The sequence below is a fragment of the Cavia porcellus genome, unplaced genomic scaffold (assembly GCF_034190915.1).
Source record: "Cavia porcellus strain 051 isolate PalLab524CR breed Dunkin Hartley unplaced genomic scaffold, mCavPor4.1 scaffold_18, whole genome shotgun sequence".
NCBI classification, from domain to species: Eukaryota; Metazoa; Chordata; class Mammalia; order Rodentia; family Caviidae; genus Cavia; species Cavia porcellus.
The window spans coordinates 58,949,786-59,238,143 of NW_026947501.1; positions in this window are offsets into that span (position 1 = coordinate 58,949,786).

Consider the following 288,358-nt stretch of genomic DNA (forward strand, 5'->3'; position numbering starts at 1 on the left):
CTGTAATGGACAGCTTTAAGAAATTACAAATTGATAATGTTTGTAATTACCAATTGTTACAATTATCAATTGTTGAAATTACAAATTGATAATGATGTTTATGAATATACACTACAAGTAAAATTACAGATGAAAATTTTATTTTTATAAAATATATATTCAGTTTCCAGTCTCTTTCTCTCTCTCTCTCTCTCTCTCTCTCTCTCTCTCTCCCTCTCTCTTTTGAGACAGTCTCACTATGCAGTTCAGGCTCACTTTGTGGCCCGGGTTGGCCTCGAACTCACAATAATCCTCCTGCATCAGCCTCTAGAGTATTGGGATTACAGGCATGCACTACCATGCTTGGCCACATTCAGTCTCTTCAGCTATCTGTTAAGGCCTTCCTTGTTTACTGCAAATTCTCAAAAATATTAAAAGAAAAATAAAATTAAAAATCTATGCCAACTCTTGATTCTGTAGCTTTCTGTCCCCTTCATGTCATTGCTATGGCAACTAAGAAAATATCTCCAGAAACTTTTATTTTGACTATTCTACTTTGCGTCTACTCTGCAAAATTCTCATAGTTCTCACCAAAAGAACATTAAGCTATCCTGATAGAAATCTAAAAGGGACCTAGCTGTACAAACATATTCTACTGTTTTATTTTCTCCTACTCTACAGAAACTTAACCCCTCCTGGCTCATCTCTGGGTTTTCCCAGCAAGGTCTGAGAAAGCCCAAGGCTGGTCTCCTGCTTTCAAATCCACAGTAATATTTATGGGCATCTTGAAGTTTGGATTTCTAGGATTTCCATACAGATCTCCCAATCTCTGAGAATAGGACTAGCAATTTTAATGTCACAAATTCATGGAAATTTTCAGGTAATTCACCCTCTGGGTGACAATCCTCACCACTCATGTTTACCATTTTCCATGAGACTAAATCAGTCACAGCAGGACATTTGCCATTCATTCTTTCCCTAATCTTCCAGTGGTGACTTAGTGACTTCTCATTGTTCAGTCTCCCATGTATTCTTTTTCCTCCACCACTAGGCTGATGATGTCCACTGAGGCCAGCATATTGTTCCATGTCCCAAAGGACTGCAGTAGTTCCTTCAAGGACAGCTCCTTCCCCATTCTCTACACGATTATTGTGGGTATATGACAACTGGTTAAAGTTTTGGTCAAACCCTTCAGAGTCTACTTTCACATCCTTTACTTTTCCCCTGCCTACTTATAATCCCATTAGAAAAGTAAGTAAAAGATTTGCATAGAACATACCTGAGTTTGTCTCTATAATTGTCGAACGTTCTTCTCCTCCCCCAGAGTCAAAGTACTTACTGTAGAGACGTTGGGCATCTTTATAATCTGTTACATATTATCAAGAGAAACTCTATCTCCTCAAAACATTGTAAGATTAAGGCATTCTCTCTTGAGGCCTGGTGGAAACTGGGTCTTTCTAAAATAAAACAGTTATGGCTGAGCCAGACTCAAGACTCACTTCTGTCTGCATCGCAGTTTGTGACTGTTGGCAGGAATATTAGGTGGAATAGTGTGACAAGGGACTGCTGTGTAAGTCGTTCCAGAAACCTGTTCAGAGTACTTGGGAGTGTGAGAGGTCTGGGAGAGTTATCTTAGTTTCCTATATTTGAAAAAAATAAGGGAAAGGAAAACATGCCTTCAGGCAAGCCACTCAATAATTAATGCCTGATGAGAATTTCATTCATGCATTAAAAAAATATTTACTAAATGTCTGCTATGTGCCAGGCTCCCTGGTCCACATAGAGACAAGGACATGCAGGTGCAGGTCTTTGTTCTCACATGGTTTGGATCTAGAGGGAGAAATACAGGAAGCTAGGGAGCTCTTGGGTGTGAGAGAGAGTGGGGAGGAGGTAGGGAAAGGAGAGCCTGTGAACAGCAGAATGCTGCAGGCCAGGAAAGCACTACAGACAAAAGAGGAAAGGTTTGGAGAAGGAAAGGGGCTCACGGTTTAAGGGGGTGAAGATTGTTGGGATGGCTGAAGCTGCTAGCTGGCGGGGTAGCAGGCCTGAAGCTGGGCCCTTTCTGATGTGGCCCAGAGGAGAGGGAGAACTTTCTCATTTGTAAATGGAAGCCATTCTGCCCCTAATTCCTGTAATTATCCATCAGGCCTAGTACCTGCTGTTGAGCATGATTGAAACAAGCTGCTTCTGTGTCTTTGCTTTCCCCACGCTTAGGCTCCCTCACAGCTGACTCTGTGCTAAGCAAAAGGCCATCCTGTGAGTGCCTTGTAATATAGGTTACTTCTGAGCATCGTTCTGTGCTCATCTCGTGCCAAATAGTTTACACAGGAAAACTGAAGAAATCACTCTTTCTGTTTGAGGTATCTGGACCAGGTTATAACTGCACCAATGACTCTGTTAATGTTCTTTTCAATGAAAACTCACAGAGTCCTAGGCTCTTTCCTGGCAATAGAGCTGCTCTTGGCTATCCAAGAAAGTGTCCCACCGCTGTTAGGACAGAATTCCATCCCAGCTATCAGTGACATTGAGCACAAAGGAAGTAGAGTATTTGTTAGACTTCATTTTATTGTTTGTCAGTCAATAAAAGTGTGAAAAACATCCATTTATTTGGCTAGAGGCACTTTTAACTAACCCCATTAATATCTAGGGTAGGCAGATGCCGTTGGATTCTCTTAGAATTTGTCTCCTCTTAGTATGGTCATCCTTCATATAACAACATATACTGAACAGAAATGTTTATGTTCCGCTTTTACAAAAAGAGCCCAGCGTGATCACTCAAATCCATTTTTATTGGTAAAATGATCATTTTGGAATTCCCAGTCTCATAGACTTCATTTCTAAGCCTGAATTGAAAGTGTAGCAGGATGCCTTTTAAAATCCCAAAGTAAAACAGAATAAGAAAGATCTGATTACAATCTCTTTTTTCTCAGCATATAAAGCAATTTATTTTGAAAGAAAATAATACTTTGTTTAATAAATATTTTTATTCATAGAAGTGTTGCCTATATTGTTTCAACTTAGTTTTTACTTGAGTTTTTGTGGGGGAATTTTTCAAGTTCCAGCTACAGAGGACCAGACGCAAAGAATGTCTAACATTTTCATATATTTGAATCCAGTAGTGTCCAGTGGCTATCAGGCCACCAGTCAGCTCAGGTGTCTTCTTTTCTGCATAGTCTGAAGCATGTTTGTGGTGGGTGTGCTCTGTTTACCCACCCAGGTCCACCTCTGGGTGTGCTTGGCACTGTGTTATGGGAGGCTTATCAGTTTAGACTGCAGGACAGGATATACTTGTCCCCTGGCTTTCAGGTGACCCTGGCAATGGAAGGGATTGGTGCAGACGACAGGCAGAGAGTGATGACCATGATTCCTTTCCTCCTGGGACCTCAGCGCTCTCCACAAGGCTACAGCTGCTGTCTGATTCCACATAAGCTCAATCTTTCTCCTCTTGATCTTTAAATTTAGGGCAAGCAGTGATCTATGTTTTACTGTTTATTTTTGCTTTTCCTTCACCTTGCCCCTCTCTTAAACTTTTCTCAAACCCTGTTCCCATATGATACATAATAGTTTCTTTGGGATTTGCAGTTTGAAATTATACATAGATGTAAATTATACTTTCTTACTATATCTTTTGAGCATTTTACTTCCAATTGTCTGTGATAAAGGAGAAAAAGACTGACTTGCAATTTAAATTTTAAAAATATTGAAAATTTTAGATTGATACTCCTTCTAAGTCTTGTATATGCCACCTGGTAATTAAATCTATAATCAGACTTTCTTTTGTCACCTGCATAAGATTCTAGTTTAGAGCATGTTGGAAGCTTTATAATGCTCTTGAGATTGACAGAGAGACAAAGCACCTGCTAAAGCATGTGTGTGAGAGGGGGGAGTAGTGGGATGGGAGGAAATGTGGAGATGGAGGCAGAGGCTTCAGGGCATTATTTTACCAGAAGCTAAATTTCTAATTCAGGCATTCATTGAATCAGTATTTGATGGCTTTTAATCTGAGGCCTCAAGATGCAAGAATGGAGATGGATGAAAGAGGTGAAATGATATGCAGTTTGCTTAGGAAACCCTTGTAGTTTGCTGTCATTTAGAATTAGTCTCCCTATGGTTTAAATCTTTCTGAACTTGAGCAATTTTTATGCAGGAGGTCTTGGATTTTGGGAAAATTAATGCAACTGAAAGGTGATATATATATATATATATATATATATATATATATATATATGCATGATATATGTACTTGATATATACATGATATATAAAGACTAAATACATGATATTTGCCTCCACTAGCCCAAAGCAAACAAAAATCAGCTGAATATTAACATTAAAAAAAGAAAAAAATCTCAAACAACATAACTTCCTTACTGGCCAAGTTAAATTCATTCTTAGCAAATGTTTCTACAGAATAAACATAACATTTTCTTAAGCCCTGACCAGTTAAACAAATCTAACTTTAAAGAAAGGGGGTGTTGAATGTTTCTTCTCTGACAGCACTGTCCAAAACTGTGGGTGGAATATTTTTGAAAGGCTTTTATGTTGTTTCTTTTTTCTCTTTCCATCCCATTTCCCCCCAATTTTGTTTCCTTGGATACTTTAAAATCAAATCCAAATTGTTTTTTATATCATGAAGCATAACAAATAGATAATTCTGTGGTCATACGTTTGAGGTTTAGTGCTTTAGTTAAAAATGAATTTGAAACAAAACTTTTTATTCTTTACACTTTTATTGGCATGGGAATGTAGTTATCATGAAAATAGACACAACTTCTGCTCATATAATAAAGTGTTTGGTTTATTCTCAGAGAAGAAAACAAGGCAGAGTTAGCAAATCCATACTCTACTTGTTTAAGTTTGGTTATAAGGAGAAAAATAGCCCTTTTGATTTTTTGGTCTCATAATTGTTAAATTAGTACAAGAATGTTATTTTGAAAATTTCTTGCATTTATGAGCAACTACTTAGATGGCAGTAGTCTCATTGGTAATAGTCATAATGCAAATGCAACTATGTAGTAGTCTACTGTCTAAGAGATACGCTGTGATAGAAATTCACTCATTAAATTAAAAGTGCAGCTCTACCACCTGCCAGCTCTGTGACTCTGGGTGAGCTACATTACCTTTCTGTGTTTAAGTTCTTTGCATTCATAAAATGGAAATAAATAGTGTCTGTCTCATAAAGGTGTGGTACATACTTTGTGTGATAATATTTCAAAAGTATTTGATGCATGCATGTAATAGCTTTCATATGATATTGGTTCTTATTTTTAACAGATCAAAAAGATTTGGGCTTTTTTTTTGGCCTTTCTAGTCTTACTCATTTTCCATATTCATACTTTTAAATATTGGTTTTGGAAAGATTGTTATTGTTTAAGGTTGTGACTTATTGGAAGTCAAATACTTTGTTAACCATTATACTTTTATATACCTGTTCAATCCTTATGTAGGTTTAAAACACAGATATGGAATGAAAAAAAAGGTTTTAGCCATTGCAGTATGGTTTCTACATTGTATCTTCACTGAGTGGATTTTCATAAATAGAAATCAAATAAACGCATGAGACCATCTGATTTGTTGTATCTAATTATAACAGAGGCATTTGCTACTGTTTATAAATATTCTCCTCACTTTCACCTTACAAAGAACTGGTAAGCTTTGAGTTTTGGAAAGGAACTTGAAACTGTCATAAAGAACTAATATTTTCTACTCACCACTACAATGTTGTAAACTTTTACTCTGCAACTTGGTAACTGGAATCTTTCCTTCAATTAAAAAATGAACTCACTCCAACTATTCCCATCACCTCATTGTGGGAGCTGTTATTACTCCCATCCCTTGTCTGCTGGGTACAAATAGGCTCCTAATAACCAGAAGTGGTATAGTGCTACACTCTGGGAATTAAAAAATATACTAAGGATTCTGAGTTTTTAGAAAGTAAATTCATTCTCAGTTCATATTCACCAATCTTCCATAGATAGTAAGCACCAAACCAGGCTCTCAAGGTCAATGGATGTTGTAATCTAAAGTAGGTTTCATTTCCTCTGCCTTCCCATCACATGAATTATATTTGGTAATCATGTGTTTTAGTGGTGATTCCTAATGCACTTAAGATATATTGAAGAATATGTAGCTTTTTACAAATAATTAAACATGTATCTTTATATCGACTAGTGACCCAAAATGCTTTAATATGCACTAGTCATGTCTTCAAATTGCCAATGCCATTTCTCAATACTTGTTTTTTTTTAAAGCTTATGCATTGATTTATTAGAAATAAAAACATTCATGTTGCTATGATTGAACATTTGCACATCTGGCATATTACAATCTGGTGGAATCAAATATATAAATATATCATGCCTAACTGTAACTTGTAAGTATTATTTCATATCAAAATGTGATTCAAATATACTGGAAAAAATCCTCATTTTGATTAATTTGTGGTAATATCAACCTCCAAATAAATACTGACTGCTCTCTTCCAGTTTTTTTTTAAGCATTCAGAATTTGCTTTTATGGTACCTATTATTTCCAGATGACAGGACACAGTGCTAAGAAGTATGGGAAAGTATGGTTAGGCTAATGGGTTTCCTGCTGACGAAATCATTCTGAATCATTTAGTGCTGCTTCCATATTATCTCACTGTTGATTAAAGCAGAAGCAAATTACAGTGCTGGAATCTCCTTAGGAGAAATTATCTGATGAACTGATTCCTGAAGAGGTGAGGAAATTTGATACAGCTATGTACTAGGGTACATCATTTCCAAGCAATGCCTTTTTGAGATACAGTCTTGAGCAATGAATTTGTATTCCCGATGGAAGTGTCACTGTAATCACAGCACACATATGACAAGATGCTATCTGAGCTGAAAATTATTTTTCACTTTCTTAATTTATAAATCCCCCCAGCCTTTTCTTAGATGAAACTTTGAATATAGAATATGTGGTTTGGTGTTCTGCATGCAGGAAATTAAAAATGGCTTCTTATAGAAGAAGGATGTCAAAAGAGAACAGGAAAAAAAGAAGGAAATGTGTCAGAGTTGATTAATTATTGGAGTTAAAAATATAGCCATTATAAATGGTAGTGGAGCAGTGATTTAAAAATGCATTTTAAATGATGACGGCTTTATGATTTGGATGTCACTTGCTCAACACAGAGATCCTAATGTTGATTGATGGGCTTATAGATGTCTTCCTTGGGATTTGGCAAACAAAACTGATGTCTATGCATTAAATCAAATGCTTCCACATCTTAGAACATTCAAAGTATCATTCACAATGATCTCAAAGACACATATCCTGGGGTTGTGACAAATGAAATCCACTTATCTCAACCAGATTATATGACTATTTTCTAATCCAATTCTTAATATATGCCTTCTGAATCTATGCTGTGATAATTTCAGACTTTTTCTGATTTTATACATTGGTATGCCCCCTTACATATTGAGGGGGAATTTGATTCATTATTTCTTGAATTGTTATCACTTTGGTATCACCAAATTTTGTGGTGCTTCATGCATTTGACAGAATAAAGACAAAATCTACTTAAACATCCCTCTCTTTTGTTTGCACAGTTGTATTAAGGGAAAAATGCAGAAAAGACATTTTGCAGGAAACCTGTGATGCACAAGGGTGAGGAATAAATAAAAGAAGGCATACAGGGTAGAATTTATACAACTATCTTCCAAAATAATTCCTGGACAAAAGAATCAATACTGTGCTAGCAAACATTATTGCTGATTTTTTTAAAAAAATGTATAATATGGATAGACAGCAAGAAAATAATATTGTATATAGAATATTATTTCATTTTCCTAAAGTTAATTCAATCCAGTCTAAATTCATATCTAGTTTGATTTTGTTGTCTGCATGGTAAAGTCCTGCAGTTTTTGAATAAGAGCCCCAAAAGGATTGACATTGTAGAATGCTGATTTTAGAATGTTTCTTGACTAATCCATTTAGCATATCTGAGTTACCTGAAAAGTTTGAAAAAGTCCACCTAAGCTTCATAAATGCAATACTTATCGTGATTGTGTGTTTATTTGCCTCCTGAAGTTGATATTCTCTGGAAGGATCTCTTATTCTTTTGTACTGCTCTACTTCTTAGGAGAACACCTGGCATGCTGGAGACATTTCATAAATGAAACTGGTTTTTTTGTGAGTAGGAGGCAGAATACAGGACAGATGTTCCACTTCAAAAGAAGCAATGATTTCTTTATTTTATTATTTACTTGTTTATCTAGTGTATAGCAAGTGTCAGGTAACAATCTGAAATGTATTTGAATAAATAAACATATATCTTAGGTTAACTTGTGGAAGGGTAAATGATGGCAGGAATATAAAGGAAAGAGAAATAAAAATGACAAAGATGCTCTATGCCTTTGAGCCAGTTCCCCAAAATGAACATAATTACAATAATTGTAAACATACAAAAAAAGGAACTAAATGTATATTTTAATGGCATACAAGAACTTTTTATTTTTATTTTTTAAAGTTGGAATTCAAGACAGTCTGCTGGAAAGACAGTCAGTGAACACTGTTTTCTTTCTTTTCTAAGGGTCTTTCTTAAATTTGAACTTTAATATAACTACTCCCTAGTATGGGACTCAGAAACCTCAGTTGGTGAGTCAAAACTTTCCTAATTGCCAGGGTTTATAAAGTTTTATTGGAGCACACCCATGTTCATTTATTTACATATTTTAAATAACTCTTCCATGAGGAAGTGTCGAATGCTCCAGACAAATATTAGGTAGCTTACAAAGCCTGAGTTGTGTAGCCTTTACACAAACAAAAAAATACTGTTAATCCTGAGATTGAATGTATTCAGTAGTAATGTTTATAAAAGGCTCAGCTATATTTCAGCATTGCTACTTGAACAATAATTTAAGCAAGTTACTCAATTTCTCTAAACATTGGCACTTTCCACCAGAAAACAAAAATCATTGGGAGGATGCCACTGTTTATTCTAAGTAAAGCGCTAAGGAAATCATATTCCTCCGATATCTTTCTCAGTCAGATGCCTGTGTGGAGTTAATGCTTTCATGAATATCTTTGAATGATAGAACCTAATAATGTGGGTAAGTCTATCCAAATGGCAAATGGCAAATGGCATTCGCACTGACTCTCCTTAAAAAGATTATCTACAGATCTTTATAATCCTCACAATTGTTGATTTAGAGTTCTTTATGGATCCTAACTTTAAACATTATTTTACAAAATCTCCATACACAAGAATGATTTCAAACAGAGGAAATTTTCTCTTACACTGTCATCATCAAGAGTGGTATGAATAATGTCCTCTATTATTTGGACCTCAAACTATACTAAAGCATGGTGCTAAGTGCTTCACCAACTGTATGACATTTACTCCTCAGAACGATTCCATGAGTTAAGAATTTTTATTTGATTTCAGATAAGGCCCCTAAAAGATTGGAGAAAAGTAAATTAGTTGTTTAAATGACTCACCAGGAAGTGGCTGGGTTAGAATTTAAAACCAGATTCAGTCTTCAAGGTAACTTGTAAGCCCATAGTCTATTGTGCGTCCGATGCAGTGTCTGGATCCTGGGCTCCCTGGGCTCACTGTGGTAGCTAGCATCCCTTTCTTGTTACTGTATTTTATCCCATGTGCCTGGCACCAAACAAAATGTGGACATGACATCAGTAGTGATTGTCCCTTAAAATGTAAAACACCACCTAGATAGCTGTGAAGACTCCATCGGTCATGTCATTAATGCGTTGGCATGATCTTGCAATTTGCATGCCTGAATTTTATGTTCCTCTTTGTGCAGTTCAGTAGAGTTTTTCACTGAGCTATAACGCAGCATTTCTTCCATTTGACTAGCACGCGGTCCATCAGTCAAGTTGCTCAGATGTGTATGTTAGATTCATCAATAATTATCGCACAATTTGACAAGTTGTGTGAGAGAGACACGGGGATCGTAGTGACAGGTATAGATTATTAGGCTGAATGTATACAAGGACGTAGTAGGTTTAACTACTGGGTTCTCTTCAGGCTGCTTCCCTGTGAAAAAGTAGAGAGGCAATATTTTTCACTTGTCTTAAATTTTTCTTTTTCTACAACTGCTATTAATGTCTCTAAGTTTTAATAGCTCTTCTTAGAGAATAAACATACAGTAGGATAATGTAAATATTCCTAGTTAAACACCTAGTATTGTCTGAATTTTTGTCACTCAAAATTCATATGTTGAAGTGCTGATTACCAAAGCCAAGATCATTGGAGATGAGCCTTTAATAATGCAAGTTAGATATTATAAAAATGGGTTCTTAATCTGATAAAGCTGGTTCATAGCTAGAAAAGACCTCATAGATTGCTCTCCAATCATGACAAAGGAAAACCCACATGAGAGCTCAGCAAGAGTATGGCTATGTCCAAGCCTGGAAGAGGGTCTTATTAAGGAATAGTACAACAGAGACTTTGATGGGGGACTTCCAGTCTCCAGAACTGGAGGAACATAGATTTCTGTTGTTTAAGCTTCTCAATCTATATTATTTTATTTCAGAAGCCAGAAAGTGGCTAATAATTAAATCTCATTCCAGATGTCATTTAAATCAGTATTAAGAAATTTTCATTGTTATATATGATATCACCATTGAAGAATTCTCTTATAATGTATGACAACTCCTTGAAAAGATAGTCTAAATTTTTATAGAAGATACATATAAATGAGATTTTCTCTGCACTGCCCTTGTAATTGGTGATAAATTTCTTCCTTTGAAATGTGTTTGATGTTTGATTTTTCAATACAAGTATTTTTGTTTACTAAAGACCTAATGCTTCAGGGAGCCTAAATGCACAGATATACTGCTTAGATAACATCCCATAATTTTTTTGGAGGGTGAGTGTTTTTTGAGTCTCTATCTCACTCTATAGCCCAGTATGGCCATTAACATAAGATTTTCCTGCTCAGCCTTGTGAGTGCTGGTATTAAAGGCAGACACTAGTATGCTCACCTTATAATCCCATTTTTTAATGAAAGAGCATTTCAATATGTAGGGAGAGACATATCTCACTGCTGCTACCTTATCTCACCCTGCTGAGGGCCTCTGACGCCTCCGCCTACATTTACCATGATCTTCACATCTGCCTACATTACCCATAATTCTCTCCTGCTCACATACTTTCGTTTCCACTTAACCTAGTTGCCTACGCATGGTTTCCTGCTAATCTGATAAGTACACGTCATATGAGGAGATCTAAACTGACCTATCCTATAAAGCCACATTCCCTTGGACTTTGTATAAGCCATGTGCACTTCCTGAATAAATGAGACTTGATTGGAATCTCATCTTGTCTCCATCTCTCTTTCCTCTTGCCCTGCCCCCCATCCCCATTCTCTCTCCAGGCAAGACCCACGAACTGATCCGCGGGCCAGATCAGCAATACACATATGTAAAGTTTTCCTTTTCCTATTTTTGGTTTCTAATTTTATTTTTGCCTTTTAGTATTTAATTAGAAAGGAAAAAGTTCTGCTGTGGGGAAAAGTCCCTGGAAAATATTTGAAAATTACTATTACAAAACCATTATATACTACCCCATTGCTTACCAATATCACCTAGATTTTCACTTGCATTTTCAACTATTTTAATAGATTTATCATATCTGTTTTGGATTTTCTTAGGTAAATGGATGGTCCATTTGTACCAGTTAGACCATTCAGTTACTTTGATCCTTACTATTTCTTTACAAAAAGTTTAGTTAATATTTTAGGAGCTGGACCGAGTGGCTTTAGCAGCCAAAACAGTATTGGACTCTCCATAAGTCAGCAGGAAATGTGGTCAGGGAGCATGGAAGTTGGTAACTTCAGAAGAAGAGAATTTGTACTGGGAGTTCAATCTGAGCTTCAGTTTCCACTTTGTTAAACTCCTGATGGAGTTTCAGGTTCATAAAATGTAAAGCTTATTTGCGTAACTTGGTCCTTCCAGGCTGCTTCCTTTGGACTTTAACAGAATGAAATTTAAGGGTTAAATTCATTGTTTATATATCTATTTTTCCTTCAAACTGTGTTGTCTCTATGTTCAGGGAAAGCAAAGATCTCTTTGTTTAAGGAAAAAGGTATATATTTTAAATATTTTGTGTGGTGTATAAATATAGTCTACTTTTATTTTTCACATATTTTGGCAATATCATAAAGTATTGTATGTCAGCCATCGCAAGGACATGGGATTATTTAAAGATATTTTCATAGATCTGCAATACATTTACAGATCAAAGATCATGATTTTTATAAGGAATAACTGTGAGATACTTTGAAAACTCGATTATCAGGAGAGATTATGTATTGTTGAAGGAGCTTTGTGCTCTGGACTGGGTTTGCCTCTGGCTCCATATCAGGCCACTTCTCCACGTGCTCTATTCGTAATCACAGCTGTGGGTTTCCTGTCTCAGGAGGACCTCATGCTTTGAATGCATTCATGCCTTTTCCAGTACCATTTCCTCTACTACGAATGCCAACCCAGTTTGTTTCATCTCATTTGCCATTTTGCACTTGACCAATTCCCATTTGCCCTTTTAAACATTCCTCAAGTATCAGTCTTGCCTTCTGTGACCCTCCCATGCAGAATTAATTGGCCTGCCACAACACCAAGTACAGCTTTCATTATGAATTATTTACGCCCCTGTCTCATCCATTTGTGTGAACATTGTTCAAAGGCAAGGACTGTGCTTTATTCCTTTTGTGTTTTATGCTGTGTGCTTTGTACTGAGTCTGTTATACAGCAAGAATTTTGTCATTAGGTCGTGGTCTCAGATTTGTTAATTCTTTAGCTTAACAAAGTTAGGAAAAGACACGAAGAGATCATGTGTTTCACAGTGTTTTCTTAAAGAGAATAGTTGAATAAAAAATGAAGGTAGTCTCTATGTTGATTTAAATGGTGTGATCCATGTATCACCTTGGAAATAAAGTCTTATCTTTTTGATATTGAAATCCTTTTTCTACCAAGTAACAGGAACCAATTTCTATCTTTTGCCTCTTCCCTGCCTCTGAATTATTAGGAGCAAATTCTTTATAAGTCTATCTTGTCTACTAGAAACCAGAACTTAGAGTAATGCAGAATTAAAATTTTGCACTTGAACTTAGACAAATTAGGTGGTCTTTTTTCTTATTATGATAATAAAATATATATGCTATAAAGTTTATTATTTTGTAAAATACAACATTCAGTGATATTAAGTAGATCTGTATTTAAAAGCATCACAGCTATCCATTTCCGGAACTTTTGCATGGTCCCAAGCACCAGTTAAACATGAGCTCCCCACTTTCTCCTTTCTCCCATCCTACTGAACAACTTTTCTACTTTCCATGAATTTGAATAGTTTAGGTATGTCATGTAAGTAGAATCATATGTTTATTCCTTTATGTCAGACTTATTTCACTTCATATAATTTTTTCAAAGTTTATTCATGTTTTTAAGTGTGTCAAAATTTTTTCCTTTCAAGGCTAAATATTTGCTTGTCTATATATACAAGCTTTTGTTCATCCATTTATTTACTGACATATTCTTGGATTGTTTCTGTCTTTTTGGATATTATGAATGTTGCTGCTATATACATGTCGATACTGTTGCGTGATATCTGTTCAGTTTCCTGCTTTCAACTCTTTCGAGTGTATGTTTTAAAGTAGAATTGTTGGATCATACAATTCAGTATTGAAGATTTTGAGGAACCATCATATTTTTATTTTCCAGATGACTGTACCACTGTATATTCTTACCATCAAGATACAAGCAGTTTTTCTACATTTTCACAGCTGCTTATTTTCTGCTTCCCATTATTTACATTTTACACACACTATCCTATTAGGTACAGGGATGCCTCACTTTTTGTGGCTACTGTCACTTGTGAAATTCAGTTCCTGCTAAAAGCATCCTGTATATTGAGAAAGCAAATGCACCAATGGTGTGACTGTTAATGTTTAGGTTTTCAAAATAATGTGAGAATATAATAAAATAAAGTGTATTACCTTCAGCTTAATCAGGTGACACTTGCTTTGATGAAAAATCATTGCATGGAAGGCACCACATAGCCCCTCTTAGGTGAAAACATGAGAGGGCTGCTGGATGATTTGCAATGTGTTTTTCCCCTGTCATGGACAATGTACCAGATGACTGAGAATCCATTAGCCTGAAGCTGTTTATTAAAGACTGCTAGAACAGAGTGCTAAATGGACAGAAGCTGGTGAGTGAAAAATAAACCTTTTTGTTTTAGGCTATTGAGATTTAGAGTTTGTTACTGTTGCCCTTTGGGTTTGGTTAGTGTCTACGTTTCAGATTTTCATGTATTGGAAATGTGCATCACGAGAAGTGAGGAGAGAGAGGTGAAGAGGTGAGAGGTGAGGAGAGCTGAAGAGGAGGAGCCTAGTGGGAGATTGCAGAGGATACTGTCCATAAAGGGGTAACACTATTCTCAAATTCTCCTGAGGCCCCCAGGCCTTGTTATAAAAGAGCAAGAGTGGCTCTTATTCTCTGGCTGTCTCACCATGTGATTCTTCCCTCAAGCTCTCCCATGCTAATGCAATGTAATGAAGAAAGTCTTCATCAGTAGGCAGAGACACAGTCTCCTGATCTCAGACTTTCAGATTTCAGATCTGTGAGCTAAATAAATCTCTTTTGTCTCATTTGTAAAATAGATGTTGTCATAAATGAGAAGTTTAAAAACTATTACCCAAAGACAAACATTTAATGATCCAGATAGTTTCCGTTTTAATTTAGTGAAAGATTATTTTTAAGTGTTAATGTTAAATTTTATAGCTAGGCTATTGTTTAGATCAATATTGTACCAAGAGAGAACTACAGTATAGTATATACCATGCCAGTCACTGAAACTTTACCAAAATATTTAAACTTTATGAAGTAACATGTTTCACTACATATGTTTCAATTTTAGAAAAATCTTATTTTGTATATCCTTTTGGTCCTATGTACTAATTATATAATAATATAACATCTAATATAATTTGTATTTATATTTTGTCTCCACAATTTTTTTTTACTAAGTTGATCATTCGTTTATTTTCTCATTCATTCATAAATGTATTCAATAACCTCTTTTGAGTGCCTAGTTTATATGTTATGTGTGGTGATGGAGATGAATGGGTGGTACATGTGTCCATCTGTTGTTTTGTGAGGGGTGTACTAGTTGATAGGTCTTTATTACATTGTCACTATGCTGAAAAGCTTTTCAGTCTACTGTGATACACAGTCATAGTAGTCACACAGCCCTCAAAAACTGGAAGCCTTAAATTATAGCTGTAGGTCAATATTTTCAGAATAATAGTCATTTGGACGCTAAGTGGTGACATCTTCAAGCCTGTGAAATTCAACAGGAAAAAAATCTTCATGTCTGAAATGCTTGTGCTATTTTACTCAGTGAGCATCAAGGGTAGTTGTGAGGATATGAATGGATTTGAATGCCTGAAATGGAATCTGAGGATGGGAAACACAATTGTTAAAGGACAGCATAGTACTGATATAATATAATACAATTTTTCAATCAACATTGTAATATATAATACAATTGTAATATATAATACAATTTTTCAATCAACATTTCAGATATATTCCAACACCTTTTTCTTTGTTTCAACTCATGGAAATTTTTTTCTAGAATATTAGTTCTTCATTATTTTCTCCTCTCTTTTGTATCTCATTTGATATTGTATGTAGTCATAGAATTTTACCTCTCCCCTTCATGTAAGTAATACCTAAGTCAACACATAAATTATTTATGTCCTAAATTGCACTCCCATGTTCACAATTAACTGATGAATAGTTTTCCTAGACATCATTTAAATGTTTCAAAATTACGCATCTCAAAAGTGAAATTCTTCTTGTACATTTCCCTCACAAATTTAGCTAAGACCGTGATGTAGTTTCAATAAATCTTCATTCAAGTATCAATTTTACTCAAAAAGTTATGATACTGGGAATAGTTAACTAACATCTCTGGCATACATTTTTTCATTCATAAACTAGGAAAATATTAACAACTATCTTATCAGGATATTTATTTAAAATTATTAACACATATAGAACATTCTCTGTGGAATTGGGTACAGTTTAATTGCTCAACAATGGTAATCTTTATTAATATTTAATATTATCTTTGGGTTTAAAATGAGAAAATGAATACTGTTTCTTCTACCCTTAAAATACTCTTATATTAATAATTAACTTTCCATTTCAACTTTACATTTTTCATTGGAAATGTTCTACCTTTTTTGCTTGTATCATGGAGACATGGGCATTTGATTTAGGTCTTAGCTGTTGGACAAAGATCAACAGAAGAGGAAATGGCTGAGTGTTTTAGATGAGAAAATGCATTCAACAAAAAATAAGCATTGTTTTCAGTGAGAAGCAAATGCTGCAGTGCCTCTGAGGCATGGAGTTCATGCAGGGGAGTACGTGGCAGTGGAATTCCAGTCGTTTAGCTGTGTAGACATCATGTACCTTGCCTCATGGACATGAGGGACAAGGAAAAGTGATTGGAGAAGTGCCATTCTCAAATCTGTGCTTCAGGCACCAGTAGTAGGCATAAGAATCCAGCACAGTGAAACAGACAGACATGAGAGGCACAGGTTGGATGCTGCAGAACTTTGCTTTGGAGAAATGATATTTTATTAGACATGAAATCACAAAGAGAAAATTATGATTCAAGAGAAGCCAGATTGTATTTCAGAGACTAAACTCTGTAGGAAGAAAACAGAAGAGTTGGGTTGAGAAAATCTGGTTCACAGAAGTTAGCAAAAGCAGCAATTTGAGTGTGGAAGACGACTGAAGTCTACATGACTCAAGTTAGTGAATTCAGAAAAAAGGTAAGAATTCAAGTTAGAAAGATTATGTCCATGAAGCCTCCAGTATTTAAACAGAATTCTCCTATACCCATTTGACATTTTTCTAGGGTTAGAATATACTGCATTTGTCACATCACAAGGAGGCTATGAACAAAATAGTATTTAAGGCTTTCTACATTAGCCTATTAGCTCTACAGTGACTGGGAACATTTGATTCTGGCCTAGCATTTTATCTCTGATGTTTGACTTACATAAAGTAACTGTTCATTGACTGAATGAGTGAATGAATGGATGAATTACTTGAAGATCTCAATTTATGATGCTCTTCAGAGTGAAACCAAATTTTGTTTTGGTATGTATTTTAATTTTTACAGATAGTCATATTTGAAAATTTCTCTTCAATAGAATAAATTCTGACATTGTTCTCTTCAGTGTTGATTGTGTCCTTTAAATTGTAGACTAGACGTCAAAATGCAATTAGATATGCAAGAGATTTATTAGCATACTGATCACTGAGTAGTGGTAGAATATTTAAGGAACCTGTGAATATAAGAGGGACTGAAGCAAGCACAACAAAGGTGAACTTTCTGTCTATGGTGCTGTTCTTATGTCTCAGAAAGCAGAGGTATGTCTCAGAAAGTAGGCATAATTCTATGAATGTGAAAGAAGCTGCTGAGACAATATTAGGAATGATGGTGTGTTCCGGCCTGTGGGTAAGTCCACTGAGATAGATCCTAGAGGGGAAATGGGGGTGAGAAGAGACAAGAGACGCGAAGAATGGAGACAAGACAGAAGTCTGATCAAGTCTCATTTATTCAAGGAAAAAGTAACAAATATATAGGGTATTGGGGGAGGAGGGAGTTGGGTTCTGAGATGTCAGCAGGTAACTTAGCAACAGTGGCAAGACCCAGGATTATAGGTTAATTCAAATTTTCAAATTTCCTGCACTCACTCATAAGGTGGGCTGATTAGCATAATCCCTTAATGAGCCAAACAGGCAAGGCAAAGAGCTGCTTAACTACCAAACTTAACTCCTAGAGGGGGTAAAGGTGGTGCCACTACAGATATAAGGTGGCAGCCCATTACAGGGATTCCCACAATGGTGTGTTAATGAGCTATGATTGTAGATCATTATGGTCAATCACTGGTTAGGAACAGCCCAGAGGAGTGATTTCTAACCCCAAGAGATACTGTGAATACAAAGCTGTCACCCCTGGAATTTGCAGGTTTTCTCAAGAGAGTTTGAAGAGCATATCCCCATAGCTGATACTCATTTATGTGCTGGAAATATACAGATTCATTTTGAAATTTGGGTTTTCCACCATGTTTCTTTTGGATATTTCTATTGGATGAAAATCAGAAGTTCAAGGCTATCTGTGAAAATAACAGATGCATTATTGATTATACAGACAAGGTTGCTTGTAGATATTTAACACTTTTGCAAGCTGTGCTGGGGGAAATAAACCTCCAATATTGCCTATTTGCTATAGTTTATGCAATAGTTCTTTTGAGAGGAAAAGAAATAAGAGCAAGCATCTCTTAAATGTCGGCGTATAATATAGTCATTTGCTTACTGGTGGAATTTAAAAATTTGAAATTATGTAGAAAATAATACTCCAATTTAATCAGGGGCTTAATTGTGAACACATAACAGCAGTGTAAGTTCCAGTGCATATTTGGGGGCCACTAATATGATAGTCATCTTGATAATGTTCTTTTTTTCACATTTAAAATATGGCATTTAAGAGAGGCTTAACTCACAACTGTCTACTTACTGACTTCTTTTTTGATTTATGTAGGTCTACATTTCAAAGAACTTTGAAATGGGAAACAAGTTAAGAAGTTTTCCATTGTCAATTCCTGGGGACAACGAAGAGCCATTTTGTCATTAGGAAGACCATGTTTCTCCTCCTCTGCACGTTTCACCTGAAAACCCAGGCTGCCGGTCCTTCTCTCTGAGCTCTTTATGCCTTAGCATAAAGCTTTTGGACCTTAGCTAATCAAAGCTGAAGTTCATTTGGGATGACTGAAGATACGGATAAAGCAAACGAGAGGCAGACAGCTGGAGCAGATGAACTGGTTCCTAAACTTCCAGATTGAAGCGTTTCCCCTCATGCACTCTCAGACAAAGATCAAAACTACTGGAACAAGAAATACCAAGTGTAAGAGAAGAAATGCATGCTTTAAAGGTAAACTTGTGAGTCTGTTTTTAACCTAGACTAAGGGGTCATGAGGCAAAGAACACAAACATCTTCAAAATCATATTTTAATTAGAATATCCTTAAAAATGAAAAAAAAATTGTTATTATTACAGGGAACTTTTGAAACAGGGCTTACAATTAATTCTGCTTCCATAACTCTATGGAAGTGTGTGTTTTTCACAAATTGTAAATACATCAACTATCATAAGTTATATACTCAGGAAATCTCTGTGATGCTTTTGTAGCCTCAGAGATAGTTTTCTTCTTTTGCCTTCTCTATAGGATACGTGCACCAGTTCACCTAGAACTGAATTAATCATTTAAAATAATTGAAATAAGTACAGAAGCACATAGAATTAGTTAAGAAGGCTCAGAGCAAGAGATTATGTACAAGTCTCATCTTCATAGAGGGTTGTTTCCATTGTCACAATTGCATTATGAAAGGTTTCTCCTTAATCAAATACAGCAGTCCTACTTAATTTGAATCTTGTCACATAAAATATCATAATGAAATGTCAGTTTATTATGATGCTGCAGCCTTTTGTTTGACCCGTGTTTAATAAATGAAGTGATCATTCAAGACATATTCCAAAGTGAGTATACTAATTATTGCACCTATTCCCTCCGATGAGATGATGGACACTTTAATTTGTGCCACCATAACAAACACCAGACATTGGGTAATTAGTAAATAAAACAAAACTGAACTTATTTTTCACAGCTCTAAGTTCTGTAAGTATAAGACTGAAGCTAAGCATCGGGTAATGGCTTCTGTCTATTTCCAAGATCGTACTTGGATGCTGCATCTTCAGGGGTTGGGGGTCAAACGTGGTGTTTCCCATACAGGAAGTTGTAGGGCATAAAAAGGGTGTGAAAATCCCTTTCAGTGGGATTCAATTCTGCCTTCATAAAGGCAGAATTCCCATGGCTCAATCACCTCCTAAAAACTACACCTCATAATACTATCAGATTACAAAGTCTGAATTTTGAAGGTAACATTGAAGCTACAATGAATAAACTATCTTTCTCACTAGAGCATGGAACTACCACTCCTTTTTAATTGGTATATGTTTATATTCATTGTGGAGAGTTGGTACATGTACATGACATTTATTAATTCATTTAAAATTTTTAATTCCCTCCTTCCCCTTTCTTCACTCACCTTCCCTTCATCTCTTAGACCCCTTTTATATTATTTACAATGTATATATTTAAATCATATATATATAATATATAAAAATCATAATTTTATACACATTTGTGGTACATGATGACTATGTTCCTCATAGAGACTAACACTTTTTAAAGAAAATTCTTAGGACCCAGTTATTGTGTAGAGAATGATGTGCAGGATTAGTTAATCTGTTAAAGTCTTAAATTGTACACTTTCATCTTTTTTTCTCATGCTACTTTATGAACCATGGAAATCTCCAAACTGTGTTTAGTTGATTAGGTAACCTTATATATTTGTGTCAGTATAAAATAGTGACTTATGTGTACCTTATCTCTACTACTTCCTTTGGTCAGCTATACTCTCACTCAGATTTTAATTTGTTAAAAATATTTTATTGGTACAGTTTGATACACACAATGATCACATTCATCATAGGAAATTTGTACCTGTACCTAACTTGATTGTTTTATTTTTTCCTCATACCTCTTTCCTCCCTTCAACTTTTTTTCTCCTCTGCATTTAGAAAATCTGTTTTTGTTTGATCCTTTATTTCTTTTCCTTCTCCTTCCACTACCCCCTCCACATTTGAATATTTTCTTTCAATTTCCTTATCATCTATTTTGGTCCTTGTTTATCCTTTTGGTTTCTCACATGGAAAAATTGCGATATTTAAACATGTTTGTCCAGTTTATTTCAATTAAAATTACATTACGATGTGGAAATTAATGATTCTGTTTTTAATACCTGGTTTGTATTAAAGACAAATAATATTATTAAATTTATTTTTCATTTTTATTATATTAAGCTTTTTTATGAAAATGTGAGAAGTGACATATTTTCCTTCTCTCATGAGTAGCTTAGCAAACTCTTTGTATTATCACAGTCAGATTTCCTATGAATATCTGATAAGTAGTCACTTTTTGTAGAGATTAAAAAACAATATCCACTATGTAATTTTAAACATATAGATAATCGCTTCATGAAAGGGATTAAGTACCCTGTAATAGGGCTTAATAGAGGAAGTTCATGTGTACACTGATTGCAAAAATCATATACAAGAAATAACACAGAAATGTTATAAGATATATTATTTAATTTTTAATTTAGAAGAGAATGAAATCAAACAAAGTAAAACTGAGTAGAATCAATTTAAAACAGTGAATTGCTACAGGACTTCAAAACAAGTTAATAGGAAATCAGCATTAGCTACCTAATGCCTCTTGTTTTCTTCAAAGTAGTTGCCTATGTCTTCAGAAATAACAAAATCAAACAAAACAAAACAGAATAAAATCAATCAAAATAAAACCATGAAAGTGATACTGGGCTTCAAAACAAGATAATAGGAAATCAACAATGGTGACCACAATACATTTTGTTATCTTTGAAATAGCTGCCCATGCCACCAGCTATAATAAAATAAAACAAAACAGAATAAAACCAAACGAAAAGGAACAATGAAAATGATACAAGGCTTCAAAAAAAGATAATAGGAAATTAACAATGATTACTGCCTTCCCTTTTTAGATGTTTCATCATCCCCTTTCACTTTCACAGTATCTATTGTGTATTTTGTGTCTCACTAACCCGTTCAGTTTTTATGCTAGGGAGACAACACAGTGTTCACCCATGTGACTCTGAACCATTTCACCCGTGATCATGAACTCAAGTAGCATCCACTTACCTACAGGAGCCTTGAGGTTACCTTTCTTTATAGCTGAGCAGCTTTCCATTGTTTAAAAGGACCATATCTTATCCATTCTACAGTTGGTGTGCAAGCTATCCCTGCTTTTTTTCTGATTCCCTGTCACACGGAGAATAGTTTTCTCTCTTTTGGCTTTCAGTCTACGAATTTCCTTTTGAATTAAATGTATTTCTTGTATAAAACATATTGATGGATCCCATCTTCAGCTCCCCTTGCTCCACTTATCGGTGAATTGAAGCCATCTAGTTAATGGTTATGGCCAACATGCACCGGCTCATCTCTGCCTTGCTATTTCCTGCCATTGGCTGCCCACTCCTCTTCTACATTCAACTGCTTGGCCCACTTGATGATTACCCTCTGCCACCGTTCCTACAACTACTGTCATTTTGTCTCTCTCTAGAATTCCTTCAGCTTTCTTTGTAGGTTGGTTTCATGCTTATGAATTCAGCTGTCCTTTGTCATGGAAGCATCTTGTTTCTCCATTAATTTTGAAAGATAGTTTTGCAGGGTACATCAATCTGAGTTGGAAGTTGTGTTCTTTCAGGACTTGAAATACTTCACTCTAAAATCCTCTTGACTTGATGGTTTCTGTTGAGAAGTCTGTTGTGATTCTGATGGGTTTTCTTTTATAGGTGATCTGTTTCTTTTCTCTAACAATGTTTAGCATTCTGTTCTTGTGCTGAATTTATGGGATCTCTGTTATATATGTGGGTGTAGATTTATTTTGGTTATGACTAGTTAGTTCTATATGACTCACTTATCTGAATGTCACATCCTTTCTCCATGCTTTGGAAGTTTTCTGTTATTATTTCTGTAAATAATCTTTTTATGTCATTTGTGTTTACTTTTTTGCTGACACTTGCTACTATTCAATTGTTTTTCTTTGTTTGGTCTTGCCAGTCCTTGAATTGTTATTTCCTGGTTTCATACTATTTTTAACAAACTTTTCCCTTTTCAATTGCTATCTGCAAACTTGTCTTCAAGGTCTGAAAGTCTATTTTTAGTTTCTTTCAAGAGGTTTTGACAGCTTTTAATAGTTTTTAATTCCTGGAAATCTCTTTGAATCTGTTTCATATATTCTAATCTTTTTTATATTTTTTTCTTCAAGATTTCTCTCATTTTTCTTTGCTCCTCTATGCTTTTATCTATTCTTCTTTAGATATGCGCAGCAATTATTTTATTATGCTTTACATTTCTTCTTTTATCTGAGATAATACTTGTAATCTGATTTCTTTTATAGCCTCATGAAGTTGTTTCTTTTCTTCAATTGATATCACTTCAGAAACTTCAGGTAATGTGTTGTGACTCTCAATCTCTTCCATATTTACATCTCGTAGACCAGCTTTGCTTGGGTTGGAGGCCAGAGACTGTCTTTTGCTTCTTCATCTTGACATTTTCATGGGTTCTTCCAGAAAGCAGGTTGTGGGTTCCTAGCACTGCCTGAGTTGGCTATGATTTCTCCAAGGCATGGCTGACTGGTTCTCCTTGTCAGTGCTGGGTACAGGTACTTGAGGGTGGTTAGTGGAGCTGACTCCTGATTCTGCCAACGTACACTGTTTACCAGTGGAAAGCATCCCTGATGGTGGCTGGTGTATGCACAGGAATAGGGCTGGTTGCTGCTTCTCCTGGGGCTGGCTGCTGCTTTTCCAAGCCTGCACTGGTTACCAGTAGGAAGCATCCTCATGGCAGCTGGTGTGCACATGGGAATGGGAAATAATATATCATTTATATGTGAATCTATTAACTTCAACACAATACATTATTTGGGAATGGATATTAATGATGGAAATATTTTTCATAATGAGCGAAATTATGCATAGAATTTGTTAGATACTGTTCAAAGGTTTCATTGTTTGATATAGTATTTCATTTGATCTTTATTACTACATTATAAGGTAAGCATTATTACAACTTTTTTATATACAAGATAATTGAAGTGTGGTTACATATGTTGTCATCAGTCACAAAATTACCCAATGATTAAAATTCCCCTAAATGCTAACATAAGCCATTTTGAAGCAGGTCATGTATCAGAATGAATTTTGAAATGAAGAGCTAAAAAGACATGTCCTCTCTTGTCTCAAGCCTCAGGGGTACGTTGTTGACTGTGGGTTGAGAACTTCATTTCTGCCTCTGTTTTTTTCCCTAGGCACTTAGATTTGTGCTTGCGATTCCTGTTTGCATTTCCAGGGCTGAATGGTAATTAGATGGGAAAGCGATTCTTAAAAAAAATAATAGGATACATAACAAATAATTACTTTAAATAAACAATTAAATGCTTGTTGCATGATTTTTATAGGTATCTTTACATTAACCAGGAGAATAGAGGGAGAAGTCAAAAGCATTTGTTTCTGACTACACTTTTGTTATAGAAATACATGTTCCTTTTTTTTTTTTTTTTGTCTTTTTCCTTTTTATTGGTACCGGGAATCGAACTCATGACTGCCTGCTTGCAAGGCAAGCGCTTATGCTGCTGAGCTAAATCCCCAGCCCCTACATATATATTTCATGTCAATTGTGGTGACTATTCAAATTGTCCATGGAAATTCAGTTGACATTCTGTGGAGACTACTTATTGCTTCTTTGTTGTCTTATACAGATAAAAATTCTTATTAGGAAAGAGATCAATTCTGAGTCAGACTGTGTTTGAGTTTAGGCTCTGATGTTACTGGCTGTATAACACTGGTCACCCTGTCAAACGTCCTATGTATTAATATTTCCAGAGTGAATAAAAAATGAGTCTCTCTTAAAATTTATTGCTGTTGATCTTTATTTTGTAAATATGTAAATAAGAAAGTTCAATTTTAGATGGTGTGGAGAGAGAAAAGAAGATGGATTCTACCAGTCTTAGTGTAAATACAGCCAAAAATAATTCACAAGAATCTATAGAGAAACTGTCAGTTCTTTTATTCAGCTGAGGCATAGTTCTTTGAGAAGCAAAGAAAGGTGAGACTTGTGTGTACATTGCTGTAATTTGCTATTCTCTGATTTGAAACCTTGGCAGCATCTGAGAATTTTTTCCACTGCTAATGGTCAGTTTGACCAACTATTTTCCTCTAGTTAGCAGACTCACTTTCCTATAGGAAATATTTTAATTTCCATGATATTGGAAAAATGAAATACAATGGCAATTATTGTAGTTTGGATCTCAAATGTACCCAAATATTTTCAATTGGGTCCTGGGGGCACATTTTAGGGTGGTGGAAATACTTAAACTAGAGCATTATAAGAGGTCTAGAGGGCACTGGGTCATTTTCTGAAGATTGTGGGGTTCCAGCTTCTACCACTTCCTGGACATTAGCTTAGCCATGTACTTCCCTTATGATGTGTTGCTTTGCTGGAGGCTCAGATCATAAACAAGAGCCTAAAAAATTATGAATCCAAATAAAAAATTTTTTTCTAAGTTGATTATCTCAGGTATTCTGTTATAACGATAGGAATCAGACTAACATGGAAATATTCTCAGGTAGATATTTGTCATCCAAGAATATCAGATTTTTGAATTTATAACCATGGGATAGAAGGGCATGGATTCAGTTATAATTTCTGCTGATATTAAACCTAGTGAGAAAATAACTGGAAATATAGGGAGAGAAATTTCTTCGTACTGTAAGCCCATCTTTCACATGGCAGGTGCCAGTAGATTTTCAGCAGGGATCTGCATGATTGAAGACCTGTGTTCTGCATGGATACACTCTCCTATGGCTGACACGGAATTCCCAGACAGTGACATAGTAATTGCATCACCCTGTGTCACTAATCAAAGCCTATGCGGATAAATGTGAATGAGTATTTTTACTATATGAGGTTGAGCAGCTCATCATTTAAAATATTTGCAATTCAGATTCAGCTTTGTGCTTTAATATTAAATACTTATTTATTCCTTGCACGATGCTAATAGAGCCTCCTGTAAAGATCTAAATTATCTCTAATGATGCCAGAGAGATAATAAACTGCTTAGGTAAAGGGACATAAATTGATAAATGTGGAAAAGCTATCTTATAATCAATGGAAACATTTTCTTACTTTTATAGATAACTAACAGGTAAACGTAGAACTACCCAAGATAACAGAGGACAGACACTCTGAAGCTGTGTGCACTAAAAATTCACCTTGAGTCACCACCTCCCTGATGAACCTCAGGAGCCAGTAGATGCTACTGAACACGATTCGAAAACAGTAATCCTAGTGGGAAAAGAAGCAAAATTTCTAAATATAGAGATGTCTAGGTTGTCATTTATTCTCTACTACTTTCCTATTCAAATTTATGAGCATTGACTTTGTTCATCTGCATTGTAGGAAAAATTGTCCCATCTTTAGGTTTAATGGGCAAATCCAAAGTGATGTTTCTGTGGTGCAATATTGAACATTTATTTTTTTTATTCTTTGCATTTGCCCATGTCTGCTTTCAGGCAGATACTTTTTTAAAAAAATTTACTCCTGTAATATTTACAGGGCAGTTTTATGAAGTAGTTTGAAATTTTTTTTTTTTTACAAAATTCCAAAGTCTATCAAAAGTGAAGTCTACAAATATGGAGGGGGCAGAAAGATTTGTGGACCCCCAGGAATATGAAAGTAGCCCTCAGTAACTGATAGAGGTAAAGAACTAATAGAATGTCTCATTTTTATTTTTCTTCTTAGATGATATTTAAAATTTCAGTTCTCCTTTGCATTTTTTTATTAGATGAGAGTTAAAATTCCTTCGCTTTGGAAGGTCTTATGATATTACTCAGAGACAGTAACTTTGAAAGATAGAATTTTATGTCTGCTTTTAGGTTGTAGAACATGAGAAATACGAGAAGAAATTAAGGCTAAAGATTGCCAGGAAGAGTGAAATGTGTTGATCAATCAATTTTTTCATGCTCCCTTCTAGATTTCTCCAATAGCTTAATGAAAGTAATGATGAATATTTGAAATGTTGCAGTTTTCAAAACATGTTTCCAAGTGAGATGGATTGGATTAGAGTTCTGGTCTTACACCTGATAGCTTTATATCCTTGGGCTTGGGTTACAGATTGTACTGTGTTTCATAAATATAGTTATCAGAGTGTGATTGTATTTGGAAATAGTGCTTTTTAACAGCGCTTATTAAGTTAATACAAGATAATAAGAGTGAACTCCAATCCAAAAAGGCAGGTGTTTTTTATAAACATGCACAGAAATAAAAAAAAAAAGTGGACACAAACTCGATGGCACAAGCACCTGCCTAGCAAGTGCAAGGTCATGAGTTTGTATTCTAGTAATAAATAAATAAATATAAATAAAGCATGCACAGAGGGAAATAATACATGAAAACACACACAGATAAAATAGTCGTATGAGTGGAAATGACCATCTACAAGTCAAAGACCCAAGAATTGAGGGAGAATACCAGCAACTAGAAGAGGTAAAGGACTTTTTTCCTATAGTTATCAGAGCACGTGCCTGGTCCAATGTTCCTAACATAAAAACTTGTGATACAAAGGGTAAGTGGTTACAGTATCAAACTTAATGTAAGATGGAGCTTGCAAATTGTAGGAAAAGAGTAGGATATTTTGTATTTTGTGTTCACACTTTAACATGACTCCTTTAAATGTGCAGTCACTACTTTGGTGCTTGTACTTGGCCGTCTAGAGACAATCTTTTGTCCATTTGTTTATCCACTCTCATCTAAAGGTCTAAAGAGATGCTTAAAAGCAGGGCAGAAGTGGGGATCTATGTGATGGGCTTTGAAAGACAGCAAAGACTTAATGCAGGAATCATAGTTAAAGGTAGAAGAAAAAGTGCTCATAAAAATGCCAAGCTGGAACACTGTATATATCCCAATACCTTTTGAGAACTACTGCCGTTGATATTCTTGGTGCTTTTGATTGAGTTCATCCACTTAAAACTGGTTTAAGATCTTCTACTTTTCACCGTGGCATGCAGAACATTGACCTACAAAGACAGAACATCTGCCATGGTAAAGAATTTTGAGTCTTAAATGCAGAAAACATAGACACTCAGCATTCAGCCTGTGTTTGCAGCCTAAGTCTGTCATTCTTGGCATAAACTGAGAAAATAGCAACAGAAACAACAAAAATCCTATCAGTAATAAATGTAGCGATCATGCAGTCATCTACAAACCAGGGTAAAAAGTGATTGCCACTAATAATTTACTAGGCAAGACAATAGGCAGAGAGCAAATTATATGTTAGAAAACAGATGTAAGAAAAACAAGTAATTCTGGGTCAAAGTAACTGAAACAGTAAAAACAGTATCAAAAAGCTGGGGATGTAGGTTAGAAGAGTGTACACTCAGCATAAGTCAGGCCCTGGGTTTCATCTGTAAAACACAAAAAGAAAAAGAAAGGAAAGGAAAGGAAAGGAAAGGAAAGGAAAGGAAAGGAAAATTTAAAAAAAGAGAAGGATAGTCAAGGCGGTCTACATTAGAATAGTGCAACCATATTAACTAAGATTAACTATCATTTTCTTAGTTTTTTGGAAATATGTGCTGAAATCAGAATTACAATATTTTTGGAGTCTTTTGCAAGTACACACAGAAAAAATGCCATTGCAACTCACTTAATAAGCACAATATTAATTATTTTTGATAGAGAATTATATCACCTTCATATAATGATGAGATCAACGACTCAACTTGTAAAGAGTTCAACACAGCACTACAGAATGCTGTCTCAGTGATGTCATGAGATACGATTACATTTATTGTTTTCTCCATCGACCTCTTATGGGTGTGGAAAATTGTAAGATGCATCATACATGATGTATTAAACATTAAATGTTGCAACTTGTGAAAGTCTGTAACAAGTCCTTTATGATTAAAGGTTACTATCAAAAATGTATTAGTGGGGACAACAACCTGAAGCTTTTCTACACTTTCCTATTACCTGGGAACTACACTCATTCGTGTTTGGTAATAAAACTATACTACGCAGTCAAAATGTCATTATTAAGGAACATTAAACTTCTATCGTTTTTCCTTTTCCTATCCTCAAAACATGAGGGATAGGCTGAAGAAATATTGAAGGCATTTCCAGAAATATTATCAAAACCTAAAATCAATCAAATTGAAGCAAGCAAAGAAAATCTTAAAATCACCTTTAGCCTTCATAGCTGTGTATGCTAAATCAATGTGTTCTTCTAAGTGAAAGATCTACTGATTTATATAGAATGATTCTTCAATTTCCTTTCTTCTCAGTATTTGTGTACTGCCTAAAACTCTATTTATAGTTACACCCTGCTATTGTCAATACCGTTTATTGGAATATAATCATTTCTCCACAGCCATCCCCACTGTCCAGCTGGATGAGCTGGGTTTACCTGAGATGCAGAGAAGAAGCTCAATCCCTTTTTCTAATACTTGGGAACTGTAATGTAGAAGTAACTTTTTAGCTATCTACCTATTGGGGTAAGATACTTTGAAAAGGATGAACTTTAAGGCAATGACAAACAGCCATTTTCGAAAAGCCAGTAACATTTTGCCTTCTATTGGCAGTGCCTGAACCTTTCAGGAATCTTAATCAGGATTTTTTCTCAGAAGACTTTGAGATCTTCCATTAGAGAACCTTAAAGACATGAAACAAATTTTTAATATGATCGTGTGGTTAGACCTTCAAAAGCCCTGGAGGAGTGGATACTTATGGAGTAAAAGCAAAAAGTCAATAGCTTAGAGATTTTTCATCTCTGTCAAGGAACCAAAAATGATATCATAGTGTCCAATACTGAAAGGTCCAATACTGGTGGACAAAGTGTGTAGGACAGAGTGGAGGGTCACTTTTCCAAAAGAGAGCTGGAGAAGTCAAGAGGCAATTCTAAGAGTAAAAGAAGAGACAGAGCACAGAATATGGCAGATAGCACAGTCGAGAAAGAGAAGGAATGTGGAACAAGGAACCTCATGACAGAGGTGAGTCAAAAACAGGAATTAGGACAGAGTGTGATGAGACAGAATAGAGCAGACATCGATCTCAAACCAAGACCAGGAAGATAAAGACAAAGCAAAAGACTGAAGTTTGCATGTCTGTCTTTTATTAACGCACACAAAAAATCAATAGAACACAGTTTGAAAAAAATCTAGAATTTTATCACTCAAGCAAAATTGGAGAATTTAAAAATAAAGTCATGGAGAATATATAAAACACAATTTAGAAGGGACTCAATGCTGAAACCTTCTTCATGAGATTGGGAATAAGATAAAGGTAATAATATTTTGACTTATATTTAAAGTTTTACTGATATTCTTAGTACAGAAAAGCAATAATATCTTACAAAGGCAAAACATCAAAATGGAGAAAAATATTTTTACAATATGACTTTGTACAAGGAAAAACTCAAATAATCTCTTGCTATACTATTAGAAATACAAGTACATATAGTAAAATTTATGGAAACAAAGTCATTATATAAATTAGCTGCTCTTTAAATGTACTGACAATACTACTTTGGAGGCTGAGGCTGAAGAATATCAAGTTCAAGACCATCCTGAGAAATTTAGTTAGGCCATGTCTTAAAATAAAATTTAAAAGTGCAGAGTATGGGTCAGCTTTAGAGCACTTGTTCAGTATGGTTAAGGAGGTGAGTTTAACACTCAAGTCCTTGACATATAAAATTACACAATTTATACTAGTACCAAGGGGAAAATGTAGGAGAAAAATTTCTAAAATGTTTACACATTCACTCTGAAAAAGTCACTAAGGAAAATTAAAAAAAAACAGATAATAACTGGTTTTCAGCATGAATGATATGCTTATAGATTCAAAGGCTTATTAGTAAACACGACCTGGTCATCTCCCTGCAAAATCCAAAATATTAATAAATTCAAACCAAAATCTTAGGATCCCTCAGTAGAAACTGGTAAGAAAATCTTATATGGAAACTTGAAAAGCCAAATATAAGCAAAAATATTAAAGAAGAAAAAGAATAAATGATGTAGACAATGTGTATGAACATATATGAAGATTTGTTATAACATCAGACAAGATGTCTGCACAAGTAGAAAAACAATCAGTGAAACAGTGTAAGAGGTTGCTTGTGACCACAATGACATACTGTCAATGAAGAAATAATGATCTTTTTAATAGGTACTTTTGGCTCAATCAAATAATAGAAACTGTGTTAGTTAATGTACCAGTTGTTGGCATGAAGTGCCTGAAATATACCTCATAAAGGAGGAAAAGTTTATTTTGCCTCATAGTTTCAGTGGGTTCAGTCCATGGTTAGCAGGATACAAAGGAGAAAGATCATGGCAGAGCAGCATAAAGGAGAAAATCTCTTCACTTCATGGCTGCATGATGACTATGAATCAGAGAGAACTGGATAGGTGGTTGATAATATATCTTCCCAAGGGTTTGTGTGTGTGTATGTCTGTGTGTGTGTGTGTGTGTGTGTGTGTGTGTGTATCTCCACTAAAAACTTTTATAAATATTTTAATACTAAATTATTTCTGGAAATATCATGAAGACACTAACTATCATTTTACTGGAGGTCAATATGTGGTGTATGTTAAAATATTTGCACAAGTTATTCTTTTTCTGAATTGTGTGTGTGTGTGTGTGTGTGTGTGTGTGTATATATATATATATATGCAAATGAATACCAGTTCTCTCTTGGTTTTCTCTCTCTTGATCTCATGGTCACTTATCAGGTCCAACATTTCTTACCTGGGATGAAATATTCAGATCCTACACATCACAAAAATTAATAGGATGTGTTCTGAACTGATCATATCAATACAGGTCTTATTTCAGAGTTAGAAACTTACTATTTCAAAACCCTATGTGCATTCAATGCCTAACAAAATATATGAAAACATAAGAGTAGACATAATATGTAGAGACAAAATTTGTCCGAAACTCAATACAGAACTCGAGAATCAGGGGAAGTGGTCTGTTGTCATGGACTGGTTTACCTAATTTAGTCCCAAGGTTTCTCTGAAGCTGGAAACCCAGGAAAGCTAGTAACATAATTCTGTTCCTAATCCAAAGGCTAGAAAAACAGGGCAATTAACAGTACAGATTCTAGTCCAAGGGCACAATGGAAGCTCAGTCCAAGCAGGCAGACAACAGCAAAAGAAATGAATTTCCCTTGTTTTGCTTTTATGTTTCATGTATATATCCACACCAGATCTATAGCAGCCTTCATTGAGGGAGACCATCAGCTTTATGGAATACATGGATTCAAATACTAACGACATCTAGTAGCAGCCTCACAGACAACTCCAGGAGCAATGTTTCACCTGTGTGGTTATTTGTCGGTATTTCCACAGAGGGACTGGATCATGACAGCTCTGACTTCATCAGTGTGCTAATACACTACTGAAATCTTAATTTGACAGCATCATTAGGAGGTGCTGGAGACAGGAGGTGGGGGTTTGCTGAAGAAAAAGCATTGTCTTGAGTTCTGTCTTATTCCTGGTCTCTCCTATCTGGGTCTTTTTCTCTTACTGTGTTTCGAGGCCTCTATAATTTAAACATCATTCTATCATGATATTCCTGCTTTGGAGTCAGCCAACCATGGACTAAAACCTCTGAAGCAGTGACATAAAATAATTCTTTCCTCACAGAAATTGTTCTCAGAGGTTTGGCAACAGTGACAAAAGTTTGACTGGTACACTTTGATATTAAATCACATGACAGAGGACAATTTGTTTGCCTAAGGAAAGCTGTATGAGAAATAAATCTTTATAAATTAACTTAAAAGATTCAAATTTCAAGATTTTTCAGCTTTTCTTGGCAAAACAAAGACAAAAACAAAAACAAAAAAAACACAGAAGACCTAGCAGCAAAGGCATAAAACAATGCCATGAAAAATTTATAGGACCTGACAGTGTATGCTTTCTCTACATGGACCCTACACTGTCTTCAACATCAGATTTCCATTTGTTCTGTCTTTAAATGTGTTTCTTGCTTCTGCTTTGAATGTACTGTAATTGTGCAGTCTTCCCTTTTTCTGAAGCCTAGCTTGGTGAAAGGTACGTGATAGGCTTTCAGTAAGTGAATCCTGAGTTGTTTAGACTTGAGTTGTGTTTGCTGAGGAAAGTTTTCCTGGAAATAGATCCTCAGACAGAATGCAAACTGAAATCATTTGAGATGTGGAGGAAATAATTCAATGAAAAAGTGATTCAAAGATACTGTGGTTTTGGCCATCCACTAATGTAGGTAATAGAGATGGTCTTTTAGAGAAATTTTAAAAAGTAAAACATACATATCACAGTTCAAATTACATGAACTGAGGAATGGTACAGCTAGGACATTTGTGTACTAACTCTCAATAGCCAGGACTGGGGACAAGGACGTTAATTCCTCTACCTTTGCATTCTGCAGCTCACAGGGCAAAGAAGCTTTTTGAAATTTTGACAAAAATCTGACAGTATATGGATCCTGATGTAGATTTTAGAAACCAGGCAGAAGAAATGGTAGGTACAAGGCTCCAGGAATATTGACAAGGTACTGACAGAATCCACCACTAAGTGGATCACATTGGTGAAAAGGATAAAAACTCACAGCGTGGGCAGCTGCAGATACAACTGAATGGGAAATCACAAGCATCTTTCATACTGGACCTTGTTTCTCTGGCTTCCTATCTGCCTACAATGCCAAACACACAGTGGCAGGAAAAATCTTTTCTTTGGTTGCTAAAAGTGTTGTGAGTTTGGAAATTGACTGGTTTGTGTGTTCTTCTAGGTTTTGCATGAATGTCCTTTAACTTGATTCACCATGGATGACCATGGTCCTAGTAGCCAGCCTATAGGAAGACAGTGATGATAAATACTACTATGTATGGTTTTGCCTAGAGTGAAAATGTAAATAAATATTTGTCATTATTGATATAAATAAATGCCTTTGTAATTTCATTTGCTATTTGCAAATAAAAGTAATTTACTCTTGAGATGCTCTGAACTTGAAAACCATTTTGAGAATATCAAAAAACGTTTCTCAGGAAAGTTATGTTTGTGTCTCATTCTGTTAGCAGAAATGTGTTTCTTTCATAGATAATAATAAAAACTTCAAAATAGATATGCCAGCTTTCAGAGAAGGAAAATAATCACAGTGAACTCCTCCAGAATCCAGGCAAAATGGAAATGCGCAGTTTCCACTCCTTTCAGGCTGAGCGTAGTTAACTTCAGCCAGCCTTCCTGCCGCCTTGACTGGCTTTTGCCTGTTTCTTGCGCGGCTTTCTAAAGTCATTCTGGGATTGTGAGACTTCGAAGCTTCTTCAAGGAAGATTTGAATTCAGTTTTTTATTTAAAGAAAATCAAAGCCACTTTTAATTTTCCTAAGTGCATTGATTTTCCTCAGGAACTAACAGAAGATCGGTAGCCAAGCCTGTTTTGTAATTTGTGTAGTATTCAAACTGAAACAAATTCCATCTTTTGTTTTCCTGCCTCCTTTTCTGTCCCTCCTTCCTTCTTTCTTTCCTTTCTTCCTCAGTTTACTTGTGTTCAGTACTTTATTGAGATTTTTAAAAAATTATACTTCTTATCAGAAGGAAAGATTTAATGCTCAAGATCTTTTCTTTCTTTTTTTTTTTTTTCTTTGCTAGTTTTTTTCCTAGTCAAGTGAAATGAGGCTAATTTAATGATAAGCTTAGCTTTATGGGGAAAAAAAACTATCATTTCATCATCCTAAATATGTTTTTCCTTATTTTAGTGGGTTTCCCTTTTCTGTTTTAGTTTTATTCAGAGATTACAGAATTACATACAGAGGAAAAGAATGCTTTGATACAGGGAAAAACATTGCTGAAACTATGTGATATAAAGTTCAATTATTTTAAAATTTTATCACCAGATAAATAAAATATCATAACTTAGTGTGCAATATTTTAAAATCAGCATAATGCCTCCAGCTTTTTCTCCCATGATTGCTTCTTTCTCTCTGGGCCTGTGTAGTTCTATATAAATATCAGTTGGTCTATTTGTTTTCCTCTTTCTATAATGATGTCATTGCAATTTTGCTGGGGCATACACTGTGGATAGCTTTGATTGGCATGGACCTTGTTTCAGCCAGTGCTCACTAGAAAAACAGATTTAATGCAAGGAGTAAAATATAAGGATTTATAAGGTGAGCTTACACCACCGCCTGCACAGTCAGGTGTGGAAGAGGTCAAAGGGTCTGTCTATGCCTGAGATGAATAGGATCAGCTGCAGGTCAAAGGCCTGAGGCTCAGGGTAGAGATCCCTGCAAGTTCACGTCAGTTAGTCAGAAGGTTTGCACTGGAAGAGGAGATGAAGTCTAAGGTGCAGGTGAAGACTGGAGCTCCTCCAAAGAAACAGGAGCAAGCCTTCCTTCTGTGCTCCCTTTTATCCCATTCAGGCAACATGTCTACCAAAGGTGAATCATCTGTCTTCACTAAATCCCTTCAGCGATGCCCACAACTATGCTGACCCAAGTTAGTTGGGCATTTCTTATTCAAATTGATACAGTTAAGCACCATAAACATTTTGTCATGAACACAGGATATTTTATTCTTCATTTGTATCTTCTTTAATTTCTTTCCTCAGGGGTTTGTAGTATTTGGTGTTAGATATTTTACCTCCTAGCTTAAATTTATTTCTAAATACTGTATTTTAAACTCCCACAAATGGAAATTTTAAATTTATTTTTCAGACGTTTCTTCTTAATGAATCAATATGTTGCTGATTAAAAAAAAAAAAAACTTTTGTCTTTTCTTTTGTCTTTTGAGACAGGGTTTCTGTTTGTAGTTCAGACCGGCCTTGAACTCATTAGGTATCTTAGGCTGGTAGGAAACTTGTAGCAGTCCTCCTGTCTCAGTCTCCCAGTGCTGGGATTACAAGAATGTTTTCACCACTCCCTACCTTAAATCGCTTTTGTATCCTGAAACTTTACTAAATTTGCTTATTGGCTGCAATAGAATCTTTGGGTTTTGTTGAATTTTAAAGTTTTCCATATGTAAGGTTATATAGACAGAAAATAGGGAAAGTTTATCTTCTTCCTTTCTGTTTTGAATGCATTTTAATTACTTTATCTTGAATATCTAAGTAAATATTGATTTTGACATCCAGTTCCTTGGAAACAAAACATTATCCAAGGTGTGCTTTCTTTGAGATGCCTAGTGGCAAATGCATTCCTACCTGACAGGCACCAAGAATTATTGAAGCCAGGAGCAGCTTGTGAATACTTACAACAAAAGCACTTAAAGTTGACTTGAAAGTGAGAAGGGAAACAGGTGTTTAGCCTGAAGTTTACATTTTCATATATACTTATAAATTTGTTTCCATTCACAATTGAGAAACAGAAAAAAAATCCTTCCACCCACATCCACTTCAAAAACAAAGATAGTACATCAATAAAAAATATCTACTCAATTCGATTTGAGTAGTTTAGCAAAGATATTCCTAGGCTAGAGTGCATTGCCATGTTTTTTCTTTTCTTTTTTTTTTTTTTTTGTCTTTTTCGTTTTTTATTGGTACTAGGAATCGAACTCATGACCACCTGCTTGCAAGGCAGGCGCTTATGCCGCTGAACTAAATCCCCAGCCCCAGCATTGCCATGGTTTTAAAACCAAGTGTATCATGGTTTTTCTAGTATGCTCAATCTCTAGTTCCATTTCCAGTACTGTTTCATAAAATTATGGCACAAATATAAAGCCATGTATGTAAATACTTTGTTTATTCAGGATATTAGAGTAAAAACAAATATAACATATATGTTGTGGTTCTAATCACTTGAATATTAGAAAACTTGAATTTTTTTTCTATGTATGAAGAGTCCTAGGAAAAATGCACAAAATCCATGAAAAATTGAGGGTGCTCTTCTACTTCAATAATGTTGTCTCTGGACTCTGTCATGATCTAAAAGTTTCATTTCAATAACTATTTAAAAAGTTTACATGAATAATATCTTATTGTCTATTTTTAGAAGATGACTCTAACTTTCTTATCATCAGGATAGACATCATTAATTACATGAGCATCATTTTCTTTATTCACATTTAATGGGACGTACAATGAGAAGATTATTATACAAGTTTTTGCTAAATTTGCAGTACAATTAATTCCTTCATCTGCCATATATTTATTGAACATTGCTACATGACAAGTATTGTTCAGTGAACTAGAGATGCCAAGAAGAAATTAAGATGCATATATCCTATAGCCAGACATGGTACAAGATTTTGGATTTCTCTTAGTAAATAAGTCCTTTGGTTACTTGAAATATATATTTCAAGGCTTATAAAGGTTAGGCACAGGTGAAAACCTGACATGAAAGAATGTATTAACAGTATAGAGAGATAATAAAGTATCTACCAGTATACCTGGCATACATCTGATATTTGATTCATATTTATTTTCACCCATCTTCCCACACGTTCTTCCCTAAAGTAACTCATTTAGTAACAAGATGGATTCATTGGTAGATTAATCTGGACAGTCTTGATGGTTCTGGAAAATATGAACAGCTACAATGAACACAGAGAAGGTGACACTTAGCTCAGTCACGTGAAACTGATGAAGCTTTCCTCAAGGACAAATTTTTGGAGATAGATACTACTCCAGGAAGTAAGTTAGGTTGAAGGAAAAACTTAGAGAGACATTTTGCAGCATAAGAAATGTTACAGTTTTTCAAAACCAGGAGTTAAGGGAAAGTCAAAATACCTTTGCATCCCGATGAGATGCAGAAGGCACAAGGAAGGATGAGAAAGCTGATCCAGACATAAAGAGTCATGTATTTCTCATTAAGGGGATTTCTTTTTGTCCTTTAGGTGTATGAGGATTGTTAAATGACGTTACACAGTAGTCAGATATACTCTTGAGCTGCACAGAGTTGAGAATATAACCTTAGCTTCAGTTTGCTAATTTGAAAAATGGGGATGATCATAGTATGCACCATACAGAGTGGAGGGTATTTGTGATAAAGTAAGTGAAATTCTTTTGTGAAATTCTTTTGTGTAATGTCTAGCAAGTGGTCAATATTTTAGGTATATCAAGAGTTCCAGTGAAATTTAAATACTTAAAATTAAGCATTATCCCTCTTATTAGGAATTATTTTACTATTAAACCATAACTTTAGTCATTTGGAACCATAAAATTGCTTCAGGAAAAATTAGAATTAGTATAATACAGATAGGCAATTAAGTTCTGAAAGTCCATGATCAGTAACTTAGAAAATATAACAGTTTATTCATAAGAGATACATTTTGTTAGGAAAAGTCAGATTTTTGAGAATCAATAAACGATAACTCTGAAAGAAACAGAATATAAAAACTAGCAAAAAACAGGAATGCTGATGGACTATTCTTTTGCACCCTGCAGGGCAGAAAAACTTTGTTGGCAGTAGGGAAAGGTAGAGAAAAATTGCATGAGGTGTGCGCTGGAGAAGTCCTGTTGGGTAAGGGATGGAGAATTTTACCTGGATGTCTGCTGAGAGTGAATTCAGTAGCAGCAGGGCTGCCTATTATCTTTGTTTGCCGGTGCCAGATAACCTCATGAAAGATAAGCAGATGTCTCCCAACTTCTTTGCTCATGGAGGGGAGCCCTGAATGTCTCTTGTGCCGTAGAGTCATTTTCATCTAGCTTCTCGCCACTCTCAGTGGAAAGTCTTCCAGCTGTAGATAAGTGTCATCTTTGGATTTACTGTCATAATTTTTTCTCTCCCTCTGTACTTTCTGAACAACTGTGTTCTTAATGGCCCAAAATCAATGTAGGATTAATGACATGAGAGTAATTTTGGTTTTATAGAAAGTTCTTAACATTTATAGTTGACTGAAACCCACTTATTTTTCCTTAATATAATTTTAAAAAATCACTTTAAAATTAGTATATTTGGAGGTTAAAAAGAAGCTGAATTTCAGGTGAGAGACAAGATTAAGGCAGATCTTTTGGTGACAGAAAGCTTATGGGGGGGGGACGTCGACTTTGCATGCTCAGTGCCAAGCGTATTGAATAAATACTGATATTTATTTTAGGTTGAGGGTATGTTTCCTCACCAGATTTGGAAATAGACAGGACTTAGGCAGATAGAAATCAAAATATCATCTTTATTCTAGATATCATATATCAAAAAATAACATAGGTTTTAGTCAAATTCACTTATTAATACTCCTTTTTCTCATATAAAATTTTTCAAATATTCCATATAAAAAAAACTTTGTATTTTCCCTGGATTTGAGACATCTTCTGAAAATTTCATGTATTCAGAAGAGGAGATTTTGATCAGTGACAGGATTATGAGTGCACCATAGTAGCCAGGAGATCAACCAATGAGTTCATGGCTCAGTGTGGTATTAGAAGGTGGGGCTTAGTAGGAAGTGAGTTTTTGGGGTGTAACCTGGAGGAGCATACTGTTGTCCTTAGCTCTCCCATTTCCTGCTTTCTCAACTGCCTGACTGTAGCAAATTCAGCATCTTTTCTCCACCATGTCAATCTGCCATGCTGTATCTGCTTTAGAGCCAATAATACAGGAAGCAAAGAAGAGATAAAACAAATCCTATCTCTGGTGCTTGAAGATATTTGACTGATGAATTATAGCAATCAAGAGACTGGATGCAAGCACTCTAAATGACCCATGCCTTACTGGAAGTACAAGGTGAAAAGACCAAGAGTGTTTCTCCAGTGTATTTCACTCCATGTGGAAATCGAAGGAGCAGGATGTCTCAAGGAAGCATAAAAGTCTTGAATACATGAATTATTTCATGGATCTGATTTTGGGGAATGAGATAAGGAACATGTAAAGGGAGAATGAGCATTTTTAAATTTTATTTACCAAGATTTAGAGAAGTGTTAAATATTTGAAAATGCACATCAAAAGTCATATAAAGTGACATTTTATGTGTCCATAATTGACATTTCTGTCAGTCAAACAAAAGTATACTCCATTCATAAAAGGAGTAAGCACAGAATACAGAAGAAACCAATGCTAGCTTCCTCAGATTTTCCAGAACAGTATTTTCCTCACTTTTTCTGATTCCAATTATTTTGGCAAACCTTGAGGAATTGTGGTCTATATTACAGGCCTAGAGGATGAGTCGTTAAAGTGAAGTTTTACGATGAGGGCATCGGCTTCCAGTGAAGTCAGTGAGGCAGGGATGGCCGAGGCTGCTGCAGTGGGGAGGCTTCAGTTCAAACCTCCAGAACATAGAATGGTCTCACTTCAGTGATGAATGAATGGGATCATTGCTCTGGCAGATGGAATGAATGTGTTTTAGGAGGCTGATCTGGTTGAAGGAAGCAAGCAGGTAAAATAGTCACCATCTGTCCAAGGGTTTCTCCATCTCCTTTATCTTCTCAGCTTCAAACCAAATCAGGTCAAAAAGGAAAGGGAGATCCAACGAGAAAAATGCCACTTCAAGAACAGCAAGAGACCTCAGACCTCTTTCTGCAAAGAACATGTGTCCGCAGACTGTGTTAAACATGGGCTTCTTATCTGTGAGGAGAATTAACAAGATCTAATCTTCTTGCGAAGTTCAGTAGGATAATGCATTCAGAAAGCTTTGGTATTATCAATATTTGCTATTGTTAATTATTTTTAATTGTCTTCCATAAAGAGCCATTTTTATACTCTGTTTTTTTAACTTTTACCCAACTGACTGGTGAAAATCTCAATGGTGGAACAGCTGTCTCAAAAATAAAAACAAAAACAAAACAAAACACCCAACCACACACAGGATGTTTTCAAAAGATGAGGTTAGTTGTCTAATCATAATATTCTCTCACAACTGGATTCAGCGTGTTGAAAGAAAATGGAAACCAAATAATTTTTCTATGACATAGGGGCTTTTGAGTTTATAGCTGTGGCTGAAAAAGCAAATAATTTGGAATCCTCTTCTTCAGCCATCAATGGTATCTTCAAAGTCTAGTCATTTTTTGGGGGGAGCTGCTTTTATGGGAGATTTCTTTTTAAATTCACAGATGAAAAAGTAAGTATTGTTTATTATTTAATCCTAATGATAGAGCATATGTATTGATTTTGTGGCTAAATCAAAGTCTTCCTTGCTTTGATGTTTTTCTAGCAATGTGACAAAATTAATTTATAAAGTAGCTTCAAGTGATAAATCCTAAATTAAAAAATTTGACTAAAATCTTGCCGTCCTTTTTATAATTCTTGTGTGATATTGCATGGTTAGTAGAGACACATTTTATGCAGTCTTGTGTTGTGGGATCTATCTCACAAGCACATATTTTATTATGACTTTTGAAGCCAGCAAAATTTTAAAAATTAGGTCATTAGCATTTGGTAATGTGATATGGGAAATAATGTTATTATAAACTACAGAATATATTTTGAAAGTGTTAACATCAAGCATTTATATTAGAGAAGTTGCTGTTAATCTTTTGACATGTTTAATAATATACACTAGAAGAATAACGTTAGTGTATTTTAGTGGTTATAGAATAACAGCAGATACTGTGTAGCTTTCATTTATTTTTATGCAGATGTTCACTTAGTGAATTATTCACCTAATTATACTCTCTAAGGATATATCAAAATCGCAAACTATTTATTTTTCAGAAATCATTTTCATGAATTTTATTTTCAGTTATTTTCATGATTATTAGATTGAATGTCATCAGTCTTCCTCCTATGGATGTAATGACTCTGACAAAAACCATTTTTATATATTACAGGCAGAAGGAATGTGTCCTATTATCGCATTCTTCTCTGAACCTTCGGTTCCTTGCTTCTGACCTAATTCAGTTTAACTCCTTGCAAATGTTGCTAATAGCATCTGAAAAACAGGAGACTTGGAATTTCTACTTGCTTTAGTCTCTTTCATAATGGTAGCTTATCTAGACAGAATGTTTATTTTACATTATTATCAGTAATTCTCAATGAGACCTTAATTGCTTTAATTTCTATTCTGACTGTGGAGGCTGGGACTGGTGCCAAAAGTTATTTCTTTGGAAATAGTAATAAAAATGCATCCAGGTTTTGGTTTTCCAATCATATTCCTTGCTTACTGGTTCACTGCATGAAATGTGAATGAATTATATGTCTAATCTTCTTACATTTTATGATAAACTCTAATTGCAGAGGCCCTGTTGAAAAAAAATTAGAGGTGATACATGAAATTCTAATAGAAGTTCAATGAAATATTTCTAAATATTCCCAGATTTATAACTGTGGATATCATTTTTTAATTCATCACATATTTGTAAGCCTTGTTGTCCTTGCTGCTTAATTAAAGACCTCATTGTGAATGCCAAGTCAGGCTTGGGCATAAAGCTATTAGCCTGTTTGTCACTTTATTTTCCCCTTATCAGATGATAAATCCTCAGGTCACTTAATATTTAGTTCTTTTTATTTTGAAATAGAAGCTTCATTAAAGCAATTTATTCCAAAAACAGTGGAAGTTGTTGTTGTCAGCATCAGTGAATTGATAAACTGTGTAAGATCATTTGAAAGGAACTTCCTAGTTGTATCTCACTTTCTGGAGCAAAAGTGTTTCTGCAAATTTGACTCAATTGGATTTTACAGTATCAAATACTAGGTTTCATTGCCTTTTGGGCTTTTGTTTTGAAAACATAGTCAACAGTGGACAAATATGACAGATCAGAGTTAAAAATGGCCAGATTCGATAGTGTGTGCCTGTAACCTCAGCTTCTGGAGGGTTGAGAGAGGTGGATGGCACCTGTGAGTCCAGGCTGGGCAGGATGGTAATACACTAAAACCAAACTAAAAAGCACTTCTGGTAGCTTGGTAGTAGAGTGCTTGCCTTGCACACACAAGACCCTGGGTCCAATCATCAGCACCAGAAAAGAAAATAATCAGAAATGGTTTAGTACCCTGTTTACAATGCAAAATAATAAATTCATTTTTATAAATGACCTTATTGTGACATTTTTTTGCATGTTTAACCCATTTGAAGTGTAAAGGTCAATAATTTAGGGTAAATCTATCTGTCTTGCAGACATCATACTTAATCAGTTTTGTAACAGTTTCATCACTGTAGTAAGATTACTCTTTTCCACTCCCTGTTAAACTCTGTCCCCTAAATCATAAACTCATCCCTCATTGCACAAATACCATTGTTTTTTAAATGTATTTTATAAATTTGTTTTTTCTAGAAAAGTCATATAAGGAGACTAGTAGAGTATATGTTTTGTATACTTAGCTTCCCTCATTTAGCGTAATTTGCAAATTTTGTCCAGGTGTGCTAAGTACCAGCAATTTCCTTCTTTTTATGTCTGAACAGTTTTTCATTGCATGGCATTGAGTTTTGTTTATATATGCATTATCTTTGAATTTAATTTTTCATTTTTTTGACATTTATGAATAAAGTCAGCATGTTTATATTAAGGTCACGGTATAGATAGCATTTCAACTTTTTTGGACACCCCTAGAGTGATATGTCTGGGTCATACAGCAATATATCTTCAACTTTTACAACCCTTTTCCCCAGATAGAGACACAAGCATTCATTATCATGAGCAATATAGTTTCTCAAATTCATTTGTTACTTTCTGTCTTTTATAGCCCTTCTAATTGGTGTGAAATGATTCCACATTTTAGAATTAATTTGTTTTCCTAATGATTAATGTTGTTAAGCTTTTTTGCTGGACTTGTTAATGATTTATATATTTGTTATTGAAGCTTTTATTTCACATCTTTTGTCCATTTTATTAATTTACTTGTTTTCATACTAATGAACCATAAACATTCTCTTTCCATTCAAGATATAAATTTTAAAAGATATATATCTTACCAAATCTTTGTTTTATTCTTGTCTGTTGCTTATTTTTCCATTTTCTCAATGACATTCTGGGAAACATAAATGAATGAATTTTGTTTCAATGTGGAAGATTTAACCCAGGATCTTCACAGTGAGCTACATCCTCAGACCTTTTTTTAATATTTAATTTTGAGACAAGTTGCTAAGTTATCCGTTGGTCTCAAAATTGTCCATATATACACTGGACCCTTGAGTCACAAACTCAATTCATCCCCAAGACGTGGATGAAACCGAAATTGTCAAAGTCTCTCTAAGGGAGAGACTCTGCATCCTTGGAGAGACATTGTTTTGAGAATTCTTTATTAACCCTGTACAGAGAAGGATACTGTAATGCTCTTTCCAGAACTCATTAGGGTTAAATATGTATCTGAGGCCATTTGGAATCACAATCAGACAGCACTGAGGGCCTAACTCAAGAGTTTTGTCACAAGTTAGAACTAAATTTCCAGTCATAACCCAAATTGTTCTAAGTCAGGCTGATTATAACTGGAGGGTCCACCCTGAGCATAAGTGGTTGAGTTTTGAATATTCATGAAATTTAAATATGATTCTTTTTTATTATCAACTTTGCTTTTTTCAGTCACATTTAGAGTAGTGGGTAATCCAAGATCCAGAATATTTTATCCTGTTCCATTTTCCAAATTTTTTATTCCTTTGTATCTTAAACTTAAGTCTATAAAAATATTGTTTAATTTTATGGGGAATGTAAGGGAAGAAACTAAGTGCATATTTTTGAGGTGAATATTTGGCAACAGTCATATTCATATTCTTATCAAAGCACACTATCTTTACAAAGCTATATTTTTCTTTAATTTACTGCCTTGATGCCTGTGTTCTTTAAATAATATTTTGTCATTTAGACTGTAACATTAATTTCTTTTGTTATGCTGTCCAAATACTTTTTTCTCATTGCTACTGTGAAAAGAATTAAAGAATAAACATATATTTGATAAAAATGCTTGAAGGTGTTAAAATTCCAAGTTATTTAAGTAAATAAACATTATTACTCATATCATATAACCTATATTTTTCTCTAAAATGTCTTAAAATATTTAATGATATAGTTACTTATCAATTTTATAAGAATAATTGATACTTTTAAAGTCTAATATTTACCATTTTCTTCTGCAGGACCTTAGAATTGATGGAACTCAAGAAAAGTACCACCTATTAAAATATATTATATAAATAAAGCATACTACTTTTTTGAAGATTCATTATATAATTTGCATGTTAGAATTATTCATATTAGCATATTCTTTGTATACATTGCCATATTCATTATGTATATTATGTGAGGATTTATTGTGCACTTTTACTATTTAGCCATCCCTTAATAGAAAATTTATTAACAGATTAAGAAACCCTTGATGAACTCTAGATCAGAATGTGCAGCATTCTGGGATGGTATCAGTGTCTATAGCGCCCTCTTAGACATATCACAATTTATGAGAGTACACATGGCTGTTGTCATTCATGGAGAGCAACAGGCCGAGGCCAGTGGTCTGCTGATTGTTAGAGAAAGGCTCACGGCCACATCTTCTGCCCAATTTTGACTTGCATTTCATCCAGGGGAGCCTGTTTCTGTAAGTGAACTATCAATTTTGTCACCGGCCATGTCATCTTAGACACGTGTCTGAGAAGATCCCCCTATTAGTCTCACAACACGAGACTTTACCATGTAACAACCTGACTTGTCTAAAAAGAGTGCCAAAAATTGGGAAGACAAATATACTCAAACATTCTGAGAAAGATACAGTAAGAGGGGGTCAGGCAGGGTGGAGTTGGCACTGCAGTTTCTGAAAGGCAACAGAGCAAATGAATAATGGGGATAATCTGCCCAGGCTTTTCCAATCTATTTTTGCTGAGCTCTGATTCGACCTGATCAAATGATGTTTTGTCTGGTATTGAGCAAAAATTAAGAAACACACAGGTTGATGTGAGCTACTTAAATGCAGGCAATAGAGTATTTAATTGACTATATAGAAGTAAATGAACAAATAGGAAACTGGAACAGTCAAGAAACAGTAAAGTAATAGAGGCAAATCATTATTATATATGATAGGGATCATCAATAAATAAGATCTGTTATAAAGATTTGATACCTGATAAAATTTTAAAAAGTTGTTGCAGAAATAACATCTTTCCATTAATAGCCCCTAAAACATTCCCTCTTGCTTTGAAGACACTTACCCCATTTTGCTTGCTACTATCTGGAAGCAGTTCTGGAGGTCCTCTTTCATGAGTGTCTTTCCAAGAATATGATCAAAGCTATGGGTAATACTGCTACTGAGGGCCATGCAAAAGAAAGGTAGGCTCCTAAACACGTTATTGTTTGTCCTCATCCACTGTAGTCATCAGTCTGGCATCTTATAACTTCTGGTTCTTCTCCAATTTCAAAATGGCCAGGGAAGGTAAATTTTTTTTACACTTTTTTTTTTCTTTTTTGTTTGTACCGGGGATCAAACTCATGACTGCCTGCTTGCAAGGCAGGTGCTTATGCCACTGAGCTAAATCCCCAGCCCCGGGAAGGTAAAATTTTTGACTCATTTAAGGACATGGGGGCAGCCACTCAGGGCAGAGGGCTTCCAGAACTCTTTAAAATGAGGGCAATATTGATAAGTTAATATGTTCAAATTGAGGGGAAATATATCTGAGAGATCAGCGACCATATGCCTTTTAGCATCTTCCTTTAAAATATTGAAACATTCATCATATATCCAATAATATATTGTTGTTTTGAAGGTAACTTGAGCAGATATATTTAATCTGTTTATTTTCCTTGAGTTGATTCTCAGGTCACATTTAAAGAGAAAATGCTAATATTTGAAACTAGCAAAACTCTCAATATTTAAATAGGCATTTATTCTCACATATTGACAAAATGTCAATTTAGTTAGTGAATGGTGAATCTGGAATAATCAAGGGAACATTCATTTTAAAAAATAACCATGATAATTACTCCTCTAACTCGGTGAATATTTGTTTATTGCCTGCTGTATGGCAGGTACATCTCTGGGAACTTGGATATAACAGAGTACAAATGAAAATGATTTCTCGTGTGCAGCATACATTTTACAATTACCAGATTATAAAATAATGAATAAATATCATACTCATGGTATAGAGTATACCTTGTTCATATGTTCAAAGTTAAAAGTGAAAATGACTGGGGGAGAGAAGAAAGGCAGAGTAGGATTTAGTGGAAGAATGGTGCTCCGGAGTGGGAGGTGCATAGGAAGCACGGGTAAGAAATTGGGAATTGTCAGAATGACAGAGAGTAGACCGAGGTATTCATGTATATAGCTTCATTCTTACATAGTTCTTTGTAAATATTTTTTCCTAGAACAATTTTTAAGTTATTAATCATTTTAATTTGAAAAATATGTTAACGTGATTATGCTCAGGAGCATTTGAAATAAAAGTTATTTTCCTTTTTTAAAAACATAGGTGACTCTTTTTCATTTCTCTTTTACAGTCCTCATGTTGAGAATAATTAGTGCATATAGTTTTCATGCTTTCTTCTTTGATTTAATCAATAGAATATGAGATAGTACTTGTATTTAGAATATAGTGCACTAATTCATGAAATTGTGTATTACTTGACATTTACTTTAAATATAAGAATGTCATTTAAAAAGGAAACCTAAACTAATAAGTTAATAATTATTATGAATTTCAAATTAAGTAAATAGATCTCATGAGCCTCAGTTCCTACTTTACGGGCTTTGAATTGAATGTCATGGTCAGGGCAAATAAAATATACAGTGAGAAGAGAAGTAATAGCTTGTTTAATTCAAACTGTTCTTAATTTTTTTGTACTAGAAAATGAATTTACTTCTACAACATGCTACTCAAATTCAAATTCCTAAAGTATTGAAGTAATATACCATCTATTTAAGAAATAAAATGATGAAATAGGTGAAATGATAACCAGTCTCATTACACTTGGTCTTAAGACCTAACATGCCAGGATTCTCCCTTTAAAGCTACTGCTTCACACTGGGTGATATAATCATGATGAAGAACTAAATAGAACAATAAAATATACTTGCATCCAAAATTACCATCTTTTTCATTTAGAATTTCTTCATTTACACTAGACTTATTTTTCTTTCAATGAAAATTTATTGAGAACTTAATGTGTTCCAGATACAACAATGTGTTCTACTTCTGGAAATGAACAAGAAATAGTTTTAAGGAGATAGAGTAGATGTCTTTTTCAGACTGAATGTTTGTGCCCTGTCTCCAAAATTCATATGTAAAACCTCTAACCCTCAGTGTAATTGACTAATGTGGAGACAGACCTATGAGACAAAGGTTATATAAAATCATAAAGGCAGAGATTTCACTCCAGTTGGACTCGTGTTCATACAAGAAGAGACAGAGACACCCAGATTCCTGTCTCCCTCTGCCATGTCAGGACATGATAGTGGCCATTGGTAAGATAGGAAGAATCTTCACTAGAAACAAGATCTTGGACTACCCTTCCTCTAAATTGCCAAATAAGTTCCTGTTGTTTAAATCTCTTGTTCTAAAATCCTAATGCAATACATCAAATAGATATCTTTACCCAATGCAGTGATAAATGATTGATCAAATGTGGGCCTTCAAAGAAGAGAGAACATTTGAACACCTCTTCAAAAGTGTATTAGTTAGTTTTTTGTCACTATAAATGTATAGATGTAGAGGCAACTAACTTTAAAAAGAGAAAAGCTTTATCTGGGGCTCAGTTTTGTAGGTTTGAAGTTCAGATAATACACTGCAGGCTCTGCTGGGGCCAGTCCTGTCTACATCACCTCATGAGCAAATAGCAACAGTGAAAATGCATATGGAAAGATGAAAGTGATTATTTCTCAAACCAGGTACAGATAGAAATATGACAAATAGAATCAGTATTTTAAAAAACCTGTATTTTAATAGCTACTGAAAAAATATAAAAGAGTTACAAGAAAAATATTTTATAGGACAAATGTCCTAAGGATCTCCCACCAAGTCTCACCTCCCAAAGAGTCCACCACACCCAAGAGGGCACCCCAAGATTTAATTACAATAGACTTTGGGGAATCAACAATCATACCCAAAGCACTAAGGCTGGGTAGGAATTTGCTAGGCAGCAATGCCAGCACTGAAATTGGGAAAGTCCCTGGCATTTGCTGAATGCTTGCATCTCACCACAAAGTCTATTCTAAGCATTTCAGCCAGTAAATCCTCCTACTCAAGGAGCAGTCCTGATTTCAACAGTTTTTAATGCTCCTTACTTGCACCCTAGAGCTTGTTGAGATTATTCGTTTCTCTATCCTCATTGCATGGTGCCTGTGTTGTTTCCATGAACCTTCTGGTTTTCTGTGGATGTGTATCTTAGGAATAGAGACCAGTTTGAATAAAACAGTGTGAGCAGTAAACACAGCGTCAATACAAATCCTGATGCCAGAAACATCCTTGGAAAAAGTAACTCAGAAACATCACTTCTTGTCATTTTCGGCCAAATGATAAGTTACAAACTGTTTCTCATGTCAGATTTAGAATGCCCTCTCAAATTCTCATAAATTCTGAGGTAGGAATCTTTTAAGAAGATTGGATTGTGAGGATACTAGACTCATTATTGGACTGATCCCTTGATGAGTTTATAGCTGAATATGCTGGGAAGGCAGGGCTGGTTGGAAAGGATGAGTCATGGCTGGAGTGCACACCTTTGCATAATAAATACCCCTTTTGCCTCCCCACTTGTCTCTTTGCTTCCCAGCTGCAATGAACTAATTAGCTTTGCTCTTCTATGCCTTTTTACCATAATATTTCTGCCTTGCAGCTGCCTTACCATGAACTGTACTCCCTTAACTGTAAGCCAGTTTAAATCCATGCTCTTTTAAATTGTGAGTGTTTAGTATTTTATATTAACAACTGGAAAGTTGACTAGCATGCAGTCTCTATTTTCTTCTCATCTTGTAATTATTTCTTATCCTTAATGTCTACCTTACCCACTGGAATGTGAGGTTCACTGTGAGGATATTTCACTGTTATTTCCGCTCCTGGTACTTACACACACATTTGTACACTCAACCACTATTCATTCACCTAATATAATGTACTTAATCCTTATATATACCAGTCTCACAGCCAGGCACTGGCAGTTTAGCAGTAACTAGACAAAGGTGATTGTGCAACAGAAGTCAGAAAGACAGAAAAACAGAAAATGGATGAGATGATTTCATTGACAAGTAATCTGAGGGAAATAAACTCTATGACATAAGGGAAGGAAATTGGATAGTGAAGAGTGACAGCCTAAGGACGAGGAGAAGCTTCTATTGTAGAGATGACCAAAGAGAAGGAGCACAGGGGAGGCTAAGTTAACAGGGGTAGAAACTGCAAAGCGTGGAGCAGGAAGAGCCTTTGCTCAAGTCATTTACAGGAAAATAAGCGAAATAGATGATCATCATGTTAAGCAAAATAAACATGACTCAGAAGCAAAATCTCATATAATTTCTTTCTTATGTGAAATGTAAGAAGAAAGAAATGTCATGAAATTAGATGAAAGACTATTAAAGAAGAGGGAGAAAATAATGGGAGGGTAAGTAAAGAGTGAAAGGATCATGGAACATGAAATTATCGGGGTATGTTGTATGCATGTACAAATTATACAACATCAAAGCTAGGGCTCTGTGCAATTCATGTGTACCGATTAACAAAAAATAAAGATAAAGTGACATGTATGCAGACCGCTTTCGACATGAAGGAAGGAATAAGTGGAAATGGGAGTGTATTAGAGAGGGTGAACATGATCACAGTATAGTGTATTCATTGAAGCCTGATAATTTTAAATTGTCAAGTAATATTAATACAAAGAATAAAGATGCATGCTTAATAACTAATTGAAACATTTACAAACTAGTTTTAATGTGTTAAGGAACAAAAGCTAAACCAGTATGATTAGCATATAGTACATGATTTTAAAGAAGGAAAATATGGTTGAAACTTATTGATCCTGTTGAGATCACTAGATTTGCTAGAGTATAAAGCCATTGAGTTGAATCAAATAGAAAATTTATGTACATGATCAATTGCTATATATATCTTATAATGTTAAAATAATACTTTATGATCTATGTGAAAGCCAGATTGCACAGGGGCACAATCAGAGGCAAGGAGGCAGGTTAGGTGACAATTTCTGTCATCTACATGAAGGCGAATATGCCCTCAGACAAAGCAATGCAGATAGAAGAGGAAAAATCACTTGAGATATGGCTTGTTAACAGAAATACAGGGCTTTATTATGAATTGGATATGAGAGATGAGAAAAAGTGAGACTCTAAGGGTGGCACTTAAGTTTACTTTGAATAAATAGATAAATATAAATGCCAATTCACAGGTTAAGAAACACAAGCAAAGGAACAGGTTTGTAGAGCAAAAGGAAATCAAAAGTTGGTTTTGTATGCAATGAAGATTTCAGTGGTTCCTACAGATTTTAGTAGAGAAGTCAAGGAACTGGTCATGGGAGATTTCTGAATTAACGTGGGTTTGAGGTGATATTGAAAGGCATGGCACCGATGGGATTCAATGGAAGACTGAAGACCAGGGAGGAAAGAGGCTGAAGCTGCTGCACACTTTGATTCCTAAGGCCAGAGAAAGTGGCAGATGAGAGCCCAGAGATGGAGACAGCACAGTGAAGGTGGCAGGAGACAAAGCAGCAGAGGGGGCCCGCGTCCAGCAGGCAGTGGATCACTGGAAAGAATACTGTTGAGAGGCTGAGATGAGCTGACTGAGGCCAAAATACTTGCAAGGGATGTTGGTGACCTTCCAAGAAAGGTCCCCTGGGTGCAGTGGTGACAGAAGACAGCCAACAGAAGACTGGAGGGAAAACCCAGCCAAGAACCTGGAACTTCTACATTGCACATCTCGAAACCTGCCTGTGCTTTCAAGCTCTGTTAACTAAAAAGCATTTACCCTTTTTAAAAAAAATTTTTTTTTGTCTTTTTTGAGATGGGGTCTCGCTCACTTTGTAGCCCAGGCTGGTCTTGAACTCGCAATGATCCTCCCACTCAGCCTCCCAAGTGCTGGGATTACAGGCATGAGCCACCACACCCAGCAAAGCATTTACTCTTTAAGGGGATGTTACACTCAGTTCCGAGCCCCTGGGCTGCTTCAGTGGAATTTTTAGATTTTTCTGGAAAAAAAAAAAATCAGGCCTTGTGATACTTGTCCTCAGGTTATATTTTGCTGTTGGGTAATTTTGTGATGCGTCATCCTCCAAGAGAAGAATGATTATAAATTGGCTTTGGCTCTGTGATCTCACTGCTACTTCATTAATAACAGATTTTGGGGCTTTTACAAAACACACTTGAAAAGACAGGGAATTTTTCACCACCATTTTGTTCCTTGTGTTTTTTCCACTCAATGGGAAAAGTACATTTCTGTTGCCCAGTCTTGGTAATATTTGGTGGGGGATGTGTGTGATACTAGGAAGAGAAGGAGTATTTTAAAACTTTCCCTCAGGTCACCTGTCTCATGGGCTGCTTGTGTCATGAGCATAATTTTCTTCCAGCATGAAAAAAGAGGAAAGAAACCGCAACAACTTAAAAATAACTAGCTGAAATAGTTTGATTTCAACTTTTATTTTATCTTCTTTTGTTTATTTTCTTCTATACTTAGTTTACTTGAAGTCTGCACATAGTTGCAAAGAGGCTTGGTTTGGAATCAGAGTGAAGATTCAACCACAGAGCACTTTTTATGAGGACTTGTGGAAACTTTGTAAATGTTTTCTTTCCATCGTGGGGATGCCTAAAAATAGCTTGCAGGTGGGCAACACAGTTCAGAGCCAAATTCTACCTCTGTTTTTTATTACATTATTTGTTGCATTTCTTGAAAGTTTTGCAGCTGATATTGAAGTTTTTGATTATTTTTTTCTGGACCTGTAGTTATCCCGAGTTATTTTATAGGTCTATATAAAGTCCATAATCTTGCTTTTATTATAATTTTAGTTTTGGTAAATGAACAGTGAAGTGGAATTTGGACATAGAGCCAAATGCTATTTTTCCCCTGTGCTGCAGTGGTCCCTGGTTGTTACTTGATCCTGGTGTTGAACATCAAAAGTTCAGGTCTTTCTTAGTGAATGTAGAAAACAGAGTGTTTCTCTGATGTAAGGATGTAGGGGTAACCAGGTATTGCAATGTTCCTTTATGTGTAGACAATTTTTGTTGTTGTTGCTTTAATTGGATCATTCAGAAGCTCTGTTCACGAATTCACAGTGCCTTGTGCTATCTGTTTGGCAAGTTTCTTATCATTGAATTCCAGTTCTTGAGTTGATCTTTAGCATGTTTGCCTACCACAACCATTCCATATAAATTCTTGTTTAAACAAAGGCATTCATTCCGTATTTTTCTAACTGTATGGTGCTGTGTACCTCAGAATAAGCCTTTTAATACTAAATAATTAGGATCATAACTTTTCAATCGACTATTACCATGTACTACATTTAGAAGCACTACTACTAGCTGATTATGATTAATCTGGGGGAAGCATTGTGGTTATAATTAATTTTTGCTCAATCCTGTTTCCTATAATGGTGTATATACTCCTGTGCTTACACTTAGAGAAGACTTAGTATCCCCATGATTGTCGCTGTCCAGATCATGAAGATTACTGATTCTATGCAGAGTAACAGGATAATTATATTCACGACACCTGAAAAGTATGATATGCACCCTAAAAAGGGGAAGGAAGAAACCTAGATTTAAAGCTGAAGTTGTAAATTTTTTGTTGGTAACAAAAATTTCCTTTTTTGAGACATTTCATAAGTTTGATCCTCATCTTTAAGTTGAGGGTAAGCACTGTGTGACGTTTTTATTCCTCCTTTAATCCAAAATTTTGTAAGTCAATTTAAAATGTATTTCGTTTTCTTCATTTACTTTAAAATATTGATTAGTTTTATGCTTCACTTAATTTCTCTGTGTAAGACACGTTACAAAAGAAAAATAAATGTTTCTTCTGGCTTTCCTTTTTTGTTCATTCTTTTCCTAGCCCCTAAGTAAATAATATCATGTTTGTGTATCATCATTATGTATATTCTCCCAGATCTTTTCTATGAGTCATAAGTGAATATATATACTTTTAATAATAAAGTTGTATTTTATTCCTTCTGCTTTAGGAATGTACCATAAATGTAGCCATTATACCTATGAAGAATATTTATATTATATTAATTACTATTTTTTAAAAAGTATTATAACAAATTATCTCTTTGTAGGCATATGTAATTAATTCTAGAAGGAAAATTCTAAGAAATGAAGCAACTTTTGTCATCACATATTTTAAAATTGGTTCAGTACAATCACATTTTTTGCTGGCTGACTGATAACACACTGGTTTTCTAATTTCCGCACCTTCCTCCCTGTCTACCTGCCTCCTTTCTTCCTGTCTCTTTGTTTTCTCCTATGCATTTTGCTTTCTTCACAAAATTCCATAGAACAGTTCTTTTTTTTCTGCCTTCTGAAACGTATCACATTCTAGCTTTAGTATTTGCTTTTTTTAAACTATACTTAGACTTGAATATTACACATACATGTTTTATCATAAATATGTATGATATTTAGATATTGTATAAACACACATATGTATGTGTTTATGCATATGTATGCATTTTTCATCATATGTATGATGCATTGCATATCCAATGCATGCCATGTATGATGAAGCAAAGGTATGCTATTGAGAATAAGTACTTGGGCACATTCATATGCTGTTACAGGTGTATCTGAGTAGGTGGTGTGTGAGGGAGGCACAGAGAAGCCCCCTGTCTGCCTTTCTTTGTAGTGCCATGTTGTCATCATTAGGGAGAAATTCCTCATGCAGTTCCATATATGAATAACTTCTACCTCTCAGGCAGTGTCTGGCTACCTGTGGACACTTCTAGCTTTCTTCTGCATGGAGCTTCTCCATGACACAGACTGAGTTTGATGTTTCTTCTCTCCTGTATCTCATGCTTACCCTTTTTAGGGTGCATATCATAATAATTTGTAATTACTTTTCGATTTCTACTTACACTTCTCACTAGGCTTTAAACATCCTGAATGCATGATTTTCCTATCCTTCTTTCCATAGGATATGGCGCTGTACAAAATGGTGTCATCTTTGCTGGAAGGACAAGAGACAAGAGCCCCCTTTCCTTACCCTGAGGAGACATATTCCAGACTTCAGTGGATTCCCAAAGTGTCAGGACTGCAAATAATATCAATTCCAAATCCAATAAACACAGTGATAAAGTCCGATTTATAAACGAGACACAGTAAGAGACTAATCATGCAATATCACTGTAGATTTCAGGAACCTTAGTATGTAAATTTTTTTTCCTTTATTAAGTCAGGAAATTTTAGCTTCTCAGTTAAGGGGAAATACTTTCCAACTTTGGAATTTTCAAAATGTTAGTATTTATGCTTTGGGGCTATTATTTGGCCTATTATAAGAGAAGAGTACTTTGAACACAAATGCTGATACTATGACAAGTTAATCTCAAAATCCAGAAAGCCACAAAATAACTAAAGGACAGGTAGCTTACATAGTGTGTGTATATGTCGGACAAATGGAGGATTCAAGTCCAGAGCAGGAAAGCCTAGGGCAATGCGAGGTTGTGTCAGCTACTCAGAATGATACATAACTGAAAACTTAAGAATTGCTTATGGTTGGAATTTTTCATGAAATATTTATACTAGCATTAAAGCCAGGTAACTGAAACTACAGTTTGAGAAACAGAGGATAAAGAGAGACTGCTGCATGGTGAATGAAAGACAGCACAAGGAAGCTGTCGTCAATATTTTCTGCCCTTTCGAGGAGCCTCCATCCCAATTCCCTTCTTGCCTTGCAATATTCAGTCTATTCTTCTACCACTTCACTGCCCTTTCTAATAAAAACTAGCGTCACTTCTGGCTACTCCCTTTCACCTCTTCTCATTTTTTTAGTAGGAACACACTGAATAATTCTGCCACCTTCTTAGTGGAGGAAAACACCAAGAATCCCCTGTATATGAATATTTTGTTCTCTGTTTTATTTGTTAAAAATCCATCTGAATATCTGTCATCTCACTATGAGAAATATTAGGTACCACAATGTTCACAGTTAATATTTTATGAACTGGGATTTTGTGTTATTTGTGTGATTTTCATTTTGTTTGTCCGTGTTTTGTAAATTGTTCACAATGAAAATGTAATCTTTTTCATATATGAAAAATAGTTAAATTATTTAGAACATGAGTTATTAGATTTGGCAATGAAAAGGTCTCTTGTGAACCTCCAGGAAAATTTTAGGAGAATAGTGAAAGAAGAAATATAATTGGAAGGAGGTAACATTTCTAAGCTTACCATTTAAAAAGTTGCAACTTTTAAGATGTCTTACTTTACTGAGATGAACTTCACTTTCAATTCAAAAATTGCAGTGTGTTGATAATTTTAGGGTAATTCCAATGAATAATTTGCTATCAGATGGGTTTCACTTAATTTCCCAGGGAATGGCTGTAACTATTATTTCTTTCTCCATGGTGATGAGGAGACATAATGTCTGCAGCACTGCATGCATGGATGGAGGCTCAGAAGTCATAATAGCTAGGAGACTGAGCTAGGAGACTGATGCTTGTGGACCCTGGAAGGGATGGTCATATTAAAATACTTTGCACTTGAAACAAAGCAACCTGCTTTGCCTCCCTGGTAAGCAGTGTGGCTTGAGCAAGTGGCAGCTGCCCTAGGGAGAGAACCAGCCAGCATCTCCCGAGATCCACGGCATGTTGGAACTTATGGTGCTAGGAAACCAAGCAACCTGCTCACCTGCCTGGTAAGCAGCCCTAAGCCTACAGGCACGCAGGCTGAGAATCAAACACCCCTGTTAGCAAATGGGAGCCAGAGGTCTGAGCATCTCTTGGGAAGTTGACCGTATGCAATATAGCAAATGGGGGGTGGGGGGGGGAGAATTTCCTTCTACCATCTTGTTGAAAGCAAATATTGTTATCACTGTTTTGCTTTGTTCTGATTAATGGTATTGCTCAATCAATATTCTATTTTGATAAGTTTTATAATGTTATGTATTTGGTTTGATTTTGCTATACCTGATTGAAGGAATATCTATTGTGAAGATAATGAGATACACTATGGTACTTATTACTGTTAACCTGGTAACCTATTGTGATGTTCTATACTAATTTCAGTGCACTGTCTCAGTTGGCTTTGCTCTGTCTTGTTCTGTTGTGTTTAACTATCTTCAAAATAATAAAATTAAAAAATATAAAATACTCTGCACTTGATCAGTTTTCATTTCAATTATTTCAGTTTCTCTGAAATTAGGACACCTATCTTTCCTGACTGTAGAGTATTTTCGTGTTCAAAGGTCTTAATCTGGATGCCACAGGCTGGCCTGGGAAACGTGGTACCTCCCTTGGGGTTGGACTATCAGAAGCACCATTTGCCTGCTGGGCCTTTGGTGATGTAAATCTTGTTTCTCAAACTGATCATTCTTCATCACAGCAGGCTTTTTATGAGGGTAGATGACTTGATGAATAAGTGATACTTCTGTGGTTTTATTTTTTTTTTTCACCTTCCTGCCATTTTTTCCTGTGCTTTTGGTTTTCTTCTCTGTTAGATAAAAACTTCTTACCTGTGAATGTCAATGGCTTGTTAGACACACTAACAGGAGCTATGAACCACTCCCAACCCTGGGCGCAAATATATACATGTACAAAACTTAACACTTGATTCCAGACTATTTGTAGATATCCATGAAGCACTGCAATGGGCCTAATCTTTAAGACATGTTGCTTTACATTGTTAATTTCAGATCAGTTTTTACATACTTGTCTCTTAGAGACTTTCCCATGGGTTTCAACACTTTGAGTCTTTTTCAAGGAATGCTGGAAACCGGGAGTGTGAACTCTACCTCTATCCACCAACACACACAATGCAGGTGCCCTGACTTGATGTGACTACTAACAGCCTGAAGCCGGCATGGCCTTTCTTCTCTTTCTGTTAATCTTTCCCAGCCCCACTTGTTTAAAAGCAGATTGTTTATTGTCAGGAACCAAATGAGCATCAACTCTTGATGGTAAGAATCTGTGAAGCCTCAAAGCCTGAATTAACAGGCTTCCTCAGATTTTTATACCCCTAATTAACTTTAAGGAACTAAAGGGGTCAATTAATCAAATCTTCAAATTTAAAGTCGTTTTTAACTAGCATGCCACGACCTGAAGAGTTAAATAAACAGAAGCAAAAGGAAAGCCATTGCTTTTCCTTGTCTTAAGTCCTCCAATTCTTAGAATCTTTGCTTTGCCTGCCCTGCAGGGATCTCAACCCCTGGACCTGCCTTCCATCAAGGAGTTAGGAAGTGGTGTTTCACTGTTACTCAGCCACCTCATCCCACTGCCGCCCCTAAAGTAAGAGGTGTTTACTGCAGACTGTCTCCCAGTTTCCTCAGCTGAACAAAGTTCCAGTTCCTCTCAACTATAATTGGCTTCATAAAGCATGCTTTATTGATCTTTCAGCACATCTGCCTTGCACTTTTTCTTCATTTCCAAATACATCACTTACATGTGGATGCTCTGGCAGAGTCAGCTTCTGGAACAATCAAAGTACATTTCCCCACCATGTTCTGGGGCACACTTTGAGTTCTTCCACATTATAAGAGGTGTAACTTGCCTGGTTATATTACTACCAAGTTATTTCCAGGCATCGTGACAAGGAAAGCACCTTCTCACACTTCTGCATGCCTGCGTCCCATGGGGACTGTGATGTCACGTGCACTTGATAATCACTGGTCTACCGGATAAAAATTGTGATTCTACCTCAAAAAGTATACTTCGATAATTCTATTACACTTACAATTTTATATGGCTTTGCAAATAATTTTATATGCCTTTGCAAATAATACTAGAAGGTTAAAGTTTATTGTATTTATTTATCTATTTTGTTAGATTTATTAAGAACTGGGGTCTTGAGGAGCTTGTGCTAATGATTCAGAGTGGAATTCAATATAAAAATCAAATATATTAACTATATAAATGTTTAAAATATCCAAGGAGATTTGATTGCCCAAGCTGTAAAATCCCCTTTAAAAGTCATATTTAAAATTTACTGGATTTATAAATAGAATCACTAGTTGATAGACTAGTGATCTAGATAGATAGATAGGGACTAGAATCACTAGTTGGAACTAAGTGATTTATTAAAAAAACTCAAAAAACCAAGCCTCTAAATCTGTGACATTAATAAATTGGAGATAGATGTTAAATGTATGATATGCCTAAATAACCTTTCAGTATCCAACAAATTCAAATCAAGAAATAATCCTAAATTATCAGCATTCAATTAATATAATTTTTATTCTAAAACACTCATTAAGTATGTTTCTCCGTCTTCATCAGTTCCAGGCCATCCCAGGATTACCTTCTCAACAAATCTTCTGGAACAGTTTCATCTTGTGTGTATTCTTGTTAGTTTTGATTTCTCCTATATTCATAGACGGTCTTGTACAATTCTATTGTAATCTCAAACCGTTGCCCTGTGATTCCTTCCCACGTGTGTTAGTCCAGTCGTACAACTGGATTGATAATATTTTGGCAGTTTAATGCTTTTTCTTATGATTTATCCAGTGAGTCTTAGGGTCTTAACCTCATTGTGTGCTTTTGGGTCCTGCAGTACCCTTGCTATAGAGAAAGTCCCTAAAAGGTTGCATCCTTCCTCTTCTTAGGAACCAAGCATTTACTTGAAGTAAGTGGTCTTATGCTAAGTGCTGCCCCATGATATTACCCACCACAGATTTGGGGCCCTACTTAGGATCACACAGCACCCAGCTTTGAGCAGCTCTGCTGACTATAGTTAGGTCCACTGTCTTTTGCCACAGTGCTGTGTATGGTCCACCTGAAAACTCAGGCTGGCTTAAAAAATAACCATGCATTATAGTTCATGAATTTAAGGGTCAACATTAAAATAGTTTCTGACCTTTGCTGGGCTCATTCATGCATCTTTCATATACTATGAATCCGGTGGGTTTGTTTTGGCTTGGCTCTTCTGCATTGTTTGAGAAACAAGTCGTCATTTGCTAGGGTAGTACAGCTTTTGTGGAAATGATGACTTCTAAGATCAGCAGGGACATGTTCTTTTAAAATCTCAGGAAAGAAGGGAAGGAAGTAACAGACACAGTGCTCGTCAAGCCCCTGTAGATGCCAGGTCTACTGTGAGCCATTAGGTGCAGACAAGTTCACATTCAAGGGATATGTACATGATGTTGATTGATGGGAACTGAAAGCCACAGGGCATAGAAGGACTGTGGGGAGAGGGCAGAAATGGATCATCAGTGCACTTAGTCAAAATCAGCAGGAAGGGCAGGAGACCTGCTAGGAATTACGGAACGGAGACAATCCCATGCTTCTGGATGATGTGTAACACAGATGTTCAGCACTGCATTCCTGTAGCCCATGTCTTTTCCATAAACAGGGAAAAAGAGTTCATGTGGAAAACCAGAGTGAACAGAACTGTGGGGGAATAATGGTGAATGTTAGCTCTACATGACTGGATTCCTTTCCCTATCTGAATATTTTTGTTTATTATAAATCACTGCATAATTTACTTTGAATTCAGTTTGGATTAGGTTTTCTGTTAATTTGGAGAATTTTAACGAATAGAACCTTATAGCCTCTCCGTGCTCTGAAAGGAAGTTTGATGCAGTGGTTCTCATACCTGGAGGGCTTCGAGGATACACCCAGCCTTCATCCAACTTGAGATTTTGATTCATAGTTCTGAAGTTGGAGCACTTTTAGGAAGTGCCACAGAGGGTACCAACCTGGGCACTACTGCTCTAGGGAAGGTTGAGATATATACTCATTCAAAAGGTTTTGGTTGACCCTTATGAAAATACTTGGACTCAGCATTCATATCTGAAAGCTTGAATTTTTATAGAAAAATACTAATATAGTATCATTCAAAAACCTATCTCCTGGCCACTCCAGTGAATGAGCTTGTAATACATAAACACATGCACAGTTGTATTGCCATTCTATGTAATTAATACTCCAGATGTCCTAAAATGTTGCTATAAAGAGATAGATTTCATGATGATTATTCAAATATTTATTAACATCATAGATTTTCAAGATGATTGTGTGTATATATTTGTGGGGTATGGATGTGGTACGTGTGTGTGTGTGTGTGTGTGTGTGTGTGTGTGTGTGTTTAAGAAGAAAGACTTTTACAATTTTTCAAGGTGCTTCTAAATACACTATGGCATTTTGAACAAACAGCATGGGCCTGTGGTGACCTCAGAAAATCTTGCAGACTTCTGAATTGATACAGAAATTTGCTAACATCCACTTCACTTGCTGAACCCTCTATTAAGAATTTCCTCTGGCTAAGGGGTCATTTCTTTATTTCCAAGTTCTCTCTAACTAATCTTATGGCTCCCTAGAGAATTTATTGTATGCCTATGTGCCTATAATTCTTGTAGCAGATGATAAATACTTATGATTTCCCTTTGCTTATGTGGGTGAAGGAACAAATTAAATAGACAGCAGTTCTATCAACAAGGATTTAGATTAGCTTTACTGATAATAATTTTTGACTATGAAAAAACACTTCTAATATGCTAAGTTCTCATAGTCCTAGTCTTTTCATAACTTACAGTCATATATTTGATTATAGCATAGTAGAATATGGAGCCATATTATCCTGGAGAAAACACTAACATTTTAAAAAATTGAAACATTCATAATTTTCTGTATATCAACTTCACTTTATGATTCTACTAATTTACAAAGTGACATCTTTTATTTTACATCAAATAATTACGTATGTGCTATTTACTCCATGATTCTCAAACTGTGTGACCACAGAATACTTGTGTTTCAAAAGATAGCTTGCATTTATTTGTAATGAAATTTCACAAATGTGTTTCCGTGAGCAAATGTTGACCCCTTGAATGAAATCAAGCCCATTAAAAACACTTATATTAATGTTCTACTCTGAAAGAGTCACTGCAGGATAATTTCATTTAATTTGGTGAAATAGCCAATATCTACTACTTATAATACAGTGTCATAGATGTTGAAGTATGAAATTGGATGAGATAGAGTTCATGCCCTCATGCAACTCATACACTAGCAGGGACAGGCAAAATACTGGATATAAAACAGTTTTCATTTGGAACTAAATATAAGGCCATTAAAGCGTGTTTAAAAGAATTATAAGGAAATGCAATGGACTTGTTTTTGAATGGTTGGTGGGAATTAGTGCAGTATCTGTTTTCCTGGTTTTTTATGTATGTGTTTACTTATATATACATAAATGTATATATACATATATATGCATGTATGATTTTTTAATCTTGCTGAAGGTAAGGCAAGAGGTAATAAAATTCCTCCAACTCTTATAAAATTGTTATTAGTACATATTTGTATACATAATTATTACATTTACTCTGGGAAAATAGTGCATGTATATAACATATCTTTTAATTCTATTTTTCTTCCACTTTCCCTTCCTTTCCTCACTATTCCTCCCATTTCTTGGTCCCTTTTCCTTTGCTAAAGACCTATGTCCCTCTTTCTAATTATCTGTCTCTTATTTTGTTCTTTATTTATATTTTGGGTTTCTCATTTAGGAGACACTATGCAATATTTAAGAGTGTAGTCTGATTTATTTCACTTAATTTTGTCATCTTAAGTTGCATTCACTTTCTTACAAATGACTCAGATTTATCCTTCTTTATGGTAGAGCCACACTCCATTCTGCCTAAGTAGAAAGTTTCCCTTCTCTATTCATCTTTTGGTGATCATGTATGCTGTTTCCAAGGCTTAACTATTAGGAACAGTGCTGCTATGAGCAAGAGTGTGCATAAAGTAGCATAGCCACCAAGTATGAAAGTCTGATCAAGTCCTCATCAAGAGAAAAGCATTGCCTTTCTACAAATGCTGATTCAGGGCAGTTATGAATTAAAAACTGATAGTCAATTTAACACCAGCTGAATGTAGTGGGCCCACCTGAGGAAAGTTGCCAGCATGAAAGGAGACATGGAGAGGAACAGCAAGGCATTGTGGTTCCCCTAAGTGTTGCTATTTGGAGCCACTGGTTCTCCTGGAGGAGCTTGTGTTTAGCTTCCACAATATAAACTCAGTCAGTATCATCAGAGGAACGCAGACTTTGTTGCTGAGAGTGGCCATGGTTCACTTTGGGGAGCTAGGCTCCTTACGTTGAGCATTGCTTCCTGGCTCTGGAGGGCAGGGTGTGTGCTGTCGATCTCTGGGAGAAATTAATCACGCTGGCTTTCTAACATGTTCTTGACTCTTCTTATTGTCAGAGGAGCTCAAGATCTCATTGTCGCTGAGGATGGCTGTGATACTTTTAGGGGGAGCCATGGTCCTTATTCTGAGAGTGCTTTCTTGGCACCACTGTAGAACCCTCAACCTACTGGCACAGATTCTTTACCCCACTGGTATAGACTTTCTAGCTTCCATCACTGATCTTTGAGCCTTCTCAGCACAGATCCGTGAAACAGACTTGCATGAAGCATTGTTATAGGCTCTAGGTCACCAGTGGGACTTGTGGGAGGCATTGTCATGGTCTCTAGGTCTTCAGTTGAACTCATGAAGGATATTTCCATGGGATAGATTCTCAAGGCCTTTAGTGTTGTGGGAAGATTACCTGCACTTTCTTGTATTTATCTTTGGATGACCATCATAAAATAATATCATAAATTCTGTATTGTATATAGTTGTTCTCCCTAAAAACTCTGACTACAACAAGGGCCATGAAAATATGTATTGTATTGTTGTCAGTTTGGGGTGTTATTAAAAATATCATAAACTAATATCTTAACTAATATCTTAAAAATATCATAAACATATCTTAACAACAAAATTTGATTTGGAGCCTGAGAAGTCTACTATCAAGGGCTAGTAGTTTCAGATATAGGGAGCTCTCACATCCAGGTTCATAAAAGATATCTTTTCATGGTTCCTAATATAACAGATAACAACAGAGAAGTTTTCTGTGCCTTCCCATTGATGTAATGTCTCCTTTTATAGGGCATTAATTTGTTTCAAGATTTCATAATCTAATCATCTCCTATGGAGACATCTCTTTGCATCACCTCATTAGTGATTAGGTTTCAAGTTGCAAATCATGAAGGGGATAAAAACATGTAGACCATTGACAACAGTGCATCAGATTTATTTAGATATAAAAGCCAAAGTTGCAGCTGGAAGACTGAAGGCATAGTATATATGAACAAATTGAGAATTCACACAGTGACCAAAGGAAGAATTTCATCCAACATTGTGATACATTGCAACTTTGGATAATATTTAAAATATAATTATAAAAAATTTTAAAATCATGTAAATGTTTTGGAAATGAATATTAAAATTGAGAATTTCAGTAGTTAAATAAAGTTATTGGAGAAAAAATAATTGTGTCATTGACAATTCCACAAGTAAAATGAACTCAAGGGAGCAGAGATGACAGACAATGATTCAATGTACTTGAACATAGATCCACAGGATTTATTTAACCTACACAAAAGAAAGATAAAAGACAAAAAAATGGAGATCTGTATGACAATGACGAAGGATTAAAATATGTATCATCAAAGTCCTGGATGTAGAGAAACATGATATTTCTTTTAGTCAGCGATTTGCAAGAAAAACTTACATATGGACACAAAATTTATAGTATTATTTTATGATAATCACCCAAGAGTCAAGTACCAGAAATGCAAGAGATCTGTCTAAACACAGAAAACCTAGAGAATTTAGTTGAGGGCCTGGATCCCATGGCAATAACATGACTTCATGCATGACTTCAGCTGAAGACCTAGAGCCCATAGCAATACTCTCATAAGTCCAACTAGAGACCTGGAGCCCAGCACAATGACAAGTCTGTTTCATGAATTCTGTGCTGGGAAGACCCAAAGATAAGCAGTAGAAAGTCTGTGCCCATGGTAGGAAGGGTCTGTGCCAGTAGGTTGAGGGTTCTGCACTGGAGCCAAGAAGAGAAACTAAAGTAAGAACCGGGGCTCCCTTTAAAAGTACCACAATCATCCTCAGCAACAAGGTCCTGAGCTCTTCCAGTAAGGAGAACAGCTGAGTTCACATCAGGAAGCCAGTGTGACAAGCTTCTGGGGAGAGCTAACAGCTCCAAAAGAGCTTCAGCTCCAAACAACAACAACCCTTAGGAGAATCCACGATGCTACTTTCTTCCTCTCCACTTCACTTTGTGCTGGCAACAGCCTCTACACTCAGCATCACACTTTATTCAGTTCAGCTGGAGTTTAAATTGACCACCAGTTTTTAATTCAACACTTAAAAAGCATTGGATACATAAACTTAAATGAGTAAAGTAGTATAAAACTTAAATCTGATAACTATAAAACAGTGCTCAAAGAAATAAAGGGATCAAACTGTTTGAAACAAATGTCTCATGTTCATAAAATGTAAAATTAAAAAAATCAGATGATAATACTCAAATTTACCCACACATTCCATTAAATTCCTATTAGAATCCTAGATCATTTCTTAGTGGATTTCTATGAGTTTATTGTAAAATTTGCATGGCATTGCACAAGACCGAGAATCATCAAAATAAACTTGAAAAGAATGAAAAAAGTAATTTTGGCTCTGCATGACTTTAGAAATTATTACACAAAAACACCAGTCAGACAGTGAGCAGGGCATGAGGATGGACATTCAGGTCAGTGAATGAACTGAAAGCACAGAATTAAAAGCATATGTCTACAGTCAAAGGGTCTTTGAAGATTGTTGAGACCATTTAGTGGGAAGAAGAATCCTTTAAATGATGGTTTTGGGACAGTTAGATGGCAGAATGTAAAAGAGTGCCATACCACAGTCTAAAATTAACTTCATATAGATTACATATATATCAATTCAAAAAGAAAAATAATAAAACCTTTAGAAGAAAGCATTGAGGTATGTTTCATTACCTTGGCTTTGCGAAAAGACTTGGATATGACACTGGGACATGAACAAGAAAGGACAAAATAAATTAGACTTTATCTAAGTTAAATACTTTCTTGCTTCACTGGACACAATCACAAAAGTAAAAAGAAAATCCACAGTACAGGAAAATTTGTTAAATCCTCTCAGAAACTTGTTTCGGGAATATATGAAGTCTTCTTGCAATTCAGTAATAAAATATTTCTTATTTCAAAAATGGGTAAAAGCAGGCAAATGGATATTTCTTGAAGAGGTACAAAATTAGCAAATAATTAAATATATGTTTAATGTCATTGGTCATCATAGAAATGCAAATCAAAACCACAGTTAAAAACTCTTCATATTCACTATAATGGTTAGAATTTCAAAAATTGGATAATCATTCCTGGTAAGGAAGTGGTGAAATTGGAATCCATGTATACTCACAGTGGGAATAAAAATCGAGGCACTTTGGAAGGCAGTATGGCAATTTCTCAAAAACAAAGTTACTAGATGACCACACCATCCTCTCTCATCTGAGTGCAGCATAGTGCAAACAAAAGAATAATAAAGGATGGACAGAAGGAAAGAGAGGGATAGAACTTTTGCAAATGAGGAGTCCAGGGGAGAATGGGAGGGACAGGATATTAAGTAGAATTAATACAAATCTTACAGTGAAACCTAATAACCTCAGTGAATGTGAACCTTATATGCCATAAACATGACCTAAGAATAATAATACTAATAAGAATGAAAATGGGGAAATGGGATTTAGAGGTCGAGGAAGGAAGGTGGGTTGGAAGGAAACAAAAGACAGAAAAAAAAAAAGAAGCTATATTAGTACACATACTCACTTCCCAAGATAGACGTAAACATTATGTACTGTAAACATGTACTGATAAAAAAGAAAAAATAAAAATTTCACTCCTAAGTATACACCAAGAGAAATAAAAACATATTCCCATGCAAAGGCTTGAGCAGCCAAGGTTGTTCCAGCATTATTAACAATAGGCAAAAGGCAGAAAAACCCAAATATCTATAACCACTAAATAGGTAAATAAAACTGTTATATTCATACGATAGAATATTAATCAGTTATCACATTAAAAGAAGTATTGGTTCATCCTACAATATCAGTTAACTTGAAAACATAATAGTAAATGACACAATTCATTCATGAAAGACTACATGATATGATTCCATGTACAAGAAATGTACATAAAAGGCAAATATACTGAAACAGAAAAGAGATAGTGATTAGTTAGGTTTAATGGAGGAGGGTGCACTGTGATAGCTCAAGACTTTTTTGGAGTGATGAAAATGTTTTCAGTTGGCTGTGGTGATTGTTTTACATATCTATAGATACAGTAAAATCACTGAGTTATATACTTCAAATGGCTGAATAATATGGCATGAGAATTATACCTAAATAAAATTGTTTTTTAAAAGGTACTATAGCCAGAAAAAAGGGGTATTGAGAGAATACTATGAAAAACTATACAGCTATAAATTCGACAATTTGGAATACATGGTGCAATTACTTGAAATCAAACTACCAACAAAGACAAGATAAAATAGTCTAAATTGCTTATTATTACAGAACTGGAAATTGTAATTAAGAATCTTCCTAAAAAAATCTCTAGGCACAGATGGCTTATTGGAGACTAACCATCCAAAGATTTTTCACTGCTAGAAAATAGAAGCAAAGGAAATTCTTCCTAATTTTGTGTGGTTAGTACTAAATTGTAATGACACCAAATCTGGATAAAAACAACACACACACACACACACACACACACACACACAGAGCACGTGTGAAAACTGCAGATTGATGTCTTTCACAAATAACAAAAAATTCTCAGCACTTTTGAACATATCAAATCCAACAATGTAGAAAAACAAAAGGCACTCTTAATAAATGGACAAAGGTATGCAAGGCTAATTCAATATGCAAATATAAATCACCATAATCCACTATGTCTCTAGACAAAGGAATATAACTATGATCACATTAATTGAATATTGTATAATAAAATTTAACAATTATTTATGTCTAAATCTGTCAATAAAACTAGGAATGCGCAGGGAACTTCTTCCTTCTCATGAAGAGAATCTATGCAGAATTGCTTGCTTTGACATATTTGATAAAATGTACATCAGTATCCTTTGTGGTCAGTACTATATTGGTTTCCTAATTTTGTGTGGTTAGTACTATCTTGCAATGACACTAAATCTAGATAAAAACAACATATACACCACACACACACACACACACACACACACACACACACACACACAGACACTCCACAGTGATTAGTACTAATATATTAAATACCTTGTATAAGTGTCATTTACAACAGTATTTTTCAGTCATAAATATTTCGAAGTATAAATATGCATTAACTAATACTCTGATCATATTATATCTCTTCATTACCTAGTGGACATTTCATTTTTTGCTAGGTTTCCACATTCTGAAGATACTAATCTATACATAACCATGGCAGGTGGGATCTTATAGTCCCTGAGAGATCACAGTTCACAGTGTCTCTGGCATCCTGTAAAAATTTTACGAGCATTATACCATTTTAAATCTACTGTATATGTTATTATTCCTGCTGTAAAATAATCCAAATTTATTCTCTTTCATTGAGGAATCCAAAATCAGTCCTACAGAACCAAAGGCAAGAGGTCAGCAGGGGCATTTTCTTCTGCAAGCTGTGGTGAGAGAGTTTGTCTCCTTGCCTTTTCCAGTTTCTGAGGCCACCTGTATTCTTTGGCACATGACCCTTCTTTGCCTTCCTTTAACCTCTTTCTTCTGTCACCACATTTCCTTCCTCTGATTTTGGCCTTGACTTTCTCTTATTATAAAGAACTTTGCAATTACATGAAGGCCACCTGCCTAATTTAGGATAATCATCCATCTCATGATTTTTGGCATAATTGCACCTGAAAAATTCCTTATGCCATATGAAGTAACATATTTACAAGCATCTGCATTGAGGATGTGGAAATGTTCGAGGAACTATTATTACAACCACCACCCTGCCAGCAAAAAACTTGTGACAGATATTTATTCCCTCCAAATCCATTCTCCTTTTTTCATAGTAATAAGAAATTTAGATGGATACAGACCTCTGGGTAAACATGATGTATCCCAACTTCCCTAGCAAGTCGGTGTGGTCAGGTGACCTGGGCTCAGTGACTCAGTGTGGGCAAAAGAGAGGACACCATGTGCAGCTGAAAATCCCTATGAATCAGTGTGCTGTTTCCTTCTCTTTCTATGGTTGCCGCAGGAGCTTCCTCCTGCAGCCTGTGTGAGGCTTCCATTCACCATGTTCCCCAGCACCAGCCCAGAAGGCAACAAACTGAAAGCATGAGACACTAGGGCTGTTAGTTAGTACAGGGTACTTGGGTCTACCTTGCCTAACAAGCTCATTTACCTAGACGTTCAGAGATGTGCACTGATGGCTGTCTCGCAGCCATCTGCAATCTCTTTGTCGTTGTCATCCAGTTTGTTATTGATGACACAGGTTGCCAATGACAGAGTCCTGCCCGTTATATTAAATTTCATCAGTGAAAAATCTAATGAAGCCTGGGAAGAAAGCTGGGAGAAGTTTCTTAGAAGACCCTTCCTTTGTGATGAAGTAGGAACACTTACTGATTTCCATTTGCATTTGAGCCATTTCAGAAGCACATGGTGTATGGAATAAGCCACGTGGCAACCAAAAAAGAGCCAAAAATGTGACTGATAGTCTCTGCAAGATCTCTGACATAAATGAGCTGCTGAAACAGTCTTGTGAAGCATGTAAGTCTGATTTGTGTGGCATATGCTGTTATAGTGTTTTGACCACTAGCATTAAGTAGTCTGTTATTTAAGACTGAAAGTATATAGTTTTTTAGATACGTGTTCTAAATTCTGTCTTCAGGAAACACACTTATTCAGTTGAGATACAATCCTGATAATTCCCTTGCTGAAAACCTCTTGGTCTCTCTTCTTTCTCCAAAACTCAGGGGACAAATTACTTCTGATACTGCCCATTTTCTTGACAGCAATAAAATAAAATAAAATAAAATAAAATAAAATAAAATAAAATAAAATAAAATAACATAAAATAAAATGTCACTATCAAAACCCCGAGAATGGTGATATTTAAAGGATTTATGTACATGTGGTAACACATGTCCAATATATATACTCATACTTAAGCCATTAGATTATGAACAAAATTTTATTTTTAAATTAGAACAAAATTTTGTTTTTAAATTAGTTTTCACCAAAGGGTAATATTGACTTTAAAACAATTGGCTTGCATATCAATAGATTTTTTATTTTAGATACATCTGCGTGTGCTATGTGACACATTTTATACTGGAAAATTTATTATGAAAATTTTTGAGGGAACTAGAAAATATTTGTGTTCCCCTTAGGGCCACAGAATTCTGCTAAGACTTGTCAGTGCGGTAAATGCAACCAGAGGGAAAGGCAGTAAGTTTTTATATCTTACTGTAGATTTGATGTTTTTAATTCAGCTGATTTGCAGTCTTTTTGCGCATCTAATCCTGTATGATTACATTTTTTACTTAGTTTAGTATTAAAATTTGTTTTAGGAAGCATCAAATGATTTCAGAGGTATATAAACACTTTATTAAAAAATGAATACATTCACCAGCTAGAAGCGTCTGCATTAGATAATAATAAGCATTCACAACCTTCAGGTTCTGTATGTGTTAACGAAACAATGAAAATCACAATTATTCCCCAAACACCTCTTTTTAACAATAGCTTCTTGAGAGGACAATGCCAATTACATGCTGAGGGTTGTTTGGGTCACTCAGAGCTGCAGGCCCAGCATGACCCTCTTCCCACGAAATGGGAAGATTCTAGAGAAAAGGACAGAATGCTGCAGATCAAAGTTGCTTTCTGATACCCATAGCTTGTCAAGCTCATAACCAAATGGTCACTCAGTTTAGGCTGCAACACAACAATGCATACTTACTAGGGTAGTAACAGGCTCCTGGCTTCAGAGCCCTGTCCACGGAGCCCATGGGAGCAGCCACGAAGCACTACCTGTGCAGCCACTAGCAATCTTATGTTTCTTTTACCTCATTTGGTTCCATATTCTGGTCACTTACTTCAGTCCTGGTAGCTTTTGATCTCGGAGGTATCACTTCGCTGCTCTGTTTCCCAAGAAATAGACTTCTATTTCTAAAGTGGTTCAGTAATGCAGGAATTATTTGGTTCGAATAAAAATCCTTTGAAATCATTCCAAACTTAGGGAATGAATCCAAGCAGACCTTTGAATCATCTCATTTAATATAATAAAACATAATAGCCTCTCTTTATATTATAGGAAGACAGAAAAAGTTATCAAGAAGAAAGGAGCATAAAGTGAAAAAAAAAGAAAATGGCTTTACAGATATAATTACAAAATAAGCCTAATATCTGTTACCAGAAGATGTAACTAGAGATAAAGTTATGTCTGAAGTTTATATTTATGTCACACTATTGCATTATTTTTATTATTCATATGATATGAAATTATCAAAATTGAATTCCTTCTCATTATAAAATACTGTTCAAAACTTAGAATTACGTTCAAAAACCTCTCTATTTCTACAACATTGGACCTATTTATACTGACAGCATATAAACCTTATTTATTCCTGTGGTCCAGATGGTATTTACCAGCTTTTTTTTTTTCTTCCTGGGGACAATTACAGAGTACATTTCTGGCTCTTTTGCAGTTGGGTGTGGTTCACGGGCTGGCTTTTAACCAGTGGATTACATAACCCATCTCCAAAGCAGGCCCTTGAAAACCTTTCTCATGTAATTTCCTTGCATTTGTCCTTACTAGCAGCTGAAAGCAAAGACTCTTGTAATGACCCTAGAGAGCAACAGAGTCAGGAGAAGTGTAGAATTTAAATGTCTGAAAACCACAGGAAGCCCTCCCACCAGCTAGGAACATCTGCATTAGGTAGTAACAAACAGTACCAAGAAACCAATGTTTGTTATAGTAAGAAAATAATCCTTTGGTATCTGTTTTATTTAGCAGCTATTATTTTGTCTATAATAAAATACCATAGAGGAAGTTTTCTAATCTTATGTGCAAGTTTTCCTAGTATTTTTCAGTATTAAATTAAATTATATATAATCTCTAAATTCAGCAGATATGGGAAATCATTGAATTTGAATAAAATATCTGTCAGTGAAGCACAGGATCACTGGGGAAAGATTAATTTAACGTGTGTTAATTTCATCTCATTATAGGAAAAATTCACACTGATCAATAAGACCATGCAGGGGCTGACTTTATGTTTCTGTATTAAATACAGGAGGACTTTTAGAATCGATATCTTTGGGGAAAGAAGAGGAGGGGTGGGGGAAAAAGTAAAGAATCGAGCTGTGTTATGTACATTTCCAACTCCACACAAGGAATGCAATCACTATTAATGCAATCACATCCTGACCAAAATAACAACTGGAAAGCTAAAAAGAACTGACAACTATTTATATTGTTTCCTTTTAAGTGCTGTTCGGCACTGCACAGAAATACCTGCTAGAAAAGTTGAGGCAAGCACTTCTCAAACACTTGTGGTATTAATCAATACTACAAATGACCTCTGATGGAAACATAAACTCCACAGCCTTTATGTTTTAGCCGTGGAAACCATGAAATTGATTATAAAAAGAAGTAAACAGCCTACATAAAGAAAAGGAGTGATGTTTCTACTATGGAAAATATTGTTGTGGCTTCTTTTAGTCAATCTCCTGTGGGTGAGAGAAACTATACAAAAATAAATCAACTTCTTGAGGATGGTCTACGTATAAATAATGAGATATTGCATTTCAATGATAATGATAATCTATGAAAAAAGGGGTGACTGAAAGATGCACTGAATGCCTAAATTAGAAAAAATCTTATTACAGTATGAAACACAAGGTGGAGAAAGATGGCGCCTATTTGCGTTCAAAGTGAGGGGAAGCACTTTGAGTATTTTGTGGGGAATTAGTGCCAATGCAACTTGGTGCAATTATTTTTAAAATTTAACCATTCATCATAGCTTTTTTTAATTTAACATGAATAAAAGGGTTTTACTTGGAAAAATTAGAGGAATGATAGGAAAGGTCCCCGTTTCAGGTAGCAAGGAAAACATACTCTTGATACAGGGTTCAGATTGGCCCACCTCTGAGCAAGAGGCCAGCTTTCAAGGCTTAGCTGGTGGCTAGATCTGCTTGATCATTATTCCAGTCCTGCTGTCACAGCTTTGGAATCTCTTGGCTGAAAAATGGTCTCATTTCCAAGAAAGAAATATTTCTGACCATAGTAGGCTTAGTTGGCTGAAGCTCTGCCTTTCCTGAAATTCAGATGATCACAGGTTGAGGACAGTGACCAATGACTACATGACAAAAATGAATGCCCTGACATTCTGGGGTCCTGGATCTGAAGGGGGCTAAGCTAATGTAAATTCAAGGCTAATTGGCATCATTTTGCCAACTTTTACACAGATAGTCCCTCACTATGTTCAAAGCTGAGAAAGGATTTGACCGCGTTTCAAATTAACAAGGGATACAAAACAGTCAGGCTTTGGTCCGCTTATAGTCATCGCACCATCGTTTTTTTATCCCTCGCTCACTGGTGGAAATTTCTGTCAAATGGAAACATCCGTGTTTGTCTATCTATCTTATTTACCAGGCCTGGCACCATGCAACTTCGAATTCTTCCCTAAAGTTACAATAACCATGAAAGTAAATATTTTGAATAGATTGTACAATTAAAAAAAAAGGCAGGGAGCTGGGGATGTAGTTTAGCGGTATAAGCACCTGCCTTGCAAGTAGGCGGTCATGAGTTTGATCCCTGGTATGTATAAAAAAAAAAAAAAAAAAAAAAGAATAGATTGCGGACACTGAGACAACCACACACAGCATCTGATGACCTTTAAGAGAGAGATTCCAGGGGTGGCTCAGAAAGTGGCCAGAGGGATGGGAGAAACATGTTAGAAGGGTGAGAGAGTATTCTGAGTGGGATTAACTTCAAAGTGTCTTTTATCTTTTATCGTAACAAAATTTTTAAAATATAGCCCTCCACTATGTATTTTGATCATAACTCACACAAAGTTGTGTCTGTTATGTAACAAATCCCTCTAGATCTCAAAGCTTAAATAACACACATTTACTGTGTTAAGCTATTACTATGCTACAGCTTTAGCCAGAAGCCCAGTAATAGATTAATTGGGCTCTCAGCTTCATGTTATCTCACAAGGTGCGGGCATGCGTGTGTGTGTGTGTGTGTGTGTGTGTGTGTGTGTGTGTGTGCAATTCATTGCCTTGTTTGGAGACCAGAGCTGCAGGTCTCTGTCGTCCATCCTAGTATCATATCTCAGTCTCTTTCTTGTCACTGAGACACAATACCTGACAACTACCACAGCTTAAAAAAAACAAAACAAAACAAAACAAAACATATAATTTGGTTCACAGTTTGTGGAGGTTTCATTCCATCATCACCAGTTCCCAGGCATGGACATATGGCACAGACAGGAAAAAGAAAGAGTAAAAGGAGGAGAGACACACTGTTCCAGGCCCTGCCCAGTTAACCTACCTCCTCCTACCAGGCTCTATCTCCCAATATCTCATTTAGCTGTAAACTCATCAGTGGACTAACCCACTTCTGAGCATCATGCCCTCATGATCCAATTACCTCTTTACCTATGATTGCATGAAGTGTGGGGTGGGGGATGTAGATATAAATCGGAACATTCTATCGCTCGTCCCAAAAGACCCATACACATCTCTTTATTCAAAATACATTTCATCTCATCTCTAAGAATTGCCAGACCAACAGTTTTAGTTTTACTGAAAAGTCTAAGCCCAAGGTATCCTCTAGGACTTAAGGTAAATCTTAGCAGTGAGTTCTTGTAAATATCAAGAAGTCAAATGCTTACTTACAGATGGGATTTTGGGCAAAGAATGGCATGTGCACTATACTCATCTGAGTAGCCCACCCAGGAGTGTATTGCTATATATGCTGTTATGAGTGGGATCTGGTCAGAAGAGGCAGGTCAAGGGGCCGTGGTCTGGAGGGGTGTATTTCTTTCTTTGTCACCTTCTTTGGTTTTCTGCTTTTCATCCACCAAATGTGCAGCTCTCACCCTGGCTCTCAGCTGGCTCACCATGGACTAAAACATGAGCCATAATAAACCTCTCCTCCTGTAAGCTGTGGATGTGCTAAACACAGGGTAATCAGTAATATGCAGAAAATGGACAATAAAATGAAAATCTAAAGTATTGCCTTGTTGTCTCTCAAATGTGAAGGTAGATAATCAGTTTGATTTTTTTCATCAAGCTTTCGGAGTCCCTTCACATTCTCTGTAAATTTTTTTAATTATTATTATTTTCAGTTACATTGGAGGAGGGATGCAGGAAAAATTAAATCTATGCAGTCTTCATGAATCTAGCACTACTTCCATAAAATTCAGGGTAGTATTAAAGAAAACCATGGTTTCCATAAATGCTACCCAACTTAACATAATCACTGACAGAAATGCTGACTTGTATTCATGTGATGAAGTGATCTTCACAAAAATTACACAAAAACATTGTTGTTGTTATCCCAATTTTAGATCTGAATGAAGTACAGAAGTATCCTGTAATTGCATGACATCTACACTTGAAAAGTTGAAAGTGGAGCCTGGATTTTGTGATTCTGCAATTGGAATCTCCATTGGAATCTCAATCCAGACAAAGGACAAAGATTTTTAAAAGTTTCAGTGTTTCCGCACTGAATAAATCAATAAATATTATCGGAGCTAATAGCATGTGAAGTTGGTTTTTAATGATGGATTGAATGTACAAGGGATAAATTGCAGAAGCATTCAAGAAAGAAATACGGACATTAGTAAACGCCAAGAGTTGGCAAGGTGTGAATGTTTTTTAAAGAACAAAAAGGAATGCATTTGTTTGGGACACAGTGTGGGGAGGAGTGCTGTGAGTAATGACATGCTTGGAGACTTGCTGTAGAAGACCTTGAATGCTACTTTAGAAAATGAGTTCTTAATTTGTGAGGCAATGGAGCATCGTGGATAAATTTAATAGGGGACATTTGTCATTAAAACCATGCCTTCCAGTAAAGAATCTACATGTAGAGAATACAAATCATAACAGTTATGACAAGAGTGAATTTCATAGTAGCAAAAGAAGTCAAATAAAATCTCAAAAGGATGGTGTTGTGCTCTAAGTATTTGTGTGGCTCCTCCATTCATATTTTGAAATCTTAACCCCCAATGTGATTATAATAATATCTGAGGTCTCTGAAGAGTGATTACATATGGACAGTAGAAGACTCATATATAGGATTAGTGCCTTTTTAAAATAAAAAATTTTGGGGTTTTAAACAATGCCCTACTGTATGTGAGGTTAGAACAAAAGTCATTGTTTATGAAATAACATTAGGCCATTAGCAGATATCAAATATGATGATACCTTTCTTTTGGACTTCTCAGCCTCTAGAAGTCTGAGAAATAAATTTCTGTTGTTGATAAGCTGGTCAGTTGACAGTGTTTTTTTTTTTAAAATCAGCCCAAACATTCTAGGATAGTTAGTAGGAACTCTATTGAGTGTGCAATGATAAGGTATTCAATGGGATTGAATTTGTCCTAGGCACTAGGGTGTATGGGTGGCTAAGGCAGGCATAGCCTCTGTCCTTGATAAATTTAATAGTCTGAAGGAGATGAGATAACTAAACAAAAAATAAAAAAGAGAATAACAAAGGATATTACAGGAGAAACAATGTCATACAAATATGATGAAAAGTTACAAGTAATCCTTTATCAAAATATTTTTCTAGAAGTTATCACCTGATTTGTGTGGCTGAATATTCTGATTTTCTTAAAGAAGTTCCTGTCCATGCCTATTGTTATAGTGTAATTATTATATAATACCTCCTGCTATTCTCAGAATAATCCCAGCTTGAACAACAATTTAGTGGTCACCCTTCATCTAAGTGAAAATAGGAGTGAATTGTAGTTTCCAGAGAAACTGTTAGAGGTATAGTACATTTTAATTATATTTAAATGGCATGTACATAGGCCTGAGGCAGAAAAGAATGGAGCATATTCAAAGAATACTGCTAATAAATAATTACTTTTGCTTCAAAGTAAAGTGTGACTGAAAACAAGAGATAAAATCGTATTTAATTGGGCTCCAGACAGAATAACTGGGGGTCTTTCAAAGACAGTAAGAAATTATTATATTTGACTTCACAAGTATCACTCTAGTTGCTCTGTGTATAATAGATTTCAGAGGGATTTGAATGGGATGGTAAAATGTGTACCAAAAAAGAAAAAAATACCTTTCAGAATGATGTAGGTGACAATACTGGCAGTACTGACAAGTGGTGAAGAATTTGAATGATATTTTCCAATCAGAGTTTGTAGAATTTGTTGGGATAAGGTGGATAAAGGAGTGAGAATAAAAATGGGGACCTTTTCTGACTTGAGCAGTGAAGTAGCTGGTGATGTGATTCATGAGCCAAAAAGGAAGTATTTTGAAGAAGAAATGATGCAGCTAGTTGAAAAGGTAAATAAGCAGGAATGATAAATATTTTATGGTTTATATGTTCAAATGAGTGGTTTGAAGACAAAAATCATGACGTTTATAACATTTGAATGAGGGACATGGTTCTCACGTTAATAACAAGTCGGGCTGTAGGCGTCCAGAATAATTTAAAAGGAGAAAAAAAATTTAATATTAAAGTTTTGCACAGATACTTAATTTTCTCAAATGATTAGAAAGATCCAGGTGTATCTCAAAAGCCAGGTTAGCAGTAAATATGTAAATTTAGTAGGCTTCTGTTGGAAGAAGTAAAAGGCTTTCAAATGGCTTTTTTTTTGTACTGGGGATGGAACTCATGACCTTGAATACTTGACCTTGTGCTCTTAGCTTGTGTCTCTGAGCTAATCCCTGGACCTAAATGGCCAGTTTTAAAACAGATTCGGTGGTGTCCGTCATGACCTTATGGAGTGGAAACACACTCATGAGCAGAGAAATAAACCACTGGAATAGAAATGATATACAAGAAATTGGGAAAATTAATTGGTGGAGCAAATTCCAAAGATTGGGATACGAAACACAGTGTTTATAGTCCAATAAAGAAAAAGGGAAAGTTGTATCAGCAAAGGAAAGGAATAAAGCTGGTAAAAAATATATATTCTGTGGCGAGAAAAATGACTGAAGGAAAATATGTAATTAGCATTTGTTAAACTTCACTAATGAGTCAGACTATACTGGATTCTGTCCTAAGCAAAGTTCATGAGAATCTTTGTTGGCAAAGATCGAGTTAGTCAGACAGGGGTACCTTCTCTAATCACTTGTTCTTTCATTCAAGAAAGCTCAACTGTTAGTGGCTTAAGTAATAAAGGTTTACTTCTTACTTATATGGAGATAAAGCACAAGCATTGGGAGCCACGCAGCCTCATTTACTTCCATCACTCATTGGGTTCAAAGCCTTCTCCAGTGCAGGGCACATGGCCAGGGGACCAGGAGAAAGAGACAGTGAAGGACTCAACCTAATGCTGTAGAATTAGCCCGTGCAATCTCCGTCTTATAGGAAATGGGTGAGCAAGCCAAGTGCTTGGAAAGCAAATGACATAAACTGGTGACCTCACAGACAGTTAATATCCACAAACTACTGACCATGACACGGAAGATATCAACAGTTCTACTTTGCACAGAAAGAAGCTGGAATTTAGGGAGTGTGTAAGCAGCTTGCAAAGGTCACAGGGCTTAGAAGGTTGGATGGTTGCATGAACTCGTTAGAGCACTCCTGCATGGAGTGACAACGAGGGACATGGAGTAGAGGGAAGCTTTCGCCATCAATTAGGAAGAAAACTGTAAAGTGTAATGTGGAACCAGGCTCATGGCAGAGTGGTTAAGTTAGAAACACAGGTCTCCCTTGGATCTAATTATCCCAGCTTTATGGGTCCTATTCAGGGCACTAAGGAGCTTCATCCATTTATTTATTCATTCTCTCCTTCAAAAATGATTATTAGATGCACACTGACTATGAGCTTGAACCTTTCCAGATGTTTAGTGAACAAGGCAGTCTTTGCACAAAGTATATATTTTGCTTTGCAAAAAAAAAAAAAAAAAAAAAAAAAAGCTATATTACTACAGATACTGATTCTGTTTAACATGCCAAAAAAGTAAAATAATATTTTGAAAGGATATGGGTTGATCTAGAGTAAAACAAGCAAAATAACTAAGGAATTAAATAGGTGAGCTGGTGATGAAGCTCAGTGGTAGTGTGCTTGCCTGACATGGGTGAGGCCGTGGGTTGCTTCCTCAGCACTGGAGGGAAAAAAATGAATCAGGACAGAAACTATGGCCATTCATTATGTAACTAGCGAAATGACAATTGCTTAAACATGGAACTGGGGGAATACATGGAACCCAAATATTTTCAGTCTTTAAAAAGATTCCAGGAAAAGGTATTCTAGTTCATTTGTGTTATATCCTAACCTTTAAGTTAAGGCATTTAAAAGAAAGAAGCACTTAGAAAAAAAATGTAAAGGATAAGTACCCAAACTCTTAATGCAGTTACTAGACAAATAGAAAATAGATACAAAAAAAGTAAAGAAATTAAAATCTTCCAAATCAGACACACAAGCTTAGAGCATGCTTTCTCTTAAATGAGAAAGTCAAAATGTAAAGAGCAAAATAAAAGATAGACGATATGAAATAGGAAGAGAGGTGCTTTGCAAAAAGGAAAGAGGATCAAGAGAGAAGAGGGGAAGAGGAGTAGGGAATAAAAAATAATTAAGAAATAAAAGTTAATTTAGATGAAAAAATCCAACACTACAAAAATAAGTTAATTGAAAACAACTATGTGAAAATGTGATGCATACAATACATGAAATAAACACTGATAGGATATGAATTGTGAGGGAAGGAAGTTGCTCCAAATAAACTGCTAATGAAAGCTTCTGTGATGGACCTGTTTACACTCAAGTTCGGTACTGAAAAAGAGGAGCCCTGCAAGAAGCCAGCAGCAAGCCTAATAGGTGCACAGAAAACAGAGTAATAATGCAGGGTGTCTTGTAAGGAGCAGAAGAGAGCAAAGATGGCTAAAGGTTAGTGAAGAAGAAAAGAATTCTAGGAAATGTGCAGGATTCACACAACTCTTGATAAATTAGTAAATTCAGGTTTGATTCCAGCAGTTGTTGCTAATTTCCAAAGAACACCATGTTTCTGCAGAAGTGTCAAATGAGTAAATTGTTTGTTTTATTGCTGGAAAGAAAAGAAAATTCTTTTTCACCTTTGCTTACTGTAGGCACAACTGTAACAATTATTCCTTAGCCAGGTTCCTCAGAAAGCAGCCATTGTGGCAGTTTCCAATTCTTGGTGAGCTTCGGATGTGTCACATTCCTGCCATTCATCCTCAATGAATATCTTTTTGTTTATTTTAAAGAGATTAAGATAGAAGAGGACATAACAAAGCAGATCAGAGCAGAACAAAATTAAACAACACAGTATTTCACCACAAGACAACCTGATACAACAGTAGCTACCATAATGTCTCTTTCCTTGAAATAGTTGAGCATACCTTCATAAACAATAGTATCAAACAAAACAACATAATATAAAACCATTCAAGAGAAAGAAAGTATTACAGGGCATTTAGAACCAAATAACAGAAAACAACGATTACTGTATTATCTCATTCATAAAAAATTGTTTATACTACCACACATAATAAAATCCAGTAAGATACTACATGATAGAACCAATGGAAATAGAGTGCAAAAGTATGGTAGGACTTCAAAACAAGATGAAATGGAATCTTCACTGGCTATTATAATGTCTTGCTTTCTTCAAAATAACTGTTCATACCATCACAGATAATAAAATCAAATAACCCAAGCTAAAACCATTCCAACTAATGAATACAAACATTATAAAGCTTCAAAGCAATGTAATGGGGGAATCATGATTATCATAAACTCTTATGTACTCTTACCATTTCTTATACTAGGGAGACTATACAGTATTTATACATGTGTTTGATTTATTTCGCTTATGAGTATGGATGGTCTCAAGCTGCATCCATTTATTTATAAATATCTTAATGTGATCTTTTTTACAGCTGAATAGTACTCCATTGTATAAAACTGCTACAACTTTTTTATCCATTCTTCAGTTGATGGAAACTTAGGTTGTTTCCAAGATCTTGCTATTACAAATTGTGCTGCTAAAAACATGGGTTCACATATATCACTGTGGTATGATATTTCAGTTCTTCTGAGAATATGCCTAGAAGTTGAAAAGTTGGAACAAATGGGACTTTCAATCCCAGCTTTCTGAGAAATCTCCAGACTGACCTCCACAATGGTTGCACAAGTCTACACTCCCACCAACAGTGCACACAGCCTTTGTCCCCACAGCCTCTCCAGCATTTGTTGTTGGTAGTTTTCTTGATCCTGGCCATTCTTTCTGGAGTGAAATGGAATCTCAGTGTGAATTTAATTTGCATTTCTCTAATGAGTAATGATGATGAACATTTTTTCACGTACTTATTTGCCATTTGTATCTTCCTGTCTTAGAGACCACTAGTAACTTGAAATGATAGGAAAAAGCATGTAACTTGAAACAGCCCAAAGTGGGATCAGTCTTAACTGAATGTTTTTCTAGCCACTGAGCAGGTCACTCAGCTTCTTTGATCTCAGAGGACGTATCTTTAAAGGGAGACAATAATACCTGTCAGGGATGTAGAATGGACTAAATGAAATAACCTCTTTTAAGCACCTACTACGGTTTCCTAATACAGAAGGGCTCACTAAACAACAGCTGTGAGAAAAGAATAGGCAACAGGGCAAGAATCAGGTATTTAAGAAGAGCTCCAGGAAGCCTCTGAGGACCCCAAAGCCGATGCAAAAAACCAAGTGAAAATTCTGAATTCTTATCACAGCTAGGTGGCATTTCACCATATCTAGAAATTCAGTTAAGAAAATCTACCCTCATGAATTTGTCTATTTTTCTCTAAGTTTCTGCCAAGTAAGCTCATGTGGCAAATCTTGTGGGAAATGTATCAAGATAACAGTAGTAGAAAATGTGACAAAAAAAAAAACATTGGCTTTCTAATGGTCACTAACTTTATCACTTTATAAAGGCGTTAAATTAGCTAAAAATTAAACAAATGGAGAACACAACATCCAGAGGTGTAAATAGATAATTAGCTAATATAATAATGAAAGCTAATAAATTCTTGCTTTGTTGTTTATGTCAGCTTGTACTAAGGTTAAAAACTGCTAAAATGTAGAAAAGCAGTATAAATTAGAGGAAGATAAGAAGGAAAAAGAAAACAACATGAAACAAAATAAAAATGAATATATATACATATATATTTCAAATAATAAGCAAGAAAATCATATACATTAGTAAAGTGAAATAGTATGAGGGTATGCAAGTAGTGGAGGTTTTAATCAGTTACTTCTTTTAAAATTTCTTCTATTGAGCAGGAGATTTAGCTCAGTGGCATAAGTGCCTGCCAGGCAAGCACAAGGTCCTGAGTTTGATCTGCAGTACCAAAAAATAACTAACTAAATAAATAACAAATAAAATTTCTATTGTTGATAACATTGTGTGTGTGTGTGTGTGTGTGTGTGTGATTTTTGATTGGCCAAACTTAGTTAAATGAAACAAAATCTTTTTATAGGACAATTCATACAAAGGATTCTCAGTGCACTTCCTTGTAGCTGAACTTAAAGTTATTTGGAGTTTGCATAGTTATTATGTATTAGGAAACCTAATCACACATAACTGTCAACACATGGGTCAAGTAAAATCAAACCAATTGTTATAGTGAAGAGCAATTAATATCAGAGGAAAACTTCCCTGAAGAAATGGAGAGCAAAAAGCTAATACTACTCCGGCTTCCTCCGTGAACACAGCAATTTATGTCTTGGTTCAGCTTCACCAGTTTCGCTGAGGTGACCGTCACTGCTTATGTTGGACAGGAAGACTCTTTATTCAATTCCTAACACAAAAGGAAGTTTCTCAGGTTTCAAACATTTGAAGAGACAGCCAGAATCAGTTCCTTACTTAATCAACATGCATTTTAAGCACCCACAAAATAGCTGAAATATTTTTAGAATGGATGTTACTGAATTTTTAAAAAAATCACCATTGAAAGTGCTTACTACACTTTGAAATATTATAAAATATCACTCGATTACTTCAATGTGCAAAATGTCTGCTTGAAATGCACAAAAATATATAGTGATGTGTGTCACAAAATATTGTAAATTTAATGAGTGTGGCTAAAACTGCTAGCTCTTATAATATTTTGCATCATTCAGTTTCACAGGCAGCAGAACTGCAAGACTTTTGTTCATAATTTCAAATTAATAACTTAAATTTTCTAGGCATATAGTGAATATACATTGCTTGGTTGTGGCATAGATATTTAGTTTAGATGAACTCCTTAGTATTTTAATATTTCTGGCTCATTTAATGCTAAATGTTTTCTAACATCTTTTAGGACCTAGTACAGGTTTTCAGGAGGTAGTATACAAGCAAATAGCAGGTACAACATATCTTAAAGTATTGGAGAATGCATTTTGAAAATGATTTTGTACTCACTAAAATTAATAATTTTCATAAAAAATAACTTAAGGGAGACAGTTAAAATTTTCCTCATGACGAATCCTTTGGTAAACAACTAAATAATTAGAAGTAGGCTGAAATCAACTGTGAGGTATCTGTTAATTTCCATGAATTTAAATTCTTAGGAGATGAGGTAAGATTCTAATATAATTCAATACTTGAATCGCTCAAGTAGGCAGTTGATAAACTTATATGAAAGAGCTGATTGGTACACATACATGGTTATGGAAACAATGGCAATAATATCATCTCTCTTCATGCTAAAAATTCCCTTGCCTTGTGTTGATAACTATGTGAGGATGTTGTGTGTATGTATATAAGTTGTGTTTTTCTGGTATTCTTCCTACCAGAAATTTTTTTCTGCCTTTGGACAAGATTATGCTCCACTACATTTTGCAACTTTAATCTTTGTTTTTCTTTCCTTTCTCCAGATAATTTCACTGAAATCAAATGGCCTTACCAATGTTTTCTTATTTTTTAGAGGGAAAATTAATTGAAATATAGAGTGGAAAAGCTAAAGAAAGCTAATGAAGCATGTGGAGCCCCTCAGGCCCTTTCGCTTGGACCAAAGTCCTTTCCATGGATGCAAGAGAGCCACTTGGTGCTGCTGCACAGCTGAGCAGGGAGGCCAGTATGAACAGGAGTTTTCCAAAGCAACAGTCTCCTGCTGTATGTTGTAAATTCCAGAAAGGCATGAAGCAAATTCTCTTTGTTTGTACCTCCTTTACAGGGCACCTTGTGCAAAGAACAAAGAATTGCTGTATAGACAGTAAGAATAGAATCTGTATGTGTCATTGGCATTTGAGTAACTCAAGTATTGAATATGAAATAAGAGAATGCAGCTGAAACCTACATTGAATATGAATTTGCATAGAAGGCTTTCAAAAAACGAAAACAGGTATCACTAAGAACTAGAAAGAGGCAGGCATTTGACTGCAGTGAGTAAATTGGATTAAGTGACAGTCATCATGTTTTTCATGCAGACGGGCCTGACTTGCTTTGGACAGTTGATGGCTGACTTTAGGATGTGAGGGGACAGTTAATGACATACCTTTCTGTCAGACATAGGGTAGGCCAAGAGTTCATGAACAAAAACCAAACTGCACGGAAATACTTCAGAGAATCAGCAACTGGGATCCCATCTTCTTTAAAAGTTTTTGTACATTGAAAGAAATCACCAAGAGAGTGAAAAGAAAACTCACAGATTGGCAAAAGATTTTTGCCAACTGTCCCTCAGACAAAGGACTTTTATCTAGAACATAAAAAGAACTGAAAGACATCAAGACCCTAAATTTAAAGACCCAATCCAAAAATGGGAATCTAAGGTTAATATACAATTCTCAAATGAAGAAATACAAATGGCAAATAAACATATGAAAAAATATTCAACATCATTGGTGATTTGAGACATGCAAATTAAAACTGCAGTGAGATATAAAAAATGGCTTCATCAAGAAATTAACTAATAACAAATGCTTGCAGAGCTGTATGGAAAAGGAACCCTTTTCCATTGTTGGTGGGAGTGTAGACTGTTACAGCCATTGTGTAAATCAGTTTAGAGATTCCTCAAAAACTGGGATTAGAGTTTTCATTAGACCCAGTTATTCCTTTTCCAGGAATTTTTCCAGAAGAATTGAAGACATCATATCACAGCCATAAATGTGCATCCATTTTTATTTCAGCTCAATTTGTAATAGCTAAATCTTGGAAACAATTCAAATGCCCATCAGCTGAGGAGTGGATAAGAACGATGTAGTATTTTTATATAATGGAGTATTACTCAGACATAAAGAATGATAAACTCAAGGCTTTTATAGATAAATGAATGCAAGTAGAAATCATACTCATAACTGAAATAATAAATCAGACTTGTATGTGTAAATGTCATATTGTCTCACTAGTGTAATAAACTCAAAGAGTAAATAAGATCCAAAGTTACAATAGATATAGTAAAAGGGAAAGAAACTGCTCAAAGGTAAATTTTATTGTTTGATCAATCTTACATGCCTGCATCTAGTAGCCTGAGCAATTACTTTGATGTTAACAATATGCAATACAAACCGCTGTTAAATTCCTATCATCTTGTTTCAAAATCCTACATTACCATTGTTTTGTTGTTGTTACCATTTTGCTTTTGTTTTTGCTGATTTTTTGCTTGCTTATTGATTTTTTCTGTTTTTTTTTTCTCCTCCTTAAAAAAAAAAAAAAAAAAAAAAAAAAAAAAAAAAAAAAAAAAAAGAAATACCCGTATGTCCCTCTAGCTCCCTTTGGTGAACCGAGCAACTGTGCGATGGTGGGAAGCCTACCTTGGAATCTTCTGTATGCTGTGGTTGCACATAGCAGCAGCTCAGTTAATATTCTTACCCTGTCCTTTGTGAACTGTGGAGGGCCCTGTGTATAATTTAAACCTGGGTTTTAAGTCTAACATTTAAAATTCTATTCTGATAAGTCCCTTAAATTGAGAAGTCCTGATCATGAAATTCCCCCAGGAAAAGTTGACCTTAGGTGTTTGGTTGGAGGAGGGGATGTGATTATTAAAAGCATTGTCTTACAGTCTCAAAATTCTCATTTGGGTGATAGCTTACAACATATTCTGACTGATAAGACACTTTTCAATGGAAACTTGATGAAGAAGAGGATAAGATCCAGCTCAAGAAGTCCTGGGTTATAATAGGCTTCATTATACGCTTTCCTGGGCAGCAGCAGAAGGCAGATTGCTCAATAACCAAGGAGAGAAGACTTGGAAAAGGGAGCGAATCCCCTCCTTGTATAGCAGGAGGCCAAGTGCAAGAGAGGAAAACAAATTCGCATAAATTATGCAACTGGTGTGTGCAGATGTAGGACAAAAATTCAACTTTCCACTGTAAACTTATTATTAAAAGAAAAGTATTCTATAATGAAATAGATGGGTTATAATTATCAAACAGCCTTATTATTCAGTTCAAAAATAGCCTTAATTTTGAAAATCTAGAAAGTGAGCACACATCACAAAAACCATTCTAAGCCTCTGAGAGTCCTGGTTTCTACTATTTGTACTAGAAGATGCTGTTCTCTACCTTTTAAAAGATGAGCTAGTGTTTTAAGCAGGTTGAGATGTACAGAAGCACACCAAGGCCGAGATGCTGTGCCGAGAAAGTGAAAGTGAACTTCAGTGCTGTTGGAAGCTGGATACTGGGGAGACAGGGCTGGTGACAGAGGTCCCAGCCACCAGGCAGGGTGCACTGCTGGAGGGAAGAGGGAGCAGGTGGGAACCCACAGCAGGAACAACAAAGGGCTCTGAAGAGTGGCCACAACTAGCTGTCCATGGTAAACTTCTGTCCTGGTGAAGTATGTTTTCAGTTTTCTCAACATTTATTTGAGTGTTGTTTATTCACAACAGTGAATATGTCAGTGTGAGCATCAGAAATAAAGTGATTTGAAAGAGGTGAGAAGTGGGGCCTTGATATCCTCATAGGTGACAATACACAATCAAGAGAAGCACAGGAGATTTTACAGACATCTGAGATAGAAAGGACACGGAAACGTTGGTCAGAGTGCAGGATAATTTAGAGAAGGATGACAGCCAGAATTTATTTTCCTAACTATATTGAAAGAAGGCAACTCTTAGGATTCAAATTGAAGCTCATGACTGAGCAGCTACGCTATCTTGGACAAGTTATTTCGTCTGAAAAACTTGTTCCCTCATCAACAGTGGGATACTACCAGCAACTACTGCATTGCATTGTAAGGGAAATGACCAAAGATGATCCCCTACAGTGCTTTCCTGGAAAATGCCCAAAATGCTACAGCCTGGAACTAAAAAACCTAGTATGAGGCTGACATTTTGTGTTCAGCTTCTGGTGTTTACTTGCCTATTAACATATTTGTTCTCTTATATCACTAAATATTTGACGACATAATTTTTGGTGAGTATCTAGTAGCCTGCTGTTACATCCACATGCTTAATTTAAACATTTCTCCATTTTTTTTGACCATTTATGTTGTTTCAAATTTTTATTACCATTAAAGTCGCTGATAATCTCCATACTTAAAATGTGGTGTGTTTTTTTGACTAATGAATCAGAAAAATGTATTTAAAATATCAACATATACAAAACTACTTTAAGATTCTTCATACCTGGGCAACTTGTTCTGCAAGAAAAGAGGATCGAGTTTTATCACTCTGAGTATAGTATTTCAATGTGGATCAAAAGTGCTGTCAGACTGGCTTAAATGACAAAAGAAAAACATTCAGCATTTCAAATGGACGTTGATTGATAAGGCATAATATCACTTAGGACTCATCTTCTGCCTTTTATCTTTCTTGGGGTTGACCTCAGACTCAGGCAGATAGTGAAGTAGGTGTGATACTTTCCAATATTTCATCTAGACAGAGCAAGGTCTGGTACTTTTTTTGTTCATGTGAACAAGCAAGTCCTTCACAGAAGACTCTAGGAACTTCCTTGGTTATTGGTCAAAATTGAGCACATATCCATTCCCAACTAATCCCAGTAAAAGGACTTGGATTTGCATAATGGAGCTGGCCAGGGGCCTAGGATGGCCACATTGAGGAATCAATAGTAGTAACAATCATGATTTCCACTGTCAGTGTTTGGGCTTGTGTCTTCAACTTTGTCCTATTACTACTACATATTTTTAGAAACTTCCTTTTCTATTTGTATCCCACCTATATTTGCATACAGTACACCCTGTATTTCTGTCAAAATACCATTGATTGATTTTTGGGCTAATTGATTAGAAGGACTGGGATGTAACAGATCTTTATTCAATTGTTCTGCGTTCTGCAGGGTTGAGCCTTGGCAGCTGCCGCGGAGTGGGATCTTCTCAAGTGCAAAAGCGGTTTTATCTGCATGCAATGAAAGAATCTTGAGCAACAACATTACCCGACAGCTAAATCATTATTTGGGAGAATCTATAAATGGACTGTAAATTAAAACGTGAAAATGAGTGTAAAGAGAAGTGAAATTTAAGCTCTCAATGGGATAATCCTTCAGCTGAAATGGCCTCACACTGTTTTTCTTGGATGATGTGGAGGCCTATTGTGTTATCTGAAGGAAGCCTATTGAACAGTGATTGAGCGGTGCTGACCTGGCGCTCAGCTCACTCTGCACGGAAGCGTCTCTGCTGTAATGCTCTGTGAGGGTAACCCGCTGAAGCCAACTGTGACCCAGGGACCAAATGAAACCATTCACCCACTTCTTAAAGGGTTTAATGTGACACATTTTATTATATTGTAATTTTGAAAAGTGTCATTTCTCCTGATGGCTAATTATTAACTTTCAAATGGATGCTGTGCAAATTGCAATCAAATATCTTTCCTTTATTGAACGCATATGCTGTTAGGAAATACAATTCCACATTAAAGGGTTTTACAGTCTTACTGACACCCAGTTCTCTTTGTTCTAGTTTTGGACTCCCCTCCTGCTGCTCCTGCCAAATTGAAAAACCACTCTATTGAACTCCATCCTTTCCAAATTCCTTGATGTGCACCACTGCACAGAATAAACACTCAGGTGATTACCAAGCTTCTTTCCCTGTTGTTGTCATTCTTTGCCTTCTTACTTTTTCATGAATGCCATCCAGGTGTTATGGGCCAGTGAGAATGCTTACACAAGTACGCCCGAACATTGTGTGTCAGGGGATTAATACATATTCACGTTTTTATACTCTATTTTACCTTGACTGTCATTCACAAAGGGACCTAAACTTTATTTGCAGAATGTTTGGAATCTGTGTCTGAATAAATATATAGAGTGTAGAGTGTATTTGCACATTTATATATACACATATACATACAACATTAGTAAACATAAAGTGCAAAGTTGTACATAAAGTATATATTGTACATAGATATGTACATATATACTAGACATATGTTATATATATATATATATATATATATATATAACAGAAGTTTTTGACAATTTTTGACAGAAATAGTTATATCCAGAGATAATAACTGTTCAATTTAGGATACTGCAATTAAGTGATGAGACAGTATAAATTTAAAATCACACTTAAGCCAAATATTTCTCTGGAAGTGCGATCTGATTATCTATATAGTCTTGTGTATCCAAATAAATAAACAGCATAATCAAATTACATACATGAGAAAGCTAAGGCTAACAGGCTTGTCCATGTCTCACAGTTACCAAAATGTAAACCGTGGCCTGTATTTACTGTGTTTTTCCTTTTTGTGATGTACTGTATTGTAATCCTTTCTTAGTGAAGATCTTGGGAGAAAATGGGGGCTTGATAAAAGGAAAAGGAGAAGATGTAGGTTTTAAACACTGTGGGTTTAAATCTGAGATAGTAGTGTAAATGTTAAGTCTACTCAGGAACACATAGACTGTGAATATGTTTTTTAAATAATATATATGCCTATGAGAACTTATAAAGAAAAGATCCCATTTGTACTTCAGAAAATCAATCACCATTATACATTTTTGAAAAGACAATTCCTATATTTTTAAAGAATAAAATAAAAGGAAGTTATTCATTAAAAAACGTGTGAACATCTACAGGCCTCCTGGCACTGCACTAGATGTTACTATAAATAGCTGTGTAAAGTAGAAGAGACATCCCTACTCATGAACCTCCAGAGGAGAGGGGTTGTCTAAATAGCCTCAAAGGTGCTATGTGCTGTGAGGGGGAAAATGGAAGATTCTCCAGAAGTGTAAATTGAAGATGTCAGACTTTGACTAGATAATCTGACCTTGACACGTAAGCCTCCTGGAAAAAGGGCTATTTAAGTGAACATGTTGATGAGATTTAACTAAAGAGAGGGTTGACAAGAGAAAGGAGGCAGAGGACCTGGCTTTCGCAAGAAGAGTGAGGAGGGAGAGGAAGAGGGAAAAGTGACTGAAGGTGAGAGTGGAGTCTCAGGACAGACCAAGAGTCAGGATCTCACTCAGATCTTCCCCTCCAATTATGAGGCAACAGTGTGCAACAGCAGGGTTTTTGCACAGGGTTTCAACATTAGAATATGTTTTAAAGAATAATCTCCTTGTAAAAGATATTCCCTGGCTGAAATTCCAGGGGTTATTTAAAGGTAGGAAAAATAAAGAATATGGGTGATCAATTAGTAAGCTTTTGTAGTAAGTCAGGAGAGAGATGAAAATAACCTCAAGAAAATGCAAAGAAGCTTCGAGAGGTGTTTTAGGAAGTAGTTAGCAAAACTTGGTAGTCACTGGAAATAGTGCATGAAGGTGAGCAGTGGATCAGGGGTGTCTGCTAGTTTTCCATCTTGAGCTCTAGTAAGAGTAAGAGAACATCCAGAGACAGAAGCAACCGTATCATGCAGGAGGTACCTGAAATGAAGCAAGGAAGATAGGCAGTCATGGAAACACTAAAAACATTAACACACCTTCCAGCACTGCCACCCTAGAGACCAAGATTTTAACATAGAGTCCTTTGGGGTAAACGAAAGCAAATCATATCCAAACCTGTACCTAAGCCACATGTGAGAATCATGGGAAACAGATTTTGCAGAAGAAATACCAGTGTGATATTTAGCTAGGCACTCATATTTTGGATACGTGGTTTGAAGATAAAGCCATGATGACTGGGTAGGAGATAGCAGTGGAGTGCACCAGATGAAAAAGAGACTCCAATTGTTTATATGGAGTACCCTAACTTGGATTTGAAAGCTATTCAAAGGAGGAATTTCACGTGAGGAGGGGAGACAGTTTGGGAAAGACTAGCATAAAGCTGAGTTATCACACTCAAGTGTGCATGGTGTCAGCTGACCCTCACATTCTTCCTTGTCCTTGGTTGTCACCTATCTCTACAAGTGCATCCTCATTTCTCAGCTGAGATGAAGCACTAACTCACACGTAAGTATGTGGATGAGGTTCTGTGAGAGACAGTCAAGGGGCTAGAAGATGCAGGATGCTGTCCCTCCACGAGAAGAAGCCGGCAGATATTCTCCTTTGCTTGCATTACTCTGCAGTGTGACTCTGCCTTGTAACTCCCCATGTATGCAAAGTAAGAAGCTTTTTGCTGCATTTCTGGTATTTGTTATCATACAAAAACAACAATGAGACTGGAGTAGAAAAGTCAAAAGACTGGAAGAAATACATTTGGGGACCACCAATGCAGAGAGGATATATGGGGCCTTGGGATGAGATCTGCACAAAGAAATGATGGCAGAGAGAGACACAAAAAGAGATCGAAAGACAAAACCTTGGGCTCTCCTCCCATATTAGGTGTCAAGGATGACGATTAGAAGAACCTAAGAAACAGCTGCCAATAAACAATAAATTTAAGAAGCCATAGTTTTGTGGTAGTGAAAGAATCAAAGTGTAAAGTGATCTAAATGTTAATATGGTGTCTCTAACTTGGTAATAGTATTGAGAACTTCAAACTCTTTAAGAACATGGTATAGGCACACTGAGCATGGGACCCACTCCTATAAACCAAACACTTGGTAAGGCTGAGGCAGGATGATTGAAAGCTCAAGGCCAGCCTGGAAAAATAAGCAACTTAACCATATTTTCTCAATAAATAAAATTTAAAAGGTCTGGGAATGTAGCTCAATGCAAAAGTCCTAGATTGAAATCTGTAGTGCCTCAAAGAAATGAAACAAGACCCACAGATATTATGTCCAGTAGAAAATATCTAAGTACCATATGGTCTTAATATTTGCAAAATGCTGTCACAATAGCAAAGAAAGTGAATATCTGTAGCTTAGTTTAATTTTTTTTTAAAAAAAAGTGGTAAAGATTAAATCAGACACAAATAAGTGACCATGGACTGTAAGAATTAGGACTATTAAAATGTTCAAACTACCCAAAATGAGATTCAATTGCACTGTTGTCAAATACCAATGGCATTTTTTATTCAGAAATTACAAAATTCACCTTAAAATTTGTGGGAAGCACAAAAAATCTTTTTTTTTTTTGTCTTTCTCATTTTTATCGGTACCAGGGATCAAACTCACGACTGCCTGCTTGCAAGGCAGGCACTTATGCCGCTGAGCTAAATCCCCAGCCCCAGCACAAAAAATCTTAAACAGTCAATTCAATTTTGAGCCAGAACGAACCTGGAAGAATCAATCACATGCCCTGACCTCCAAATATACTACAGAGCTATAATAATGACAATGGTAGAAAACTGGCCTACAAATAGAATTATAAACTAATGGAAGAGTATTGGAAGTCCAGAAATAACTCAGTCATATACAATAAACTGATATTTTTTGAGTACTAAGAATAAACAATTAGGGAAACGGTAATTGTTTCAATATGTGGTACTTGGAAAACTGGATATCTCTATAGGTTAAAAGAATGAAATTAGACCCTTATATTGTGAATTAAAATCAACTCAAAAGGATCAACAGATTAATACTTACGTACTAATCCTAAAAGTATAAGACTCCTACGAGACAATATGGGGGAAAATATTGTGACATAACTTGTATACGACAGAAATGTACAGGTACCAAAAAGCAAAAAATAGACATTTAATAGACTGCAATAATATTTAAAGTTTTGCCCATAAATGTTAACAATCAATAAGAAAAGGCAATCTCTATAATGAGATAAAATACTTGTAAGCTGTACATTTCATAAGAATTGATATTAAAAATACATAAAGAACTCCAATTCAATGGAAAACAAGAGAGATCAAATTATCTGGTTAAAAATGGGTAAAAAACAGTAAACACTTTTCCAAAGAAGGTAGAAAAATGATTAATGTATTTATTAAAATGTAACTGACACTACAAATCATCAAGGAAATAAAAGCCAAAACAATGAAGTGATATTACCTTGAATCTGTTAAAGTTGCTGCTATAAATATATTTATAATAATATTGGCATGTATACGGAGAAAGGGATTCTCACTCCCTTGTAAGGAGTGAGAATATTTGTTAGTTGGACCAGCATGGAAAATATTTGAAATTTAATACATGGAACCTAAAACTGTGATGCAATACAGAATCCCTTTGCTGCATGTTTACTCAAAGCAATTGAAATCAGGACCTTATAGGTATCTGCACTCCTACATTCATAGTAGATCATTCTGTCCAAAACATGGGAGCAGCATAAATGTCTAGCAGTGAATGAATGGATGAATAAAATGTGAAATACTCATATCATGGGATATTATTGAGGTATAAAAAGAAAAAGAATGTGTCATTTTCATCAACCTAAATAAATACAAAAGATATGATAAGTGAAATATACCCAGCACAGAAGGATAAATGATGCATTATATCACTTAAATGAGGAATCTAAGCCATTTAACTTTGTGGAGGCAGAATGCAGAATGGTGCTAGGGAGGAGGGAAACCAGGAGGCCAGAGGGACGAGAGTTTCAGCTGTGCACAATGAATAATTCCTAGAGGTCTCCTGTGTGGAATGGTATCTGTAGTTAATGGTACTGCATAACACACAAAACATTTTATCAGAGGATAGATCTTACTATGTGTTATTATTACACAATTAGAAAATAAATATGTAAGAGGATAAGAGGCAATGGATATGTTTATGGTGTAATTGTAAGGATGCTTGATATATATGATATATCCAATTGCAATTATGTCTCAGTAAGTATTTTAAAAATTAAAGATAAGTTAAACAAGTAAATGGTCTCAGTAACATGGGATGACTCTGTCTCACACAAGACTTAGCCCTATGAATACAATCTCCTAAGAAATGCAATACATACTTTGTTCTTTATTCTCAGAAGAAATTCTAATGCTGTGTGACCTGAGAAGCCTAAGGTTTGCAAAACACAATGCTCTTTGGATAATTATTTTGCCAAACCTTCCACTGAAACAATCCAGATGGTATATTTTGTGTGAAGTGAAAACCATTTTCCTCCCTGAAACTGTTAGTCTACCTATCATTTATTTAAAGCTTCAAGTAAAACACATATCTTGTGGGTGAGATGCAAAATAACTCATCTGACTTTGCCCCTCACATGTTCAATGACAGAAAATTCCAAGGAAAAGCAACACAATACATTGTTTTATGAATAAAGAAAACAAACACAACAGAATTGGAAATAGGGCTGGGTTTACAAATTGGCTGAATGATACGAATTTTAGATGCTGAAGCCCCATTTTTTGCTTGCTTTGTGTCCCCCTCAACTAAGAGAAGGAGGCTGGGATTGCTCTTGAAACACATACCAATAATCCACTCTCTGGGAGATACTAGTAATGACTGAAGCACCAGGGTCTCAAAAGGCAAGGTGACAACACTGCTCAAATGGACACAACTTAACTGATCATATGCTCTGCCAGTAACAGCCCTGGGAGAGAAAGCAAAATCTGTTACTGTGGACTGAATATGGAGTCTTTTCCCTTTGTGGTATAACACGGGTCAGCAGAATAAATACTAATGTTTTCCTGCATACCACATTATGCTCTGAAATTTGTCTCATTAAATTTATATCAAAGAACGAATGAGAATGCAGTTAGGAAACCAGTTTTATGACCAGGAAATGATAATATTTTATTTTTATATCGTTGGCCTTAAAATAATTGGAAATATTTTTCACCAGAGATGTGATTTTTTCATCAGTCATATCCTAGAGAGAAGAACAAACTAGAAACCTAAGAATCAGGACTTAGAACACCTTGCAGGTTTCTTCCCCAGAGAGAAGAATCATTCCTTTCCTGTTTTGCTACTAAGGCAGTCTTTGGACTCTGTCTTTTAAGTTGTCTTCTTGAATCCTGTCTGCTTTCACCCACCATTCAGAATAATCTTCTTTACATGTAAATATTCTGTTGTAATTTGCCAGATTTCACTCAAGTTTCTGTGTCTATGAAATTTGGGATGATATTTGTACTAATCTCACAGGGTTGTCAGTAGCACAGTTAGCATATCTGGCACCCAGGGTGAATCATTTTGTAGAAATTTTATTACAAATGAATTTTCCTTATTTACTGTAAGATAAAATGAATAGCAATAAACAGAAAAAGAAGTGATATTTTTGTTGTTTTATGTGAATAATTATACCAGTAAATTAAAAGTAAAAATAAATAAATATAATATGATAAAGTAATAGATTCATAATTTAATGACACTAATTTGACAATGAGGAAACTGCATGTATGTATTAATCTGCAATAATTAAAAATTAACTAACAATTAAATGGAATAAGTAATTTTGGTTCCAAAGATGACATTCTAATTCAGGAAGCTATTTCATGTGGGAACTAAAATTTGCACTTGCCAGGTACAGTGATATGTTTTGCATTCCTTTGTTTCACTTCTTTGCATTTTAAACAAGTAAAAGTTCAAAGTGTCTACATAAAGTGATGAAACTGAAGTCACCAACACTCAAAGTAACTAGTAGTTGTTGATTTAAACCAACAACCATTTCTTCAGGATATCATAATTTATCACTGACATTTTTTGGCATCACCAACACATAGGGATAGCCATACTACATTTTGAAATTGCTTTTAAATTATCTACAAATAATGCATTCTTTTATTGCCTATATGTGTGGCAGGCTGAACACATCATTTTGCCCTGGTATGGTATCACTGGAGGAGTAAAGTAGGTTAACATCTAAAGCACCTAAGGAGAGAACTTACTAGAAACATTTATTATCATTCCATTATTATTACTATTGTTAAGTAACAGTCATTCCTCTATACATCATATACTAAATATAATAGGAAGAGTCTTGTCTTAATGGTATGAGTAGTATGGTATGGTCATTCACACTGTGTGTGCACTCTAAATTCTAGTTTTTACTTTCACTTAATAGATCGAAAATCTACTTCCACAGCACTGAAAATTTCACGCTTAATCAAATGTATCATTTGTTCCCTGCTGTCTCCTTCTCTATTCTTGCTATCAGGCTCTTTTCTCTTTTGCTTTCCATGATCTCCTCACTTTTCAAGGACTGGCTTAATTATTAATTCGTCTGGTAACACCTCCCTGTGGCAACTCTTCAGCTCCGTAAGAAGATACATCATCTATCTGTACACTAGTTTCATGCACATCTATCATCAGAATGCTTACCATGTTTATACAATCTTCAGGCAATAGTAAACAATAAAGATAGCTGCCTTTTATTAGCTGAAAGCTTTTGGGGAAAGAGAAAAGTAGCAATTATAATTTACTGCCTGTAGTGCTGTCCTGGAATTGAAGACTTGAGTGACACAGGAGGCTTGGGAGGGTAATTTAAACGGTGGCAGGAGGTCAGAAAAGGCTTCCTAGAGGACACCAGAGGCTGAGACCTGAAGAAGGACATTTATCTATCAGAACAGGGTAGTAAAATGGGAGGACAGCGAGTATCACAGTATAATGGATAGCATAAATGACAGCTGAGGAAAACTATACAGAGGGAGCTAGAAGAGATTCATGCTTTTGGAGGGTAGAGAAAAAGAATTGTGAATGGTGAAGATACTGCAGGGATAGCTGAGGCCATATTATACAAAGCTATGAATTCTCTCCCTGGGAGTTGGACACAGATCCAGGGCTATGAGAAGCTATAGAAAGCCTTCAAGTGGAAGAAATATTTGATTTATAGATTTAAATATTGTTCTGTTATTAGGACAGATTATTGGTCGGGGTAAATACTCAGGAAAGGAAGAATGTTCTGGCTGCTGTAGAGATTTGGTCACTTGCTAATACCAACTCCTATAAAATGGGGCAATGCAGATGGATTTTAAGGATTTTGGAAGTGTAATTGACAGTGTCTAGTGAGTACTGGTAGCTTAGGGACAGGAAAGGATCAAGAACAACTTCTTGGTTGTACTACACATTGAGTGGTAACACGTTTTCTTCTTCTTCTTCTTCTTCTTCTTCTTCTTCTTCTTCTTCTTCTTCTTCTTCTTCTTCTTCTTCCTCCTCCTCCTCCTCCTCCTCCTCCTCCTCCTTCTTTCTTCTTCTTCTTCTTCTTCTTCTTCTTCTTCTTCTTCTTCTTCTTCTTCTTCTTCTTCTTCTTCCTTCTTCTTCTTCTTGTTCTTCTTGTTCTTGTGTTCTTCTTCTTCTTCTTCTTCTTCTTCTTCTTCTTCTTCTTCTTCTTCTTCTTCTTCTTCTTCTTTCTCCTTCTCCTTCTCCTTCTCCTTCTCCTTCTCCTTCTCCTTCTCCTTCTCCTTCTTCTTCTTGGAAAAGAGTGAGTTCATGACCTCGTGTTTGCCAGGCAAGAACTAAGTTCTAAGTCCTTGTAACACCAGTCTGTAAGAATAACCAGCCTTGAAGATGGGCAATTTTCTGGGGGGGGGGGGAGGTTGTATTTTTGGAAGGATGTTAAGTTCCACTCAGTTTAGTGCAAAGGGTCTAGGAGCACAAAAATGGAAGTCCCAAGAAAACATTATCTCTTTACAGAAGCCCAAAAAGAGATAAGGATGAGAATGAAGTTTCCAGGAGACTAAGAAAGGCAAGAAGAGAATATGCATTTTATGGAGCTCTGAGACATGTCCGAAGTGACAGGAATGACCAAAAGAAAGAGAAGCAAGCAAAAAAGCCTGAGTGGACAGCATGGGCAAAGAGACACAGAGATACCTGGAGGAAGATGATATTGGGAAACTATTGTTACCCTGAATATTCCCACAGCTCTGTAGGAATGTGCTCATTTCCTTGACTAGAATTCAGTTTCTTGAGGATGGGCATCATGCTTTTGGATGCATACAGCAGTTACTCAGTACAGGTACAGTAAGTTGAAAACATATGTTCGGTTCCAATACAGTGCTATTTTCTGGAATAGCAAAACATATAAATAGTTGAGTGAAAAATGAGATTCAGTCAGTAGTGCCTGGTGGAGGGAGTATGTGAGGATAATTTTTTATTGTGATAATTGACCATCTATCAAGTGATGTAAACTTGAGTTCACCCTGGGCTTTTGTTAAAGCCATTGAATTCATAGCAAGTCACAGCTCTGCGGGAAAAAAAAAAAAAAAAAAAAGCAGTCCCTGAAGTACTGTCATTCACAATAAGCTAACACAGATCATAAGAAGTTCTGATCACAGTGAAAAAAGGATGTCAACTATGTTTGAAATCATGGACCTTGGGGGAAAATGCTATAATAGGAATCTTTTCCAAACGAGCTGTATAGTCAGTGTAGGCAGGTGCGATGTGCCAGGAGAGAATGATATACATGGAAATTTAAAAAACCTGACCCACACCCTGTTGAAATTTGTGGGTCACAGGAATAATTTGTGGTTGTTATATCCAAAGTCACATGACTTGATTTACTTTTATTCTCTATGGACATCAAGCAAATAGTGAAGAGGGAAGAATATTCTCCCAGAGACAGAAAAAACAATGTCAAAATTTCTCATAAAATGGAATGAGAAACAACAAGGTTTAACAATTAATAAATAGGCATTTGTACGTAATGGAAGGATGACACACTTTGTTTATGTTTTAGTGAAACAACTATTAAACTAAAACATGCATACCTCAAGCTCCACAAATTTGCAAGATTCAACAGATCACATTCACAGAGTTGTATAACTATCAACATAATCAAATTTAGACCATGTTTCCCCCAAATCAAAATACTACCCAATAGTCAGCATATCCCAATCCCTCTCCACCAAATCTAGGCAACCACTAAACCACTATCCATCTCTCTAGACTTTTTCAGTCTGGGAATTTATTTCTTTTTCTTTTCTCCAAATTAGACCACTCTCATAACACAGACCTCAGTATATCCAAAGAAATGGAAATCCTTCAAAGTGAACTCTCAAATCCCATTAGTGAGAAAGTAGAAACAAGTACTTAGAGAAGATAATTACTTTTATTCTCTTTTGCTTTTCTCTCTCACATATTAGAGTTCTAATAACCTGCATTCAAATTCCAGTACACATATTTACAACTTATCTGACCTAGAGAAGTTACTTAGCTCAATCTCAATTTTCTTATTTGTAAAACTGGTGTAATACTTTGTAAACTGTCACACTGGTCTGAGGATTAAGTCATAGAATTTGTATAAAAGGCCACCATCAGCTCCAGGTACTAGATGACCAATAAAACCCGATTTTTCCCATTTTCAGTGTAAATTTTCAAGAGACAGCCAGAAATGTCAGAGGCATGTGGGGACAGAAACATGGGTTTGAAATGCTTCTAGCTATTACGCAATATGAAATTTATATGTATTTCCAAATTATGATTTTAAAACTTTCATTGGATTCTGTGTTTTGATTTTAGTACACAGGTAACAGTTAAAGTAATTATGGTTATGTATATGACATCCTGATTTTATACTGCTGTTTTAAAACACAAGCACACACGAAGATGAAAAAGAGAAACTATAAAACAATAAAACTTTCATTTGTGACTAAAATATAATTAACCTGTGCCATATGCTATAAAAGCAAGACTTTCCTTGGAAATGTGGGTAAAGTGAAACATAAGGCTTACTATTCTAACAACTTAGCAGAAACTCAATGATTATAGGGAAAGTAAGAGGATTTGAAAAATTTGCCAATAGCTCTTTTCAATTTTCCTCTAAGAAGTGACAGAACTTGGAAGTCTCTATGTGAGCAAAGAGAACTTAAGTACGGCCTCTGTAATGGCATGATGCATGTTCCTAATTAATTATTTAAAAATTATAAGAAAATATATGTGGAGGAGAAATATACTGATAAATAAATAATTGATTTAATTCTCCTAATGATTATTAAATTAGAATGAGAAAATAGCAAAGAAGTAATATATTTTACTAGGAATAATAAAAAGAGCTAAGTAGATTTTTCATAGAAATAATGAATTTGGTTTTGATTAAATTTTAGAATCTATTAGCCCTTTAAGCTGTAATGTTTGCTATAAATTTCTAAACTTAAGAAACCATCCTGTTTTTTGAAAAGGAGATTTAAAATGTCCAAATTGCTTCCTCCAATAGTGATGCTATTTTTGGCAGCCAAGTACAATAACAAAAAACATTTATATTTTGACTAGGAATGTTAAACTGTATTTGCAAAGCTTAATACCATGCCAAATCTCAAATAATTACTCCATATAATACTACTTCTATTTGAAAGGATCTAAGGATAATCATTAACTTTTGAAGACAGAAATAAGATTAGAGGCTAGAATCATAAAAGTCAGTGATAACCAATGTGGGGGTGAAATAGAAATTATAATATTTATGGAGATTTCCAGTTGGTTATAATTAGAAAAGTGTCACAAATACTTAAGCGCTGGATTTCATAATCTAGGTGTAAAGTCTGAAGAGAGCTAATGTAATTGCTAGAACGCAGGTGGGGAACCTTAAAGAACTGACAAATTAAAGTACTGGAATGATGGAGGTAGTCAAAGGGATAGATATGTTTTATTATTTCAATAATACCATGAATTAGTTAATTGTCAGTCTTGGTGTAATCTACTTGGTTTTCATAATAAATCATAATAAATCAAACTGTGGAAGGCTTAGTCTCATGTATATAAGGATTTTGACATGGAAAGTTGCATGTACATAAAATTTATAAAGATGCATTTTTCCCCTTTTGAAATCTGAAAATCTCCACTTAACAGCCTTGGAATTGGGTCTGGTGGTAAGTTGTACCCTTAAGCCACTAATGGAAACCATCCTCAGAAGAAATCAGAACAGCCAGCAAAACCACACATGTATGTGTGGAACCTTGAATCATTCGAGCTGTGTGTAAACCTCAGGCTTAGAAAGTAATCTAAAATTGGCCTGAAAATAGAAATCCCTGCAGGGATTTTTCACAGACAAATGTAAAAGCATTTCTTAAAAATGTCTGCAGAAACTGAGCAAAAGCAAGATTTCTGTGACAAAACATCAACTGAACTAGATAAAATAGACAAAATATCTACACACCCAAGAAAAACCACAACTTAAAAATATCATCTGATTCCAAATGGAAGAATTTATGCTTGCAGAACTAAAGATAAATGAGAAATATGAAATGGACTTTAAAATAAGTATGTTGTTATTACAAAAGAAGATAAAGAGACACATTACATGCCTAAAGGAATTTGATATTTTGATATTTTTTTAAATTAACATTTTACCTTTTAATTTGCCCAGTAGTTTATTATTTCTTATGTTATTACTCATACATTATGATTTTATTTATCATTGATGGAATATTAGATATTGCTTTAATTCCTCGTGCATCTACTTATATGATAAAGCAATCCACCCTTTAAACATAACCTTAAATTCTAAAGGAGAAGTATAGTTAATTGAGAAATGAATGGAGAAAATCATCCTAAGGTTTAGGCCTTGATTATCTTAGGCCCTAGAATCAGTCTTTCATGAGCTGTAAGTTGACGTACTATGCTGTATTAAGGTATCAGTTAAACCTTTAGAAAAGTTCACTGCTAAGTTTAATAAAATTAAATCATTGAGTCTCCCAATTGTAGCAGTAGCAGAAAACGGTATTTTCTCTTGGTCAGGTGAATTTTTTTTTTCAGAAACTCATTTAACCACTTGGAGAGATAATTAAAATCTACGTTGGATTTTAGCAGGGTCCTCAGAGAGGTAACTAAGTGGTCTGTGCTGTTTGGGCTCTGGAAGGACTGTGGGTGGAACTGTACTTTGACATTTCTGTTGTGGCTTACATGGGAGGACCATTGTAGTAGGAAATGCATCGCCATACTTGTAAAAGTACTAGTGAGTACCTTGTTCAAAATTTCCTCTTTGACTTCAATACCAGCAATAATTCAGCTTTTCCTGAATTACAAATTGGCTCATTGTGTAAAAGGTTTATTTGACTTTTTTTCATTTATTAGCCTCTGTTTGCATTGCATGATAGGCTTCTCAAAGCCAATGTTCTCTGATTATCTCTAGCATTTGGAAAGCAAATTTTGTTATAAGCCAGAATACTTTTTTGCTATATTTTATCTACATATTTCCCTTTACTTGCATTTTCTTATTCTCTTTTTATCTTCTTGGCTTTAATTTGTGTTTTTCAGCCACCCTGAAATCAAACATAAAATGACATAAATATGCATGTATATAAATGAATAAAGACATCTTTCTTACTTTCATTTTCTTTAAGCAAAGTATCCTTTTCCCACTGCTTCTTTAAGTTATTTTTGGTAACTCAGTAAATAGTACACATCCATGCATACTTTTTTTCACCTTATTTTTCTCAGTTGGACCCCTTATCACATGACTTGCTAGAAATCATCTCTCAAAGGCTAGCAGCATTAGTGAGAAATGATAGAATTTCTCTTAGTTGAGCAAAATGAAAACCTTTAAAGAATGTTTAAAAGAAATAAAACAAATTTATGACTTCTTATTTTTGTTTCTGTTATTTTTTCTTTTTCTATTATTTTTATGGCAGTGTATTTTTATCTCCTTTTACTGGAATGTAATTCTCTCTTGACTCTTTTGTCTCCAGAGAATCTAGTGTCAATAGGAGATTGTGATGAAACCCTAGTTGTGTCATCTTGATTGCTATGCCTGGCACTCACATGAACCAATCATCTTGGGTTTCTGTCCTCTTCCACCATGATGTAGCTATCTTAAAACTAGCCTATCATGGGCTGAGTTCCCTAAAGCTATGAACCAACTTTAACCTCTCATCCTTTAAATTTGGTGTGCCAGGTACTCGAGCATGGGAGAATTGACTAATATAATGATTGAATAAAGTTTAATTAACACATGTTTTGAAGACGTTCTGAAAACTAGTGCCTGGCCTGCCAGACATGTTCTCTCTGTATGGCTCCGGCTGTTACTTGCTTTGGTAATATCCCTAGATTTGGGGATTAGGAAGCTTTCTTTTAGCCCAACCTCAGATGAGAGGGTTTTTTTGTTTGTTTGTTTGTTTTTTTGTTTTTTTTTTTCAAATGAGAGTCTTAAAGGGCAATTTTTATTAGAGATCAAAAAACATACAGTTTTGGGGCTGGGGATTTAGCTCAGCAGCATAAGCACCTGCCTTGCAAGTAGGCAGTCATCAGTTTGATCTCTGGTACCGATAAAGAAAAAAAACAAAAAACAAAAAAACAAAAACAAAAACAAAAAACAAAAAACAAACAAAAACCATACAGTTTAGAATACTAATGAAAGATAATAATATTTAATCTTAGTTGCATGATAACACAAAACACATTCCTTTGGCTCATCTTTTCATATCTATTTCCCAGTGTGAAAAACACTGAACTAAAGAATAATTAATATTTATTGGGTATGAATTGAAAATTATTACAATATTAAAATAATAGTTTTTTCTAGAGAGTTTTTATCACTCTATAGATTTTCAGTATCTAGTTGAACTTTGTCCATGACAGTTAGTTGAATATTTTTATTATTTTTCAATAATAATTTATATTCCCAATTTATATCTGAAAAATGTGAAAGAAATTAAGTAACATTTTTCATAAACTGATACAATATTAAGCATAGAGGTTGAATCTGCAGTCTCTAGAACTGCACTTTTAAATTTGAGCAGAATTACTTTAGACCTGCTCTCAATTTCTTCTTTAGTTTTATTTCTTTTGAGCATCACACTAACTGGATGCATGCTTTGCTGAAAATTGTAGCAGATGAAAATGTAAACAGTGTTATTCAAGGATGTTAATGCCAAGTGATAATGCTGCAAAGTTTCTTTTACCAAAAATAAAAATACAGTTGTTATAGAGATGACTTTTGAGCCTCTTAGATTGTCTGATAAGTCACATATAATGTTTGAGTTAATCTTTCCTGAAAGCTCTTTGGGCAAATTGCTGTTAACACTCAGGTCTGACAGTTTAATGCTATTACACTACAAAATATATGTCCTTTCCCAAAATAAACATGTTTTATAATAGCAATACAGATGTCGTCAAGGGGAAAGGTTATCAGGAGATAATTAGACCCCAGAGAGATTACAGGGTCTTAGATCATGAGAGCTATATTGTAAGTCTGCCTTATTAAATAATTGTAAGAAAGTCAAAGTTAACTATAAATACACACATTTCCCTGTAATTACTTTAAAAAGTACAAATCCAAGATACATGCCAATGTACTGAGATGATAAGGGCTCTCTCCCTCTCTCTAAGACTACCTTAAAATGTCTAAATATAGCCTAGAAAATCAACTTTCGAATTGCATTGTAAATGAGAATGCGAAAAGAAAAGGTATTTCATTTTTTCTTTTGTTAACATTTTTAGGCTAGCTGTTTTCAAGGTGTCTTTAGACCCTCCCAAGAGAATGACTGGTTTCCAAGAAATAATTTACCCGGGCTTCATCATACTTTATTAAAAATACATAAACATCACTACGTGTCATTCTTCTAGTGCAAGACTCTGCATAATTGCACACAGAAGACTCTTGTCCTGAAAAGTTTTGCCTTATCAATAAAAACATGATATTCACCCACAAAATTTCTGCACTTTCTCTAAAAGCAGCGTTTTATGACCTCTGCAGAAATATCCCCCATGACCCTGAGTCCCTCCATATCCTCAGTCATGATATTGAAATATTTCTTCTTTGGTATTCCAATAGCGGTGTATAATTAATTTTGTTAATCTGACTGTATGACTATATTGTTCATTTACAGGAATTTGCCCATATTAACATAAGAAGAAAAACCATAAAATCACAGTCCCTAACAATGTGCTGAGCCTAACACATTTGCTCAGTAAATGTTTACTGTATAAATAAAAAAGAAGTAAGCTGAAGTTTTCAAAAGAAATACATAGGATTGATAATACGTACTCGAGAAGTTATTGCTTTACTTGGTAATATCCTTTGATCATAGTTACAATTATTAAGCCCAAGGTGTAACTATTCATTTTTTCCAAGAGGTAATACAAAGTCCACCCAAAAAATGTGTATCAGGAAAAAAAACCAACTTGTATAAATATTATAACACTAAATTTATAGAGATATTCTGAGATTAATACAAGTTGACCTCTACAATTACAGGAAGAGCTAAAAAGTGTTGGCCATGAGCTTCCAGACATTATTTTAGTAGAGTAAAATGCTGAGGTGTGCATATATATTTTCTGGCAAACTCTCCTGTATAACTGACTCATATATCCAAGTGAAAATTTTAAAGTTTGCAGAAAATAAGCCATTGTTTCTGCAGTAAGCAAGGGAAGGAAATTTTCATTTCATTTTTCTTTGCAATGAAGAGATCAGTCACTGCCTACTTATTTAATACAATTGCTTTTTTGTAAGAATGTCAGAGCTCTAATATACACATCATATTTATAGGACATTTATTCTAGGTCCGCCAATATCACAATGACTGTCACAACAATCTCATAGGTTAATACCAACCTTTTTCATTTACGTGGTCAGCAAACTCTTGAACTGAACCTGCCTCATGAAAGTCAGGTAAGACCAGCATCAAAAATTAAGAAAAAGACATTACTGATAGAGGAGTGGTAATTAGACTGATAGGTGACTTTTCTTGCCTACAAAACAAGGCTAAAGAACTTCAATGTTGGAGATGAAATTCAAGAGAAATTCTTAAACTCATGTAAGTTTTGCATTTTTATCTACTAAATAAAGGTCAATTATTCAGTTTTAGAATTCATCCTAAGGATTTAATTATGGGTCATGCATACAAGTTTTAGCACCATATAGGTAATAAATGTTTTTATTTCATTCCTCCATAGTGCAATATTCCTTATAAAAACTCCACATTCATTGAATGGATACTTTCAGTAATGTTCTATAATTAATTTTTGTTTATACTAGAGAAAGTAGCCTCTCTCTTTTTTTAAAAAAATATGATGCTGGCTTTTAATTGCATCTTTCATAGGCAAAGTACAGAATTGTGTGTCCACATACTGCATAATGATGAAACATCTTTATATGCAGGGGAGACAAACATCTTGGATAGCTTTTTGTGAAGCCTGCAGGGCCGGCAAGAGGTGGCAGTGGAGTTAAAAAAGACTGCTGCTGGCAAGGTCCTGTAAATCAAGTAAGTGTCTGTTACTATCCATGAAGACTTGGTAAATGGGGATGGCTAACAGCAGGAAGAGGAGGTGAAATAAATAGTCCTTCTCTATGGCAGAGATCCCATTTTTATAGGCAAAAAGGGAGGAACAAAAACAGTTATAAAGGGTCTTTTATAGTGTTTCAAAGAGCATCATGAAAAAACAAAACAAAGTATATTCTTAGCATATGAGTCGATGGCAAAGTCCAGGATAACTAAGAGCATTTTCAATTTGTTTTCAAAAAGTCTACAAGGAGCTAAGAGTTTTTAGAAATGCAGAAGAAATTTTTTAAAAAGATGAGTTTAAATGTATCATGAAGAAAATATTCTTGTCCTTATTGAATAGAGTTCAACAGGGGCCACTAGTGGAGAGAAAATCCCTTAAGATGGATGATAAGTAAGAAGTAAAAGTCTTTGAAAAGAAACTGAGAATTTGGTTGTAGATAAATTTGAAATGGGGGATTAAAGGCTACAAAGGAATTTAGAGTCTTTAAAATAGGAAATAGCAATTCTTTACACGTAGAGGATAAATACAGCTGTATCTCAGGAAAGACATTCAGTAGTTCCAGTGTCTCTGGATATAATGAATATAAATAGCTACTGTCAGAATCTTCTCCTTAAAACACCTGACAGAGGGCTGACTGACTTTAGCCTTTTAACTGACTTGTTCAGCATCATGAGAGCCTAGGTTAGAGAGGCAAAAGTACAAAGATAGGCAACAAGATGACATGATACTCTATACAGAAGACCCAAAACTCCATCAGAAGATTCCTAGGTATAACAAATAAGTTTAGTAATATAGCTGGATACAAAGTAAACACTCAAAAATCAATAGCATTAACAAAACCTCTGAGAGATAAATAAAAGAAGCCACACCCTTTACAACAGCATCCAATGAAATGAAATACTTAGGAATTAATCTAACAAAAGAAGCAAAAGATCTATCCAGAGAAAATTATACCCTGAAACTGAAATCGAAGAGGATTCTCAGGAAATGTAAAGATATCGCTTGTTCATGGATAGGAAGAATAAATATTGTGAAAATAGCCATTCTCCCAAAACTGTTATACAGATTCAATGCAATCCCAATGAAAATACCATCAACATAACTCATAGATCTAGAGAAATCACTCTTAAAATTTATCTGGAACCAGAAGAGACCTAGAATAGCAAAGGCAATTCTAAGCAGCAAAGGCAAAGCAGGCGGCATCACAATCCCTGACTTCAATATACTACAAAGCTACTGTAATAAAATCAGTATGATACTGAAGTAAAAACAGATCTAAAGATCAGTGGAGTAAATTAGAAGATACAACCACAACTACAAACACACTCAACCACCTTATTTTTGATAAAGGAGCCAAGCAGGTTCACTGGAAAAATGACAGTCTCTTTAATAAATGGTGCTGGAAAAATCGGCTCTCCATATGCCAGAAACTAAAACTAGACCCATGCCTATCACCATGTACTAAACTAAGGTCTAAATGCATCATAGATCTAAATATTAAAACAGAAACACCAAATTTGTTGTTGGAAGACAAAGTAGGTAGAAATCTTGAAGACATAGGGATAGGTAAAGAATTCATGAACAAGAATCAAACTGCACGTGAACTACTTCACAGAATCAATGACTGGGATTGCGTCCTATTAAAGAGCTTTTCATGTGGAAAGAAATCTCCAGCATAATGAAAAGAAAACCCCCAAATCGGGAAAAAATCTTAGTGAATGGTCCCTCAGACAAAGGGCTTCTGTCTAGAATATATAAAGAATTTTAAAAAAAATCAGATCCCCAAAATTCAAAGACCTATTCCAAAAGGGCATCTGAGATGAATACACAGTTCTCAGATGAAGAACTACAAATGGCTAATAAATACATGAAAAATGTTCAACATAATTGGTCATTAGAAAAATGCAAATTAAAACAACACCGAGATTCCATCTCACTCCAGGAAGAATGGCCAGTATACAGAAAACTACCAAAAACAACAAATGATGAAGAGGCTGTGGGAGTGGGGGTGGGGGGCTCCTCTGCACTGCTGGTGCGAGTGTAGACTGGAGCAACTACTGTGAAGATCAGTTTGGAGATTCCCCAAGAAGCTGGGATGGCGGTGCCATTTGACCCAGCTATTCCACTTATGGGCATATTTCCAGAACTGAAAACATCATACCACAGTGACATATGTGCACCCATGTTTATAGCAGCACAATTTGTAATTCTTTACCTATCCCTATATCTTCAAGATTTCTACCTACTTTGTCTTCCAACAAATTTGGTGTTTCTGCTTTAATATTTAGATCGATGATGCATTTAGACCTTAGTTTAGTACATGGTGACAGGCATGGGTCTAGTTTGGAAATAACCTAAATGCCCATCAACTAAGGGATGGATAAAAAAGATATGGAATTTTTATACAATGGGCTGCTATAAAGAATGATCACATTGAGATATTTACAAGTAATGGATGCAACTCAACACCATATTCAGAAGTGAAGTAAATCAAACTCACATGTGTAAACATTGTATAATCTCCCTAGTGTAAGAAATGGTAAAAGTACATAAAATACAAAAAAACCTTCAATAATTACAGTAAAGGAATAATAATCTGCTTAAAGAGGAAAAATAGTATCTCAGGGAAAATGAGGAAAAAGAAAAAGGAAGGGAAAAGGGAAAATGTATAAAATTATATAAACACACAGGAGAGCTAAGATGATTGTGATATAAACTCATTAAGTTCTTGGAACAAAATAGTTAACATTCACAGCATTGTAACAATTGTGCATATTATTGTGTAGTGATCTGAGGAACTCTTGAAGATCATTATGTAAAATAACAACCCGAGTTATGCTCATACCATCTTGTTTTGAAGGCCAGTGTTCTGGGCTCTTTGCTATTGTTGTTTATGTCTTTTTCATTTCATGTTTTTCTAGGAATTTGTTTTGTTTTGTCTGTTTTTTTTTTCTGTTTTCCCCTATAATACAGAAAGGATTGGTATACCTGCAGAGACTCATGCATGCATAGAACTTCTCCTAAACAGTTTATGAAAATCGATTATATAATGCATAATGAAATTAGCAGCTACTTTGAAGAAAAAGAGACACTAAGGTGCTGATTCCATTGCGTCATGATGTGAAATCCAGCAATACTATTATTCTTCATTCAGAGTGATTTTAGTCTGTTTTGTTTTGTTTAATTTCAGCATACATGAAGGTATGGACAGCTATTTTGAAGAGAATGAGAAACATATGGCAGCCATTGTTGACTTTCCTATTGTCTGGTCTTCAGGTTCTAAAATCCCTTCATCATCCTGTTCTGATCAGTTTTACACTACTTTATTTTGTATGAATTCATTGTATATGAAGATATAGACAACTATTTGGAAGAATACAACAGATAATATGATTAACAGTGAAGAGCTCTGGTTGTCTTGCTTTGAAATCTGTGTCAGTTACATTGTTTTCTTATGATCTGTTTAGTTATGTTTAATTTTACTCTCTTTAAAAACAAAATAAAATAAAAAAGAAAGAGCAAATGAAAGACCCCCATATAAGTAGTTATAATACAATAGAATAAATATAAAATGCTATAGTTATGAATTGTAGTCATCAATTAGACATTAACTAGTTTGAATTACTGTAAAATGTATATTGAGATATTTCAAATATTCAGAGAGGTCATTATATAAGGACTTTCAACACGAAGTAGTAAAATGGGCATATAAGCAATATCTTGAGCTGTGAAACACATTATCAGTTTCTACGGTTTAGAAACTGATTACGGTTATCAGTTTCACGTTATCAGTTTCTCTGGATCAGCTGTGAAATGAGGGAACATCAAAAGATTGAAACACGAAAGATTTTTCTACTTTCATTTGCTTTTCTAAACACATGTTGAAGTTCTCATCATTCCTCATTACTTCTGGTGCTACCACACATATCTATGGTACTTTGATCTCTCTCAATAGAAATATTGTGGTACCCTTGTGATTGCCTTCCAGTCTTCAGATTCAGCTTTCTAAAGTCCATTTAGATGTGCAAAACAAACAGATCCTTATTGACTAAAGCTTAATGCATTACCCCTTTAGCTCAAATCTTGCCAATGACTTGGTTTCTCATTTCACATAAAATCTAAATCCTTTTTATGCTTCATAAGTCTGTCATCCCTGGGTGTTTCTCCAACTCCATCTCCTGCCATTCCTGTCTTCTCATTGTACGAGATTAAATAAAAGTTAGAATCAGGCTGTATCTCTGTGTCTTCTAATTGCATACTCTTATTTCTTTTTTTTATTTAAAAGGAAAAAGACAAAAAAAAACCCAGAACAAAACAAAACAGTGTAAGGGTACAAGTAATACAGAACTACAGAAAAAAACCAACCAAACAAACAAAACAAAACAAAACAGTAAGATATCACCAGTTAATAGATTACACACTATCATCTTTGAAACGATGATTCAGGTCACAGGATCAAAGCATACAAAGTGAACATTCAAACAGTGAGACTGCAAATAGTTGTGTTCAATGATCCAATCAAAAATATTAATATGGTCATCTATTTAACACACCTAAACACACTTGCTGTTGTATTCTTTTGGGCACTTTTTTTTCCCCTCTTTACTACAACAAAATTTACACTTTTGGGGTTTTATTGCTCCCATAGATCTTATTACTTTTTTTCTAAGAGAATAAAATCAAACATGATAAAACAAAGCTGTCAGTCAAAACCAAGGATAGACATAGCACATGATGTAAAAACAGAGTACAAGGTTATTAACAGTGGTTACCATAATGCCTCTTGCTTCCTTAAGAATTGTCTATCTCATCAGGTATTATAAAGTTGAACAAAACAGTATAGAACAAGTCCAATAAAACCTAAACATTGTAAACCTTAAAGAATTTCAAAAGAGGATAATAGTCAAACCAGAATGGGCATCAAGTGAATCTTATTGCCTTCAAAGTAGTTGCCTATACTCTGATACTTAATATTATCATACAGAGTGGAACAGGCATACTCTTATTTCTAACTACATCTTTTTAAAAATAATTTTATGCTCAATCATAACAATTCCTTTTATGTTCCTAAATATTTCAAAACTATCTGTGTGCTAAGCAATTCATTCTAAAAATTTGCCCTGGATCAAGCCTAAGCTTAATTTTGGATGTAAAATATCTATTATTCTTAGATTTTTGATCCTCTGAACTTCTCCATTGTTTTTCTTAAGCAACTCAAATAATATATATATCAAAAACCTTAAGTGTGTTCAGAGTTTATCAATAATTTATGCATGACATCTATCCAAAGTATCTAAATTTAAGCATAGCTGAGGTATTATATTGATCTCTGCTTTCACTTTCTTTGTAAATATAAAATTGGAAAAACAGAATTTTCATAATTTCTGAATGGTAGACAGCTCTGCTTATAATGTTCATTAGAGATTGTGGATGGCATCATGCATGGTGGGGAAAACCATCTATCCTAATTAATTAGAACCCCTGTCCAAATTAAGGTTATCCTCTACTGTATTCAGTGAGGCCAATGGCAATAATCTATTTTATTATGACTTTATTTCCTCTAGATAAGTTTTAGAATTATTTATAAACTGATTTTCCTGTGCATCACTTATTGTGGTGAAAATCCAAGGTTTAAGCATGTCACTTCATGAATATCTTCTCATGGGACTTATCTTTGGTTCACAACATCACTATTCTTTTCTCATTTTAGTATTTTTTTATACTTTCACTGTATGCCTTGTGTGCCCCTTTCACTTGCATTCCTTATTATTCATTGATTCATTTTTTCCAGTTATGTATCTTAGCATGAGCTAAACTCTGCCTTATACTTGATTATTCATTTTTTTCTCTTAGAAAAATTAAACATTTTAGTAGCCATTGCATTGTTAAGAATTATAATTATACACACACACACACACACACACACACACACACACACACACACAGGCTGACCTTGAACTCACGATGTAGCCAATGTTGGCCTCAAACTTGCAACAATTTTCTGAGCTCACTCTCTCATATTCTGGGATCATAGGCATGTGCAGCTAATAAATTTGATAAAAAATGAAAAATAATACAGAATCAAGGAAAAATAATAGAGAACCAAGATGACTAGTGAAACACTAAATAAAATAAGACATGATAATAAGAAATGTAACTTTCCCTGTATAGTGCTTTTACTTGAGCATGTATTCTATATTAGCACTTCTTTCTGTAGGACTTTTAATGCTTTAATAATGAAATTACTTTGTATTTTATCTTATTTTATTTAAAAGTAATAATTTATACAGCAGTCAATACCTCTATACCATTTTTCCTTGTTCACATTTGCTTTGCACTTTTTTCCTTCATAGTTCCATATATATAAGTTACACACATACACACACACACACACACACACACACACACACACACACACACACACATATATATATATATATATGCATAGCTATGTAGCTATGTAGCTGTATACATATTACAAATGTTTACAAAACAGTTTTAATTTTTATCTTCTATACTGTCTAAGTTACTTTTTACTCATTGCTAGGATAAAATACCTGACACCCATAATGAAGGAAGGAAAAGTTTATTTCTTACAGTTTTCGGGAGTTTCAGACCATACTCAATTGGCTCCAACATGTCAGGGTGACACGGCGTGGCCTCAGTTCATGGTGGCTGCACACAGCAACTATGAACTCACAAGAGAGAAAGAGATGCACTTTCTTTCCACCATTACACCATATCCTGGCTCCAAACCCTAGGGGAGTGTAGCACTCACACCACTAATCCTAAGTGCAGGACAATGAACCAACCACAAATGCTAGATTTGTGTAAGTTCATCATTCATGAGGCTTGGGGGCCACTGATATAAACCATAACATTATACCCATGGCCCCCAAAGGCTCATAAACACCCATTATATGAAAGACATTTAGTCCATTTCCAAGAGTTGCCAAAATTCTAGCAGGTTCAGCATTGCCCAAAATTTTTAATCCCAAGTCTCCTCCGAGATCCATGGCAAACTCTTAACTATAACCCTCTGTACAAATGAAACAAGGTTAAACATTTTCAAACTGCAAAGGCACAAGATAAACATTACCATTCCAAAAGTTACCAGCAGTGGAATACAAAGCATTAGAAACAAAGCAAGTTCAACATCCAGCAGGGCAAACATTAAGTCCTGGAGTTCCATGCTCCACACTTGAAACAATCTGCTTGCAAGCTTCAAAAGACTTGAGTGATTCCACCCCACTGACTTCCAGGGATTTTAACTCCCACAGTTTCTCTCTTAAGCCCACTCTTCTTGGTTTTTGAAGCTTTCCTTGGAAGATCCATGTCCCTGGATTTTCCAAACTTCTGGATTCTCCACTGCATTTTTGGCTCCACCCTTACATATTTATATATTGCCCTCTCAGGGGCACATGCTTGGCCTCCCAGGCCTTTTGCAATAGAGGTGGAAGCTGTCTTACCCTCAGAATTTGTGCATTTTCCTTGGACCTAAAATCAGCACCATTTGGATGCCACCAAGGTTTGCAGTCAACAGGAACAGTGGCCAGACTTTTCTCTCTCTTGGCTGTAGGAGTCAAGTGCCTGGATCACTGGGCTCTTTGAACTGATTGTGAGGAAAAGCTTATCTATGTTGCTAGCATTCTGGAACCTGGTATGGCTGCCGCCATTCTGGAACCTCATGTGGCCTCCTTTGCCATTCTTGAGCATGGTTCTGTGCAGCTTTCTCCTCTGAGCAAATTCTCTCACTTTTGCAGCTTTGAGGCTGCAAAAGATGAAGACCCACTGCTTCCTGGGATGCCCCCTGAGAATCATTCATTTTTCTCTGTTTCTTCTCAGCAATCAAATTCTCAGCTCTGTCTTTACATTCTGCAGCTTTACTGGAGTTTTCCTTCTGGCCAAACTCACAGCATTTTAAATCATCCTGCTGGGCTCTTTGCTCTTGATTTGCAACATAAATCTGGCTAAAAGCCTCCAACAATAGCCATGACACAACCTCAACATTCAGCTGCTTTGAAATTTCTTCTCCTAGATTAATCAGTCCACCACTCTTAATCTCAGTTTCAGGTAAAGTCTCTGGACAGGAGCAAAATGCAGACAAACATTCTGCCAAGCCGTAACATACATCAACTGGAGTCCAACCACCAATGTAGTCCTTATTCCCAGCAGAAACCTCCCAAGCCTGGTCTTTACCAGCAGACTTTTTAATCTGCCTTTTAGACTCCTGAATTCTGGCCAGAATCTTCTCCTCAGAACAACCGATGTTGTTCCAGCTCTATGCATGCAAGCAACAACTCCAAACCTTTCCAGACTCTGCCCAAAATCCACTTCCAAAGGCTCTTGAACCATAAGGCAAGGTATAGTCACAGCAATGACACCTCTCCTCCAGTACCAAATTCTGTCTTAGTTACTTTTTACTCATTACTGGGACAAAATACCAGACACCCAAAATGAAGGAAGGAAAGGTTTATTTCTTACAGTTCTTAGAGATTTCAGTCCATACTCAGTTGGCTCCAAGGCAGGGTGGCATGGCAGGGTGGCATTGCTCCAAGGCTCAGGTCATGGTGGTTGCAAACAGCAAGCACAGACTGGCAAGAGAGAGAGACACTTTCTTCCCACCATTACACTATATGTGGCTCCACCCGCTAGGGGAGTGTGGCACTCACACCTCCAATCAGATTGCTAGACAGTGAACCAATCACAAATGTTAGATTTGGTTAAGTTCATAATTTATGAGGCTTTGTGGCTACTGACATAAACCATGACATATACAAATGCTGTCATAGAGCACATAGTTAAAAAATGGCTCATTGTTTTCAACATTATACTTGAAATTTATCCAAAGAGATTTAGGTCTGCTATTTAATTTCTCTATTTGCAATGTGTTTTTACAATTTTCCCTCCCTTTTCATCTTTCTGTTAAATTAAGGAAGGTACGGCTAATTAATTTTTTGCTTTTCCTACTGTTATAAACTACTGGTCCCATTTCTAACACTTAGAGTTAATATTCTGCTATGTAACATCAACTACCTTTCTCCTAGACCAATGTAAGGTGGTTTCTCTCACTTGTTCTCTCTCTCATTCTCATTCTCTGTTTGATTCATAACTAGTAGAAATTTTACACTCTAGTGTATAAAAATTATCTTTGCTATGATATCTTGTTCATTAATCTGCATTTGTTTTTAAACCTTCTTACTTGATTTGCATCCTTCTGCCTTCTATATATGATCACTTTATGAAGATGTACTTATATTACCCAAACTCTTGAACACCAAGTAGTATCTTAGTAGAACATAAAAAAAAAAAAATTGTTCTGACTTATAGTATATCTCCAACTTTAAAGATCTTTATCTTTGTGGTAAGAAAAAGAAGTCAACTATTAATCTAATTACCACGGACTCCAATGTTTTTTAGTTTTTTTTCTTAGTGGTATTATTTGATGCTGTATCTGTATGATTTATGTTTTTCAGTTGGATCACAATGTATCAAAGTGAACATTTTGTATTTATAATTTTAATTCCACTTTCATTTGAATTTCTGCAATAATCTTTTCTAAAAATGTTTCTCTTCAGTTCTTTCCTGTTATCCTATATTTCCTATAAATACGTATTTTAGCTTCTGCATCATTCTTCCTTATCTATTTACCTTTATGATTTATTTTTCTTCCCATATTTATTTGGGATAAACTAGTCTACTATTCTTTTTAAGGCCATTATTGCTTTTATGCTAGCATACTTCATGGTCATTCTTAGTTTCTGTTTTACTTTATGTCTCAGAAGTATTTACCTGAAATTATGATTATTTCCTGAATGTACGTCTTTATTTGGCTTCTCCTTGTGCTCCTGCTGCTTATGGTTTATTCTTTAGCTGACTTATTTGAGGTCTCCTATTTAGCTCTTTATGCCCCCATGAATAATGATGTGCCTTGGGATTTATTATTTGGATGTTCCACTTTTTTTCACCTCTCTTATCATCTAAGGGACTTTATTCTTTCAAAGCTTAACATAACTTACCTATTTAAAGGATGATTAAACTTATTTGCTGGTGTATCCTCATAGATGTTGAGTTTATATATGCAAATGTTTTTTAACCTTGCTATCTGGATGTCTCATAGAACATCTCAATATTAACATCCTTAAATTTCCAAATTACTTCCCAATTCAGTAATTCCCTATTTTATCATATCACTTTTGTAATAATATGGTTGCTGATGTGAAACATATTTGTATCATCCTACCTCTTCTTTTTTTTCATATTTCATACCAATTTCAGGGAGATTGTCTTTTAAATTTGTCATAGGTGATATCTCACTTCCAAGTACTTCTAAGAATTTCCATATGAATTACTCTATCAAATCCATCCCCTCTGTCACTTTGATCATTGGAATGCTTCCTAAAAGGTTTCCTTACTTCCACCTTTTCTTGACTTTGTCTTCAAAGTCCATTATTTATAATACAAACAGTGTGATATTTTCAAACATAAACAAAATCACTAACTCTCTCACACCTTTCAGTTTCTTCAGGCCAAGCATAGTATGGAATCCAGTAGCTTGTACTATATGTAGCTTGTACTATATGATCTTACTTAATATTATCTTTGGATGACTCTCTAAATTTATTTATCTTTTCCATTTAGCAATTTCAGCAGCTGTCTTGGTTATATTTCTGTTGTTGCTGAGACAAAATATCCAACTCTCAAAATTAAGGAACAAAATGTTTATTTGGCTCACAGTTCATTGAGGTTTCAGTTCATACTCAGCTGGCGCTAAGGCAGGATGGCAAGGCAGAAGGGCCACAGTTCATGTGGCAGAAGCCAGCAAAAGTAGCAAGAACAAACAGGCAATCCACACTACAGTGGGTGTAGCACTCACACCATCTCCATCTCCTCCTCTTTCACAGGCTGAGAATGTTTACCAAGTGAGGGCCTAGCCTCTTGCTAAGTCACTTAGTTTAGAAGCTACTAAACTTCTCAAGTTGACACAATGAATCAGCTATAGCAATATCCTAGAACGTAAACAGCTGTCCCAAGACATATCCTTTGCACCTTAAGGAGTAGAACTGATAAGTTACTTAGTTAAGCTTCTAAACTTCTCAATGTGGCACAATGTATCAAACATTACAGCAACATTCACACAATTTCATTCCTTCTTTTTCTGAAACACATTAACTCTGCTCATAGTTCATAGATATCATACTTCCTTTTTTCACTGACTTTTATTTTTAGAACAGTTTAGGATCATAGCAATATTTAGCAGAGAACACAGAGACATATCTATAAACATATTTGCCTCTGCCATGACGCATGGATAACTTACTCAGTTATGAACCTCTTCTTTGAGATTGGAGACTTGATTACAATTTATGGGAATTTACATTGCCAAATCATTGTCACCAAAAGTCTACAATTTTCCTTAGTTTTTATTCTTAGTCTATTACATTATAAATTTGGGTAAATTTATAGTTCCATGTATGAAACAGAGAAATCCACTGCCCTAAAATTGTCTTGCGTTCTCCCTCAATTAATTCTTTATGGGCAACACTTTTAGATCCTTGTATTGTCTCCATTGCTTGGCCATATCCACAGTGTCATGGAGTTGTAATTTTTCAGTAACCTTTCAGTATCAGCTTCTTTCATTTAGTATTATAAATTTAATTAGAACAATAGAATTATTCTAGTTTTTATTTTTTATAGCTTGAAAGCTCATTTTTTTTAAGTTTTGAATATATTCTGCTGTCTGTATATACTACTACTTATGCCTTGATTCACCAATAGAAGACTATTTTGTCTGCTTCCAAGATGTGGAATTTACATCTTCATGAAGTTTCTTTTGTATGGATATGTTTTCAGTTATTTTGCATCAATACCAACGAATGTGATTTCCAGATTAGAAGATAAGACTTTATTTAGAGTCGTAGGAATTGGCTGTGCGACTTTACACTCTCGCCAGCATCAAATGGAAATTCTACTTACTTCACATCCTTCCTGCCTTTGTTGACATTTTGTCCTTTTAACGTGTACTTGATGTTTTGTCATTGCTGTTTGACTTTGGATTTCCCTGATAACCTATAGCGTGAAACATCTTTAAATGCTTATTTCCCATCTGTGTAGCTATTGGACAAGTTTCTGTTAAACTCTTTGGCTTGTTTCCATAAATTTTTAATTTTAGTGAAATTTACCTTATTTTTACATAAATCGTGACTTTGAATGCTTGGCAGTTGTATTTATAAGGTCATCACTAAAATCAAGCTGATTTAGACTTTTCCTTTTGATATGTTCTAGTGATTTTGCAATTTTACACTTATATTTATGTTATACGTTAATTTACTTTTTGCAAAATTTGCAAATTCTGTGTCTAAATTTCTGTTACTCCATGTTTATAACCAGTTGTTCCAGAATCATATGCTGCATCTTCTGATATTTCGTATCTAAAATCAAAAACCTCAATGTACGTAGTTATTCTCTGATTGTATTTGCTTTTGTCACTAACTCTTCCTGATAAAATTTATTACTGATTGATTATCCCACTGATATATTACCCATAAGAAGGACATGATAATCACTGATTATTTTCAGTGTACAAAGTAATACATGGAGTACATTAGGCACACAACTAATACCAGCTGTTAAATGAATATAGTTTCTAAATCCTTAAAATAGTACTTTATTTGTTTTGTATTCATTAGGTTCTGAAAATTTTTTTAAATCATAAATTGTATTTAATATTTTAAAAATGTTTAACTATTACTTTCTTATCTATATCTGATCTATTTTTCACTTATTTTTTCTCAGTAGTGTGTTTTCCTTTACCTGATGCTGCTTTGTACCTCTCTGAGAATCATAAACATAGTTGCCTTATAAATGTTATCAATATGTCTTAAGAAAAGAATTTTATAAAAGTGCACTCATAATACAATTTTTTTGTTTATTAATAATGATAATTGCATTAAAACTGTCAAAAACTTAAAGATTTAAAACAGTAATGAATTATTATCTTATGATTTCTGTATGTAAGAAATTCTGGAGACAATTAACTGAGTGATTGATGACATGGCTTCACATGAGTTTATAAACATTGTACAAACTTAATATTTATTCACTTGAAAGCTATATGATTTTTTATTCCAAGATTTCTAGTAGAGGGTCTGCATCTTAATTACTTTTCTCATTGGTAAGACAAAATATCTGACATCCACACATTAAATGAGGAATGGTTTATTTCAGCTAACAGTTTGTAGAGGTGTCAGTACATAGTCTGCTGGTTCCAAGGCAGGAAGTCATCACAGAGGGGCATCATAGAAGAGGAAGTTCATTGTGTCAGGCAGGAGGCAGCAAGTCTCAGCCGTCCTTTCTCTTTTGTCCCATCCAGACTTTTGAGTGATAACACTGATATTTAGGATGGGGCTTCCTTTATCTGAATCAATTTAGTGGACTAATCCAATACAACATGCCTTTTAACTCAACTGCCTCCACAAAGCCCCACGTGTAAGCAAATGAAACTTTGAGGGACGTCTAGACATAAGCCATAACTGCCAGCATTTTTCAATACAAACATAAATGTATTATATAAATGTGTAGAAACATGTGGGTTTCTCTATAAACTTGCTTGAAAATAGTTTAACTTGCAAGATAATTTACCTGAAGTGAGGCATGTGAGACAGCAGGATAATACTTATGAATTTTATGTGACCAGACCTAGAAAAACATTCTGTCATTTCCACAGTATCTCCTAGTAACAAAGGTCAACCTTATTCAGTATTCAACCTTATCATGTCTTCGAACATGAAGTCAAGGAGGCAGAGATTTGAGCTCCCTGAGACCAATGGTTGCAACAATTTGGTAGTTTATAATGGTGGGAAAAAGTTCTGCTCAGAAATAACTGAGGCATCAAACCACCATGCAGTTACATTAACATTTTTCTTTTCTTTACTTTTTTCTTTTCTCTTTTCTCCCGTTCTTTCTTTTATTTTTATTTTGTTTTCAGTTTCTGCTTCCTAGGTGAACAACTAGCAAAGAAGAGAAGTGGTTCCTTTAGAAGCCTCTCAGTGACACTACTCTAGCATTTGTTCCACTGTGAAATCATTCTTGGTTTTGCATTCACATTGGGGCTCTCGGTGTGAGAGTCTCCGTTTTTTTTCTTTCTTACGTGTGCAGATTCTGTCATGTGTTCTTAAATTCCACAAATGTTTTATCAAATATCTCATCTGCTTCTAGTCTATGATGACTTTTGCAAATATCCTCATGTTTAACTATAAAAATAAAAGATTGTCCATTATATGCATGTAAGTAAAGCCTTGGTGTGTGCGAATAATGTGTTCCAGTCATAATTCAAAGCACCTGTATATTAAAGCAAAAAGAAAGAAACCAATATATTATGTGATTTGCAGCATGATATATTGCTCATATTGCAAAATGTCATTTGTTTATCAAGCCAAAATTTATTACAAAAGTTTTCTCATCTTGACTCAAAGACCATTTTACTTGAAATCCAAGGCTTTATTGCATTATATTTATGTATATATTAAATTATTACCAATTATATCCCTCTAGTATGTTCATGAATGTACCAAAAGTAAACTTATTATTACAAATGAAAGTTTTCTTGACCACAAGCTAGTAAATTTTGGGCATACACTTAAAAATTGCACTGTGCTGAATTAAAATCCAAAATCATTATTAGTGTGGTAGAGTTGCTATCTAGGTACCCATGAAGGTGTGAAGAACAGTTGAGCTATTGACCTTGAGAAAACTGAAGACATGGATAGAGGAAAGTATGAAAATGGCTATAAAGATTAAGCAGGCACTTGGCTTCAAATATGTCAAAGTAAAATTGTACTTTATTGGCATGTTAGCATTGTTTTCAAATTGGAATTCAATTATGACTCTATTACAGCTTGAGAATGTAGACATGATAGATAGCAAATAAAGACCTAGATTAATTGTCTTGATGATTACTTCACTATTTTTGATGAGTGCGTAATTATTGGAAATGGTTTCATTTGTTTAATGGGAGATGATTTATTGAAATTGTTTTTTTTTTACATTGTTTGGCATTTCTTCATTAGTAAGTTTCTTCACATTAATTGCAACTGCCCTGCTTGACATCATCTGACACTTGCAGTGAATATGATATCTTATTTACTTATTTATAAACTGTTCTATTGTAACAAATGAGGAAATCCATGACCAAATCACTATAATCACTCAGCCTTACAAAATAAGGGATAACATTGAAAACATCAGTACTCATGCAGAAAATTATTTTGAGTAGTCAGATTGAGTACTTAATGAGAACTATCCTCATACACTGCTATGTGAGATGTCTCTGCAAGATTAATTCTTCAGTCCACTGTAACAAAAGTGTCAACAAATTCAAATACATATTGGCTGTCAATTATCTATCTAAGAAAGTGAACAGACTTTCATATAAAACATACAGGTGTTTCATCTGCTGCTGAGCAATAGTGTTTACAAATGAAGCAGGAGCGTGATAGTAGAACATCAAAGGATATCAATACTTGAGATAATAGAGGAGTGATAAATGGAAAGAAAGGCATAGCTTTCAAAGTAATACAGGTTCAGACTGAATATGCTATTAATTATATCCTGCAACTTCTATGCTGAACTAAATAATATTTACAGGGAAATTGAATAGTCTCGAAGAAAATTTTACTTTTCCAACCTCAAGAAACTGAAGAGTTTAGTGAAGGACATTAAGGATGAGAACTACTGCAAAATCCAGCAAATAGAAATGGACATAATAAATATCAAGTTCATCAGAATAAAATGTCTAAGTTGAGTGACAGCCGTGTACTAGGTAATGTAAATTGTGCTTTGTCAAAGGTGACAGTATTTCTTAAAAATACAGCCAAAGGTTTAAGGCTATTATCCAGTTGCCACTGAAAAATAAAATTACATTAGTTCCAACTCAATATAGAAAGTAAACTTGTAGATAACAGCAGATGTGAGTTTCCTTAAATTATTTAAACATCTTTGTAAGACACTGAAAGCAACATCAATGAGAAAGAATTTCCATCAGCCACAAAAGACAGAATGGATAAGGTCTATACAAACACTAGCCGGTTTGTGCTCATCTTGAAGGAAATATTATGGATACACTGCACTTCTTATCTCTCCAGTATTAAAAGGATGCAAGTAATGACTTTGTTATGTTAAAGCCAAGCCACTGGGTAATATCAAAGAAGTAGATAAGAAATAATTTAGCAAGCAACTTAAAATCGATGTAACACATATAAATACATATTTGAGTCAATTTATACTATGTTCATGAGGGAATATTAACTAGTGATTAATTTTCTCAACATTACCATGGTGGAAAGACCTAATTTCATCCTACAGATATGGGATAAGAATGTATTATTAAGTATGATGCCTGAGAATACAGAATAAAATAATGAAGTATATTTTCATATTTTGCATTATGCTTTACACTTTTAAAATTTAGTAAATAAACATGAGAATGATTATTTTCATTTTGGAGCAGTCACATGATGTATTTTGAGGTTGCATTGATCTGCTCAAAGCCATATATTTAGTTAGCAAGGAAGATTAAATTCACACACAAGAGATCTGACTCCTGCACTAGTGATCCATCCATGCAATCTGTTCTTCAACAAACAGCAACAATGTTCCTTCCTCTGCTTGTCCACAGTTCTTGGCAGTACTTTAGGCATATTTCTAATACATCACTCACCATGCTGAATCCAGATGCAAGCTTAACGATAGGCCTAAAGCTTTGACTAACACCCAACTGACCTTGCTCTGCAGTAGAAGCCAGGGCTGTTACAAAGTTATTCTGATCAGTTACTGTAGTTTTAAAAGGACAACAAAAATTCCTGAGAAGAAAACTGAAAGCTTAATATTATAGAAGAGAAAAATGAACACCAAATAATACTGAAGAAGAAAAGTGTACACGAAATACAGAATTGTAGGAAAATCATTGAGAGATTTAAAGTCTGTACACAAACACAGGGATTGTTTGAAGCAGCCATTTTTATTTTCCTATACCAAATGAGGAATCTGTCTGGGGCACTTTATTTAAGCTCATTAACATATCATAGAATCCAAATGAATTATTTGTCAGAAAGAACTATCTGGAAAGAAATTACTGAGCCCAGTGCTGCATATCTTTGTGGATATTGTCACACCAAAATTAATTACAATTATTAATAGTGGTGTTCTCTGGGGATGCTTCTCCTGCCACCGAAATAAGTCATTTTGTGTTCTGGCTGCTAGGAATGTGTAATTTTCTTGAATATGACTGTATATCATAAGAAGTCTTGAAAGGATGGCAACTCTGGTTCAAATATTTCAAAATAGTTAATAATGTCACCACTAAAAAATTGGAAAGTAAAACAATACTTATATAGTTTATCAGGAACAACAAGAAGCAAATGTTTTTATAAGAGTGTCGCATCTCATAGTATTTCACATCTAGAGATATCTATTATTAATTCTATGAATGTTAATGGGCATTTCTATTTACATAACAAAAATAGCTACACTCAGTGTGAAATCATTAAATCTATTATACCTGAGAGTAAGTGGTTGGACTTAGTTCGATGCTGACTGGAATGTTTCACATCAATGAAACAAGTTATTTTTCAGTGACCTTTTTCCTCTTTGCTTATAGATCCTGTGTTTGAGTAAACAAATCAGCATTTTGCTGTATGCTTACCTGAGTTCATCAAAAAGCAGCTCACATGAAGTCAGCATTCCATTTAAGGTCCAGTGAGGTGTAAAGACACACAGTTAGGGTACCTGGTCCTCCTTTGTGCAATTTTAGCAGAATTTTAGTCAGATGATTAAAGCCAATTGTATTTGGTGCTGTATTCCAGATGCCCATATTCTTTAATGTTGATCAAGAAAAGGCCGGAGAAGTGGAAAAATGGTGGCTTTCTCCCTTTGAATGTCCAATCCTAAATTTTGGGATTTATATCTATCTCCATAGACGTTGGATCACAGTAGCTCCATATGTGCATCTTACACTAGAGATTTCTTTGCCAATAATGCTACTGACAAAACATTTCCTGACAATTTTGGAGGTAATAATCGCACCATGTTCATCATGTGAACCAAGTTCCAATCACAGTGCATGGAAAGCCTCTTACCAGATGTGGGATGGAGTGTTTTCAACCGTCTGAATTTGGGCTGAGGATGTAAACTGAAGACAAAGAATCATAGAAAGGTGGCTGACATATCTGGGTTTCCCAAGAGGGAAATACTGGTGCAAACATTTTCAGTACTAGGTACTTACTGCTGATCTTAATGTGACATTTTCTAGCTATCTAACTTAATTATGTGGCAGGGGCAAAACAATGATCCTGGGGGCTCTTTTCCAATGAGATATACCTTTAGTCCTTTTCATTTCCAGAAAAGATCTCCCTAGGTTGCTCAGGCAGGCCTCAGACTTGCCATCCTTCAGCTGCAGCCTCCTAAGTTGCTGGCATTACAAATGTGTGACAGTATTACTGGGGAGACGTTTAGAAAGTTGAAATTACAAGGAGAGAAATGGGGCACTAGACAATTTTTACCCTTTCATATTCCATCATGGAGGGAAAAGAAATATTATTCTGACTTCCATGCTAGCAAGAGAGGAGGGTTCTGAGAGATGTGGTCCTGAAGATTTGGAAGGAACTGGGATATTTATGAATATATATAAACTAGACCAGCATTCTACCAAATGCCCACAGCTAGTGTCAAAAGAGAATTCTTAAGAAAACATTACCTGTTTCCCATGCAGTCTGGGAATGCACATGTCCTAAGAGATGCCTTGCTTTCCTGCAAGTTTGAAGGGAAGTGCTTGTCTGAAGCACCCTGAAATGACCAGAAAATAGAATATGAGTGAAAGGGAATAGTTTTTCCCAAGAGATGTCTTGAACTAGGCAGTGCCTTTGAAGGTTATTTGCAGAAGCTGGACTTGGAGGCTTTCTGGAGTTGAATTGTAATGTGTAAGAATAACTGATGGCCAAGATGAGAGGTAGCTCCTTTCCCACTAAAGCAGTCTCTCCTATTCTCTGTCCATAGCAATGCCTTGTGATAACAATTCAGAGTCAGACCATGTCACACCTACTTCCCAAGTGCATTTCACTAGGAAGAAAGATTATGCCTCTGACATGGCCAAAGGAGACTAATCAATTATATGTGAAGTTAGCATATTGATATTAAGTAGAAATTTTAAATTCTGAAAGTGAATCATAATGTAGGTAAAATATCAAAGAAGGCGTCAGCCCATATTAGAATCCAGGAGAGCTGACATTTTATCAGCCTTATAAGAAAAAGATAAATTCATTTTCTACTTGCACAGTCATCACACTTAACTTGTTACATTCATTACATGTGTGTCAGTTAATGTGCATGGCAAATCTGTGCAATATCATCATTCGTTATTGTACAGATAAAAATTCTGAGGATATGGAGTGTCATTAAAGCTCTGGAGTTAAACTGTCTACGGATAGATCTCATAATTTAGCTTTAGTGTACAAGATTTAACACTATTCTTTGGAGCTTTCTGCAGTGATAGAAATGTTTGGGTGCACTATCCAGTTAGATATCTGCTAGGTATATGTCACTACTGAGTGTTCAAAATTGGGCTAGTTGTGTTCATTTATAGCTATTTGGATTTCAACAGTCACCTGTGGCTAGTGGCTGCTCATTGGAGAGTGATGTTCAGTCCTGTTATATGTTTGCTCCTCCTCCTTCCCTGCCTCCTTTTTTCCTCTTCTTTCTTCTAATTTTTTTGTCAGTACTGGGGATTGAACCCAGAGACTCAGAAACACTAGTACTCTGAGTATTCTACCACTGAGCTATAATAACCCAAGGAACTTTCATTTTATCTTTCATATGTATTTATTTATGATAGTATTTGTCATTGAACCCAGGGTCCTCCCAACTGAGCTACTCACCAGTCCCATTTTGTTTTGTTTTATTTTATTTGTATGAGACAGGTTCTTGGTAAACTGCTCAGGTTAGCCTCAAACTTGTCATCTTCCTCCCTCAGGCTCCTAAGTAACTGTGCCTACAAGTATGTGACATTCTGCCCCGTGAGTGATGCTATTTCTTCAGGTTATGGGACATGTCAGACAGCCACCCTAGCTCTTGGTGTGAGGACACGTTTCTCAGTCATCTAAGAGCACAAACATACAGATGTACATATTTAAATGTGGCTTGGAAGAACAATGTCCTAACAAAAATCACAGCAGCTTCTACTCCCTGTTCCTCAGTGAGGGAATGACAAATTCAGACACTCAGAGATGGGATATTGCTCCCTGATCTATTCTACTTTATTACATCCTGATCTTTACAAAATATTTTCGCTTGAATTAAATGAGTATGTAAAGGTAGAAAGAAAAATAAATGGAAACAATTTTGAAACTCATTTAGAAACCAGAAGACTTTCGATCTCTACCAGCGATTTAAGTTATGAACGGTGTGACTATAAGCCACTTAGTTCACCTCTGCGGCCTCCAATTTCTCATCTGTAAACTGAGGAGGCTGCAAGGTCGGCCTCCCCGGGAACATTTTCTGAGGCTTTGTTGATCATAAATGAGGTACTGCAAGAGAAAAGAAAAGCATGTGCTGCACAAGGGTGGATTATTATTCATTTGTTACCACAGCAACTGAAGGGCATCTCTGTGACAACAGAACAGCTAACTGAAAAGCAGTGATTAAAACAAAGCCATTGTCAGACTGAAGTGCACGATGCTGCAGTAGCCACCATGCCCCAACGCTGAGTGCTGTAGCTCTCCGATTTTCATTTTGAGAAAGTGTTACAGTTATACAGCATACTTTATTCAGCCACAGGTCTATTAACAAGCTATAACAAGCTATTTGGATGTCTTAGGTCTTCCCCCACCCTTATTGATATGTGCTGAAGTATGATGAAATTTGAATATGACATAATTTCTAAGAAATTATTTGTTCTATCGTTTAGATTCCTCATTCTCTTTTGCATTATTGATGTAAGTACAGCAAACCCCATTTTTCTCTAGCATTGTACTGACAAGGGCTATCTCATCCAGTGGCATCTGAGCTGAGGCTGAAAGGACCAAGAGAAGCCAGGCATGAGGACAAAGAACCCTAGAAGAACCAAAATGTATGAAGCCTGTGTAGAAATTTTCCCTTAATGGTAACACTGATTACCTTGACAAGGGAGAATTTGTAGTTATATAGCGTATTAGATTAAGTAATTTGCTTGTTTGGTTCTAGCTGGTCATATTATCTGGACACTGTCCCCTATAAACCCACTAGACTTCACTTAGGGGTAAAAAGCCAAAGCCAAGATTGTTATATACCTCCTACTTACACCCGCTCTTACACTAATTATCATATGTTAGCTTCTCAGCAGCCATAGGTTGAACACATTCAGAGAGATGAAACTACAGTGTTGTGGATAGGTAACCAGTGGTCAACTTAAACACCTGTGGAACTGAATCAGTGTGGTGCCAAGCAGAGATGGCCCAGCAGAGGACTGTTACCAGCATGAAGAAGAGACTTAGGAGGAATAGTTTATGAGTTTTCCTAAGTGTTGTTTGGAGCCATTGATTCTCCTGGAGGAGCATGTCATGCTGGCTCCTCTGTTATGAACTCAGTTGTTATCATCAGAGGAGCTCAGAACCTTATTGCTGAGCATGGCTGTGGTTCACTTTGGGGAAACTTTGGTCCTTACTTTGAGCATTGCTTCTTGGTTCTGGAGGGGAAGATGTGTGCTTTTCAGTCTCCAGGAGAAGTCTGTCATGCTGGCTTGCTGATATGCACTCTGCTGTTATTATCAGAAAAGCTTAAGACCTCACTATCCCTGAGAATGGCTGTGGTACTTTTCAGGGGAGCCCTAGTCTTTATTTTGAGCATTGCTTCTTGGCTCCAGTACAGAATCCTTAGCCTGCTGGCACAGATCCTTCACCTACTGGCATAGACTTTCTAGCTCCCACTGCCGACCTTTGGGTCTTCCCTGTGCAGATCTGTGGAATAGACTTGCATGGGTCATTGGCATGGGCTGTAGGTTTTCATTTGAACTCATGCAGATTATTGCCATGGGATTTAGGCTCTTGGCTGGATTTTCAAGGTCTTTAGCGTTGTGGCCAGATTTCTTGCACTTTCTTTGTATTTGACTCCTTGTGGGGTCATTCTAAATAATACTATAAATTGTGTGTGCTGTGTGTAATTGTTTTCCTTGAAAGGCCTCACTACAATATATTGCAGTGTAATCAACTAAAGTGATAATTACAAAAATAGATTCTTACCACATAGAATGTACTCAAAACATTTTAAAATTGTATATGTTGATGACTAATATTTCATTCGCTTATGGGAAATATGAAGAAGAACAAAAAGAAAAACTTTATACAAATTCAGTTCACTAAATCTTTCTAAACGTAAATTTCTGCTACCTCATATCCATAGATGTAGAATACAAGCAAATACGGTTTGGAAAGAGAATTCGCCTCTGTGTAAGTAATGTCTCACACATGACTCACCATGTTTCAAACACTTTTCCCCCTTGTTCTGTAGGATGGATTGGAGGGTTTAGAAGGGATTTTGAGTATTTCCATTCTGGTGCTTCACAGGAAGGTACATTAGTTTACAGATATTTCTCACATACACCTTGAACTTTCTTATCTCTTCAGTAGTTACACCAGTGGTCTGCTTTTCCACTATGCAAAAAAGCAAAGCTCTGATATATAACAAAATACTGTGGTAAACTCAGTTTATAAACAATTTTTTCCATGATTTTGGTTGCAAACTGAATTGGTCACAAAAAAATTCATTGCTTAGATTAGAAAAAATTTATTCAGTTCACAAAAATATTAGTTTATGACCAGAATCCTGGAAAGAGTTGAGTCTGTGAACATAGGTACTTCTGTATATTCTTTGCTGCAAAGCCAAAATGCAAAAATATTTAATGCACCAATATGTCACTACAACTTCCAAAAAGTCTGTAAGTCTAACTTGCTTGCATATTATTAATTTAGATTAAAGTATAGTCTAAACATTGAATGCAGAAGTAAAGCCAGGTTTGGTGATCAGTTTCCCAGTCACTTTGAACAACCCAGCCATAAGTTAGACGGTGGTTTCAGAAAACCAACAGGTATTAGTGCTTTGTGTTCCCTAAAAATTAATGTTGTAACCTTAACTCTCCCTGTGGCAGCATTTGGAGGCAGAGCCTCTTTAAACTATTCAAAATTAGATGAGGTCATGAGGACGGAGTATTCATGATGGTATTAGTTCCCTTATAAGACTGCAAAGAGCTTGTTTTCTTCCAGGTAGAAGCACAAATATGAGGGTATGTGAGCACACATGTGAGATGGCAGCTACCTGTACTCCAAGGAGGAAGCCAGCACAGAAACATAACATGCTTATACATGAATTTTGGATACCCAGCCTCCAGAACTGTGAGAAAATACATTTTCTCTTTCTCTCCTAGCTACCCAGTGACAGCATTACGTTAAGGCAGACCAAGACAACAAATACAATTTTCTATTCAGGAAAAGTTAAAGGAACCCCAGAGAGGCTAGTTTTGGTTATAGTTATTGCCTAAAAGACTTGCTCCACAGCTTAAGAGTAGAAATGAGACATTTTGCCCACTCTATGCAGCTCTCTGTAAAGCAAATTCATGGAGCACTGGAGGAGAGAGTTAACTTAATTGCACTGATTGTTTATTTTCAAAGCAGGAACTATCCTGAGAAGAGGATATGAATCACTCTGAATTGAAGAGAGATGGGCTGAGCGTAACATTTCTTCATGCCTTAGCTTTGAGTTTGGCTAGTAGACTAAGAGATGTTGATATTTGAAAACTGTTATCTGATCCTTGGCACATTGTAGTCTGAGAAGGTTCTTTCTGAGAAATTCATCCTCTAGCTTATACTAAAATAGTCCATTGACATCAGCATCTCAGATGAAAAGATAATCCTGATACATAATAAATATAAATTTGAACATCTCCATATGATGAAAAACAAACAGACAAACAAACAAACAAGAAACACCATAGGAGAACTGTGTTCTCATTCTAAGTAGATAGCAGAACTTGGGAATGGAGAAGTTGGATATGTAGCTGAGACTGTGAAGCAAGGTATAGAAGACACCTCCCAGTTCTCCCTGCTTATTGTAAAATGCTAGAGAATCTAGAGGTAAAGCAAATAAAGAACCGATAAGCAAAGAGGAGTCTGTATTTGATTGGAAAGACAATGAGCCTTTTCAGATGGTACGTTCTGGAAACAGGATCTTGAACTGAAAAGATGATTTCACCCTCAAAACTGCTATGGAATTATTCTGTCAGTTTTTAGAATTGTTTGGCATCTCTAACCCCTTTTGCCCTCCCGGTTTCTCCCTTTTGAAGTGAAAGAATACCCCATGAATATCTGACCATTGTATTTTGGGAGTGCATTGCTTTGATTTCACAATTTTCAAGACGGTAGGAAATTTTTCTCCAGGGTAAATCAAACTCTTAGTCCCATCCATACTGATTTAAATGATATTTGGATACAATTTATGGACTTATATTTAGCTAATGCTAGAATAAATTAAGAGATTCAGGGGTTTTTGGAGGAAGAAAGCATATTTTGTATGTAGGAAAGTCATAATTTCTGGGAGAGTCAAGGTCAGTGTCTTATGGATTGAAATTTGGCCAGCCAAAAGGCACTGATGTGTTGAAATCCCAATCCTCAGTATCTGAGAACACACCTGCACTTGCAAAAAGTATCTTTATAGTCATATTCAGGTTACAGCAGAGTTATTAGGGTGGGATGTAATAAAAAATGCCCAGTGTCCTTCAGAAAAGGGAAATAGTATTGTGTAGGCATGGGGACAGGCACACATGGAACGAAGATGAAGTGTTCAGAGACGTAAAGAAAAAGTAGCCATCTACAAATCAGGTAAGCTCTCTTTCACATTTGCCAGAAACAAGCATGTCTCCTGATTCCATGATATTAGACTTTCAGTCTCCAGAAACATGAGAATAAAGATTTTTGATGCTTAAACCATTCCTTCTGCAAGACTTTATTTTGAACACCCTAACAAGTAAATGTCGTATATGAGAGAAGTGTCTTAGTTCTTCCACAATTAATGATTAAGATAAGAATACAGCCCCTTAAATGATTTAAATACATAGTATGAGAAGCACTAAACAGCTATATAATCAAAAACAAGACAAAATAAAAAATTCAGTCTATATTTATGGATTATGAAAGAAAAACAAGTTGCATTAACCAGGCTGCCTCTTATCACCATATCTGACACCTACAATTTAAAGGAGGAGAGATTTAATTTGGCTCATGTTTTAAGGCAATTCAGCCCACGGTAAACAGGCGTCCATACATAAATGTCATGGTGCAAAGTTATGGTGGAGCCAGGTTACTTAGGTCATGATAGCCAAGAAGCAGAGAAGAATAGTGCCAAAGAGGGAGAAGGATGAGATATCAAATTATAGCCCGAGGATATGCCCCATGACTCACCAGCGAAACCCAGAAGTGTGCTCTCTGCATCCTTTGGGTGGCCCTCTAAACATCATCAAATTAACCCACTCAAACTCACCCACCACAATTATATTTTAAAGTGTCTGAAAAATGAGGAAAAAATGAACATTTGAAATTGAAGAGTCCATGTATTAAATTAGAAACTTTTTAATTCTATGTTTGTTTCTCTGTGTGACCTTGCTGTGAGCTTTAACACTCACATTACAGATTGTAAAGTTTTGTTAGAATAACACCAAGAAATGAAAGCATTTCACCTTCTCTTAGCAGATGCCCCACATCACTGTCTGCTTTACCATTTTATATAGAGCTGAATTGCATTTTTAATAGTATAAATGCATATATTTTGCACTTATTTCTTTTATACTTTTGGTTATTTATTCATTAAATATCAGCTACTGTGATGTTATATTTTAACTGCAGAAAGCTACCTGGTGATATTTTGTGTTCCCCTTTAGGCTTTTTTTCCCTAAGTATTACTTAATTGCAATAGCTTTAATATTCTGAACTCCAAATTCTTTGATCTATGATTTGCACATTTTTTTCTATTTTGTGGAGAGAGGTTTTACAAGTACTTGATCAAATGGTCTTTGATCTTATTCATGAAGTTAGACAATTGCTACAATATTGTAGTGCTGTCATTTTTCAAATAAGTGATTGTATTTGAAGACAGTATAATTGGCTAATATAGTATAACATATCATGTTCGATGTCATCATGCAAATGTTGATAAATTCTGTTATGGATGATGGGAATAGCTCATGTAGACAATTCATGTATCAGGATAAGACCACAGCTGCTATATTTATTAGCTAGTAAATTTAAGAGTCTACTAATGTGGGAAGAAACAATAGTGATGACAAAGCTTCATAAGTTCATGAAAAATATAATTGTACAAATGAGTACAAATAAAAGTCATTAGTGTGGTATCTACACTAATCAAACTGTAACAGGTTTTGCATATTGACGTGGGTTAATCATGTCTGGTTGCTGGAAAGACTGGATATAAGTTTTGTAGGAAAATAATGAAAAAGGATGAACTACACCTGGCCACTAGTTTTCTCAAGTTTGGGTTACAGTTAGGAGAATGGAAGCTCTATATATATACAATTCCTATAGACTTTACAGATCATTGTTTTGCCAGGGTGGTTTGACCTCACATGTGAGGCATAGAAAGCTCTCTCTAGATTTTATATTTTATTTTCGTCTACTGGGGAAAAGGTCCCTTAGCTGGTGGGTGTATAGGGAAATGTGCTTATTTTTTTAGGAGAAAGAATTCTATAGATGAGTTTATGCATTGATGCCTTTCTAATAGTTTTGTATTTAAAACTGATTGTTTTGTGTACAATATTGTTTGTCCCTTTGTATTCATGTGTAGATATTGGACAGTCCAAGCTAGTAGACCCTCAGAACAAAATTAAACTTTTATTGGTCACAAGTATTGGAAACTACAAAATGTGACCATAGCTTGCTGCTGCTGAAGAACTACTCAGTGAAATATATGGTGTTCTTTTTGGTATTAAATGTTCTGCTATTACATTTTCCTAGGTTGATATGTCATAGATACAAGTTTTAGGCATTCCTTCACTCATTAATTTCATATACGTTTTCTATATGCAAAAAGGATAGAAGAGAGAACCGTGAGCTAAATAAGATAATACAAAAGCTTGATGTATGATTTACTAAGTATGTTCTGAGACAGTCAGTAAGCTTATATTTCTGAGAGAAAGACAAAGCTTTCATCTGAGAGTACATTTCTTCCATTGCTTTGGAAGTGTATCTGGTGCTCAGAATGGAATAAGGTGTGTTATTATGACAGAGAGACAGGCATAAGGGACCACTGCACAGTTGCAAAGGAAAGAAGTGACTCATGACGTCCACAAACCTCTCTGGTGACATAGTCTGTCAGTTGTGCGTGGCAATAGAAAATGGGTACGTTATCTAAGAGTGATGTCATGACGCATTGGAAAGATGAGCTAACACTACTGTGACCAGCCTGGCATGAAAGTATATTTATTCCTGTCCTCTATTTGTGGGAAATCAGATATAGCAGATAAAACATATGAGACATAAACTTGCACTTGTATTTTAGGTTAAGAAACCAGTTTTTGAATGAATGAAAATTCTCTGGCAACTCTACTTTGCCCATGAAGCTATTTCTCCTCGTCTGTACCTCAGAATCCTTAGGCAACATGTAGGGCGGAAGCTCTCAGTGGAAAATAACTTTCTCTTCCATGATTACTAGCATTAACTCTAACAGTTACTCCCAACCCAGCAGTGGACACATCCTCCACTGGAAAAAGTGTTACTTAAAATATAAAGCAGAGGGAAGCTATAATTTGAAAGTATCTCTCTCTGCGCTATTTATATGTAATATACAATCCTCTGAAGGACCATTACTAGTGTCCCTACCCATCTACTTCAAAAAGAATCACTAACCTGATGAAAAAGAGGCATTGTGTATTTTCAGTAATTCTTCTTATGATCACGTTGTTTGGAGGCCAACAGTGTAAATACCAATGTTGTATTAACTTGTAGCATGCTGCCATCATGTTTGCTCCTTCTGGTGTTACTACTGAGGGACATATTACCAATGTGTCTCTTTCTTTTAATACTGGGGATCGAACCGAAGACCTTGAGCTCATCAGGCAGGCACTTATATCACTGAGCCAGATCACTGGCCCTCAACCAGTGTTTCTAATGAATATATTTTTTTAAAAATTAGTATAGCTTGTGATAAATGTAACTGTACTCACCATGCAGTATTAGTGCATATATATATATATCTATATATATATATCTATATATATATATCTACTGTGATCATTACTATTTTTCTCTCCCTCCTCCCTCCCGTCTCAATCTTTATCTCCAGATACCCTTTCTATCTTGAAAAGTCTGTCTCACTGTAGCCTATTATCTTTATTTTATTTTGCTCTCAAAATTAGTTATACTTTGGGTTTCTTCTATAAGAGAAAACTAGTTGAACTTTGTATCTCATTCACTTTACTTGTCCACTGTGCTGGTTACTTTTCTCACACTGCTGAGACAAAATACCCAGAGCCCAAACTGAAGGGAGGAAAGCTGTATTTAGCTTAGTTTGTAAAGGTTTCAGTCCATAATCAGCTGGCTCCAAGGAAGGGTAGCTTGACAGAAGTGAATCACAAAGTAAAACAAGTAGAAGACAGCAAGAAAAGTAGAAGAGAAGCCCTTCTCTGTTCCTTATATTGTATTCAGGCTACTTTTATTATGGTGGTGCCAAATCAATGAGTGTACTGATTAATCACACACTCTTAATCCAGCTGCACATACCTTAGGTTCAACCACATCTGGAAAACCCCACCTATGATGGCATGAAGCTTTGGGGTAATATCTAGACCTAAACCATAACATCCATTACAGACAAAAAGTGGATCAGTTTTCCTGCATATGATCCAAGTTTTTCTTCTTTATGGCTGAGTAGTACTCCATTGTATATTTAGACCACATTATCTTTGTCCATTTTTCTGCTGATGGAAATACAAGCATCCTCCATTATTTAGATATTAAGAATTGTGATGCTATAAATTGGTTATGCACATATTAGTATAATATGATGTATTTAACTCTTTTGGGAAGACAGTCAAAAGAAGTATAGCTGGATGAAACTGAATTCCTGAGTTTTTATACATGTGACCCCTTAAATTATGGATATCTGATCATAGTTATTGCTGTTTTAGATAGGGAAACAAAGACTCAAGAAGATGAAAATTTTTCCATGACATGGATAAGTAATGCGAGAAAAAAAATTCATGGTCAGAAGCTAACTCTTACAACTCAACAAATATTATCCTAGCAAACCACATTATTATTAACATCAGCTTTCTCTTTTCTAGACATATAATGATATAACTAATTGAAAATTGAAAAAGGAGGAGATCTTTTAGTTTATGTTTGTATAAAAGAGAAAAAGACTTTACACCTCTGTTGCACCAGGTTTGAAAACTGCATAATCAATTAAACACACTTATTATGTCTGTTCCTTTTCAAAGATGCTATTTCACCAAAGAAATCAGAACACTGGACCTCAGGAGAAAGACCCTCAAACATGAAAGTATGCTTTGATCCATCATCACTAATGCATTACCTGCCACAGCCAATGAAAGCAAGTCAACAGTATGTGATTTTATCAGAAGATCTTACTTATTCATGGCATGACTGGTTTGATAAAATATTCTCCAGGGCATAGCTTAGATCTTATACCTTCTATCAGTCAAGGGTATATGCTATATTAAACACAAAACATTATTAAAATATTTTAAATAAATATTTTTCTGTGTCATTGGGTGGTAAAATCTAAAAGCATAATAAATAATAATAATGAATAGTAACAATTCTAAAGGTGGTCCAAGGAAGGTGAGTCTAGCAAGACTCAGAACATCCTAGTGAAAATGAGGTAGCTTGCAGAGCCATAAAGGCCAGGTAAGTTTCCTGAACTTTGTTTCTTGTGATCATTTTCTGGGACATTAATTCTTCACATAATACTTACAACGCTTTGGTATTTTTCTTTTTTGTTGGGTTACAGTCTTTCTTCCTCCAGTGATGTGAAATTTTCATAAGGTTTAGGATGTACAAATGTTATACAACAGATGAATGACTGAATATATAAACAAATTGGTAAATTTTGCAGTGAGCAGCTGTTTGGTATCAGGCTCTTTTGGTGCTTTGGGTTTATATTTGTAAAATAGCACTAAATAATCACTTTCTCAAAGAATTATGTTGATTTTAAATATAAAGTAAAGCAAATCATACTGCCTAGTGACAGTATGTATAAAAGAGATTAGGAAATAGTAGCTATTTGAATAAATGTGGTACACTCATTCTTACAGATGGTTGTACATCACCTCCTTATTGTGAAATTTGGCGATCATCGTAGCCAAAAGCAATTCAGCATGTGCTTCATCTGAACAGAAACTTTCATGTCTGAGGTCTTCTTTCTGCCATGATAATGTGACTGTTTCAGATTAGGGTCATCTCTTCAGTCTGGATCCAACTATAAACATGTGCAGAACAGACACTGACCTAACTGTCGGCTTGAATTTGAACTCAAAGATCATCAGCTGACTCATAACATAAGCCACAACAGATTGCCCCTGACTTAGTGATGTCTTTTTAAACTTATTTTTTATTTCATTTGTACCTGTTTGTGATTCACATACTAACATAGTCTTGGGGAATGGTTATAGGTACATATCACAGCATGTTTCTTTCTCTTTTTAATTCCAATTGTTTCCTCCCCACCCTCTCAGTGATATCTTAACTTAAGATATCTTTTTAAGGAGGTTATTAGAGTGCAAAAGGGTTAGACATTCAGGAGTAGTGAATCTGAAGCCATACTTTGGATTCTGATCTATATTGTAGCCAGTGGTGTTAGCTATGCTTCTTTGTTTGTTGTATGTGAACAATAGCTCCCAATCAGTCACAGGATGACAAGAGCTGACAATTGATACTCCACTGTGAGTATGAATTACTATGCTGTGATGACTGGTAGGTTAGATGCGAGGTAGTAAATTCATTTTTAACTTATGATTTTCCAATTTCCAATGAATACTGAAATGCAACCCCATTGTATGTCAAGGAATGTTTTTCTTTGTCATTGAAAACCACCAAGACTTTAAAGCGGCTATCCAGGATAAACTATTGAATGCTGAGTATCAGAACATTTCTGGGATCTCAGAAGTGAGCTGTCCAATGGAATGAGTTGAAAATATTTCTCAGAGAAAGAATATTCGATAGTGGACATGAAGATGAATTATTGCTGACACAAGAAAACAAACAACGTTTTCTTGGCCTGAAAATAGACATGAGAAGTAACCAGGCAGTGCTTCAGCACATCAGTGTCTTATTTGGTTCTATAGTATTTAACTTTTTTTTTTTTTTTTTTTTTTTTTTTTTTGGTACTAGGGATTGAACTGATGACCTCGCGCTTGGTGGCCAGGTGCTTTTGCCGGTGAACTAAATCCTCAGCAAAAATGTGGCCCAGATACATAATGTCCTTAACAATTACAGGTTTATGCATTAGGAGCAACAGCTATTTCAGCTGTCCTAGTTTTTTTTTTTTTTTCTTCTTTTTTCCCTTTGTTTTTGGTACTGGGGATGGAACTCACAACCTTGCCCTTGCCAGGCAGGAAGGCACTAATGCCGCTGAGCTAAATCTCCAGCCCCTCTAGCCTAATATTCTTTTCCTCACTCCTGCTATATCCTGTCCAGTATGCTAACCATGAGGGCATAGATCAGACCATGTGGCAGTTCTCAAGACCAAGCAAATTGTGACCCTTGGACAGAACTGCAGTCATTTCTGCTACAGACTTTATTCTGTTCCCACATGAAATTACTCGATTCAGTCTCCTGAAATGATTCTACTGTTTTCTGCTTCATAAACCTTATACAAACATCTTTTTCTAAGAAGTTTTTATCTACCAAATCACCACATTCCCAACTTTTCAATGTGAAGTCTTTTCCAGTCTTAATAATCTAGATCAAGATCTGGATAGTCTACTATCCTCATGACTTTAAAACTTTTAAGACAGTGTCTTTATTTAAATGCTTTTATTATACTTGGGGATTAATGAAAAATCTGGCATATATTTTATGTCCAATAAATACATGTTACACTGAGCTGAATTCAATATCAACTCAAAGACCAAATATTATGGGATGAGGTATTGTTTCCAAAATCTTACCTGTCCTGAACATGATATACTTCATAAAATTTTACTGACTTAGGTGAGAACAGACTTTTGCATTAAAGGAAGTTATTTGGAAGCATTCTGAAGCCTAAAATGTAGATGTCTTTCTCATTCATTGCATTAGTTAGTTTCATCTCCATGCATCATACACTGTTTGTTCTTTTCCAGGTCTTTAGTTGATATACATTTGGGCCAGAATTACATGAAGACCTAGGCAGCTTAACAAAAACTGAAGAAAGAAAGAAAGAAAAGAATAAGAAGGCTATCTATGCTGAATTTCATTTGAAACTCACAGTGACAACATGTGGCTACATGTATCTTAAGACTGGTGTTAGGTTGATAAATTGTGATAGAAGTTACTTTAATTATTACTAAAAGAAATGAACACCACCTCATTTTTAACATGTTCTCCAAGAAAACTCCAGCAGGTAAAAAAAGAATACCCTGAGTGTCTGTATACATAAAAAATAGCTGCCCATGATCCTGCATAACCTGATGAGAGTCAGGAAGCTTTAAGATCAATTTTCCTGACATTACGCTTTACTCTCACAGACAAAAATAGCATCCAAGTCATGAAGCAAACAGAATATATTACTGTTACACTTTCAAAAAAATATGGAAAGAAAAAATGAAATCTCCAAAATGTTTGAAAAAAATAAAAACTTTATCTCTCATGCTATATGGAGTTTCATTTTAGAGGACCTTTCAGTTGGGCTTATAAATGCTCATGCACTTGTAATATATGATGCTTTCTTATAGAATTTGGAAAACATATTAATTTTCTGTTTTGCTTTTATGTCTCCTCAGTAGGAGGAATGCATTATATTTTAATGCCAACAAAAGTATGTTACAAGGAAGACCTACTTGGCTCCCACAAAGAAATGAAATGCTGAATAGAATTATCAATAATTCACAGGCACTGTGTCAAAGGGAAAGATGGCTTGACTGTATAAAATGATTTCTACCTTGGTGCAGAACCAATGAATTGCTCCTCATTGATCTCTTTGACTTCTTCTGATATCTGTCCTTAACATATAAAATGCTCTCTGATACTACCAACACTATCCCATCTTTAAGTACAAAAAGATCCTCTTCAGTTTTGTCTTAATGGAAGCCAAACATTGTTTATAAAGTACTTTATAGAAAAGTAGAAAAATGAAAACTATATAAACAAAGTGTTATTTGGATCACTTATCTTTAAATCTTTTTTCATTTATGATACAGAAATACAAGTACTCCAAAACTGAGTTACGTGATCTTTACATTGGCAGATCAAAATACTAAGATGATTGGGACAGATATACTTACAATTAGTTTTTCCACAATTCTTTGTCCATGTCTTTCGGTTACAGTGGTTAGTTTTAAAAGATTCTGAATGGTCATAAAGTTTCAAGGGAATTTATGGTTCTAAATATCACTTCAGCAAAATTTTTTGGAGCTACTCAGGCTCCCTGCCCCAAATACACTTGATTAAATGAGCAGAGGCTGGTAGTGGACCACACTTCTCTTATTTCAGGGAAAACATGTTTTTGTAAGTATACTGTCATCAGAGGGCCAATAGATACTTTGGACAGTGTAAAAGGAAATAAAATCTGTTCAAAGAAGAAAAACCATAGAGTTGAAATGGTCTCAGGAATTACAGCCCAGCTATAATATCATATATAGGATTATTCCACAGAAGTAGTTTTGCAGGTCTCTTGTGGCAGACAGAGAATAATTAGGAGAACACTGTGATGTACAGAATGTTTCCATTATGTTCTGTACATTTGCATTAGAGTTTCAGAGTAACATAAATAATGCATGATTTGTTCTATCAAAAGAATTTCTAGCTAATGCGAGTGCACACAAGAAGCTGCCTGTAAGGCTATATTTTAACAGGATTTGGTAATGGCCTGGTTGGCTTTATTCACACCCATAGAAACTCTGTGGTTTGTAATTTTTCAGAGGTTAATGGACAAGCAGGAGAAGTGAATTTAATTTAAAGTTAAATCTGGGTTTTATGTGAAGATGCAAATACTATCATGATATCTCTAGCTCTTCTATGGTGCTCTATAAAGGAAATCACAAAGGACTTTTATTCATCCAGTTAATGTAGGCCCATCCCCACCACATCACATCCCTCTCTTCAAATGATAGCTGGACAATGCAGAGAAAAAACACTTGCCTTCAGGGGAGGGGGTGATCACATGTGAAAGTTGTTGAGAATCAACAGAGGTTGAGGGCTTTTCTCTAAGTCAGGATCCACGTTAAGAATTTGATACATTATCTTTTAATTATCTCAACAAGCTAAATACAAGGGGATTATCCTTGAGTAGATACATGTTTCATAAGAATTAGATGTGAATATCTATAAAGTGTCTGCATTTGATTTCATTTTCCATTCTCCTCACCTCTATGCCATACTGTTACATGATAGAAATGATGAATTTTGAGGTTTCCTAAATCAGAAGGAATAAAATAAAGTTTTATATCACTCAGCAACCAGAGCTGCTTGAAAAGGTGTAAGAAGTAGGTACAGACAGGGTGAGGGCTTATCCCAAGGATGCAGAAAGAGATCTTCAGAACTGCTGGCCCACTGTAAAGCCTGACAGATGGCACGGTGTGTGAAGGGGATGCCTTGTGATGTCCTAAAAACAACTGAAGCATTGGAGAATTTCTAACTGAAATGAGTGCACATTGGAAGCTAGTTTTTAGAAAACATGCCTTACAATTACCTAGATTCTTACCTTTGCAAGTGGAAAAATATAAAATCCACTTAAATTCCTGTCCCTCATCTTTTTCCTCATTCTTGTCCATTCTTTTTGGTGGTAAAAGTATTGTTTCCTGTCAGCCTATATTCTGATAAACTGTAACAGCTCTTCTTTTTTTATTCTTATTTTGAAAAGAATAAAACCAAATGAGAAAAAAATGTGGTCATTCAAAACAAAAGGATGGACACAGTACATAATTTAAAACCACAATATAAGGTAATCTGCAATGATTACCATGATGTCTTTCATTATCTTCAACAGAGTGGCCTATATCCTCAGGTACAATAAAACTGAACATAGCAGTACAGAACAAAATCAATAAAAACAAAATATTGGAGACATTATAGGCCTTCAAAAGAGGGTAATAGTCAAACCATAATGGGTATCATAGTGAATATTATTGTCTTCAGAGTAGTTGCCTATACTTTCAGACTTGATACTATCAAACATAACAAATTCAAATAAAATAAGTCAAAACAAGACAGTGAAAGCAACATAGGGCTTCAGATTAAGTTAATAGGAAATTAAAAATGCTTACTATAGTATATCCTACTATCTTTGGGATAGCTATCCATGTCATCAGATCTAGTACAAATAGGAAAACTGGAACAGAATACAACCAAACTAAACAGAGTGAGGAAAACCATATGAGTTTCAAATCATGATACAAGATGACCAATGTCCTCTACTTTCCTTGTTTAGATAATACCTCCCCTTCCACTTTCCCAGGGTGCATTGTACATTTTATATCCCACTAACTCCTTTAGTTTTTAGATTAGGGAGGAAACCCACTATTTACCTAAGTCCCCCAAGGTTGGTCTCAAGTTGTATCCATTTACCTACAAGAGCCTCAAAGTTTTCCTTCCTTATAGCTGAGTAGTTCTGCATTGCATAAAAGTGTTATGTCTTTCCAACCAATCTGCAGCTGATGGGTGAGCTACCCTTACTTTCTTCTGATTCCCTGTCACATAGAGCATTATTTTCTCATCTTTGACTTTCAGTCCATAAACCCTTTTTCAGGTTAAATATATTTCTTATGTAGAGCATCTTGATGGACCCTAGCTCCTGATCCACTCTGCCTGTGTTTCTTTTTATTAGTGTATCGAGGCTATCCATGTTAACAGTTATGGCCAATTTTCTCTGTCTTATCTCTGCCATGCTGTTTTTCTGCCATTGGTTGTCTACTCCCCCAGTTCCTCTTTGTCATGGAAGCATCTTTTTCTCCATTAATTTTGAGGGACAGTTTTTCAGGGTACATCAATCTGGGTTGGAGATTATTTTCTTTCAGGGCTTGGAATATTTTGTCCAAGCTCTTCTTGATATTATGATTTGTGTTGAGAAGTCTGTTGTGATTCTGATGGTTTTCTTTTATAGATGATCTGTTTCTTCTCTCAGACAGCTTTTAATGTTCTTTCTTGTGTTGAATTTCTGGGAACTTGATTATTACATGTCTGGGTGTAGATCTATTTTGGTTGTAGCTGGCTAGATTTCTGTATGCCTCATATATCTGGATAATATTTCCTTTTCCTATGCTTGGGAAGTTTTCTTTAATTGTTTTTTATAAATAGCCTTTGTATTTCATTTGTGTTTACCCCTGCTTCTTCACTCACATTTTTTATTCTTAAGTTATAGATCCTCTTGTTGTCTTCCAGCCTTTGTATTGTTACTACCTGATTCCTTGTTATTTTTAAGAGATCTTTCCTTTCACAATCACATGTTGCAAACCTGTCTTCAAGGTTTGATAGTCTATCTTTAGTTTCTCTCAAGCAGTTTTGCCAGCTTTCAATGGAGTTTTTAATTTCCTGGTAGTCTCTTTGAATCTGTTTTATGTGTTCTAGATTTTTTTTATATTCTTCATCAATTGTTTCTCTCCTTGTTCTATGCCCCTCCATGCTTCCATCTGTGTCTTCTTGAGAAGTGCTTAGCATTTCTTTTATTATTTTTATATCTTCTTGTATTTGTATTAGAATTTGTTTTCAGTTTTGTAATGTCACAAAGAAATTCTTTATATCAGATGCTGCTTTTTCAGACACTGAAGGTGTGAAACTCCAATCTCTTCTGTGTTTACTTCCCCTCGGCCAGGACTGTTTGTGTTGGGAGCTGGAGACTTCCTTTTGTTTCTTCCTCTTGTCATTGTTCCTGGTTTCTTCCAGACGAGTGTATAATGGGGGTCCCTGGCACTTCCTGTATTGGCTACTATTATTCTGAAGCAAGCTGGCTAGGGATTGCTGCCTTCCCCAGTCTGCTGATGACCACTGACGTACAAGCAGGGGTGGGACAGGCTGGCCTTATCCTTCTGAACTGGTCAAAGTCTTCACCACATTAGTGTGTGCTCCTGGAGGGGGCTGGTGAAGTATAGCTTCAGGGACATCTCATCCTTTGCTATTGGATCATGCACAGAGGTGGGACTCAGTCCAAGCAATTCTCACCAATCTGCTCTGTTCTAAGAGTGGCTGACTGAAGCTGCTTGCAGTTCTGATTCTGGGTTTATTCTGCCCAACTCCAAAATGTTGCCCAGCCAATCACCCACTCCTGCAGGAGGACTGATTTCTGCGTACTCACTGAAAGCTGGTACAGATCTCTGAGCCAAGTGGTCTCTGCTCTGCTGCTACCTTCTGTGACCATCTTTGGTTTCCAGTACACACACAATGGGACCAGGTCTGGTGAAAGTGAGTCTGGCTACACCCTTCTGTCAACTATTTTCTTTTCTTCTTTTTATTATTTTAGTTTCTTCCTGGGTCAAGAGGCTCTATCTCCTTCCATCTGGTCTTCTCCAGGATATTTTATTCCAGCATCTGAGCTGTTTCTCTGAGAGAGGCTCTTTATTTTGCTGCTTATTGGTTCACCATCTTCCTAGATTCCTCCCTGTACCTGCTCTTCTTGCTAGATCTGTTCTTCACTCAGGTCTTTATTGTACCAGTGTGAGTCTAGGTGGGGCAACAAATTTATTCCTGAGGATGGCATCATTCTTTGCCTTTTCATAGGATTTGCCCAATGACATCATTAATAGCAAGTTGCAGGACAAGAGGAATGAATTTATAACTTTTCTTCCTTTCTTTCTTCCCTTATATCCTTCCTTCCTTCCTTCCTTCCTTCTTTTGTTCCTCTCTTCCTAACAGATACTTATCTGTTATTCTATAGTCTAGAGCTCCCACTGGTGGATCCTCCTAAGACTTAGTATTGAGGAACCTCCTTGCCATGTTAACCATGCTGTTTTTCCTCCCCTGTTCCTTAACCTCTAGTGGTGATTGCTTCTGACTTTTGCTAGTTTCTTTCTCTATTCATTCATAAACCCAGCTCTTACATTATAAATATTTGTGCTCTTAAAGATTGATTCTATGGAAAAGATTCTGTTTCCTGCAGAACTCTAACAAATACTAATTTAGGCAATAGGGGTAGAGGGTCAACTTGGTTAGGACTGGAGTCCACCTAGAGATTGGTGGAGCACTCTTCTCAGTGTCTGGGTGAGTCATGGATGGTAGTGTGAAGTCTACGTCTGACCCCTTCCCTCTTCCACTGTGGCATGTTTTACCTGCTCTGCCTCCTGGTTGCCATGGAACAAGCTTCTTTTTTCCTGCTTATCCCTTACACTGTGATGTTTTCCATTTTGGAGCTAGCTGACCATATGCTATATTCCTTTAACATGTGAGCCAAATTAATCATTAACATTTTATGTTCTGGCATGAATATTGTGTCCTGTAATGTGAAAGGTGTCTAAATAGAAAATTTGGTATTAGACAATTGAGATTTTTTTTTTTTTGCGACTATATTTGACCATGTGGTTTAGAAGCCTTTGGAATGGTATGATGGAAGGATTTTGGAAAGATTAGAGATATAGGCTAAAGAATCTTTAGGGTTCTATAAGCACTGCTGATGCTGACCTCTGAATGAAGCTCAGAAGACCAGAATACTGAGAGGAATGTACATAGTTCTGGCCAGGCTTAGGAGGTTTCAGCAGTGAACAGGGACTCCATGGCCAGCTGAATGAGAGGACATGTGTGTTACTTTTTCAAGAAATTTATCTACACTTTACTAATGTGCTGCAACATTGAAGTAGAATTGCATTGTAGGGTGGTGAACTAATTAGTCTTACAGAGTCTTGAGACAGTCCAGAATCCAAGCTATTAACATGGGTAATGCTGACTGAATCACCAAAATTTATAATAAGAACTGGGGACAAAAAGTGTAGCAGAAAAATTTGAAATACTTACGTTTTAGTTCAGAAGAACTCATGTGTAAATTTGGAACCAAAAGCAATATGGTTGCTGAAGAGATTAGTGTGATGGGAAAGGGGGATTTAAAGGATAAAGGAGAAATTTGGTAGGGAAGGAGATTTTAAAACAACAACATCAGCCACAAAACAAATAACCTATTTTATGAATACGCACACACTCCCAAAAGTAATTATAAATTTCATAGGCTGCAAATGTGTGCTGATAAAAAAGAATATGTCCAAAAATAAAATAAAATTAAGTCAAGTACTTTGTACAGAGACAAGAAGATGCCTTGAGGGCATCTCAGATATCAGCAAGCTCCCACCACTGCAGGTTCAAACATATAGAGCCTTTGAGTCCCCTGCTATCGAAGGGCTCCTAGGAAAGTGGTTTCCCAGGATTCCTTTTACTGGACTCAGTCACCCAAACTCTCAGAGTCCTCTATACACTGTCCACTGTCCTGACTACTGCTTACAGTGACAGCAGATGTCAACATTATACACATGTTGCTGTTTTATGGGCACACAGAATGCAAAAGTCATGGGGTCAGAAAAGCTTCCATTCACATTTGAAAGGAAAGCCTGAAAGATCAGGCAAGGAAGAGGAGCCCCTGAGAAGGAGATGCATGAAGCTGTGTAAGAGAAGCTGAAGATGTAGTGCAGACCCAGGAATTCAAAGATGCTGGAATGTGGAAGCATGCTGCTGAGGAAATCTGGAGGGCACAAGTAGCCAAAAAGAAGGGTCATGTGCCCTGCAGCAATTAAGACCACCGTGTTTGGGCTTCCCAGACTCTCTGAAGCTTATAGCACACAACATATGCCTTAGATGTTGCACATAGAGCTATAGGAATTAATATTTGTCTTGCCTGGTTTTAGCCTTGATTTGATCCTATTTTATTTTTATTTTTCTGTCAGTATCTATGTTTGGGTATCAAGCTGACAAGTAGTGTGAGGTGGCAGTTAGGGTGGAATGTTAGCAGGATTGGCCTTATGATCTGTCCCAGGGTTTTGGTGGAATATATGTCTTAGGTATGTCTGATACCTCATGGCTTCCTCCCTGGCTCTGTTCTTCTGCTTTGCTACCTGATTTCCATGAACTAAGAATCTTTGTTCCACCATTCCTGTTGCAATGATGTTCTGAGTTGGGGCAAGCTGACCATGAACTGAATTTCCTTATAATGTGAGCCAAATTAAACCTTACCTCTTTTAAGTTCTGGGTATCAGGTTTTTCATCCAAACATAATTTGACTAATACACTCATAAATTTCATAACTGTTTTCTCATTGTAAGAATTGCCCTGCAAAGCACATGCTTTGTCTGCTTTGCTATGATCATGGTTGTGGATAACCATGCTCCAGTGAAGACAGACTGGTGTGGAACTACTTTTTCTTGCAATTTGTTTAAGAAAAACAAAACAAAACATAACAGAGTATTTCTTTCAAAACGCATCAGTTTTATGTCTTCTCTTATGAGATGTCAAAGACGTTTTGCAGATAGTAGCTTTGTTCAGGTACATTATGACCATCTGTGTTTCCTTCTCTCTACCAAGGATCCTATTGATGATTCCAGGACACTTGTGACAGTCCCTGGAATCCCTGGCCACTGGAGATGAGAGGAGAGAAATCATAATATCATGAGAGTCCCTTGATGCTTTTTTTGAAACCAAGGGTAAAATCTGCTGTGCTTTTGACATTACCTTCATATCCCTCCATCTTTTGAACTGATGATATACTTTCATGACTATAATTAACATTGAGGAGTTGGAAACTGGCCTGTTTTAAACCAGAAAGATCCTTTCTGATGCATTATCATATGGTAGAGCAAAGAATATTGTTAATACTAACTACCCAAGTACCAAATAATGGTACCAAATTAACTTCTTATAATGTCTATTGCTATGGCTTATGTAAAGAGTATCCCCAAAAAGCTTCAAACCTCATGGGTGAGACTTTTTGGAAGCTGATTGAATTACAAGGATGATAGAGAAGCTGACTTTTTAAAGGTAGAGTCTCCTTGAGAGAGGCAGGTAACTATGGTTGTGCCTAGAAGTGTGTACTCACTTCCCTAGCTCCTCACTTTTCATGTCAAAGCTCACCCAGCTCTTTGACATTCATGATTCGAGCAGCTTTCCTCTGCCCAGACCCTCCCACTGGACTGCTTCTGTCTGGAGCTGGTCAACAAGGCAAAGAGTGAAAAAATTCTGAAGCTGTGAGACGAAATAAATCTCTTTAATTTGTGAGCACTGGATATTGTGCCTTAATAATGAGAAAGACACATATTATGCGTAAGCTTTTGGAACATATGGCCCACAGAAGGAGCAAGAGTGGAAAGAAAAATAAGGGTATGTGTAACATTTGGAAATATGCAAAGTGAATCATCTCTTCACTTGGTTTTCTAAAGGAACAGGGTAAACCTCATAATGGGTAAATCAATAGAGGTAGGAATTTTCAAAGGCATTCATTTTACAAGCATGTATTGTGTATTGCTAATGATTCTCATGATGCATCAGTTGAGGGAACCTTGTGTAAAAGGACAAGAGTGAGACTAGGAGAGGTTGGAGGTGACCTAGGTATGTGCAGGATAAAATAATCTCTAGCATTGAGTACCTGTTGTCGCTCAATCCTAAGACCATTGAGAGACAGAGGAGCACCTTTTTCATCACTGGAAACTGGTATGGCAGAATGACAGGAGCCCACTGAAGACCCTCTCCACTGGCTGCTTCCTCCCTGCATTTTCAAGAGGAAGGATCTGAGGGCAGGAAGATTAAGTGACCTGTGTTATTGCACAGCTTCTTGGAGGTAAATGTTGACCAAAACTAAGCTTCTGAGTTGTCATTGGTCAAGGTGATGTAGAGAACAAAATACAGAAAAAAGGAGAAGGACTTTTTTATTACTTTGGATTTAGAGAGGTGTGCTCCTTGGTAAAATCAGAACACAGGAAATCATTTTACTAAACTACTCTAATCATGGAGGAAAATGAATACATTCTAATATTGCATTTGAAATGGAATCCTTTGAATTGTTTACAGCCTCTCTTGCTGTACCTGTGCTATGGGTATCCAAGTGAAAACCAAAAAACTTCCATTAAAAGAACCATACATTCATGACTTAGAAACAAAACTACAACCACTGTGAAAAACAAGCAATGTCAACTGAATGTGAAATGAGTGCAATGAGTTCTAGACCTGGCTGATGTGCAATGCTTAATGGAGATGCTCATTACTCTACATTTAATGAAACAGGAATATTAATAACATCAACTCCTTCTCTGTGATGGAGATTTAGATAAAACAAGGTCACTAATTAGAGGCATTGAACTGTTTTGCCTAATATATTAAAATATCTTTTGCATTCTGAATAAGTGCAATTATTTTTAAAGAATCTCCAACAAAAACAGTGCAAATGTATGTTGAGGACATTGAGTGCATTAGTGAAGTGGGATCTTTTTCCAATTTTCCAACCCAACTAGAGGAAGAGGGTAAGAAGAATAATAAGCATCGATTAGATAACTCAATAAAAGGCTAGTACCATCTTTGAAGATAAATAATTGCCTTTTCTTTTTCATAGCTTAAGGTAAACTGAAAGCCAAGAATAGTTTATAAGCTTACTTTCAATTGCTTGTTTTTCAATGTTTCTATGAGTATTATGTCTTTCCTCTCAACGGGGCATGTTCTAGCAATAGAAAATTTGTCTCTAATATTGTAAATTGTTAATTAAGGACCCAAATGTGTTTTATAGAGCACGGAAGCTAAAATCAATGAATGTCTAACCCTAGGGCCAGACTCATGCAATACTGGAATGAGGTCAATATATTCCCGGGACTTACTAATGAGACCTTAAGTGATTGTTTGAAAATGGTGTTATGGCAGGGTTATATGACACAGACTTTTATGAGCACTCTTCCGCTGCCCTCATTCTTTTCTAGCCCTGGAAAACATAACGATATAATTCCTTTTGATGGTTCCCCCTAAAACAACTAGACTTTTCTGGGAGCTATGAAAAATGAGAATTCATGTTCACCCTATATATCTCTGGAGAAAAAAAAACCAAGGTGTTTCCTAGAAATCAGTTAAAATGATTAGAATCCTCTTTCTTATGTCTGTCCCACTCTGGGAAATCTATATTCCAAGATTATATGGTGTTTTTAAAAGCTGTTTTCCAGATCTACTTCATCTAGTGGTATAAAAACATTCCAAAAAATGGCATGGAAACATAGTTCCTATAATTAATCTCATACCTAGATAATGTTGAATGGTTGAATTGAGGAAAGGACAGAAACTAATATTATCAAAGGAATAATTAGATCCCAACTACATGACAGACAATTTTTACTTGGAGTTAAATTTATTAAAATAATATTTGTACTCAAAAATAGATAGTTATTAACTCTTCAGATTAAGAAACTCAGGGTTTGAAATTAAATAATTTTATCAATAGTAATAACAAAGAAAACCTGGGATAAGATGTCAGGGCACTTGATGTTATAATAGTGTGTGGAGGCTCAGAATATAAAGCCAGCCCAACTTCTAGGGAACCTATGAATCTCTTTTCTATGCCAAGTTGTCCTTTTCAAAAAACAGTTCTTCAATATGGTCTTAGTAAGTGTATTGAAACAACATAGCATGAGCAGATTGTCTAACTTCTGAGACATTTAATTGTGCATGAGTAAAATTGCAGAGATGTAAGAGGTAAGAGCAAGGATCACTTTGAATTCTGAAAAATTTTGATATTTTCTCCATTGGGAATTTCCCTATTCACATAATTTCGTTTTTCTGTTCCAACATGAACTTGGTGAATTTTGAGAAAGTTAAAAATTTCTGTGAAGGACAATTCAGCTCCCTAAGAAACAGACCTTATGGAAAGAAAGAATCTGAAAATAGGCAGACATTTCTTATTTGTGGAAACCTTATTGAACATTTACAATCCTGGTGCATTTTTAAGATAACTACATATTTAACTGAATCTTTATGCAAAGTTATTCAAATATAATGTTATTTTGTTCATCTGCTAGAAAACAGATTCCTGTGAAGACAGACTATAATGACTCAAGAAAAGATTATAAGACTCAATATACTAGCTTTTATTGCCTTATGGGCCTTACTAAATGTGCTGAGAGCTTGCAAAAGTAATCAAATTACAAGAATTTGAAAGATCCAAACATCTACTAGTATTCACATTTATGCATCATAATTTGCCTAGAATTAAAGTGTCAGTTAAAAGTCTTTGACAGAGAATTTGATACTTAAAATTGTTACTCCACTTACATTAAGTTAAAAATCTAGTTATACCTTATTTACAACTAATCCATCTAAAATTAAATGCCACTTAATACTTGTGAGTAAGAGGAAAAAAATTTAAATCCTATCACTATAATAGGAAAATGGAAATAAAGAAATTAAGCATAAAAATGTTACCCCATGAAAATACATACAATGTTTGAATGGTCAAATAACTGAATACCAAGGCAAAGAAATTAGTTCATAGTGGAACTCAGAATTTAACAGACTAGGTATATTTTAAAACTGCAAAAATGTACAAAATTAGACTATAATTACTAACAAGGGCAAATCTCCATTCATGAGACTTTATATATTATGAAAGTGAATTAGTTTTTTTCTATTGTTCACCAAAAAGTAATCAGGCATCAGATAGATAAAGAAACCAACAGTCTACAAAATAAAAGTCATTAAATTCCAAAAAGTGGGAAATTTAGAGGCCATTTTCATTGGCTCTGAGTCAATATACAGAGTGCTGTAAACATAATAAAATAAGTTTTAAATAGCTTATTATAAAAATAAATAAATTATGTGCACAAAATAAAACTGAAATGTCAAATCACTCAGAGATTAGCTAACTATAGAAAAATTAGATAACTATAAGAAAACTCTTGGAATTTGTCTAAAGTCATATCTAGAAGAAAATTAAAGCTTTGAATTACTTCAATAATAAGACTGCTAAGTAATACATTAATATTAATTTACAGAAAATGTAAGGGTAGAAAGAGAAAGAATTAATAGAGAAATTTAAATAAAAACTTCACAAAGAAAACAAAGTATCTTAAACAGATTACCAATAAAATTAAAATCTGAGAAATTCAAAGAAATGTGATTAAAAAAGGAAAATAAAAATGATGTAATGAAAATTATAATCACATTATAAATGCATTTATATAAAATTTACAAAAGTTAAATATATGTATTTAATGGAAAGAATCATAATTTAAGATAATATCAATTTCTGAAATAGTTTCAGATAGGAATTTAGAATGTATAATTTGGTAAGTTGCAATAAAAAATTTTAAAATTTCAAGGTTTAATTCTAAAATTTTATGAACTAATATAAATTTGCTGATCATTTTCAACAAATCTTTTAGAAATAAAAAGATCATGGCATAGAGAATTATGCACATCTTTCTAACTTTCTAAACTTGTTCAACTTCATATTATGTATTATATAAATATCACTGAACAGTAATACCATGGAAGAGTATAATTAACAGTTAAATTGAAAAGGTTTTAAGTATATGAGCAGATATCATTAGGGAAAAATTAACATAATACAAAAACAGAACTTATTTCAAGAATGTAAATTCATAAACTTTAGTATACCAACCTGTTGTACTCAGGGTTTACAAGGGAAAAGATTTAATACAAAGCTTATAACTTATAGGATTATTTTATAATGCGCACACAAAACAGTCAAATGCAGAAGAGTGCGAGAGATCCATTCACATATTAGAGACCCAAAGAATCCAGCTGAAGGTCTGGATGCCATGGGATGTGTCCTGCATGAGTCCAGTTAAAGACCTAATGCGGAGGGCACTATCTTCTCTGAGACTTGTTGGAGGCCTAGAGCCTATGACAATGTCTCATGAAGTCAGTATCAAGGATCTGAGCTGGGAAGGCCCAATGGTCAGTGGTGGAAACTAGAATGTCTGTATCAGTGGAATGAAGGATCTGTGCCAACAGGCTGAGGGATCTGCCCTGGAACCAGAAAGCAATTCCTATGGTAAAGACCAAAGCTCCACAAAGAACCATAGCCATCCTCAGTGATAGTGAGGATCCAAGCTCCTCTGATGATGATAAGAACCGAGTTCATATCAGGAAAGCCAGCGTGACAAATTTATCAAGAGGATCAACAGCACACCCTCTTCCTCTCCAGGTAGCCTTTGTATGTAGTTGGCAACAATCCTTGGTTGAGCCTTCCATGCCCAGCACCACACTGATTCATTTCAGCTCAGTGTTACAAGCTGACCATTAGTTAATCCACCACGCCATGTCTTACACTCTGGCCATTTAACATATGACTATGTTGAGATAAAAAAGTCAATGATGTTCCAAATTTGTAGGTGCTTTAAAGTATTAAAGAGAAGAAATTTTGCTTTAAAATGGAGAGATTATATGTGAGGGAGCAACACCAGACTTCACTATCACTATCACTATTGAACTCCATAGGAGATGAGAATGAAGTATGACCCAACCACACCACTGCTCTCCTGCATCACCTTAGAGTTTCCAGCACAACAAAGCCCAGTGCTGTTAGTTGGAGACAGCCCTTCACTGCGGAACAGGCATTTATAATCTAAAAGAACTTAGGCAAGTTTTTACTTTTGCTAACGTGAGTTTTTTCACCTGTGGAATGGACATTGGTCTTGGTTTCTCTTATGAATCCTAAGAGAATTCAGTCCAATAACACTTGTAAAGTGGTTACTAAAGTGCCTGATGCTAAATGTTACTAACAGCATGCCTATTGACATGTTAGCCATAATGCATTTATTTCTTACATGCAATGTTTTTCATTTTAACTTTCAAAAAGAATGAGAAACTTTCATCAGGCTAGTGGACACAAGAGAAATGTAGAGATTCAAATTATTTATGTTAGCAGTGGTACATTGGAATATATGGCAGAAAAATAAATTCAATCTAAAAAAAATTCCAAAATGAGTCAACAAAATGTAATTAAAGATTTTAGAACTAAATATATACTCCTTATATAAACTGAAATAATTCTGATATAAGAAATATGACACCTTACAAAATACTTAAACTAGATAACGTGATATGCTTCTCAATCTTAAGTAATATATCAATTTAATTTAATTTAGAATTACATTTTTCATGATATTAAAATACTTCAAATGTCAGAGGAAAAGCTATGAAAATATTGAAAAATATGACTAATGAAAGTGGACTTTGTGCTATTTGATTTTAAGGATTCTATACAAGAAATAATGAGCAGATGAATATACACCAGCATAGACAAATGAATCTTAGAAACAAGATTTGATAATTTTAGAAACAAAGAAATGTTTACAGAAATGAGTGAGATAAATTTCTTAGGAAGAAAGCCTGGTAATTCACGTAAGAATAACCTCCAAAAAATAGGAAAAATTGCTAAATATTTCTGAAGGAAAGAGAAAACAGCAGTTGTATGTATCATAACCTAAAATTAAATATGTGTCATGGATTGAATTGTGTTTCTAAAAATATATGTCTAGTTGTTAACCTTTACAACCATGAGTGTGACCTTATTTGGAAATCAAGTCTTTGCAGATATAATTAAAGAGCTGGAGATGAGACCACTTTTGAATTAAAGCCCACAGTAACCTAATGCCACGATGTAAGAGGAGAGGAAGAGACAGCAGAGTGAAAGAAGAAAGCCATGTGACAAGGGAAGCAGAGACTGGAGTGGCGGAGCTACAACCGCAGTGTGCCAAGGATGGCCCACGGCGAACAGATTCCAGCAGGAGTGGATTCACCCAAACCTCCAGAAGGAAGCAGCTCTGCAACATTTCTTAAAAATCTGTTTTTAACTGATTCTTAAACACATGAGAATTGCATACATTTATGGGGCACTGTGTGATGCATCAATACACATAGATAAAGAGCTATGTTTAAATTAAGGTGAACATATCTGTCTCCTTGAACATGTATTATTTCCTTAGGGTAAAACACTGCAGAATCCATTCAAGTTCTGAACACTGTCTTTACCTGTAGCCATTTACTACTACTGCACATCGGAACAACTTACTACTACCTGACTGTAGCTAGCACCCACCGATCAAACTTATCTTATTCTTTCTTCTCCACTATTCTTTGGCCTCAGTGACTACCATTCTATCAGATTAACTTTTTGTACTCCTCATCTGAGTGAGATTGTGCAGTACTTATTCTGTGCCTGGCTTATTTCTTTTAACACAGTGAAGTCTATTTCTACTTATGTTGTTGCAGCTCTCCTTTTTAATGGCTGAATAGTATTTCTTCACATACATGTACTACAGTTTTGTTTATCTGTTCACCATTTGGTGGATACTGCAGCTATTTCAATACCTTGGCTACTGGGAATACCGATGAAATAAGCATGAGGGAGCTGATGTCTTTCCTGACACATGGTTCTCATTTCCTTTGAAGATATACCCAGTAGTTGGACCACTGGACCACACTAAAGACAAAAAAAAAATGCAGATTGTGTTATCTGCTTGTTGTCTAAACTACATAACCAATTCAAAACCCCCCATAACAAAACAACAACAAAAGATGTAAAATATGGTTAACTTGATTACAATATAGATAATGAAATTAAATTAACTTTTCAATTTTCAGTTCAACTCTATTTTTCCTTTTAAATTTTTCATATTAGAATACACAGTTTTCTGTGTGCAGAACAGACACGACATCGATTAGTTCCATCCATTTTGCTGAAAATACACTGAATATGGAAATAGCTCAAATAACTTCATTAATATGTACAGTGAATACATGTTAATTAAAGTAGACATTAAATAACAACAAATAGACAATTCTAAAGAAGACAGAAATGAATATGAAAATATGTGCAACATACTAAGTAAAAAATAAATATAAGTCAAGATACAGAGAGACATAACCTGATTAGTGAGAATGATTTTAGTAAGAATTTGTAAAAGAAGATAACCCTGGCACATTATAATGACAGTGTAAGTTAGTATAGTCATTATTAAAGACACAAAAGTAAAAAGAGCTACCATATAATTCTGAAGATGTTATTTTAGATTACTTGCCTCCAAAACTGTCAGAGAATACATTTCTATTTTTTAAGCCTAACCTTTGTGGTAATGGTTGTTCTGCAGTCATAGTTTACAGCTGTGACATGCCACAAAGGATGAAACAGTACTGAGAGTCAGCATCCAGTTCAAACTCCACAAGGCCCAGAGGGATTCCCCTGAACAAGACCTCTCAGCATGAAACAGGCTCATGAAGACAGCCCCAGCTGAAGCTTCTGTGGCCTTTTATTGATGGAACCAGAAAGCAAGGGTAAGAGAAAAAAGAAGGGCATCTGGGCAGGATCCTGGATAGGGGACAGGAGAAGGACAGGAGAAAGATGGGAAACACAGGGGAAGGACTGAGGAAGGGAGGCCTTTCTGTGACATGACTGAGCTTAGGACTAACCTAAGTGATAAATCCGAGTATGTGGAGGACCAGTGGCAGAGCCCTCATACCTTAAGGCAATGTATTTTGATCCTAGTTGGACTTGTGGCTCAGTGGGCTACCTTTTAATCTCTGTCACATGGATCTCTTTGCATGTCTGTCTCATCTCTACCTATCTCCAATGCCCCCACACTCCCACCCAAGGAAAATGATACAGATGGGTATCATTGCTAGATTCTGCAAAGAAGAAAAGCAGGTGCAATTATTGCAAGTGTACAAAATTAAATACTGGCTGAGCCTGTGGGAACTTTTTCCCTGACTTGGGGGACCAGACCGGCTCCCCATCAGACCAGAGACCAGGCCGGAAGGGTGAGTGTAACAGCAGCAGCTGGGAGCTCCATCCAGCCTGCGGGAACTCTCTCCCTGATCTGGGGACCCAGGCCGGTTCCCCACTGGACCCGGGGACCAGTCCAGATCAGAGACTGTGGCAGGAGAGGCTGGGAGCTCCGCCCAGCCTGAGGAGACACTCTTCTTGGCCTGAGGAGCAGGTCATAGTTCCCTGCTGGGTCCAGTGAGTGGGGCCATCGCAGGGTACCCCATCCCAGGCTCATGGATCTCTCTCCCATACCTGGAACAACACTTGAAGCTCCCAAATACAGGAAAATGACAAAACAAAACTCCAAAATACAATCTCAAACATCCAGCCCATCCCAAGAAAGCCCAGGAGCCATGTGCATAGAAGAAAACACATGCCACATGACTGAAATACCTGAAATAATGGTAACTGAAATAAAGAAGCAAGTGTGGGAAACCTTAAGGGAATTCAACTAGAAATATTCTCTCAGATGAAAGAAGAATTGATAAATGAAATGAAGCAGATGCTAAACATAGCTAAAAGAAGAGACATTTAAAAAATTAGAGGAAATAAACAAAAAGATAGAATCCCTGGATGAACAATACAAGAAACAAACAGAATACATAAAACAGGTGCAAAGAGATATACAGGAAATCAAAAACTCCATTGAAAGTTGTAAAAACTGCCTCAATGAATGTGAAGATAGAATCTCAGACCTCGAAGACAAGATTGCAACAAGTGAACAGGAAAGAAAAGATCTTTTAAAAATAACAAGAAATCAGGAAATAACAATTCAACACCTACAGGATTACCCAAAGAGAAACAACATAAGGTTGATATGGGTAAAGGGAAAAAGAAGGGGACAGCATAAAGGATGTCAAGAGGATATTTACAGAAGTAATAGCTGAAAATTTCCCAAACATGAGATTGGAAACTGATATCAAGATCAGTGAAGCATATAGATCTCCAAATAGTCACAATCAAAATAAATCTACACCCAGACATATAATAATGACCATCTCAGAAATTGAACAAAAGAATAGAATATTAAAGGCTGTCAGAGAGAAAAGACAGATCACTTATAAAGGAAAACCTATCAGAATTACAGCAGATTTCTCAGCACAAACAATAAAGTCAAGAAGAGCATGGAGTGATGTATTTCAGATCCTAAAGGAAAATGATTTCCAACCTAGGCTGATGTACCCTGCAAAACTGTCCTTCAAATTTGATGAAGAAATAATATACTTCCATGACAAAGATCAGCTGAAAAACTTCATGATTACCAAGCCAACCCTGCAAAGAATAGTGAAAGACAGCTTAGATACATTTAGGAAAAAAAATCACTAAACAAAGCAGACAGTTGAACAGAGCAGAAAGATAAACCTGCAACAGCAGAAAGATAATATGTCAACAATAAACCAGTTTATAACAGTTCTTACTATTAATGTAAATGGTCTCAATACACCAATAAAAGAAACAGACTGGCAGAATGGATCAAGAAACAAAATCCAACCATGTGCTGTCTACAAGAAATTCACCTAACTCAAAAGGATACTCACAGACTCAAAGTCAAAGGATGGAAAACAACACTCCATGCAATAGGAAACCCCCCCCCAAAAAAAAAGCGGGGTTAGCTGTTCTGTTTGCAGACAAAGTCAACATCAATCCAACAATAATTAGAAAGGATAAAGAAGGTCACTACATACTGGTTAGGGGAAAACTCCAAGAGGAAGAGATAACTATCTTAAATATATATGCACCAAACTCCAGAGCACCGAGTTATATAAAACAAGTACTAACAGAAATGAAAAACCAAATCAGCAGTAACACAATTCTGACAGGAGATCTTAACACACCATTGACACCAATGGACAGATCAACCAAACAGAAAATCAACAAAGAAATAAAAGAACAGAATTGCACCTGTGAACAAATGGACTTAATGGAGATATACAGAATATTCCACCCAACAACAACAGAATACACATTCTTCTCAGCAGTACATGGGTCATTCTCTAAAATAGACCATATATTAACTCACAGAACATATTTAAATAAATGCAAAAGAGTTGAAATTATCCCTTGCATGCTATCGGACCATAGCGCCATGAAATTAGTAATTAACGATAAAAGATACTGCAAAAATCCCACAAACACATGGAAACTAAATAACACACTCCTGAGTAATCAGTGGGTCACAGAGGAAATTAAAAAGAAATTGAGCAATATCTACAAATGAAAATACAGATACAACTTACCAAAATCTATGGGATGCAATGAAAGCCGTCCTCAGAGGAAAATTTATTGCACTGAGCTCCCACATCAGGAAAACAGAATGAATACAAATAAACAACCTGATGCTACACATCAAAGAGCTAGAAAAAGAAGAGCAAGTCAAGCCCAAAGCCAAAAGAAGAGAGGAAATTATAAAAATTAGAGCAGAAACCAACGCAATAGAGACTAAGAAAACAATCCAAAGAATCAACGAATCAAAAAGTTGGTTCTTTGAAAGAATAAATAAAATCAATAAGCCCCTAGCCAACCTTATTAAAAAAAGGGAAGAAAGTGCTCAAATCCATGCAATAAGAAATGAAAAAGGTGAAGTCGCTACAGACTCAATAGAAATACAGATCATCAACACCTATTTTGAAAACCTCTACTCTCAAAGGTTTGATAACACAGAAGAAATAGACAGATTCTTAGAAACATATGAAGTAGCAAAGCTAGATCAAGAGGATGTAAAACTGCTGAATAACCCAATCTCTATCAATGAAATTGAACATGTAATTAATTCCTTACCTACAAAGAAGAGCCTAGGCCCAGACGGATACAAACAAGACCTAATACCGACACTCCTCAAACTCTTCAATGAAGTTGAAAGGGAAGCAATCCTTCCCAAGTCATTCCTGGAAGCAAATATTACTCTAGTACCAAAACCTGGGAAAGACCCAACCAAAAAAGAGAACTACAGACCAATCTCCCTAATGAACACAGATGCAAAAATCCTCAATAAAATATTGGCAAATAGGATCCAGCAAATCATCAAGAAGATTATACACCATGACCAAGTGGGATTCATCCCAGGCATGCAGGGATGGTTCAACATACATAAATCAATAAATGTAATCCACCATATCAATAAAGCCAAAAGTAAGAATCACATGATCATTTCCATAGATGCAGAAAAAGCCTTTGATAAGGTCCAACATTCATTCATGATAAGAACTTTACAGAAAATTGGAATAGATGGACTTTACCTCAATATAATAAAGGCTGTCTATGACAAACCAACAGCCAGTATTATACTAAATGGCCAAAAATTGAAAGCCTTTACTTTAAAATCAGGCACAAGACAAGGATGTCCTTTATCACCACTCCTATTTAATATAGTACTGGAAGTACTAGCCAGAGCAATTAGACAAGAGAGAGAAATAAAAGGAGTAAAGGTACAAAAAGAAGAAGTTAAATTGTCATTGTTTGCAGATGACATGATACTCTACATAGAAGACCCCCTAAACTCCATTGAAAGACTCTTAGATATAATAAATAAATTCAGTAATGTAGCTGGGTACAAAATCAATACTCAGAAATCAATAGCATTCTTATACACTAACAACAAAATCACAGAGAGAGAAATAAGAGAAGCCACACTCTTCACACTAGCAACCAAAAAAATGAAATATTTAGGAATTACTCTTACAAAAGAAGTGAAAGACCTATATCGGGAAAATTATAATACACTGAAGGAAGAAATTGAAGATGATCTCAGAAAATGGAAAGACATCCCATGTTCATGGATAGGAAGAATAAACATTATGAAAATGGCCATTCTCCCAAACTGTTATACAGATTCAATGCAATCCCAATAAAAATACCACCAACATACCTTATAGATCTAGAGAAATCACTCCTAAGGTTCATCTGGAACCAGAAGAGACCTAGAATATCAAAGGCAATTCTAAGCAACAAAGGCAAGGCAGGAGGCATCACAATCCCTGACTTGAAGTTATACTACAAAGCAACAGTAGTAAAATCAACATGGTACTGGAATCAAAACAGAGCAGAGGATCAATGGAATAGATTAGAAGATACAACCACAACTACAAACACACTCAACCACCTTATCTTCGATAGAGAAGCCAAGCAGGTTCACTGCAAAAATGACAGTCTTTCTTGGAAAAACTGGCTTTCCATTTTCTGAAAACTAAAACTCGACCCAAGCCTATCACCATGTACTAAAATAAAATCTAAATCGATAAAAGATCTCAATATTAAAACAAAAACACTAAATCTATTGGAACACAAATTAGGTAGAAACCTTGAAGACATAGGGGTAGGTAGAGAATTCATGAACAGGACTCAAACTGCACAGGAAATACTTCCCAGAATCAATAACTGGGACCACCTCTTATTAAAAAGTTTCTGTAATTAAAAAAAATCTCGAGCATAGTGAAAAGAAAACCCACAAATTGGGAAAAGATCTTAGTGAACTCCCCCTCAAAGGTCTTTTGTCTAAAACATATAAAGAATTAAAAAAAAACAGACTCCCAAAATTCAAATACCCAGTCCAAAAATGGGCATCTGAGATGAATACACACTTCTCAGAGGAAGAAATACAAATGGCAAATAAATACATGAAAAAATGTTCATCATCATTGGTTATTAGGGAAATGCAAATTAAAACTACACTGAGATTCCATCTCACTCCTGAAAGGATGGCCAGGATCAAGAAAACCAACAACAACAAGTGCTGGAGAGGCTGTGGGGAAAAAGGAACTCTCCTACACTGTTGGTGGGAGTGTAGACGGGTGCAGCCTTTGTGGAGGTCAGTCTGGAGATTTCTCAAAAAGCTGGGATTGGAAGTCCCATTTGTTCCAGCTATTCCACTTCTAGGCGTCTTCCCAGAAGAACTGAAAGCATCATACCACAGTGATATATGTGCACCTATGTTTATAGCAGTACAATTTGTAATTGCCAGATCTTGGAAACAACCCAAATGTCCATCAACTGAGGAACGGATAAAAAAGCTGTGGTATTTCTATACAATGGAGTACTACTCAGCTATAAAGAAGGATCACATTGAGGTATTTATCAATAAGTAGGCGGAGCTTGAAACCCTACTCATAAGTGAACTAAATCAAACTCGCTCGCATCAGTGAACACCAAATAGTTTCCCTAGTGTAGGAAATGATTCAAATATATAAAAGTACATGATAACCATGATTCCTCATTATGTGGCCTTGAAGCCTTATAAAATTTTCACTCATTAATTGGAGTGGCTTTATTCTGGGCTGTTTGATATTGTGGCCTGTGATGCAATGACCAGCTACTTTGAAGAAAATAAGACATAATAATAGCTAGTGCCGATTTAATACCATCTTGTGTTAAAGCTGCACCAAACTATGGCTCTTCTGTCTCCATTGATTTTATCATGTTGTAACTTGCTGGATTTTATCGTATGTGGTAGTATAAATAAAAATTGTTATAGGCAAAGAGATAATATAGAAACCATTGATCATTTTTTCTGTTAGCTGGTTCTAAATACTCTACAATGCTTTCATTCACTTGAATGGTGTTACACAGTCTTGATATGTTTGATGCTATAGCATACGAAGTTATACTCAAATATTTCAAAGAAAAAGACACCATGGTAACTACTATTAAGTCAGGTTATTTGGTGGTGAAGCACTAGGTTGCTGAAAGTGTCATGCTTTGACCTGTATTGTTATGCTGTTATGCTCCCTTTTATCTCATCCTCTCCCTTATTCATTAAAAATTATTTAATTTTTAAATTCCTTTTTTAAACTAAGGGGAAAAAATAAAAAATCTAGCAGGATATATTATTGTAACTTTTTTGATTTCCTATCAACTTGAAGTCCTGTAATACCCCGTTATCTTGTTTTGACTGATTAGACTCTATTCTGCTCTGTATGAAAGTATCAAGTATCCGAGTATAGGCAACTACTATAAAGGCAATCAGATTCACTATGATGTCCATTCTGATTTGACTACTATCCTCTTTTGAAGTGCTGTAAGACTTACAAAGTTTAGGTTTTATTGGTCTTGTTCTCTACTGTTATGTTTAACTCTACAATACCTAAAGAGATAGACAATTTGTCTTAAGGATACAAGAGGCGTTATGGTAACCACTGTTGATAACCTTGTACTCTGTTTTTACATCATGTGCTATGTCTATCCTTGGTTTTGACTGACACCTTTGTTTTATCATGCTTGATTTTATTCTCTTACAAAAAAAAGTAATAAGATCTAAGGGAGCAGTAAAGCCCCAAATGTGTAAATTTTGTTGTAATAAAGAGAGGGAAAGAAAAGTGCCTTGAAGGATACAACAGCAAGGGTGTTTAGGTGTGTTGCATAGAAGACCATATTAATAGTTTGGATTGGATTACTGAATACAAATGCTTGCAGTCTCACTGTTTGAATGCTCGCTTTGTATGCTTTGATCCTGTGACCTGAAACACCGTTTCTAAGATGATAGTGAGTAATCTATTAACTGGTGATAGCATACTGTTCTTTGTTTTTTTGCTTTTCTGTAGTTCTGAATTACTTGTACCCTTACACTGTTTTGTTTTGTTCTGCTTTTTTTCTCTCTTTTTCCTTTTAAATAAAATATTTAAAAAAACAAAATTAAATACTGGAGCATAATTAATAAGAATATCTTCATAAAAATTTGCATGACTCTGAATCAGCTTCCCTGAGGATTGATGAAAGTATGTATTTACATGGGTATATAATCTGTATATACTAAAAAAAATTTAAAATCCTTCAACAGAAAAATGGCTAAGTAAGTCATGAAGAAGTTATAAAATAGTTTGCATATCTAATTAAATAATTATGGAAATATAAATATGTGCACTGCAAAGATATCTACAGTTTATTACAATGATCACAACCTACAGAACCATATGAAATGGCGTGCACGCACATTGCACACACGTTGCACGCACACACACACTTTATAGGAACATGGGATTTTAGAAGCTTTCACACCAAATTCTCTAGAATGTTTATCTCTAGGAGATGATTTAGCTTATTATATATATTTTTTTCAGTAATAATCTCCCTTGCCTTCTGACTTGCTGATGGCTGTGAGTCACCCAGATAAAACATGAGAAGCACATTCAGAATCCAGTGCTCTGTGTTCGGTCAATCCTTGTGGTTTGACCGTAGTTCTATTACAGGTCACTGCTCTCATCAGGCACCCCTTTCCATATAGATCTTTCTCTAGGTTCTGAAATTGGTTTCCTTCTTGCCTCTTTGGGTTTAGAAGTTGTAATGACTCTCTGTAATGATCTCTGAAATGTGGAACCATTCTTTATTATTTTCCTTAAATGCTTTTCAAACTTCTGTCAATAGTCCTTAATGAAACCACCTGCTCAGGTAGAGCATGCCTGTGTTAACCTCCTGTTAGTTCCTCCTGTCCCATGTCCAATAACCTCCCTCTTCTGAATTTAAACTTATACAAATAAGGTAAAGCTTAGCCATGCCTAGAATTTAACATAGTCAGTAGGATTACCATGCTCCTTCATCCACATTGACCTTAGATACACATTCAGTACGTCAAGCTGAGTCACTAAGAGGCCAGCACAGGGATTCTGTCGCACCTAAAGAAGCAGTCACTTCCTATTACAATTGAACTGTCCTCAGGTAGACGGAAAACCTAATACTTCTGGTGGCCATTTTGTTCATTGCATGGGATAGAAAAAAATGGCAAAGACAGCTTAGAGCAGAATTGCTTTTAGAAGACAACATATGCCATAATTTGGCTGCATATATTAGCCATATCTGTATCTTGACTATCGATACATTATTAAGATACGTGAACTAATAACTTGCCTTTCCTCTTGTCTAATTTGACTTCAAACAAAAGTTCGTGTATGATACCATTAACTTATGACCTTATTTTGCCAGTTCCATGAATGATATATCTTTATTCGAGCGAGTTGTATATATAATGAATTTGAGACATCATCAGTTCTAAAACTGAATCAAGAATTAGTAACTATAGATCTATATATTATTCATTTTTCTCTTTATCTTAGAAATTTTAAGCTAGAAACATGAGCAGATTTTGTAGTTGATTGAAAGAAAGAAAACGCAATTCATTTACTGCCCACTCATATATTGGCATGCAGGTTCCTTATCACAAAGCCTTATGCGCTAACACTCAAGAAATGCTGAAATACCAGAAAATTCTTGTTTCTGTCTGCATTAAGTTGGACACCCTTAAAAATTTGTTAAGATTTTTCTATACCTTTGTATCTCCAAGTATTTTAACGTGACAAAGTCTTATTTAATTGGCTTGCTTTATTTGGGGGTCTGATTACTTGAAGAAAAACAAATTTTAGCTAAAGGATTTATTTATATGGACCCAAAATCACTTGATATTTAGTTAGAATAGTTTCTTCAAAATGTTGCAATTAGATAATGTAAAAATTCTCTCTCTCCCCCCGTTCTATCCTTCCTCTCTTTTTCTCTAGCTTACTCTCTGTCTCTTTGTCTCTCTGTCTCTTCATCTCTTAGTCTTTCAGTCTGTCTCTGTTTCTGTCTGTCTGTCTCTCTGTGTCTGTGTATGTGTGTGTGTGTGTGTGTGTGTGTGTGTGTGTTTTGTCTCTCTATCTCCATCTCTATCTTTGCCAGCCTTTACCAATGTGACAATGTATGAAAATATTGTATCTCAGTAGTCCTGTATCCATGCCTTGGTGATGTTGTCTTATTATTATATACATCTTGAGGTCTACTTTTATTAATTAATAAGTGAATTCAGTACAAGGGATATATAAACCCTGACTATAAGGTAACTATGACAATCAGAAAACAATTATTTCAACAACTCAATATTTTCCATATTTTTCAGCATTACAGAGATAAGACACACTTCCAAAGACTGAAATTTTGAAGGCTCTCTGTTGTCTATAATTCTATACACACACCTTGGTTTTTCCTTTTTCATGTCTTCTTGAGTACTCTATATAATATCTACCCTACTCCAACCCTTTTTCTTGCTCCCCTTGTCACTGATACCAATTGTTAACACCTAATTATCAAAGTGTCGGTGCACAGATAAGACAATTGTCCATGGAAAGTTAAAAATAAAAAAGCAGAGGAAGTAGAAAGGAGTGGGTTCATATAACATTTTTTTAACAATCAAGGAAAACATGCACTCTCGAAATTCCTTGGTTAATTTATTCCTTGACATACAAGTATCGATTTATATAAAACTTTAGGTACTATGGAGCAGAATATCAACAGTGGTTATTTCTGAATTCAGATCATCTTCATCTTTACCAATCTATTTTTATATTTCACAACAGACATATGTTGCTTTTTATAATCATAAAATATGTATTCACAGAATAAATTAATATCAGAAAGAGAAATTTTTCTAAAGAAAACACTAGTGAAACTCTGGACACACTCTGAAGACGTGCTCCTCGCACGTCTGGATATTAATAGTACACATGAAATATAGCTTCTTTACTGAATATAATTCACTCTATTTTCCAGAAAGGACTGACATGATTCTCACTTGTACTGTTTTCCACTCCACGTGGATGCTCATGCTTTGTTACATGATGTGTGGTGTCATAGAGCATTTACAGGGTACTTACTCTGGACGCCTTCAGGATCTCTGACATGCTTTTACTGGGCCTTCATAAATCAGGTAAAGTCCTCTTCTGTATTTTCTTGTTAAGAGGAAGCCTAACAAGTGAAGGTTAAACTTGCTTGCTTCTAAAGAGAAGAAGAAAGATACTTTCTAGAGGCTTGTGCAGGTCATTGTAACTCGGTGTACATTAGTCACCACCAAGAAACTAGGAAATGTGAGTAGATCTGACTCACTCACTTCCTGACTCATTATACACTGTGAACGCGGGGGGCAGGTGTTGAGGAGACAAGAGATGGACCCACTTCCTCTCCAGGAGTGACTCAGAATGATGGGAAGGATAGATCTGAGGAAACAAGTCTAGAATATTAGTACTGTAGTGACAATGGAAAATGCAACATTACTGAGTTCTGGTTTCCGTGTGTCAGAATCTATTTGCTTGTTTCTTAGGGACCTCTCATGAACCAGAAATAAGCTCCTATTCATATTGGTCCTATTTTCCCCATTACAGACAAAAGAATTGATAACCAAAGAGTGCATGACTTATTTGAGAATGTGCAGTAATATGCAGTTAACCAATTTCACCCTAAATATATCTAATTCTAACACGTAAGATAAGAAATTTGGAATAAAAGCACGGTTTTTTGAAAAACAGAGCAACCTGCTCTCATGAAGATGTGAGCAACAAAGTCACTGTCTAGGGGCTCTTCTGGAAAAAATTATTTTTCTAAAGATGTAGTAAAAGTGGTATTAAGAAGGATAGGAATGGAATCCAAGCATCCGTTAGTGTCTGAATCAGAGACCAACAGCTGCTGTCCTATAAGCAGAAATCTCCAACAGATGCAGTTTGTTTGAGCAGCAACAACAAAAGCTTTTCTTGTTCACTGAGTGAATACAGGATGGTTGAAACTCTGCCCTGCTTCTTCTGCGGAGCATCAGTATGACGAGTCCATGAGTTTTTTCTTCATCTCTGAAATTTCTTATTTTCATATTTACTGTTTAATCTTTTTATTAGGATTTAATATAAACCACAGAAATACAAACTGTGTCTATTTTAAGTATGAAATTTAAGTTTTGATAAATAAATTAAACAACAAAAGTGCTGGCACACCAAAGATACAGAACATTTCTACAGTCCCCAAAAGGTTCCTCATATTCTTTATCATTTTTCATGCCTTTTTCTCGTGTCCTATAAAAATGAATAAATTGTCTTTTTGTCTTATATGTGACTTGGCTAGTTCCATAATTCTACCTAAATGGCATCAAATAACACAGAATCTTCTATGTCTGGCATCGTATAGAATAAAATATTCTATGCGTGCCCTGGTCACCTGCCATAGGGACTTTCAGATTTCTTCATGTTGGGCCTACATCTACATTTCAACCCATTTTTATGACCACATTTGATTTGACTGCACTTAGTGGCTATTCAGAATAAAACTGCTGGAACTAACGTGCACGATTCCTTGCAGAAGCACGTGTTTTAATTTCTTTTGAAGTAATGTTTCTTAACTCTTAAGGAAACTGCTGTTCAGTGTCGTTATAGCTGTTTCATTTTTCACCGTAATGTGTGAAAGAGTCAGTAAGGCCACATTTTTGTCAGCGCTTGGTCTTGTCAGTTTTTCACATTTTAGTTATGTCATTGGAAGTCTAGCTGCTAACACAACGGCTGCAAGTATTTAAACTTGAGTTCTGTGAGTGGGATTTGACAATTATGTTTTTAAATTTTTTGTTTTTCATCATGTCCACATTACCTACTGATTAATGCCTGAATCCCCAACCCATTTTACTACCTAAACATTTTATAGCAAGAGTTCTGAGTGTATTACCTTGTGTTAACAATCCTTGAACATTTTTTACCCTTGTCGTGATCATAAGAAGTAGGTATTAGCAAGTCCTTTTCACACATGAGGTGGTAAAGGCTAAGAGGAAGTGGTGGCTTAGTCTCACACCTAATATTAACAATCAGGATGTAAATCAACTCTGACTCAAAAATTGGGTCCTTCCTCTGTTGGGCTTCAGATGGCAGGAATTACACACATAAACCTTAAGAACTAAGCAAGACTTGTGTATGAGTCCATTTACCTTTACACAATGAGATAGCTGAGACTAAACACAGGCAGAGTGAATCAAGTGATAGGGTCCATCAAGATGCTCCATGTAAGAAATATAATTAACCTGAAAGACGGTTTATGGACTGAAAGTCAAAGATGAGAAAATAATGCTCTATGTGACAGGGAATCAGAAAAAACTGGGGGTAGCTCGCCCATCAGCTGCAGATTGATTGGAAAGACATAACACTTTTATACAATGGAGAACTACTCAACTGAAAACTTTGAGGCTATTGTGGGTAAATGGATACAAGTTGAGATCATGCTCAGGGGTGAAAAGGTTCAGAATCACTTAGATAAATAGCGGGTTGCCTCCTTAATCTAAATCCTAAAGGAGTTAGTGGGATACAAAATGTACAGTGCACCCTGCAAAAGTGAAAGGGGAGGAATTGTCTAAAAAGGGAAGGCAGAGGACATTGTTAATATTGTATCATGATTTGAAACTCATAGTTTTCATTGCTCTGTTTAGCTTGGTTATATGCTATTTCAGTTTGTCTATTTGTACTAGATTTGATTGCATAGACATCTATTCCAAAGATACCAGGATATACTATAGTAACCATTTTTGATTTCCGATTAACTTAATTTGAAGCCCTGTCTTGTCTTGAATGATTTTATTTGAATCTGTTTTGTTTGATAATATCAAGTCTGAGGGTAGAGGCAACTACTTTGAAGATAATAAGATTCACTATGATACCCATTCTGGTTTGACTATTATCTTCTTTGGAAGTCCTGTAATATCTCCAATGTTGTGTTTTTATTGATTTTGTTCTTCAATGTTATGTTCAATTTTATTATGCCTCATTATATGGGCAATTCTATTGAAGATAACAGAGACATTATGGTAACTGCTGTTGATCACCCTGTATTTTGATTTTAAGTCATGTACTATGTCCATCCTTTTGTTTTGACTGACCTCATTTTTTTCCCTCTCATTTCATTTTATTCTCTTCAAAATAGGTTAGGCATCTGAAGTGAATACACAACTCAGATGAAGAATTTTTAAGAGAAAATAAATTTCTGAAAAAATGTTCAGCAACACTCGTTATTCAAGAGATGCAAATTAAAACAATGCTAAACTTCCATCTCACCCTGTAAAGAGTTGCTATTATCAAGAAATCAGCCAATAGCAAATGCTGGTGTGATCATGGGGGAAAAAACTCTTCTCCACTGTTGTTAGGCATATAAACAACAGTGGAACCAAACACTGTGGAAATTAGTATGTATTTAAGACTAAAAGGAGAGGTTCCATTTAATCCAGCTCTTTCCCTTATTGGTGTCTTCCCAAAGAATTAAACCCATCATACTGCAGTGATATATACACATCCATGGTTATAACAGCACGGTTTGTTATAACAAATTTTCGGAGACAGCCAAATGCCCATCAACTGAAGAATGGATAAAAAGATTGATTTATTTTTTATGTAATTGGGTAGTACTCTGCCATAATGAAGGATAAACTTGAGACATTTCTAGGTAAATAAATGCACTTGGAGACCATACTCTTAAGTGAAATAAGTTGGGCACATATGTTCAAATATCATACTGTTTCTCTGGTGTGAGAAGCCAAAAGGGTAAATAAGAATAAAAACATGTAATGGATATTGTGAAATACGATGAAAATTTTCAAATGGGAAGAATTAGGGAGAGGGGAGAGGAAGGAAAGGAGAAGAAAATAAAAGAAAAATAAGAAAAATGTGAAAATGAACTTTTGTAAATAAGAAAGGGAAGCGTAAAAAGGGAGGAGAGTAGAATGGGAAAAAAAAAGAATCAAGGCACATCGTATTATTCCTTATGATGAATGTGGATGTAAAATGGGTCAATATAATTAATTAATTAGAAAAACAATAAATGCCGTGAAGATTGTGGGAAAAATGTGTTCATCATACTTGCACCTAAAAAGAACAAAGTAGAGACATTATAATCTTGGATTTAAAATTTTACTGCAAAGCTACTACAGTGGTAAAAACAACCTTGCACTGGTGCAAAAACAGGCATGTAGACTCATGGAATAGAAGACAGCCCAGAAAAAGGGCTATTATCAAGGACACAAAAATTAATTTATAGAGAGAATGTGGAGTGAAAAGAATGCTTCTATATTGCTGATGGGATTATAAACCAGGAAAACCAATTTGGAAATAGATATGGAATATCCACACAAAACTAAAATCAGAAATTCCATTTCACTCAGCATAACGTCTCCTGGATGTCTTCCTGGAAGAGTTAAAGCTGCCATATTAAAAGATGCATGCAGACATGCACATGTTTATATCAACACAGCTCACAGTAATTAAATTATGAAAACAGCCTTGATGGCCATAAACAGATAAATACCTAAAGAAAATGTGATATCTATATATCTCTATCTCTATATCTATCTACATATGCATTTGTGTCATTAAGAGAATTTTTGTGTCTTAATGCTAAGTAAAATAAATTATATGCACGAAGTTAAATAATTCCTCGGTTCATTTACATGAAAATACTCAAAATATAAAACAAATTAAAGAGTAAAACAAACTTGAAACAGCAGGAAACTGCGAAATAGACATTGTCTGGAAAAGGGCAATGCCTGGGGAAGGGAAGAGAAGGAAGAGTGGGGAAGGAAGCGAATAAAAATGATAAAAATGTGCTATCTACACATCTATGTCCCAAATAAACCTAATTATAATGCAATGCAAAGACATGCTGTACTATGTTTCAGACTGAACCAATAAGAAATGTAAAAGGATATGGTAGAGTTCCTTGGTTATTTTTGTCTCTCAGAATGACCTTGTCTTCTTTCTAGTAAAAGCCGGTTCTAGTTTCAACAGTTAACACGCGTGGGATTGTCAGTACCCGACTTCCTCCATGGAGAAATGTCACACTTGCCCACTAATGTGCCTCCAGACTTTTTGAGTTCCCACGTATTATGGCTGCATTAGAATTTTCTTGGTGGAGCGGGGATAGCGAACACTGTTCAAATGCAGTCGCAAGGAAAGGTGGGTAAATACGTTCGTGTGTACTCTGTGCTTGTTACAGAATGCTTCACTTACAAAACATGTTTTTAGATGCAAAATTATTAATTATTTTGGGACTTAAATAGATGAGCATTTAGTGAAGAAGGGGCTCTTTTTAAGCACCCGGCTTTGAGTGAGATCTCTGGTAGAATACTGATAGAACTAAGTTTTCGGCAGTAAAGAAGCGAGCAGTAATTATAACTTTTACTACTATAGATTTAGCTAATTCATTTGATTTTTAATTCCTTTGATTCAGAATGGCCCAAGCATTTTTTTTTACTTTCTTCGATGCATCATGAATGAGAAGAAAAAATTCTGTCTTAAGCATTCTACATTTTTTCTAAATATACAAGTATATACGAAGAAAATTGCACACATTCTTCTGAGAGGAATATTAACAACAACAGTACAGCTAAAAAGAAACAACTACACATGCATCTCAGTGGTAGCATGCTCACTTAGCATGCAAGGGCCATGAAACCTCTAGTCCCCAAAAATGAAGAAAACAAGTATGCAAAGAAAAAGGCTGAAATGCCACATAAAGCGTTTCATTATACAACTGAATTTTGCAAAGATGATCGCACAGGATGCATTCCACTAAATGTGGTAGTGAGGATAAATAGATTTTTATTCATTTCATTGGCTTCCTGTTCAGAATGCCAAGATTTAATCAAATAATTCAGTTAAGTGACATCAACCACATTTGTTTGTTTATTTCTTGGCAGTCTGTGGAATTGCAAACCTTTAATTGGATTTAGCCTAAATTCCTTGTGTGTTTTGCTATAATGGGTAAAATGCAACTTCTCATCAGTTTTCCACAGAAATGTTCAGTTGAGAAGAGCTGTGTTCTACAATTAATAAGACATGAATCATGGCCACTGTTTTGGCAAATCCATTTGCAAGAGCTATCAAGAAAGAGTGTCTCAGCAGAAGGCATAGACAAAATAGAACTTTGTCTAACCTATATGTTCTCAAGTTTAGCACAGTCAAGGTTGCTCAGAGGACCGGAGAAAACACAGATTTCCAGATGTCATTGTAGTTTCCTCAGGAGTAAGTTTGGTTACAAAAATATTTTCAAAGGGTGCTCATGGCTAAATAGTCCATGTTCAGTAGATCATCCTAACCATAGGAGCAGAGGGTTCGAAGTTCTGTTTCAATAAATTTGGAAATTTGTTAATATAACATCAAAAGCTGGGAGCCAAACATTAGTTAGTTGGGAAGAGACTAAAATTAAGATTATCTGTCACTTCTACCTTTATTTTTCTACTTGTTTGTGTATGAGAGAGAGACAGACGGAGAGAGACAGACAGAAACAGAGACAGAGACAGAGAGAGAAAATGAACAAATTTCTAAAGAGGAACTCCATATTCCTAAGCATTTTGGAAATGGAAGAGTAAAGAAAACACATTTAGCAAAAAATATTGTAGTAGGCTCAAAATTATGATGTATGAGTTAGTAAGATATATAATACAATGTATCATCAAATCGTTGCATTAAGCTCTTTTGCTACTTTTTCTTATATAGATTAAGTTCATATTTTTTGCAGTACACCTTTCTAGCTTCTTTTAGAGATGAGAAAATTTAATTTCATAGAGGTTGAGCGAAATATCTCAGGTCACATAGTTGGAAAACAGCTCAACCCGTACTTGAAATCAGTGCACTTTGCTGGACTTAGCTAAGCTTTCATGTGGGAAAGTTTTAAAGAAGTTAAAATGAAAAGAATGGTGCTCATTTTAATTTTTATCTGCTTAAGAATTATTTTCTCTGAAGGAAGCTGTTACATAATTCTCAATTGCTTTTTTTCATTTCTTTCAAAATATGATTGAACAAAATGTTAATAATAGGATCTGACCAGGTAGAATGGGGACCCCTCCAGAGTCTGCTGAGGGGTGCATATGGATGGGAAGAAGTCCAGGAAAGCTCTCTGCAGCCAAGGCGGCCCTGGGATTACTGGTCATTCCTCCCCATTTATTTTGTTACCTCTGCCTTGTAGAAATTATAACATTTTATTAATTTTTAATTAATCCTAAATAAATTATAAACCACTGGTTGATGACATCCCAACCTAGAAAGATGATTTCTTGGCTAAGTGAATGTATTCATATACAAAAGTAAAATAAAATGCAATATTTCTCCTGGGAATTATAAGATATCACTGGTATAAAGCAAGCCTGTGTTTATTAATTGCTTTTCTGTGATCCATTTGAAAGATTTACTCTATAAAGTTACCACTGAGAACGTAATACAACATTAATTTAGAAAAAAAAGACAATAAAATTTTGATGAAAGAAAAGATACCCAGTAGTCTAATAATTGAAGGGTACAATTACTGAGATCTAGTATTTTCTCTTTTGCATTGTCACTATATATGGGTAGACAATAACACAAATTACATTATGTACACCTGTTCTGTACCCTGAATTTCAATCTAAACTACTCAAGAATTTTAGATAATTTTTATAAATCTCACTTTAAATGTGTGGAAGGATTTCTGTTAAGTATACATGTATAAAGAGGTAGCTAATAAATCGTAAGTTTTTCTATATCTTTACTAATATAAATATCATTGAAATGGGCCAGAACATTTCCATGATAAGTTTAGTTAATTGAAATGAGTATGGGGCTGGGGATGATAAAAAATGAAAAAAAAAATGAGTAGCTAGAATTAGATTGCATGAATGAAAATGTTTCACTTACAAGACAGCCAACACTGTCCTGATAACAGAGCTATGTTTACTATGTAGTTGGTAGAGATTAATATCCAGGACTCCTCAGTTGAATATTTACCTATGAGGCCCTGCAAGGGCTCTTGTATAGGAATCACATGTTAAAAATTGCCAGTGGCTACTTTTGTATTCTCTTTCCAAAATCAGATGCTTCAAATTGCAAAAAATTCACAAACCACAATATATGAATCCTTTCTTGTGTGGTGGGTTTTAGAACCAGATTTAAAGTCTTTTTCTCTGAGAGCAAAACTTGTCAGTTATACATTTTATAGAATATGCTAGATATCATGGAACACATGCTTTCTGAAGGCCTACTATGGACTATTTGTGTAGAAGAACTCGTGAGAATATTCTTCAGTATTTTATAAGCTGCGAGTAGAAGAATCCCCAAGAGGTTTCTATTCTGTGTGGAGCAGTGGGAATGATAGGAACAGAGACTTGCACAGGTTTACTAAGCTAAAATGTTCCCAGGAAGGATAGAGAACACAAAGGCCTCTGATTTCCAGGGTTCAATCTCCACGTCCATTCCCCAGTCCTATTCTGAAAGTACTTCTATTTTTTTTTTTTTCTTTCCTGGGCCTATTTTATTTTGATCAAAGTCATCTCAATGATTTTATTTTAATTAACCTGATGGATTTAAAGGATGAAATGTGTTATATGTGTCTCCTTTAGGAAAATATTTGGTGACTCTAAAACCCATATTCTTTGAGAATTTGCTAGGCTTTTACATCTACTGCATACTAATGTTCATTGGTAGATGTAGATTACAAATGAGAGAAGATATCAGTGTAGCAAATTGCTGTAAGCTTTTCTTGATATCATCATGAATAATGCATACTAAATTGATATGGCATATTTTTAGAAATTATGCAAATCACATTAAGTAAATTGCTTGTGAAGTGAGATGTTTTGATGAAAACAGTTAATTCTCTTTTTGTTTCAGCACATAAGTGGTGTTTAGGCTAAGCACATTCAAATCAATCAGCTTCCTTTTAATTTAGAAGAACTTAATTAATAATAATATATTCTCTACTCATAACATCAAGGCTTTGAGGCTTTACCATCAATTTTTTATTCACTTCTCAATTTTGTTAAAGAAATAATGCATTTATTTATAAACTTTATAAAGTTGCATTTTTCTTACCAGATTTGTGATTTGAGTAACATCGGAGGTAGAGGTTTTCCTGTTAACACAGTCAGCTGTTATACAATACAAGTGGGAAAAGAGGATATTCACCAAACACTCACTGGATTCAGAGGAGAGACTGGAATTTACCTTCAAAACGTCCGAGGTTTTCTGGAGAAGAAACTTGTGGGCAACAACCCCACAAGTCAGAGGTAGGTAGCACCTCTGAGAAAATGGGTGGAGCAAGGCACCCCTTGATTTTAGAGAGAGTGGGAAATCACAGGCATATTAAAGTTCAAGCTGAGTGTGAATTATGGAGAAATTTTGAAGACCAGTTGAGGATATAAAGAAAATGATACAGAGAAACAGAATGAGTGAGATCTGGAGTTTAGAAAAATAACCAGTTGTCTTAGAAAAAAATCTCTGTCTGCTTTCTTCAGCATGTAGATAAACTATGTGAAGAGACTCAGTGGACTTCAGGTAATGAAAATGATAACAATAAGAAAGAATAGTAATAAATATAAGGAAATAAAGATGCTGAAACCTACCCCAACTGGAACATTCTGTGTTCAAGGCCTTGTGTTTTATATTCTCTTGCTAAATATTTCTCAAAATTCTGGAAAGCAGTCGTAGCTAATTGTTCCACATTAGGAAATCAAGGTTCTGAAAAGACACACAAATTTTCTAGAATTTTGTCAAGTGATGCAGAGTTGTAAACAGCGGATTGAAGAACTAGTCTTAAAGTCTATGGGCAGCAAAATTTCAGTGAATCTTCTGATGCAAGGTGGATTTTTCCTCTATCAACAACCCATGACTCTTAGGACTTGTAATGGTAGTCTACTCAAGCTGTGGATTTTTTTTTTAATTTTTACTCTCTTTTTCCTACTTACTGTTGGCTCAAACTTGTTTTCTGTTGAGCCTGTTTTTTCCCTATCTTTAATAAATGTGAACCTTTGCCACCACTCATAAAAAAGCCCCATGAAATGTATTTAGGCAACAAATGTTAACTGAAGATATGTTTTGAGCCAGGCATATTCTTTGACTTTTGGATACATCAATGAATTAACAACAAGACAAAAAAAGACTCCTCCATTATGGAGCTGATATTCTCGTAAGAGGAGAGAGAAAAAATTTAAATGCATGTACATGGTGAAGAACAATTCATGTTGGAAAAGACAAACACTGTGGAGGAAAAATAGAGCATGTTCATCGGGATAGAGAAGTCAACAGGGTTCCAGTCCCAAGGAGTGACAGATTGTCTAGTATCCCTGTGGTAGGTACTCCAACACTGTGAGATGGTAAGATTGGAGAGAAATTTGGATGAAGGTAACTGGAGATATACACTCCAGGCAAGGAGAGGTTGACATGAATGGTTTAAGGTTCCTGAAATGTTTGAGGAACTCCAAAGAGAAGAACAGAGGACAAAAACAAGAAGAGAGACAGTGAGATGAGATAAATGGGCACCTTGGTGGGAAGGAGGTGTGGGAACCTGAAAACCGTGTGAAGATCCTGACTCTCCTAAAGACACCAAGAGACACTCATAGGAAAGTGATGGCTTGAGCAGTGGCTGCTCCTGTCTAACTTTTCCAATAAGAAAGTCAGGCAAAAAAGTATTAGTACACATCTGCTCTACTCCAGGAGAAAGAAAATGGTAGTTTCCAGACAGTACAGACATGAGAAGTCGTGAAATTGGAAACAAACAAACAAACAAAAATTCCTACATGAAGAAAAACAGATATTATGTAAACCTGTTTTCTAAATATAATTATTAACACTATCGTTATTTTGTCCTCATTGGATGATGAGTTTTATGATAATGTAGGTGAACTCAGTTGCACGGTGCCAAAATCTCTCTCAGTGTCTTACTGCAACTACCCTGGTAGGGGACAATCTATTGGCAGATGACATTCAGCTGTCAGCATCTCCAGGGACTGCTTCAGATACCGGGAGTCATTACCAAGCCCTCAGATGCTTCACCTCTGGTGACTTACAAGTAAAGAAGCAAAAAGACTCCCACCCTGACCCCACTCAGGAGAATGCGTTAGAGCCATTCTGGTTTCAGAGTTGTTTATGGAATTGGGCCAGGTTGGCTTTGAACTGGTATTCGTATACTAGTTTTCCATTGCTGCCATAATGCATTACCACAAATTTTATGAGATAAAACAATATAAACTTATTATTCACATTTCTTACAAGTGTGTTATTGTCTGAACACACCCAACATCGCGGTGTTGACAAGCCTCTTTTCCTTTCTGTAATCTCAAGAGAATCATTTCCTGCCTTTCCTGGCATTAGAGGCCCCTACATTCCTTGGCTTTTGGCACCTTTCTTTATCCTCCGAGTCTACAAGGTCTGGTGGAGTCTTCCTCAGCCAGACACTGGTCCCCTTGTGTCTCTCTTCTACCTCCAAATGATCTCTTGAGGATGGTCCTGGTTATATTGAATGACATGAATAATTAAGGCAAATCTCCCTCTTTAGTTACCTGATTAGAAATCTTCATTTTATTCACAACCTTATTTCCTCCTTCTCCGTGTCACCCATCATATTCCCAGTTCCAAGGACCAGGGAGTGGTTGAACTGAAGATTCACTATTCTGCTTACTTCATCAAACCTCTAACCATCAATCCCATATAATCCTCCTTTCTCCTCCTCCTTTCTATATTTCCTGAAAAATAAACAAAAAATAAAAACAATGCTATCCCTACAATGATTAAGATGTTTATTAAAAAATAATAAATAATCACTAAAAAATCCTTATTTTGCTATTTGTAACACCATCATCCTTTTCTTCATTGCATTTAGTTATAATTTGTATATATTTTTAAAAATATTTTATTTAAAAGGAAAAAGAGAAAAAAAGCAGAACAAAACAAAACAGTGTAAGAGTACAAGTAATTCAGAACTACAGAAAAGCAAAAAAACAAGAAACACTGTGCTATCACCAGTTAATAGATTACTCGCTATCATCTTAGAAATGGTGTTTCAAGTCACAGGATCAAAGCACACAAATTGAACATTCAAACAGTGAGACTGCAAGTAGTTGTGTTAATCCAATCCAAAATATTAATATGGTCTTCTATGTAACACACCCTTGCTGTTGTATCCTTCAGGGCACTTTTCTTTCCCTCTCTTTATTACAACAAAATTTATACATTTTGGGTTTTATTGCTCTCTTAGATCTTATTACTTTTTTTGTAAGAGAATAAAATCAAGCATGATAAAACAAAGCTGTCAGTCAAAACCAAAGATAGACATAGCACATGATGTAAAAACAGAGTACAAGGTTATCAGCAAGTGTGTTGTTTCTCTTCATAAACTTGCTCTATCCACTTGCCTTCTGATACAAACTTCCTCTCAATTACCATTCTATTATCTTCATTCTTTCCTTGTACTTTCTTTGGCACCGAGCTGCTGTCTGTACCAGCCTACAGAAATCATTGCAATGTCCAATTATAGTCTTTTCACAGGGCTCACACTGGTTAAGTTCAGCAACTTTTGATAGTAATACAGGTTACCATCTCGTTTTCTTCTTATATTTTGAACCACTATATTACTTGTAGGATTTTTCATTCATATGCTTTTGTGTGTTTATTCCTACAACATATGAATTTTACTGTAAACAGCCCCATGGTTTCATGCACGTTTTGAACATCCTTGGCACTTTGCACTTCTGTTGTCTTCACACTTAGGATATTGACTTTTAATTGTCCATTGTTTTACTTATAAGCTCCAAGTTAGCAACTGTTATAAGTGTTATGCTTTACTTCATATTATGTCAATGAGTATTTATAGAGATATTTATTGTATCATTAATTAAGCTAGTCTTACTAATCCTGCAACTATGTATTTCACACAGTAGGTTGACTAACACAAAAAAATCTAAAAAATATATCATTTTTTTAGCTAGCACTTCTTTAACTGCATAATTTCTTTTGTACTTTTATTGTAGTTCTAATCACCAAAAGATCAAATCTTTGAGTTAAACTTTTATTTGTATTATCTTTTTCACTAATCCTTATCCCATTTTATGTTCTCTACAATATTGCATCTCTGGAATACAACATACATTTCTTTTCTCCTTTCTCATCTCATTAGTATTTTTAAATTTGAATAAAGGTCTCTTTTCCAGTATTGTGAGCTAAGCTAACGATCTATTACTAAATTACTTTGTTCTTTCCCTTTCTTAAATGTTCTCATATGTATCATTTTAAACACAGGAAGTTATATATTGTCTCTTGTGAAAATGTCTAATTAAAGTTCTGATAATGTCCAATTATAAAACTTCTTATATTTTAATGCCAAACCTTACAGCAGCATTAGAAAATTTCAAGTGACAAAATGAGATCCATGGAGGGCAAAGAGGGAATTTCCCTGATGACACTGCTTTAGGGAGCTAACTGACCTAACTAAACTAACAGATTGAAAAATATAACTGGAACTCCTGTAACCCTCTTTGCACTCCTTTTAAGAGAGTAATTTGTTTTTCTATTCTCTTGATTTGGGTACTGACCTTGCAAATCATTGTGATCAATACAATGAGGCAGAAGAGATATGCTATAATATCAGAGCCTGGATATCACAAAACCTTGTGGTTTCCACTCTTGTCTTTTTGGAACTCTCCTTCCATTATGTGAGGAAGCCTGATGTTTAAAAATTCATGCAAGCAGACAGAAAATACAACAAGGCAATTTATATATATTTATATCATCATGGGAAGAGAAGCTTTGTTACCCAGGTGAGCCTAGTCTCCAGACAAAAGCAAAAGGAAGAAGTGTTAAAGAGGATAGAACGCTTGGCCAGCCTTCGGAATCTGAAGAAATAATAGAGCGTTATTGAAAGCCGCTGTTCAGGGAAGTTGGTTATGGAGCCATAGATAGCAAATACAGACATGTTTTCCTTTACTTAAAAAACCTAATGCACATTAGCCTAGTGAAGCCTAAATAAACAGGCAGTGCAAAGGCCTCCTTTATTTTGTACAATCCACTCAAATTTATTTGAGTAAGAAACCATTTGTGGTTGCTACATATAAACCATGTTCAGATTTCTAGCACTGGAGCTCTGTTTCGGAAATCCAAATTCTTATAATCTGTCTACAACCCACTCTTTAACTCTATTTTCCATTACTACATTTTAATTCACAATTCAACTTTCAAAATTCAAATTTATTAAATTCTGAGCATTCCTGCTTTTGGTTTTTGACTTCATTCAAAATGATAGATTTTATGTGGAATTTTGCTGATCACCCTTTTGTGAGTTATTACTTTCAGGCTCTTCTAGGATCAGTTTGACAGACTTCCCAGTTAGTTTGTGAACCCACAGTGAGCCAGGGAGAGAGCTGTAATGGTATGGAAGGCAGAATTCTGGATTCAGGCTATGTGGTATTGTGTTCTGGTTATTTATAGTTTACTGGTATGATATCTCAAGAGTGCTGAAGAGGTTTATTCAGGACACTGTTTGTTTCTTTTCATTTGGAATATTCTCTTTCCTTGAGAAACTTCTCAGTAGCGGTTTGTTAAATGGTAAGTGAATGGATAATGCAAGTAATCATAACTAAGTATTCATTATGTAAGCTATTGCAAAACATTAAAACTTCTAGAATCTACTGATTTTGCAGTCGGTCCCTAATGCACACCACAAAAGAAGAACCTTAAATGGACTATGAGTGATCCTCTCTATGAATACAAGCAATTGTTCTCTGGGATAAACAACCTAAATAAAAATATAATTAAAAAACCTTTTATTGGATTTAAATGCTGGCCTCACTGTTGTCGTTAGAAGCCCATATGAGGAAGCAGCATTTAGATAAGACCAAGATAAGCATTTATTTACCCAAATCAATGATTTAAAACAATACAAATATATTATCATCAGAAATCTGACACAGGCCTTACCAGGGTACAGTCACAGTATCAGCATGGCTGTGCTCCCTTTTGTGAGCTCTGGAAGGAACAACTTCTTTCTACTTGCTGGCTTCAGATGACACCCTCTCCATCTTCATGGTCAGCAATGTTCTCTGGTCTTTTTGCTGTCGTCAAACTTCTTTCTCATCCTAGCCAAAACAAAAACAAAAACAAAAACAAAAACAAAAAACACAAAAACAAAAACAACAACAATAACAAAAAAACAAACAAAAAAAAACCTCTTCAAATTAGATCCATCCACATAATCCAAAATACTGAAATTAGTAGCATTTTCCAGCATAGCCTCTTCTGTGTAGGCAACAAATTTAAATGGCATGCATACATCTCTGAGAGGACATAGTTTTATTTTCTACTACTAAGAGGCCAGATGCTTTTAAAGTTCATTCTCATAAATAAAACATAAAAACCCTGTGTGCAAAATGCTATCCCTGTGTAGCTGAAGGAGCTGTACATGCCCCTTACCTAGACTAAGACACTGTTACTAAATTCTACCTCCCAGTGTATGGCTTCCAGGCCTTACTTATCAAAATGGTCTACATAAAGAAATGGGCTTTCCAGTAGCATCCACCAGGCATCAAAAGACATTGGCGACAAGGACAGTTGTGTTAGCTGAGTATTAAAGTCAAGTATAAGAATTCAAACGGTGAAATTCTAGGACCTAAAGTGGTTTATAATTTTTGTTTTGTTTTGTTAGACAGATCTTGTGCTAAATTCAAAAGGCAGAAACTGTGATGGAATTTTTTTAGTAGCTTTCAAATTCAGGGCAGTGTATACCTGGCTTATGTCCATTAGCACCATGGGACTACACAAGGTGGCTACGAGAATATCAAGATAAGAACTGATAGGACAAATGACATGGAGATCACTGTCTAATGCAATGCAACAGCTGCTACTAGAAAAACATGGTATGAAGCTACTTCTTCATGGTGTGCAGAGACAAAGGCATAGGGTGGCTTTAAAATGAGTTGGGGATTGACTGGCATTTTCAAGGATTTCACTATGTAAATTAGGCAGAAGATAGACAGAAGAAATACATGTACTACAGGCATAAAAATGCTTGTACTGCAGGCTTCTGAATTTCTGAATGCAAAGGGAGATTTTATCTATGGAGCCTTGTCAGTGATCATGTAACCTTCTCAAATGTGATTCTCAGTCTACGAATATTTGCTTGCCAACTTCTAATCCATCCCTGGTATGTAGCAAGTAGAAACAAACTTGAATTGAACAGTAACTGTCTGAATATCTACTGTTATGGGTCTGAAATATGCTTACCTAAATTCATTTCTATTCACTCGTGATAAGCTGTCACCACAGTTATCCAATGAGCTTTAAGTGTAGCATTTGTAGAACATCTATAGTTTGTGTGTAATTTGTCAAATTATGACACCCAGAAAGCAACAATTTGGATACACAGATGTCTGTCGGCAAAAGGGAAGGAGGTAATTTAGGAAGAAATCAAAAGTTATGTGAAGAATCCTAGTCAGAAGATAGGTTGATGAAACTTGTTTATTAAAGGACATAATGTGTAAGTTGCATATGGAGATGAAGATAGACCGTGCACTCCCACCTTGCTTATAGGAGCCTGAAGAAGGGGGTCGGAATGAGAAAGAGGGTTCTAATTAGTGAATGGGTGAGGAGATAGAGGGGAGGAGCTGGGGACTGCAGCGCTATCATGGATAGAAAAGAACAATGTTCGAAATATAAACAACAAAAGTGTATTTCTTCAAGAAAAGGACTCTACATAAATTGAGATGAGGAAATCTTTGAATTCAACCAATTAAAAAAGCACACATATACTACATGGTTTTTCTGCTTGGTAGCCAGTGCATAGTATGCCCCAGTTAGTGCCCCTATATAATGGTTTTCCTATGCGCAACACAGTTGGTCCCAGGAGAGTGAGAGCATGAATGAGAAGTCTTACAGGGAAGGACATAAAGGCAGAGTCATGTTTCCAAGGGGGCAGCCTACAAGGAACAACATGCTTAAAATTTCTTTCCAGGATAAAGCTTTAAAGTAAGAATTCACGAGTATGGCCCTGGGGCTTTGATACCAAGCAAAGAAAATAGTGGAATCCGCAGTGTCAGAACTTTAGAGAATGCCTACCATTGCTTGGTGGCTTATAATGCTGGTTGAATTGTCAGGCTTAGAAGTATACAATACTGAGGAAAAGCATTAATTCTAGTGTCTGTGATAATGCATGTGGTAGGTGCCTATATGTGGAATATGAATAACAAGAAGATCAGTGTTCAGTTGGATAAAAATCACTTACGAGTCACGAAGATGAGTGTACAAATACTGGGTTGTGCATGTATAAGGCTGTTTACATGACCAATGTACTTAATGCCCTAGGATCCTTAGAGTTCCTATCTCTGAAATGAAAATAGCACTTTAGAATTGTTTTAAAGATCAGAAACCACATGTGTAATAAAGGACGAAAGACAGCACCATTCTGAGGCAGGGGGAATTTCCACTGAATTCTGAATAGAATAGTGTGTTATGTGTATGTTTTGTGAGTGCAAGCGAGAGGTGTGTTTGTAAGGGAAGTGGGAATCATCACGTAGGTCCCTTCGGAAAATTCTTTCACATTCTACCTGGTAACCGAGATTTATATGACTCATAGCTTTTGAACCACAACAAAAATAAACAAGAACAGGTTTATTTCTGTAACAGGGCCTTTGTGTATTCTCTGCCCCCCACCTCTACTTGCACATGTAGAGATAACTTCACAGCTGGATGCCGGGTCTATGGTTTATGTTAATAAATCGCTGTTCCATGACCCTTTTATACTGTGGACTAGGGAGAGGCCGTGGTTTATTATTTCTGTTTTATGGATTATATCACTGAAACCTTAAACCTTAAATGGCTTCATTTTGACCTCAACATTTTAGTTCATGGAATCTGTCCCAAGTAAATAGTCAGAGAAGGGGCTAAAGATTTCTGGAAAGGAATATTCATCACAATGTTATTTATTATATTAAAACATAAAGCAGAATTCTTGAGTACCTAGTGTAGAATGTTTATTAAATAAAATATGGTCTATTCATATGATGGAGTTTGCCCACTAGGGAAGTGACATCTTGAGAAGACTTTTTCATGATGCAATATAGAAAGCAGAAAGCACGATTTCAAACTGTTTTTATAAGTAGAATGAAAAAGTGTATAAAAATTTTATATTGTGTACTACAGCAAATAGACTGCAGTGTTTTCATTCAATTTCAATGGCTATTTTATAGGATTTAAAAAATATTTCTCATTGAAGTAGAGCTATCTTTAGTCACTTCATTATTAAAAAAGGGAAAAGAAAAATTCCCAGAAGAAATCAAAATATTTGTCTGTTAATTCAGCAAAAGTGTATAAACCACTTCTATTTTCAACATTGAGATACTTTATGTTGCATTTAAAATATATCACCGCTAGAGAAATAAAGCATATTTTAATGATAATAAATAACTGACACAGACGTATCCATATTTATGTTAACACTTCTGTATTAATTTTAACAGTTTTTACTTTATTTTTCTGTTTAAACGAGGTTTCTCTAACATTAACACTGTTTACATTTTGAACTGCATATTTCTTTTCTTATGGAGAGGTGGTTTTGTTCATGTAGGACGTTTATAATATTCCTGACTCTATTTCTCTGTTTAAAGAAGCTAATAATGTCTGCAGACATTCCCATGTATCCCCTGAGGCAATATTACCCCTAGTCGAAAACCACTGATTTAAACAATAGGTGTGTGATTGTAGCTCATAAATATGTTAACTGAAAAATCTCAGTGGACTCGTTTTCTAAATTATCTCATTTAGTTCTTATGAAAATAATATTTATTTTCATTTTCTGTTGTTTTGGATGTACCAGTTGTATCTGCACAGTCAATCTTGTTTGATGATGTCTAATTCAAACAAATAACTATTTCAAAATTTAATTGAGTGAAAAGACCGGTAATTAACTGCTTATCTGATTTTAATCATTTTCCTCTCCAATCAGTGTGTGTGTAGAAAATACTCAATCTAACACAACACAGAATATTCCCGCCTATGATTTATTCAGTTTTCATGGTGAAATAAGTGTAGTTTGCTAATCAGAAAAACATCTGTGTGTAGTCTGCCTGTGTAAGTTTGGGCAAATCACTTGGATATATTCTCTTTGTGTCTAAATGATTGCAGTTAATGTCAACATCTTCCAAAAGTATTCAACAGAAAAATGTTATCATAGTATTATACACACTATTTAGTTCATTACTTTGCAGATGTGATGCTAACTTTTGGAGCACAAAGACACATAAAAGGTTTTTATTGACTTTAAATAGTTAATACTGTTGGTGTGTAAAGGAAGCAAGCAAATAGTCACCATATATCATAGCTAATGGAGCCATTTATTGAGATTAATCACTTTATTGGATTTTGAATTTGTTACTAAAATATAGAAAATTGCAAACAAATATGAATATGGTTGTTCACAATTATGACACATGGATTCACTAGATTTTGTATGATAACGGAAGAGAGATGCATCTGATTTTGTTTCAGGGTGTAGAACAGATGTATCATTGTAGTTGAGTCTCTGATGATATATCTGAAGGAAATGAGTTTCAATGAAAGGAAAGCTAGGTTCTAAGTAGAGGGGACTGAGGAGTATATAATACATTAGAGTGGATCACAGAGCAATTGTAATTGGGATAGCAGAAGTCAAGATTCAAGATATAACCTGGAGCAATACAATTAGGTGTTTCGCCTTTGAACTATACTAACTAACATTAAATTGGAGGGAATATAATCAAATAAGTTTGAGGAAAATGATTCTGATGATGACTATAGACTAGATTAATAATAAATTTAAAAATTCAGGGTTCTCTTAGATACTCGTTTCTAGATTGTGAACAGAAAAATCAAGTGAATTTAGGAAAAAGTTAGGGGTAGAGGGTAAGTAGGTCTATCCACAAACTGAGAGAATTTCAAGAGAATTTCCAGGGTCTTAGCAGAAGTTAAAAGATTAGAAAGGTGGAGCCATTCACAAAATTAAAAGATGCAGAAAAAATGAGATCATATATCAGGCTTGAGGGGAAACAGTTAAATTATCATATTGTATTTGGATTGGTAGTGTGACCTCCCCCTAGTCATGGATGTCTAGTTACTAGAAGTATAAGTGGGAGAGCTGAGAAGGAAAGTAGAGATAAACATTAAATTCTATTGCCACCAAAGGTATTTTGGACTCACTAGCCCCAGTGTAAGGTCACCCACTGAAGTTATGAGAAATAGAAGGAAAATGTAGAGGTTTGGGTTGCAATCACGTTGCTAAGGAAAATAATCTTATACTCATGGTGGATCTTCACCCAGTCTCAGGAGCTACTGATTGTACCTCTAACCCTTCAAGGCTTTTGACATGTCTGATTTTAGGGGCATTTACCTGGATACTAGTTGTGCTCTCCTAGTTAGTTAAGGGAACACTTTACAGGACTTGTATCCACCTATATCCATTACATATGAAAAAGAACAAAAAAGCTTTGATTAAAGTTAGCTCAGCCAGAGAAAAATAGGCAGTAACCAATTACCTCACACTTTCCTAAAGAATCTCTTATTTCGTGTCTCATTATTTGGGACAGGGTGAAAAGAGACAGCAACTAAAATTACCTTCGTATCGCTGGCCAAAAGCTGAGCTTTCTAAGAGTAACTGAAGTAAACCTCGCTCTTTTCTGAGCCAAGAATTAAAGCAGTGAACTCTGCCATCAATTCCCATTTCATGTGATGTGTAATCTAACAAATTTTCAAACAAGCACTCTGGAAACAATTAAAAGTGAGCTAGCTGCCCTGATCAAAGGCTGCTGGTGTTTTAAATTGCATTTCGGTCACCCACAAGTAGTCTTCCAGAATGTGCCTTGCCCTATCGGGACCTGAAGCATAAAAAACATTTTTTTTTTTTTTTTTTTTTTGTCATTCCAAGCTCAGCGTGAGTATAAGACTGTGGGTCATTAGGAAGCAAACACATTAGACCTAAAAAATTAATTGTTTGGTTTATAGTCACTTGGGGCTTCAGATTGAATCAGGCATCAGCTGTGGTGGGTTAGAAGTACATGTAATGCTCTATAAAAAGTTTGCTGATATGTCACTGTCAAAAGCTTATGTGATACTAACTTCCCAAACAAACATTTGTAGTTGATACCAATTTCAGAAAGATGAATACCATCTCCTTTACAAAATGTACTTTGGATTTCCATACAAATCTGAGCAATACACATGCCTCGTATATTCATTTCAGCTCTGCAAGTTTTCTGTTTTGACCACAGTTTGAAATTTGGTGTTATGGGTGACCTTCATCCAGTGGCCAGAGATCCTGCACATTTGACAATGCACGGGAGTGAAGTGGGGGAGGACTGCAGTTTGAGTCCATCCAAGAAGCATTTAAATGCCTGTGTGACTTTAAACCTGATCTCTACGTCATAAATGTACTTTTGGTGCTGGAAACTTTTAATGTGAAGCAACTATAAAATTTTAAAAGAAGAAGAAGAGAGAAGACCTACTGGCCTGATGCCATGTCAGTAAACACACACTCATGCAGTTGTAATGATGGAAGGAAATCTAACTCTCCAGTCCAAACTTTACAGAAGAGGAGAGTGTGGCCAAAAGAATTTCAGATAAATTGCTGATGGTCTCATAGTTAATTAGTGACAGATCCAGGACTGGAACATGGGTGTTTGAGTTCTCTTGTAGCATTCTTTCCAAAGCAGCAGATTGCCTCCATAATAAAGATAAAAGTTAGAAAAATAAATCCAAGAAATATTATCCATGCTAAAAAGATAAAGTACACTTCATCTGTATACATAAGCAAATTACAAGCACCTAAGATTTACAGAATCACTGTGATTAGCTATATTTGGTCTTCAAAATTTCTTAACTTGCTTGAATACAAACATTGTTGCTATTGAAAAATTCCACAAAAGGTGTAATAAATTATGTGACAGACTAAATGATATACTACAATACTCATTAACATAGAAGATTATTTTAGCTGTACAGTCTTTCCATGGCTTATGGTGAGTATTTTTCCCTCTACCTTTGGATTATGATTTACTTTGGGCAAATAAAAGTTTTCCCAAGGATTTAGACATTATTACATGTGTTGGCAGAAACCTGTGTGGAGCTCGAATATTTCCTACTGAGTTCTTCCAATTTCCTATGAGAACACAGAGAAGGTAATGACTGAGACAAACCCCAATTAGAGTCAAGTGCAGCCTGCCTCAGCCTACATTAGAACTGTAGCTGACCACAAACGTGCAAGTGAGAAAACATTATTGAGAACAAGTTTAGTAGCCATTGGCTAAGCAGCATTATTGAGACAAGAGTGACTGAAGCACATTTTTCATGGTGGATTCACTTGTATTAGATTTCTTTTTTGTGTGTGTAAGATAAAAAAAATCAAGTTGAGATCAGAGATTCATAGTTGGCCCCAAGCAAGCCATACTGAGGTCTTTGTGACCCTTAATCCTGATATTACAACTTCATTGGATTAACAAATGCCTAGCAGGTTAGTAAAGCAGATTCCTGGCTGTGTGTGAGTGATTCCTGGAGACCGGACCTTCTATGCTCTGTGTGGGTTCTCAGCTGTTCCTTTCTAGAACCTTTGCTCTTTCCTGCGTCAAGGTTGCCCGGAGCTGCCTTGCTCCTCCACAGCCTTCCACCATGATGTTTCTGCCTTGGAGCCAGCTGACTGCAGGACTGAAACTGTGAGTCAAAACAAGTCTCTCTTACAAGATGCGGGCACTGAATATTTTGGGGCAGTGATGGGAAAGTGACAAATACACTCTTCATTTATTCATTTTTTGCTAATTTTATGACCCTGAATGATTGAAATAGATTCAATTGACAAAAATTCTCATTTTTAGTTTTCTTCACAAAGTACTTGAGACTACATGTGTCCCCTAATAATTCAAAACCCAAAGTGATCAAAGTAATGATATTTTATTAAAAATTTGCCAACAGAGAAGAGCCCATGCCCTGACAGATTCATGGTTGAATTCCACAAGAAATTTAGAGAAGGGCTAATGCTAAAATTCTTTAAGAAAATTTAAAGGGAATCAATGCTTCCAAAATCATGTCTGGAGGAAAGTTTACTCTGTTACGAAAATGACACAAAAATTGAACTGAAAAAGAAAACTACAGGCCAATCTCCCTAATAAAATAGATGCCAAAATTCTCAATAAGATACTGGCAAACAGAATGCAGCATATCGCCAGAAGATTATACACCATGACCAACTTTTATTCATACCAGGGATGCAGGAATGGTTCAGTGTATGCAAATCAATAAATGTAATACCCTATATTAACAGAACTAAAGACAAAAAGCACATGATCATCTCAATAAATGCAGAAAAAGCATCTGACAAAATCCTACATCCCCTCCTGATAAAAACTGTACCAAAAATTGAAATATAGTGTTTTTGTATTAATCTGATAGAAACCATCTATGAAAAACCAACAGCTAACATCATGCTAAATGGTCAAAACGTGAAACTTTCATCATAAAATCAGAAATAAGACGAGGATTCCACTATCACCTCTCTTATTCAATATAGTTCTGGAAACATTACCCAGAGCAATTAAAGAAGACAAATAAATTTAAAAAAATAAGAATAGGAAAGGAAGAATTTACCTTATTTGTTTATGACATGATACTCTATGTAGAAGACCTCAAAAGCGCCACCAAAAGACTTAAAAACCAATCCATTAGTGTATCTGGATGCAAAATGAACACTCAAAAAATCAATAGCATTTCTGTACACAAGCAATAAACTCATAATGAGAGAAATTATGGAAACCACATCTTTTATAATAGCAAACAAAAAATGAAATATTTAAGAATCAATCTAAGAAATGAAGTAAAAGATTTATACAATGAAAATTACAATATTCTAAAAAAAGGAGCTCAAAGAAGATATTAGAAAATGCAAATATATCAGTTGCTCATGTATAAAAAAAAAACATTATAGTTAAAATAGCTATACTCCCAAAACTGTTACACAGATTTAATGCAATTCTAATCAAAATATCAGCATACCTCACAGAACTAGAGAAAACATTCTTAAAATTCATTTGGATCCAGAAGAACCTAAAATAGCAAAACCTATTCATTTGGAACCAGAAGAACCTAAAATAGCGAAACCTATTCATTTGGAACCAGAAGAACCTAAAATAGGTTCAGAAATTATGGGCAGCAAAGTCAAGGAACATCATAATTTCTGAAGTGAGATTATGCTACAAAACTACTGTGATGAAATCAGTATGGTATTGGAAAAAAAACAGATCTGAGGATCAGTGGAACACAATACAAGATGCAGATGCACCTAAACACACACTAAACCACCTTCTCTTTGACAAAGGAACCAAACATGTTCACTAGAAGAATGATAGCCTCTTCAAGAAAAGGTGACAGAAAAACTGGCTTTCCACATGCGGAAGTCTAAAACTAGACACATGTCTATCACCATGCACTAAACTACAGTAAAAATGGATCAAAGATCTAGATATTGAAACAGAAACACTAAGTTTACTGGTAGAGAAAAGAGAAAACTTGCAGACATGGATGTAGGTCAAGAATTCATAAACAAAACTAAGAATGCACAGGAATACTTCAAAGAATCAACAAAAGGGATCTCATCTTATTAAAAAGCTTTTGCACAATAAAAGAAATCATCAACAAAGTGAAAGGAGTAGGAAAAATACCATAGTGTAGGAAAAGTTATAGTCAAGAATCTCTCAGATAATGTACTTGTATCTAGAGCTTATAAAGAGTCAAAAAAAAAAAAAAAATCAGGACTCCTTCCTGAAATTTAAAGGCCTAATCCCAAAATGGGTATCTGACATTAACTCTCAGCTGAAGAAATACAAATGGTAAAAAATATATAAAATATGTTGAACATTATCAGTCATGCAAGATGCAATTTAAAACAATACTGAGATTCTATCTCACCCCAAAAATAATGGCTAACATCAATAAATCAACAATAACAAATGTTGGGACTGTGGGGAAAAACGAACCCTTCTCCACAATTAGTGGGAGTGTAGACTGGTACAACTACTGTGGAAATCAATGTGGAGGTTTTTTTACAAAACTATCATTAGAGAGTCCCATTCAACCCAGCTATTGCCCTACCAAACACCTTCCCAGAAAAAATTAAAAATGTCTTATCACAATGTTAATATGTGCACCCATGTTTATAGCAGCACAATTTGTAATAGCCAAATCTTATAAACAACCCAAATATCCGTCAACTGAAGAATGTATAAAAATATGATATATACATATATATATGAATTCTACTCATTCATAAAGATAAACTTCAGACTTTCGTAAGTAAATGGATGCAAATTGAGACCACACCATTAAGTGAAACAAACGGGATCCACTTGTGCAAAGATTGCATTTTTTCACTAGTGGAGGAATCTACAAGAGTAAATAAGACACAAAATATACAATAGATACTCTAAATAGGGAAGGAACTGTTCAAAAGAAAACTATGATGGGAAAAAAGGAAAATAAAGGGAGCAGAAACAAAAGAATATATATGCACACAAGACAGTTAAGGTCGTTATACACCTGGTTCTCTTGGCTCATTGAGGAGAAATTTTATGGTAGTAGTTTTCTGGACAATGTTTCAGCGCTATATCTTGTACTCTGAACAATGGTGAATATAAAAAAACAGTGTGTTGATATTGTTACTCTTCTACTAGCCTGTTTGGGAACTATTTTAATGTTACTTTTCACTGTTTTCTTTTAAAATAAACATTTTAAAAAAGTGATGACATTTAGAAATATTTAGGAGGCAGTTAGGGTTAGATGAGGGTATAAAGCAGAGCTCTTCAGAAAATCTCTCTCTGTCTCTGTGTGTGTGTGTGTGTGTGTGTGTGTGTGTTTCTCCTCCATCTTCCCATGAGAGATCACAGGGAGTCTGCACTTGTGCTACCCAAGAAGAGTACTAAAGTCCTGATTTTGTTTCCCTACTCTCCAGGATTATGAAAAAAAATTTTAAAAAAGCATTGTTAATTACACCACATTCTATGATGTTTTGCTACAGAAGCCTAAAGGGACTAATACATGATTCAAGAAGATCAAGAGTTGGGAATCATGATTTTTGAGGGTCTAATCTCTAAATCTTTACAGCTTGTATCTGAGGTACATTTTCAAGGAGATGCAGTCAAGGAACATTTTTCCCACAGAATCATATTTCTCAGGTTGTTTATCATATTAAATTTGTTTAATAGCACAAGTTTGCAGCACATAATCATAGCATTCCTCATGGGGAGTTGGTCCATACACATATCACATCTTAATACTTTTTTCAACTCCCATCTCTTGGACCCTTTCCCTTTTCGCAAATGATTTATCTCCCCATGTCCTATTATCATCTTTAACTTTGGTTCTTATTTATTCTTTGGATTTCTCATATTGATAAACCACGTGACATTTAAATTTCTGTGTTTTATATATTCTACTTAATATTGTGATCTCAAAGTGAATTCATTTTTTTCACAAATGACCGAAGTCTAACTTTCTTTTGACAGCAATGATAAATACATTTGCTCTATTCATCTGTTGATGGACATACAGACTTCTGCCATGACTTCACTATTATTAACTGTGCTGCTATAAACATGGGTATGTATATTTCACTCTGATATGATGTCTTTAAATCTTTTAGGGGGAAATTTAGAAGGGGAATACCTGGGTCAAATGAAATTTCTAATTTTATTTTTTTAAGGAATCTCCATATTGATTTTACTAGTAAAAACTTTCATTGGCAATATAGGGAGGTTTATTCCTGCATTCTGGCCAACACTTGTTTTTATTTGATTTCTTGATGATAGTTATACTTTCTGAAAGAAGATGGACTCTCAGTTTAATTTTCATTTCGCTAACAGCAGTGCTGAATAATTTTCACATATTCCTTAGCCATGTGACTTCTTCTGAGAGGCATCTATTCACTTCAATTGTCCATTCCCACAATTATATTTACTGGAAACCTCACTGCTCTGTCCTATAATCATCTTTTGGATGAATATCATGAAGTCAGTGACATGCAGTGACAAGAAATGAAGACACTCAGGACACTTAGATGACACATCTTCCCTGAAATTTCCAGTCCTCCTGTCCTGGGTACTCTTCTGCTTAGAAACATTGTAACATGCTTTTTTTTTTTTTTTTTTCTAGTTTGTTGATTTTTTGTTGTACCACAACAAAAATTTTCTGAAAGTACAAATAATTGCTTGAGGCTGTAATGAGTTGGGACACATGGGAAACAGAAGCTCAGCACCAATAATTCCTTTCTATAATATGAGGACTAAGCCACTCAAGGTATTTTTTAAATCTTTCTTTTTCATCTAAATTTATGGAAAGATCAAATAGATCAATGCATGACTATTTTTCTAATGAGATATTTGATGAAACTCACTCTATCTTAGTATCAAAGAACAGATCTTATCATTAGTATGAAGATTTAGGAATTCGGGGCTGGGGATTTAGCTCAGGGGCATAAGTGCCTGCCTTACAAGCACGTGGTCATGAGTTTGATCCCTGGTACCGGTTTAAAAAAAAAAAAAAAAAGAAAAAAGAAAAGAAAAGAAAAGCATGAAAATAGTCTTACTCTTCTCCATAGAGGTTGCACTAGCTTACTAAACCTGTATCCTTGGAAGAATTAAACAATTAAACTACAGTAACACATGTATATTCACGTTCATAGCAGTGCAACTCACAATAGCTAAGGCTTGGAATTAGCCTAGATACTCATAGGAATGGATAAAAAAAAAAACGCAGTATACATACAGTGGAATACTATTCACCTACAAATATGAATATAATTATGGTATTTTCAGGAAAATTGATGGAACTGGTGACCATAATGTAAGGGGCATGCATACATCATATACAAAAAGTTAAATATTGGGTGGTTTACTTTAAATGTGCGTCATACCACATAAATAAGGAAAAGATTTAAACAAGGAACAGATAGATGGAAATGAGCAGGCAGACTTGTTGAGGGAGGGGGAAGAGAGGAGTGTGGCAAGGGAGGTAAAGAAATAGAAAATAATCAAGATAGGCTATACCTCATGGTAATCACCAGAATGAATGGATCTAGGACATATTGTAAACACACACACACAAAGGAACTCAGAAACTAAAAAAGAAAAATAGAGTCAATCTCACTGATAAAAAAATAAAAAATAAATTCCAGTTTTTCATTACAAAGCATGAGGAAGTAATTTTTTGCTTTATCCCAACCACTATGAAATACACATTTATTTATTATCCAATTGGTTCATTCAATAAACATTTATTAAAAATTTGCTTACTCTAATTATAGCCCTGTTCAAAATGCCAGAGCTCGGGGCCAGGGTTTAGCTCAGTGGTGTAAGTGTCTGCTTGGCAAATGCAAGGTGGTAAGTTTAATCCCGGGCACAAAAAAAAAAAAAAAAAAAAAAAAAAAGCCAGAGCTCCAGGAGTGAACATGGTGAAACAGGCACTGAAGGAGTAGTACAGATATTCCAGATTGTAACGGGGATTGGCATAAAGGTTGAGGTGGCTTTGAAGGCAGTATTAGGAGGGTTGTCAGGGGACAGAAACTCTGAGAATGAGATTTCACTACAAAAACATATCCGTAGATCTTTTATTTCAGGTAGAAGTAAGAGCAAATAAAAGGTTCTATGCAGAAAATATTAAGTATGGATCACAAAGATAAATGGGTTCTGGAATTCAGAAAGGATTGACCTGGGATGACAGGCAGGTAATAGCCTGATCTAATAGCGTCTCACTGGTTAGAGGTAGGAACTGTGAATAGAGGAGAGGAGGGAGATTTTTCTTTTGAGATTACATTAGTTTCTCTCTTTGATCACTAACATTGGACATTAACACTAACAGGCTGCAAGTGACCTTCAGGAGATGAACAGCAATCTCCCTGGTTAAGCCTAGAAGAAGAATTCCCTGAGCAGTATTACAGTGCTTCCCCCTTTTCATCTGTACCGGGGGAGCACACAGAACGAGCTGGGTCCAAGAATTCTATTTTATGTGTTTCACGTGGCTTTGCAGCAGAAGATTGAATAGCCCTTTGTTGATAACATCATTAATGGCTTTCTAGTTGTTATTAATTGTTTTTCTACATTTATAAATTGTGACTCTGTAAACTGGCCCCAGGGTATGAGTACAAAAATTGAGCTTTGATTATAATAAGTAAAGTATTATTAACAAAAGCAATTAGAGTTAATAGCTTCAACTAAGGAAAACAAAATGATAGCCTTTAGTGCTTTCCCACTGGGGAAACCAGATTAAATCACTTGCAGAAAAGAAAAATCTTTATTTTTGGCCCCACCAAACATTGCAAAATGATGTTGCCTTTGCATATGTCTTCCCACTTTGCTCACAAGCTGAAAGTAAGGTTTGAGCTGAACAAAGTTATTGCTAATTAGTTTCTCTGATGAAAGGCCGGATCATAGAATTCAACACTTTAATTTAGGTGTTCTTTGCGGTATGAATGATGACTTTCAGAGATTCTGTCTGATTTCAACTCCATCTTCCAAAATGTAAAGATATTCAAATAGAAATATAAGCAGGATTACTTTAAATATTATCCTAAACTCTATTAATTAAACAGATGATATTAGCATATATTAAAATACTTTGTCAAACAGTTAAGACACAAATTACAGTTTAGTAGATCTCTTATGCATCAGGTTTCTGCTAAGAGCAATTCCATGTTTTCCAACAAGACAAGAGAGGGCTAGGAGTGATTATATAGCTAAAAGTTTCTCTGGGAAAGTGAAGCTCAGAGAGATGATTTGCATCTAATCACAAAGCTGTTATAGGACACATGTTATTTGACGTTAGATCTTTCTGTCTCCAAAGTTCACTTTCTTACCAACAGACCTCAAGGCCACTTTACATAGAGTTTCACTTTTCAAATAACAAGCTACTTATGCTGGCAGCAAAGGGATCAGAGTAACTGCCGTGAGCTCTGTTCCTAGCTTTATTCTCATATACCAATCTGTATTTCCCCAGGACTCAGCAGTCTGGCTATTTACAGAACTTTAATCACAATGTTACAATCTGTACTTCATTGAATTATCCCTTTGCCTGTTCTCATAGTTCCTAGCAAAGTTTTCTTACTTCTCCTCTGGAGTCCAGCCATGTGTTCATGGACATGTCTGTCAATTGGGCACCCTCCCAGAGTTTCTTAGTTTGCTTCTCTGCTCCAGATCCCTTGTGACTGTTCCTTGGCAGTTTGCAGGTAACCGACAGCCTAGCATTTGTTGTAGACCAGTCATGTAGCTAGTTCTCACTGTGGAAAGCTCCTACATGCCACAGAACCATTCTACCTATCTTGCATTGTGCTATATCCAGAGAAAATTCAAAGGAAGCCTAATAGTAATTAAATCATAGACCTATATATATTATACATGGTCTTTACTCAAGGTTGAATGGCATAAACTGATACAGATGGATTCATCTATACTGTGTCCAAAATTCTCTGTGATAAAAGGCAGATCTCCAGGGTAGGGATAACTTTATTAGTGCTCCAACTTTACAGGGAGAAATTTGAAAACAGAGAGAATAGAGATCAGCACCAAGCCATATATGGTTGGCTTGGCACATGAAAAATGAGCACAAAGAGATCATATTTTCTCTGAGGATATGTAGTTCAGTGTGTGTGTGTGTGTGTGTGTGTGTGTGTGTGTGAGAGAGAGAGAGAGAGAGAAAGAGAGAGAGAGAGACAGACAGACAGACAGACAGAGACAGAGACAGAGACATTGACAGAGATAGAGAAGAACACAGATAACACAGTGGAAGGTATGTTTCAACTATCTTTTCCATGTGGCAATTGCACATAGTAATTAAAAACTAACCAGATACAACAGAAAATAGAAATTGATCAAGCCTCACAATCCCACTCACCAGTGTTTGCATCACCATGTTCTCACAAGCTTCCTGGGCAGGGTATCTTAATCTCCAGATGATTGTGGTGAAAACTGTTCTGATCTGCATCTGCAACTGTTCCTTAACCTGTTTCCTGAAGCAGCACAAATAGGCCTCTGAGGGCATCTTTTCAAAGTTCTTTGTAGTCTACGCTTCTTGAAGTCTGTGGACCTAGTGCTTACAGTGAGAGAGATCTGATCAATTCCATAGGAAGCTGGAGACTTCACAAGGTGCTCAAGGTTCCCATTGTCTTCTAGGCAAGAGAGCTATCAGCCTTCTCACTCAATTCTGCACATGAGCTCAAGCCAACAAACTCTCCTAGATCCTCTCATGGCCTGAAACCTGGTCATCCAAACCCAGTACTCGTCAGAGGCTGGATGGTAGTCAGCTCTGCGATGCTCACCTTTTCCTTTCTGAGAAGATCCTCATACCTTTTTCTTCACCTAGATGCCTCTGCTGACTCCAACTGCTATCGGCACTATTATCCACCCTTCTTTGCTCCTTCTTTTATTCTCAGTAATGCCATTCACAGCATCCTCTATGTGGAGGAAAGAACACTTACAAAAAAGGTATGACAGCACTCAAATCAGAACATTTATTGCATACTGATTTTTACCTCTTTTATTCCCTACCTCAAAACCCACCTGACACAACTACTGCCCCCTCCTCTGTTTGCTTTACTTCTACTTATTATATAGCCCTCAGGGGCTGTTTTCTCTGAAACAGTAACTCAGAACACAAATAATTACAGCTCATGTCTTTTTCAAAGTGATAGGATTATTTTCAAAAGATGTAAAGTATAAAACAAAAGAGGCCTTTATTCTGAGAACACGGAGAGAGATGACTGACACCCCCTGGTCACTGAAGTCCGGCAATCTCTCTAGCAGACACGTGGCGTGGGGGTATATAAGTAGCTTAAGCTTAGGGTAGTACCCTAGGGCCATTAGAGATGCATAGGTATTTCATTGGCACATGTTTTGCGCCAGGGGCAGATTCCACAGGGTGGGGGGAGATAGAGTTACTGGTGAATTTCTAGGGGCGGGGGAGACAGGAGCTCCCTGGTTCCGGCTGAGGTTTTTCCTGGCTACAGTGTCCCATCCGGGCCAAAATCCTTTCATATCCCGTCCTATGATTATTATGAAAAGGGGTGAAGATTTCTCACTTTAACTACTTCCTGCTGGCAGGGGGCACTGTACTGGAGCCTAGGGAAGTAGATGGGATGACAGTTGATGCCCAGGTAGACGCTGATGCCAGGTGTTTTAGCCAGGACAACTTCACTGGTGAATGCACGTATGTCAGACTGGAAAAACAAAGAGACATGAGGTTATGAGGAGACATGGCACTGTCACATTTAAGGACCCAGGTGAGGTAGAGGGAAAGGTGACTTTGATTTAGACATGTTGTTCTATCAGGATGATGTTGAGGTAGGATCATTATCACAGTGAGGTAGAATTCTGAAAAATAAGTGTGAGGTTAGAAGGAGTGAAATTATGAGAGGTGATTACTCCCCCATCTAAAAGCATAAAAGTTAGGAGGGCAGGTGTGTAAAACTTGTCTCCAGTCCAGGAGTTGAACTGGAAAAAATAGGGGGTGGGGTAGGGGAGGCGGTGGCTGTACCAGTATAGGGAAATTAAGGGCTTAGGCTTTCAGGGATGTCACGTTTAACCAGACAGCTGAGGATAGAAAGAACCATGACAGTTATCACATAGAACATTATGAAGATGATCTTATGTATGATGTGGGAGTCTCTAGGGAAGAATGTCAAGAGTCCTGCTGTAAAAATGATCATTAATAGAACGTAAGAAATTAGGAACCAAATTAGATAACAAACATGACTTAGCCTGTTAACTGTGGCTGTGAGGCCTTCGTGAAATGGAGATGGGTGGGCGACAGAAGATGAGATGGCCCTCAGAACGATCAGATTTAGGGCTGGGGGGTCACCTCTTAGCTGAGTGATGTGAAACCAGGATGGGAGTCCAGCAACTTTGACCACTGTAGGGGTAGCCAAGTGGAGGGGCCACTCCACCTTGGTTGTAGTCCTGTGGATTTAGAACATTTGAGATAAATTAGTTCTCCTGAGGATATGGGAGGATCTGGTTTGGCCTCTCCAGAGGACTGTGGAAGGCAGAGATCAGCATGTTGTCACAACAGGTGTCAGAGGAAGGAGAGGACTGGGACATAGTCAGCAAGGGGAGGGAGATTTTGGGGAGTAGGAAGATTGTGGAGTGAGAATGGCCTGCCATACATAAGTTCAAAAGGACTTAAGAAAGTAGGAGCCCGGGGAAGTGCCCTGAGCTTGGCTAAGGCTAAGGGCAAAAGTTGAGGCCAAGGTTGGTATAGATCTAAAGTGAGTTTTGTAAGGTGTGTCTTTATGAGGCCATTTGCCTTTTCTACTTTTCCTGAGGATTGTGGATGGTATGGGATGTGTAGGTACCAGGTGATATGTAAGCTCGATGATATCTGTTGAGTGATCTGAGAAATAAAGGCGGGACCATTATCTGACTGAATACTCTGAGGTAGACCAAACCTTGGAATGATTTCTTGTAATATGATTTTGGTAACTACATCAACAGTCTCCCTGGTTGTGGGAAAGGCTTTTATCCATCCTGAAAAGGTACAAAGGTGAGAAGATATTTGAGAGTCTCGTGGCAGGGCATGTGTGTAAAATCTATCTGCCAGTTCTGACCAGGGGTGTGTCCCCAAAATTGATGGGTAGGAAAGGAAGGGGGTTCCATGCATCCCTGAGGAAAGGTCCTGGCACAGAGATCACAGGTGTGAGTAATCCTAAGAATGATAGCTTTTAGAGAAAGGTGTGTGACTATTGGGGCTAAGAGTTTGTATAGGGCCTGTGATCCTATATGAAACCAGTTGTGTAAGTCAGTGATGATGTCTGAGGCCTGTTGATGTGGGAGAACAAGTTTAGATCCCTGAAAAATCCATCCCTGAGTGTTTTGTGTATAACCTGGTTCATGAAGTAGCTGTAACTGCTCTGGTGAATAACTGGGCTGAGGTAGACTGCTTGGGACTAATGGGAGAAGATGAGAAGCGCAGGGCCCTTGTGCAGCTAACTTGGCTTGTGAATCTGCAAAGGCATTGCCTTGAGCAATAGGATCTGTAGAATTTTGGTGTCCTCTACAATGAATAACTGCTGCCTGCTTTGGAAGTTAGGTTGCCTCTAGAAGTTTAAGGATAAGGGGAGCATTAATGATGGGGGTTCCCTGAGTGGTAACAAAACCCCGTTCTTGCCAGATAGAGGCATGAGAGTGTAAAATGCTAAATGTATACTTTGAGTCAGTGTATGTATTTATAATCTTATCTTTTACTAGTGTAAGAGCCCTTGTAAGGGCAATAAGTTCTGCCCTCTGGGAAGAGGTCCCAGGTGGCAGTGGATTTGCCTCTATAACTTTTGACTGGTTAACTATTGGATATCCTGCCTTATTTTGGTTGTTTGTGTTTGTTGAACTGCCATCTATGAACCATGTGTCACAGGCCAACGAGAGAGGTGTGTTACTGATGTGAGGGAATGGGGTGGGAGTCATCTGTAAAAACTCTATACAGTCATGGTGAGGATGGCCCTCTGAGGTGGGAAGTAAGGTGGCTATATTAAGAGGACCACTAGTTGCAATAGAGATGCAAGGGTCTTGAGAGAGAGCTAACTGTACCTGTTGAAGGCGAGAAGGGGTCATTAGGGCAGAGAGCACCTTATGTGAGATAAGGTCACGTAGGTGATGAGGTGAGTGTACTGTAATAGATTGCCCTAATGTAAACTTTTCAGCTTTCTGTGTCAGGAGGGCTGTAGCTGCAAGAGCTTGGAGACAAGGAGCCCATCCTTTTACTGTGTGATCTAACTGTTTTGGCAAGTAAGCTACTGCTTGAAAAGAAGGTCCCTTTTTGTTTCCTAGTACACCTATAGCATTGTGGCCCTGAAAGTAGTGTATAGGATGAAAGGTTGGGTGGGATCAGGAAGGGTAAGAGCCAGAGCTTTTAGGAGAGCCTCTTTTAGTTTTTGAAAGGAGGCATGTATGGGCCTAGTAGGGTCCAGGGGTTCTGATAAGGAATCCTTAGCAGCCTTGTAGAGGGGTTGAGCTAGGGCTGCAAAGTTAGGAATCCAGAGACAAAAGAAATTAACTAAACCTAGGAAAGATGTAACCTGCTGTTTAGTTGTGGGCACCTGGAGATCACGAAGAATTGCTTTATGATCTGAGGTGATGGAGTGAGTAGCAGGGGTGAGAGCGAGACCTAGGTATTTGACTTTTGGGGAGGCTATTTGGGCTTTAGCAGAAGAGACCCTGTATCCACGACTAGCAAGGAAATTAAAAAGACTGGCTGAGTGGTGTATGGCTAATATATAGGATGGAGAACTTAATAGGAGGTTGTCTATGTATTGAAGAAGAACACTAGGTTTGAGATCAAGTTCTGTGAGGTCAGTAGCAAGAGCCTGACTAAAGAACTGGGGACTATCCCTGAACCCTTGGGGGAGCACTGCCCAAGGAAGTTGTTGAGACCTGAGAGTGTCTGGGTCAGTCCATGTAAATGCAAAGAGGTTCTGGAAATCAGCGTGTAGGGGGATAGTGAAGAAGGCATCTTTAAGATCTATAACTGTAAAGTGAGTGGTGGAGGGAGGGATATGAGAGAGCATGGTATAAGGATTTGGCACCACTGGGTGAGTTGGGGTAACAGCACTGTTAATTACCCTAAGGTCCTGTACCAGGTGATAGGACCCATCAGGCTTGAGTACTGGGAGAATTGGAGTATTGTGGGGTATGGGTAAGTTTAAGAAAACTTGTCTAAAAGCCGCTTAATTATGGGTTTAAATCCCCTTAACTGTTGGGGAGTATGGGGTATTGGGGAACGCAGGGAAAAATTGAGGGATCCTTGAGACAGATTAAAACAGGCATGGCATGTGTAGCCAGAGTGGGATTGGATGTGTCCCAAACCATGGGGTCAACCAGAGAAGGAGGAAGAGGGGGGAATGGCTTTGCGACCCATTGTGAGGCTGTTTGGAGGATTAGGGCTATGGGGAGAGAGAAAGTGAAGGAAAAAATAAGCTTTTGAGAAAGGTCTCTACCTAAAAGGGGTGTGGGACATGTTGGGACTACTAGGAAGCTATGGGCAAAGAAAAGAGTCTGGAATCTACATGGGATAGGCCCAGTCTGCAAAGGTTGATTCAGCTGGCCTTCAACACCCACAACAGAAATCAAGGACTTACTATAAGGTCCTGAGAACTCAGGAAGTACAATATAACTCACCCCCATATCCACAAGCAGAGATATGATTTTGCCTGAGACCTCCAGTGAGACTTGGGACTCTGACAAGGTTACAGAGTGGGGGCTGTGAGCCCCAAGCCCCATCAATCTTCCGCAGCAAGTCCGAGCAGGTCAGTCAGAGACAAATCTGGCATTGACAAAGTCTCCTGTGAGGGCGAGGGGTTAGAGGATGACTTAGTTGCTCACTGGCGGCTAGGACAGTCACTCTTCCAACGCCCTTTAAGGTTGTAGTATGGGCAGGGCGCTAGAGGAATGCCAGGGTTAGGGCAATCTTTTGCCCAGTGTCCTTGTTTGCTGCATTTGAAGCACGGTCCGGGCGGGACTCGGGCAGCCACACCTTGTTGTGGATTTTCTGTCTTGGGAGCTCTGAGTGCCACTGCTAAGAGGTCAGACTGATATTTAGCAAACTTTAATTTTTGAGCTTGCTCCTCCTCTTTTTGAATCTTATCTCTATTGTTGATGATTAGGAAGGCTAATTTAAGTAGATCCCCATGCGAAGTTTGAGGGTCATGTTCAACCTTTTGTAATTTTGCACGAATATCAGGAGCAGACTATGAAATAAAATAAGAGTTAACAACAATCATCCCTTCATGAGAGTCTGGGTTCACATTAGTATACTTAATCAAGGTTTCCCGAAGCTGATTTGAGAACATGGCCAGGTTCTCATTAGCCTCCTGGACCTAAAAGCTTGTTGTAGTTAGTATATTTGTGAGCAATCTTATTAAGGCCCACAATCAGACATTCAATCATCTTATGTAATTTTTTGAACCTTGTCCATTCTGATAGTTCCAGTTAGGATCTTGGTCTGGCACAGCTACAGGCTCAGGGTCGTTTTCAGTGGTGTTTGCCCTAGGCCTGCAGTCAGCTTCTTCTCGAGCTGCCTGCCACAGCTGATTTTGCTCTTGTGAGGTAAGGGTGGTATTTAAAATCACATAAATGGGGCTAGGGATTTAGCTCAGTGGCATAAGTGCCTGCCTTGCAAGCAGGTAGTCGTGAGTTTGATCCCTGGTACTGATAAAAAGGAAAAAGAAAAAAAATCACATAAATATCCTTAAAATGTAAATCATAACAATAAATTCAAATTGCCTGATATAATTCTGTGGGTCAACACAGAAGCTACCTAACTTATGGGTAATCTGAGATAGATCAGAAAGGGAGAAATGTACATGGATAGTGACCAGCCCCTCTGGGCCAGCTTGTTCTCGAAGTGGTAGCAGAGCCTGAAGAGACGAATGTGGAGGAGACTGCCATTGGGCAGCTATCCATCTGGTAGATGCATGTGAGCAATTATCTGCAGAGCCCTAGGGCCATTAGAGAGGCACAGGTATTTCACTGGCACACGTTTGGCACCAGGGTCAGATTCCGAAGGGTGGGGGGAGATAGAGTTACAGGTAAATCTCTAGGGACGGGTGAGACAGGAGCTCCCTGGTTCTGGCTGAGGTTTTTCCTGGCTACAGTGTCCCATCTGGGCCAAAACCCTTTCACAAAGCACCTCCACTTCCACAGAGAAGTGGTTTTATGAATATCTGAAGTCCAGCAAGGTTTGTGATATAATCGGTATATGAACCAAATAATAATTTGCTTGATAGAGCCTCCTTTCTGAGCTCAAATTCCACCTTTGTAGTGCACACATAACATTATATCGAGATAATCATTTTTTCTCCCTCTGCCTCAAGTCTCCTTACCTTAAATTAGAAATACTACTAGTAGACATTCTATACGTACAATGTGCTGTGAGAATGAACTGAGATAGTATATTTCAAAAGTCTTAGAGTTGCCTGGCGAAAAGTAAGAAGCAACGACTTTGTTTATATTAAATGGTCTCAGTGGGTGGTACAAGTAATAAATGAGATGGAATGGGGACTTCTCCTTGTTCCCTGTCTATAAAATAAAATAAAGAGGTGACATGTGAGATTTGATGGACAAGCATTGCAAAAGTAGATGAATTTTGGAAGGAAATTTAGGCAGGGCTGATCATGTGCCCAAGGATGAAGTACAAAAACATTCTTAAAACACTTTGCATGGGATGTGTGGTGTGACTGGAGTGTAGGGAGATGTAAAAAATCACCAAAGGAAAAAATCGTGTGAAATATCATGAGGCAAGCCCTCAGAGGATTCCCAGGTACTACTGTACCCACCATGTACAAAACAGTATTTGGATGAACATTAAGCAGATTTGCCATGGCTGTAGTAGCAGTTTAATGTTTTTCTTTCTTTTTTTTCTTTAGAAGTCATGAGTTGCAAAAAAATCACAAGGGCTGGGGATTTAGCTCAGTGGCATAAGCACCTACCTGGCAAACACAAGGTCATGAGTTCAATCCTCCATACAAAAACAAACAAACAAACAACAAAACTACATCATATATGTATGTATGTACATACACGTATATCAATTTATATATGTGTATACATATATTTCTTCCCTTTCTTCTTCTTGTTTTCTTCTTCTTCTTCTCCTCCTCCTCCTTTCTTCTTGTTCCTCCTCTTCTTCTCTTCCTCCTCTTCCTGTTTAAATGGTTCTAGGAGGTGGGTTTCCACCTAAGAAGATTCTCCTATCTTTCTCTTTACCTACATCCCTCTGCTAATTCCACCTAATGCCAACACTATTTTCCACCCTTCTTTGATCCTTCTTTTATTCTCAGCAATGCCATTCACAATGTCTTCTATTTGATAAAAGGTACAGTTTCCTCTATTTGCGGTAAACAAAACATATAATGGCACTCAAAGTAGAGAAGCATTTATCGTATGCTGATCTTACCTCCTTTATTCCAACCCTATCTGACACAAACATTGCCCATCTAAGATCCATTTACTTTGAGGTGTGTCTGCTTTCTTGTTTAAACATTTCTTCATGAATGTCAGCAAATTCTTGCCAATCTCCATGGGGTAGCATAAATGAACTAGTTTTCTGGATATGCTCCTGTTTCAGATTGTTTTTGCTCTTCTCCCCCCCCCCCCAAATTGAGGGTTACTCATGGAATTCTTTGCCTTCATCATGTTTACCCATGCACTGCTTTTTTAGCAGGCATTGAGATCTCATTGTGACTAAGAAGAGGCTATACATTTTAGAGGCTATCTCTTCTGCAAAATGACTCACAGAAGAAAAGTGCTCTTTCTCCATCGGAGTATTAGTGGACTAGTATTTGAGCCAGGATTTGAACTCTGTGAACATTACTGAAACTCTATGGAAAATTCCATAGAACCGTTGCTCAACCTGGAGGTGCTCTTGTGCCAGCAATGAGAGCTTTCTCACTTCCCAGTGCTCTGTTACTTGATCTGGTATTTTTCTTTTCCTCACTGTATACAGAGACTGACCACGAATTTTTTTAGCATCACTTATCACACACAATGCACCTCTCAACTGTAATGCGCTGATGTTTTCAAACAGCCATATCTTTGCAGTATCAAATGCCTTCACAGTAAAAAAAGTGTCAGGCAAACACAGCTCAATGACCTCACTACTTGCTTGCAGATGGGCTCCTGTACTGCTTCACAATCTGAATTCTACACATGTCCCAGGTTGGAGTGGTTTTGTGCTTTTGCTCATGCACACACATATGTTTGACATCAGACTTATGGATGTCATATTCTGAGTAAGTTCTTTATTTTTCCTTTTCCACATGTTGTGGAATTCAGACATTTTACAATTCCTAGTCTTCTTCCTATTTTAAACTATGTACGTTCATTTTCTAGAAATTCCTTCCTTCCTCCTCCACTCAAATTTGATGAGAATATCAACAAAGGGTAATGATTTTGGTTTTCATAGATATTGAAATATGTGACTTATAGAGGTACTGGAGTTAGCAAAGCAAATGTGGTTTCCAGTAGACGCTGAGTTATGTGACTTCTAAGGGTGCGTAGGAAACAAGGAGACGTGGCAGCACCTCCAGTTGTTCTCTTCCTGGATAGGATAAAGTAACCTTCAGAAAGGGCCACATCTTACTTTCCTAGTAAGGGGAGTATAGGACTGAATACATGGATTCTGTAGAAGGATCTGAAGAGGGAAATAAAGACTTTCTTTGTTGTCTTGCCTACAGACCATTTTGCAGGTCAGACAGAGAAAGCGCTTGTCTAGCCCTGATCTTCTGTAGTCCCCCCAGAGGTCACCTAGAATAACTCAAGGGACACCAGGGACTTTGATTTGTTAACTTGTCAGTCACCAACTTGGATCTGGAGAAGTGTGATTGCTATAAAGTACTCATCAGCATGAAGGTCAAAAACTTGTGATTTTTATTTGGTGATCAAAACTTCATGCCCATGCTTTAAATAAATGCTTAGCAATTAAAGTGAGTCATAAAAGTAGTCCCAGAAATAAATAAATAAATGAATAATCCGTTCCATGTTAGCAAAACAAGCAAAATGATTTAGTCATTTTCTGGGAACTTAGCATATCTTTTAGACACAATCAAATTTTATCTATTTAGAATATATGATATTTTCCTTTAAAAGTTTTCCCTCTAAATGTTACATATGTGCAATATGTCAAATATATTTTGAGAACATTAGATATATATTTTCTACACAAGGAAAATGACCTTTCCTTCATTTCATCAACTAACTTCTCTAGTAAAGCATGGCAATGCATAGTTCTTCCTGAATTTCTGAATTCATTGTATTGTATTAGCAAGAAAAGAAAGTAGCAGAACACCAGGGTTAAAAGTTCTGCTCCTGTCTGTCTAGAATAGAAGCCTATATCCACTGCTCTCCATTGTGAATTTCAGCAAATGATTTTCTCTCTTTGTGCCTCATTTTAGTATTTTATAAAGTGTTTAAAATAATGAGACCTGCTATCAGGAGTATATTGTGCATATTAAATAAACTGAATCTCAGAAAGTGCTTTTTTTCTTTTTTTTTACTGGTACCAGGGATGGAACTCATGACCACTTATGCCGCTGAGCTAAATCCATAGCCCCTCAGAATATGCTTTTAAGACTAACTACTGTATACTTGGCAGTGAATAGATGCAAGCTGTTATTCAGTATGAAACACTTGTTCTCTCACTTGTATTTCTTTCCTTAATTCTCCAGTGTCTACTAGTGGCGATAAACCTATGGCACACACGTCGCAGCTGGGTGTGTGTTATCACTGAGAGCTCTAAAAGGTCTGCCATCAAAGGTCTCGACTAACACTGTTATTGAGAATCACAAGATAACAGGTGTTTTATGAAAAATCTCTTACTCCTCATCCTTTAATCCATATATCAACATGTTCTCTTGCCTGAAAAGTACAAGATGCTTTCTATGAGAAAGCCAGGTGTGCAGACATTACCCTCAAAATTGTCACACCTCATGGTCAAATATAAAGCTGCCATTATAATTCTGTGCAGTTATTTATGATACCAATTGTTATTGATTAAGAACTGGTGGTCAACTTAATGCCAGCTGGATTACATCAGCATGGCATTGGGCGAAGATGCTCCATCTGAGGAAAGTTGCCAGGATAAATATGTGGAGAAGAAGGGAGCTGTTGGAAGGGTTGAGGCGTTAAAGAGGTATTGTAGGTTCTCCTATGAGTTGCTGTCTGAGCTGTTGGTTTTCCTGGAGAAGCTCTGGTCCTCACATCGAGCATTGCTTCCTGCTCTGGAGGGGAAGACATGTGTTGCTTGGTCTCCAGGGTGAACTCGTCATGCTGCTTCCTGGCACATACCTGACTGTGCTTGACATCGGAGGAGCTTGGGGCCTCCGTGTTGCTGAGGACGGCTGTGGTGCCTTCAGGATAGGCCTCCTCTTTGTTGTGAGTGTGACTTCTCGGCTCCAGCATAGAACTCTCATCCCAGTAGCACAGCTCCTTCATACTGCTGGCATAGACTTTCTGGCTTCCACCACTGACCCTTGGGTCTTCCCGGCATGGATCCATAAAAGAGACTGGTGTGAGTCCTTCTTGTGGGCTCTGGACCTCCAGTTGGACTCGTGGGGGTCCTGAGCTCTGGATTTTTATCTGGACTCATGTGGGATATTGCTGTGGGGTTTAGGCTCTTGACTAAATAATCTATGTCTTTGGTGTTACAGATAGATTTCCTGCGTTAACTTCCGGTGACGGTGACCATTATAAAAATATAAACTCCATGTCCTAATCCTAATTGTTCTCTGTGTATAACCCCATTGGTGTCAACAACAACAATATTTAAGGGATGCTGGGTTGGGTACCAACATGATGTTATAACTATTTTACATGGACTAATTAACTTCTTACTTAACCTCATGAGTCAGCTAATATTATCCCCATTTAGTAGATATGTATAGGATTTGCCATGAAGTGAGCTAGGTCACCCGCAGGTGGGTGATGGCAGAGGTGGGGATGGGTCTTGAACTAAACTGCATGATTTCACAGCTGCCATTCTTATCTACCTCATTTCTGCCCCTTTCTCACAGCTGAAGTATTAAATTGTCACATGAAGGCAAAGACACATTTGTCTACTACTCAGCTGTTTGCCTCATGATTTTTGCATGCTGACCCTCTGCGGAATTTTACTGAATGAATGAGCACACCAAGCATTGGACCCTTTCAAATATTACATCAGATGAAATTGTGGCATATGGAATTGAGCAAAATAATAGACATATTTTGAGATGGATCTGATAAAATGCCAGAGGAAATGATAAATTTTTAGGTGTATTCAAAACCTACGTGATGTAATTTCTTCACTGGACAGTTTTATTTTCTTTATGATTTAACGCTTAGAAGTTCAGGGAATAAAGAATAGTATCTTCTATTTATTTCATATCAATTCTTTATTGCTCTTGACTTGCTTTTCCCTCAAATAGGGGGAGAATCCAATATAACTGCATACTCTGGTCTAAACCCTAATCCCACAACATGACTATTTGCATCGAGATTGGCTATCAACAGTAACAGGAGTCCTAACTAACAAATTTGTGTTGTTACCAAAATGTCACAAACCAACTTAGTAACTGGCTGGGGTGAATATGTATCTGCTATCTGGAATTAATATAGCATAGAGAAATATGCCATTTGTTATATAAAAGATGCGCCATGTTATAAATGTCCTTTTGTCTTTTTGTAAATCCCACTCTACTTCTCCATTGCCCTTTCAATTTTTATCAGCAAATCACCATCATTTTTGATCAGTGCTTTGGGAAAAATGACGATACTGAAAAGATTCATGGTCAATGGCATGTCTGTCTTCTCCTCACTTTGCCATCTCACATTATCTGTTTTTATCTTCTTTTGACATTTTCTGCAACAAAATACTTCCTGCACTTAGGAGATCTAAGCATATTTCATGTTCTTCATCTGAATCTAGAAATAAGTCTTTGATCTCTAATTAGAGACACATAGCTTCAACCAAAAGAAGTTGGCATAGTGTAATGAACACACACATATCTGTGTCTCTAGCATGTGTATTCCTGTGTACTATCGATCTATGCGTGCATTTTAGTTACATGCAACAATTTCCTCCCTGTACTATTATATAGTTGTCTTAATACTCCATTATTTAGCTATATTAGATAAAATTTAGTGCTTATTTTGGCCAATTTTATTACTCATTAATTTTACAATGAAACAAATTATTGAAGTACTTCTAAATTAATGTAAATCAGTTCTATTAATGAATTCCTTTTTAATTGAGCTAAATATTAAAAATTTACATTTCTAGTTGAAAATTTTTTGGAAATTACCAAGTTTTTAAAATCTATAGGTGTTTAAAATTTCACTCCACATGTACGCTTCTGCCTATTTTTTACTGTTAAAAAAAAAACATGAAAAAATTATTTTTCTTTCTTTCTCCTATCTGTGAAAGTCTCATTTCTTTGTGACTAGTCCCTCAAAATTTGGATATATCTTAGGCTGTGTTAAAGAGATTCAATACTTGCCACATTTTATGGGAGAAAGCTTTTGTTTTTGTAGGTTTTCTCTCTTCAGTGCCTATATAAACACTGATTGTTGGAATCATGTTATCTACTGTTTTATGCTCCTCCTAAGTTCCAATACTGTTAATATTATATCATAAATATAATCATTTAATTTGTTACTGCCTGAAGACATAATTTTGATGAGCTAAATAATACCTTATTCCATTAACCCAAAAATTGAAATTTACCAAAAATTTCTTTGCTATTAATAATGTTGTGATGAATAATATGGTATATAATTCTTTTCAGTTTAATTAAGTGACAGAATATGCATTATTGCAAGAATTCTGATTCATAACACTAAGCAGTATTTCTTAAAATATGTACTTAGTAAATCCTTATTTAATATTCTACCCATTATTTTTTGAATATATCTTTTTAAAATTTTTTGAGAAAAATTTGGCATCCTAATTATAAAACCACAAACTATTTTCACTCAGATTTACAAGGTGAATACTCAAAAGACCATTTAAATAGAATTGTTCTTTTTTTTTTTTTTTTTTTTTTTTTTTTTTTTTTTTTGTCTTTTTCGTTTTTATCAGTACCAGGGATCGAACTCACGATGTCCTGCTTACAAGGCAGGCGCTTATGCCGCTGAGCTAAATCTCCAGCCCTCATACAATTATTCTTTTGACAAACTATCTCTATTTCTGTTGGTTATCGAAACTGGAGTTTAAGAGGATAGACTGAGTTCATTCAACAGAGGCATTTTTCCTAGTGACTACAGATATATTTTAATAAATGACTGCTTGTTCTTAAAAAATCCTATTTTTTGTGAATGCTGTAAGTGTCCTTTAACTTTAGGTTGATTAGATCTTGACTGCAGGTGTGCAATTTAAGACAACATTACCTTGTCTAACATGTATTCTGAGGTAGTTTTTGCCTTGTTTGAGACTAGATTCTGAGAAATGCTGACATAGACATATGCATGTAAGGGAATCCTCAAATGGATTTTAACTACCCAGCACAGGTTCACAACAAAACAGTACAAACAACAGTTGTCCTCACAACCATTACACTCACTTGATCTTATTCCAGATGTTTCCTGTGTCTCATGAAACAACCCCTCAGCAAAGAAGACTGCATTTCCAAAATCTCCTCGTGTTTAAAATGTAGGTGCTAGACATAGAAATTCAGAGAACGTGTAGAAATCAAAGTTCAGTCACTCATCCCTGTTGCCCCCTTGCAGATGTGTCTCTGAGCCAGATGTCCGAAGGATTACTGATTATTATCCTGTGATTTTTCAATGACTCCTTTGCTTTTCTGCTTTTCTTAGATTTGGATACACTTCGTGTTTCCTCTGGCAACTGCTTTTATAAAAATCTTGGACCAGGCTTTGAGTGGACAAAAGATAGGTCTTCTTTGCTTTTTCTTCTGTGTCCTTCACGACAGGCTGTTGGTGGTAGGCTGACCCGAAGGACGGCAGTAAAAGGCCAACAAGCAGGTCATTCTCTTGCCTTTGTCTAAGTGATGTCATCCTCCCTCAGCCTGAGAAAAGATGAACTTGGCTTGAAGCAATGATTCCCTTCTGCTGTGTGGAAGCCACGAAACCCATACCCACTTCCTCTACAGGAAGAATCATCTCATTTTCAAACCTCACACTGCACTGGGAAGTGGGAAACTAGGTATTTGGAAATGTCAGGCTTTCAGGATTGAGTTTCAGTGGGTCATCAATGATAGTCCCCTATGCTCTTTTGCTTTCCTCTCATCCACAATAGAGAAACACATTTTGTATTTTTCCAATGCTGTGGACACCTCCACTGATCCTCTCTTTCACCCCATAGCTGCTTTATGCATTATTTATAGCTTGCTTTAAAACATTATGCTTGAAAGTGATATTTTTTCAATAAAATATTTCTCAGAAAACTATTCTGCAATGCATGGTGGTTTCAAAGTGAAAAAAACAACCTATATACAAGGTATTAAGGGAAATGCCATTTCTCTTATAGTCTTGGCTTACGCAATGTTGCATTCACTAGTGCTTTTTAAATATTTATTATGTCAATGTATTTATTTTGTTTCTTTTTTTTAACTTCTTACTCAGTATTGTTTTAATGCATTTTTGTGGCAACAGAGAAAGTAGTCCTAAATAAGGAGGTGTCTTCAGAAAACAGCATCTGAAAACATTAGTGATGAAGTTAGTAGATTTTAGAATTTATTCTCAGATTGTCACATCATATTTTTTTAATGTGGTAAAATCCAAGTGGTTTCTAACAAAATGAGCATCAGAACTGACTGTGGAAACTGATAGCTATGTAACAGGTGATGGTCAGTATTACGGGGAGAATTAAAAACTCCCAAAACTTTACTACCAACCCCCTTTCCTGAAAATCCCACCAGATATACTGGATAAGAAGACTGGCATCACAAGTAGTTGAGATGCTCTGTGTTGAAAAATTGTTTACAAAGCTGTGGGATTTTCTTGAACATGTTTCTAATTTTATTAACATAGCATAGACATAGTGAAGGCCATAATTTCATGAAGCTGATCAATGTTCATATTTTGCATATGCGATTCCAGTTTCCCAATGACTTCACTTAAGTTGGATGCTTTAATTGATTACATTAAAAAGAAGTGATTGTTTCTTTAATTTCATTTTGATATTTATGGGGCAAGAGTCCTGAGTAGATGAAGTAAATTCAGAGCTTATGTCCTTACAATAATTCCTTTTCTTTCTTTCAGTATCTACTTCATCCTCTAAGATGGAAGCTGTCTGTCAGTATCTCGCACATCAACATAAAACATACTTGATAATGTTTCCCACTTTGACTTACTTTTGCATGGGCTTCTGGAGCAACTTCCCCCATAAGAGACTATCATTACTCCCAATTTACTGTATTTATTGGCTACTTCTTTTCTCATTCAAGAGTTTTAAATAATTAAATGCCTCAAAGAAGACAATGCCTAGCACATAGATATTTAAAAGTCTGGGTGAAGAATTAATTGAAAAAAGTTTATTGTTATTCCATCAGGATGCAAATAAATCAAAATATTTTATTCTGGTAATTATATGGCTAATTGTTAGAATTGTGTATTTTAACTCCTAAAGGAAAGGGCCTCTACATACCGTTCAACTGCAGTACAATAAAACATTCACTAACTATGTGTCATCAGCAATTTACTTATTATCTCCTGACATGTGTTCACCTCTTCAGACATCCCATTTTGTGTATGTGCCTGTGCCCATTACCTAGCATAAAGCTTGCATACATAAATGAGAAAATAAATGAAGATTATAAAGTTGATTTGCCCTGAATTTTAAGGTAGCCCCAAAACACATGTGATTTTTCTCATCAACTGCTATTAATTGGTAACTTTTAGCAACATTTTTCTTTGAGTGGTTGTTTAATGGATTTAAATATAAAAGCTTATGTATTCCATTATTCAATTACATTGATAAATTTTAGGTTATGTTTCTTACCTGATCCTTTTAAAAGTCTCACTTATTTGAAAGAAGATAGTAATTATTTAACAATTTATTCATCTCTAAATGAACTAAAATAGTCTTTCCTATGGCTAAATATTTTAGAAAATACAATTGTTGCCTGGAAGAAAGCTGAGAAAACTATCAGTAGGATTCTCTTAGAAACTTCTTTCCCTACTGAAAGCAAGATAGCTCCTATTGACTAAAGTGGAATAATTCATTTATTTGGGCGTTTAGAGCTATTTATCCAAATATTTAACTTTTTGATGAACTATTTTAAATCAAATGTGTCACAAACTAAATTCATTGCCTCCTGACATTTTAAAATATAGTGGTTTTAGGCAGTTGTTCATTGTGACAGGGAAGATATAGTTACATGTAGCAAAATATTGATTAACAAAAAGTACCCTAAAATAACCTAAACAATCACGAATTTATAATATGACAGTGCTTGTGATCAGCACTCAATGGACTTGTTCAGTGGCTTAATGAATCCAATAAGTTCCGGCTTTCCCCATCCTTTTCTCATATGTTGGGTCATCCTCTGACCCCTCTTGTGATTGAAGCATCTACCTTGCTGCAAGATTAGCTCTACAGATCAGGTTCATGAATAATTTTTTAGTGTTTAAAAAAAGAGGATGAAATAAAATATGTTTGTTTTTACTGGGGAGAACTATATCCATTCTTCCCATCATTTTTCTGGAAATAGTCATGAGCCATCGTTAGCTTATATAGCTTTCTCTGGTTTAAAGGTGCTATAGGCAGCTGAGGTAGGTAGAAATATTATAGGCAGTGAGACAGGGCTAGGCCCTTGAGAGAGCCAGCACAGAGGACCAGATCAAATGTCTTGTGACCTTGGAAGAGATGCACACATCCACCGTGGGCCAGATCTCAAGAGAAAAGGCAAAACAAGAGCATCCACACCCTAGGCATAAACATCAGGGATTGATATTCTAATAGATATGGATCACCTTGAGGAAGCCAGGAGTCACCATCTCAGCCCCCTATAGGAAGACTCACTGCTCCATAAGAATGCCCGCTTGCTATGTGACTGGCTTCCCCATTTGTCCCTGACTTGGTCAATTTTACCTGAACAATTAATCTTATTGGTTGACCATAACTCTATCCTACCTCATGCCTGTCTCCCTGCAAACTCCCAGTTTTCCCCATCTTGGACACATCTCACATCATGGTTTTACTTATAAAATTCCCTAGAAAAGGCAGAGTCTTTGACAACCCACTCAGGATCCCTTCTGTCTCTTGCTCAGACAGAAGTTTTCTTTCTCTTAATAAATATATTCTATTCTTAGCTTCCATTGTTCCTAAAATTCATTTTTCGATTTTAGAAGAGCACAAATGCATACTGGACATATAATAGGTCAGGAGTTTCATTCCCCTATATCAAAAGATGGATAGACTTATTCATATCATGAACAGAGAATGGGGTTCTATTAGTTTCATCTTTAGGGAAGGCTATGTAACAGTTCTAAGCAACCCAGGGTTCTGTTAGTAAGCCTATTTGTATATTCAGTGCACCAACCTGCCCTAAATGTTCTCCATCCTATTCTCTCTCTTTTCATTGATATTTTCCTACTTTTAGGAAGCCACAGATCACCACTGAGACTATAAAAGAATTGTCTGCTCACTGAATTCCTGCTTCCCTACCACCAACACCACCCTCATTGTTTTTGCCTTTGTTGATCTTTCAGCACCTAACTTCAGGATCTTTGCTTGTGCAACTTTTACAGCTTCCTCATAGCTTTGTCTTTCCTCACCTCCACATACAGGGTGATGTCTATTTCCACAACAAATGAATGCAAAGTCCAAGGTAGTCTGAAAATGTTTTTATTATAGTCTATTCACATAAACTTTTTCTTTTCTCTGTGACAAGAACAAATATTTTGATATTCCTCTAGGGTATCTAGAACACAGACCTATTCATTTTTTGTTCCTTTCATGCTCCAAAAAACTCTCCCTACTTCCTCTGGAGAGTTAGTCCCCAGTGGGTCATCTCACCGCCCCATATAAAGTACTCCACTGAATGCTATTTCATCTTTGAAAGTGATTCACACATTGTTAAATGACACAAGACAGGGATGATTGTTTTGAGCTGCTTTATCTCTATTTACATGTTTAGGCTTCTGTTATATAAATATTCCTCTCTTTTCCAAAATATTTTTTTTCTTTTCTCCCACTGCTGACTCTATTGCAAATCTATCTCCACCAACATGGAACCCAACTATTCAACTAAAGGATGAGGCTATAAATGTTTTCTGGCCAGGTAGCAAATTTCATTTGTGTAGAGGCTATCAGCAGCACCAAGGATAACTGAGGACGGAGAAGCCCTTAGGCAATGGTGAATTCAACTTGCTTATCCTTCCAGTTCTGGTAACTTGAGATGTAAATTTTACAGAATCTTTTAGAATGTCCAGGAGGATTAGGTTCTGGATGTCCACATTGGTAATGCACTAGTTTTCTTTCACATGTTAAATGGTTGATTACTTTTCTATTATTTCATGTGGCTCTCTTCCTTTCCTTATGTAGCTGTTCATTATGATTATATAGTAAGTTCCTTTCTAAAGTAAACCATGCAAAGTCATTGTCTGAATGTCTGCCTCTAAACGAATCCAGGCTAATCGACGGACCAGCACTTCCTAGATTGATAAACCTCCAGCAGTGATCTCATTGGTGAGACTTCCACTGATATTTGGAGGATATTCACTTCTTCCTCCAATTATGTTATTGACAGTCATTTACAATTGTTATTGACAACAATCACAGACATCTGTTATTGATAGTCTTGCAAATATTGTTTTTCTTGCAAATATTTTAGGACCTGATAGCATTCTCATAAAATGTTCAAAGTGTCATTATTCTTTTCAATAAGAATCTGAGGCTCCCAAGGAAAGGTCCTGGGTATTACAGACATTCTCTATACCCTCAAGTTAGCTGGCATAAAACTGCTTAGGACAAAGCTGTGTCACATGTGCTCTTTGCCTGTGTAAAGGACTAATGCGAGTTCATGACACACTATCAGCTTCTGATAACACAAGAACAATTGTTTTTATGGGTTTTACATTATAGCCTAATGTTGATCTAATGTTATAACTTATTCATATTTAAAATTTTTACTTGAACTTGTATGCTAGCACATATTAAAAGCTGAAGGGAAAAGATTGAATAGCATTGGGAAGAACACAACAAGATGTTCTTGCAAATAATGCCTCTCAGCAAGGTGTTGCAAACAATGCACTGTGTTATCAACAACACTATAAAAACGTGGCCAAAGAGGTTGTTGGAACTGACTCACTGAGAGATATCACATCAAGAACCAATGCTCATGAGTGAAATGGTTTGGACTCACATGGGTGAACACCGTGTTGTCTCCCTAGTATAAAAAACTCCAGGAATTAGTGGGATGCAAAGAGTACAAAGGATATCATGAAACTGAAAGTGTAGGAAGCATCTAAAAAGGGAAAGTGGTTGCCATTGTTAATTTCCTATTATCTTGTTTTGTAGTCCTGTATCATTTTTATGGTTTGGTTTGGTTTGTTTTATTCTGTTCTGTTTTGTTCGATTCTATTATGTCTGATAGTCTGGGCAGCTCTTTTGAAGATAACAAGAAGCATTAAGGTAGCCATTATTGATTTCCTATTATCTTGTTTTGTTTTGTTTTGATTGGCTTTATTCTGTTTCATTTTGTTTGTTTTTATTCTCTTTAAAATTAAAAAAAAATCATTTTCATGTGGAGAAAAAAAAAAAAGAACCAATTTCGAAAGTCCAAACTCCTTTTTGACATGAGTGGTGAAAGAGCAATTCTGTTGTAGAGAAGTTCCTGAGATCACACAGTCAGGAAGATTAGTTTTGGGTTCCATTATGGTGCTGCATAATGTATAGAAATAAGGAAGGGGGAAGATGACCATAAAGACTGCAAAGTCAATCTGTCTTGATCCTCTTTGGGCAAACCTGAGTCTTAAAGCCACAATGGGTAAGTGGAAATTCTAATGATGTAAAGAATGAAATAGAGGAAGGAAAAGAATCAGCATTCCAGCCAAGACTGCCTTCCAGGCACCTGTCTTTTGGGTGAGCAGAAGCAGAACATTAATACTACCTCAAGTGGTTAAACATGTGCATTCAGTTTTATAAGCATGATCCCTTCAGGTGTTTTGGGTCACACCTGTTTTGCCCTATATTTTTCCATACTGTTTTTACAAGTACTTATGATAAAGGAACATATCAAGGAAAACGTAAGTGTCTACCGCTTCATAAATCTGAAGAATTTCTCATTTTCCTTGATTAAGTGTTTAAAGTCTCTATTTACAGATACGTTATCACTTAGAGAAGCTTACTCTTTGGGAGGATGCATGGAGTGTGCCTGTTTTATTACTTTTCTGGAATATTTCATGAGAAATTCTTTAGTGTCTCATTGATGTCAAGCATAAAACTACTGCAAATGTGGAAATGTGATATTGTCCACTGCTTTTGGCACACAAATGATCAGGGAATAGCACTTGTGCTATTTGAAAGCAATAGAAAATTTTGAGAATATTTATGATTGAAATCCTTTTTCATGTAGTTATCTTGAAAACCACCTTCCATTGAGGAGCATTTGTGAAGTATTACAATGTTTTCTCTTTATTCTTTGTTCAAAGAAATTTATTTGGGCAACTCTCTTCAAAAGGATATCCACTCTCTCGCATCCTGCTGGAGTTAAATTCTGGTGACCTTCAGGGCCAGTAAGTTTCTGACAAATGGTGTCTGTGATACGAATGGACTTTAACTGCCTGTCTGAAGGAGCCCTGCTGGATTACATTAGTGAATATATTAGCATTTTATGGAAATGCAAAATATCCAAATGATTTAATTCAAAGGGCTAACAAAAACAAATCTTTCATTTGAAAATCACCCTAGTCATTTGCGTTAATAGAGTTGGTTGACTCTTATGCTCCCTGAAAGGAACTGTTATAAAACATTCTAGACAGGACCTGTGATTGCAGAATAATGTTAACTCACAATTAAACTCTGACATACCCAAAGAGGAGAAATGCTTATTTCAAGTGATAAATCTCCAGTCAAATTAACAGTGATGCCTTCTCATGCCTCATCAAATCTTTGTTGTGTACCCGATACAGTGTGGAATATTGAGATAAGAAGTGAGATATGGAGCCAAAATATTCAAAACCATGACTGAAAAACCCTAAGGTAAGTTTAGTGTAAGGTAGGATTGGAGCATGCGAAGATGGGCTCTGAGAAGTCTTAGTACAATGATGCTTGGGCTGTGTCTTCAAGACTGATTAAGGGCTCTATAGGTTAAAAAAATATGGTATTAGAGATGATCCAGCAAGAAACAGAAAATGTGATTTTGAGTAGTGTCAGTGTCAAAGATCTGCATGATGAAGAGAAAGTATGTCAAGAGTGATCTAAAGACAGAACACTGGGAGATGTAGTCTCTTCTCAGAGAAAGGTCTGGAAGGAAATGTTGGGGAAGAAAGTCCAAGAACAACAGAGAGTAACATGTTCAGCAGAAGAAGGAAAATGTATTAAGGAGAAGTGAGCTAAATGCCTCAGAAAACTCAAGTCAATGTGCATAATCATTAATATTTATCTCACATGATGATTTCTTTCAGAATTTCAGAAAAATAAACATCTCTCTTGTGTAAGTGAACTGATATTTTACCTGGATGCATATGTGGAGTAGATCTAAGTTCTGCTTGTAATTCCTAGGGCTGGGATTTTTTGGAATTTTGGAATTTTTCTGCCATGCTAATAATCAGCTTCTGGTATTAAGAGCTTCTGGTAGCAAGCCAGGAGGCTACTGGCTGCCTTGAAACAAGTTTTGAATGACCGTGGCAGGGTCACCCTTCTTGCCAAGCTTGCAGCCTTCTTTTTACATCTGCAAGAACATTGGTACAGCTTTTCATACATGGAGCCCAAGGTGCTTTCCCAAGCTAATGTGCAGGTTAAATGTCGGATAAACTTCTTGGGGTTCAGCTAAGCCTGTTTCCAAGAGTCCAGGGACTTTGTCTTCAGCAATCGATTTACCGGATATTGGAGGTTTCCCTTCCAGTTCATTTGACATAAGCTGCTCAAGGCTTGTCAACAAGGATCAAATTTTGTCCAGGCAAATGGCCCTTTGCACATTGCATTATGAACACCTATTCTAGCTGGACTTTCAGGATTTTACCCAGCGAATGTATTCTTACTCCAATTGTGTCTTTGGCATGACTCAAAATTAAGCAATAACCCCACATTAATTTTTTTTAAAATTTTATTTAAAAGGAAAAAGAAAAAACAAAACAAAGCAGTGTAAGGGTATAATTAATACAGAACTACAAAAAAAAAAAAACAGTAAGAAATCACCAGTTAATAGACTACAATTATCATTCTAGAGACAGTTGCTCATGTCACAGTATCAAAACATACAAAGTGGACATTCAAACAGTGAGACTGCAAACAGTTGTGTTCAATGATCCAACCAAAAACATTAATATGGGCATCTATTTAACACCCCTAAACACACTTGCAGTTGTATACTTTAGAGCACTTTTTCCCTCTATTTTTTACAACAAAATTTACACATTTTAACCCCACATTAATTTGGATTAATCTATTGTGAACTTATAATTGAACAAAAACCTATGCCTATGATGAAAAGGGCACTTCTGATGGCTCAGCAATTTCTTTATGTCTTACAATTTTCATAAAGGCTGAGCTTGTGAGAAATCTTAGGAAGGCTTTGTAAATGAAAGATTAAAATCAGTGCTGACTTGTTAAGGTTAGGATCTCTTTTCTGGAGATAATAATGTTGGATGGACAGAGAATTGGTCATTCTATCCAAGGAAAACCTAAAAGACTTCTGTATAAAGCTTCCAAATGTATAGCAGTCATTAAATTTAGCCCAATAAGATGTACACAGAAATCCTAGGAAGCAGAATTTATGGACCTCAAAACTTAACAGACTGTCATTTTAATTATTTGTACTCTTCAAATTATGAGATAGTGTTGCAACATTAATTTATTATTCACAACTGCCACATTTGTCTCCTAATGAAATTTCATCTTTGATGGAGTTAGTGCTTCAATCACTATTGTGTTAAGAACCTGATATATGTATGATGTGCCTGGAGTCACTGCCAGAGTGTAATCAATATTTGAGTGATGAGAACCCCTTCTACAAATAGTATTTCTTAGTGAAATCAAAATGATTCAGATGAGACGAATCCTAAATTGTTGCAGTTAAATAAAACAGAATTACTACTAGGACGTAATGAGTGTGATATATGTTTCTCAGTCAAAAATATATTCATTGAGCTTTATTCACATTCCAAGTGCTACTCTAGGCACCACCGATGCATTAGTCAACAAACAGTCAGACCTACTCCATGACTTTTTCTATCTATTGATGAGTCAGAAAACTAACAAGCATCAATTTTTGAGTGTCAAGGCTGTCCTCAATAAGAAGAGAGACATAAAGGAGAACCAAGCTATATAATTAAGTGTTCTCAAGGGATGAATTTTCTGCAAGGAGAAAGTGGCAAACCTTAAAACTCTGAAGAAGAGCTGGACTCTATTAGCAAATGATGACAACATAAAAGATAAGAGCCACCCTTTGAAACCTCACTGCCCAGAGCTGTGAAGATTACTACAAGAGGTTTCTATTGTTTTTGTTCTTGATCTTGAATGTCACAGCAGTTTAAGATAGTCATGAGTTCTGGACATCCATTATTTTAAAAGATCTATCACCTTTTTTTCAATCTCTGTGAATCTGCTACAACCAACAGAACACACAGAAGTGGTACCATGTCCTTCTCTGGACCTTACTCTTGCAAGTTGTCATATTCTACTTTCTGTTATTTTGTAATATCTGTTCTTGGAATCCAGGTACCATAATGCCAGAAACCAAATCCATATAAAGAAACCATGACAAGGCAATGTGATTGGCTGCTAGCTGAGTTCCCAGTCAAATGATAACCTACTGCTAGCCATGTGCTTGGGCTTTCTTGGGTGTTCAGCCCAGCCAACCTTTTGAATAGCTCTAGCCCAGTGAGTACAACTTCATCCAGCACTCACCTGAAAAGCTCCAAGTCAGGTCTATTTAGCTTAGAATGTCAGCACATGGATCCATGAGAAATGCTAATTAATTGCTGACTGAATCCATAGTGTCTAAGCATTATTTGTTATACAGTATAGCAATAGCTGTTCTTAATAATATTGTAGATTTCTGAGTGAAGTTTTGAGAGAATCACTCATCTTGCTGTATTTAGATTAAATTGTGTTATACAGGAGTAGAAATGGAGGGAATAGTCAGAGGGATCCTAAAATAATGCTGGCATTGTATAACAACTTGTACCAGGTCAGTGTGAAAATAGTAACAATTATACTAAATCAAGGAACATTTATATTGTCTATTCCAGATAACAGTAATTTTTTTCTTACTTATGGTTTTTGGCTTGTTGATAATCTGTATTTCTCCCTTATGGTTTTGACTGGTTGCTGTTCTGCTACAAAATGGCTTATAAGAGAAATAGATGAACTGGTACTGCCCAAATAAAAGGAGATGAAGACAATGGGGAAAGGAATTGAGATGTGTTATATACATGTACCAATTCTGCATAGTGAATACAGTCATTATATACTACAAACATGTACCAGTGAATATATAAAGAGGCAAAAAGGATTCAGCATCATACAGAAAAAATAATACAGTAATAAAGGGTAATATTTGGAATATTTGTTCATGTATAGCAAATACATTTGTTAGTGGACTGACTGTGGGATGTAAAATAAATATAAAAATCAATAATGATTTTAAAGTTCTTGCCCAGAAAAGGAAAGGAACAAGCTTGGCAGCTAGTAGGAATGTTGAAAATAAGATTTTGGTTTTGGTGTATATTGATTCTGAGGTATTGATTTTACATTTATACAGAGATGTCAAATGGACAGCTGCACATAGGGTCTGGGGTGGGAGAGAGCATCATGCCAGAATAAGGCACTTTTTAGTTGCCAGGGATTGGATGAGTTCCTCAACAGAGCCACCAATTAGTAAGAGACAAAACCAAGAAACACTCCTCCTTTAAGTAATAGACAAGAAAAGAACAAACCAGGAAAGACAATTAGGGAGGAAAGGCCAATGAGACAGTGTTATAAAAAGTAAAGGTTAAAGGAATGAGGTGCACAAAAGATGGGAGGGTGACTCGCAAATGATGCTGACAGGTCCAGGTAAAGGAGGACCGCATTGATCCTTGAACTTAATAATGTGGAAGTCACGGTGACCTTGGCAAAACAGCTTTCATGGACTGGTGGAGCCAAAAGCTATTTGGACTGTGTTGAAAGGAAAATAGAGAAAAAAAACTTAGAGATGTAAACACGTGTAATTCTTTTTAGTTTTCCTGTAACAGAGGAAAAGGGAGCTATAGCTGTAGGACTAGGGTTAAGAGAAGTAGAGAGACTTTGTTTTACTTTTAAAATATAATTTCACAAGTAATAGCATGTCTATTTGATGGTGGGAATCATCTAGTAGATAGACAAAATAGTGACATGACCAAAAGGGAGCTGCTGGAGCAATGTCCTTTAAAAGGATGCTCATCAAATATATTAGAAGAGAAGACAGAATATGGTGAACCACTACTATTATCTGGGTACATGTGTGCTAGCAAAATTATTTTTATGTGAAATAGCAAAATTATCAGAAGGAAATGAGAGTAGACATACTGCACACTTTGGGGAGAAGAGATAATGTAGCATAATTGTCCAGGAAAGAGGAAAGTGAATCAGAACACAGAAATATGATCTGATGGCTGGATAACTCCAAGGACCTGAGTCTAGCAATTGTGGACATGAAATGGAACCAACCAGCAAAGATGTATTTACCACCTATTTTTATCTTTGTTTATCAGGGCTGGTTTTATAAATCAATTGAAAAGAAAGAAAAGGAAAAGAAAAAAAAGTTGAGACCCTATGGAAGAGAAAGATTTAAAAGAAAAAGAAAAAAAGATTTGGGATTATATGTAGCAGAAAGATTGTAATTATTGTACAAGAAATCGAAGCCAGAATTTTACTACTAAAATACCACACCACTAAAACAAAAACAAAACAGGAAGACAAAACACCTTTTCATCATGGCAACAGAGCTGCAAAATGGGCTCTAATAAACCTCTCTTTGCTGGACCATTTAATCTCAACAGAACTCTCAAATTAATTTAATCAACATTTACAGAATACCTGTTTTGTAGATGATAAAGTGTTACAGGCAGAGAGCTTTTGGAAGCTCTTCTGATACAAAGGCAGGGAGGCTGATTTTTGACACTGGTTGACAAAGACATGATTTTACTCTGGGAATTCTTCAGTATTCATTAGAGAGGCATTTTCATGACTCAGATTTAGCATTCACTTAGCATTCACAGTGAACTGAGACCTTTATGGAAAATATAAACAACATTCTCCCTGCTTTTATGGCACTTTATAGGCTACTTTGTGTTTTTGTCAAGTACCTAATAAAGACAAGAAGAACCTGTTCTAAATTGCTATTATAACATTGGCAGAAGTGAGATTTTGGTAGTGAAAAAGTTTAAGAAGTACTTTGTAAATAAATTTGTATCTATCCAAGAAGTTCACTTCTTAAATTGTCTTGCTTTAGTAAAGGTTAAATTGTCTTGAAACATATGCCTTCCTAGAACCCATGAGGTTAATGGCTCTGCCATTCATCATCTATAATTCCTTTTTAGAGGTATATTGCATTTCCTTCTTATAAATCTTTATTCTGATCAAGGAGTCAATTAAAGAGAGATTAATCTTCTTTCCAGGTAGGAAATTTTCTCATTCTTCAATTTGAATTGCAGTTGCAGTTTTTCTGCCAAACTCACTGGTGGATGTTGGGGAACTGCATATAACCTACATTATACCATTACCAGCCCAGCCATTGCATGGTGACGGGTTCATTTACCTTAGCAACACTGCCATAAATAACTTGTAGGTTGTCTCTCTTTTTCTGTGTATGCAATTTGAATCTCAGTGGGAGACTTTTCAAAGGATTTATATTCATTGAATAAAGGGTGGCTGAAAGTTCTTACAAAGTTTATAAATGTCTCTTTAAAAGTCTGAGTTTAACTTTCTCCTTTCTATTGTATTCTTAAACTGTTTTACTGCAGTCTTTCCTAAATTGCATTGTGACAGCTCCTAGACTATGGTATTCTTTTGAAGATCTATGTCTCAATGTAGGTTGCTGGAAACCAATGACAAGGCCTATTTTTACCTATTAGCTTTGACATAAAATATTTGAGAGTACATCATATGAGGTCTGGTTTATGAGTTCCCTTTTTTAGTCATTATAACATAGATAATGCAAACCAATGCATTAGGGTAAAATTATTATAAACTGGACTTTGTTGACACATTCCTTTTCACTGCTATTTCTCAGAAAACTGAGTCCTTTATTGTGTATCTACTTAGAGCCTAAAGGAACACTGTATCTTAATCTATTTGGAGTGCTAGAGAAAATACCATAAATTGAGCAGTATAAAACAATGCCCATTTATTTCTCCTAGTCCTGGACTCTGAAAAACTCAAAATCAAAACATTAGCAGACTCAGTACCTCAAAAGAATCTACGAGATCAATGTTCTGCCTCCTCATTTGGTGAAGGAGATTAGGGAGTTTTCTTGGATTTCTCTTAGAGAAGCACTAATCCCATGTGTACAGGCTCCATTCTCATGAGAAATCACCTCTCAAAGATGCTCATGAGCTAATCACCACTTGAGAATCCTACCATATATGGCACTAAGTTTTAGCATATGAATTGAAAAAGGACAGGTAGATAGAAAATTTCAGCCTATAGAAATTTGATAACTATGAGTTCAATACCCAAAACTTTCAAATGAAGTGGGAATTTTGAGTCTTTCCAAAACTCAGAAAGTGTAGGAAGAAACAGGGCCTAATTCATCTCTGGGTGTTTCTTTCAGCATTCATTCTGGTACAATACATCAGAATTAGTTTACTGTACTACCATTCATACAGATTAAAGTTTTACAAGTAGCTGGATTTTCCATACTTCTAGATTAATGTTTAATTTTATAAATATCTAGAATGGGTATATGTTAAAGGTCCTGAGTAACAAAAATGTCTCATATGCTTATTGATCAAGATTTGTGGCAGTGAAAGTGGTAAGCAGGAAAATATGTAGAAAAGGAACTAAGAAGTATCCAAGAAACAAATTATTTTTAAGGAAAAGAAAGTGAGAAAAGATAAAAAAAAGTTCTACAATTATACAGCAGAGTTAGTCATGGATTCTTATCACTAAGAAATAACAAAAACAGATGTCTCTGAGAGAACTTGTTTCTCATGGTTTATGATAAAGCATCCTTGGCCCAGCCATCCCCACCACATCTTCTGGAAAAATGGCACTTCTAGGTTTGGCAGGTAGAGGTAGAGGAATGGTGCTTTAATCTTGGGATCTTTTGTTATTCATGACCTTTATATTTTTTCAAAGAAGAATTGGAAGAGAAGAGACAAAAGGGTGAGTCTACTTGATAATTATACAGATGGATTATAAGAGAATAAATTACAACTACAGAATCCACAGTGTGTGTTCAGGAAAACATCAAAGAAAGTGCAACTCTTATAACTTACAGTGAGCCTGAATCAGACAATTTTTGGTTTTATGAATCCTCAGCATGATATGCCCTGAAAGAATGAGACATCTATTACTATGGGTTGGTAGACATATTAAAGGTAGCTGTTAATTAATTGGGATTTTACTTGTTTTCAGTTGGATATAAGGGTTAGGAATAAGAGACTTAGGATTCCTTCTATGGAGACCTGTTTCTAGTCACTTAGAAAACCAATAAAGCTAGTGGGTTCTTTGTTTAATCAAAATGAAAAGTCAGAGTAGAGGGAAAAATAAAAAATAGGCAATTTAAGCCTCCCACAAACAACTGGATCTCTACATGTTAAAAAAAAAGAAAGAAAAAAAGAAAAATATGGAGACAAAAATTAAGTCCTTTAGAAAAAGTTAATCAAAATCACTGCAGCTCTAAATGATGTGTAATGAAAAAAATATAAAACTTCCAGAAGATAACAGGAGAAAAATCTACCTAATCTTCAATTTTAGTATGACTTATTAGATATAACAAAGGCATGATCCATGAAAAAACCAATCTATAAAATTAAATTCATTAAAAGGGAACACGTGTGTTTACAAAGGTACAGAGAATGAAAGGCCAAGCACAGAGGGACAGAAATACCTAAAATAGACATATGTGAGAAAAGACTGTGATCTAAAATTCACGGATGCCCTGTGTGGCACACACCTGTAATCCCAGCACTCAGGAAGCTGAGGCAGGAGAACTGTTGTGAGTTCATGGCCAAATACACGAAGGACTCTTAAAGCATAACAAATAAAAACAAACAACTAGATTTGAAAATGGATCAAGACTTTAACATATCTCTCTCTAAATATGACATACTATTGTACAATAAGCATGTAAAATGCATATGTACTACATATACCATATAGTGGTATCAGAGGTACATCATATTATGTGTTATAAGGAAAACACAAAATGGTTTATCACTATACAACTATTCAAGTGGACAAAATCTAGAAAACTGATTACACTGTGCATTGCTGAGGGTGCAGCGCACAGAAACTCTCATTCATCTCCCGTGGCATTCTGAAATTGTCCAGCAGCTTTGGAAAATAGTTTGCTGGTTTTCTTCAGAACTTACACATTTTTATCATGTGATTCAGCAATTGCATTCTTTGGTTTGCCCCTAAAACGTGAAACCTTATTTCCCTTCATGTGGAGACATCATAATTACTTAAAATCACTTAAAAGCAATGAAGATGTCCTTCAAGAGTTAAACAGAAAAATAAACTATGGTACATATAGACTAATTTGGACTATTCAGCACTAAAAGAAATGAACTGTCAAATCATGAAAATCCATGGAGGAAACTTAAATGCCTATTACCAAGAAAAAGAAGCCAATCTGGGAAAGCTTTACATTATATGATTCCCATTGTATGAGAATCTGGAGAAGGGAATGAAGACAGTGAAAAGATCAATCATTAATAAATACAGAGTAAGGGAATGAGGGACAAGAAAATGGCCCAAAGGATGTTTAGGGTAGTACAACTATATAAAACTGTAAAGGTGCATTTGACATTATAATTTTTTCCTAACCTGTACAATGTGCCGCACCAAGAATGAACTGCCATCCAAAGCTGAGCGGCAATAATGTTTTGTGTGGGTTCCCCAGTAGTAATAATTGTATCACTTTCACTCTGGAGATGGATGTTGATAAAAGAAGAGGCTGTGCATGTGAGGGAAAGTCCTGTGTCTTGTACTTCATTGTGATGTGAACCTGTAACTTCTCTAATTTTTTCAAGGGTTGATTTGGCCAAAAGAGAGCATAAACTTTCATTTGTCAAAGCTTAAGTAACCCACCACAGAAAATGGCACTGTGGTCCAGTGAATATTTTAAGAAGAAACCCAGAGAACTGAGGAAGCAAGACAGACTATTTGAACTTCTCTGATCACCTTCTCGCAGGCCGCAGAAATGAAAATTGTCTTTTGCACCTCCCTCCTCCAACTCAGTGTAGACTAGAAGCCTAGGAAGAGCAGAGTGCCCCACTACTTCCCTTATGTCATGCGGAACTTCATGTGAACAGTGTCCTGTCTTTCACACAGAAGAAAGAACTTTAACCCTGAGATGCAGAAACATGCCTTTTCAAGTCCCCCCTAGTGTTTGTTATAGTGTTTTTGTTCTGTCATCCTACTATGCGTAGTTGTCCATAAAAACTCACAGTTCTCCCTCATTCTTTAAGTATTCATTTTTGGGGTCTCCCATGTCAGGTAAAGCTTATAGTATCTTTGTTTTTTGTAGAAGGACTCAGCAATGAACTTAGTGGTAAGTGAAGGAAGATATTTTTTCTGCTCCTTTACATATTACCATGAAAGAATGTTACTTAAGGATACTTTTTGCACTATATAAGAGCTGTACCCCCAAAAGATCAAGCCCTCAAATTGTCTTTCTTTTCTTTTCAAATATGGAATTGTCCACATTTTTTATTGATGGATTAAGCTAGCTAACCTACGCTTAAGATATTTCTTTTTAATCTCAATGATACAGTGTATGTTAAGAAATGCCTTAAATCTTTCAAGGTGAAATTCTGTGATGCATCTCAATTAGAGCAGGCCAGCTATGCCACTGGTGAGCATTATGGGTACAAGGAAAGTGACCAACAGGCTGTACTGGCATGCAGCTCTGTCTTCTCAAAGTCATGAAAAGTTTATGCCATCAGGAACTTTTGAACAACTGCACGAGCTCTCATTTAACTAATTAATGATGTTGAAATTCTTACCTTGAATTGAGATCATCAAAATGTGTCACAACCAGTTAATTTGTTATCAAATGGCTCTTCACATTAGCTTGCCGAAACACCCTGCATGGCAGATGGCAGAGGTCTGCAAGGTCAAATGTGTGGAATATTAAACGCTGAGCTTCTGAACATCTGGATAGTTTTAAAAAAGAAGAAAGAAAGGTAAATATATCTAGGTGTGATTCACTCTTTTCACATTAACATGACAAAGTACAGTTTCTTGTAAGTCAGTGATGGGGGTTTTGATTTTGAGAGAATATAACACAAAAGGGGAAGCTCCCCTGAGCATCCATCCTCCTTTGCCCATTACACCTGCACAGGTGATTTATTTGCTGCATCCTCCAGCAATGAGCAGCCTGATGGTGATAGAAGTCATCTGCATAGCCACAAGCACCATCTGTGCAGGAGTCATGCTAATGAGCAAAGGATGTAGGGGCTGGCAAGGGACAGGAGAAGTGATGGGAGAGGGCAAGGTGGCAGGATTTAACTCCCAGCAATCCAGAGGTGGACCTTCACACAGCACAGTGAATCTCAGCTATGGCTGTGTGTTGGGCTTACAAGGGAACTTTTTTAGACTCCTAAGGCTTATACCTTATTCCAGATCAACTCTTTCCAGATCTCCAGTAACTGCACCCAGAAAGTATAGAAAAATTCTCAGCTAAATTTAATGAGCAACCAATGATAAGATGCTCTGACAGAAGAGGTAAGATCATGAAATCATACGTCTTTGCATCGCAGCTTGAATACAAAGCTACTTGAAGGGTATTATATAGGCTATCAACAGAAGCTAGAGTTCTTAGAACTGACAAATCTTGAACTTACTAAATCTTAACAAGATCTTTGGTAATTTATAATTATAAGAAGGTGTAAAAATTCCTGAATTATTGTGATGCTTTTTGTGAAAAATTAATAGCAGATAATTGAAAATGAAAGGCATTCGTATTTCAGTCTTTCAGTAAGAGCTTATGGAATTCTTTAGAGTTGAAGTTCTGCTGGCACATAATGGTAAATCATTACAGAAGTATCTCTATTCTTATAAGGATTAAATAAGTCAAATCACCATATACATGCATGCATAATAACCAACCATGATAGAACCAAAAATGGTAATCCTTCTCCACCTACCTCCTCTCCCACAAGTCTTTAGTTGGTTACAAGATTGCTTAGGATACAGAACTGAGCATTAACACATCTTCTGTCCATCTTGTGGCTGTATTAGGATTCTTGAGAAGGACATATAAAATATACATCTAATTATGCAGTGGAATTTATAAGGAGGCTTACAGGATGAGGGGCAAGAGACTTTCCATCTGTGCCCTGGAGAACTGGAGGATCCAGGAGCTGCTGAGAAAAGAAGATGGAATCCCAAGAGTGACAGCAATCAAGGTTGTGGCAACCATTCAAGGCCAAAATGGCCATTAAAGGCCAGGAAGCTCCCTGAAGTGTCACTGCTGCAAGCCCATAATGGAAGCTTGGAGAATCAGAACTCAAGACTGATGTGTCAAGGAAACACCAGCAGAGGATGCACCACTGAGAAAGCCTGTAGCTCTTCAAAGCAGCTCATTTCCTTCTTGTGGCCCTTTTCATTTAACAAGCACTTTGGTTAATGCCAGGCACACCTTGCACAGGTCTGTAATCTTCAGTTTGCTGTCTTATACATCAGGCATACAAAGACACACCCAGAACTATGCTGTACTAAGCTACTTTTTAAAAAATGCACTGAAATTGAAATATCGTGATGAACAATCACAAAGAAAGGATTGCTGTAAGTAATTGGTTTTCTGGGCTTGAGCTGCACCAGGCTTTCTAACATTTTCTCGGTCTTGTACTTCTCTTAACCAGTTGTCTAAAATCTTTTGAAACACTTATTTTTCTACCCCCATATTTCTTACCTCTTTAGGAGCAGTAACTCCTCACTTTTGAGGGTTAACTCAAGCATCAAGTTTTCTTCTACAACTCTGGATATAATTGATTTCTTTGTTGTAAAATTCTTAATTTCAAAATTATCTTGAACTTAATCATCATTTTGTTACCTAAAGTCCTTTGCTATTAGGAGATGTGAGCTCTGTGAAACTGTAGATCATTCTAGATTGAGCTATTTTATCTTTAGTGACTGGACCTTGTATCTGTGATTTGGTCAATTGGAAGTTACTGTGAAAGTTAATCTATATTAGGTTGAATTAATGCTTCCAGACCTCTTGGGTAAGGAGTCGGCAGAGACAAACAGAGTTCTAGAAACTACTTAATAAATTTAGTGACAATAAGTTAGGACATGTGAGAGAGATGATGCATATTTTATTTTTCTCCTGTAAAGGTATAAGTTTATTGGTATACTAAGAGTGCTTAGATATATTGCTGTAAGGACATATATTTAAGAATTTTTAGGGGCTGAGGAGTTAGCTCAGCAGCATAAGCAGCTGCCTTGCAAGCAGGAGGTCATGAGTTCGATTCTCTAATACTTATGAAAAAAAAAAAAAAAGAATTTTTCCATAGTAGTTCTGGTATTTCTTTGGCCCGAGAACTCACTTGTCTAAGATACTAATTAATATCACACAATGATAATTAACTGGCACACAATCATTAAGAGCTAACTTTTATCTGGGTGGTCCTAATTTCACTGCATGGGAATACTGGATATTCCTCCAAACTCTGGCTCTTAAGGCCTTCACTGTAGGGATAACACATTTCACAGGGCTTGAGGAAAAGGGAATTGTAGTTACAGTTCAACAAGTGCCCAAAAGTCTAGTTAACCAAGTATTAGCAAATTGATGTGATGACTTTCAAACCTCTGGTTTCCCTCAAACAAATTTAACCAACCTTTGGAGGGCTCTAAAATATCACTCTTCATGTACCATCAATTCTGTCTCTACATAAATGCTACCACGGTTCTCAGTACCATAAATAGCTCTTCTTAGTGTCAGCAGAAGGACTCTAGGTGGACTGTACAGTTTACATAGGCTCATTTTTCACAGTGAACTCAGCCAGTGCTAACTTGAAGATGCCTTTAAGGATTATTGATTTATTGAATGAAGGCATTAAGTAATTGTTTACTTCTGTATCTTTGGGGGTCTGTATCTCTAATGCCAAGCCCACGTTGAGAACAGAGAAGGCTCAGATAGAAACAAATGCTAATAAAGAAACAAATCTTTACATCAATGAGTGGAATTACAACCAAAGAAGCCTCATTACTTTTAGCTCAGAAGCATTCCCAATGACAATATGTGTCATCTGCAAAAGTAGCAAGTCGATGACTTTTTTTAGAGAAAAAAAGCAAAACCGAAAAATGAGCAGAAATAATACAGAATTTTAAAAAAATAACAGTAAGAAAAGTGTAGTCAAAAAATAAGGAATTACTAGTTGATAAATTACATATTGTTATCTTAAAGGTAGTTGTTCAAGTTACAAAATCAAAGCATAAAAAATGGACAGTCAAACAATGACAGTACAAAGTATTGTGTTTGATGATCTAACAAAACCTTTGTAGTATGGTTATCTATCTTGCACACTTAAAATACATACAGCTACATCCATTAGAGCACTTTCTTTCCCTTTCATTATTGCAATATCTACTATACATTTTGGATCCTATTACTCTTTCAGTTTTTTATTTATTTTTTATACTAAAGAGACAATGTGATATTTACAAATGCGAGTCTGATATATTTCACTTACAAAGATAGTCTCAAGTTGCCTCCATTTACCTATAAAAGCCTCAAGATCATCCTTTTATAGCTGAGTGATAGTCCATTGTATAAAAATACTGCATCTTTTTCATTCATTCTGTGACTGTTGGGCATTTGGGTTGTTTCCAAGATTTAGCTATTACATATTGTACTGCTACAAACATAGGTGCACATATATCGCTGAGATATGACTTTTTCAGTTTTTCTGGGAAAATATTCAGGAGGGCATTAGCTGGGTTGAATGGAACTTCCAATCCTGGTTTTTTGAGACATCTCCATGCTGATTTCCATAGTGGCTGCACCAGTCTATGCTCCCAACAGTGGAGCAGTGTTCCTTTCCCCCCACAGCATTCCCAACATTTGCTATTGGTTGATTTCTTGATAAGCAGCCATTTTTACTGGAGTGAGATGAAATCTCAACGCTCTTTCAATTTGCATTTCTCAAATGATTAGTGATGGTGAAAGTTTCTTCATGTAGTTTACACAATAAAATAAAATGCATATTTTGGTTCTTGTGTAACAACAATACAATATTTTTTAAGATAATATTGTAAATGTGCTCCTTAAATATTTCATTAGTTTCATCTGAGTAAGGAAAATAAAAATAGAAATTATTAACAGACTAATGATCCTTTAAAGAAAATTCTAGATAAGGTTTGATGTGAAATACTTTACAGGACAGTTGGTGATTTTGTACTAATTAATAAATAATCCCAAGGGTACATATTTCCTGCATGAGTCATTAGATAGATAACTGAACAGTTACATGTGAGAAAAAAATCCTGGTAAGAAAGAAGAAAAAGCACTAACTACTAAGCATCACCTATGTGTCTCTCCCCTGGGAAGGAGTGGACTCAGAAAGGTGCTAGGCTATGGACAGCTAGTAAAGAGTTTTTCTCCCTGTCTTTTATATGCCCTTTACTCTGCTAACTGCATTTGTTTTCCTTAGGGAGCCATTCTGAACTAATTGACTTGTCTGCATTTCCCGGGAGGAATTTGTGTCTTTCCTTTTATTCCAGGAATGAATGGCTGACTCAAGCTTGGGGAAACATAGCTAATAAGACTTAGGACCCCTCATCATTATTTGTGGCTTCTCTATTTGTAAATTTACTGATACAAATTTTCTGAAATATTATTTCTAATCCAAAAAGAGAACTTGCAAACATGGGCAGAGTGACAAAAATACTGAGTCGGGGTTCACATCTTGCTGCCTCAGGTGGAACAAAGTGTGATTGATATTTTGTTCCTACTCTCATGCCACAAGTACACTTTCCAGCTCCTTTTAGTGATGTGTCTTTCACATTTCTGCCTTGATTTTTGTGGCTTGACTGTTTAAAGTAACTAGTGCTTAAGAGTTGGTTAGGGCTCTGGAAGAGGAGCAGGAGGCTCTGATGTGTTTCATGGACAAAAGAGTTGATTAGATATGCTTTGCCCAAGTGTAAGAGGAAGTGCTGCTAGCTTTGGATTTAATATTAGGGAATGTACTACAGATGTGTGTAGGCACACAAATTATATATAATATAGAAGTGTTTATTTATGTATACAAAGCCTCACAGAAATCTAAGCTCGTATTAATGTATTTAGTACTTGATTATTGGTTCAGTATTGGCTAATTTAGGATTTTAGGGAAAAAAACTATTATATAAAATAAATTATTACCACAAAATTTTGTTTGTTCTAAATAGATCACAATCATCTTTTGTTTGCTATAGCATTGATAGAACGGTAAAACCTTGGAATGCTAGTAACTTGTTCTGTGAGGGTTCTGCAAAATAAGCAAAAATTTCTAGTAAATTTTAAATTGATAAATAAGTATTATCTTGCAACATGAGCAATACATGAAGCTGAATACTACATGCTCACAGCTGAGCCAATGGTTCTTTCCTCTGTCTCTGTCTCTGTCTCTGTCTCTGTCTCTCTCTCTCTCTCTGTGTCTCTCTCACTGTGGCATGATGAGTGATCATCTCCAACAGCAAGAGGTATTAGAACAGATCTTATTTGCAGAGAAGAAGAAAATATGGCACAGGAATGCCTACTTCAAAGGAAATTTAGGCGATGTGTAAATGGTGGGAAGCAGTGCAAAGTTTTGTAGAAAAGCACTGCATGAATAAGGCAGTAGCAGTGGATTTAATGACAAAGCAATGCCACATTTCCACAAAATCCTCAAGAGGAGGAAAGGTGTCATTGGGTAGCAAAAAGATTTCATTGAACTAATAGATATCAGTGATTGTTTTAGTAATAGTGAAAATCATCCAATAGGACAATCCTCCCTCACACTAGCCACCATGGTTTTCAAAGACGAGTATGCTAGTTTGTTATTTTTTCTTTTAACATTTTGTATTATATTATAGTATTATAATGATTTTTCTGTGAATATTTATGGGTTGTGGAATGAATCATTCAAGTTTCCATGATCTCTTATAGGTAAATTCACATTGATATGCAAATGTTTTGAATTACAAGCATGATTCTGGAATGAATTATGCTCACAAAGCATAATTTTACTGTATTGAATATAAACCCAAAGTTGTTTGAAACCACCTTTCAGAGAAAGGATGTTTGAGAATAGAACCAAGGTAAAGAAATTAGAGATGAGAAAGAGAGAGAGACGGAGAGAGAGAGAGACAGACAGACAGAGACAGAGACAGAGAGACAGACAGAGATGGAGAGAGGGAGAGGAGAGAGGGAGAGACAAAAGGAAAGAGGAAGAGGGAGTAGGAGGAAGAGGAGGAGGAGAAGAAACAGAAGGAGGAGAAAAGAGGGAGGAGGGGGGGGAGAATTAGAAATGAAGTCTCCAAGAATTGTTACATTTGAACCCTTGGGTTTTAGCAGTGCTTAAAACATTTACTTTGGCTTTTGTTTCAGTTCCATAAGCAAATATGACACCCCTTATCTTTATTATTTTATTTATTTTTCTTATGTATTTGGACTTAGGTTTCTGTGATTTATAAATGAAAGAGCCATGAAGCAAAAGATAAACTCTGAAGTTGACCACAGAACCTGGTGACCACATCTTTTTTTAATTGCAAAATTTTAACAAATTGTTTACAAAGGATTTAGATTATTGATATGTCAGACAGAATAGAGCAACTAAAAAGAAAATAGAAACCATAAACACTTTGCAGCTTGTTTTAAAGTTATTTTCTTTTCAAGTTTTCAGAAAAGAAATGCAAATTAACGTTCCTGTGAGAATTAGCAACAGATTTACAGTATATCTCACTTTGTTACAGTAAAGGACAGTTCACTTTTAATTAGGTTGATTGATGAAAATAGTATAGATTTGGGGATTAAAATGTAACTCATTCTTCTATTTATCAACTCTGTGACCCTAACTTTTACAAGCTTAATTTTTTCTGAGATACCAAGTAGGCATAGGCTGTGTTCTTATAGTCACACAGTGCAAGTAGTTAGAGCTTGTCTTGGCAGAAGGTAAAATTGTTGTAGGACCATATTTAGTGATTAATATGTGATAGGATTATTTCCAAAAGATGTAAAGCATAAAACAAAAGAGGCCTTTATTCTGAGCACATGGAGAGAGATGACTGACACCCCTGGTTGCTGAAGTCTGGCAATCTCTCTCGTGCACATGTGGCATGAGGGGATATAAGTTGTCTAAGCTTAGGGTAGTGCCCTAGGGCCATTAGAGATGCACAGGTATTTCATTGGCACACGTTTGGTGCCAGGGGCAAGGGTGGGGGGGAGATAGAGTTACCAGGTAAATCTCTGGGGGGGGGGGGTGATTCCAGCTGAGGTCTTTTCTGGCTACAGTGTCCCATCTGGGCCAAAACCCTTTCAATATGCTCAAGACTAAAAATGAATTCATAATCATGAGCATTATTACAAATATTTACCCATTTTCTGTCAGTTATTTCATCTTTATAAAAACATATACTATAAGGCAATATAATATCAAAAGCAAAAGCATCTGTGAATTTACCATGTTTGCAGTAAATATTTATCCTGTATCATTTTGCTTCCAGATATTATAAGACTTACTTGAGGTGATAGAAGATAAAAAAATAATACAATCCATCATTTTAAGGTATTTTGCAATCAATAGAAATTACATATAAGTAGATAAATATGACACAAGGCAGATTTATTTAAGAATCATATTAGAAATGGAAATTTTTATTAGTTCTTGGAACAAAACAGCTAACATTCACAGGATTAGATCAATTTTGCATGTCTATATCTGGTAATCTGAATAACTCTTTTGAAGATAACTATGCAAAATAACAACCTTTGTCATGTTCCTACCACCTTGCTTTGAAAGCCTATATTGCTATTGCTTTGAGCTCTTTGTTGTTATTTATTTGCCTCTTTTGTTTCTTGTTTTTCTTGTATTTTATCTTGTTTTGTTTTTCCTTCTAATACAGAAAGGATAGATGTACATGTATAGGCTTATACATTCCCAGAATTTCTCCTAAAGAGTTTACGAGAACTGATTTTAATAAAATCAGCTATTTTGAAGAAAACAAGAGACATTAGGGTAGCCATTGTTGATTTCCTATTATCTGGTTTTGTTTAAGGCCCATAATGCTTTCATTCTTTTGGTTTGATTGATTTTTATATTATTTTATTTTGTTTGAATTTACTGTGTGTGAAGGTATGAACAACTATTGCGAAGAAAACAAGAGACATTATAGTAGGCACTCTTGATTTCCTGTTGTTTTGAAGTTCTGTGTTGCTTGCATTGTTTTGTTCTGATCTGCTTTGTTCTATTTTGTATTGTTTTGTCTTATTCTCTTAAGAAAAACAATACACACTTAAAAAAGAAAAAAACAAATGGAAGAAGTTGTGTTTGAGATAGCTCCTAATGAATAAACACATATTTGTTGGATAATAGTCCCAGATGCAGTTGTGGAATCCACTGGAACACTGTGGATAGTCAAAAGGTTGAGATGGAGTAGTCTTCGGAATGACAAATGCCATAAAGATTTTTATCAGATGGATATTTGAAGATAATTAAAGTTAAATTACTTCATGGCATGATCTCTGTCATCACACGGGTTTGGTTTTGTCAAAAAATGTTATGAAACCATTTTCAAATAATCTCTACCTTTCCAAATTTTCAACTCTAATCAGCATCCCTTTCTAATTTTCATTTCTCAGATATTAAAGAGATATTTAAGTTATAATTCATATAAGCATGTGTGTCTTGTTAGTCTCTCTTACAAACTTTTTGATCTGCATATTTTAAAAACTAGAAATCATAATTAATGTCATCCTTTTGTAATTCCCAATGATTCTGTTTTGTTTTGTTTGTCAACCTAATTCCTCCCCAAATTAACATTGTCTGTTAAAAATCTTTCTCCAACTATTCTTAAAATTCATACAGATACTCCTATTTCCTGTCCGTTATGTTTGAAAGTTAACTGGAACATCACAAATATGAACAAGGTAGAGATAGGGATTCCAGCGTGTGTGTGTGTGTTTTAATTTTTTGCTATTTATTATTTGTTCATGATCTTAATTCTAAAAATGGATTTGATAAATACGCATCAGAAACTGTTTTTTTTTTTTTCTAGTTTATCCATTTCTACACACTATTTTCCTTCTTTTTCCACCTGAACATGTCAGAACAGTGAATTGCATTAAGAGGGTCAAATTTATACCTGATCAGACCTGAGAGGTGGTAGCTATACTGGCTGCTGAAGGCTACCTTACTCACTGGGTTGAAAACATTTCAGGGCTGGGATACAAAAGAAGAGTTGAAAAACTGATGGAAGAAAAAAATCAAAACAAAACTCTAAATTATTGTTGCACCTCTTAACATCCTGCCTTGGCCTTGGCTGCAATTCTACACATTTGCATGTTTAATCCTTCCTGTTTCCTATGACTTTCTTTTTTATATAACAGAAACAGCAGAAACAGATTAGGATGGACTCTTTCATAGACTTTGTATCTGCTTTAATATCACTTAGTGAGCTTTCCTGAGGAGGGATTAATTTTGTGTTTGTGAGATGCAGAAGGATCTCAACAAGTCCTAGAACAGCAATGACTCAGCACAGCACGCTAGAAAGCTTATTTGACAAACAACAACCCTAAAACCTGCACTGCTGTGTACATCAACAGATAAGAAAGACAGATGTTGGGCTGGCCTCCTCCTCCTCCCTCTGGAATGAGATGGCTGGAGGTGTGGGCTCTTTTCTGCAGCTGTTCCCCGCTGGTCAGGTGGGAAGCTGGGCCTGCAGGCATCACAGTAGGCACAGCAGTAAATTAGATAGCCTCTCTCCTGGATGAAGGCCAAGTTGCCCTTAACATTGTTAGGTAGAGCTCTCTGGTAGCTCAGGGAGAAGGAATCCATTTCATTCTTTTCCACGTACATCTCTAAAACACAGCTTTTTTGGCAGGAGGCGATTTGTGTTGTAGTAACTTTCTGACGAAGTTAAAAAGGAAAAAAAAAAAAAAGCCTTAAAATCATCTTAGCAGACTCTGACACTGCTGGAAAATAGATTGTGAGCCAGAATTTATACAGCGAGTTTAGCCTTCACTGTTACTTTTTTTCTCAGTCTACTTATAAAGCAGATAATTTCAAAATTCATAATTGTGGGATAGAAGACTTTATGAATTAAAACAAGACTGTGCAACCTACATGGTGGAGCTCATCCTTGTAAGAAATGTACTGTGGAACCAAGTGAACCTCTGTGAACCTGCTGATAACTCATCTGTGCAAACAATCTGCCTGGTTGACATGGGTGAATGAGAGGAGATCTGGACCAAATTATTGGTTATACAGTCCTGTGGAACATTTTTGGAGTTTTTGATCTGATAAATCTGGACTAAAACCTTAGCCACATCACTAAGTCAGTGTAAGTATGAGAAGTTCTCTCTAAGCCTTCAGTGTCACTATGAAATAAAAACATTATTTATTTTCACAGTATTAGAAATACTTCATGAGATAGAAAAAATGATTTATTAGGTTTTCTATCGTTATTGTAGCACAGGGTAGTGAGCAGTACTATAAAGCAACAGAATTTTTTTTCATTACAGTTCTGGAGGTCAGAAATCCTAAAATGAGCCAATAAGTCTAAAATCTAGGTATGAGAAGAGATGATTTCCTCTTAAAGCCCCAAGAAAGAATGTACTCTTTGCTTTTCTAGCTGTAGATAGTGCTGTCTATTCTTGGTTTGTCTGAAAGATCACTACAAACTTTGCATCTGTTTTCTCATTGTTTTCTATTACAAGGACTCTTGTGACTACAGAGGTCCCATCGAGATAACCTATCAACTCAAGGCCATTAACTTAATCACATCTGTAAAGTTCACTTTGTGACATAAAATGCTGTGTGTCCAGGTCGCAGATGTTAGGATTGTGCATCTTTGCTGTCCACTGAGCAGCCTGTGACAGGGTACAAATTGCAGGTATTAGCAGGAATAGGCATGTAATAAATTTCAGTTCTTATCTCCTATCAGAAATGGAGGCAAGATAGACTTAATGATTCTTTTTACCAATTTATCATAATCTGAACAATTCTCAAAGGCAAATAAAAGAAATGCTGACAAAATCCCTAAAAGTAAAATTTAAAAAAGCCTTAAAGTTTCAAGAAAGCAGAGTTATTATATCTATTGTATATATTTGTTTCCTTTAGTGAATGTTTAATGTCTGGTGTGTATTATTTATCTGAGTGGTATTTGGAAAGTATCTGGAAGAAAAGAGAATTATATAGCCAATTGTAACCATAAAGCCAAATTGGGTATAGAGGGATTTTTCCACTCAATGTGTCAGGAAACTAGTTACAGAGAAGCCTGAGAACAATAAGAATGTGAGTGATCCAGGATTTCGGAGTTCACAAGAACATAGGCTTCGTAATGTGAAGAAGTTGGAAAGTTGGAACTGCTAAGATATTTTCAGCCTCTGATTTAATATTCTTTCAAATTGCGCTGACATCATAATCATTTATTTCAAGGAAGGCAGAAGGAGGCCAGAATGGTTTCAGTTTCTCTTGTTTTACTGGTGAATTCCTACCCTTTTGCTGATGTCGGCTTAAAGTGATAATTCATACTGCCATCACGTGAAATGAACCAACTAAATCAAAATATTTTTCATAAGGGAGTAGCTTCAGGAAGTGAAAGAAGCGGCGTGCTGGACTTCTTGTGCTATTTTTGGATGGCATTCTTCAAGCATCAATGTGAAGCTAAGTTCAACAACAGAGCTTCCTGGAAAGATGCAAAAAAAAAAAAAAAAATATGCCGAAGCTCACCTCTACTTAATAGAAATAGCCTGCTCACTGCATCTGACTTAATTATATAAACTATAGCCCTTATTCTCCATATCTTTGTAACTATTAATAACAGTAATTATGGATGCAATGCGTGATTATTATTTTAATGATTTCTGCAAGACCTTTAACAAACTTACTATTCATTTATTCACTTACTCATTTAATCATTTTCAACAATCAATTCATATGTTCACTCATTTATTTACTCATTCAGCAAAACGACATTAAATAATTTATTTAAACTCATTAAACAGCACAGATTCAAAAGTAAATCAACTACATATGTACTCTAAAAATTAGCTATCTTTTGCTTCATTTATCAGCTGAAACAGAAAATTTTGCTGTAGGACAAAGGAGCAGAAGTAGAAGATTTTGTTGATGATTCATTAATGATAATTTAAAATAGACAGATAAATCGTGAAATTAAGAAACAAACTGAGATGATTAGGAATCTGATTTCTTGCCACACAAATGTGCAGAGGTACATTATTAACATCTCAATCTCTAGTTTTTTAACTTTAATGCTACTAAGCTCAGAAAAATGTAGATTTTACCCTCCAATTTGTTTTTATGCTAGTCAACACTAAATGACCCCATCTTTTAACTTATCTGGTGTCAAATTGTGAATGTTAGATCTGGTTTAAAATAAAAGTGGCTGGATTTCTCTGTTTTTTTGCATCAGGTCAGAGTAAGTGTATCTAAATGATAGGTTCTGTCCTTATTCTTAAAAGTAGGCCTTGCTGGTAAATCATATAGATAAGAAAACTTGCTTTTTGTGTAACGAAATGGCTGAAAGTATTTAAATAAACCTGAAACAAATGGACTACTGGTCCTTAGGTTTCCTAATCTGGTCTCACTTTCATTTCTGAAACCTGACAGCCTCCTATCCCTACCTAATTTTCCTCTACAATGGAAGACATTTTTGCTTTCTTCTAAAATCATATTGAACAGTGTTTTTTTTTCCTTTCATTTTTCCAGAATTTTCTATTTATTTTTGCTTTTACTTCTGCAACTTCTTTGTTTGTTTACTGACTCTCTCATCCTTCTACTATTACCTGATAGAAGCACAGATAATAGCATAGAATCCTTTTAAAATAGTTGAAGTACCATTATTCTCCCTGTGTATTGAATGTACAGTCATCTAAAAACTTATTACAATCAAGAGAATTGTTTTTTTATGTTTTCCTATCTCCCATTTTACTAACTCCAAAACTGAATTGATGATTTTGTTAACAGACTGATTGAAAGCCTTTTTTTTTGGACAGCTGGTGTGATACAATGGCCACTGATTGCCTTATACAATTCCTCATTCTCTGCGAAATTTTGCATCTTTAATGCAAAAGATTGTGAAATCTCAGTGCTCTTCACCTCATTTGCAGGGAACACTTGAATTTTTACATGAAACTATCAGTGACTTCTAACGAGAAGCAAAATAAAGGCATATTCTTAATGGTGGTAAGTTCTTACATTAGTATTAAAAACAAGGAATTAGAAATAGATGCCAGGACAGAAAATCAAAATCCAGAAAGAATGAACAAAGTGATATAAAATAAACCAAATCTAAACAAAATGGCAACTGAATTCCTAGGAGTACTGTTTTGATTAAATGTAAGTGGTATTCTAGGCACTTCGAAAATACTTCCTATGTACTAATTAAACTTTTTTCACAATAACTTTATAATGTAAGCATCATCTTTTCTTCAGAATTTGCAGATATAGAGGGTAAGCCATTTTGTTCTAGGTCACATAGAGTTGAGGTGAGAAGGTGTTTGGAGATGGTAAGTTATAAATGAAATGGCCCTGACATTAAATCTATGTCTATGTTTTTGGTTAAAACAGTATAAATAACTTATCTTTAAAGATTTGGATCTTTGACCCAGAAAAAGTTAATAAAATAAATGTTTGACTATCAATGATTTTGGTTTGAGACTGACGTCATCTCTGACTTTGAATGGATAGTTAAGGAGTGAAACTCTTTCACTGCAAAGCCAGGAATTGATTATGGAGAACCAACTATTTACTTAAAATTCCAGACTTTCAATACTTATGATGGCTGGTTCTGCCCTTGAAATAGTTGGCTTTTAAGTTTGATCAAATATATTTACCTACAAAGGCTTTTAATTATTTTTAAATGAGACACAGAAGACGAGATACCAACAAACTGAGAGAAATAATTATGAGGGCCTTTCTCATCAGAGCTCTGTCAGTCAAGTGTGTGGCATGGGTGTGTGTGTCATTCATCTGGAATAATTATGTTGACTTTTGGTTCTGCTTTGGAAGCTGAGGAATGTATAGAGTTTTGGAATTCCTTTCATGTGGAAGGAATTTGGCTCCTGAGGACTTTACAGAGGAAGATACCTCACAAAGAAGAGTCTCAGTTTCAGGATGCTTATGTAATCTTGGTAGAAGCAGCAAATACAATGTTTTCTATCACTCTGACCAGCACTTTTTGGGCCAAGATAAAAAATAATTGGAATATATTCCACTTTCACTAGTTTAAATGTATTTTTTTAGAACACAAAACTTGCTGAATAACCCTCAAGCATTTGAGTATCAAACTTTCTCTGTGTTCCGATGTTACTTACTTTCTAGCCCCATAAAATTTATATAAGAAGATTCTTCTGTGTCACAGGAATGATAAAAATACTGAGTAAAGAAAAAGCATTTCACACTTATTTTGGCATTTATTGATACCTAGTGATCAATACATAGATTGTTGGGTTAACAAACTGATACATGATTGAAATGCTTTCATCTAGATTTGAAATTAAAGTGAGATCCAGCACCCCCAAATACTTAGTTCTCATTTTAGATTCATATTAAATCTATAATCATGTACTGTAGAGACTGTTGGAGAAAGAAAAGAGAGTTCAGTATCCCCTTCCGTTAATAGAATAGGAGGTTCAGAGCATTGGTCATTAGCCGCTGTGAAGACACTGGAACTGGACCGCAGTGAATAAGGACAGGGGAAATTGTAGTAGAATTTGTTTTTATTTACTTTATTGTGTATATTTTTTGTTTCTTTTGCTGTCAGATTCTGTCATTCTGCCACTCAAAACTTCCTCAGTGGCCTCCCACTGAATCTATGGTAAGGTCTCTAACTCTGTGGTTGAAAAGCCACATTTTAATTGGCTTCTGTTTACAGTGTGATTCTCTTCTCCCATGCACCACTGACTTTTCATCTCTTCTCTGGGCCTTGCACTGGCTCTGCCTGGACTTCATCTCTTCCATTCTTGATCCCTTTTCTGTCTTCAGGTCTCATCACTTTTCAATCAAGCAGTTAGCCACTCGGGGTCACATTACCACATTTTACTTCTGCATAAATACTGCTACCTTGAAGACAAATATGTTTACTTTCCAGGGGAGCTAGTCTGAACTTCAGTCAGTCCTGGAGCTATGAATGTTTAGGTAAGTAAAGGAGGCATTGGGAAGTTCCTCCTCCACCTCTGCTCTTCTGTCCTTCAGGCGCTCAAGAAATCCCAAGGAGCACAGAGGCTTCTATACTGTGTTTCTTTAGACTCTCTCTATTGCTCTACATGTAACAGAAATACATAAAGAAAAATATTCAGTGAGCACCATCTATAATTATGCTATCTGTAATCTTAAAAACTTCTCCATCCTCTTTAATTTTTCAGTTCTCTGATGATTTGAACTTTGTTCTTTTTACTATTGTATCCGGCATCAGTGCAGTACACATAGTAGGTGCTTCAAAAACATTTACTAAATTACTTTGTCTAATAAACTGATTAGTTTCGTGGTTTAATGATTTCAAATCCATTTAGTGACAGATGAAATAACAATATTCGAAAGAGTAACAGTTTTTCAAAATAAAGAAAGCAATAAATCACACGATTAGAATGCGTACTCCCAGTACTTGGATATTTTTCTTTATAAATGTAAAGTAAATGTTGGATTATCCTGCTCCCAAAATATACTTGCAATGTTACAAAGCTATTCTAAAGTGCTAAGAACATAGACTATGAAAATAAGTTCCCTTAGTTCATGTTCTCAGATTTTACTTGTGTGATGTTACCTTAACTTTTTGATTTATAAAATCATTGTGATATGAGGGTTTAATGAGTGAATACGTCTAAAGTGTTTGCACCTGTATTTGGCACAAAATAAATATATCATAAGCACTACATTTTTACTATTATCGTAATTATTACTGTCATGCTTTTGGAGCAGCTGGGACCCGCGGTGCTTTCCAAGCTCTTATGTGTATCAATCAATGAATTGGTCAGGTGGAATCAGTGGATATGAAAGACTTCCCCTTTAGGCAAAAATAAGAAAAAGAAAAGAACAGAAGAAGTGCAAAAGGCATGCTCAGGGATAAAAGGATGCTTCTAAGGAAGGAAGGACAGAAGATTCATCCTGAAGGCAGAAGAGACCACTGTAAGAAGGAGAGGTCAGTGGTGTTAAGTCAGGTGCTGCCGTTCTTGTCTGGCTTCTCTGAAGGTTGATCCCTGAAGGTTGATCTTGTGCTAGGAGACTGACACCAGGGGCCAGAGTCGGCATGTTCTCCTATCAGATGTTTGGCACCAGCTATAAAGCTCAGCTTGGTTTCGTGCCAGGCTCTGGTGCAGCCATTCTGTACATGTGGTTAATAAGTCTCCCCAGCAGGCAGGCTGTGCCCAAGTGCTCCAGCCACATTGCTATGCCCAGTCTCCGGCTATAATAGTACTATATATTTATGAATGGCTCAGTATCTAAAAACTAAACATTGTTCATAAACTGCTGGAAATATTTTATGTGTAATATTTGTCAGAACCTTAACATGTGTATATCCACATTATAAAGTTGTCAGTAGTTATCAATTTTAACAATGAGTATGGGAATTTTGTTCTGACATAGTGACCTATTTGAATATTATGAATTTTTGCTTTTAACTTAGAAAGCTCTCTACCAGTTGAGACTCAGAGTACCTTGCTGAAGATTTTAGACAACTGTCTCCTCTCTTTTTCTCTCTCTCTCTCGTTTTCATTTATTTTATGGCAATGGGATTGAGCCAGGGCCTTATCAGTGAGGTCTTTTAAATTTTAACATTTACTTTTTAAAAATTCCCTACTCCTATTATTATTATTTTTTTTTTAACAAAGATCTCTCTAAGTCAGTAAGCTGCCCATGGCTAAACTTGCCTCAAACTTTTCTAACGCAGCCTCCAAAGTGCTGGGATTATGAGCATCATGACCATACTTGGTTGTCTTTTCTAAAGTAAGGCAACCAGTGACAATGGAGATACAGGGTTTTATTTAAGATCATATCGGCAATTAATCCTTGAGCAAAAAAAAGAGCTGAAGCCCTTGCATCCTGTTCTGATACTCTCCAGCCTCAGCAGGTGGCTCCAGAGCCTACCTACAGCTGCGAATGAGGGCAGATTTTCCAGTTACCTGGTTAGCAAACTGTGGAGAGCATTTTCCCACTGCTCTGGGCACGTGGAAATTCACCCAGCGCGACTCAGTAGGCTCATGCCCAACTGTCCACCAGCGAAAGTGATCATAATGATTCCATGGGAAGACAGCAAAGTATCTGACTCTTCTAGGTTAAGCAGAGGTCATGGGAAGCAGTGCATCTTTGGAAGAAATTAAAGATACTGAAGGATGTGAGAGAGATGTGAAAGAATTCGCCTTCTCCATTGCCTCTGAGACTGTAATTAGTGGCATGAAGCTTCTTGCCACAGCAATCTGGGCCTTCCTTCAACATCCAGCTGCCTTCCTTTTTTAGGAAGAGCTATATAAGGCAGGCAAACCACATGGACTTCCTCTGAGCCAGTTAAAACTTTTTGTCAATACCATCTTTAATCTTGCTCAGGGCCTTCAGAAACTGAGAGATAACTTATCAAAGAGAAAATCAAAGGAAGCTTCTGATGTTAGTATTTCCCCGACAACCTTCTGGAATCTGAAACATGGAGCCTGATTCTTGACAGTCACTACAGGCTTTGCAGTGATGTTTTCTCCCTGACAGTCACTCCCCGTAATATCTTCAGGCTGTGTGGATAAAAGCCAAACAGAGTTTTGACCTTTGCCCTGTGTCTTCAGGAGCTGAAGAGCCATGTCATCCTTGTGAACATATAAATACTGCTTGCTTGTCTTTCCCTGGGGCAAATCTGAGAACTCCGAGATAAGAATGAAATGGTCAAATGATTGGTCTTTCCTTATTTTCAGCACAAGTGTGAGTATCATTCTACTTTACCATCACAATATCAGCAATTTTAGCAGTTGCTTCAAGATTCTGGGTCACCCTTAAATTATATCATGTGAAAATTAGGTATGGCAATATTACCAGGATGACCATGAACAAAGCTAAACATGAGAATGTAACAAGAGTAGAGTGCCCCTGAGGGAAATGCACATTTAAGTGTAATACCTGTCCCCCTTGTGACAGTGTTTATGGTTCAAAATATAGGTTACAGATGGACTGGTGTCAGGATTTTTTGTTGTGTTCAAAAGAAACGTATTCTCATTGTTATTAAGGAAATGTTAGTAAAATTTTTTTATTAACTGATTAACATAAGAATGGTACCATAAAAATTCATCAGCAAGAAGGCCGAGGGTCTCTACTGAGTACGTGCAGGGCACGGGAAGGTGCCAATCCTCCAAGGCAATGTCACTGGACATGTCCATATGTAGTAGCTGTTTGATGCAATTAACTCATTCAACCCTTGAAGCACTGGCATGGGACAGTGTTTATTATTGTACCTAGTTTGCACACAAAGGGTTTGCAACAGTTATTGAAGCTTTTGTCCAAGGACATCTCATCATCAAATGGTAGACCTGAAATACTGCAGCAGTTGTGACAACACACAACGATATCTTTTTGATGCCACCTTTGCCTCTGTTTGTCACCATACAATTTTTCCCTCTCCATCTCCATTGCAGTCACAAGGCACTGGATGATGTGCAATGTGAGCAAAATGGTGGGTCATTTGTTTTAAATTCAAATATTGACTGTAAGAATCTGCTTCTACCCATCTCCAATCCATTTCCTGTCTGTGAGGAGATTATGAAGCAAGTCTCTGGGTTTGGATGGTGAGATTCAGAATAATACATTTCATCCAACTAAGAAATGAATTTGTGTGCTTAGGCAATACTCACTTCTCTCTGTGACAGTAAAGACTAATATAATTGGATGAAAAATCTAAATCCTAAAGTTTATCACACCATTTTAACTCTGGATAGCGTTGATGGTTACAAATGTAAGTGACCTTGTGACCTTGCATTTAAAAGACAGCATTTTGAATTGTATCCAATATATAAACAATTTGTAATCAGAAACGAAAAAGAAAGAAAAAAACAGAAGGGAATAATTGCAAGCTTTGAGTGAATTTTGTTGAGAGCTAAAACTATGGGATTTTGACTCTAATTCTTACAGTTTCTTCCAATATAAACTTGAAGTTAGATAATGTAAAAAGTGAATGGACAGAAAGGACTGGGAAAAAAGAGAGAGTGAGATTTCTACCGCAGAAGGCTTTTGACATGGTCCAGTTACTGAGTCACAACTTCATGTTTCTTAATCTTGGCAATAGAATAAAGTCCTCAGCAGAAGGACTTTTTTCAAGTCCAAAAACATGACACTTCAGAGCTCTAACCATAACTTCTCTTTTTATGTCTATGGGATTTACAGTGTTTGCAGATGGAAGTAATTTAATACTATGGTGATCTTTCATCTAGTCTGTTTCCTTTCAGTGACCTTATGTTTACTATAAGAAAACACCAACAAGGTGTCTGATTTCTTCATGGAAAAATGACAACTATTTAAACAAAAGGATTTTGTCCAAGAGAATCATAAATCTTTCACTGATTCTGTAATTTAACAAAAAAAGGCTCATTTGTTCTGTAGGGAGTGTTTGCCTGCTAGACAAGGCCAGTTTGACTTTCTCATAAAAAAATGCATTTTTTTTGAGATGGGGGAAGACAGCAGTGGAATAAAAAGACACTGTTCTATCTATGGCAGGAGAATCAAATCCTCTAATTTCCATAGCTTTTCCTCGAACTGTCCCTAAGTTACTATTTGGAAAGAAAACCCTAGAATCCTTCCTGGCATTACCCAGATTGCTTTGAAATAATAGCAGGTTCTTTTTGCCCTTCACACATCTCTGCTTCAGCATTTGTGGTTCCTGCTGACTTTAAAGCCCATTCTGTGGCCCAGAAAGCAGACTCTTCCTGGGAGAAGAGAAGCTGCTGGTAACCACAGTAACACACCTTTCCAGGGAATCTTCCCATCGACATTTAATAGATTGAATCATAAATAATGGAATAAAATCTTTCAGCAGAAGACCAGAAGCTGCAACTGAAACACTCAGGAAATGGATAACAGCTGTTTTTAGGGTGCTGAGATGCAAGATGCCTTCCAGTGTTGGAGGAAATTTTTCTAAGAAGAGAGAGGTCTGAATCTGGGGTGTCCATTCTGTTTGCACCATCGATCAAGGAGATGAAATGCCAAATCCTCTTAGGAGCACAAGGCTGCATCCAAAGACATATTAGAGAATATAATGAAGAATGCAGAATTGGTGTCTATGTATGAATAACTCATTCAAGATTTATATACAAATGTGTGCTGCTGCAACCCTGAGTGTCCATGAGCAGGGTGAAATATGTTATTTTAAACAAAAATTTTGTGTTGAGTACTTAATGCATGCCAAAGTGTTCCAGCCCTTGGAGGTGCAACAGGGAACAAAGCACATGGGAGACACAGACAAAGAAGAAGCAAAGTGTAAACAGGAATCTGGTGGTGACTGATAGTTCGGTAAAAGGGGGAAATGATGTGAGGCTCCTAAGTAGAGAGAATAGCTCAGCCAAATGCTTGGGTGCAAAGAAATCCTGTGTGTGTGTGTGTGTGTGTGTGTGTGTGTGTGTGTGTGTGTGTACACGCACGTGCATGCACATTTTGGAAATGAAATTTCCTCAGCATGGCCTCTGGTCACAGTCTTTAGTCATTCTAAAACTGCCTTTTGTTCTTATGATAGGGCAGGAAGTTCTCCAGGTGTGTGAAGTAAGATGATCAGTGAAATAAGGGACAAAATTATATTCTCCTGGAGAATATTCTGTAATTCACGCTCACAGTTCCTCCTCCATCCTCCCATATTTTTACCACATATGAAAGAGAGGTGATTCTATTGCAGCATAAGCCAATGAAAACTACTATTTTGTGCTTTTAAAAAGAAGTTAAACTATGCAGTTTGTTTTAATGAGTACCCAGATTCAGTAAAACTTATTTATCCCTAGTAATTAACAAGTACTAGGATAAGTCTAGGCAGTACAAAAGATAAACCTGCGCTGCATTCTCAGTCTAACACTAATTGAAATTTTTGAATTTGTTTTGTGACAAATTCAAAATTTTGATGTATTATGGAAAGACAAAGAAAGAAAGAAAGAAGGAAGGAAAGATCTATAGTAGCCAAAATAGCATTGAAGGAACAGAACAAAATCAGAGAACTCTCTACTTGAGCTCAAGATTTACTTAAAGCCACAATAATCAGGAAACTAGTATTGGAAAAAAAAAAGGAGCAAGAACAAGGGATCAATGGAACACCATAAACAGCTCAGAAGTAGACTGCTTCCAAAAAGTAGCAAGATCTTTGATGCTAAGGCAATCCAAAGAAGATAATCTTTCCAACAAAACGTAATGGAACTAGTGGACAGTTATATGCAAAAACCAAATAAAGAAGCAAAAAAAGAGAAAGAAAGAAAGAAAGAATGAATGAATGAATAACAGAAAACATGGAGAAAGAAGAGAAAAAATTTAAGAAGCAAAAAGTAGAGGCACCACATTTTTAAAGCTTTCACAAAAATTATCTTAAATGGATCACAGACCTCATGTAAAACACAAAACTGTAAAACTCTTTTTACAGTTTGTAGGAGAAAAATGTATGTGACCTTGAGTTTGGTGATGACTTCTTAAATAAAACATCAAAAGCATATTACATAAAGGAAAATCTTGGTAAATTAGATTTCACTGAAATTAAAATCTTCTGTTTTAAAATGAAAGATAAATAGGGGCAGGAGATTTAGCTCAGCGGCATAAGCGCCTGCCTTGTAAGCAGGCAGTCGTGAGTTCAATCCCTGGCACCGATAAAAAGGAAAAAGACAAAAAAACAAAAACAAAAAACAAACAAACAAAAAAATGAAAGATAAATCTTAAGAGTGGAAACTTAAGCCAGAGTAATACAGAAATCTTTGTAAAATGCATATGTTACAAAGTACGTTTATCCAAAATACATAAAAAATGCAGAAATCAAGATGAGGAAGAAAAATTTCCAAATTAAAAAGTAGGTAAAAATCTAAATAAACGTTTCATAAGAAAATATATGCCAATGAAAAGATGGTGAATACTGTAATTAGGGAACTGGAAATTATGTATTAGAATAAGGAACTTCAAAACAATGAAATTGACAAATGGTGAGAGTTTGGTGCAATAAAACCTCTCATTCCCTAGTGGTGGGAATTCAGAATGGTGCATCCATTTGGAGGAAGTTTGGTAATTCCTTACAAATTGTAATACCCTCCTGCAGAGCTGCTGAATTAATACTGATGAGTTGAAAACATATCTACACAAAATCCTGCACACAAATCTTTATAGTAGCTTCATTCATAATTAACAAACCTTGAAAGTAATCAAGATGCCTTTTAGTAGGTGAATGGAAAAACCGATAATGGTACATCTAACAATACAATATCATTCATAAAAAATGAACTATCAAGGCATGAAAAGACATAGTGAAAAATTAAATGCCAATTGCTAAGTGAAAAAACAACCCACTTTAAAAGGGTAGATAATGTATTATTTCATCTTCACAATATCACGTTCTAGAAAAGTCAATTCCATGGAAAAATCATTAGTAGTTGATAGAGAACAGGGATAGAGAGAAAGGGATGAGTAGGGGCAGTAAAATGATTCTGTGTTACTATGCAATGGTGCATAAGGGCCAGGCACTTTTTGTAAACTAGATGATACATGACCAAACAGTGAATTCTTACGTAAACAGTGGACTTTGGTTGACAATTATATGTCAAGGCTGATTCAGTTGTAATGAATGTACCACACTTGAGAAGGGTTTGATGGTGCTTGAGACCACTGTGTATGCATTTTGGGGTGGGGGTACATGTAAGCCATGCATTTTTTACTCAGTTTTACTATACTTTCTCTTTGATTTTGCTAGATGTATCTTAAAATAATCTCTATTAATTGAAAAAGGAAAAAGCAAGACTTTCATTTTAATCTAAGAGCAATTCAGTTGAGCCAGGGTAATTATGTGTCTCTCCATATTCCTGTCCATCTAATTATCTATCTGTGTAAAGTATGGATTTTGTTAGAATAAAAAATAAAATTTCTGTGTATGCACAAGGGCCATTGGATTTACTCCTCTGTGATTTGGCGGTAAGTATAGCTTGTGAAAAGAGCTAGTGATAAGAGGTAGCATTTGGATTGAACCGTGAAGGATCAGTTGGAGCCCACCTGGGTTAAATGAAGCAGAATGTGGTGAAAAGGACTTTAGCAAAGTGAACTAAAGAGGCATGAAAATATAATGTGCAAAATGTGACTGGGATGTGGATGAGATGGGAGGATTAAGAAAAGGATAAATTGATTATTCATCTGGAGCCTCCAGGTTTATGCACTAAGTGCATTTTTAAGTAGGTAAAGCAGATATGATTAGGTTTATTTTAGCAGAGGACTCTATGGAGAGGGTAAGGCAGAAACTGACATAAGACTAATAGCTGGAAGGACTTGGCAAAATTCATTGAGGTCTCAGTGGTCATTGCTCAGAAAAGCTACAAAGTTCCCAAGGCAGATTTTTCTGGGATGCTTTTGGAGAAACCTTAGAACTAATGTACTAATGTACTAGAGTGCCTAGGAGGTTCTGGTCTTCCTCTTGACCGGGCATGTTGTATCCAGAAGCTATTGCTAAATAATACTTTATTCCTCAGGTAGTACAAGGCCAAAAAGAAACAGGAAAATTGCAGTTACAGGCCACAATATTATTGCAGAGGTTTATCACAGTAGTGGAGACATGCACACTTTTTTATCTTAGAAAAATCATTCTTTTTTTTTTTTTTTTTGTCTTTTTCCTTTTTATCGGTACCGGGGATCGAACTTACGACTGCCTGCAAGGCAGGCACTTATGCTGCTGAGCTAAATCCCCAGTCACAGAAAAATCATTCTTATTGCATACGAGTGTGTGTGTGTGTGCATGCACTAGAAGAAAGGATAGTGGAAAAGACTCTTATTCAGGCCAAGAGTAGAGGAGTTATTTCTTCTGAATTTTAATTTTAGTTTTATTAATACAAGTTTGCAGTATTAATGAGGTTTACATTTATCTTGGGTAATACAAATAAGTCGTACATAACACGACTTATTTCTTTTTAAAATTCCCTTCCCACCCACATCGTTCCCTTCATGTCCAAATCTCCTTTCTCCATTTTCATTCTTGATGTTACTATTTTTTGTTCATACCTATGAGAGTGAATCTTTACATTTATTGTGGGTACTTGGTACCCATCCATGGCATAGCTTAATTTAGGGGAGAAGAAAGGAGAAGTTTCCCTTTCTGTGACTTTTGCTTTGCTCCTGGAGATGGACAAGGGCCAATGTCTTTTAATTCTCACCATTGAGGGTGGCGAAGGTAGTGGGTTGTCTCATGAAGCGACACAGGGACTTCTGCATTATATAATTGGTGGGGATTTCATAAACGTTTTTTGTGTGTCACACATGTCAAACTAATTTCTTCCATTGGATAAAATGGGGCAAGACTGAGCTTCCAAGTAGTTCACATATTTGCCGCTGGAGTTTCAGCAGTAATTGATAGCTGGGTGACAGGAATATAAACTCTAAGACCCCAAAGCCAGAGCCATGTTTAGACACTAACCTGAGCTTGGCTGACTTGCTTCTTTGGTAATTTAGATTTGTTTGTTTATTTGTTTGTGGCCCATTTTCCTAAATATTTAATCTGCCATTAATAATTTTAGGATGAAATCATCCCACTTACAGGTTTCACTTAATGTTATGAACAGAATCAGTCATTCAGAAAATGTTAACTTAGATTCAAATAGAATTAAATGCTTGTTCCTACTGAGTTGTGAGTCGCAAGTGCAATGTATAAATAGCACACAGAGCCATGTCTGGTGCATATTAAAATGCCTAATAAATATTTTTGCGTAAATTAGTTTTCTCTTGCAAGTTGGTATTTTGGAAGCATGCACATGCCAAGGAAACAGTATCCAATAGTTGCTGTCTCTTTCTATCAGAAATGGAGACCACAAAAAAGTGCAAGACACAGCAAGCAGTTAAAAGCTGTCAAGAGTCAGGATTTGAGAGCCCAACTCCAGACTTGTCCCTTTGCCTGACCCATAGCCTTTCTGTTGTCTGGCTTCTTTCTGTCCCTGTTTCCATGGCAAACACTATTTTTCTTTCTTCTCGTAGTTTGCTGTTGTTCAACTACAACTGCCCTTTACAAATCCCTCTAACCTTTACTTCTACTATTTTCTCTTGCTGATTCCAATTGGTTGCAAAACATTCGGCCTTAGGAAAGTTTTCCACTTCCTACCCTCTTCTTTGGACACCACTGACAATTTTTAAGTTTGGGACATAAATATCAATTTTACAGCCTCATCTTGTGGGATTTAACAATGGATTAAAAATACTCAGGTGTGTTCATTGGATTTGTAAATGTAGCTCTTTGTTTCAGTGAGAAGAAAAAAGGTAGAGATAGATTCAGTATTTAATAAAAATAATTTTATTTGTATTGAAAGTGGAGTTCTTTAAATGAGAAGAAACTTCTTAGTTTTCAAAATATTTTCAGCCAACTCAATTTCATATAGTAGTAGTTGTTCATATTAATATTCAGCGAAATTTCATAAAAAAGACAAATGGCTTGCATTGTATGAGAAGCTATTTTAAAGTTACTCATGATAAGAGGCCAGTTTTTGTTTAGTGTATAATTATTCAAATAACCAAAATAAAATGCATAGATGTGATTAATGGGGTATATATAAAAGCTGCTTCTTTTTGTTAAAGTATGAGAAATACAAAAACTTCAGCTCATTGCTGATTTGGAAAACGTCTTCCAATATTATAAATTCTTTGGAAAAAATAATACGCATTTCGATTTTTCTCCTCTCTGGGAAGCTAAGGGCACTAGAAGGAGAAGACAGATTCTGTGGCCATTGGCCTGCAGAAAGCCAGTGGGCCTCTCTGGAAGGGCATGAAGGAGTTTAATCCTTGATCTAATTAAGCAAACTCCCTCTGGGACTCTGCTTAGTAGTCAAAGTTAAGGCTTGCCTTGTCTCCACACAGCGAGAGGGAAATCCATTTTCACTCACCAGCGTTACCCCTGTTGGGACACGTGTGCAGACTTGGAAGCATCGCAGAGCAAACCCCGGGTTGAGGTGCTAGGGATGCCAGTTAGTAGAATTGGCAGTCGCCCATTGCAAGCTTTTTGGTCTGCGAATACCACTTTCCTCCCATGAGGAGAAAACCAAAGCCATATGGGCGAATCCCCAGGTGGCTCTCCTGCATGGCTTGCGATTTCCCTGTCCCACACTTTCCAGCTGCCTAGGCCGCCTAGCAGGTCCACCATGGCAGGTACCAGCAGTTCTTGTTTGGTAGCTAGGAAGCCAGTAGACCTGCAAGGCAATCCCGCAACCGTGGCTATGGTTTCTACTATGCACCAGGCTTCACCCTGTGCAATAGGAGTGAAGATGCCTTAGTGCCTACCTAGAAGCAGATTTTAGTTTCATGACTCATTTGGCTGGTGGCTCTGCCTACCCAACCTACTACATGTAGCCACAAATTAAGGGGAGATTCTTTATGAGAGTAAGAATTACAGAAGCTTGACAAGAACCCCGAAGTTGGAGTCATGTAACTGTCTAATATCTAGTTCAATCTCTAACAAAACATACATCCTCATGGGCTCTAAGAGGTAACGCTGTGTTCTTGTACGCTTCAAGGCAGCACTACTGTTTGGAGGTTTAACCATTTTAAAGTTAGATAAGGAAGAAACTAAAGTTAAATGGTCATCATCATTTTCTTTTTTTTTATGCCCTTGTATATCACTAAACAAGTAGTTTTTCTCACTTTTACCAGTTCCCATTATGTACGTTTCATAAAAGTTCTGTATTCAAATTCCAGCCAATACATTTTGACCAGATAGAAGATGATATCCACCAACATTCATTGGAGGGTTAATAAATGTAAGTTTGCAAAACAGAACAAAAACAACAAAAAAACCAAAAGCACAAATATGTCATTGTGGCTACATAATTAGTTCATGTAATATTTTTCAAACACTTCAAACACATTTTGTGCACACTGGTAAGTTTTAAAGATATTTGAAATGAGACATGAGCACTGTCTTCAGGATATTTACATTTATACCATAGGGTTTAACATCCAAACTGTTGAAAATATCACCATAATAAACATTGTGAGTTCTAACTCTGAAATTATTTAATGGAACATCTTTATTGAACTAAATTGTGCATAACCCACTATTAAAAACTTCAAATATAAGATTCAATGTTTTACACATTGAAACGGTTATACACCTATAAAGACAATCAAACTCAAGTCATTTTCATTATACCATATTAAAACGATCTACCATCTATCTACCATTTCCCAATTGCTCCCCACTAAATCTAGGTAACCCCTGAGCTTCATAGATATTCCTGTTCTGAAAATTTACTTTTCTTTAAAATAGACCATGCTCACAACAACAACACAGACCTTAAAATAGCCAAAGAAACGTAAATCCTGCAGAGTGAGCTGTCACACTGTGTTGGAGTGAAATCAGAGACTGATAGATAGCAAAAGCATGCTTAGAATATGACAACTTTTTCCTTTTACCTTTCTTCTTACTCTCTAGTATTAAATTTCTACATGAGAGAGACTGCATAGTGTTCTGATTTATTTCATTTCATAAATGATCTTAAGATGCATCCGTTCGGCTAGGGATGTAGTTCAGTGGTGCAGCACCTGCCTGGCAAAGTATGAGGTCCTGAGTTTGATTCCCAATACCAAGATAAATAATAAAATGAAAAGATGCATATGTTTTTCTATAAATTCCTTAAGTTTTTCTTTCTTATTGTGATTTTTGAGAATCAAATCTGATAACACACATGAACAGTTTATTTCATGTGAAATAGCAAACAACTATATGTTAAAAAAAAAAAACCCTTTAGATAACCCACTATTTTCAATGAATTTTCCTTGTATAGAGAATCCAGAATAGAACAGGAGGAGACAAGAAAACAAATAACAAAAGAAGGAAATCAATTCAGGACTTTACTACTGTTATTTGTTCCCTTACAATAATGGTTTTTCAAGTGTGGACTGCAGCGTTGGCATTCTCAGAAAACTAAACAGAAACACAAATTTCCCATGCACATCCTAGACCTGATGAACCAGAACCTCTGAATGACGAGGCAGGAATGTGTGTTTTAACAAACTGTTCTCTTCATCACGATGTCTGTGACAGTTAGAGAACCACGACTAAGACTCTTCTGCATCTCCAGTCACACTCTTACCTCCCGAAGGATGGCCATTCTTCAGGTTACCTGCAGGTGTACAGTCTGGTTCTGAGAAGAAAAAGTGTGATACATATAAGTGATAACTTCACATAATCGCATCACTGGTTGGTTGATAGATTTAGTCACTAGACATTTATGAAACACAAATTATGCACTAAGAATTGCATTTCAAACATTAATTTTTTCTTAACTCTCTATTTCCCATGTAGTCCTGCTTTTTTTCCAAATGATATGATGTTAAAAAATTAAGAAAGGAATCTTCTGATATTCTCATAAAATTGAGAGGATATCTTTATTAATTTTATATTTAAAGATAAATTTTCTTATTTCCTCACTCTGTTTTTATTGTACTTTTCCTCACAGTAGAGGGGCAGACAAGAAAAAGGCTCAATCCACTGATGTCTTTTCTTTGTGCATGTGAGGCTCTAGAACTCTCCATGGAAAGTGTATCTCTGTTTTAGAGATCCCAAAACAGCCTTGAGACTCTGAGCAGGCTGTTTTAGTGTGTAGGCTAAAATATCATATTGTCTGCCAAAAGAATGAGGGACCTGCACTTTGGGAATCGGGAAGGTTTTATGTATTCAGAGAAATGTTCCCATGATTACATTTTCTTCAGAGATGAGGACAAAGGCACCCAGACCCAGCTATGGGCAGCCGCACCAGGAGATTCTTCTGTTCATTTAATTGGTCCTACATGAGCCTTTCTTACAGGAAGGCTTCAGAGGAGTGTTTGAATGTAAGACCTACGTGCAAGTACTCTTTGCTTTTTGTTTAAATCTCCACATTCTATGATAGAAAATTAATTTCAGAAAAATAACCTAGAGAGCTCCTTGTCCAGCTTCTGTTTTTTCTCTTTCTGTGTATCGTGTCTGTTTTTACTTTCTAAAATTCTCAGTGTTTTTAAAAGAGAGAAAAGTAATGCAATGAATCTGACATCCTCTAGCATAAGTCTGACCTCCTATGTTTCCCTCTGGAGACATTAAATTCATTCATTTAAACACTATAATATAGAGGTCATCCATTAAAACACTTTAATAAATTACTTTCTATTTACAAAGCAACAACCCAGTGTGCAAAAAATAGAAAAGAAGAAATAGAACAAAATAGAAAGAATTAACAAAGAGAGAAAGAAAGGATATCAGCAGCAATATTACAGAAAAAACAGCAATTCAATGAATTCCAGAAGGTATTTTTCCTTGAGACACGATAGTTTTCTGAGTGCCACTATAATCATATGAAAAAGAATCATAATATAAGCAGAAATTCAGATATAATGTGACTATATTATTACTAAAGAATAAATCAAGCTATTTCTCGAGATATTAGTTTTATTTGAAAATAAGAATAATTTAAACAAATATTCATTCTATACTGTTCTGAGTATTTTTCAACTCTTAACTACTTTTATGTCATAATCCTGTGATGCCTCATTCTAGTGTCAAGTTGACTGGGTTACTGAGGGCAAAAATTATTCTGGGAGTGTGTATGTGGATGTTTCTGATGAAATGAACTTTAAAATCAGTAAGTAGAGCAGATTTCTGTCCTTAATATGGGTGGACCACATCCACCACTGAAGACCTGAATAAAAAAAAGGGGGTCAGGCAGAACTCCTTCTGCTTAACTCCTCTAGATGGAACACTGGGCCTTTCTAGCTTTCTCACATGGACTGAAATCAGTATTTTGGAGGTGTCTTGAGCCTTTCATCTTTTGGACTAGAACTTACACTACTGGCTTTCTGGTTCTTAAGCTTTTGAACTCATACTGAATACACATTGATTTTTCTGGGTGTGGAGCTTACTGGCTGTAGAGTTTGGGCTTTCTCTGCCTCAATATTGTCTCAGATAACTTTTAATAAGTCTTGCATAAGGATATTTTTTATTTGATATAGATACAATAAATATCTTCATTGTAAGATAGGGAAGCACATACTTAGAAGAAGTGTGATTCTTCATAGTGGCTTAAAGTTATGATCACGGATTCTTTGATGATTCTCACTATAAGAGGTGTTTAATTCCTCTCTGGGAGTTTGGGCTAAACTTAGTGATTAACTAAGGTACTATGAATTCCTCACTCAAAATTAAATTGCAAACACTGTGACTTCTGACTTGATCTCTCTGTTTCTATCTATGCATCTCTTTCACTCACTTGTACCATGAAAGCCAGCTACCATATCTATGAATGCTCTATGAAAAGAGACCCACAGCCAAGTCATCTTAAATTCCAAAGTCATGTGAGATCTTAAGCCCAAACCAGGTAGCTAAGCCTCTCTTATCTTCTTGACCTTCAGAAGTGGTGTGTGAAAAATGTTTACTTTTGCAAACAGCTAATTTTAGAATAATTAACAACACATAGCAAGAGATACACTTGCCAATGGTCAGAAAATTCAGAACCAGGGACTAAGCCCAAATACTGTATTCTGGAGTAAATTTAAGCAGGAACTCCTGTTGCTTCTGTGGATGACACAGTATCAAAACCTCTAGCTTCCAATTGCTGGCTCTACTACAACAGAACCTTGATAAAAGTAGAAATCATGCCCCTCTGTTTCACCTTAAATGTTCCTTAACTGGGCTTTCTGATTCTTCTTGACAAAAAACAAACAAACAAAAAAAACCCCAAACAAACAAACAAACAAACAAAAAAACCACCACAGAAACACTGTCTTTTCTTTGTTGGTGGAGTTTATGATATTCTAACCTAACCTCACTGAAGAGAGGGTTGGGATTCAGTTGTGCTGTAGTCCAGCAGACTGCTTGAAAGATAGTTAAATGCTTGTCACTCTTGTTTTCTTATGAAAAAAAAATAATATTTTGGGATATGTAATCTGACTAATTGAGATCTCTGCTTAATTGAGGTCTCATTTTATAACTGTCTGCATTTTCAGGGAGTAGCGACAGTGTGATATAATAGTCTCTACTTCCCCGGGGACCTTGCTGATGACAGTGTAATAAGCTTCACGATGGACTGCAATTCCCTTTGCTTCCCGCTCCGGGCCTCTCCACAGGGTTTCCGGCACTGTCTGGGAAGCCACTCCTCCCTTGGCACTGGCTCCCATTCTGGAATAAATCCAGCTTCCTCTCTTCAATCCTGTAGACAGGGCCTCATAGTCAGTGTCTTCCATGGTGGCTCCTGGTTATAATGTTATCTGCAGTTATTCTTGGGTTCTCATAGCAATTAGACAGCACAAGTCACACTGCTGATTTTGAAGCAAATGGCATTGGGTTCAGATAAGCTTGTCATGTACACTCCCTGGGTCCTTATGTTTTTTTTTCTCTAACCTCTATCAGCCTTTATCTTCTGTTTCACAGCTGGAAAAAATATGAATATGAGGATTAAATGATTTGTGAGTAAGAATCATGTCTGGCCTTTAAGAGGTCCTAAATATGTATGTTAGCTATTATTTTTATTGCGACTACATTGGACATTGTATGCATATTTTGAATTTATACTCCCTGCCATTCTTATGGTTTTTTATAAACTTTTACAGCAGGGATAACTGATGTTTTTGCAGTGAAAGAATTTACCCATGTTGCATTTTGTTCACAATGTAATCCCAGTTAGAACTTCTTTTCTCTTTGTTCCAAATCTTTAAAAGCACCTTGTGCATTACCACACCAGAAGATGAGTCTCAGTAGCTCACGTTGCCCTCTATGCTGCATTCCAAGGACTGCAGAGCAAGCCTGGCACTCATCTCTTCCAGTTCTCTTGCTGAAGTCTCCTCTCGTGATTCACAGCTTCTCTATCTTCTCTATATTCACACCTGTTTCTATCTCCTTTGATTTACTATTCTTTGCGTATATGTCTATTACACTGTGCTAAAAATACTTCATTGGCTGCTTATGTTTTGAAAATGGGAAACTTCCCATATTTGTCACAGATTGAGGGAAGACACACTGTCTGTTTTTACCTCATCTGTCCTTGTTCCTGGGCTGGGACTGAGGGGTTGGTGACATTATAATGTGTCCTCAGACTCTTGCACCACCAGGCTTCTCAGAAAGATGCTTTCTCCTCTTCCTAGCAAGCTCTTTGCTCAGTTTTGCCTGTGGATATAACAAAAAGGCTGCCCCAAGAGTCATTTTTCCCATGTAATTTTTCTTCCTGGACTTTCATCCTCCAGGTCTAGATGCTACAGTTTTTCTTCTTTTGCTTTTCTTTATGCATTTTGATGCAATAAGTTCTTTTACATCTATAATCTGGGATTTTGTCTCCTTCTTTTGCAAAACTATAAGTCTTGAATTTTAACCACCTTGATAATCTTCTCCTGGTTGAAGCCAAGTACAATGCTTTGCATTTGAAAAAATGACTCCAGAACTTTTTCCTTTATTTAATCAGTCACTACCAGTTAAATGATTGGTAATGGACGTAAATATAATTAAATTATTCTTATGATTTTTGAGGAATAAAAAGTATAATTCTGTTTGGATATTTATATCATAAATATCTTTACCTGCTACTCATTACAGTATGAAAAAATTGCCTGCGTAGATGTTTGGGGTTGAATGTGCAGTTTGCTGCCTCCTAGATATGAAAAGACTCAATCTAGCCAACTCAAGATGGATTTTGAACAAGACACTTCCCTGTAATGATAATTGCTTTGGGCCCCAAACTGACTTATTTACTAGCTTTTCGATTTGAAAGTCATTTCCTTTTAGGACCTGAAGGGTTTTTGCACTGCCTGGGGAATGGAACAGCCGCCTTTAATTAGAAAAAGGCTGAGATATTCAACATACACTAAGATTTGTGACACTGTGGCAGGGCTGGAGTTAGGTGAAGAGAAAATGTGGGGTAGGAAAGATGAAATTCCTCATTTTTTGCTATACTAATGGTTTTTCCTGAATTAGTGGAAGAAAGGGAAAACAAAGAATTCTGATTTGCTACACACCAGCCTCCTGGCTCCACTCAGTGGGCGCACTGTGCTAGATGCTGCCAGCAAGGACATCTCTCCGCACAGCTCCATGGAGTGGAAACTTGGAGGAGTAACACAGGGCACTTGAGAAGTAGATGCTTTTCAAGTATGTAGTGTTAATTTTTTTAATTAAGATTTTTATCCACATTTCATGCAATCATTCTTAACCTTAATAAAAGCAGCCTGCTGCAGAATGGCCACCAGAAAGTTGAGAGGTGTCTGGAACAAAAGGACAGATCTGGATCATAGCACAAAAGGCCTTTGACTCCCAGAGGCAATGTTTTTCTTTGAAAATTATTATGCCTTTCAAATTTTGCTAATAGATCTGTTTGAAGTAAAAAAGAAAAGTGAGTTGCAGAGTATTTGCCATTTCTAGCTGCAAACTAAAAAATGGTGCCTCATTTTGTCCACATGTTTAGGTTTGTTCCCACGTTTATATAAATGGAAACGTCACCCTAATGGCTTGGAAATCTTAAATTATCTTTGAAATGCTAGTTACTTTTTAAATTCAAAACTGTAGGTATTGTGAAATCAGCAGCAAAATTTTAAGTAGAAAAGAACACTAACCCAAACCCAAAGATGTGAAGAAATATTTAAAATAAATAAATAAATAAATAAATGAGGAAATAGGCTTTTCTTCATTTCCTTCTAGAGATCAGGGGAAATTATCAAGGACTGATATAATTAATTGGAAATAAATGAACATTTCTCAAATATCATTTGCGTTAAATTTTCATTTTCGTTGCCTCCTATATTTTGTAGCCAATTAAGAGGTAAAACTGTGCCTGTTAAATAATATCACAACTACATTCACACTGAAGCGGTGATTTTATGAACATTAATCTGCTCATGCTGACTCTTTCTTTACTTTCTTTCTTTTCATTCTTTTTGTTAACCAAGAGAATATTAGCACTGATAACTATCTTTCTGACTGCAGAAGAAAATGAAATATATTATTTCCATATGTGTCCACAACATACAAAAATACATCTGAAATTCAAAGGCATCTTAAAACAATAATTCACTTTTACAGAACTGTCACATCAGGAGAAAATTGCCTGCCTTAGTAAGGAATTAACTCTGTCAACTGCTACTATGTCTCTAATCATTACATTTTTATTGAGATTAATATTTTATTTTAAGATACCAAAGAATGAAGGCCTATGAATGTGTAAGCGATATAATATAATATAATGCAGTCATTCTTTTTCTGATTGTAATGTTTTTAATCCTTTGAGTATTGTTTTGTTATTTATTTTGGGTAGTAAATTGTACTGGTGGACCCTAGAAAAATTATGTTCATATAAAACTATTTCTTTATGGCACAAGTGTGATAATTTCTCTTATTTGAGAAGCAATATACACAAACACATATAAGTGAAGTCATATGAATGCATGTATTGCTTTTAGTAGTATTATGGAATTATTTTCAATGAATATTAAAGTATTCCCCAGCTGATGAATAATTATGTTGTTTTACCTCAGAGAAATTATTAAATCATCTAGGAAAACTGCTATATAGATATTTATGTGAATATGTTTTCATTTCTATTGTTAAATATCTAGGAGGGAAGTTTCCATCATTCAGAAATTTTATGTCTAAATACATAAGAAACACTCAAAGGAGTTTTTATGTTATCCAAGTATTTTTCATATATTATTCCCTTCTTTGAAGGAAAAATAATTTCAGTTGTTCCACATTTTTAAAAAAATTTTATTTAAAAGGAAAAAGAGAAAAAACAAAACAAAACAAAGCAATGTAAGGGTACAAGTAATACAGAACTACAAAAACAAAACAAAACAAAACAAAAAAAACAACCCAGTAAGAAATCACCAGTTAATAGATTACATATTATCATCTTAGAGATAGTTGCTCAAGTCACAGTATCAAAGCATACAAAGTGGACATTCAAACAATGAGACTGCAAACAGTTCCACTTTTTTTTTTTTTTTTTTTTTTTTTTGTCTTTTTCCTTTTTATCGGTACCGGGAATCGAACTCAGGACTGCCTGCTTGCAAGGCAGGCACTTATGCCGCTGAGCTAAATCCCCAGCCCCTGTTCCACATTTTTGCTAAAACTTGTTATTGCCAGTGATTTTCATTTTACTCACTTAGTGAGTAAACCCTTACTTCCTGCGGTTGTACTTTTCATCTTCCTGGCAAAATGATTGAGTACATGCTCATGAAATTTGTGGTTATTTGTGCTTCTTACAGTCATCACAATTTTTCCTCACTTAAAAATTGGGTTATCTTTTCATTATGAAAACTTTATATGACTTGGATGAATGTCCTCTTAGAAAAATATTGCAGAAGTATTTTCTCCCCATATAGGTCTTCTGAACTTATCTTTTCTTCACAGCCTTTTTCAAAAATTGGAATGTAAAAATGTTGGATGAGGTATACTTTTATTTCACAATTATTGCTTTTGAATCTGTGTCTAGACAAATTTATTTTCCACCTATTTACAAATATTTCCTTTATTTAAAAAAAAGTTTTAAAAAGTTGAAGTTTCATCTTTAGGACTGTGCTCCAATTCAAATTAATTTTTGCATGGTAAGGCATGGATAAAGTTATTGTTTTAAATATTGCTATGCAGTTTCAACAATATTGATGGAAAGTATTTTGCTTTCCTCACTCATATTATTGACAAATGCCAGTTGACTTCAGATGTATCTTCCAGTTCTATGATCTGTTGTATTTATCGCTTTCTAACTAATATAACAAGGATAAAGCCTATGATTCTCATGCTTTTCAATCCTATGCTTTCTGATTTTTTCCTACAGTTCTAATCAAAGAACTTTATATTTATTATAATTGCTCCAGATATTTTGAAGTTCTCTAAAGGTTGGGGCTTTTGTTTGTTTTGTTTTTAGTTAACCATCTCTCTTTTTTTTGTGGGAGAACATTTATTTTGTTAGGTCTTCCAATTCAGTTTCTTTTGTTGTTTTCATCCCATTAGTGAACAATGAAGCAAAGACTGTGTTTAATAGTTCCTGTTCTGGTATTTTTCATTTTAAAAAGGTTCATTTGGCACTCTTTTATGACTCCCTTCTCCCAGATACTTGCCTCTAAATTTCAAAGTGCTTGGTCATTTAATAATTTGTCAGTTTTATTGCTGTTATGGTTTATCAGATGAATATGTTGGAGGACACTTAGTATATTTGGTCTAGATCCAGAAGTCCGGCATGGATCTTTTGATGCTCTGATTTGATGTTATAAATTAATTGCATATTTTCTGTTGTTATTTGTGTTCCTTTTTTTTTTTTTCTTTTCAGTGTTAGGGACTATGAATGTCAGGCAAGTGCTCTACCACTGATTTATATCTATAACTTGTCACTATATCTTCAAATTTGTGCCACTTTTCTCTTTTCTTACTATTTAGAACTATAATTACACGATTTTTTTAAAAAAAATCTTTATTCCCTCTTTTGCATTTATCCATCTTTTTTCCTAACATATAATCTTTATTTTAATTCTGCATTAGTCAGGGTTTACTAGATAAACAGATATAACACAAAATATACAAATGTATAGGAATTTATAAGGCTGGCTTATGATGGTCAGCCATAGAGTTGGTGAGGGAGAGTACACAGGGTGTCTTCATGCTGCAGTTTGATTTTTTTTTTTTTTAAATCAGTACTCACGACTGCCTGCTTGCAAGGCAGATGCTTATGCCACTGAGCTAAATCCCCAGCTCCCTAGTCTGATGTTTTTTACTCTAAGATCTGGAGTTCACTTCTGTGTTCCATGCAAATCCACCTCACTAGGCCACTGGGTCTGCAACGGAAGGCTAAGAAATTGATGCCAGAAAGCTGAAGACTTCCAGGTGGAAGCTGAACAGTGTGTGCTAGAAGCCAGACTATGATGTCCAAAGCAAGGACTGGAGCTCCTCCAAAGAACAGCAATCAGTCCTTCTTCATTTCCCTTTCACACCATCCAAGCAATGAGCCACATCAGGATGGATCCTCTACATCCTAGGGTGTAGACAGCTGCACTAGAGCATGTCCTCTACACCCTAGGATGTAGGGTTCCAGAGTCACTTAGTTAAGCTGCCGAACTTCTCAAGTTGGCATAGTGACTCAAACATAACAAACTCCCTCCAGGTGAAGTCCTGTGCTAAGCTAGTCTACTGAGTTCTTTATTTGTCATATTGCATTTTTCAATTGCATTTAGCAATTACCCAGAATTTCTATTTGGTTCTTTTATTACTTTAAATAATTTTCAGTTCTATGCCTAGAATCATAATCTTATTCTTTTTTAACTTAAATATCCTACTTTCCATAAAATTGTGGGAAATAACTATATTAACTGGTTTCTCCATATGTGATGTTGCCTTGTTATCATGATGTTTTGTTGGTTGCTGATGTTGTATGGTGATAATTTAAAAATGCTGTATTTCTCTAGAGAAGACATTCATGGCTTTTGCAGAAAGCCATGGGTGCTGGTACTGCCTTGTGACCTAAGTCCAGTCTTAGAGATAGATGGGCATTAAAGTCAATTTTATCCCTGCAAGAGATTTTCAACACCCTTTTCATTCTTTCTGTAAGCACTCACTGTTTCAGAGTCTCAGCCTCATATGCGTGGCCCTATTGTCTGTAGGCCTTGAACTCCACGTCCTAGCTCCCTTGGGCTTAGGGGTCTCTCAAGGCCTCCGTTCAGCTTGCCAGGGACTCAGCCATTTCTCATTCAATCAGCAGTATTAAGACTACTCTTAGATCTTGTCCTATTGATATTATTGCCTCCTTAACTTCTTGGTGCCTTGGAAATTAAAAAAAAAAAGTTTATCTTCTTTCTTTCTTTCTCTCTCCCTCTTTCTTTCTCTCCCTCTCTTTCTTTCTTTCTTTCTTTCTTTCTTTCTTTCTTTCTTTCTTTCTTTCTTTCTTTCTTTCTTTCTTTCTTTCCCTTCCTTCCTTCCTTCCTTCCTTCCTTCCTTCCTTCCTTCCTTCCTTCCTTCCTTCCTTTCTTTCTTCCTTTCCTCCCAACAGAGAATAACCTAATCTGGTACCATCGGTAGTTGGAAGTCACATTGAGAATACAGCCATGCTTCATTTAATGATGGAGACACATTCTGAGAAGTATGTGGTTATGCAATTTCATAACTGTGCCAACATTACAAAGTAGTGTACACAAACAAAGGTGACTATCGGTGATATAATCATAAGCCAGCATGATGTAGTATAGTTGGTGGGAACATTGCTTGTAGCTTTGGTTTAGTTGGAAGGCAGAGATTTAACAAGAGTACTTTACATTGACTTTGAGCATCCCAGGAATAACAAAGACCACTGTATCACTTGTCTTTTCTTTTTATTAAGATAATGTATTACAAAAGATTTATCCCTCTTATGGATATTTTCTATTTTCAGGATTCCCCGCTTCAATTTTGCTGTTATAAGAGAAGCAACATTCTCTTCAGTCTCTAGCAGAAGACTTCAAATGCTTTAATGTTACAGAATATTTTCGTAGTATTGTAAAAGGTTGTGCCCCATTCTGTAAAACCATATAAACAGGAGATCTCTTGCATTCTATGAATTCTGGTGGCATTCGTTAAAATAATCTTTCTTTCTTTCATTACTCAAATCAGAGGTCAAGGCCTTTACTCTAAGCTAAATTACCAGCCCCACTCTTCTTTCAACCTTTCTGACCTTTCAGAAAAGGTCTGTCTAGGTCACTAAGCTGCTTGGGGGTGACTTGAACTTGCAGTCTCCCTGTCTCAGCCTCCCAAGTGCTCATATAACATGCATGTGCTACTGTGTGTTTTCTTTATCTCAATATTTTATCAATATCTATCTCAATATTTTGGACAAGATCCAAGAATACATATATTAAAAATAAAATGAATGTTAAAAAACTTCTTGTCCTCACAAAATAGAAACTTTTGGGACAGATCATTTGACGAAAGATTCAGTATCTCTTGTGATTTCTTTGGATATCTCACTCATTCATCTTTCTGTGAGGTGTCACCGTTAGCTTGACTTCCTCATATTTATATCTAAACCTCGTTTTTCCTCATGTTCCTAACACATGGGAGCTGCCACCTTCCTTTCTACTTGCCTCCACTGTAGCAATTTTCCAAAGTATAATTTTGTTGTCTCCTTTTGGTTTTCTCTGAATTTCCTAATAGCTTATCTCTATCTCCACAGTTCTTGTGCTCTTGAGTCACATATCTGAATAAATTACCACATATAAAAATTAAAAAATAAAATATTATTTAATATATGCCATCCCTCCTTTGGACCTTGACTGTAACTGTTGCATGGTATCTCTCTCTAACCCCTCATTCCTCAGCATTGTCACACTGTCTTTACCCTTGAGGAGGGAAGCTACACATGTATCACCTCAGGTTGTGCAACATCCCTTCTAGAAAACAGATTTTCTTTTTCCTCTTCACTTCTCGCAATTTCCCTGGTCTTCCTTTATGACCTACTTTTTCAACACTTCTGTCCTATTGCCTTCACTCGTATCAAATAAACTATAGAGCCCCACGGTATAACTAATACTCCAAAGGCTTCTGAGAAAAGCCAGGTGGTTGAAACAGAGAAACAGTAAGAAGCATCTGAGGTGACGGTAACTGTAGAAAGATTTCAAAACTTTTCTTGTAAATAGATTATAAACTTGGATCACTAGTCCAAGTTTACATGACATTATAAAAGTAACTCTATCTCTGGCCAGTCTACTATTGAAGGAAGCAATGTCACTGAAGCGCAGACAGACTTTCTGAGGCTACTTTGCTAAACTTCATAAGGAAGACAATGGTAGTGTCCCGATAGTATGGTAGTAAATTCTGTTTTACTAAACAGATACATACTAGCATTAATAGCAGTAGTGAGTATCACAAGAGAAATGAGGGTATATTTTGGATGACCTAATGAAAACATGATAAATGAGAGGAAGTGGGTGAGAAAAGCACTTTTCTTGGCATTTGGTCAAAAAATAAAGCTTTAAACAATTGTGGGGAAGTTTTCTCTAGATGTGTTCTGGGAAGCAAATTCTGCTAAATATAAATCAAAGGAGTTCTCTTTATTGAAATTCAAGGATGCTGCAGTATAGGAGGCAAGGGAGACTGCCAGAGGAAGAAACAAGTATTTTCTTCTGAATAGACAGATCTTTGTGAAGAATGGGTCTATCGCTTGGAATCAGGCAGTTCCTTGAGGCCTAGGGGGCACGTTGGGAAAGGCGCCGTGGGACAGAGAGGAGCACAGAACCGAAGCTCCAGACCAAGGAGAATGACCTGTGTGCAACTCAGTTCATTACTGCATCTGTGACTCGGTTCTCTCGTTTCTGAGAGTATTGAAATAGCAGCGATCCCAAAGGACTCAGGGGTTCAGTACCTAGCCCAGAGAAAACATGCAGGAAACTTTACTTTGGTCATTACTTTTATTACTAGGTCTTTCTTTTTTCAGAAGCCTTTCCCATGATATTTACGACTCTCTAGCTGGCTCGAGCTTCTTTTATTAGCTTGTTACCTACTGCTCTTCCCCTAACGTCTCAGGTCAGCTAGTCTAGAAAGTCTGAGGCAAGCCCCAGACGATGCTTGGCTTTCCATATATTTGCATAGACATGCTGTTTCCACGTAGCAGGCCTGGTAAACTCTCTCTGCTCATTGCACGTGCATGTCTAGGCTTCAGGCTTTGCTTCCTCCTTGAAATGACTAGATGTAGGTAAGTGTCTCATGCTTTCTGTCCCATTAGTCCTTAAAAAAAGAAGATTAAGTATATGTTAAATTCTTTGCGTGTTTTTTCCCCATAGCTCAGGTGTATGTCTTTAATTGTTTTGTTCTGTAGATGAACCCAGGGCTTTTGTTTAAATGAGTACATGTTTGCAGTCTGTGCTGACTACATTTATTGTGGGGAGTTTGTGTGTGCACTGAATGTATTTTTATTCTTCTTTTGTTGCTGTTCCTCATCCCTCGCTTCTCCCTACTCCTTTCATCCTTGCAAATGTTTCCCATTTGTAAATACACTGTTTCCTTTTTCTTTTTTTCTTGCAGTGTTTCATCCTCTCACTTTCCTGTCCCCTCAGCATGTTCTTCCCATTTGAGAAAAATATCTCTGAACTCAAGGCTTTTCACTCCAGACCATTATTATTATTATTATTATTATTATTATTATTATTATTATTATTTTGAGATGTGATCTCCCTAAGTTGTTAAGTAGTAGATTGGGCTTAGAATTGCTATCCTCCTTCATCAGCCTCTCAGAGTTCTGGAGTTACAGGCTTGCATCCCCATGCCCAGCTATATATAAATTATTCTTTTATTTTAATTTTTATTGGTACATTTTGCATAACTTCATGGCCTTTTGGTGAAGATGAAGTATGCCATACATTTGCAGTACAGGATGACTATAGTCACTGTGGGGAACCCGTACACATACATAACACATCTTACATCCTTGTTTATCACATTCTTCTCTTCACTCTCTATCTGCTTTCCTTTTGCAAAAGCTCCATATCCCTGGACTCCTGTTTTACTATTTTATTTTATTTTATTTTTGTTTTTTTGGAGATATGGTTTCACTATGCAGTTCAGGCTGACCTTGAACTCACTTTGTAGCGCGGGCTGGGCTCGAACTCAATGATCCTCCTGTTTCAGCCTGAGATTGCAGACTTGCTTCACATGCCTAGCTTACTTTTAAATTTATTTATATTTTAAATTTCTTATACAAGAGGAAATATGCATTATTCCAGCTTGAGTGTAGAATTTATCTTACTGAATTTTATGGTATTAAGGTGCATCCATTTCCCTATAAATGACCAAGTATATTCTCTTTATGAAGGATATTGTGTATATGTATCAGATTTTCTTCATTCATCTAGTGAAAGACATATAGATTGCTTCCAAGATTTAATCTTTATTTCTAAGAAGTCAGAATATAAGAAATTCTTAAATCAGTGAATTTTACATTTTATTTTCTATTCTACATTATCATAATAGAGTAGAAAATAATTTAAAATTTGATAGGCTACACTAAAAATAAAATGGAAAACTTCATAATGTAAGAAGTTTGTTAGTGCTGAGAAATTACTAAAGAAAAGAGATTATGAACTATGTGTAGACTGTAAAATTCACTTTCAAAATGTTATATCAAGAATTTATATTGTAATCCAAGGACTACACAAATATAAAAATACAAAACTGCCTACAATGACTATACAGATTGCCTAAAAGTGATAGAATTGGAGAAGAGTTATATTTCATATTTTTCTGAAGTTTCAAAATCTGTTACAAAGTCTCAATATTACAAGATGAGAGAATCCATATATCTTTACATTCTTAAATAATGCTAAATAATTTGTAATCATTAGTAGCTATTTTAAGCAATATCTTCAGAAATTATCAGTAAATTAAAACATTTTGTGAAAAATTCAATATGTTATGAAGTTATTTTTTCAAGCTCAGAAAAGCACACATATATCTTTTATCCTTCTCTATATATTAACCTGTTTTTCCTTAGATCACAATGAATGTTGCAAATTCCAGCTGCTTACCTATAAACTCACCTGATTGAGAAGTCTCAGAAAACCAATACAGAAGGAAATTAGTTTACTGCAAAATAAACAAAAAGAAAACTCCCCAAACAAGCAAACAAAAAACAAAAAAATACACAACATGGAAGGCTTGTGTTTGTAGTCATTAAAGTAAATTTTCAATCTACAAGAGAAATTTCGAGACATAGTCCTTTAAAGTGTAGAGAAAGAGAGAGGAAGGATCTCAGAGATCACAGAGATGCTCGCAAGCTCACATCACTGGTTAAGGACCACTCAAGCTTGAAAACTCATGGCTTTTTCCACTTCTGAAAATTGTGAAACATCATAAAATTACAGGACTTATTAAACATCATAAAATTACAGTACTAAAGAGGGATGTTAGAAATATTTTTTTCCGGAAGGAACTCTTATTAAGAAGAGACAGTTGAAAGCTTAGAGATACACAATTTTCTTCTTGATCAGACAATTTGCTGAAATTTGACCCATATTAGCATGAATGATTTTAATATACAGAAATTGTGAGGGTCTTTTTCCCTGCAAAGGCAAGTTACTGATTTAGCTTTCTTTTGCATCTCACTTATTTCCACTATAGATTAAGTTAAATTTGATCCAGTACTTTCAGATTATTCAAGTATCAAATCAAAGTCTTATTGCATTTTGTGAAAAAAAAAAATAACCATACACTAAGTGTAAAGGCACATTATTACTAGATTAGATTAACTGCATTGAAAAGTATTTCTTGAGAGAGATTTTTAATGATTTCACTTATCATCCTATGAAACAATGATCTATTACAAAGTCTATGAGAAATTAAAAATTTTGGGGCTCGGGATTTAGCTCAGCGGCATAAGCCCCTGCCTTGCAAGCAGGCAGTTGTGAGTTTGATCCCCGGTACCAATAAAAAGGAAAAGGGAAAAAAAAAAAAAAGGGGGGAGAGAAATTTAAAATTTTAACTTCCGCATAAAAATTGAATGCATATCAAAATACTATGTAAATGTATTCCTAGGATCTGCAGAGACAAAAAAGTATAGCAATTGTGCTATTTCAAATCTTGATGCATAGGCCTAAAATTAGTTAGCTACTTGATATACCTTCATGTTCATTTGGAAGGGCAAGATGCAAGGAAAGAGTTAGATTAAAGGATACTCCTGATTTTTTTCATAAACAAAGAGCAGAACAGACCCCCATGGGCTAATGAAAAGTGTATTCTATAATAAAGCTCAATTTATGCTTTTACCTGAAATTAGCTCAATCATGTAGAGTAACTCCTTCTATGTAAGCATGGAATCTGTGGTGAGATGTGGGCAGTTTTTGGCTAATGTCTAAGGCCTAAAGTGATGACCATATTTCAGCACTAGCTATGTGAAGATCATCCAATATGACTGGGATTAAAAATTAAAATGAATGTTTAACTGTTAAGATTTATCACAATAAAATTCACTTTATTATGGATATCCCTTGACAGTACCGCCTCACACTTCACACACACTCGTCCTGTCTTACTGCTCTTCGCTGGAACAATTCTGCAAGTCTACTTCTGCGATTGTAGTTGCACCTTCTTGGCGCCTTGATTTTCTGACTGGATACAGTTGTTTATGGCAATTTGTGTGAAATGAATACAACCACCTTACTCACCAGATCTGCCCCTCTGCAACTTCTAGCTCTATTCAAGAGTCAATATAAGCATGAAACGTAAGCATTCCAGGACAGCTTCAAAAGGTGACAGAAAGCGTGTCCAAAAATGGGAAGGTGGAGAGTTCTAAGGGAGATAAATGGCGATGTGTCTTTTAATGGAACACTACTTTTGGTTTAAACATTCACTGAATATTTTGATCTCCAAACTTGCTTTTCCTTTCAGAAACAAATTGGTGATTACAAGTGATTATTATGATATACGATGCCGAATCTGTAATTGGGGAGGCATTGTTGGTTCATCAATCATTTTCATAGAGAATACATTAGGCAAATTATACACAGATTAATTGCTAGCCAAAATCAGCTGTGTTTTATTGGGAAAAGAAAATGAGAAAAATACATGATTTGATTTCAGAATCTACTGATGTATATGAGCTTTTAATTTCATCTGTCATTATCCACTTGAAAAATATTTGCTCTTGGGAATGTGTCAAGTTTCAGATCATATCATTGACCTGCCTAGCACTCTGCCAATCATTTTTCATTGTAAAGTAAAATTTTCCTGTAGCCTACTTCGTCTTTGAGCATCTATATCTGCATGTAGTTCAGTTTCACCATTTTCCTCATGGTTGAATGCACTTAATTCCCTGGTCCTTTTTAGTCCATCAAATACCCTAAATCCTTTTCCATGTTCCAGGCTTTATGCTCAGAACACTGCTACCTGATTCCTTCTAGTCATCTAGGCTTATGTGCAAATATCATACCCGCAGGGAATCTTTCCTGGCTTATCTCACTGAAGTTATCACTGTCCCCTTTTGAGTCTCACGCTGCCTTTTTCAGGTTTGTTTTTTTTTTTTTTTTTTTACTACTGTCTCATCCCATCAGTTAACTGAATTTGGTATGAGGACATCCACATGTGTTTCTTATCCTCCTCTCAACATATGCTAAGATCCTGCATGTAAAGCGTTATTTTTCTTGCCATCTCTTCAATTGTAGCACTTTCAACAGTGTCTTCCATGAAGTAACTCTTTAATCATCAAGAGCTTAATGATTAAATCCACCTTAATAAATGAATGCATGCAATAATACATCACTATTCCTGATACAAAGCTGTTAGCTGCAGGTACAAAATGAGATACATTAGTATTCTTTGGCTCCAGTCTTTTACAATTGTATCAAAGTGTTTATTATTACTAGAGTCTATGATTCCAATGAAAGGGCTAAAAACCTGTGACGTTGTCTATGATGGCACTAAGCTCTTTATCCCTGGAAAAAACACAAATATCAAGAAATAAGAAACACTAAGCAGTGAGGACAAAAAAAAAAAAAAAACCAACCAAACAAACAAACAAAAACAAAACAAAACAAAACAGTTCACCTGTACCCTGTTTTCTAAATATGTTATTAGGCTCTTTCCTCTCCCAGTGACCTTTGTCTTAATTTATGCCTTGCAATGTCATGGTTTCTTTGTTTTTGTGTGTCTTAGCAAATTCTATCTACCATTTGTTTTTCCTTTCAGCAACATAACAAACATCTAATTTTGAATTAATTTTTTAGTCTCTATCAGGTTGTTTTGCATCATTTAATGAGGCGTAAGTGCATAACATAGTCAAACACAACTCCTATGTTTGAGGAAAAAAGGTACTTTCTTCATTAAAAAAACAAAACAAAACAAAACAAAACAATTCTACCATTTTTTACTTTCCCATAAATCTTTTCTTCTTTTTTTGCAGTTCTGAAGATTGAGTCCACATTCTCCATAGTGAACACATCCTCTCTCCTGTTTAAGACAAAGTCTCACTAAGTTACTTATTTGCCTGGCCTGAGTTTGAACTGCATCATCCTGCTTCAGCTTCAGAGAGGAGGGATCACAAGCATGCACCACTGTGCCTGCATTGCTTCAAGTGATCACTCTTTGTGTAGAAGCATAGCAAGTCTAAATTTTCAAATTTGCAACACTTTAGCTCTCTGGATTTGATTAATAGTAATTGTCAGTACATTAAGTGGATTATGATGATTCCCAAGGAATCACTGTTAATATAATTAACAGCTGGCTTTGCTTTCAAGATATTAATCAAAAGAGCAAGTTACTGGAAATGACCAGGTCCTCACAAATATCGTTAATTAGCAAACAGAGAGAAGCTGTGTGACAGGATTCCTGATGCTGTTTTGTGTGTGAATATTTGACTGATTTAAATACCAAAATGTGGTTTCTCAAGTACGATTAAAGTAACAGAAATTTGAATAAATTTATATTAAGAAAAATGGACCATATTTTTACTATTTTCTTTTGTGTAAAATGGGTTATTAAAAGTTACAAAATGAGGCAATACATAGTTTATAATGTTTTCCAATCATAAATGATGAATAAATTTTTTATGACAACTGTCCCACAATTACTTTAATGCAGCTTAACTCTATCACAATAAATTAATTTGGCAAGCAGTGTAAATTAAATCATTGTTTGCATATTGCTTTTCTCTTATTATATCTTTATGTAATAAAAGCAATACATGAAAAAAATTAAGGCGAAATACAAAGAAGAAATTTTAAAATAGATACACCCACATCCACCAGAAAGACAAATCTCTTTTGACATTTTGATGTATTTGCTCCCAATATCCTTAAGGGCCTATACTCCTTGGTTTATGTTGTAATTATACTTTGTATGTAATTTGTATCTTGTTTTCTTATAACACTAGGTTACAAGAATTTTCTTTAACGAACATGACAATATATAAAATAACATAATTGAGACATTTCATGGTTTCAAAAGATATTTATATTTTGTTTAACAATTACCATAAGATATGATTTGTGACTTTTAATTGTAAGGACATAGTATATATTAAAAGCAGCAGAGTAATTTAGGTTCTCTGATGTTCTTGTGTCTGGTTGTTTATCCAAGCCTAGTAACAGTGATGACCAGATAATTTTAGATTACAAGGTAACAGTAAAGGAAGCTCATGTAATATTTAAAACTTACCAAAAATCTCTGTGTAATAGTGGATTGATTGTATCAACTTGGGAAGTTTAGAAGCTTAACTAAATTGACTAAGCAATTCTACACCCTAGGATAAGAGGACCTACCCTAGGGCAGTTCCTCTTCTGGATGATGTACTGGGGAGACAAGGAAGGATGGATTTGCTTCATTTCTTCGAAGGAGCACCAGTCTACACCTTCAGCTTGGAGCCACCTCACAGTTTCCAGCACAAACTCTGTTTCCTGCTAAGGATTCCTGAGCCTTCCAGCATAGACTCTTCACCTTCCCATCACCCTCCTGATATGAATTTGCATGCAACACCACAGTGAGCTCCAGACATTGAACTGAACCCTTCTGTCTCCAGAGTATAGACTCCTTCTGCAAGCTTCCTCATCCAACTCTGTGGGTGGCAATTGTAAGCCAATCTTGTAATTCCTTGTACATCTGCATACATTGTGTTACATCTGTTTCTCTAGTAACCCACTGACTGATACAGTATAACACATATTTATAAATTTAAAGTGTATTGCTCATCTGAAATTCAAATGTATTTGAACATCCTATATTTTATCTGATAGATTTTAACCAAGATTTTATATATAGTGCTGGGTAGAATAATATATCCCTCATACTCTAAGTTCAAATCGTGAAAATTTGAGAGAATTGTGTTGAAGACAAGATTGAGGGTGCTAACCAGCTTGTGCACATATGGACAGGATATTGTAGATAACCTGGGCAGGTCCAGTAAGACCGTAAGTCCTTCATATGGAAGATGAGGCACAGGAGAGAACCAGAGAACAAGATAAGATAGCCTCCTGCTTTGAAGGTGTAGAAAAATGCCATTAGATATGGAAACTGAGGGACCCTGATGAGGCCAAAAGGGGCAGGAAAACATTTCTCCTCTAGAGCTTCCAATAAAGAATGCAGAACTTATGATACTTTGATTTGGACTTGTAACCTCTAGAGCTATAATATAATACCTTTGTTCTGTTAAGATTCTCTTTTATGTTAACATTTGGCAGTAGCTGTGATAAACATAAATATGTTTTTTATGAAGATACTGGTGTCTGTTTAGCTATCTTGTAGACTTGACACCTTGAATCTTATAGTTCGATAGATTTATAGACTAGATTTAAAGATCAGCAAAAAAGACCTAGTAAACACCAGTCAAAGAGACTTTTGGGTTAAGCACCTTCTGTCACTCTCAGTCATGTTTTATTTAGTCTTCCCAGAAACATAGAACAGAGTGTTTTAAATCTTGGAAAGCTGACATTGTTTTGTGCTTTTGCTAGTGATTGCCTGAGAATGACTGAAGGAGCAGAGATTTTAATTCAAGCAATCAGCATCTTACAGCATTAGTCATGAAATGAACTCAAATCACAAGATTCAACTTAGGAGTCAAGCTACAAAATAAATCAAAGACAGCTGAGATAAGCAAGCATTCTGCTCACCATGTTTCTAAATTTGAGATGATGGTAGGGCAAATCTCAAGTACAGCTCTGTAGGGTCCAAAATAAAGACCCTGTTTTTCAATGCACATTCCTATTGTATAGCAGAAGGTTAGCTAAATATGTTGCTTTACTATATGGCTGTCATATGCAAGGGAGGACTCTCACTGAGTCCTGTAGCCCCACTATTTGTCTGGAGATGGTACAGAGTCCCAAAGTTTGTAAGTAAGCAAGGGAGGATTTTATATCTCCCTTAAAATGTGCACTTTTTGGGGCAGAGAATCCTCATCAAGTCAGATGTGGAGATACATCAGTGGTTGAGGCAAAGACCTCAAACCCAAGAAGTTCAAGTTTAATAGGGGGAGACAGATTTATAAACCAATGAGGGTCATGCGAAGTGATGGATCTTCTTATTAAGAAAGTACATGATGCTGATCGGATGCTAGGGGAGCCTTCCAAGGTGGGCAATCAGTGCCCAGGGACTTTCTGAGAATGAAATACTTCCTATGGAAGTTGAAGTATGAGCTGGAAGTTTTCAGGCACTTTTACAACCTATGGTAGGAAGGACTTTTTAAAACTGAATAAGTCTAGAATTTTTTTTTAATGAAGGACTAGGTAAATGAGATGCATTAGCATGTATCCTATGTATCCAAAGTGCAAGATGACTGATTGTACTGTTAAAATGTATATTTAGACAGCGTATTAGTAAGAAAGTTCCTTATTTGTTAAAATAAGATTTAAATCCTCTTCTTCCCTTCAGAACATAGGTCCCATAGGGGCTCTTGGTTGAGGATTCTGGGTTAGGCAAAATGCAAGTCACTTATAATATCTGCAAGTCACTTCATTTTCAGAGCACACTGGATTCACGAATCACCTCATGGGCAGAAATATCCATCAGAGAACACAGGTGGCTCGTGGCTCTGTGTCCTAAGACGGGAAACACGTGGGTGGGCTGAGATGCAGGAAGAATATGCAAAGGTTAGTTTTGCACATGTTGAATTGATGTTAAACAAAAGGAAGATTCTATCAGGCTGGCTTTGGAATCATTAGGATTGTGTAGCAAACCAAATTCTGAGAAAGCCTGTGTTTGTCTAGAGAGAAGAGACAAGAGGAACGATTCAAGAAGAGTGCCACAGGGACAAAACCATAGATAGAGATTCAAAGGTGAGCAACTCGGGGAAAGGGAGATGGGATCATTAGAAAGGAAGTAGAAAAACAAAGTCAAGAGTAATGGTTTGGTGTTATCATTAGCCCAAGTTTAATGCCTGTGCTTAGTGTGCCTGAGGCTTTGGGTTCAAACCAAAATAAACAAATAAACAAAAACTTGTGATAATTTGGTGAGAAATGACAGAGGGCATTTTCATAGTTGGAGTCAAATAGAACAAGACTAGAGTTCCCAAGAAAGTAAAAAATAGTGATTTTGTTAAAAATTATTTCAGAGTTCAGCAGTCATGACATACAACAGACAGAAATAGGAATGGTTAATAAAATTTATGTAAATCAACAGTGTATGACAATTTATCAAGGAGCTAGTGAAAAAGAAATGGATGAGGGAAAGAATAACAGAGTGAGAGTAATAAAACCTGGATGAGAATATGGCCTTGGCAAAAATGATTTGTTTGGTTTTGAACAAGAAATTCTAGAGCCTGTCTACACAATGGCTAGAAGGAGCCAACAGACTGGACACACAGATGCGAGTGACAATGATTCATACCAAATAATGTTCAAAGGAAGCCATAACATAAATACTGACTCAAATCAGTAATATCCCATAATGGGGATGACTCAGCAGCTCTAGAGATTCAAATTATTTCATTTCCTGTTCCCCCAAATAGAAGAAATTTTCTCTTAGCCTGCACGTACACAATCTTAGAGAAGGATTTTGAGCAGATTGGGCTCACTTCTCCATCTCTGACCACAAGCAGCAACTAAAGGATGTAAAATATAACAGATCAGATCTGAAGGTGGCATCAACCTATGACCAAAGTGAGGAATAAGCATGACTTAGATTCTGAAGGAAGCAAGATCAAAGTTACCTGGTATACAGGACAAGGGCTGATAATTTTACAGAAGAGAAAGGTAGATCGGGTAACACAAAGTAACAGATGTCCAGCAGAGGAGGAGAAGTAAAAGATACAAATCAGAGAAAAAATAAATCAGTAGAGAAAGTCGTCAGAGAAAGCTGGAAGAGAGCCAGAGAATAGGTAGGGGAATCATCTTTAGATGGGGAACTGAAAACCCCTGGGCTGTAACAGCAGAGAGAGGCCCTCTCTGCTGCCCACTGGACACCCCCACATTCCTCTAACACCATCGCTTCTTCCCAGCACCTATTGTTCTCCAAGTTTATCCTACCTAGAAATTCACTTATTGTTAATAACTTGTCTACTTTTTGGATATAAGCAAAGATACCAGATAAAGCCTATTTATCTTATTTTGTATACATTGGGCATCATAAATCTAAGTAACAAGTAGGACATGATGACCACTGAAGGTACATATTTGAGTTAAAGAAGAGAAATAGGACTGGGTAAGAAAGGGTTGTAATAAAATAACACATGCATCTTTCAGAAATAACTGCATGCCTTGTTATTTTCTTCTCTTTTTTTAAACTTTTATTCATTGTTTTCTGCTTGGTAGAGTTTAATTTTTAATCTGATTTTATTTGGACATTCTAGATAGACATAATGACTACATTAATCATAGGGAATTTGAACGTGTACGTGATATAACTTGATTCTTTTTCCTCATTCCCCTTCTTACTTTCATGTCTTTTTTCTTAATAGTAAGCATTATGTACAGATCTCCAAGTGTGTACATATGTAAATACGTGTTAACGGTTTCTTAACTTTAAAATATGATATTTGTTTTATATCATCAAATACAAAATGTCAAGGATGAACTAAAAAATTAAAACCTTTACACTAGTAGATAATACATGTGTGTAACAGAATGTGATGCTGCTTATTGACCTGGTTTTGTTGCCTGTGAACACACTGAAAGAGGTAAAATTCTTTAAGTTTTATTACAAAATTGATATAAAAGAATACTCTCTAAAATTCCATCTCAGGTACAGACATGAAGTGTCTAGTTTTTACTAGTGCAAAGATTCTCCAAAGTTAAGCTGTCATTTGTATGAAATAACCTTCAGAATTTTCCTAATTCACACGTCCCCCAAATACTTCCACAATGAAACAGAATAAAACTGCCTTTTATTAAAAGTTTTGGCAACTGGATACCCTCCCATCTCCAAGTGAGCAGTGCACTACAAGTTTAACACATGTGGAAACTGTACATTAGGTGAACTTGCACAAAGACCTTTGACAGCTACTCTCCTTGAATATCTAATAAAAGGAAAACTTTTCTAAATGCAGAGAAAAATTGTCTGGTTTCATTTAATTCTCTGTTGATAAGGGTAGGTCATGCATAGACATACACAAAAGCTTTTCATAGTGTGTAATACTGTGTAATACTGATATTTCTTTATCTCAGGAATTTGGGTGTGTGCACTCTGCATGCACATGCAGAGGAGGTTACTTATCTTTTTGCTCATGAATGTCAATTGTGTCCATTATACTAATTAGGAAATAAGAATAAAAAGAAAAGATACACTAGAGGTTTAGATCCTAGAAGAAAGCTCTTTAAGCCTCTATTGAAATAGTTTACTACAATGGCAATAACCTCTCTGTTCAGTTATTAATTAAAAAATTCATTTGCTAAAAATTTTACACCAAGAAAGCTCCTGTATCAGGCTCTGCAGTGATTCCCTGATAGAAATGATAAAAATCTTCAATCACTGTCTCAAAGAGACCACATTTTGTTTGAGATGAGGCAATCAGGTGACTGATGATCCTTTCACAATATACACAGTGATGTAAAAGCAGGATCATTCTAGATAACAAACAAGATGAGATTTCTCATAGAATCTATTTAGAGATTCTCATGTAAAACAAACAGGAAGAAATTATGAAAGTACTAAGTAAATCACAGTGCACTGTTGACTTAGAATCTAGCACTCAGTACTATTGCAGCCCAAGCCATGACCCTAAGCACTCACTTTCACGACCGACAGCCCAAGGGCCCCAGAGAAACACCTCTCCACTCCAGTGCACGTATGTTCTTGAAAGAAAAGGCAAGGGCACCTGAATTCTGTAATACTTGTGGCTCTTCTGATTCCAGTGTCCACACGAATTCTACTTGGGAGTCAAGGAAGATTTTAAGGCACAGTGTTTAAATACAATTGAAGGCGATTCCTTCAACTTATCACACTCTTTATCTGACGTAGTTAGCATGAATACAAGATGTATTTAGATATAAAAATCTGACCAGTTCCTTTTGTATCCTAGGTGTCCCAATTTGTGGCTCATACATATCTAAATTTACCCTATAATATATATATATATATATATATATATATATATGTTGTCTTAGTTACTTTTTACTCATCGCTGAGACAAAATACCTGAAGCCCAAAGTTGGGAAAGTTAAGTTTTTGGAGGTTTCAGTCCACACTCAGTTGGCTCCATGCACTGCGGGCATGGCTGGACCGCAGTTCATGGTGGCTGCAAACAGCAAGCTGGAACCAGCAAAGAGCAAGACACACCTTCTTCCTGCCATTACATCACACCTGGCTCCACCCCTATGTGGGTGGAGCACTGACACCATCAATCCAAGCACCACTATACAATGAACCATCACAAATGAACAATGGAAACTCATGAGGCCTGGGGGACACAGACATAAACCATGACGTATATATATTATATAATTGTGTTATACACAGTTTATTATAACAATTATAAATAGATTAACAAGTAATATGCTGCAACTTATTTAAAATTGAGTTGGCTGTCAATGTTCAATTGCAAATTACAATTAATTTAATAGATGCAGTTATCTTATAATGTTGTTTTAATATATTAGAAGAAAAATATTTTGAAAATCATGAAGTAATCTGAATTTTTTCATTTGCAAACCAACTTTTACTTTCAGTGACTATATTTTGAGATTGTGAACATTTTTAAAAATTACATATATCTGTCAAATTATAATTAGCTAAACAAACATTATGTGAAGATCTTGCTGTTAGTAACATAATTAGCAACTTAACTGCCAAAATTGGCAATTTTATATCTTTATTTCCTCTAGTTTATAAAATTTTGCTTCCCAATACCTCCTGATCTTTAATACACCAAGATCCTTGTAATAATTCATGAATCTTTAAGTTCATGTTATATTACAGTTGTATAAATCTTTAGCCTTATGCAAGTCAAAGAAAAGAGCAGATTTAAAGCATTAAAAGCTAGTGTATCCTGAGTGCAAGGGTACCTCTGACCCACTCAGACACATGTGCTGCAGGCTTGGTCCCCAGTTGATGTCCCTGCAGGGAAGTTTTTGAAATGGAGTGGGACAGGATTTAGAGGAAGAGGGTACCTGGGAGATGCTCTTGAAGGGGACTTGCAAACTGCAGCCCCTTTCTATCTTTCTCTCAATTTCCTGGATGCCATGAGCTGAGCAGCGTCACTGAACCCCCTGCTTCCTGGCTGGTGTTCCTCCTGGTCCAAGGCATTACAGCAAGCAAGAATCTGTGGATCATGCTCTGAGTGCCACACAGCATAAGCCAAAGTAGGTGCTTTGACCTTTCGAGTCACAGTGCTACAAAATACAGTCATATAAGAACTTGTAAATTCTTAGACATGTTAGTGAGGGTCTCAATTTGTACTTTTGCACCAAGCTACTGAAATATTACATGCTGACCCTCATAGATGGGTATGAGATAAAATATTATGCCACTCAAAGGCAATGTCTCATATCAATGCTCATATAACATGTGAAAAAAGACCAAGAGTCCTCTACAGTCTTCAGTATTTTGCAGGAAGAGCAAGTAATTAAGCAGGCAGATGTAGGTCAATATGGTGGCAAGGGAAACGAAACACAAATTACCTGTGACTATGGAAGGGTCCCCTTCCCGGGATGATTCGAATAAAGCTTTCAACTGCAAACTGTTGCAATGGAGACCTGAAGCCTCGGAACACAGAGCCAAGAGAAAAAACAGAACAGCTAAAAACAGCCTCTGCAAATATTTGAAATTACCACGAACCTTTGGATCACAGAAAATTACCCCTTCTTTAAGAAAACAGAAAAATACTCATTTAAATCACGGTGTAAAACAGTCACTCAAAATTGTCTACCCATTAGTGCTCTCCTTCCCTGTCACAGGTTCCGATTTAGTAGGAATAAATTGTAGCGTAAATAGGATCAGTAATTACAACTGCTGGTTCATAAGTAGTTTTGCCATGTGCCAGATCTTGCTATCAGGATAATTTTTACAACAACTCACTTTAGACTTAACAACAATTCTCAGAGCTGGGAGTGATTGTTATGCCCATTTTACAAATGGAAAATCCAAGTTACAAGTGGAAATCAATTTTTAAGCATACTATAACTGTTAAGTTGTAGACAAAGGATAATTCAGAACTTGACAGTCAGACTCCAAACTCTAAAACAATAGAAATAAAAGCAATATTACACTGTTATAACTATGCTTATTGAAATAAGGTTGAATTATACAATTACATTTATTTATTAGTATATGATTATACTATGATCCCACATTCTTTTATCAATACAATATATAACATTACTGAATATATGTTACTAGCATATATTTCTTTTCTTTATTGTTACTCATATATAACAGGCACTGTACTAAATGTTTTACAATACTTATTATTTTTAATCTTTGCACTCATCATCTTTCTATAGAAAACACTGAGCCTTAGAAAATTAAATGATTTATTCACAATCACACAGTTGAAAGGTTGCGAAAATGAGAATCAAACCAATTTTTTTAGTCATAGAATCATGATACTTCATCAGGATAACCTGTCATGTAAGGGGGAGAATTTGCTAATAATATTCTCAGTAATTGGATGGACTTAGAGTAGCATGCAACAAAATCTAAAAAAAAACATATTTGATAGTAAGGAAGACTATAAATTTTTTTGAAGTTGCTTAGAACAAACAAAGGTTATTTCAAAACAAAATAAAGCTAAGTATAATTTCTTTCAAAGGTTTTCGTTTTTATTCTTGCATATTGCAGAGTTGAGAGGCAAAGTCAAGCCTGCCACCATATTTAATTAAGAAGGGAGAGCATAGATTTTCTCATTTGTAATATGGACACCATGTGTATTATTTTCAGTGACAGCTTATTTTAGTTGCTACTTAGAATGCTTATTGGTGAGAAGAATTGCAATGATTTAACCTCTGCATTTAAAATGTAGACAAATGATAGTTGGTGTGATTCTTCCACATCCTGTATCCCACTATATGGTATTTTTTATTTGAATCATGAAACCATGATCTCTTTCTGATTTCTCATTGCAGAATGTTCTGAGATGTGCAGAAAAAAAAAAAAAAAAGTAAGAAAACTTACTTTAACAAGCTTTTGGTCAAGGGACCGGATTAATGAAGCTTAGTGTCTTTGAAGCCAAATGTCAGAAATTAGTCCATTGTTCCTTCCGAATAGGAATTTTTCCCAGGTGGAAAGAAATCTTACTCTAAAAACAGTCTTCCAACTGTTAAGAAATTTGTAAGTCGCCGTCTAACCTAATTTTCCTCTGTCCTTTGTCAAATATGGATTGAATTAAGCTCCATGATCTAAAATTTTTTGAGGAAGGTATCAACATATGCACACACAAAATGCACATGTTATTGATTTATATTCTATTCTAGCTCACTTATAATTAACAGGTGTGGGGGCTCTCAGATTCTAATTAGTTGATAATTTCAGTAAGTCATTATGAATGCATCTTGAGGAGTAAATAACTTTTATTGAGATATCTCTATGTAAAGTACTGTTAAATGTAATTTAAATTTACCATTTATTTTAATATTCAAAATATTGCATGAAGGATTATTGAATCATAAAGCAAACAAAAAAATAAAAGGTAATGAAGAATTTTGGTGTTTGTAACTATCTTTCTTCTCTCATAATTGAACCATAGACAATGCCAACATTTTTATTTTGGACTTGCTGATTTCATCCAGTCTCTGCACAAACTGTCTATTTTGTTAACTTAATAAGCTAACATTAGAGACACAAAATAAATTAAATTTAAAAACTAAATTTCCAGCTCTATTAAATCTGTAATAAGACTTCCCAAAATGTTTTTGAACAAATAAATAGGAACATTATTTGAAGTTCAAATTAAAGCATGACTCCTTTTCAGAAATTTATAAAATTATCACTCAATAAATACAGATTTATTAGAAATTATATCCAGTTTTCCATCATAAATGCTATAGTTACTCAAACAGAGCTTTACAAAATTATTAAGGGATTTTGAAAGTCTATGTCATAAAAATATTTCTTAACATTCTAAAGAAATTTTACACTTTAGAAACTTTCAACTAGAAATTAATGATTTCTATACGTTCATGGGAAAAATGATGATTATTGAATAAGTTTTGAAGGCAAAATAAGGGCAAAATTAGAGGAAGTCAAAATAATTTTATTAAAATAAACTACATCAAATTATCCTCATTTTAACTTTGAAAGTACTGAAGATTACTTTATCAATAATTCTCATTTCTTTTTTTTTTTCTCAGTCTCAGTCTTCATGCCAAATGTCAACAAAGTTCTTCCACGTAACTTTGGAAGCAGGAGGAATTAGGATTAGTGGAAGACATGAATGTAGTTGACTTTGATACTGACATAGGTATTACTAAAGAGCACTTGAATCTTCAATGTTTTTAGTGAGTTTCACCCAGCAAAATCCTTATTACCACCTCCTATGCAAATGGGTTTCCCATTGCTATACATCTTACAAACATAGGTTATGGTTTCCAAGACTTGGAACCTTCTCAACAGATTGGATTCTTGGACCAGAAGTAAGGATATTTAACACGGATAAATGGCTATTGAATTGCAATATATTAAAATATCAATAGTAAAAGTTAGATGGAACAAAAATAGATGAGAAGTTATGTGACACTGTGATAATTAATTGCTTGCAAATTAAGTACGCTGCTCTGACTTTGTGACATACTGCTTAAGAAAGAATTTTGCAATTCACGGCTGTCTTAATAACATGGAACATCTACATTAGGAAACCACAGAGCTCCTTTACTCATAGTTAGGTTACACATAATGAAGAATTAATTTTGAAGGGGCCATGGATTTAGCTCAGCGGTTCAAGCGCTTGCTTGGTAAGCACAAGGTCATGAGTTCGATCCCTGGTGTCAAAAAAAAAAAAAAAAAAAAGAATTACTATTGAATGATGATCTTAAAGAAGGATATTAATGAATAATATCATTTAGCTATTGGATATTTAATTAATAAATAGCAAAAAGCTTCTATACCTTGAGTATAATGTAAGCACTATAGTGAATGATAAAAATCTATTATTTAATTATTTCATCAATCATGTCTTAGAAATGACGATGCTCAGGTATATAATCAAATGCAAAGGTTTCTGTATGCACATTGTGCACAAAACAGCCAAAATTTCATGAATTGGAGGATATATAGTAAGTGTATAATTTTAAATATAAGACATCTAAATGAAAAATTGCACTTTGAGTTTCTGTATGAGGAAGGCAGGCATTAAAGACGAACATTTTCTAGAGCTGCAATACATAAGCATTTAGAGGCCAGTAAGAGCCATTTAATCATTACTCTGATGTAACAAATAAGCAAGCAAATAGTGATTTCTTACAAGGTTTCCCTTAGAACACTCATGGTTGAAATATAGACACTTATTTTCAACCTCTTTTCACATGGACAACAAGATATGCACAGTAACAAACAGTGAACAAAGCATGAACTTGTTTCCCGGGGATCACAAATTTGCTTAGCTAATATATTTTTTTTAAGTGTAAAAGAACAGGTAAAGAATAATGTCTCGTCACTGTGCATGTGAGATCCAGAAATGAAGGTTGAAGAGCAAGCAGATTTAATTCCACACACAGAAAGTGGAGTATCTGTCAGCACTAAGAGAGAGAGGACAGAGTAAGTTAGAACACACACACACACACACACACACACACACACACACACACACACTCTGTTTCCAGATATTTCCTTATTATTTTTCACATTTTGGTAAAAATTCATTAATTGCTGCTTTGATCTTTATGACTTCTTCCCTCTGTTAGCATCATTGTTCTTGCCTTTCTAGGACCTTGAGATGTATCATCACGTTACTTATTTGGGATCACTCCATTCTTACAGTAGTACAGTGGTACCTCAGTTGACTAATTTAATTTGCTTCACAATTTAGGAAAAGATGGCTGCATTTGAGTCTGTGTGAGGAAGATGGCCTAATGCAGAGTGGGTGAACACAAACAGAAATTTACCAAATGCTTTTTTTGTGAACCGAATTATTTACAAACAGAAGCATTTATGAGCTAAGGTTGAGTGGTACCTGTAGAAAATCAAGAAAGTATGAACTTTATGTATTTTCTTCATGAAAGTGTACACACATGAAATGTACTCACAGGTCTGCTATATTGTGTTTCCATTGTCATTTGATTACAGAAACTGTATTTCTTCTGTGAGCAACTGGTTATTCAAAAATATTTAATGTCCATGTCTTACAGTAGTTACTGTGGCTTCTTTTGCTGTTGAAATTTAGTTTCATCCTCTATGGATGATCTGTGTGGAGGTGATTGTTTAAATTCTTTTGTATTTATTTATATATATTTTAAACTTTAGATTATAATCTATTTTAGAAAAAAAAAACTCCATGTGCTGTAAAAATGTGTATTCTGTGGTTGGATATAACACTCTGTAGATACCAATCGGCCATTTGTTCAGTGGTATATTATAGTATAGCTTCTATAATACTTTCCTGCTTACATCTCACTTCCTTTGGTTTACACTGAGAATCCTGTTTCTCAGTGAAACAAAGACTAAAAAGAAATTACTTATTCTGATAGCTAAAAATAGTTCAAAACTATGTATGTATGCTTGTCCCAGTCTTCTTTGCAGAATGTGTTTGTATTCTTTTATTCACTGTTACACCTATTGCACATTTTAGTTTTGTCTTCTAACCATCATATATTCTCAACTCTGTAAAATACATATTTAAATATCACTCTAAGAGAAATATATATATTTTAACTGACTGGAGTTCAGAATAACCAGTGAGCTTTTTAAAAAAATGATG